The 286,148-nt window shown below is 44.1% G+C and overlaps 2 protein-coding genes and 1 pseudogene across 2 annotated transcripts; 2 read left to right on the forward strand and 1 right to left on the reverse strand.

Moving 5' to 3' along the window:
• The first annotated feature begins 109,719 nt into the window (after positions 1 to 109,719).
• LOC115478382 lies at positions 109,720 to 228,652 on the forward strand (annotated as a pseudogene).
• Positions 228,653 to 232,209: 3,557 nt separating this feature from the next.
• FAM43A (family with sequence similarity 43 member A) lies at positions 232,210 to 233,932 on the reverse strand. Its single transcript, XM_030216140.1, has one exon. It carries the CDS (start codon positions 233,659 to 233,661, stop codon positions 232,594 to 232,596), a length of 1,068 nt encoding a protein of 355 aa, XP_030072000.1. The 5' UTR covers positions 233,662 to 233,932; the 3' UTR covers positions 232,210 to 232,593.
• Positions 233,933 to 250,928: 16,996 nt separating this feature from the next.
• Positions 250,929 to 275,192, forward strand: LSG1 (large 60S subunit nuclear export GTPase 1). Its single transcript, XM_030216745.1, has 14 exons — positions 250,929 to 251,130; positions 253,626 to 253,752; positions 256,203 to 256,323; positions 258,207 to 258,293; positions 258,462 to 258,548; positions 258,795 to 258,855; positions 261,065 to 261,241; positions 262,220 to 262,591; positions 262,946 to 263,047; positions 263,612 to 263,755; positions 266,704 to 266,827; positions 267,680 to 267,759; positions 269,552 to 269,725; positions 273,941 to 275,192. The coding sequence occupies exons 1-14, from the start codon at positions 251,038 to 251,040 to the stop codon at positions 274,112 to 274,114; spliced, it is 1,923 nt and encodes a 640-aa protein (XP_030072605.1). The 5' UTR covers positions 250,929 to 251,037; the 3' UTR covers positions 274,115 to 275,192.
• The last annotated feature ends 10,956 nt before the right edge of the window (positions 275,193 to 286,148 follow it).

The following is a 286,148-nucleotide window of genomic DNA, read 5'->3' on the forward strand; positions in this document are numbered from 1 at the left end:
AGGAGACATGATAGAAACGTTTAAATATCTCAAGGGCAGGAAAAGAGCCTTTTTCAAATGAAGGAGAGCTCTGAAATGAAGGGACATACGACAAAGTTAAGAGGAAATAGGCTTAGGAGTAACCTAAGGAAGTATTATTTCACAGAAAGGGTGGTGGAGGCGTGGAATGGCCTCCCGGTGGAGGTTGTGGAATCGAGGACTGTTCCAGAATTTAAAAAGGCATGGGATAAGCATGTGGGATTGCTTAGGAACAGGAAGAATTAGGGGTTACAGAGGATGGGCAGACTGGATGGGTCATATTGCCTTTATCTGCCGTATTGTTTCTATGTTTCTATTCCACCAATGCCTAAGAGCCAACCTCATCAGTGATGTCACAATGGCTCAATTGTCCTATTCTTGGCTTACTTTCCCCCCTTAGTGTGTTTCAGTCTCTGGTAACCAGAGCTGATATTGTGATGTCATAATGCCTCATTCCACCAATGCCCAAGAGCCAACCTCATCAGTGATGTCACAATGGCTCAATTGTCCTATTCTTGGCTTACTTTCCCCCCTTAGTGTGAAGAGTTTCAGTCTCTGGTAACCAGAGCTCATATTGTGATGTCATAATGGGAATAGGCTTAGGAGTAACCTAAGGAAGTATTATTTCACAGAAAGGGTGGTGGAGGTGTGGAATGGCCTCCCGGTGGAGGTGGTGGAGTTGAGGACTGTTCCAGAATTTAAAAAGGCATGGGATAAGCATGTGGGATCATAAGTACATAAGCATCGCCATGCTGGGACAGACCAAGGGTCCATCGAGCCCAGCACCCTGTCACCGACAGCGGCCAAAAGAACAAGCAATTTGTCCCGCCCATCCTAGAAATACTGTATTATTCCCTCATCCATTCAATAACATTCTGTGGCTTTTTCCTCCAGGAAGCCGTCCAACCCTTTTTTGAAGTCTGCTAAGTTAACCGCCTTAACCACCTTAGGAACAGGTAGAATTGGGGGATACAGAGGATGGGCAGACTGGATGGGTCATTTGGCCTTTATCTGCCGTCATGTTTCTATGTTTCTATATGCACCTAATGTAGACGAATACATTTCCACCACATTGCAGTTGGTGCAAATGGCTGCACCTAAAATTAGCTGCGATTCCCAGGCATAAGCGCTAGTCTATAAACTGCACCTAACTTTAAGCCAATTATTTTGGCGCCATATATAGAATCTAGCCCTTGGTGCCAATTCTATAATGGCTCCTTGGCGCCAAGATTCTGTTCTAGAATATTAGAGTAAGTGGGAATTGGCGCACCAAAAGCTGGTTACCAACAGTCATGCCGACTCAATGGCAGTTGTAACTGTTGATGTCTAATTGTGTCCTGAAGTCTACATAACTTATAGTATTCTCAGGTTTCAAGTTTATTCAGAAGTTGCTATTCTGCCTATCAGCGATGCCAGCTAGGCAGCTTATAGACTAACATAGTAGATGATGGCAGAGAAAGACCTGTATGGTCCATCCAGGCTGCCCAACAAGATAAACTTATATGTGCTACTTTTTGTGTATACCTGACTTTGATTTGCATCTGCCATTTTCAGGGCACAGACCGTAGAAGTCTGCCCAGTACTAGCCCCGCCTCCCAACCACCAGCCCCGCCTCCCCCACCTGCTCTGCCACCCAATCTCCGCTAAGCTTCTGAGGATCCATTCCTTCTGAACAGGATTCCTTTATGTTTATCCCACGTATTTTTGAACTCCGCTACCTTTTTCATCTCCGCCACCTCCCGCGGGAGGGCATTCCAACTATCCACCACTCTCTCTGTGAAAACATACTTCCTGACATTTTTCTTGAGTCTGCCCCCTCTTCAATCTCATTTCACGTCCTCTAGTTCTACCGCCTTCCCATCTCCAGAAAAGGTTCGTTTGCGGATTAATACCTTTCAAATATTTGAAGGTCTGTATCATATCACCTGTTTCTCCTTTCCTCCAGGGTATACCTGTTCAGGTCAGCAAGTCTCTCCTCATATGTCTTGTAGCGCAAATCCCATACCATTTTTGTAGCTTTTCTTTGCACCGCTTCAATTCTTTTTACATCCTTAGCAAGATACGACCTCCAAAACTGAACACAATACTCCAGGTGGGGCCTCACCAACGACTTATAGTGATTGGTGATAGTGAAGGCAAAAAAAAAAAAAAAAAAGAAAGAGAAAAGGAAAAGAAAAGAGCAGGTAAAGACAGATAGCATAGATGGGTGTCCCTTATTCAAACAATGATGGTCTCTACAATTAAGGACAGTCTGTCTATATATTATAAATGAGAAAATATGAAAAATAAATTGAGATCTAAGTAACGTTTCCTCAGATTCATTTGCTGTCTCCTATTTTACTTCAGAAATATTTCGAGGAGATTCTGGTTATATCTAATGCTGACCCTTGACCCTTAACTAGTTTCTATTATTTAGCTGCTAAGAAGATTTAAGTTTCAGAAAAAGAAGGTGGCCTGCATAGATTCGTTTCTCTGACCTTTGATCTAGCTGGGTTTTGGAGATTCCAAGGTCATGGTTGCCACATGGACTACTCTTGTTATTTCTTTTGCTAAATAGACATCAGGAAAGCCATTATTTATCCTTGGGATTGGTAGCATGGAATGTTGCTACTCTTTGGGATTCCGGAATCTTGCTACCCTTTGGGATTCTGTCAGGTACTTGTGACATGGATTGGCCATTGTTGAAAGCAGGATACTGGGCTAGATGGAATATTGATCTGACCCACTATGGCTATTCTTATGCTCTTATAATATGATGAGGGAAGTTATCAATGTTGGCTACCGTTAAGACAGTCTCGTAGAAGGGCTTTTCTGCTGTTGAAGCCTAAGGTTTTGAGTGCAGGAGGCATCTTCTTTTTGAAATTTCCTTGTAAATTGTTTGGGATCTTTCCAAGGAATAGTTATATGTTTGTTGGCCCAAGTCAACTGGAGAATTTTCTTTTTTTTGCAGAGTATCCAGTGTGAGGGTTGGTTTGTCTATTGTTAGAATTTAGCAGTTGATGTGCGTGTGTGTGTGTGGGGGGGGGGGGGGGGGGAGTAGGAATTTGTGAGTCATTAAGATATTGCAGTACGATAGGATTAGGTATCCTCTATTGTTACTTAATCTTTGTTTAAATTGCTTCCTCCTCTCTTGATGTGTATTATAATAGCTTATCTAGCAATTTTGGGCCAAATATGTATTTGGGTGAATCAATGCAGGCCTGGGCCTGTGGGCGCAAATTGGATGGGGGAAGGGGGAAGGATTAACCAGAGCATTTATGGAGGCTTCTTCTCCTGTTCGATCTGGATATCTTTTTTAAGGCAATTTTTATTTTATTTTTGTTACATTTGTACCTTGCGCTTTCCCACTCATGGCAGGCTCAATGCGGCTTACATGGGGCAATGGAGGGTTAAGTGACTTGCCCAGAGTCACAAGGAGCTGCCTGTGCCTGAAGTGGGAATCGAACTCAGTTCCTCAGTTCCCCAGGACCAAAGTCCACCACCTTAACCACTAGGCCACTCCTCCACTGTTGCTCCTATTTGAGATTCTACATGGAATGTTGCTATTCCACTAGCAACATTCCATGTAGAAGTCGGCCCTTGCAGATCACCAGTGTGGCCGCGCAGGATTCTACATGGAGTGTTGCTAGTGGAATAGCAACATTCCATGTAGAATCTCCAATAGTAGCAACATTCCATGTAGAATCTCCAATAGTATCTATTTTATTTTTGTTACATTTGTACCCTGCGCTTTCCCACTCATGGCAGGCTCAATGCGGCTTACATGGGGCAATGGAGGATTAAGTGACTTGCCCAGAGTCACAAGGAGCTGCCTGTGCCTGAAGTGGGAATTGAACGCAGTTCCTCAGGACCAAAGTCCACCACCCTAACCACTAGGCCACTCCTCCTTTTATGAATATCAGTGGCGTAGCCAAGGGTGGGCCTGGGTAGGAAAGGTGGGATGTTGCAGGTGAAAGAAGGAGAGACTAAATCACCTGTGGGACAGGGTGGGGTTCTTCTGCCCACCCATCTTGGGCACAGGCCCACCCAAAAATGGGTGTCTGGCTCTGCCCCTGATGAATATCTCTAAATATCTCTGTGTTTCATGGAGTCTCTTTAGATTTTGACTCTCTTCCACAGGGTCAACAGATTTTGAGTAAATCAAGCTTCCTCGGACTGAGGTCAACATAAGCATGGATAAGCTTTCACGCTACAGCATTTCCAAGGAGTCTAATCTGGACTGTGCACAATCTTCGTTTCATCGTTGAACTAAACGGAATCCTCAAGTTGAAATGCCTGTTCACTAAGTAGGTCATACAAAAAGCAAACTCCCACTGCTCACCTACTTGTTAATAAAAGTATTTATTGCTCCTTTTTCTTTTACAGCTTCCGATTATCCAGTTGCACAACAGACAGCATCCCGCAAGGCTGCCTGTTTTCTGAGAAAAATAACATACTTCCAGCTGAGATATAAACTGTTTGTGCTCCTGTGGATGAAAGCACCCACTTTGCAGGGAGGGGTTGCAGCTCTTTCCACTTTTTCTTCTTACATCAAGGTCTGATTCATGCCCATAGAATACAGTGGGCAAATGAAGGCAGGAATCTTGTTCATATTTTTTTGCTTGCAGTGCTACAGCAGTTGCCGCAGTTGATCTTTTAAAAGCAGACTTTTGGAGGGGAAAATTGTTGCTGAGTACAGTTAATCGGTTTACAGTGCATCTGTGGCATAAATGAGCTTATATATTTTATTTATTTAAACATTTATAACCCGCTCTGTCCAAAGTGCTATACACTAATACACTACCAACAAAGTAATATCTGCAAAATAATAACAGACAAATCACATCGATCCATCCCAGGAGCAAAAGACATAATTCTGACCAGTTATGCTCTGGCTGTTAAATAGTTAAAATAACTATAGGGTCCTTTTACTAAGGTGCGCTGAAAAATGGCCTGCGACAGTGGGTGCGTGCAGAATCATTTTTCAGCGCACCTGCAAAAAAAAAAAAAAGCCTTTTAAAAATTTTTTGCCGAAAATGGAGTGCGGCAAAATGAAAATTGCCACGCGTCCATTTTGGGTCTGAGACCTTACCGCCAGCCTTAGTGGTAAAGTCTCATGTGGTAACTGGGAGGTAATGACCTACATGCATCAAATGCCACTTGGCTCGCACATAGCTGATGCATGCCAGAAAATAAAAAATATTTTTTGGGCCCGAGTAGCGGATGTGCACAAAAAATGCAATTACCACAAGGACCAGACAGTAGCCGGATGGTAACTCCATTTTTGCGCGCGTTGGGTGCATGTAGACGCTTACGCAGCTTAGTAAAAGGGCCCCTTAAATCTTTGTGGTTGCCGTGTTAGTCTACTTGAATGTGTAGAATTAAACTACTAGTGGGTGAGCCCTTTGTATTGGCCTAACTTGGCTCATTGGCAACTAACTTTCAAGTTAGAGCACTGGTCTTGCAACCCAGAGGTGGCTGGTTCAAATCCCACTGCTGCTCCTTGTGATCTTGGGCAAGTCACTTAACCCTCCATTGCCTCAGGTACAACTTTAGATTGTGAGCCCTCCTGGTCTAAATGCTGGTGCCCAAGCTCAGCCCGCTGACACCATATTCTGTAACTACCAGTACAATACAGGGCTAAATTTAAAACTCTTATGTCTGATCTTCAAGGCCCTGAAAGGAAATGGCCCCAAGTATCTGAAGAATAGGATGATCCTCTACACACCGCCAAGGACACTAAGGTCCTCCCAAGGACTTTCACTAACTACACCCTTTCCAAAAGACATTACACAATGTGATACCCGCAAGCGAGCCTTCTCCGGAGTAGCCCCCACACTCTGGAATGCATTGCCTGAAAGGCTCCGCTTAACACAAGACTACCTCTACTTCAGGAAGCAGGTGAAAGCTTGGCTCTTCAACCAAGCCTTTAATGGAAGAAGTAACTAACTTGTTAGTCTCACACACACACATAAGGATTGACTCGGGCTGCACATACTGCAGCAGGACATGTTCATCCACTCCTACCCTAGATGAGATAATATTTCACCATCTCTCTGATCTCACGTGCAACTTTCTTCAAATCAATCACCTTACTTTCTAATTCTTCCTACTTTCTTACTCACTCTATATGTTACAACTTTGCCTTACCCTTCGCTATCAATTATAATGTTCTATTACGTATTGTGCTGACATTGTAAATAGTATACCATGCCATACTTTGTATTGTTAGAATGTTAGTTGAATATTTTCACTGCTGTAATTGCCTATTGCTCATGTTTGATCTATTCTTACTGTACACCGCGCCTTGAGTGAATTCCTTCAAAAAGGTGGTAAATTAATCCTAATAAATAAATAAATAAATGTGCAACTTTTTGGAATGCTCCAACTTGCCCCTCCCATGGCCACACCCCTATTGGAGATACACACTATGGAATTTAGGTACATGCAAATTATAATGAGTGCTAATTAACTTCACTAAATGGTTATTAGCATCCAATTATTGATGGTTCTGAGCTCATTATTCAATCAATTTGTGAGTGCATCTCTGGATATAGACTCCGGGGGGGGGGGGGGGGGGGGGGGGTTACTGCTCTTCAAAGATAATCACTGCAGCTCGTTTCTCTTCGAAACCTTCTGCAGATTAGGCGCAACTGTTCAGGATGTTTGAAAATTTTAATTTCTTTGTTTAAAGATTTATATTACTTGCCTTTTCCAGTTCCAAACTCAAAACAAGTTACTACTACTACTACTTAACATTTCTAGAGTGCTACTAGGGTTACGCAGCGCTGTACAATTTAACAAAGAGAGACAATCCCTGCTCAAAGAGCTTACAATCTAATAGATAAGAGTGAGACAAATATAGGACAATCAAGCCATTGTGACATCACTGATGAGGTTGGCTCTTAGGCATTGGTGGAATGAGGCATTATGACATCACAATCTCAGCTCTGGTTACCAGAGACTGAAACTCTTCACACTAAGGGGGGAAGTGGGCCAAGTATAGGACAGTCGAGCCATTGTGACATCACTGATGAGGTTGGCTCTTAGGCATTGGTGGAATGAGGCATTATGACATCACAATCTCAGCTCTGGTTAAATCACTGCTATATGTAATACTACTACTACTACTTAACATTTCTAGAGCGCTACTAGGGTTACGCAGCGCTGTACAATTTAACAAAGAGAGACAGTCCCTGCTCAAAGAGCTTACAATCTAATAGATAAGAGTGAGACAAATATAGGACAGTCGAGCCATTGTGACATCACTGATGAGGCTGGCTCTTAGGCATTGGTGGAATGAGGCATTATGACATCACAATCTCAGCTCTGGTTAAATCACTGCTATATGTAATACTACTACTACTACTTAACATTTCTAGAGCGCTACTAGGGTTACGCAGCGCTGTACAATTTAACAAAGAGGACGGTCCCTGCTCAGAGGAGCTTACAAGCTAAAGGACAGTACAGCCAGGTATATGAGTTATTTCCCTGCCCAAATTGGTTCACAGTCTATTATTAAAATATGGTATTTCTATGGTTATAGGGCTATGTACACGCACACGTGGACATGTCAGAGTAAGAATATTAACGTGTTTGACCTTCGGCGAGCAAACTGCAGTCAGGATAAAATGTGTACATTAAAAGAACGACACTATCCTTTTTTGTTCTAAATGTCGATGCACAACCCCTGAAGAAGCCGACAGAGAGAAACGGGTCTGACCGCCGTCGGGTGTCAGTTAAGTGCTCGACTTCTTCTACTTTATAAATTGCATTGAGAATTTTTGAGTAAAAACAAAAACAATTTTAAATATATGGTCAAAGGAAGTTTTTTTTCAATGGTTAAAGAAAGTTAGACCTTTTTTCAGAATAAGGTATGTTAACACATATTATATAAAAAAACAAAGATAAAATTACTACGAGGTTTTTCTGACCAATGATGAATACCACAACCCCAGCTAAAGACGCTGAAATTAAAGCAGGCGCTTGGGTGTTTTGAGGTCTTTTCCTTGTTTTTAAACAAATTTGTCACATTATCCGATCTGACGAAGAAGGGCAACCTTGGAAAGCTAATCAAGAAATGTATTAAGTTATGTCCAATAAAAAAGGTATCATCTTATTTTCTTTTCCATGTTTTATTTTGTTTGATTTCTATAGATTCTACATGGACTTCCATGTAGAAGTCGGCCCTTGTAGATCACCAACGTGGCCACGCAGGCTTCTGCTTCTGTGAGTCTGACGTCCTGCACGTACGTGCAGGACGTCAGACTCACAGAAACAGAAGCCTGCGCAGCCTTCTACATGGAATGTTGCTAGTGGAATAGCAACATTCCATGTAGAATCTCCAATAGTAGCAACATTCCATGTAGAATCTCCAATAGTATCTATTTTACTGTCATAGTAATGCTTGAATGTTTTCACTTATATACACTGTCAGCTAGCACATTTGCTTATTTCCGATCTGACGAAGAAGAGCAACCTTGGAAAGCTAATCAAGAAATGTATTAAGTTATGTCCAATAAAAAAGGTATCATCTTATTTTCTTTTCCATGTTTTATTTTGCTTGATTTCTATTGATAACCTTAAGAGTGGACTAACACGGCTACCACACTCCTCACATTATCACAAAATCATTACAGTACTCTTCATTTTCATGTCTGGTAAACCACGAAATTTGAGTGTCAGTTTGTTTCTATTTTTTATTTTTGCACATACCATGACAGGAATGAACCTCACTCCTAAACCAGGGCATGTGGAGTATAATCTCAGTCACTCAAATTTACTGCTAACACCTGCCATAAAACTCCAATTTAAGGTTTGTAGCATAGTAATAGCAGTACATTATCTCCTGTTGCAGTAGGTCAATGAACAAATTCAGTATGGCCTATGGCTGTATCAGAGATGTTTTCTTCTCCTGAAGGTTTTGCACTATCGCTACCACCATCATTCCAGGTTTATAAATTTATTCTCCTTTCCTTCAGTGAAGGGTATGAACTCCCTCACATGTATCCAGAATTGTTTCGTAATGCTTTCTTGTCCTATTACAATCGTGTTCTAACTTTACCATGTAATCCAAAATCCTTCTGTAATAGCAAATGTTTATTCTCTTCTTATTTCCATTACTCATGATGTATTATAAGCCACATTGAGCCTGCAAAGAGGTGGGAAAATGTTGGATACAAATGCAATAAATAAATAAAATAATTAAAAAAATAATAAAGTAAGAAAGAAATGTATAGATTCTCTGCTTTCTTATCAGGCAGATAAATTAGGCAAAGAAATTTCCCTTTTGATAATTTAGGAGTCGAGCTATGTGTATTGGAGACGATTGCGTAAGACACATTTATTTAGGATCTGTGAAAGGAGGTGAACGTATTAGGCTTTTTTATTTATCCTTTTGTTATTGTATTTCCTGGGATGTCCAGTCTCTTTGTATGTAATTTGCATGGAACTGCAAAGTATTGTGGGCTATAAGAATAAGTACATAAGTACTGCCACACAGGGACAGACCGAAGGTCCATCAAGCCCAGCATCCTGTGTCCAACAGTAGCCAATCCAGGTCACAAATACCTGGCAGAAACCTAAACAATAGCAACATTCCATGTAGAACCCCAAAGAGTAGCAACATTCCATTCAGATTCTCAAATAGTAGCAACATTCCATGTAGAACCCAAAAGATTAGCAAGATTCCATTCAGAATCTCACATAGTAGCATAAGTATTGCCATACTGGGACAGACCAAAGGTCCATCAAGCCCAGCATCCTGTTTCCAACAGTGGCCGATCCAGGTCACAAATACCTGGCAGAAACCTAAACAATAGCAATATTCCATGTAGAACCCCAAAGAGTAGCAACATTCCATTCAGATTCTCAAATAGTAGCAACGTTCCATGTAGAACCCCAAAGATTAGCAAGATTCCATTCAGAATCTCAAATAGTAGCATAAGTACATAAGTATTGCCATACTAGGAAAGACCAAAGATCTATCAAGCCCAGCATCCTGTTTCCAACAGTGGCCGATCCAGGTCACAAATACCTGGCAAGATCCCCAAAAAGCTCAACACATTTTTATTTATTTATTTTACTTATTTGTTGCATTTGTATCCCACATTTTCCCACCTATTTGCAGGCTCAATGTGGCTTACAATTTTCCGTCATGGCTTTCGCCATCCCAGAGTAAAAGATACAATTGGTATTATATGGAGAACATGGATGACATAATAAAATAAACAATCGGGTAAAAGAGAAAACATTCAATTGATATTACATATAGAACATGGGTGGCATTTTGTGCTGCTTATCCCAGAAATAAGCAGTGGATTTTCCCCAAGTCAATGTAATAATGGTTTATGGACTTTTGTTTTAGGAAGCTGCCCGGACCTTTTTAAAATTCTGCTAAGCTAACCACCTTTACCACATTCTCTGGCAATGAATTCCAGAGTTTAATTACATGTTGAGTGAAGAAAAATTTTCTCCGATTTGTATTAAATTTACTACTGTGTAGCTTCATCGCATGCCCCCTAGTCCTATGTAAGTCAGAGATAGACACCTTTTTATCCTGGACAGTGTGAGGCCAGTAAGCATCCTTCATTTTCCACAGTATCACCACGTGAAGGTACGCAGCAAGTTGGGGAGAAAACGTATTCCCTGTCCCTCAGAGATACACAGCAATTCACCAGTTTATCTGCTGAATTGTTTTCTTGTGTTCCCCCTTGAGGAGTCACATGTGATGCAGTGGTATGACAGAGTTCACAAGCCCTACTACATATGTATCATTTTATTCAGGTCATACATCTAAAGTGTCTGCTCAATGGATTTGAAAACGTGATTAAGCAGTAAGGTATGTAGTTGAAGTTCTCTGAACTTTGTTTTGCGGATAGGATGTTGGATCCCTGGAGTACAGTTATTCATGTACAAATGCCTCTTAAGTGTACTATTTGTATTATATGAGTTGACTTTATGACATTCAAGATGTATGGGATTATTTCTTGGTTTCGTGTAACCACTCACATATGGGCAGTTTAAAGTATGAATTAAATTGATGCTCAGTGGTTTGCTTTCTAGTAGAAATGTCAAAACAGTAGATGCCACCACATAAAAGCATCGTTTTGAAATTTCTTTTTTGCTTCCTCCTGTGGAGAGGCTTGAACTTCCGGCCCCAGTCTTCTTGTGCCTGTATTTTTTAATTTTATTTATTGCATTTGTATCCCACATTTTCCCACCTATTTGCAGGCTCAATGTGGCTTACAGAGTCTTGTAATGGTATTGTCATTCCAGGATATCAGATACAGTTAGTGATGTAACAAGATTAAGTAGGGAAAAGAAAAGAGTTAGGTGGGAGAGTATAGAAGGTAGACATTCTTAACTGGGTTGGGTTGGCGAAGTGGTTTATAGAGGCTTTGGATTTTCTTTGTAGGCCTTATTGAAGAGATAAGTCTTCAGAGATTTGCGAACATTGGTTATTTCATCGATTGTTTTCAAAGCATTAGGTAGTGCGTTCCACAGTTGCGTACTCATGTAGGAGAAGGTAGTGGCATGTAGCAGCTTGTATTTTAGTCCTTTACAGCTGGGGAAGTGCAGATTGAGGAATTTGCGGGCTGATCTTTTGGCGTTTCTGGGAGGCAGGTCCACGAGGTTTAGCATGTAAGTTGGGGCGTCTGCGTGGATGATTTTGTGTACAATCGTGCATATCTTGAACGCGATGTATGTCTCTCTCTATAGAATTAGCCAATAATAAGTGAGTCTTTGGAGTTTGTAAAACTGACTGGGCCTGAATATTGTGGTGATGCACTAACTGGTCACAGTGCAAACAGAAAATCATGAAAGATGCATCGTACAGTATCGCTGTACCCTGGGCTCAGCAGTGTGCAGAATTCATGTCTGTGGAAAGTGGCTTGTCTGCAAATCAGGCTTCAGCTGTTTAGTCACAGATGAAAAGATTTTCTCCAAAATAGCTCCTTCTACAGCCACTACTTCAGGGAAATGACCTTGGGAATACTACAAGTGGGAGCCTCCTTTGGGATGTTCTGATGCAGTATATAATTGTGGCGGACAGATCGAAGGTTCATCAAGCCCAGTATCCTGTTTCCAACAATGGCCGATCCAGTTATAAGTACCTGGCAAGATCCCAGAACAGTAAAACAGATTTTATGCTGCTTATCCTAGAAATAAGGAGTGGATTTTCTCGAGTCCATCTTAATAATGGCTTATGGGCTTTTCTTTTAGGAAATTAGCCAAACCTTTTTTTAAACCCTGCTAAGCTAACTGCTTTTACCACATTCTCTGGCAATTCTAATGTAAATTGGTATCAATACGCCTAAAATTTATGCAGCCATAGTTGCACCACCCATAGACCTGGTGTATCTGTAGGCATGTAAATGCTGAAAATGCATGTCTGACTTACAGTACTGTAAACTATGTGCATGAGTAGAAGACACACCCATGTCCCACCCAGGCACCTTCCACTTTTACACCCCCTTGCATTTTGGCCTGGCCTTATAGAATAGCGCTTAGCCCACTTATGCATGCCGGTGCTATTTTTCCCAGCAGTATCCGGGTCATTGGCGGTGCTCAGAAATTATGCAGGTCTGGCTGATATCCAGCGCTGTACCCACATAGTCACACTTGCTTGGCTATCTATATAAGCATCAGCACTAAAAAAACATTGATGCCTACATAACTCTCAGCTCCGCTCAGTCAGAATCTGCCCCTGGACCGCCTGGCATAAATGCCATGGCAGTCAAAAAAGAATATTCAGTGGCACTGTCTGGTTAAATGCCACCAAATATCCCCTCTTGACCCTCTCAGCTTAATTGAACCAGGCAGGAGTCTGTTTTACTCAGTCAAATCAGTCTGAATATTGGGTCCACTATCTTTTTGCTGCGGGAGTGGTGTTATAGGGGTGGAAGCAAGGCAACGGCCCTGGGCTTCCATTCCATAGGAAGCTAAAGGAGATACAGCAGATTGACAGGCCTTGGGGTCCTCTCCCAAATTTCTACCCTGGGCCTCAGCATGTCTAACACCAACCTCGCTTGACTGGAATTTTCCAAACAGAAACGAACGCATCTCAGATCTGGTTTCTATTTTCAAAACAATTTGCTTCATGTCGGGTCTTTGGCAAGACTCCTGAAGAAACATCACAGAGATGTGGCTGCTAAAATTAAAAAAAAAAAAACCCAGAAAAATTATCAATTCACTTGAATAAAAGACTGCTATTTATCTATTTCTCCATTGGATTCAACCCAAATAGCCTTTACACAGGAGGAGTTATGCTTTCATCTGTCTAAGCTCTCACAAAGTTTTGCTGTACCATGGGAAAAAGTCTGTGGCATGATATATTGTGTTAATACAACTCCCCAGTCTTATCTCATCTCTAGTTGCTATCAGCCTCAGCCTTGTCTTAGATTATTTGATAGAAGATAAAAGATGAAATTACTTTGCCCTTATCTTTCAGGTCAGTAGTTGCTGCTGTTGGGTCAGTTCCACAATAACAATAATCTCAGATGGATCGTTTCTGGGTTCAGAGTAAGGTTTCCTGTGGAACTTCATCTAATGTTTACATTTTGATTTGTATCATCTTTTCTCGAAAGAACCTCATTTATGGTTCAGTTGTGTTAGAGTATGTTCAAAGTTTAAAACAGCACGGTCCCTTCCCCGTTCATGTTACCCTGTAGGTCGTGAATTGTAAGGATCTTGGGGGTTTCTGGTTAGCATTAACTCAGTCCTTTTCACCTCCGAGATTAATACAGGACAATTCTAACGGACAATAATTATTGTAAAGAATTTTTAACAAAAGGGAATTAACCTAGAATATAATCTATAGTGGGAAGATCTGAAGATGAGGTGCTGAGGATGCCCTCAGGGGTTTTATGGCCAAATTAAGCCCTGCTTCCCTTCCTCAATAACTCAACCAATTCAACCTCAGGGGCCCTTTTACTAAGCCGCGTAAGCGTCTACACGCGCCCAATGCAGGCCAAAATGGAGTTACCGCCCGACTACCGTGTGGCTCTTGCGGCAATTTCATTTTTGGCGCGTGTCTGATACGTGTGTCTGAAAACTATTTTTTATTTTTGGGCACGCATAATGGACGCGTGCCAGGTGGCATTTGATGCGCATAGGTCCATTACTACCTGGATTATATACCGCTAGGTCAATGGCTGGCGGTAAGGTCTCAGACCCAAAATGGACGCACGGCAATTTTGAATTTTGTTGCACGTCCATTTTTGGTAAAAAAAATAAAAAGGCCTTTTTTTTTTACAGGCATGCTAAAAAATGGATCAGCGCGCGCCCAAAACCCACGCCTACGCTACCACAAGCCATTTTTCAGCGCACTTTAGTAAAAGGACCCCTCAGTTCTTAGTCCTTGGGTCCTGTACATGTGCAGCTTGGATCCCCACCAAAAGGTGTCAGTGTTGTGTCATAACTTGAATTTCCCACCTCTCTTCCCAGGAAGCAGATACCAGGCCTGGAATACAATCTGTAGAGGTTAATTTATTGAAAAGGTGCCTAGTTCATGTTAGTTATTCCTTTCCCTATAAATCCAAGCACCTTTTCCCATTGCCTCATCTCCCTGTTTGGCCACCTTGAGATCATCAGATCTGATCGCCTCATCTCCCATTTTGTACACAGAACTTCACACCTATTGCTCTGTTCAGATTTTGCCCCCAATACAAGACCCTACGTTTTAGTTTTAAATCTCAATTACCAAATTCTAGATCATTCCTCAGGCTTCAGTATGACTCCACCATTTTTCATATGCCCTAATGTTACTGAAGTTTCAGAAGAAAAAGAATTTAAATGAAGGGATTGTTAGAATGTGACTCTTCGGGATTTGATTGACGAGTCCTTACTGTTGAACGTGAGTCATACAGTATTCGTGCTGCCAACTCTTTTTCTGTTCAGTAACATTTTAATTCTTGAAAATTCCTTAAAGATGAAACACGATTCATTTCTGAATGTGGGGGGGGGGGGGGGGGGGAGGAGGGATTATCCCAGTTGCAGGGTGATCAATAGATTCATATCCCAGACCCCCACAGAAGATATTTAGTTCACAGCCCTCTCTCCTCTTTGCTCAGCGCATGCACAGTTTCAGGGCTGCTAAGAGGGGGGTGGGGCAAAATTCCCCAGGCCCGGCCTCCAAGGGCTGGAAATAATGGTGCACTAGGGGTGGGACGTACTGCCCACGTTGGGCTTACCGCCGCTTAGTAAAAGGGGCCCTGAATGAACATAAATGACCAGAATGGTTTGTCACTGTATTCTTCTGTCATTACATTAAACAAGTTTTCATGAGATCTCTGTCTCTATTCTGAAATTATTTGTGAAATACAGTATTTAAAATTTCTAAAACACTGGTTAATGATGTTCATGTAGGTCGTTTTCTGGGTATACTTCCTGTGGTCTCAGTGGCAGGCTGCAGGTTGCCCACCCCTGTTCTAAATGAATGTACTCCGTTCCTTTTATCTCGCTGCACCTCACGCCTGGAATAGACTTCCCGAGCTTGTATGTCTAGCCCCGTCTTTGGCCGTTTTCAAATCCAGGCTAATAGCCCATCTCTTTAACGCTGCTTTTGACTTCTAACCACTACTCACTTGTCCTGTACCCTTTTATCCCCACCTCTTTAATTCCCTTACCTCATAGTTGTTCTGTCTGTCTTATTTAGATTGTGAGCTCTTTGAGCAGGGACTGTCTTTTCATGTATGATGTACAGTGCTGCGTATGCCTTGTAGCTCTATAGAAGTGATAAGTAGTAGTAGCAGTAGTAATGTAGAAGCCTGCCCTTGCAGATCAGCAACGCGGCCGCGCAGGATTCTGTTTCTGTGAGTCTGACGTCCTGCACGTACGTGCAGGACTTCAGACTCACAGAAACAGAAGCCTGCGTGGCCGCGTTGCTGATCTGCAAGGGCAGGCTTCTACATGGAATGTTGCTAGTGAAGGAGTAGCCTAGTGGTTAGTGCAGTGGAACATGGGATATTGTTACTATTTGAGATTCTGGATTGTTGCTATTACTTGAGATTCTAGATGGAATGTTGCTACTATTGGAGATTCTGTTACTACTATTTGAGATTCTACATGGAATGTTAATGTTACTATTCCACTAGCAACATTCTATTTTTAGATTGTGAGCTCTTTGAGCAGGGACTGTCTTTTCATGTATGGTGTACAGCGCTACGTATGCCTTGTAGCGCTATAGAAGTGATAAGTAGTAGTAGTAGTAGTACTGCTGTAATTATACACATGAGACGCAGTCCCTGATCCATGAAGCTTAGACAAACATACAGGACAGAAAAGAGACTTTTGGCATTCATTTATTACAAAAATGGTTAAACTAAGGCTGTAATCAGAAGAACCAGGAGTTAAGATTTCAAAGCAGTCTCAAAAAAAATAAGTTTTTAGACTGGAATTGGATTACGCCGGAGAGGAAACACAGTGCGTGAACTCAGGAAGTCTTTTCCAAATGTAGGGCTCGGCAAGGCGAGAAGCACACAGTCAGGAGTTGGTGGTGGAGGAGAAGGGCACAGATAAGAGTGACTTGCCTGATGAGCAAAATTCCGGAGGAAAGTTTTATTCCTCACTGTCATACAAACGTACAAAGGTCATAGAACAGAGAGAATGAAGAGAAAGAAAGCAGGAAGGAAAGAATCTTAGCTATAGAGAATTAGTTTATATGGGGGGGGGGGGGGGAAGAGTACCTCCCCCCTGGAAATAGGCTGTGGCAAGGATATGAAACTCTCCTGCCATCCGGACTATTTCAGAGTCTCTTTAGCAGTGTTGCCAATTACCCGTTCCCAAAACCCGCCCAAAAAGTTCACACCCCGCCCCCACCATCATCAACCCCACCTCCGCCGTCATCAGCTCCGCCGTCACCACCCCCACCCCCACCGTCATCAGCTCCACCCCGCCGTCATCAGCTCCACCCCCACCGTCATCAACCCCGCCTCCTCTGTCATCAACCCCACCTCCTCCGTCATCAACGCCGCCCAAAATGTCATCAAACCCCGCCCAAAATGCCATTAGCTCCCCCCCCATGGCCCGAAAAGCCGCACAAAACCCCCCCAAAATAGCCCAAAAAAACGCGACCCGCAGCGGACAAAAATTTCCCACAGCGGGTCACGGAAATCCGCCCAATTGGGCGGGAAAACCGCCCACCTGGCAACCGTGCTGTTTAGGTGAGCAGTTACTTATATACCCTTCCCATCACAGAAAGCACCACCTCATGTATCAGCCAATCAGCAATCCTGCAAGTACATAGGAGTCCTGTGATAGGGCCTTAGTGTCCTTGCCACACCTCTGCTCAGTAACAAACAGTTGGGATGTCATGACAACAGGGGGGGGGGATCTTGTCAGTTTGTTTGTAACAAGACAGTTGGTTGGGATGTCATGGCAATGGTCTTTGTCAGTTTGTGGTCAGCCAGAAATTCCTGTCGCCACTATCAGTGGAAACTCACAGAAACACAAACAGAAATAAGCAGACCCAAAAGAAAAGGCCAGAAAATTCCAGAACAGGGTTTTGGGGATCCTTTTACAAAACCGCTGTAAAAAGTGGCCTGCGGTAGTCTGGACGTGTCTTCCGGGTACGCAGTGGGCCACTTTTTACTGTGGCTGGGGAAAAGGCCATTTTTTAATGGACGAGGAAATGGGCGTGCATAAAAGCTAAAACTAGCTCGCACCTGTTTACGGCCTGAGCCCTTACCATCAGCCATTGACTTAGTGGTAAGGGCTCACGCGCTACCCGTGCGGTGAAAAGAAAAAGAAAAAATTATGGATTTTATTTTGATTTTAAATGCTTCGGCTGTCACACCCTTTTCCTTATAAGGCAGCAGCTACATCACTGTGACATCACCAACTTCCATCAGCCAAAGATATTGCCACTATGGTGAGCTTCTGTTAGTCTGGTCCAACCTGGAGAAAGCCAGAATCTCTATTGGTTGAGAAATCTAATTATCCAGAAGAATTATCCAAAGAGGGGTTTCTGCATGAGCTTTTAAGAGTACATAAGTCCACCCTTGTAATCTAGTATATCCTCTTATATCTCAGCTTATGATTGACTGTATTTAAATCACTTAATGACTTTATCATAACAATACTCTGTAAGCCACATTGAGCCTGCAAAAAGGTGGGAAAATGTGGGGTACAAATGCATTAAATAATAATAATAATAATAGTAATGTGCAAATCATCTAGTGACCTGCAAAGCTCAATTTTACTAAGCTGAAATCCTGTATAACTTTTGAACACTTCACAGTAGCTCAGAACTAACAATGCGACAAAACTATTAACACCAATCAGACAGGAACATGTACGGCTGGGGAACTGTGCAGTCTAACAATTATTGTTAAAATGTTTCTGTGGGCAGCAGCCTATTTTACAACGCCTGTAAAAACATGCAGTGATGTACTGCAAAACCAGCTTTAGTCTGGCTGATAAGCACCTACTCAGATGTAACTACGAGATGCGTATAATCAGCTAAGAAGCTTGAAAAAAAAGTCTACATCATACTGCCCCATGCCGCTTACAGTGTTAGAAGTAACATTAAAGGAACGACATAATAGTTTGCTCTGGGGATTTGGTTCTGCAGATTATCTTTGAGAAACATAGTTTTTTGTTTGCTTTCTTTTGTACTGACTTACATTCCTCTACATTTGAGTAGTCGGTTCAGGGGTTCACTGCCACTGCTGATGAAAGGAAGAGATTCTGAGCCCTGAGGCACTGTGTACCTTCATATGCTGTTGCCCGCGGTCCCCCCCCCCCCAGCTGTACCTACTCCAACCTCTTTAGTAGGCAAGATCATAGACTGTAGCTCTCTTTGGGAAGGTAATGTGGTATATTTAAGGAAGGTATTAGAATACAGGGCATTGAGATTCTCATAAGGCGCTCTCTCAAATCAGTGGTGTAGCCAAGGGTGGGCCCAGGCCCACCCAGTAGCAGCACACCTATGATGTGGCTGGCAGGGATCCCCAAGCCCCACCAGCCGAAAACTCCCAACAGCTCTCCCTCCTGCATACCTTGTAAATAGCAGATCTTTGCCTGTAGTGAGCGGTGCTGATACATACTTCTCACACCGGCCCCACAGCCTTCCCTCTGATGTATTCCCACTTATGCGGAAACAGGAAGTTGCATCAGAGGGAAGGCTGTGGGGTCAACATAAGCAGTGTGTATTAGTTGCTGTTGCTGCCTGTGAAAATCTGCTATTTAAAAGGCATGCAGGGGACGGGGGGGGGGGGGGGGGGGGGGATGTTTGAGAGACCATATGGCATGCAGGTGAGACCATCTTGGGCCTGGGCACACCCAAAATTGGGTGTCTGGCTATGCCCCTGTCTCAAATAAACCCAATTTGAAAGAAGCTCACCTAACTTGTACTGGTAGGTGTACTTTTATCTATATTGCGCCTCATTTGTGAAATTGACTGCCATTGGCAGCTTGTGTTTGGTTATATGATTTTTTTTTTCAAAAATGATGAAAACAAACCCACTTCAAAAGGCTCTTAACTTGAATCTCATGGTTTTGGGGGAACTGTCTGGTGTCTTTTTCTTTATTTTTATTCCTACATTGTATGCTTTTTACAATTTATTTGTAACATCATTGTAGTTTGTACTTCAACACGTGAATTTTGATGAATTGGTGAGTGTTACATGAAAATGAAAGTAAGGGGGGAAGTTATCAACAGTGGCTACCATTAAGATTTGTTAAGATAACAAGAGTTAGTGGTAAGATAACGTATTTTAATGGTAGCCCACATTGATAACTTCCCCCCTTAGTGTGAAGAGTTTCAGTCTCAGGTGACCAGAGATAATATTGTGATGTCATAATACCTCATTCCACCAATGTCTAAGAGCCAGCCTCATCAGTGATGTCACAATGGCTTGATTGTCCTACACTTGGCTCACTTTCCCCCTTAGTGTGAAGAGTTTCAGTCTCAGGTGACCAGAGATAATATTGTGATGTCATAATACCTCATTCCACCAATGTCTAAGAGCCAGCCTCATCAGTGATGTCACAATGGCTTGATTGTCCTACACTTGGCTCACTTTCCCCCTTAGTGTGAAGAGTTTCAGGTGACCAGAGATGATATTGTAATGTCATAATACCTCATTCCACCAATGTCTAAGAGTCATCCCCATCAGTGATGTCACAATGGCTTGATTGTCCTAGACTTGGCTCACTTTTATGATATATAGCAGTGATTTTGATTTCTAGAGACACTTCTTTTTTCTTTGGTTAAGAGGGAAAATTAACAACATGAGCTATTGTTAAGATGTGTTATTTTACTGCAGTGGTGTACCAAGGGGGGGGCGGTGGGGGCGGTCCGCCCCGGGTGCACGCCGCTGGGGGGGGTGCCGCGGCGTGCGCCTGTTGCCCTGTTTCAGTCCGATTTTGCAATTTGCACGTGTTCACTGCTCCCTCCGAGTCTGCCCTGGAACAGGTTACTTCCTGTTCCAGGGCAGACTCAGAGGGAACAGTGAACACATGCGAATTGTGAAATCGGACTGAAACAGGGCAACAGGCGCGCGCTGCGGCACCCCCCCCCCAGCGGCGTGCACCCGGGGGGGGGGGGAAGAGGTGTCATTTCGCCGGGGAGGGGGCGCGCTGCACCCGGGGGGTGGGCGCATCAGCGATCCGCCCCGGGTGTCAGCTACGGTCGGAACACCACTGTTTTACTGTTAACCCTAGTTATTAGTAACTTGGTCTCATTGCATAAAATGGGACCTGTGCTAAAATATTTATTTATTATTTATTTGTAACATTTGTACTTCGCACTATCCCACTCATTAGCAGGCTCAATGCGGCTTACATAGTGAAACGGGTTAACAAAATGATATAGAAAGGTTCAATATGGCTTAAAACAGGATAACAAATTGACATGTAGTTTATTATAGGAAAAATGTAGGAGAGGGGTAAGAAGAAGGGTATAATAGATTGTGTGGAGGTGGGTAAAAAAGGAGTATGTTAAAGGAATAACAGGGGAGTACATTCATGAAAATAACAATCATGTTTGATAACTAGTCCCCTAAGTCTTGTAAGAAGAAGGGAGCAAGCAGTGGGGGGAGGGGGGGAGGGAGGACCGAGGTAACTTGGAAGGGTACCTTGGGAGGAAGCTGAGGAGAAGCCCAGGAGAGGGGGGCTTTTACACAACTTTAAGTTGTGGGATCAATTGGCGAGGGATGGGAACAGCTTAAAGCGTTCGGTTCATCGTAGTAAGCTGCTTTCCCTAGAGTACAGAGGTAACCGTATAATCTGCAGACTGCCAAACAGTTCTGGATTATTGGTACTGTTGTGCTTCCTTGAATTCATACGGATAGCAACAGGAAGGTTCCTGAGTTTTTGGAAATTGAGTGGTACAGGGGTGGGATGGAGGGGATGGGAAGGGGAGGGGTGGGGTGGGGGGGGGGGGGGGGTATGGACAGTTTACAAGCTGTATGGTTCATGCATAGTATCTTATTGTTTGTGAGCTGGCAATATTGTGTATGTTGTGTGTTGTGTTGCTTAACTTTGAGTTATCAATAAAATTACTTTAAACCAAAAAAAAAAAAAAAGCGTTCAGTTCATGCTGCTGAAAGTGTACAATAAAACAAATATGTTATGTTATGCTTTTATACAGCCTTCCTTAAACCAAAGTTCAACCTAAGGTAGCTTACAGGATAATGAAATGCACAAATAATAATAATATTAATAATTAAATCAATATGCTATTTAGCCTCTCAATGCCTTTCTTGCAGATATTTTACCTTCCAAGTACAATCAGTAAAAGCACTCCTTGCACATACTTGGCCACTCACGTGAACTCACTAAAGATTGACTCTGCAGTGTCCTTTGCCAGCATAGACATTTTCTGTAAAATAAAACATCTGCCTCCCGGGATTCCAGCAGTTCCTGACCTGGAACTAAAATAAAATGGATCTGACAGCTGAGCAGTCCATGTAACTTTTCTTTTTCACACATACATAAATTATACTTATTGACCAGTAGCTGAATTTATTTGACCTCTGCTGTTTTCTTCTCGTGGTATAAAAAAGATACCTGGGCTGACTCAGAGGAATGTACTGAGCTTTGTCCCGTGAAGACGTCCTCCGTGCCATAAATTTTTGCAGTTTCATAGATTAGCAGCCATGGCTTTATTACATCCTGTAAAAGGGAAAGGCATGTTGCCAGGTGTATAGTAATGTAGCCCTCAGAAGAAGATTCCTTGGCAGTTCTGCTGCACATAGTTATCAGATGACTCCAGATCTTCAGCAAAAGACCAAACCAACCTGGATTTATCTCATTGTGGTTTATCTTCTTATAAGAAAAGCTGGATCACACATCCATAGATTCAGTGGAGGTGCAATCAGAACTTGACCTGATAACCTTTTAAAGAGTGTGTGGCTCACCTTTTCACTGCTGCCTTTGGCTCCTAGCTGCTACTCATTTGCCCTCCTTCTCTCCTATTCCTCTTTACCCTGTAATTTAATTTTTCTTACATTTGTACCCTGTGCTTTCCCACTCATGGCAGGCTCAATGCGGCTTACATGGGGCAATGGAGGGTTAAGTGACTTGCCCAGAGTCACAAGGAGCTGCCTGTGCCTGAAGTGGGAATTGAACTCACTTCCTCAGGACCAAAGTCCACCACCCTAACCACTAGGCCACTCCCTTGCCTGTAATGTCTTGTCTGTCTGTTTTACTAGATTGTAAGCTCTTTGAGCAGGGACTGTCTCTCTATGTCAAATGTTCAGTGCTGCGTGCGTCTGGTAGCGCTATATAAATGCTATTAGTAGTAGTAGTAGTACTAGTTGATAGAGCTTGAATGGTTAGGCAGCATGACAGCATCTTTATCTAAAACACAGTGGACCAGTGGCTCAGTGGAAGTGCTGCAGCTGTGCATTCCATGAAGAGGGTTCCTGGTCCCTCTGTATCCCAATCTGGCAGAGGCTAGGGACACTGCAGAGGCAGCGTTTGCAGCCTCAGGGGCAATAGATTCATGGTCATTAAGGACAACTGTTGGCTGGGCTTAGAACCCATGACATAGGGTTCGAGAACAGGGTTGGGCAACCACGGTCCTAAAGAGACACAAACCGGTCAGGTTTTAAAGATTTCCACAATGAAAATACATGAGATCGATTTGCATACAATGGAAGCAGTACATGCAAATCGCTCTCATGCATATTCATTGTAGAAATCTTGGAAACCTGTCTGGAGTGTGGCGTTTGAGGATTGTGGTTGCTCACGCCCATTCTAGAAGAAATTCTGGTGCATAACTTCCTTCCTCAGCACTACTAAACTAGGAATGGGAAGAGAAGACATCTTATCAAAAGCTCCAGATAGCTGCAAATCAAGGCTCACAGTACCTGACCCCAGTCCTGGTATAGACTGAGTAGAAGTAAAAGAATAAAAGAACTTTCTATAAGTGGGCATGACTTGATGCTGTTGTAGAATCGGCTTTTACCATGTGGCATCTGGGTACACAGAGTGCATTATAGAATCCTAGCGTAACCCAGTATTGGCATGATTTACATTTACACAACCACAGTTATGACAGCCATAGATCTGGTATAACTGTGGGTGCGTCAATGAGGCAGGGACACACATAACTTTCAGCAGTGTTTTCCGAGTCTGGTCCTGGAGTACCCCTTGCCAGTCAGGTTTTCAGGATATCCACAATGAATATGCATGGAAGAGATTTGCATATATTGGAAGCAGTGTATGCAAATCAAGTGTATGCATATTCATTGTGGATATCGTGAAAACCTGACTGCAAGGAGTACTCCAGTACCGGACTTGAGAAACACTGACTTAGAGTATTCTGTAAGTTACTTTGTCAGGGGAAGCCCTGCCCGTTCTCTGCCCTGTAACAGAATAGGGGTTAAGCGCATACATTCTAGTGTTCTATACATTTACGGTAATGCAACTATAGAATTGCCCTTCACAGGTTTAAATAATATAAATATGCTAATTAAAAAGAAAAATGGGTGGTATAGATCCTGCAAACCATTTACACAAAAAAGTCAAGGAGATGGTATATTTAACATGTGGGACATAAGAACAGCCATACTGGATCCGATCAATGGTCCATCTAGCCCAGTCTCCTGTTTCTAACAGTGGCCAGTCTGGCAGAAACCCAGACTGCAAGGGAGGGGCGTTTTCGATATGATACCTAAATTTGACTTTGGACGTTTTGTGGAAAACATCCAAAAATCCAGTAGCGAACATGACCATTTTCAAAACAGAAAAATGTCTGTTTCTTTCTTTCCTTCGTAAATTGCCATTTGCTAATTGCCATCTATTGCGCTCAGTGCGTCAATCTTTTTAGACCATTTTCGAAAAAAAAAAGAAAAATAAGCCCAAGTGAAAAACACACAAAATCAAGCCATTAGGGAGTAGAAAGAGCCAGCATTCTTAGTAGACTGGCCACACAGACATCCCAGCAGAGCAGTGGGGCATCCTAGGGGGCTTCAGTGGATGTCACATAAAAGATCCCAGGCACACATCTCACCATTACCCTCCCCCCCCCCACCAAAACCCTCCAAACACCTACTATACCCAATTGTACATCACTACAATAGCCCTTATGCCTGCAGGTGCCACCTATATGTGGGTAGAGTGGGTTTTTGGTGGGTTTTGGAGGGCTCACACTTTCCGCCACAAGTGTTACAGTTAGAGTGGGATATGAGCCTCGGTCCCACGTTGTGCCACTTTTTGGATGTTTTTCTATTTTGAGAACGAGCCCCTTAGCCAACACTTCATACTTCTGACTCATTACAGCTACATTCCATGATCAATGTTGACATGACTGATGCAGTGTGATGTATCCTTACTGGCTGCAAACACACTGGTGCTTTAATGTCCATTACAAGCACACCTAAAAGAAAGAACCTCAAATCCTTTTCATGGGAATATCCTGAAAACCAGAGTGGTTAGGGGCTCCTCCAGAACCAGAATGTGGACCACTACATTCCAGGCTCAAATCACCCAGATCTGTCTTTATTTTTTTTTTTAATTACACTTGTATATTGAATGATTTGTTATTTTTTTAAAATTGTAAACCACTTTAAAAATTGATGTATTAAGTGATACGTCAAATTTAATAAATCAATTCAAATCAGACTTGTCTTCTATTCTGAAGGATCTGAGAACACTTGAATGAAAGTTATGAACATCACTGACTCACAGTCCTCATTCCGACTGCCATTGCTGGACATTGGACCCAGTAGAGGTCCAGAGGGAGGAGAAGCAGCCCTGGTACTGGGTACCCCCTTAAAGGGTTCCGGATCCACTGCACTAACGATGCCTTCCATAAACGGAAGGGACTATGATGGGTTATTGTTTCTAAATAGCAGTCCTAAAACTAGATGCAATGTAATTAAGATAACGTATTCGTGGTGGAACAGAATATGTCAATACACTTCTGTTCCTGACATATTAAATATACATAGTGAGGTTTAGCAATTACACTTAATTACAATGAAACTCAAAATATAATTGCTTTGCTAGCCTGAAGCTAGCCGAGGCAGTCGGTTTGGAGGGAAGGCAATCTCCTGTCCTTCCATATTTAGTGGATCATTTTTTAGAAAGTAATTGGGAAATTAATTATGAGGGGTTTTGCTTTTGCATATTTTTTTTTCTGTCCTATAAAATAATTCAGAGCTTTGGTCTTGTAAGCACTTTCTGCTTTGATATATGAAAATGTTTCTTAGTGTTGATTGATGTTCTGGGCTGTGGTCTGAAAGTGCTTGGCACAGTCAGCTGCAATCTTTCACTGCTTTTTATCAGTGCTGTGGCTGTCATCTTCTAACCTGTTCCAAAATAATTTGTCTACTACTACTAATTGGAACAGTGTTAATATGTTCGTAGCAGTGCACAGACTCATATATTTATACTGCGTCACAAGTGAGGGGCTACTTAGTTGTCCAAGTTTAGACACTCAGATGGAAGTTAGGCACCCAAACAGGGGCGTCTATTTTATAATTGAGCGCATAAGTCCTTTAGGACCAGATTCTATATAAGGCATCTAAAAAATTGGCACTGAAAAAAAACATGCTTAGCGCTATTCTATAAACCTCGCCTTAAGTTAGCCGTGGTTTATAGAATACGCATACCCCCAGTTCCTATGTAGCACACCTAGAGGGGCATAATCGAACAAAAACGTCTATCTCCATGGGCGTTTATCTTTGAGAACGGGTCCGTGAAGGGGCGGACCGAACCGTATTTTCGAAAAAAATAGACGTCCATGTTTTATTCGACAATTTCTGAGCTGGGCGTTTTTGTTTTTCAATGATAATGGAAAATGAAAGCGCCCAGCTCAAAAACGAATAAATCCAAGGCATTTGTTCGTGGGAGGGGCCAGGAGTCGTAGTGCACTGGTCCCCCTCACATGCCAGGACACCAACCGGGCACCCTAGGGGGCACTTTTACAAAAACAAAAAAAAAGGTAAAAGAGCTCCCAGGTGCATAGCACCCTTCCCTTGTGTGTTGAGCCCCCCCAAATCCCCCTCAAAACCCACCGCCCACAAGTCTACACCATTACTATAGCCCTAAGGGGTGAAGGGGGGCACCTACATGTGGGTACAGTGGGTTTGGGGGGCGGTTTGGAGGGCTCCCATTTACCAGCACAAGTGTAACAGGTGGGGGGGGATGGGCCTGGGTCCACCTGCCTGAAGTCCACTGCACCCCCTAATAACTGCTCCAGTGACCTGCATACTGCTGCCAGGGAGGTGGGTATGACATTTGAGGGTGAAAATAAACAGTTGTGAAACGGCATATTTTGTGGTGGGAGGGGGTTTGTGACCACTGGGGGAGTCAAGGGAGGTCATCCCCGATTCCCTCCAGTGGTCATCTGGTCATTTAGGGCACTTTTTGGGGCCTTATTCGTGGAAAAACAGGGTCCAGGAAAAGTGCCCTAAATTCTCGCTAAAAACGCATATTTTTCTTCCATTATCGGCGAAAGGCGCCCATCTCTGATCGCCCGATAACCACGCCCCAGTTCCGCCTTCACCACGCCTTCGACACGCCCCCATCAACTTTGTCCGCATCCGCGACGGAATGCAGTTGAAAACGTCCAAATTCGGCTTTCGATTATACCGCTTTATTCGTTTTTGTGAGATAAATGGCTATCTCCCGATTTGGGTCGCAATATAGGCGTTTTTCTTTTTCAATTATAAGCTGGCTAGTGTTCTGTGCCGAAATCCAAGCGTATTCTGTAACAACGCACGTAAGTTAATTGGCTTAGCAAGCCAATCAGCATTAACAGCACTTAACAAGCAATAATGAGCACTAATTGGCAATAATTAGCATTTTTGCATGCAATTCCCTAAGGGGTCCTTTTACAAAGCCTGTGGTAGTGTAGGCGGTTTTGGGCGCTCACAGAATTATTTTTCAGCGTGCCTGTAAAAAAAGGCCTCTTTTCCCCCCCCCCCCCCGAAAATGGACGTGCGGCAAAATCAAAAGTGCCACACGTCCATTTTGGGTCTCTGACATTACCGCCAGCCATAAACCTAAAGAATTTGGGCGGTAAGGACCTACGTGCATCCATTACGCGCGTCCAGAAATAAAAATTAGTTTTCAAATGCGTGTAGCGGACGAGTGCCTAAAATAAAATTACCACAAGAGCCGTGCGGTAGTCGGGAGGCAAATCCATTTTAGCGCACGTTGGGCGCGCATAGGCACCTACATGGCTTAGTAAAAGGGGCCCTCAGTGTATTCTGTAACACACTGCGCCTAACTTTTAATGTGTGTCATAGTCCCCCTCTCCCCGGATTCTACATAATGCGCCTAGCGTTCCACTCTGAAATCCAAGCGTATTCTGTAACAATGCGTGTAACTTAGTGTGTGTGAACAAGTGTGGCGGACCTCGCTGGATCTTTTTCTGATGCTGTTTCATTAGTAATATTTCATAGAGCAGCTTAGATTTCTGTTCAGAATCCCAGACACTCATTTTCCTCTGAAGAACAGCGTTTCTTTTAGATAGATTCGTTGAAACAAAGGCTAATAAATAAGAATAACAACAATTATTATTCATTTGTTTTTGGGGATTTCTTAACCACATTTCTGAAGAGATTCACTCAAGGCTGTGTACAGCAGGTACAGTCAGTGGCGTAGGAAGGGGGGGCGGTGGGGCGGTCCGCCCCGGGTGCACGCACTGGGGGGGGGGTGTCGGCTCGCTGGTTCCCTGCTCTTTCTGCCCCCGAACAGGTTACTTCCTGTTCCGGGGCAAAGAAAGCAGGGAAGCAGCAGAGCCGACGCAGCTCCCAGTGACGTGCACTGGGGGTGGATCGGCCTTCCCGCCTGCAGCCCGCTGAAAGGTAGGGTGCGTTTTGGGGGGGTGCGCTCCGGAGGGGGGGCGCGTTGCCCTGCACCCGGGGGGGGGGGGGTGCGCAGCGGCGACCCGTCCCAGGTGTCAGGCACCCTCGCTACGGCACTGGGTACAGTTTAACATTAAACTAAGAACTTTGATAACAGCATATCAATAGTGAAATGACCAAATAAATAAAAATATATATACAAAAGGGGCCTTTTATCGTAGTAATGTCACGCGGCAAATCGGCCCTACCAGCGGGCTACTGCAGGAGCCCAGCGGTAGTGTCAGTGTGTACCGCACGCCATCTCCGGCGCTCAAAAATTATTTTATTTTTTTAGCACCGGAGGCTTGACTGGCAGCGGCGCTGCCAGGTTACCGCCGGGTTAGCGTGAGAGTCCTTACCGCCTCTTAAATAGGAGGCGGTAAGGGCGCCCCCAGGAAATGGCTGTATGGCGAGTGCTTAACTTACCGCATGGCCATTTCCATTAAAAAAGAATCTTTTCACCCGTTGTGGTAAAAAGGGGCCTCATCAGCACAAGGCAAACCATAGGGGTCCTTTTACCCCAAATGAGGTAAACTTGAAACTAGGACGACCATGAAACAGGATCAAATATATACACATTTAACAGCACAGAAATTCAAATACTAGAGATACGTTTCTGTTTATTACGGCTCTTAATATAACTGCCCTTCAGTACCGGAATCAGAGCGGTGAACAAACTTCGGGGAAAACAGAAAGGAACTACAATTCCACAAGTACAGTGGAAAGAGTGGGGAAAGATTTTCCTAGCAAGGAGATACTAGAGTAAGATAAAGTCAGCATAATGCTAATGAAACACCTACAGTGGGGGAAATAAGTATTTGATCCCTTGCTGATTTTGTAAGTTTGCCCACTGACAAAGACATGAGCAGCCCATAATTGAAGGGTAGGTTATTGGTAACAGTGAGAGATAGCACATCACAAATTAAATCCGGAAAATCACATTGTGGAAAGTATATGAATTTATTTGCATTCTGCAGAGGGAAATAAGTATTTGATCCCCCACCAACCAGTAAGAGATCTGGCCCCTACAGACCAGGTAGATGCTCCAAATCAACTCGTTACCTGCATGACAGACAGCTGTCGGCAATGGTCACCTGTATGAAAGACACCTGTCCACAGACTCAGTGAATCAGTCAGACTCTAACCTCTACAAAATGGCCAAGAGCAAGGAGCTGTCTAAGGATGTCAGGGACAAGATCATACACCTGCACAAGGCTGGAATGGGCTACAAAACCATCAGTAAGACGCTGAGCGAGAAGGAGACAACTGTTGGTGCCATAGTAAGAAAATGGAAGAAGTACAAAATGACTGTCAATCGACAAAGATCTGTGGCTCCACGCAAAATCTCACCTCGTGGGGTATCCTTGATCATGAGGAAGGTTAGAAATCAGCCTACAACTACAAGGGGGGAACTTGTCAATGATCTCAAGGCAGCTGGGACCACTGTCACCACGAAAACCATTGGTAACACATTACGACATAACGGATTGCAATCCTGCAGTGCCCGCAAGGTCCCCCTGCTCCGGAAGGCACATGTGACGGCCCGTCTGAAGTTTGCCAGTGAACACCTGGATGATGCCGAGAGTGATTGGGAGAAGGTGCTGTGGTCAGATGAGACAAAAATTGAGCTCTTTGGCATGAACTCAACTCGCCGTGTTTGGAGGAAGAGAAATGCTGCCTATGACCCAAAGAACACCGTCCCCACTGTCAAGCATGGAGGTGGAAATGTTATGTTTTGGGGGTGTTTCTCTGCTAAGGGCACAGGACTACTTCACCGCATCAATGGGAGAATGGATGGGGCCATGTACCGTACAATTCTGAGTGACAACCTCCTTCCCTCCGCCAGGGCCTTAAAAATGGGTCGTGGCTGGGTCTTCCAGCACGACAATGACCCAAAACATACAGCCAAGGCAACAAAGGAGTGGCTCAGGAAGAAGCACATTAGGGTCATGGAGTGGCCTAGCCAGTCACCAGACCTTAATCCCATTGAAAACTTATGGAGGGAGCTGAAGCTGCGAGTTGCCAAGCGACAGCCCAGAACTCTTAATGATTTAGAGATGATCTGCAAAGAGGAGTGGACCAAAATTCCTCCTGACATGTGTGCAAACCTCATCATCAACTACAGAAGACGTCTGACCGCTGTGCTTGCCAACAAGGGTTTTGCCACCAAGTATTAGGTCTTGTTTGCCAGAGGGATTAAATACTTATTTCCCTCTGCAGAATGCAAATAAATTCATATACTTTCCACAATGTGATTTTCCGGATTTAATTTGTGATGTGCTATCTCTCACTGTTACCAATAACCTACCCTTCAATTATGGGCTGCTCATGTCTTTGTCAGTGGGCAAACTTACAAAATCAGCAAGGGATCAAATACTTATTTCCCCCACTGTAATAAGCACACATTAGAACATTCAAATAATGTCACTTATGTATCACGTTCCTGCTTATGGGGTACAAGGCAGTTTATATCTCGTGCAACATCATTCAATAAATAAATAAAACAAATGATCATAAATAAAAAAAAGTCAACACAGCATCAATAATCCTAATATCCTGAAACTTCCATAAGTTATAAACACATCACAGAGGGATCCTTTTACCAAGCGGTGGTAAAGCGGGCCTGCAGTCTCATCGCTGTGCGAGTTTGGCACACGCCGAGACCCCCTTTTGCCACTACCGGCAAAAGTAAAAAAAAAAAATGGCCATGTAGGACTAGGGAAGCACAATATAGGATCTGAGTTCACCTCATTGTACCACTGGCTATGAAGAGAAAACTTTAATTTTCTACAGCCAGGGCAAGTTGGTGAGCAAGATACAATAATCAGATCTGACAGTCATTTCTTTCAGTACCACTTGGCAGAGAAGTAATTTCACAGCTGTTGCCCATACTACAAAGCCCAATAATATTCTATTCATAGGAGATCCATTTGCACCTCTTTGCAAATGAAGGTCTGAAGCATTGTTTGCCCTCAAGAAATGGTACATAGTAACAAATAATCTATTTTGAGATCCTTTTTAAAAATGTTGCTGTCCTTGGTTAGAAAATGAATATTACTATTATTATATTTTACTTCTGTACTGCAGTGACAAAATAAGTTCTACGAGGTCTACATAAGGACATTAAGATCAGACATACCTGAGAACATAGGAGCCAACTTTTGAAAATGATTGGGGGGTGCTGAAAATTTTTTTTTTTTTTTAAAGGTGGTGCATTTCCCCTCCCGCCCCCGGTACCTTAACATCCTGTCTGCTGCAGTCTTCACCTGGGCAGTGGCAGCGCCACTCAAAGGCTGCCTGCAACCTGCACCAGGACGTCTTCCCTGAACAGTCCCGCCCCTCAGTCCCCCCTGCACTGTGCAGATATAAGGAGATGCAAATTTCAAAAACTGACATATTTCAATACTACAGGTTAACAAATACAAATAAAACAAAAAAAATGGAAAAGATGATGATACCATTTTATTGGACTAAATACATTTTTCAATTAGCTTTCAGAGGCCAAAACCTCCTTTCTCAGGTCAGGACAGTATACTGCTGTTATGGTATTCTGTTCTGACTTGAGAAAGGAGGGTTGGGTCTCCAAACATTAGTCAAAAATGTATTAAATTAGTCCAATAAAGATATTACCTTATTTCCATTTTCTGTATTTATTAACACAGCTACCACACCACCTTATCCTAAACTAAAATTAAATTCATTTTTTCCTACCTTTGTTGTTTGGCCATTTACTGTTTCTAATTGTGTTGGACTCAGTCTCTTGTTTCTTCTTTCCTCAATCTTAACTCTCCCCCCTTTCCATCCAGCATCTACCCCCTCTCTCTCCCCTTTCCATCCAGAGTCTGCCCCCTCTCTTCTCCCTTTCCATCCAGCGTCTATTTTCTCCATCCATGTGTAGTTTTTCTCCTCTTTTCCCTTCCCCTCATCTCAGTCAGTATGCATCGCCTTCTTCTCTCTTCCATGTCCAGCATTTTTCCTCTATCCCCTCTATCCATGTCCAGCATTTCTCCTCTCTCTCCTCCATCCATGTGCATCTCCTCCTCTGTCTTCCCTCCCCTCCATCCATGTCCAGCATTTCTCCTCTCCCCTCCATGTGCATCTACTTCCGCTGTCTTTCCTCCACTCCACATCCAGTCCAGCATTTCTCCTTTCTCCCCTGCCCTCCATCCATGTGCATCTCCTTCCTGTCTTCCCTCTCCTCCATACATGTCCAGCATTTCTCCTGCCCTCCCCTCCATCTATGTACAGCAACTCTCCTCTTTCCCCTGCCTTCCCCTCTATCCATCCATGTCCATCAACTCTCCTCTCTCCCTGCCCTCTCCATCCATATCCAGCAATTCTCCTCTCTCCCCTGCCCTCCCCTCCATGTCCAGTGATTTCTTCTCTCTCCCCTCCCATGCATGTCCAGCGATTTCTTCTCTCTCCTCTGCCCTCCCCTCCATCGATCCATGTCCACCACGTCTCCTCTCTCCCTTGCCCTCTCCTCCATTCATATCCAGCAATTCTCCTCCCTCCCTTGCCTCTCCTCCATTCATATCCAGCAATTCTCCTCTCTCCACTGCCATCCCCTCTCATTCATGTCCAGCAAATTCTCCTGTCTCCCCTGCCCTCCCCTCCATGCATCCATGTCCAGCAAGTCTCCTCTCTCCCCTGCCCTCCTCCATTCATATCCAGCAATTCTCCTCTCTCCCCTGCCCTCTCTTCCATTCATATCCAGCAATTCTCCTCTCTCCACTGCCATCCCCTCTCATTCATGTCCAGCAAATTCTCCTGTCTCCCCTGCCCTCCTCCATTCATATCCAGCAATTCTCCTCTCTCCACTGCCATCCCCTCTCATTCATGTCCAGCAAATTCTCCTGTCTCCCCTGCCCTCCCCTCCATGCATCCATGTCCAGCAAGTCTCCTCTCTCCCCTGCCCTCCTCCATTCATATCCAGCAATTCTCCTCTCTCCCCTGCCCTCTCTTCCATTCATATCCAGCAATTCTCCTCTCTCCACTGCCATCCCCTCTCATTCATGTCCAGCAAATTCTCCTGTCTCCCCTGCCCTCCTCCATTCATATCCAGCAATTCTCCTCTCTCCACTGCCATCCCCTCTCATTCATGTCCAGCAAATTCTCCTGTCTCCCCTGCCCTCCCCTCCATGCATCCATGTCCAGCAAGTCTCCTCTCTCCCCTGCCCTCCTCCATTCATATCCAGCAATTCTCCTCTCTCCACTGCCATCCCCTCTCATTCATGTCCAGCAAATTCTCCTGTCTCCCCTGCCCTCCCCTCCATGCATCCATGTCCAGCAAGTCTCCTCTCTCCCCTGCCCTCCTCCATTCATATCCAGCAAATTCTCCTGTCTCCCCTGCCCTCCTCCATTCATATCCAGCAATTCTCCTCTCTCCCCTGCCCTCCCCTCCATGTCCAGCGATTTCTCCTTTCTCTCCTCTCCTAAAGGAAAAGTCCATAGACCATTATTAAATGGACTTGGGGAAAATCCACTATTTCTGGGATAAGCAGTATAAAACGTTTTGTACTTTTTTGGGATTTTGCCAGGTATTTGCGACCTGGATTGGCCACTGTTGGAAACAGGATGCTGGGCTTGATGGACCTTTGGTCTTTCCCAGTATGGCAATACTTATGTACTTATGCACTTATGTAACCTTGACTGTAGAGAAGGGGACCCACGCCCATATCCATGTCTATTTTTTAAGCATGCCCAAACCATGCCCCGCCACTCACACCATGCCCCTTTAACTCTCTGCATTTGGGGAGGAGGGGAGCGGAGGGATTGTTTCTGTACTTGCAAATAGTGATTTTCTAAAATCATTATTTGCCTGTATATGCAGTCCTGATGTATAAATGTTGCCGTTTACCTGTCTAGATGCTTTTTAAAATGACCTTCATATTATACATAAGATGCTAATTATGTAACAATGCAGTAATCATGATGCACGATACAAAGCCCAGCTCCATGGTACAGAATGTACCTGGCTCCGTAATGCTTTATTAAATGCTGAAGATTTTGAGCATTAAGAGATTAATGACTGCAGATGTGATCTGCAACAGGGGACATGAACTTAAATGCAAAAATCATACAGAAGGAAAAGCAAAGCCAACACTTGCCATCTGTTAACGCTCACTCTAACAAGGCAGTAGAATTAATTTGCTATTAACAGTCTTCTTCAGTAGCTCTTTGTCTCTTCCGGGGAAATCCAGTCCTCTGCACAGTGGGAGAATATCTTTATCATTTGCAAATTTTCTTGGACCTTAACTGAACTGCTGAAAGTAATCTGGTTTAGCCTTGCTACCTTATAATTCGCAGCCCTTGGCGTGCCTGAAATTCGTGAACGGTAGCAGAAGCCTGAAACTGAATTTTAGCCTTGCTGCCGGATTTGAATTCCATGTGGTGTTACTCTTAGAACCTGAAAACAAAAGAGAGTGTTTATAAGTCTAATTTGCAAATTTAGCTTAAGTTACTGGATTGGCGTTTGCCTTTGCGGTGTGATGTAAGCCACATTGAGCCTGACGCAGTTGGGAAAATGTGGGGTATAAATGTGATAATAAATACATAAATACATACATTTCCAAGATGTAAGAAACATGCAGCACTGTAGGTGTAAACCTTGTGGAAGTAGAAAACTTGTGGCTTAGGGGTGAGTTACTAAACGGGAAGATAAATTTCAAAGTAATGGTAAAGAGAGCACGTTCCCTGAAATTCTATAACTGGTGCTTAAAATTGCGTGTGCAAATCTGGGCCTGCGCTCAATTTGCATGGACAATTAAATTAACGAGTCAATTAGCGCCGATAATAATGAATGAGCCAATTAGCGCTGATAATGATAATTAAAACAATCAGCGCTATGCTAAAACCAGTCTAAATGAAATATTGCAAGCTCGGTTTGCTCTGAGCTTCTCCCCCTGAGACATCTATTTACTAAACGGTGTTTAATATGGGTTTTAATGCATGTGAAATAGTTAACGAGCATTAAAACAAAATCCTTAATGTATACTAAAAATCTCTATTGCACATTATATCCTGCCATAAATACCTATCGGGGAATTTTATTTTGATACAGGAAGGAAGGGGGCAGATGAGGACTTTGAGGAACCTCTCATAGCGTAATTAACTGCTTCCATTGCCATAGTTCTTGCAATTGTACACTGATAGGGCGGCTGTTTATCCCATGTGCTGGACACAGACCCTTTTTCCTAAAAACACCATAGAGGTTTTGCACCATTGTATGTTAAATTTGTCTTCAACCCACATTAGTGGCCAAACCTTTGCATGCATTAATTAATAGGCCCCTGATTGCTGTATCTTTCAAAGGAAAACCTGACGTCTAGCTAACCTGTAGGCTTAGCTCACTTGCAGACTGTGGATGTTACGGTTCTTGCTATGTGGAATTCATAAATATCCAGGTATTATAAACAAGAAGTACTACTACTAGTAGACATATCTTTCTCTACGTGGGGCCACGGGGGCATGGGCCCATGTAGATTTGGCCCTGGCCCCCCCCCCGCCGCCAACCCCTTCGACTCCTCCTCCCGCCGCCAACCCTCCCCCGCCGCCGTCGGGTACCTTTGCTGGCAGGGGTCCCCAACCCCCACCAGCCGAAGTTCTCTTCTCCGGCGCATCCGCGCTGCTGATCTGCAAGAAGCTGCCCTTCCAGATCAGCAACACGAGTGCGCCAGACAAGAGGACTTCGGCTGGTGGGGGTTGGGGACCCTTGCCAGCAAAGGTACCCGACGGCGGGGGAGGGTTGGTGGCGGTGGGAAGAGGGGGTTGAAGGGGTGGGTGCTGGGGGGGGGGGGTCAAAGGTGCCGGTGGTGGCGGGGAGGTCAAAAATGGCAGGGGGGGTTAAAAATGGCACCGGAGGGGGGGCTAAAATGTGGACCCCTCTCCCGCCGAATTCTGGCTACGCCCCTGAACAAAGTAGCAAACCCCAGTTTATACTCTGGACTGAAGGGCACAGAAAGCCATTGGCGTTAACATTTGTGCTGAGATGTTAATGTTTTCTCTAAAATGTTAGCTATATATAACACAGTAAAACTGAGAAGGAAAACAGTTTCACAATTTTCCATCAAGCAGTTACGAGATGAACAAATTAATCCTAATTACAGTGATCCATCCTGTTAAGATCCCTACTGCAGTTTTTAGACGCAGAGATTTTTTTTTAAATTTGTGTTCTTGATGTTCTGTTTCTTACTTTCTTATTGATTTATGTATGTAGTTAGTTTGTGTATAGAAGTGGTTTTCAATGCATTGTGCCATATCATCTATGGGAGAAAAAAAAAACACACAGCACCATTATTTCCAGGGATCTGAAAATTAGAGGTTTTTGTTCAGCTTTATACAATGGAAACGTTTAGCTCATTTCTCCGAAATTATATCTCAGTGACACTAGAAGAATATGAAGGAAGCCTGGAACCCTTCTACAGTCTGTTCTTTCTCTTAGGAGAGAACAAAGCCCTCGGTATGGGCTGTTATTATGAGCCATAACAGTGGAGGTCTCACTGCAATTTCTACAAATGTAATCTGACATGCAATATTACTATTGACAAGTCCTAAATACGCACTTATGTACACAAAGTTACAAATCCCCAGAAAAACATTTGGGTTGGCGCAATGGGTTGGCACTGGTGGTATTCTTCAGAAAGGTCATAGGAAGCCAGATGTTCAGGTGAGAGCCACACTCGTGTTTTATTTCTATCAAACTTTGTAGTTAGGCAGGAGAGCCGAACAGTGTACGAGGAGAGCACAGTGGAGGCAGAGGACAAAAGCTCAATTGGAATTTGTTGCTGGAGAACGTGGTGAAGGCGGTTAGCTTAGCAGAGTTTAAAAAGGGGTTAGACGGTTTCCTAAAGGACAAGTCCATAAACCGCTACTAAATGAACTTGGGAAAAACCCACAATTCCAGGAATAACATGTATAGAATGTTTGTACGTTTGGGAAGCTCGCCAGGTGCCCTTGGCCTGGATTGGCCGCTGTCGTGGACAGGATGCTGGGCTTGATGGACCCTTGGTCTTTTCCCAGTGTGGCATTACTTATGGCTAAGAAACAAATGGGGCGGGACGGGGGCGTGGTTAAGAGATGGGCGTTCTCGGCCGATAATGGAAAAAAGAAGGGCGTCCCTGACGAGCATTTGGTCAACTTTACTTGGTCCCTTTTTTTTTCACGACCAAGCCTGGAAAAGGTGCCCGAACTGACCAGATGACCACCGGAGGGAATCGGGGATGACCTCCCCTTATTCACCAACCCCTTCCCACCCAAAAAAAAAAAAAATTAAAAAACATTTTTTCCAGCCTCTATACCAGCCTCAAATGTCATACCCAGCTCCATCACAGCAGGTCCCTGGAGCAGTTTTTAGTGGGTGCAGTGCACTTCAGGAAGGCGGACCCAGGCCTATCCCCCCCACCTGTTACACTTGTGGTGGTAAATGTGAGCCCTCCAAAACCCACTGTACCCACATGTAGGTGCCCCCCTTCACCCCTTAGGGCTATGGTAGTGGTATACAGTTGTGGGGAGTGGATTTTGGGGGGTTGGGGGGGGGCTCAGCACCCAAGGTAAGGGAACTATGCAGCTGGGAGCAATTTGTGAAGTCCACTGCAGTGGCCCCTAGGGTGCCCAGTTGGTGTCCTGGCATGTGAGGGGGACCAGTGCACTACGAATGCTGGCTCCTCCCATGACCAAATTGCCTTGGATTTGGTTGTTTTTGAGATGGGCGTCCTCGGTTTCCATTATCGGCAAAAAACCGAGGTTGACCATCTCTAAAGTCGACCTAAATGTTGAGATTTGGCCGTCCCCGACCGTATTATCAAAACAAAAGATGGACGTCCATCTTGTTTCGATAATACGGGTTTCCCCGCCCCTTTGCCGGGACGTCCTTAGAGATGGACGCCCTTAGAGATGGTCGTCCCCGTTCGATTATGCCCCTCTTAGAGAATTACAAGATTATGGTCCATTGTATTCACATTTTTTAAAAACTTTACCTGCGTTTTAGCCCTCTCCAGCCCACTGGGGAGAAAGTAGAGCTGGAAATTGAATCTAGGTCTATCTCTCAACATGGTAAAGTGTAGAACTTGTTTCTAATGGCTGTGTAGTAGTGTGTGAAAGACATTTGATAAAATAACCTGAAATCATAATAACTTCCTCGGCTTGAGAAGATGTGAAGAGGATAATTGCAGTAATAATGGACTAATGGTCAACAGATGCTGGAATTCGTTTCCACAGCAGAAGATTTAAAGCTTTCAGAGCAGTGTGTGGACTGCAGAGAAGAAAGACCGAATTATTTATGATAATATAAATTGAGAAGCAGAAAGTTGAAGCTAATAAAGAATTATTGTTCAATTGAATGTAATGGAAACTATTAAATGTAGTTGCTTTCCCGTTGATTGCAAATCCTGCACTTGATTGCACTTTTAAGAGAAAAAGATAATACATCAGCTTAGAAAAGTCAGGTGAAAAATTAAGGAATACAATGAAGAAATGTACTAATTGGACCACAGTGATGAGAACCGATGGAGGAGATGGGTCCACTGATGACATGGTGAAGTCACTCTTTGTTCTCCTGCAAGTCCTTGATCTTTTCGATGAGTTCTCCACAAGGTGGGAGACAAGAATGACCTTGAATTCCCCTCATGCTCTCCTCTCAGTGAGATAGAAAAGTGCTGTGTTGAATGGAATATGAAGCTCGGAATCTGCCGTGTGCTTTATCTGAATCTCAGTCTAACACCTTCAGTGGTTTTTCGCACTTTTGAGATGTTCAGAGAAAATTGACTTTTATAGCACGTATTTTTAGCTAATAGACCATCTGTGAAAAAAAACCAGAGGAAATGGGTTGTGAGAGAAAGATTCTTTTCAGACTCTTGCATTGCACTGCGGCAAAATCTAATTCGCAGTTTCAGTTGCTTCTGAGAGCTCTACTGCTGAGTTTCTGTATCACTGTCCTGACAACATATTCAGTTCAGTCACTATCACAGCATATTATTTATGTGGGTCTGCTATCAGTCATGTGCATACATTAACACGACTACTACTACTACTTATTTCTATAGCGCTACTAGCCATACGCAGCGCTGTAAACTGAACCTGTAAAAGACAGTCCCTGCTCGACAGAGCTTACAATCTAATCAAGACAGACAAACAGGACGAATAAGGGATAAGGACAAAGAGTAGCAAGATTCCGGAATCCCAAAGAGTAGCAAGATTCTAGATCCCAAAGAGTAGCAAGATTCCGGAATCCCAAAGAGTAACAAAATTCTACACAGAATCCCAAAGACTACTACTACTAATTATAATTTCTATAGCGCTACTAGACGTACGCAGCGCTGTACACTGAACATGTAAAAGACAGTCCCTGCTCGACAGAGCTTACAATCTAATCAAGACAGACAAATAGGACGAATAAGGGATAAGGACAAAGAGTAGCAAGATTCTGGAATCCCAAAGAGTAGCAAGATTCTAGAATCCCAAAGAGTAGCAAGATTCCGGAATCCCAAAGAGTAACAAAATTCTATACAGAATCCCAAAGACTACTACTACTAATTATAATTTCTATAGCGCTACTAGACGTACGCAGCGCTGTACACTAAACATGTAAAAGACAGTCCCTGCTCGACACAGCTTACAATCTAATCAAGACAGACAAACAGGATGAATAAGGGATAAGGACAAAGAGTAGCAAGATTCCGGAATCCCAAAGAGTAACAAAATTCTATACAGAATCCCAAAGACTACTACTACTAATTATAATTTCTATAGCGCTACTAGACGTATGCAGCGCTGTACACTGAACATGTAAAAGACAGTCCCTGCTCGACAGAGCTTACAATCTAATCAAGACAGACAAACAGGGATAAGGGATAAGGACAAAGAGTAGCAAGAATCCGGAATCCCAAAGAGTAGCAAGATTCTGTGCACAATCCCAAAGAGTAGGAAGATTCTGTGCAGAATCCCAAAGACTAGCAAGATTCTGGAATCCCAAAGAATGTTTGAGCTGAAAAGTTAAGTGATTTTTGTATTATGTTTGCACTTTGATGTTATAGAAATCTTTTTTCTTCCCAGATGGTTTGAGGTGTTTTTAAACTGTAAGCACCTGTTCCTGATGAAGCCTCAATAGGAGTGAAACGGTGGCCCCGTAGGACTCTGTGAAAGGTAAGTGCTGAGTTTTTGCACATTTTGGAAGATTTCATGTAATCACACATATATTGAAAAGAGTAAAAAGTCTTCACAATAAGGAGTTTTTTTGCCCGATGATAGAAACAATGCATTGGTTTGAAATATTAAACCAGACCATACTGAAGGCCTTGTCCTTTAGTTTCTGAGGGCTTTTCTCCTTTAAAAAGCATATTTTTTCAGTAATATAATGTTTCAGGATATTGCTATTCTCTAGTTAGTATTGCATGCAGAATCCCAAAGAGCAGCAAGATTCCAGAATCCCAAAGAGTAGCAAGTTTGGCACTGCAAAACGGTGGCCATTGTTGGGGAGAACCTCTGCATTTGTTTAAGCTAAGGAGCTGGATGTGATAATAAGTTTTTGAAGATATGTGGATACGTTTATATAAAGAAAGGAAGGTTTTAAAGCCAGTGATTGATGAAAGCAGGGTTCAGAAAAAACATATACCTGCACATTTCTGAGGCTTTTTCCTTCCCACTATAGAGACAATAATAATTTTTTCTTGCCTTTTGAAAGTACTGTATTTATAGTTATTTGGTCAATATGTGCATATCTTATATAGTGCATATTTGACGGATGCGCAGACACATAGGCAGAGTCTGGGTTGAGCATGTTCAGGACTCAAACGCATGTAATTTATTGAAGTCCTATCAATTGTACACATACCTCTAGTATTTAGGCAGGAACATTTACACCAGCTCTGTGGCTGACACAAGTGCTTACTCCTAACTTATAGGTATGTATTTCACCTGTCATTCTTGTATAAAGGAACATAAGCACTAGTATATTATTTATACATGCAGATGACGTCACTATCTTCATACCTTTCCAAAACAATATCACAAACATACAGGACAAAATTTAAAAAAAAGGATTGGACCTCATGGAAGAATGGGCAACAACTTTCACTCAAACTGAAGAGAGACAAAACCAAATAGCTGGTACTATCCAGCTCACACAACCCCACATCCTAATAAAAATTCACAATCAACCAACAAACATACCACATCGAAACACAACTTAAGATATTAGGAATCATTCTTGACAAACACCTAACACTGGACAGTCAAATATCAGCAGTAACATCAAAATGCTTCAGAACACTATGGAAACTGAGAAGAATAAGAGACTATTTCCCTAGACAATCTTTCTGAATACCAGTTAAATCAATGATACTATCGCAACTAGACTACTGCAATGCAGCATATGTAGGATGTAAGGAAAACACACTAAAATCGCAGCAAACAGTCAAAAACATGGCAGCAAGACTGATTTTCAAGAAATAGAAATGTGAAAGAGCAATCCCACTGCTTGAAACACTACATTGGCTACCAGTTAAGGCAAGAATATTTTTCAAAATGAGCACCCTAAGTTTCAAGATACTTTTTGGAATATATGCTTAACATGATTGAACTATCCTCAAGAAATGCCAGGCCAGTAAACAGAAACTACCTACTCCTACATCTACCCAACTGCAAAAACGCCATCTACAAAACTATACATAGCAGGATTTAGCTACTAGGGTTCCAAATGGTGGAACTCGATACCAAAAACCATAAGAAGCATCACAAATCTCCTTCAGTTCAGAAATGAAATGAAAACCTACCTCTTCAAAAAATTCTACAGCTAATCACAAAGATATCATCGCCTTCCTTTCAAACCTACTTCAAAAACTATATGAATAAATATCACCAAAACTCTACAATTGAACACAAAACCTACCACTACCTTTTCCACTTCAAATCTATCTCTTCGAAAACTCTATGAATAACCACACAAACTATAGATGCTCTCTCAGGGCTTTTTTGAGGTGGTATTTGGGGGTACTGAGTACCGGCACCTTTTCCATTGTCTGCTAAAACCGACCCATGGTCCCCAAGTTTTAAATGAAAGAGCTCAGGCTCTACACACCAATTCTGCCTTGTCATAGATTCTGTGACTGGTTGCAGGGGGCTTGGCTATTGTGGGGTGGGTCCCTCAGTGATCACCCCACCCCACTCAATTTACCAAAATGTAAATTGTAAGCCACTTTGAACTGAGACTTGTTTTTGGATAATAGTGGGATACAAGAATGCATAAATAAATTAATTAATTTAGAGTTGCTCACACATTTTTCAGTAGTAGCTCAAGATAAGTTACATTCAGGTATACTGGGTATTTCCTTGTCCATGGAGGGCTCACAATCTAAGAGGTCCTTTTACTAAGCCACAGTAAAAAGTGTCCTGTGGTAGCATAGGCTCGTATATTGGGCGCGAGCCAGGCCACTTTTTACCGCGTCTGCAAAAAAGGGCTTTTTTTAACGGGAGGGGGAAAGGGCATGCGATAAAACTGAAACTGGCGTGCATCTATAACCGGCCTGAGCCCTTAATGCCACCCATTGATCTAGTGGTAAGGGCTCACACGCTACACACACGGTGACCGCCCAGCGTGCGCCAACTGCCAATTATCATCAGAAATGACGTGCATGGGAGGAAATAAATAATAAAATCATCTGGGTGTTATGGGCACATGCCAAATCTAAAATTACTGCCAGGGGGGCACAGTAACCTGGCAGTAGTCTTGTCTAGGCATGTGCCTTTGTGGAAGGACCCTAATTTTGTACCTGAGGCAATGGAGGGTTAAATGATGTGCCTGAGATCACAAAGAGCAGTAGTGGGATTTGAATTGGGCACCTCTGGATATCAAGACTGGTGCAGTGGCCACTAGGCCACTCCCCCACTCCTGTGGAGTTATACAATTGTTATACAATTACCTTCCACAGGTCCTGTAGGCCTAGAGCTACAGTGGTGGAAAGGTCTCCCCGTCTCATCCGTCCGCAACCTCGGAGTCATCTTCGACTCCTCCCTCTCCTTCTCTGCGCATATCCAGCAGACAGCTAAGACTTGTCGCTTCTTCCTCTTTAACATCAGCAAAATTCGCTTTTTCCTCTCTGAGCACACCACCCGTACTCTCGTCCACGCTCTCATTACCTCTCGCCTTGACTACTGCAACCTACTCCTCGCTGGCCTCCCACTTAACCATCTGTCCCTCCCTTCAATCCATTCAGAACTCTGCTGCACGTCTTATATTCCGCCTGAACCGATATACTCATATCACCCCTCTCCTCAGGTCACTTCACTGGCTTCCGATCAGATGCTGCATACAGTTCAAGCTTCTCCTTCTTACCTACCAATGCACTCAGTCTGCAGCCCCGCATTACCTGTCTACCCTCATCTCCCCTTACGTTCCCGCCCGAAACCTCCGCTCACAGGACAAATCCCTCCTCTCAGTACCCTTCTCCACCACCGTCAGCTCCAGGCTCCGCCCATTCTGCCTTGCCTCACCCTATGCTTGGAATAAACTTCCTGAGCCCTTACGCCAAGCCCCCTCCCTACCCATCTTCAAATCTTTGCTCAAAGCCCACCTCTTCAATGTTGCTTTCGGCACCTAACCTTTATACCTTTCAGGAAATCTAGACTGCCCCTACTTGACTGACTGTACATTTGTCCATTAGATTGTAAGCTCTTTGAGCAGGGATTGTCCTTCTATGTTAAATTGTACAGCGCTGCGTAACCCTAGTAGCGCTTTAGAAATGTTAAATAGTAGTAGTAGTAGTAGTGAAGAAACCCAAGAGGTTTTTTTTTACTTAAACCAAGTTTCTACAGCCTGGTTTATCAGGAAAAGGGGGGGGGGAGGGGGATATAAAGATACATATTTAAATTGTGTCAGTTCCAAAAAGGCTGAGATGAGAGGATGGGAGTAAGCAGCCTTACCCTGTGCAGGGACGTTGGATGTGATGGAAAAGAGCACAGGGAAATGCTATGAAATATTTGCATTTTGTGATAGAAATTGTGCAGTGCTCGGAATTAAGCACATTGCTACTAATTACAGGCTTAGTCTACTTTCTGGTTTGCGTGTTTGGGAGGAACGCATCCAAAAGGATAAAGAACTGTAAAACATATCATCATATTGTATCATACGGCATAAAAATAATGCTGGACACTCAGTGCCAACAGTGAAGAAGAAAATTAATCACATTTGGGAGTGTAATATATTGCAAATATATCCTTCTCCTCACTCTTCTTTCAAAGTCTATTTAGAGGGAAATTTCAAAGAGATTTTCCCAGGCAAGCAGAAGATTACCCCTGAAAACTCTTCTTTAAAGATTCTCTTTCCTGTGGAGAAAATGGATGGTCCTTAGGGGAGGGACCTGGGTAGGTCCAGGGATTCCATACCAAAAAGTCTTGCTGCCTCCTGATTTTCCCTGCATTCTTCTGCAGCTGTAGCATATGCCAGGGAAAAGTCATCCCACAACACTGGCCTGAGCACAGTTTTTGAAAGGAGGAGTGGCCTAGTGGTTAGGGTGGTGGACTTTGGTCCTGAGGAACTGAGTTCGATTCCAACTTCAGGCACAGGCAGCTCCTTGTGACTCTGGGCAAGTCACTTAACCCTCCATTGCCCCATGTAAGCCGCATTGAGCCTGCCATGAGTGGGAAAGCACAGGGTACAAATGTAACAAAAAAAAAAAATATATATATATATATATATGGAGTTACAGAATGCCTTCTCTCTCTGTGCAAATTTCAGATTTTGCAGCAGGCGCTGCTACTTTGAACAGCTCATGCTGGAAAAATGAGCTCAAAATAATTGGATGTCTTGACAGCCAAACCCAAAGTAGCAGAGACGGGAACACACGGTATATGCTCTAATTTGCTGGTGTATTATTACAGTTACATTGTAATCATGCTTGTGACAAAGCCCAAAATGTTCGTGTGCCCATTCTATGCAGGAAGAGCATGAAATAGGCTTGATTACTTACTGGGATTTTGCGGACAGAAGGATATAAGTATATAAGTGTTGCAATACTGGGATAGAACGAAGGTCCATCAAGCCCAGTATATCCTGTTTCCAACAGTGGCCAATCCAGGTCACAAGTACCTGACAAGATCCCAAAATAGTACAATATATTTTATGCTGCTTATCCTAGAAATAAGCAGTGGATTTTCCCTAAGCCCATTTTAATAATGGCTTATGGACTTTTCTTTTAGGAAGCTATCCACGCCTTTTTTTAAACCCCGCTAAGCTAACTGCTTTTACCACATTCTCTGGCAATGAATTCCAGAGTTTAATTACACATTCAGTAAAGAAATATTTTCTCTGATTCGTTTTAATCCATTTCATAATTCAGAAGCTGCTTTACAAGGTGATTTTCCAGCGTTATCTTCAATCTGTGTGGGCAGTGAGCCACTTTGTCTTACTGGTGAATTAAAAACCTTTTAAACTCTGACATATTATTTATTTATTTTGGGAAGAGGTATTTAAGTTCAGACTGTGGACTTAAACATGTGCAAGGAACCCTCTGGTACCTTCTTTTCAGGGAGATTCTAGGGGCAAAGGAGAAGACATTCCCTTATTTCAAGCACATGTGGGATGGGGAAAGGGAATTGCTTAATGTCAAGGTCTTAAGTTCAGTGGATTCTTAACATGGAAGCTGCTTCTCTCTCTTTATTTACCCAAATGAACTCAGAACCAGTCAAGAGATCAGTTGAATATACAAAATAGAATCTTTACTGTGTGATTAAAAAAAAATCACATAACTACGAAGTGCAGAGTAAAAACAAAAAAAAAATGAGAAGGCAAAAATATTTAGAAAAACTTGGCAATGCTCTTTCTTGCATCAGAAGAAATGATTTCTCACCTCCCCCTTCCACATTTTCTTTCCTCCCTGTCCCCCTCCATGGTGTGTTTCCTTCTTTACCTCCCTCCCCCAGGGTGGCAAACAATCCAACTGGCAAAACACCAAAAGCATCAGGGCTGCCAGCTTCTGCCTCCATCATGGCAGAGGTAGAAGCAGGGGCGTAGCCAGATAGCAGATTTTGGGTGGGCCTAGGCAAGAAGTGGGTGGGCGCCAAGTGTTCTCCCCCACCACCAAAAAAAATATCTAAGCTGGCGGGAAAATGCTTCTCTCCACCTTGGCAGTCTGCGGCAGGCTTGCGCTGAAAACAGAACATGGGCAGGTGCCAGTATCATGGACAGCAGCGTTTTTGTTCCCCTCAGGGGGAAGTCTTCAGCTGGCAGAGCTTGGGATCCCCAACAGCTACCGCTAAACGTGTGCTACTGTTGGGTGGGCCTGAGCCCTAACTGGGTGGGCCTTGGCCCACCCAGGCCCACCTGTGGCTACGCCACTGGGTAGAAGGATGGAGAAAGATGCTGGAGACAATGGGATGGGAGGGGGGGAATTGAGGTAGAAAAGAAATGTTGGACACCAAGGGAGGGAAGGGGAGTGGAGGGAAGGAAGAAGGAAGGAGAGAAATGCTGAACACCACAGGAGAAGGGAGGGAAGGAAAGCAATGAAATGTTGGACACCATGAGAAGGGGAGTTGAGGAGAGGAGAGATATGCTGGACATCACAGGGGAAGTGAGGGAAGGGAATGAAATGCTGGATACCATGGGGGGGGGGGGGGGGGAGAGGGTTTCAGAGGTAGGGAAGAGAGGTGTGGTAGCCGTGTTACTCCACTTTTAAAGGTAATCAATAGAAACCAAACAAAATAAAACATGGGAAAGAAAATAAGATGATACCTTTTTTATTGGACATAACTTAATACATTTCTTGATTAGCTTTCGAAGGTTGCCCTTCTTCGTCAGATCGGAAATAAGCAAATGTGTCAAGGTAGGGAAGAAAAGATATGCTGGATGCCATGAGGGGAGGGGTCCATGGGATAGGTAAGGGAAATAAAGATGCTGGATTTGGGGGCAGAGCTTGGGGCAAAATGGCATTCTGCTGCCCCTTCCTCACCTGGAAACCCTTCTCACAGCCTCCAATCAGGACTCTTCCTGCTTCTGCTGCCAGGATTCCTCCTCTTCTTTCCTCCACTGCTGTGCCCAAGTACTCACTCTTCTGACCTATAAGACACGCAGGGCTGCCCAATTACTGCCGGGTAAGCCCCCGGTGCTAAAATACTAAAAATATTTTTTTCAGTGCTGAAAATGGCGCGTGTTGGAGGCAGGGAACAACTGCCAGACTCCTGCGGTAGCCCAGGGTTAGTGCCGGATTGGCGTGTGGCAAAGTGGCGGTTCGTGTACCGCCACTTTGTAAAAGGGGCCCTAAAAAAGAGTATTGTTGCCGGCATCCTAGGTCTGATCTTTACATCCCTCCTCCCGCTCTCTAGAAAGACTCGGGTTTTGGAATTTTCCTTTGAGCTCCGATTAAGGAGCTGATTAATTAATAACATGTCATTCAAAATTGAACAAGGCATAAAGCAAATAATGTAGGCTACTCCTAAAAAATGTTTAAGCATCACAACTGGAATTTAATAATTGCCTTTTCTGAAATGACAGCATATGAATATTTCATGGCATGCTAAACACATCCTTTTCCCCAAGATCTGGCAGTGAAAGCTACCAGCTGTAATTTCAGTGAAGCAGAGATTTTTCCTTTTAGAGTTTCTTTTTTAAAAACTCAGAGATTGATGCAAAAAGCCACGCGGTACAGCTAAATTTACATCCCACTGAACATTGGGCCTACACTTGGTAAATAGGCTTTATGGAGAATAATGGGTCTTGTGGAGGAGTGGCCTAGTGGTTAGGGTGGTTATTTATTTATTTATTGCATTTGTATCCCACATTTTCCCGCCTTTTTGCAGGCTCAATGTGGCTTACAGAGTTTTGTTTTGACATAGTCATTCCAGGATATCAGATACAATTAGTAATATACAGAGATTAAGAAAGGGAAGAGAGAAGGAAGGTGTTGGGCAGGATAGTATAGATGGTGGATTTTAATAACTGGGTGGGTTGGTGAGGTAGTTTTGTAAGGCTAGGGGTTCTCTTTGCAGGCCTTATTGAAGAGATATGTCTTCAAAGATTTGCGAAAGTTAGTTATTTCATCAGTGGTTCTCAGGGTTGTAGGTAATGCATTCCACAACTGCGTGCTCATGTAAGAGAAGATGGTGTATCAGCTTGTATTTTAGTCCTTTACAGCTGGGGAAGTGCAGATTGATAGGGTGGTGGACTTTGGTCCTGGGGAACTGAGGAACTGAGTTCAATTCCCACTTCAGGCACAGGCAGCTCCTTGTGACTCTGGGCAAGTCACTTAATCCTCCATTGCCCCATGTAAGCCGCATTGAGCCTGCCATGAGTGGGAAAGCGCGGGGTACAAATGTAACAAAAATAAAATAGATACTATTGGAGATTCTACGTGGAATGTTGCTACTATTGGAGATTCTACATGGAATGTTGCTATTCCACTAGCAACATTCCATGTAGAAGGCTGCGCAGGCTTCTGTTTCTGTGAGTCTGACGTCCTGCGCGGCCACATTGGTGATCTGCAAGGGCCGACTTGTACAAGGAATGTTGCTAGTGGAATAGTGAATGTCCTCATCTGCTTGCATTTGCATGCTCATTGCACAGTGAGCTGGCGAGCTCGTTGGTTCACGCGCTTGCTGGCTATCAGCATTCTACATTAGCAAATGCGGGCAGTAGTCTGGTGTTAATGACTTCTAGCACCCATGTTTGTATCTGAGTCTTATCCCTGGAGGGCTCACAATCTAATTTTGTACCTAAGGCAAGGCAGGGTTAAGTGACTCGCCCAAGATCATAAGGAGCTGAAGTGGGATTTGAACTGGGCACCACTGTTCCTTCTAAGCTGAGCGGGAGTGTTGCCACTGCATTGCTGCCAGTAGGGGGCGGGGGCAGTGTTTCAATATCATGTTTTCAATCACTAGAGACAGGCAGGTTCCCTGGAGTCCTGCAGAGCTTGCTGTCCCTCACTATTGATAATGTGTTAGTGAAACAGCACCACCCACTGGCAGGACTGAAGGTGGAGGACTCCTGCTTAGCTTAGAGGGGCTGGGCACCCCTGGATGTCAAGTCCAGTGCTGTAACCACTAAGCTATTCTTCTACTCCTACCTGCTCCCCATCACATTGCTGTCACCCAGGCTTTAGGAGTAAAAAAAAGAGAGAGTTCCAATCAGGGGCGTAGCCAGACAACAGATTTTGGGTGGGCCTAGACAAGTAGTGGGTGGGCACCAAGTGTTCTCGGGAAATGTTCTCCCCTTCACCCACCACCAAAAAAAAAAAATCTCAGCTGGCGGGAAAATGCTTCTTTCCACCTTAGCAGTCTGCAGCAGGCATGCGCTGAAAACTGAGCATGCACAGGTGCTGGTATCGTGGAGAATAGCGTTTTCATTACCATCAGGGGGAAGTCTTCAGCTGGTGGAGCTTGGGATCCCCACCTGCTACCACTAATACGTGTGCTACTGTTGGGTGGGCCCGATCCCTAATTGGGTGGGCCCCAGCCCACCCAGCCCCACCTGTGGCTAAGCCACTGGTTGCAATTACAGCACAAAACCAAGAAAAAAGCACAAACAGGCCTCCAGGAACAGGACAAAGGTAGACTTTATTAAAAAGACCCTGTTTCAGCGTTCAAGCGCCTGCGTCAGGGGTCGAGAAAAGATCCTATGATGGTAATAATGCAGCAACACCTCTGTTGCCACTTCAGTTTTAATCCCAGATGCTCCTCTGAGCATTTAAAATCTAGCGAAATCCTCAAAATAGCCGAGATTAGGATTACTACTACTACTACTACTATTTAGCATTTCTATAGTGCTACAAGGCGTACGCAGTGCTGCAGAAACATAGAAGAAGAAAGACAGTCCCTGCTCAAAGAGCTTACAATCTAATAGACAAAAAATAAATAAAGTAAGCAAATCAAATCAATTAATGTGAACGGGAAGGAAGAGAGGAGGGTAGGTGGAGGCGAGTGGTTACAAGTGGTTACGAGTCAAAAGCAATGTTAAAGAGGTGGGCTTTCAGTCTAGATTTAAAGGTGGCCAAGGATGGGGCAAGACGTAGGGGCTCAGGAAGTTTATTCCAGGCGTAGGGTGCAGCGAGACAAAAGGCGCGAAGTCTGGAGTTGGCAGTAGTGGAGAAGGGAACAGATAAGAAGGATTTATCCATGGAGCGGAGTGCACGGGAAGGGGTGTAGGGAAGGACGAGTGTGGAGAGATACTGGGGAGCAGCAGAGTGAATACATTTATAGGTTAGTAGAAGAAGTTTGAACAGGATGCGAAAACGGATAGGGAGCCAGTGAAGGGTCTTGAGGAGAGGGGTAGTATGAGTAAAGCGACCCTGGCGGAAGACGAGACAGGCAGCAGAGTTTTGAACCGACTGGAGAGGGGAGAGGTGACTAAGTGGGAGGCCAGCAAGAAGCAGATTGCAGTAGTCTAAATGAGAGGTGACAAGGGTGTGGATGAGGGTTTTGGTAGAGTGCTCGGAAAGAAAGGGGCGGATTTTACAGATGTTGTAAAGAAAGAAACGAGAGGTCTTGGCAATCTGCTGGAGTAGGATTAGCTGAGAAACCGCCAAACTTCAGTGTACTTTTACTTAAGTGTTGAAACAAGCATTTTATTTTTAAACTTTTAACACTGCCCAGCAAAGGAGATCATCCCAGATTACTACAGGCCAATAATCTGTCCTTCTAACAGTGTTCAGAATGCTAACAGGAATAATAGCAGACACAATCCAGGACCACTGGGAAAGAGACAATTTCCTTTCAGTGGAACAAAATGGAAACTGTCAAAATGCCAGAGGTACAAAAGACCAGCTTTTGATTGATAAAATGATCCTGGAAAACTGCAAATTCTGAAAAACAAACTTGAACGTATCTTGGATTGATTACAATAAGACTTTACTACTACTACTTATCATTTCTATAGTGCTACTGGACTTACACAGCGCTGTACACTTGAACATGAAGAGACAGTCCCTGCTCGACAGAGCTTACAATCTAATTAGGACAGACAAACAGGACAAATAAGAGATAAGGACAAAGAGTAGCAAGATTCTAGAATCCCAAAGAATAGCAAGATTCCATGCAGAATCTCAAAAGTAGCAAAGATTCCGGAATCCCAAAGACTGCTATTACTACTTATCATTTCTATAGCGCTACTAGAAGTACACAGCGCGGTACACTGGACATAAAGAGACAGTCCCTGCTTGACAGAGCTTACAATCTAATTAGGACAGACAAACAGGACAAATAAGGGATAAGGACAAAGAGTAGCAAGATTCCGGAATCCCAAAGAGTAGCAAGATTCCGTGCAGAATCCCAGAATAGCAAAGATTCCGGAATCCCAAAGACTGCTACTACTACTTATCATTTCTATAGCGCTACTAGAAGTACACAGCGCGGTACACTGGACATAAAGAGACAGTCCCTGCTTGACAGAGCTTACGATCTAATTAGGACAGACAAACAGGACAAATAAGGGATAAGGGAATTACTAAGGCCTTCAACTCATTGCCACACAGTTGGAATTTGAAATAACTGGAGTGAGTGAAAATATCAGAAAATTTGTGCAGAAAGCAATGAACAGTGGAAAACAGAACTGACAGATGTCAGTGAAGAAGTGGGTCAGATGAACATCAGAGAAGGGATATTTTAGGAAGACTTACTCTCACCTGTGTGGTTTGTGGTTGGCATGATTCCACAGTCAGTTCTACTGAGAAACACAGCCTTAGACCACCAGACTGGAAAGATATCTCTAAAACTTTCACATCTACTGTACATGGATGATTTGAAGCTCTGTGGAAAATCACAACTCGAAACCAAATTACTGCTAAATATCATCCAAATATTTAGTGATGGTATTTGGCCATGGAATTTGGATTACTACTACTACTACTTAACATTTCTAGAGCGCTACTCGGGTTACGCAGTGCTGTACAGTTTAACAAAGAAGGACAGTCCCTGCTCAAAGGAGCTTAAAATCTAAAGGATGAAATGTCAAGTTGGGGTAGCCTAGATTTCCTGAATAGAGGTATAGTGGTTAGGTGCCGAAGGCGACATTGAAGAGGTGGGCTTTGAGCAAGGATTTGAAGATGGGCAGGGAGGGGGCCTGGCGTATAGGCTCAGGGAGTTTATTCCAAGCATGGGGTGAGGCGAGGCAGAAAGGGCGGAGCCTGGAATTGGCGGTGGGGGAGAAGGGTACAGAAAGGAGGGATTTGTCTTGAGAGCGGAGGTTGTGGGTAGGAACGTAAGGGGAGATGAGGGTAGAGAGGTAAGGAGGGGCTGCAGATTGAGTGCATTTGTAGGTTAGTAGGAGAAGCTTGAACTGTATGCGGTACCTGATCGGAAGCCAGTGAAGTGACTTGAGGAGAGGGGTGATATGAGTATATCGGTCCAGGCGGAAGATAAGAAGTGCAGCAGAGTTCTGAATGGACTGAAGGGGGATAGATGGCTAAGTGGGAGGCCAGTGAGGAGTAGGTTGCAGTAGTCAAGGTGAGAAGTAATGAGAGAGTGGATGAGAGTTCGGGTGGTGTGCTCAGAGAGGAAAGAGCGAATTATGCTAATGTTATAGAGGAAGAAGCGACAGGTCTTGGCTATCTGCTGGATATGCGCGGAGAAGGAGAGGGAGGAGTCGAAGATGACTCCGACGTTGCGGGCAGATGAGACGGAATTTGGATTAGACAAAGATGACACCCTAGCTTTGAAAAAGGGAAAATAGTTGACATCAGAGGCATAGAAATGCCCCACAAATACGGGAGTGGCCTCATGGTTAGTGTAGTGGACTTTGATCCTGGCATCCTGTGTTCCACTGCAGCTCCTTGTGACCCTCTGCAAGTCACCCAACCCTCCAGTTTCTCGGGTACAAAAACTGAGATAGTGAAGTCCTCTAGGGGTAAAGAAAGTACCTACTTATAATGTGTGATTGTCCTCTACCTTGACCTTGATGCCCATCAAGGGAGTGGACAGTGAAGGAGCCTACAAATATCTGGGCATCCCATAAACCAGCCATTCCCAACTCAGTCCTCGGGGTACACCTAGTTCCATTGGGTTTTCGGGATATCCACAATGAATATGCATGAGAGAGATCTGCATGCACTGCCTCAATTGCATGCAAATCTAACTCATGAATATTCATTCTGGATATCCTGAAAACCCTCTGGGATTAGGTATGTGTATGTCCCAAAGACCTATAGCTAGATAACTTCAGATATACCATGGTAAAGAACAAAACCACCAAAGAACATATCGGAAGGGTTAGGAAAATCCTGAAGGCCTCATCTTAATGGTGGAAATAACATCTGGGCCATAGCTGTCATTAGATACAGTGCAGGAATTGTGAATTGGACTCAGGTAGAGTCAGACATTTTGGATCGAAAAGGGTGAAAAATCATGACCATCAACCATGCTCTGCACCCCCACGGTGATGTTGACCGGCTGTACATGTATGTTCCCCACAGCATAGGTAGCTGAAGGTACTATAAACAGTAGAGGAAGAGAAACAAGGCCTGAATTACCACATCAACAATAGTGAGGAGTAAGGTTACCATATGGCTCCAGAAAAAGGAGGACGGATTGAGCGAGCCGGGTTTTACTTCCATTGCTTTCCATTGAAAGCAATGGAAGTAAAACCCGGCTGGCTCAATTACTTCCATTGAAAGCGATGGAAGTAAAACCCGGCTGGCTCAATCCGCCCTCCTTTTTCTGGAGCCATATAGTAACCCTAGTGAGGAGGATACCTTAGGGCTATAACTATGTGGTCAATGCATTAATTAATAATTGAAATTTAAAAAATGAATCGTGTTGTTGCATCTCCTGTCTCCTCCAAACATCTCTTCTGCTCTCTTCCACTGCTGACCCCTATCCTTGGTGTGATCTGGCATCTTTCCTCCCACCAATGGGTGGCAGTAAGGGCTACCCACTGCAAGGCTATGTGGTAAGAGTTATCTTACTGCATGGCCATTTTTTTTGTGTGGGGGGAGAGCGTTTTACCTGCTACGGTAAAAAGGGCCCTGGTGCATGGGAGAAACAGCCCCCGCTGCTACCGCAGGGCCCTTTTTCCTGCAGCTTAGTCAAAGGACCCCTTAGTGATCTCCCGCCTAGTGGTTAGGGTGGTGGACTTTGGTCCTGGGGAACTGAGGACCTGAGTTCGATTCCCACTTCAGGCACAGGCAGCTCCTTGTGACTCTGGGCAAGTCACTTAACCCTCCATTGCCCCATGTAAGCCGCATTGAGCCTGCCATGAGTGGGAAAGCGCAGGGTACAAATGTAACAAAAATAAAATAGATACTATTGGAGATTCTACATGGAATGTTGCTACTATTGGAGATTCTACATGGAATGTTGCTATTCCACTAGCAACATTCCATGTAGAAGGCTGCGCAGGCTTCTGTTTCTGTGAGTCTGACGTCCTGGACGTACTTGCAGGACGTCAGACTCACAGAAGCAGAAGCCTGCGTGGCCACATTGGTGATCTGCAAGGGCCAACTTCTACATGGAATGTTGCTAGTGGAATAGCAACATTCCACGTAGAATCTCAAATAGTAGCAACAGTGGAGGAGTGGCCTAGTGGTTAGGGTGGTGGACTTTGGTCCTGGGGAACTGAGTTCGATTCCCACTTCAGGCACAGGCAGCTCCTTGTGACTCTGGGCAAGTCACTTAACCCTCCATTGCCCCATGTAAGCCGCATTGAGCCTGCCATGAGTGGGAAAGCGCAGGGTACAAATGTAACAAAAATAAAATAGATACTATTGGAGATTCTACATGGAATGTTGCTACTATTGGAGATTCTACATGGAATGTTGCTATTCCACTAGCAACATTCCATGTAGAAGGCTGCGCAGGCTTCTGTTTCTGTGAGTCTGACGTCCTGGACGTACTTGCAGGACGTCAGACTCACAGAAGCAGAAGCCTGCGTGGCCACATTGGTGATCTGCAAGGGCCAACTTCTACATGGAATGTTGCTAGTGGAATAGCAACATTCCACGTAGAATCTCAAATAGTAGCAACAGTGGAGGAGTGGCCTAGTGGTTAGGGTGGTGGACTTTGGTCCTGGGGAACTGAGGAAGTGAGTTCCATTCCCACTTCAGGCACAGGCAGCTCCTTGTGACTCTGGGCAAGTCACTTAACCCTCCGTTGCCCCATGTAAGCCGCATTGAGCCTGCCATGAGTGGGAAAGCGCGGAGTACAAATGTAACAAAATTTTAAATATTGCAAGAAGTTATTATAATCTCAATAACACTGGAAGCCCAGTTAACCCACTGAAACCTTTTATATTGTACAAGAAATGACACTTACCAATTAATTTCTGACTAGAAAAGTTCATGTATTTTGTTTTATCTGCACCTTGCCCTTTTTGGTTTCCCCATCTCAAATGACTCAACTTCTTTAGCTTCCCACTGATTTTCCTTCACTCGTTGGAAAATGTCCTTGCTGTTCTCCGCAGTTTACACATCCGTTCATTAATTTATCAGTGTCAAATTGTAATGCAAACATTTGGGATGTTTACACTATACGATGTGCTAGTGTGTACAAACCCATTACCGTCATCGTTAATCTAGTGCAACACGCTGTGGAAACTTCATCATTCCTTGTGTCCGGAAGTGTTTATCTCTCTTCAGCTACCAAGCCACTATATCTTTCATCTTAATCATGTGTTAAGAAACCTGTTCTTTTGGCACATGCTTGCATTGTTTTGTTTTTTGGCATTTAGCTCACACTTTTTCAGTAATAGATCAAGGTGATGACCCCTACTTGACTGTTTGTACATTTGTCCATTAGATTGTAAGCTCTTTGAGCAGGGACTGTCCTTCTATGTTAAATTGTACAGCGCTGCGTAACCCTAGTGGCGCTTTAGAAATGTCAAATAGTAGTAGTAGTAGTGTTACATTCAGGTACAGTAGAGATTTCCCTGTCACCAAAGGGCTTACGATCTAAGGACCCAATGACCCTAGGATGCGTTTACCCAGCACAGATGATCAGAGGGGGTCTGGTGCAAGTGCACAAATGCACTCAGTCTGCAGCCCCCCACTACCTCTCTACCCTCATCTCCCCGTATGTTCCCACCCGAAACCTCCGCTCACAGGACAAATCCCTCCTCTCAGTACCCTTCTCCACCACTGCCAACTCCAGGCTCCGCCCATTCTGCCTCGCCTCACCCTATGCTTGGAACAAACTTCCTGAGCCTGTACGCCAAGCCCCCTCCCTACCCATCTTTAAATCCCTGCTCAAAGCCCACCTCTTCAATGTTGCTTTCGGCACCTAACCTTTATACCTTTCAGGAAATCTAGACTGCCCCTACTGACTGACTGTCCATTTGTCCATTAGATTGTAAGCTCTCAGAGCAGGGACTGTCCTTCTATGTTAATTGTACAGCGCTGCGTAACCCTAGTAGCGCTTTAGAAATGTTAAATAATAGTAGTAGTAGTAGTAGTAGTAGTAGAATACCACAGAGGTCATTTAAATTATTTGAATGAGCTCTCATGTATTCCGCCCATATGATCAGAGCACTTCACTCTGATCATACAGGCCAGACTCAGAGCTGGCATTAGGGTTAAAGCTCTTTCTCCACCCCATCTACGCTAGGCAGCCCTGGGGGTCCAGTGGACCCCTGTACCCCCCCAAATGGCTGAGACCCTGGTGGCCTAGTGCCCCTCCAAGCCCCCATGCCCCCTGGACAGCGACACAGGGGGCTGGAAGTCTGGTGGACCTCCAGCCTCCCTGACCCTCCCAACACCAAAACTCCCTATATGGTAGGGAAGCCCTGTCCAGCACATCCCAGGATGCACTAGGGCAGAGCACCACCATTTTGGAGGCAGTTCTGGAAGAAGAGGGAGTACTGCACTCTCCAGCCCCACTGTGCCCTTATGTTAGGGGGACGGGGAAGCTGGAGGTCCTCTGGACCTCCAGCCCCCACATGTTGCTGTCTGTGGGGGTGGGGGCTTGGTGGGCACTAGGCCATCAAAGCCTTGCTTTTGGAGGGGGGGGGGGGGTTGGGAGGTCCCACGGACCTTTATCTCCTGTGTTTGACAAGTCTGGGTTTTTGACAGCCCGGACCTGTCAAACAAGTGCGGGAGGATTGCGCCTGATCGCACGCCCAGGCACAATCTTCCTGCACTTTTCACCCAATGATCAATGCTAATAACGTGCCTAAATTAGCATGTTACTAGCATTGATCATTGGGGAGTTAATTCCCTGTGCTGTTCTGCTGCTGTTTTTAGGGTGCTGTTTCAGAACAGTGTGGGGAATTGATCATCAATTGAGAGGTAAGGGCCAGATTTTATAAATGATTTTGCGAAGGTTTGAACATATTACTGTATACCTGAAAAGATTGAGGTGGTTACCAGTTGTTTATCGTGTGAAATTTAAATTGCTTTTGTTATTGAGTAATGTTTTGTATCAGGAGTCTTCTTGCTATTCGAAACAAGCAGCGCAGAAGTATTGTTCCATCCCGCCAATTATGATCATTGATATCCTGTGACCTTGTACCGCCTGCTTTGAACTGAATACGCTTGGATATAACTAGAAGAGGGACTTTTTCAGTAACTGGACCATCAGAATGAAATAAGCTGCCAAGTGGACTTAAAAATGAGTGTTGGGTGCAAATATTTAAGCGACAATTGAAAGCACATCTGTTATACTTAGCGCACTATGCGCCCACTGATCTTGATTCTTTGCCGATGTAGAGGACCTGGACATTGTTTCTTTTTAATTTTTTAATTTCGGCTGTGTATTATGAAGAATTTATTGTGATTGTTTTTATGTGATTTTATGAACAATTTATTGAGATTGTTTTAATGTGATTTTATGTGTGTATTTTTGTTCGCTGCCCTGGATAAGGGCGGGTTATAAGTAATAAATCCAATCTAATCCAATAATTGCTCTCTCAAAAATAGGTGCTGGAAAAGATCGGCGCTAAGTGCTCTTCTATAAGGGTGGTAGAATCACGCCTAGCGCCAAATCCAGTACCCTATCTTTGGGTGTCAGACTTATGCCTGCTGAAACCTGGTATAAATGTTGGCACCCAAATTGGCTACACCGAGCCGTTATTCAGTTACAATGCGCACAACTTTTCAGAGTTCCCAGACATGCCCATACCCCTTTTGAGTTGTGCACTTTGGGATCAATATTACCTCTGACGTCTACTGCTAATAAAAGGGGTGATTTTATAAAGGCTTTCGTGCCATGTTTGAATGCCAGTAGCAGGCACTAAAAATGCTAGCTTGCCTTTTCACAGGACCCCATAGTTATTTCAGCCAAATTGCATGCACAATCAGTGCCAATAATGGGTACTTAACAACCAATTAGCTGCACTAATTGGCTTTAATTAGTATTTACACGCACAACTTTCTAGGAGTATTCTACAGCATGGTACACGTAAATTCTAATGCACACAGTTAAAAAGGGGGCATGGTTTAAAGAATCACATTAACCACATGGTTTTACAGTGACAATTTTTAAGGCGCTGTATATAGAATTTCCCCCTTAACGTCTTCTATTTAGGAAGCGTAATTCGCTTCCGCGTTAACATTTTTCAGAAAATGTACACTAATGCGAATATTAACTCATGACTGAAAAGAAAATGATTGAAAAAAAAGCCTTAATTTAGGCTACATTAGTAATGGGCTTAGTGCGTGGGGAAAGTCCCATGTTAAAACACGCTAAGCCAATTTCCTGATACGATTTAGTAAAAAAGGCACCTAAAGTAGTTAAGGATGTGAAATAAAAACTAAAATTACCTATCCAGTCTGCCCAAAAGTGTATGAGTCTGTGATCACATTCTGCTGGTTACTCCATGCCTTCCATTCTCATTGCTGCTCCTTGCAGGTGAACCCCTCCCTGCCCTCCGCTGTTCTGTTTAAGGTTGTAACTGCTTCTCTGTGCGGGGGTAGACGTGAAGGTTAAATGGTTCATTTCCAAAGTCAAACGATAAAGACCTGCCCGTTACAGGGAGCCGGTGAAGAAAATCATTTTGAGTTTCTTCAGTCAACAAGGGATTTATAGCGGTTGTTTGAATACCAGTAGACACAGGACAATCTATTTTTCAACACTCCAGTAATACAGAGAATTATGTTGCCCTGTAACTATTCAAGGGATGACTTTGACATCTTTGGATCTGCCTGCGTTCCCTAGAATATCTGGTTGCTTTAACATATGCTTTTGTGATACAGTAACAGGAGGAAGTCTGTGTATCAGATTATGAAGAGCGGGCTGCACAGAGGGAAAAAGCGAATTGCAGCCCTATGCAATGATCTCCAAATTGGATGCAGGTTGATTTTTATTACTGCTGAAATATTTCTGGATTGCGCTCAGCTCTTACCTACAAATAAGTGACCTTCTAAGAGCCAGACACAATAGTAATGTTATAATAAGTCACATTTCGACAACTTGTTACATTTATCTCATAAAGGGCTACATTTATTGCAGTTGCTCTAAGAGGAAATCTCTCCAGTGGATCCTTTTATGTTTTATTAGACTCATCAGTTTTTCCCTTTTTCTTTGGGCTTCCAACTCGTTCGGAACCACGGCTGGGTTCTTCTGACACCGCAGCTTTAAAATCTACTCAAGATAAATATACAAGCCAAACAAGAGATTCTTAATGTGAATTCAAGTGTGTACAGCACAGACTGTGTATCTCTGTCCAGTGCTCATCAAGGGGATCAAGATGCCTTCTTAGCTTTGCATGAACAGTATTGGATTTTTTGAATTGGATTCAGTAATGCCTGAGGGACTGAATGAGTTTTTCTGGGATTGATTGTTTTTGATAGCATAGCCTCATGGCAATTTACTAATACAATGCTTAAAATCCAATACCAACTTGAATACTAAGGGCTCCTTTTACTAAGGACTTACCGCTCGCTATATAGGAAGTACCGCCAGGCTACTGCAGCAGCCCAGCGGTACTTCCCACCCCTACTGTGCCATCATTTCTGGCGCTACGCAAATTTGTAGCACCGGATACTACCCAGCACTAATCGTGCAATGCCGTGTACTGCCCAGTTACCGCCAAGTTAACGCGGGAGCCCTTACCGCCACCTCAATGGGTGGCAGTAAGGGCTCCCCCCCCCCCCGAAATGGCCGCACAGCAAGTGCTTTACTTGCCACCTGGCCATTTCCAGAAGGAAAGTGAGACTGGCCCTTTTACCAGCTGCGGTAAAAGGGGGCCTTGGCGCGCGTGTAAAACACACGCCGATGCCAACGCAGGCCCCCTTTTTCCGCAGATTGGTAAAAGGGGGCCTAAGTAATTTATGTCACAGTTTCCATAAACTAATCAATGTATTAAATAAAGGAGACCTCAAAGCTTCCTAGTGAGATAATTCAACAATGAATATCTGCACCCTCAACGGGTGTGTCTCAATTATATTTGGATCATAGGGAAAAAATCGAACCAACACAAAAAACTCTTTATACAGAGAAAAACCATTGGTTCCCCCAAAATCCCCCCCTTGTTTCTCACTTGTTCAGAACCCTTATTTTATCATCCTCACTTTAATATTCCCTTATCTCTTGTTTGTCCTGTTTGTCTGTCCTAATTAGATTGTAAGCTCTGTTGAGCAGGGACTGTCTCTTCATGTTCAAGTGTACAGCGCTGCGTACGTCTAGTAGCGCTATAGAAATGATAAGTAGTAAGTAGTAGCAGTAGTCTTTGGGATTCCGGAATCTTTCTACTCTTTGGGATTCTGCACAGAATCTTGCTACATTGGGATGCTGGAATCTTTGCTACTCTTTGTCCTTATCCCTTATTTGTCCTGTTTGTCCTAATTAGATTGTAAGCTCTGTCAAGCAGGGACTGTCTCTTCATGTTCAAGTGTACAGCGCTGCGTAAGTCTAGTAGCACTATAGATAAGTAGTAGTAAGTAGTAGCAGCAATTCTTAATTAACAAAATGGAACTATGAGAGAAAGTGCTCAGTTACTCTAAAACAAGCCACCTAAATGTCTGAAATAATCAGCAGACTTATGTTTCAAGAACCCCCCCCCCCCCCCCGAGTGGTACACCAGTCAGTACTTATCCGAGAAGGGGATATATAGATCAAAATCCCCTACTGTCTTCCAATGACTTTCCACGGCGTCACCATCCACTCGCTGCTGCTGAATAAAAAAACCCCATAAGCAAAACAACAACAACATCTTCTACAAGAGTACAGTGAAACTTCGGTTTTCGTCGATAATTCGTCCGAAAACTATCGACGAAAACCGAAACCGACAAAAACCGAGGCAACAAGCAATTTTTCTTTTAAATAAATAAAAAAGACTAATGTATAGAATAAATGAACATTTAACATGGCATTTACCTTTCTGAAGACTCTTCTAGGTGTATGGAAGATGGAGAGAGAGGAGCAGAGATTATTGTTTGGAAGGGGGGTCCCCCTCCATAAGGACACTATCTGGGGGATCACTTCCCTTCTTGTTCTTTTGGCACTAGGACCAGCTTCTGGGGGGGGGGGGGTCACTTCCCTTCTTGTTCTTTTGGCACTAGGACCAGCTTCAGAGTCTGTGGACCAGCAGGGACTTTTATACAGGCACTCAACCAGCTGCAGCAGTAGTGTGGCAAAACGATGAAATTTTGGTCATAAAACAGCAGCAGTGTGATCCCACAACCGGAAACAACGCCCCAGAAGAACGACACGTGAGAACGCAAGATTAGCTGCGTGGGCACGCCAACGAAATCTGAGGTGATCAACAAAAACCGAGATGAAAATTTTGCGAAAGAAATCGACGATAACCGAAACCGACGAAATCCGAAGTCAACGAAAACCGAGGTTTCACTGTACCTTGTTTGACTGGAGCTTGCTGCTTCAGGAAGAAATGCTTTCTAGTATGTCCTTGACTACTAATACAGTAATAGCAAGTAGCAGTGTTTTCCCCAATTAGATATTCCATCACAATTTTCTTAACTCCCATTATTGCAGCAAAAGACATTGCTCCTTCCAAAATGCTATGATAATGGGCAGAAGAAACGAAGTGTTGATGACCCTGTATAAGTCATTGATGAGGCCCCATTTGTTTTCCATTTTGGAGGCCATATTTGGAGGAGTGGCCTAGTGGTTAGGGTGGTGGACTTTGGTCCTGGGGAACTGAGGAACTGAGTTCGATTCCCGGCACAGGCAGCTCCTTGTGACTCTGGGCAAGTCACTTAACCCTCCATTGCCTACCGCATTGAGCCTGCCATGAGTGGGAAAGCGCGGGGTACAAATGTAACAAAATAAATAAATATCTAGCTAATGACATGAAAAGACTTGAATTGGTTCAGAGAAAAGTGACAAAAATGAAAAGGGGTTTGCGCCAAAAGATGTACCAGAAGAGACTTGAGGACCTGAATATGTATACCCTAGAGGAAAGGAGGGATAGGGGTGATATGAGAGAGATGTTTAAATATCTGAAACATATCAAACAAACCTGTTTCAGAGAAGGGTAAGAACAAGAAGACATGTATTGAGGTTCCAGGGGGATTGACTTAGAAGTAATGTTAAGAAGTACTTTTTCACGGGGAGGGTGGTGGATGCCTGGAACGCCCTCCCGTGAGAGGTGGTGGAGATGAAAATGGTAAAATGGAATTCAAGAACGCATGCAATAATCACAAAGGATTCCTAAATGGAAAGAGAATGAAATCAAAACAACGTGAGCTGTGCTTAAGTGGAAAATTCAGCAGTTGGGAAGTAAGGCTAGTGAAGGGCAGAGTTCTATGGTCTGTGTCCCCGATGATGGCTAGATAGATGTAGTTGGACTACAGCTGGCTTCAACAGCAACTCCAGTAGTTGAAAGCTAAGCCAGTGCCGGGTAGACATCTGTGGTCTGTGCCCTGAAATTGACAAGAACTGCTCAAGACTAAGGATGCATATGTTGGGCAGACTGGATGGACCATGCTGCCGTCTACTATGTTACTCATGCATATTATTTCTTATATACTACTTGCAAGCCTGAAAGCTTTTAGAACAGTTTACATTCAGGCATGGTAGGTAGTTCCCTGTCTTCAGAGGGCTTGTAATATTCAGCCACAGGCAGTTGGCATTTTTCAAAATACTGTCCCCTTCTGCCCGGATATTCAATGCTGGGTCATATCTAGGTGTGGCTGGTGGCACTTAACCGAGTAACTTGATACGTTAAACCGGACAAAGATAGGACTACTATTTCTGTGGTCATACATATTTGCCTGGTTAATTAAGGGCTGGATATCAGCACTTATCTGGTTAAGTGCCGACTCTACCCTGACTCCACCCCCGACTGCCTACAGAATACCAGTTCTGGTTTTAGCAGCTAGAGGGGAGTGGAGGAGTGACCTAGAGGTTAGAGTGCTGGTCTTGATATCCAGAGGTGCCCAGTTCAAAACCCACATTGCTCATTGTGATCTTGGGCAAGTCACTTAACCCTCCATTGCCTCAAGGGTAAAATTAGATTGTGAGCCCTCCAAGAACAGAGAAATACCCAGTGTGCCTGAAGCAACTCACCTTGAGCTACTAGTAAAAAAAGGTGTGAGCAAAATCCAGATAAATAAATGTTCAACAGCACTATCTAAGAAGTGCTGATCTAAGTTTCTACTTACCTACATATAATATATGCCCAGGCTGGCTGCCACTGGGGGTCCAAAAGACTCACAGACACAGAAGCGTGCCCTTGCAGATCAGCAACATGGCCGGGCTGGAGAAGAGGACTTCAGCTGGCTGGGGTTGGGGACCCCCGCCAGCAAAGGTACCTGGTGGCGGGGGAGGGTTGACAGCGGCGGGAAGAGGGGGTCGAAAGGGTTGGCGCTGGGGGGGGGGGGGGTCAAAGGTGGTGGTGGTGGCGGGGAGGTCAAAAATGGGAGGGGGGGGGGGAGGAGGGTCGGTGGCACCAGTGAGTGCTAAAATGTGCCCCCTCACCTTGGGCTCTGGACCCCCTGTCTAAGTCTGGCTACACCCCTGATTAACATACTGCGGTAAAAATGGCTGTAGAGTGTGGGGAAAACCCATGTAAAAACATGCTAAAAAGTCACTTTTTACTGCAGTCAGCTGAACCCAATTCTTGCGATACGAAGCACCTGTACTAGTACTAGATTCTGGATGTGCTGCACATTTCCAGATACATATTATCACCTGCCTCGGCTACTAATGAGGGAACAGAGAGCAGTCTTAGTAAGTAGGATCACAGCATGCCAATCCAAATTCCTAAGGAAAATTGAGGAAACACAGAGACGGCCTGAATATTGCAGAGATTCTTCCTAGTTCTGATAAATTCCACGCACATTTTTCGCAGCATAACTTGAACACTCTGTATATCCCTTAATTTGATGCAGATATAATCTCCAGCTTCTGTGCTGCACTTAGAAAGTTTTATTAAAACAGTTCTTTGTTACAGATCATGCTATTTAGCTACTCTTAACTGTGAATGCAAGAATCCCTGATGGGGTACCCTACTAATTTGTCTACCCATGCTAGTTTAGTTTATCACTTTTTTAAGTAGAGGAGTGTGGTAGCCGTGTTAGTCCACTCTTAAGGTTATCAATAGAAATCAAACAAAATAAAACATGGAAAAGAAAATAAGATGATACCTTTTTTATTGGACATAACTTAATACATTTCTTGATTAGCTTTCGAAGGTTGCCCGTCTTCGTCAGATCGGAAATAAGCAATTGTGCTAACAAGGATCTGGGGTTCCTAACCCATTATAAACCATAAAGCTGTATGTCTCTGTTGATCACCCCACCCCTCACCTATCCACACCCATCCTGTTAGAATATCAATGATATGCTTTGATGTCCCCATGCATACCTCCTACCCACCCCCACCCTCCCACCCTGTCAGACTGTCATAGTAATGCTTGAATGTTTTCACTTATATACACTGTCAGCTAGCACATTTGCTTATTTCCGATCTGACGAAGAAGGGCAACCTTCGAAAGCTAATCAAGAAATGTATTAAGTTATGTCCAATAAAAAAGGTATCATCTTATTTTCTTTTCCATGTTTTATTTTGTTTGATCACTTTTTAAAAAAATTAAACATTATGTTTCAACAACATTCCTATGGGGGAAAAACAGAATTATAGAATGCAGTTAATGAACACAATATGACTGCAGTCTCATGGTTCAGTGAAGGTGAAATATTTTTCAAATGGAATATTAAAAGGTGTCATGTTAAAAGACATTCATGAATATTTTAGCATTACCATGTTCTTTTGTTTTAAAGAAGTCACTACAGTCACCCACCCACCCACCCGCCCGCCCACTGTTCCCTCCAGGGGCGTAGCCAGACCTCACGGTGGGAGGGGACTAGATCCCGAGGTGAGGAGCACATTTTGGTGTGTCGCCCTTCTGCCGCCGCCCCGACACCTCACCACCCCCCTGCTGCCTGACCGCTGCAAACACCTTGGTTGGCGGAGGTCTCCAACCCCCGCTAGCTGAAGCCCTCACCAAGCGCCGGTCTCCAGCACCACCGCGTTGCCTGCCCTGCTTGCTCTTCCTCTCATGTACGGCACGTTCCTTTTAGTGAAATTGAGCATGCTCAGTTTCACTAAAAGGAACGTTCCAGACATTACGGGAAGAGAGAGCAGGGCAGGCAACGCAGCGGTGCTGGACACCAGTGGCATTCCTAGTGGGGGGCAGTGGGTGCGGTCTGCCCCGGGTGCACGCTGCTGGGGGGGGGGGGGTGCCACGCGCCTGTCGGCTCCGCTCATTCCGTGCTCCCTCTGGCCCGGAACAGAGGGAGCATGGAACGAGCGAAGCCGACAGGCGCGCACCACCCCCCCCCAGCAGGTAAAATTGCACCCGGGGAGGTGTCGTTTTGCCAGGGGGGGGGGCGCTGCACCCGGGGAGGGAGCATCGGCGATCCGCCCCGAGTGTCAGCCGCCCTAGGAATGCCACTGCTGGACACCAGTGCTGGATGAAGGCTTCAGCTGGAGGGGGTTGGGGCCCAGAAGAAACTTAAGGGGGCCCAGGCCCCTGTGGCCCCACCTAGCTATACCAATGGTTCCCTCTGAGTGGGAGTCCTCCAACTGCACTACTGCCATTGTGGGGGAGGGGGGGGCGGTGTTTCAATATTATGTTTTCTATCACTAGGTACAGGCAGGTTCCCTGGAGTCATGTAGAGTTTGCCTGTCCCTCACTATTGAAAATGTGATAGTGAAACAGCACCACCCACTCGCAGGTCTGTGGGTGGAGGACTCCCACTCAGCTTAGAGGGAACAGTGCACCCAACTCCACCTACCCTCCTCTCCTCCTTCCTGTACACATTAATTGATTTGATTACTTTATTTTTTGTCTATTAGATTGTAAGCTCTTTGAGCAGGGACTGTCTTTCTTCTATGTTTGTGCAGCGCTGCGAACGCCTTGTAGCGCTATAGAAATACTAAATAGTAGTAATAGTAGTAGTTCTATCAAGGGTTAAAAAAATGAATACTTTTTTAGATCCAGTTCCATTTGCATGGGTGCAAACAACTACACATGGATTGATTCCACTTCTTGATCTTATGATTAATGACAGTTGATCTTCTGGGGCATTACCAGGGGTTTGGAAACATGCAATTCCATGCCCAATTTTGAAATCATTGCAGGGTGATCCTGCGGTTGAGAAGAATTACAGGCTCATTTCCAACTTATCTTTGCCTGCTAAGATAGTAGAGTAGGCCATTCTTCAGCAACTGGTTGATTTTATAGAGGTGGCTAACGTGCCCTACACCCGAATCAGGCTGGGTTTAGGGCCAGTCATAGTACAGAAATGCTCTTCACTTGTTTTCTTAGTAAGACTCATGATTATGGGAGTGTTGTATCAGCAATTCTGTTAGAGCTGGCTTCAGCTTTTGACTTGGTCGATCATGATTTGTTGATATGTCGGTTAGTTTCTATTGGAGTTAAGGATGTTGCCTTGATGTGGTTTCGGTCTTTTCTAAGTGAAAGGACATTTCTGGTGATTGCTGGCACTACTGTCTCCTCAGTTGTTCATACTGAGTGTAGTGTACCTCAAGGCTTCGCATTCTCGCCTGATTCAAGCTTCAGGTCTTAATGTGTACTGCTATGCTGACGATATGCGTTTGAAAATTGTTCTTTTTAAAATTATTTCAATGAATAAGAATAAATCTGCTCTTCTTTCTCTCTCTCTCTTTCAACTCTTTTCTGCAATCCATGCCCCCCCCTTAATTATGTGCAAGAAATAATTTGTAAAATTCACATCGGTACCTAATGTGCTGTAACTCCCATTACATGCAAATCCATCTCATGCATATTTATTATACATATCTTGAAAACCAGATTGGCTAGGGGTATGCGAGGCTTATATATGTGATAAGCCTTTGCGTTACCCTCTCTTCAACATGTCAGGCTACATATCAAACTGTGTAAGAGCCTATGGGAATGAATAATATCAAAATGCTAAAAGGCAGACAACCAAAGAATGGATCACATCAGTGCCTGCATATTTGTACAGATTATCTGGGATGGGCAAATCCATTCCCTGTGGACACTAGTGCACTCGGTTTTCAGGATCAGAACATAAGAACATAAGCGTTGCCATACTGAGACAGACCGAAGGTCCTTCAAGCCCAGCATCCTGTTTCCAACAGTGGCCAATCCAGGTCACAAATACCTGGCAGAAACCTAAACAATAGCAACATTCCATGTAGAACCCCAAAGAGTAGCAACATTCCATTCAGATTCTCGAATAGTAGCAACATTCCATGTAGAACCCCAAAGATTAGCAAGATTCCATTCAGAATCTCAAATAGTAGCATAAGTACATAAGTATTGCCATACCGGGAAAGACCAAAGGTCCATCGAGCCCAGCATCCTGTTTCCAACAGTGGCCAATCCAGGTTACAAGTACCTGGCAAGATCCCAAAACAGTAAAATACATTTTATGCTGTTTATCCTAGAAATAAACAGTGGATTTTCCCCATCTTAATGAATATATGTGAAAATATAGGTAACAGGTTTCCTTACTATTCATTAAGGATATCGTGAATCCCTAGGGATTCATGTTTGTGTGTGTGTGTGGGGGCTGTACAGTTAGTTTACACAGATGGACCGAAGTACAAATCCTCTCCCATGCCTTTCCTTTCTTGCACCTCTAAATCAGTCCCTGTGTTTTCTATGTAATTTTACAGTGTCATATCCAATTTTGAACAGGATAAATTATTTTGAAATTGTCTCTCTCCTCGAATTTTAAGTGCCTAGATGTCAGGATAAACCCTTGAGAAAATATGACAGAACGCTTCCAGGTTTGCTGTGTTTTTCTCATTTTCAGACTCTCTGGCAATCAGATTGGTCTGAAAACAAACTGGAAGCGGTCAGCCAAGAGACAAATGTGATAAATCAGAAACAAAATATCTTTTTTTTCACATCCTATGCGATTTTACAGCCAAGCGGTAAAGGAAAGCCAGAGTCTTGCAAGTGTCCAGGCTCAAGCTGCCTCTGCCACTTCTGCTAACGTAAGACAAAATGGGAAATACATAGTAACATAGTAACATAGTAGATGATGGCAGAAAAAGACCTGCACAGTCCATCCAGTCTGCCCAACAAGACAAACTTATGTGTATACCTTACCTTGATTTGTACCTGTCCCCCTCAGGGCACAGACCGTACAAGTCTGCCCAGCAGTACTTCCCGCCTCCCAACCACCAGTCCCGCCTCCCATCACCGGCTCAGGCACAGACCGTAGAAGTCTGCCCTCCACTATCCTCGCCTCCCAACCACCAACCCCTCTTCCCCCCACCTGCTCCGCCACCCAATTTCGGCTAAGCTTCTGAGGATCCATTCCTTCTGCACAGGATTCCTTTATGCATATCCCACGCATGTTTGAATTCCGTTACCGTTTTCATCTCCACCACCTCCCGCGGGAGGGCATTCCAAGCGTCCATCACCCTCTCTGTGAAAAAATACTTCCTGACATCTTTCCTGAGGCTGCCCCCCTTCAACCTCATTTCATGTCCTCGCGTTCTACCGCCTTCCCATCTCTGGAAAAGATTTGTTTGCGGATTAATACCTTTCAAATATTTGAACGTCTGTATCATATCACCCCTGTTCCTCCTTTCCTCCAGGGTATACATGTTCAGGTCAGCAAGTCTCTCTTCATACGTCTTGGAACGCAAATCCCGTACCATTCTCGTAGCTTTTCTTTGCACCGCTTCCATTTTTTTAACATCCTTTAGAGGAAATGGTACACTGCCCAATCCTCTAAAGGAATCACAACATTAGCAGGCGCAAGGGAGTATCAGAACATTATCAAATTACAAATGGACCACAGTGAGGTTATGGAGCCTCTTGTGGGACATCCCATAAGGGGTTTTGATGAGTCATTATGTGGAGCGGTAATAGAGTAGAGCAATCTGATCAACTGGTTTTGGAAATCTCCGGAAGCAGGGTCGGTTGCAGTGCCGAAACATTAGCCTTGGTGTCTGTGTTGGTGGGTATACGGGATTGTCTGAGTGACAGTGGCAGCAAATGAATATTTTGAGCTGCCTTTTTTTGATTTTGGATTGCTTTTATGATGAAATTTTGAGGAGTGAGGTTTTGTACCCTTTTTATAAGATTTTTGCAAGATTCTTTGATTATAATAAAAGTGTGAAACTTTATCTTGGCAAGCTGCAGGGAGTAAATGATTGCGTGTGACAGTGACCTTAAGGTTAGAGGGCTTGGAATGGGATGTCCCATAAGAGGCTCCATAACCTAGCTGTGGTTACTTGTACCTTGACAATATTCTGATAATCCTTTGTGTTTGTTACTATTGTGATTGCTTTAGAGGATTGGGCAGTGTACCATTTCCCATTTTGTCTTATGTCAGTATAAGTTTCCTGGGTTGCGGTGTTTGTACCCTCATTTTTTTTTATTTTAATGACTTCTCGTGAAAAGACACAGCAGCCAGCAAGGCTGAAGTCCACAGCAACACAGAATCACAGACGGCCCGAAAATGCAGCGGCGGCAGGGAAGAAGCCGGAAGCGGCAGATTCCGGACCTGCGGGAGGGGAAATTAGGGAGCGATGCTGGATTGTGGGTGGCAGGAAGGAGGTCAAGATGTTCTGCAGCACCCCCGAGAGTTTGCTGTGGCGCACAGTTCGGGAAGTGCTGGCCTAGGCATATTTTGTTTCGTGCCAATATGGATCCACGGAATCTTAGCGGAGATTCGGTGGCGACGCTGATAATTGGGAAGCAGATTTCTACGGTTTATGCCCTGATCGTGACTGAATAGATAGGGATGGCCCTGAGTGTAAATTTTAAGGGGTTTCGACATTAGCTTCAGAACGTTTAGTACAAGAACAGTGCTGGGCAGACTTCTACGGTCTGTGCCCTGAGAATGACAAGGACAAATCAAACTCGGGTATATAAAGTATCACATACCGTGTAAAATGAGTTTATCTTGTTGGGCAGACTGGATGGACTGTACAGGTCTTTATCTGCCGTCACTTGCTGTGTTACTATGTTACTATGTGTGATACTGGATAAGCTGAACCAGATAAAGATAGGACTATGTTTCGTGCAGTCTAGTTTGTCTGGTTTCCTTATGCAGTTAAGTGCTGACTCTGCTCCTGGACCACCCACAACAGAGCTGGTTTTGGCTTATGGGGTATTTTACTAGCCGCGGTAGCGTTCTTAGCTCAATGTGCTGCGGCAGCTAAGAAGGCGAACAGAATGTTGAGTATTATTAGAAACTAGTAAAAAAGGCCCGTTTCTGTAGGCAAGGAAACAGGCCTTAGGCAGGCAATCCCCCCCCCCCCGTGCTACGGCCCCCTCGAACCCACCCCCTCCCGCGAACCTGTCGATCCCCCCCACCCCGGAACGCCGAAAACTGCCGCCACCGTCACCGCCGTTGTTGTGCTACCTTCCCTTCCCTTCCCGTAGGTTGTTCAATCATCTTCTTAGAAAGTTTAACTCCGTGCGTCTGACGTCAAACGCACGTGCGTCAAACTTTCTAAGAAGATGATTGAACAACCTACGGGAAGGGAAGGGAAGGTAGCACAACAACGGCGGCGGCAGTTTTCGGCATTCCAGCTGGGGGGGGGGGATCGACAGGTTCATGGGAGGGGGTGGGTTTTGAGGGGGCCATAGCGCGGGGGGGGGGGGGGTGACAGCTGATTCCGAGGCAGTAGGAGGAGTAGGGAAACACGCTGCGCGTGTTTCCCTACTCCTCCCCTTGCCTTGCAATCAGCTGTGTTGACGTCAGTGACGTCCTGCGTGTCTGCCTCGCAGACCACTTGCAGCCAGGGACCCACGGTCCCAAGCATGGAACGTTGGAGGTGAGAATTATTATATAGGAAGGGATGGAAGACAAGCATGAGGATGTTATAATGCTGTTATATCGCTCCATGGTGCGACCGCACCTGGAGTATTGTGTTCAGTTCTGGTCGCCTCATCTCAAAAAAGATATAAAGGAATTGGAGAAGGTGCAGAGAAGGGCGACGAAAATGATAAAAGGGATAGGACGACTACCTTATGAGGAGAGGTTAAGACGGCTAGGACACTTTAGCCTGGAGAAAAGGTGGCTGAGGGGTGATATGATAGAGGTCTACAAAATAATGAGTGGGGTAGAGCGGACAGATGTGAAGCGTTTGTTTACGCTTTCTAACAATAATAGAACCAGGGGACACAAGATGAAATTAGAATGTGGTAGGTTTAAAACAAATTGGAGAAAGTTTTTCTTTACTCAGCGTGTGGTTAGACTCTGGAACTCATTGCCGGAGAAGGTAGTGACGGCAGCTGGCCTTGCTGAGTTTAAAGGGGGTCTGGACAGATTCCTGAAGGAAAAGCCCATTGATCACTATTAAATTTGGGGTTTTTGCCAGGTTCTTGGGGCCTGGATTGGCCGCTGTCAGAGACAGAGTGCTGGGCTTGATGGACCTCTGGTCTTTTCCCAGCGTGGCAGTGCTTATGTGCTTATGGTAGAAATAGGAATATAATGGGCATCTCGGCATTTACCACCAGCTGATTTCTACCACAAGCTACAAATGCTACCTTGGCTTAGTAAAAGACCCCCTTAGGCAGTTATTGGGGACATTAAGCAGCGCTGTTCAGTTAACTGCCGCTGGATATCCCCCGAGTCCCCAGAGAGCCTCACAGAGGTGATTTAACGTGGCAGGAGCTTCTCCTGCCTGGTTAAATCACTTTGAATATCAACCCCACCCACGGTTCAGGATTCACCGTGCCTAAATTGTGTTTTTGTTCTGTCTCCCCTTTTTACACAGAACACAGGAGGAATGTGCAGTCAGACATCAGTTTGGCAGGTGTCAGTAGACAGTATCTCAGTTTTCACGGAAGAATGAACTGCTGAAAAGAGGGGTTTGCAATTCTGAGCTGGAATTTGGGGCAGATTCAGTCAGTTCATAAACGTTTTTTCCATAGTAGTGAATGGAAGAAATTCATATGAATGCCCTACAGACGTAAGTTGCTTGAAGTTGAAAAAAATTAATTAAATGCAAAGAAAAAAATATTGGAAGAGACTTCAGTAAGCAAACGCTCGTGACTAACTGAACAAACAAGGCTCAGCGTCATTCAAGTTATGAAATACACTTTTGTTTTTGGCCTGCAAATATATATGGAGACTATAACAACATTATTTGTGTTTTTCATTTTGAAAGCCAACTTGTTTGCCCTTCTCTGTCACTAAATGCTGATTTCTTCATGCTAGTTTCATAAAAAAATTCAAACCATGTGATGTCTTAGAAACATAGGGGATGGTTGCAGAGTAGACCCAATCTAAAGCTTTATCCTTGCTTCTGGAGGTTCTCTGTACTTATCCCTGGAGCTCTTGGTTGGACAAGTATCTTTATAAATGTGATTAAAATTCTAGTGATTTCTTGAATTATGTTACCGTTTTTTGGTCTCCACCACTTCACAGATTGTTCCATGTATCATCCACCCTTTTCTGAGGAGTGGCCTAGTGGTTAGAGTGGTGGACTTTGGTCTTGAGGAACTGAGTTCAATTCCCGGCACAGGCAGCTCCTTGTGACTCTGGGCAAGTCACTTAACCCTCCATTGCCCACCACATTGAGCCTGCCATGAGTGGGAAAGCGCGGGGTACAAATGTAACAAAAATAAAATAAATATTTCCTTCTGCTACTCCTTGAGTCTATTTCCTTGGGTAGTGCTTGAGCATGGTACGCCCTTATCTTCAGCCAAGGATGGGTATCGTACCAGCTGTAGTGATTATGCTGCCATTACCTGCCAAGGTTCCTTTTACCATCTTCTGCTAGTGGGGCTGGCACCCTGACTGTACTCTTTGGGTGGCAGGCTCTGGTTTCCCCACCACCATGCTGCTTCTAGCAACTCTAGCTCCTGAAGTCCTACCAGCTCCTGCTTTCCAGTAAAACTATGTGTATGTATATACAGGCAGACACCTAAAACAATTGGCCTTAGAAAAATCTGTGCAAGTATGTGCTAAGAACAGTCTGTGTTGTCCTAGAGCCCGATTGGAACACGGTTCTTCTACTTTACTTCAAAAAGATGAACAAACAGTTTCCGAGATGAAAGATTCATATTTTTCCTGATTTTCCTTGTGGAACACAGAAAAGGCAGAGGGTCTTCTTGGAGTTAAAACCTAGGGCCCTGCCCTTGGGTGCAACTTTTATTTTAAAATTTCCTTGTCAATGCCTTGTTATTTTTGGAGGGGGGGGGGGGGGGAGCAATTTCTGCTTTTGATCCCAAGCAGCTGTTGCATTTCTTGTCTGCTAGGGAAGAATCCAACGTGCTGTTGTCTGCCAATCCTACTGAATCCACTTAATCTCAGCTTGCGATGTTAGCTTCTCTTTCCTGCTTTATGGTTTTCCTTTTTTAACATGGTAACATAGCAAGTGATGGCAAATAAAGATCTGAACGGTCCATCCAGTCTGCCCAACAGTCACATTCATTATCAATGCAAGATTAAATCAACAATGAACGTGATATTATATACTTGATCGTGGTCTTTTGGTGTTTCTGGGACATAGACAATAGAAGTCCACTCTGCTCTGTTGCCGTCAAAGTCCACTCCAGCCTATCCGAATCTGTCTTGTCATTTGCGGGACACAGACCATAAAAGTTTGCCCAGCACTGTACTCACGTTCCAAATTGCTGGAGTGTCCATCGAAGCTCTCTCCAGCCCATCCTAAACCGGATTACTACATGCGGGACTAAGACTGTACAAGCCAGCTCAGCACCGGCCTTAGTTGATACAGCCAGAGTTGCCATCTGAGCACCACTTGACATGCAAAAACACACGCAACCCTTTAAGTTTTGTTTTTTATAGCATTCATTTTCTTTTTTTAATCATTTTTATTGAGTTTTCAAGAAAATTTAAACCATATACCCTTTTCCTGCCTCAGTGGCCAGTTTAAAGTAGAATTACTTAATTTAATAGATGAATTAAACCAAATACTAATATCAGAAAAAGGAACATACATTTTAAATATTTTTCTCATTAGAGATCTTCTGTGTTCATCCCATGCCTTTTTGAATTCCGTGCCACAGTTTCCCCCCCCCACCCCACCTCCCTCAAGAGGGCATTCCAGGCATTAACCACCCTCTCCGTGAAAAACAATTTCCTGACATTACTCCTAAGTCTACCACCCCGCAATCTCAATTCATGTCCTCTAGTTTTATCATTTTCCCTTCTCTGGAAAAATATTTGTTTCTATATTAATTAACCTTTCAAGTATTTAAACGTCTGTATCATATCTCCCCTGTCCCTTCTCTCCTCTAGGCTATACATATTCAGGTCTTTTTCTTTTGTGTTCTATTTAATAAGATTTTATTTTCTGATTCTTGGCTCTGAATAATTTTGTGTTTGTTTATTGAGATAGTTGTTTATTTCCTTTTTTAAAAAATATTTTCCTGATATTTATTGTTATGGATGAACAACATAAAATTAATGAAGACAGAGCGGCAATAAGAAGATATTTTCCATCTGCCTTGGCTCTGCCCCGCCCCTCCCCAACCGGACCACCTGGAACAACTCAGATAGTATTGAAATGGTTAGAGAAGATTTTTAGCTGCTGAAAACCTGGGCCTGACCCTGATGAGCAGCGTTTATTTGGGTTGGAGATAGTCCTACCTAGTTAAGTGCTGCAGATTATTGGGCTCTTAGGGCCTCTTTTACAAAACCACTGTAGGGCTACCGCGACAATGGCATGTGGCAAATTGGCCCTACCTCCAGGCTATTACATGAGTCCAGGAATAGTTCTGGTGTGTGTCGTGTGCTATTTTTGGTGCTCAGAAAATAATCTGGCGGTAATCGGGCTGCGCCATGCAGCAAATAGGAGGTGGTAAGGGCTCCCCCAGGAAATGGCTGTGCAGCAAAACGGGAGCTGGGCAGACTTCTACGGTCTATGCCCTGATCGTGACTGAATAGATAGGGATGGGCTGGAGTGTAAATTTTAAGGGACTTTGACGTTAGCTCCAGAACTTAGTACAAGAACAGTGCTGGGCAGACTTCTATGGTCTGTGCCCTGAGAAAGGCAAGGACAAATCAAACTCGGGTATACGTATAAAGTATCACATACCATGTAAATTGACTTTCTCTTGTTGGGCAGACTGGATGGACCGTACAGGTCTTTATCTGACGTCATTTACTATGTTACTATATGTTACTCTTTGGGGTTCTACATGGAATGTTGATACCATTCTTCCCAAGGATCGTCTTCCGCAATCTGGTACAATCATTAGTACTCAGTCATCTAAATTACTGCAACTCACTCCACGCAGGTTGCAAAGAGCAAATACTCAAAAAACTCCAAACAGCCCAGAACACGGCAGCCAGACTCATATTCGGAAAACCAAAATACGAAAGTGCAAAACCCCTACGAGAGAAGCTACACTGGCTCCCACTCAAAGAACGCATCACGTTTAAAGTATGTACCCTAGTTCACAAAATCATCCATGGTGATGCCCCAGCCTACATGTTAGACCTGATAGACCTACCACCCAGGAATGCTAAAAAATCATCTCGCATTCCTTAATCTCCACTTCCCCAACTGTAAAGGTCTAAAATACAAATTAATGAACGCATCAACCTTTTCCTATATGAGCACGCAATTCTGGAATGCGTTGCCACGTAACCTAAAAGCGATCTATGAACTGACCAACTTCCGAAAACAACTGAAGACCCATCTCTTTGACAAGATATACCACAGAGATCAACACATGTGAAACTCCCCACATATATCCAGAAATGTCTAATAATGGCTTCTGCTATATTACTATCATGTATTCTATTACCATGCAACCCAAAATCCTTCTGTAAAACCAAATATCTATTCTCTTCTTACTTCCACTATCCATGACGTATTGTAAGCCACATTGAGCCTGCAAAGAGGTGGGAAAGTGTGGGATACAAATGCAATAAATAAAAATAAATAAATACTAACTGGGATTCTGGAATCTTGTAACTCTTTAGGGTTCCAGAATCTTGCTCTTCTTTGGGGTTCTACATGGAATGTTGCTACTAACTGGGATTCCGGAATGTTGTAACTCTTTAGGATTCCAGAATCTTCAGAACTTTACGAACAAGAAGAGTGCTGGGCAAACTTCTACAGTCTGTGCCCTGAGAACGGCAGGGACAAATCAAATTTGGGTATACATATAAAGTATCTTGTTGGGCAGACTGGATGGACTGTACAGGTCTTTATCTGCCGTCATTGACTATGTTACTCACGTTACTATGTTAATCTACTGCATGGCAATTTCCTTTTTTTTTTTAAAGCTTTGTAGCCGCTGCAGTAAGAGGGCCTTGATGCACGGCAAATCCATGCGCCAACGTCACTGCAGGGCCTCTTTTACCACCGCTTGGTAAAAGAACCCCTTAGTTTCCTGTTTTGTTTTGTTTTTATTTATTAACTATTTCTATTCTTGGACAAGTGATAATAACAGATACTTAGGGGTCCTTTTACTAAGGTGTGCTGAAAAATGGCCTGCAGTAGTGTAGGTGCATGTTTTGGGTGCTTGCAGAATCATTTTTCAGCTCACCTGCAAAAAATGCCTTTTTTAAATTTTTGCCGAAAATGGGCATGCGACTGCCGCACATCCATTTTGGGTCTGAGACCTTACCGCCAGTCATTGACCTAGTGGTAAAGTCTCGCACAGTAACCAGGTGGTAATGACCTACGCACTTCAAATGCCACTTGGCGCGCACCTTATATGCGCATCCAAAAATAAAAATTATTTTTCAGACGTGTGTATTGGGCACGCGCCAAAAATGAAATTACTGCAAGAGCCAAAACTGAGCTCCTTATCTTCCCACCTAAACCAACCTCTCCCCTTCCCCCACTCTCTATTTCTGTCAACAACACCCTCATTCTTCCTGTCTCTTCTGCTCGTAACCTTGGAGTCATCTTCGACTCCTCCCTCTCCTTCTCTGCACATATTCAACAGACTGCTAAAACCTGTCGTTTCTTCCTCTATAATATCGCCAAAATTCACCCTCTCCTTTCTGAGCACGCTACCAGAACCCTCATCCACACTTTCATCACCTCTCGCATGGACTACTGCAACTTGCTTCTCACAGGTCTTCCACTCAGCCATCTCTCTCCTCTTCAATCTGTTCAAAATTTTGCTGCATGATTAATATTTCGCCAAAGTTGCTATGTCCATATCAGCCCTCTTCTGAAGTCACTTCACGGGCTCCCTATCCGTTTCCGTATAAAATTCAAGCTCCTCTTATTGACCTATAAGTGCATTCACTCCGCAGCCTCTCACTACCTCTCCACCCTCATCTCTCCCTACACTCCTTCCCAGGAACTCCATTCACTAGGCAAATCTCTCCTAATTGCACCCTTCTCCTCCATCGCTAACTCCAGACTCCGTTCTTTTTATCTCGCTGCACCTTATGCCTGGAATAAACTTCCTGAGCCATTGCGTCACGCTCCATCCCTGGCCGCCTTCAAATCCGGGCTTAACGCCTACCTATTTGATGCTGCTTTCAATTCCTAAACCTGTCACCTGCTCGTAACCTTTATCTTGTCTTCCTCTCTTCAATAGTCCCTTTTCCCTATGTATCCTATCTCTCTGTCCTTCCCTTATTCCTTATTTGTCCTGTCTGTCTGTCCTGATTTAGATTGTAAGCTCTTTTGAGCAGGGACTGTCTTTTCTTCATGTTCAATTGTGAAGCGCTGCGTACGACTGGTAGCGCTATAGAAATTATTTGTAGTAGTAGTAGTAGCCTGGTGGTAACTCCATTTTGGTGTATGTTGAGCATGCGTAGACGCTTACGCACCTTAGTAAAAGGGCCCCTCGTTGATTTATACAACGGGTAGAGCAGATTGTGTAACAAATTGGAAGATGACGAAACCTTAACAAATCATTCGACTAGTTCAGTTTTTTCAAAATGATGACGCTCCACGTCGCAACTGTACGAGGGATTTCTGCAGCTATCTGCGCTCTGTTCTACTGAGCTCAACGGCAACACCACCACCGGACACCGCAAAACGCCAGCGCTGCTCATGTATATGTGGCATTTTAATTCACTCAGAGGTATAGTTCTGTATCCTTGCAATGGAAATTTCCATCAACTCTGTGTCACCAGATTGCCCAGGGTTTATTTTGGCAAGGTTAAGATATATTTTTTTTTTTGAGCGTTGGGATGTTGAGGAAGAGCCGGATTTAGCTTCCTGCTAATTATTTCCAGAGAGGAGGCAGAAGGACTGTGTGTTGGCTGCCTTTTCTGTTACCAGAGTTTTTATTAATCACTTTTGGAAATTTGTGCTGAGATTAAGATAAACATTATTAAAATCCATAAAAGGAGGGGTCAGCCATCACAGAGAAGGTACCGGGGGGGGGGGGGGGGGGGGGAGGGGGGGAGTCAGGGTATGTTGTTTAAAGGCATAAAATGATGCACATTTAATTTTTTTTTCTATTGCTTCAGAAGGTGCTGTACTGCTCTTTGTTCATATTTGCATATGTTTGCACAGAGTTGACTAATGATCTGCAGTATATAAATTATTTTTTACTATATGATACAACTTCTCAACGTCAACCACATGAAACTGCAAAGTGTCTGCAAACTACATGCAAGAGGATCACCAGACTATCAAGGCATTTTTTTTTTTGTTACATTTGTACCCCGCGCTTTCCCACTCATGGCAGGCTCAATGCAGCTTACATGGGGCAATGGAGGGTTAAGTGACTTGCCCAGAGTCACAAGGAGCTGCCTGTGCCTGAAGTGGGAATCGAACTCAGTTCCTCAGTTCCCCAGGACCAAAGTCCACCACCCTAACCACTAGGCCACTCCTCCACTGTTGCTACTAGTTGAGATTCCACTAACAACATTCCATGTAGAAGTCGGCCCTTGCAGATCACCAATGTGGCCGCGCAGGCTTCTGCTTCTGTGAGTCTGACGTCCTGCACGTACGTGCAGGACGTCAGACTCACAGAAACAGAAGCCTGCGCAGCCTTCTACATGGAATGTTGCTAGTGGAATAGCAACATTCCATGTAGAATCTCCAATAGTAGCAACATTCCATCTAGAATCTCCAATAGTAGCAACAGAATCTCAATAGTAGCAACATTCCATGTAGAATGTCCAATAGTAGCAACATTCCATGTAGAATCTCCAATAGTATCTATTTTATTTTTGTTTCATTTGTACCCTGCGCTTTCCCACTCATGGCAGGCTCAATGCAGCTTACATGGGGCAATGGAGGGTTAAGTGACTTGCCCAGAGTCACAAGGAGCTGCCTGTGCCTGAAGTGGGAATCGAACTCAGTTCCCCAGGATAAAAGTCCACCACCCTAACCACTAGGCCACTCTTGCTACTATTTGAGATTCCACTAGCAACATTCCATGTAGAAGTCGGCCCTTGCAGATCACCAATGTGGCCGCGCAGGCTTCTACATGGAATGTTGCTAGTGGAATAGCATCATTCCATGTAGAATCTCCAATAGTAGCAACATTCCATGTAGAATCTCCAATAGTATCTATTTTATTTTTGTTACATTTGTACCCTGCGCTTTCCCACTCATGGCAGGCTCAATGCGGCTTACATGGGGCAATGGAGGGTTAAGTGACTTGCCCAGAGTCACAAGGAGCTGCCTGTGCCGGGAATCAAACTCAGTTCTTCAGTTCCCCAGGACCAAAGTCCACCACCCTAACCACTAGGCCACTCCTCCACTGTTGCTACTATTTGAGATTCTACATGGAATGTTGCTATTCCACTAGCAACATTCCATGTAGAAGTCGGCCCTTGCAGATCACCAATGTGGCCGCGCAGGCTTCTGCTTCTGTGAGTCTGACATCCTGCACGTACGTGCAGGACGTCAGACTCACAGAAACAGAAGCCTGCACAGCCTTCTACATGGAATGTTGCTAGTGGAATAGCAACATTCCATGTAGAATCTCCAATAGTAGCAACATTCCATGTAGAATCTCCAATAGTATCTATTTTATTTTTGTTACATTTGTACCCCGCGCTTTCCCACTCATGGCAGGCTCAATGCGGCTTACATGGGGCAATGGAGGGTTAAGTGACTTGCCCAGAGTCACAAGGAGCTGCCTGTGCCTGAAGTGGGAATCGAACTCAGTTCGTCAGTTCCCCAGGACCAAAGTCCACCACCGTAACCACTAGGCCACTCCTCCACTGACACTGTTTAGATTTTATAAGATTTTATGAAACTGCAACATCACATGATGTAACAGCCTTGGATATTCTGTGTGCACCTTGCCAGAGTCATGCTTTCAAAAATCCATTCAGAGTCCCACAAATAAGCTATTTTTGAAATGAAGGTATTAGAAAAGTTAAGTGAGAAGAACCGAACAGAGGATGGAAAATGAGGCACAAACAACACAAAATCAGAAAGGTAGAGAAATGGAACAGGAGGGGAAATCCTAAAAAAAAAAAAAAAACCTTTGGGGGCATGCTTACTAACTTGTGGTATAGTTTTGCTCTTACCGTGAATTAGATACAAAAATTGATTCACAGTAACTGCAAAGCCTATGTGGTAGCTGTCGAGCGCATGGCCAGCATTTGCATGGTAAGTGCATTGCTGATAACGCAGCCTCACGCCTTTAATAGAATCCCCCTCCCAATATACTCCCTCAACACCTTCACTTGAACTCCCCACCCCTTCCAGCTCTTATCAAGGGTTTCCCTTAAGCCTGGTGAAGAGCAGGAGTGACCCCTCATCGCTCTTCCTCTGTTGGTACCTGGGTTCAAAATTGCTCCTCTGACCCCTAGTGGTAGTCTCGTGATCCTACCACAAGCAATATTACTACAGGAGATCTATCGGTCAAATAAGGGGTGCACGCATATTCTGTACTTTAGTCATTTTATTATTTTAAATCACAAACTATGAATTTACTAAGAAAGCAAATAGAATGTTAGGTATTATTAGGAAAGGAATGGAAAACAAAAGGGAGGATGTTATAATGCCTTTGTATCACTCCATGGTGCGACCGCACCTCAAATATTATGTTCAATTCTGGTCGCCGCATCTCAAAAAAGATATAGTGGAATTAGAAAACGTGCAGAGAAGAGCGACGAAAATGATAAAGGGGATGGAATGACTTTCCTTTGAGGAAAGACTGAAGCATCTAGGGCTCTTCAGCTTGGAGAAAAGACGGCTGAAGGGAGATATGATAGAGGTCTATAAAATAATGAGTGGAGCGGAATGGGTAGATGAGAATCACTTGTTTACTCTTTCCAAAAATACTAGGACTAGGGGGCATGCAATGAAGCTACAAAGTAGTACATTTAAAACGAATCAGGAAAACATTTTCCTCACTCAACGTGTAATTAAACTCTGGAATTCATTGCCAGAGAATGTGGTAAAGACGGTTAGCTTAACAGGGTTTAAAAAAGGTTTGGACGGCTTCCTAAAGGAAAAGTCCATAGACCATTATTAAATGGACTTGGAGAAAATCCTCTATTTCTGGGGTAAGCAGTATAAAATGTTTTGTACTTTTTGGGATCTTGCCAGGTATTTGTGACCTGGATTGGCCACTGTTGGAAACAGGATGCTGGGCTTGATGGACCTTTGGTCTGTCCCAGTATGGCAACACATATGTACTACTAATAAAATGACAGTGGTAAACATTAGAACTATATGTAAGGAAAGGGTGTAAATGCTCCTTTAATGCTACAGCAGAAGGATTGCACTAGTAATTTAATTCTACCTATATTGCATTTACAGTGTCTACTAATGTGCTTTCTTCAAATACTTTGGACTATTAATTTTAGAAAAAACCTTTAAACTCAACAAGAATACTTTAAAATTGACTGTATAGAAAATAGGAAGCCAGAACAGGGCTGTTTTTATCTACAGGCAAAAGGGGCATCTACCCTGGGCTTTTCATAACACAGGGTTCATAAGTAAAAGTGGCCATGAGGTGATATGGTCCCCCTTGTCAAAAATGGAGTCTTGTAATGCCATTGGATTGGGCCATACCACAGCTGATGGGGATCCCCAGGCTCCACCAGTTGAAGAAATCTGGAGCCCACCCAGTAGACAGTAGCCAGTGGACAGTGGCAGCATTTTGAACTGCTACTACCAGCATCGCCAAGCAACAATGCGGGCAATAGCAGTTCAAAATGCAAGAGGAGGGAGAGAGGAGACATGATAGAAACGTTTAAATATCTCAAGGGCATTTATGTACAGGAAGAGAGCCTTTTTCAAATGAAGGAGAGCTCTGGAATGAGGGGGCATATGACAAAGTTAAGAGGGAATAGGCTTAGGAGTAACCTAAGGAAGTATTATTTCACAGAAAGGGTGGTGGAGGCGTGGAATGGCCTCCCGGTGGAGGTGGTGGAGTCGAGGACTGTTCCAGAATTTAAAAAGGTATGGGATAAGCATGTGGCATCGCTTAGGAACGGGAAGAATTAGGGGTTCCAGAGGATGGGCAGACTGGATGGGTCATATGGCCTTCATCTGCCGTCATGTTTCTATGTTTCTATCATATGGCATTCACTCCTTTTGCATTGGCATGACATCCTCTGTGGCTCAACTTGGAGGGGGGAGGTCTCTGGTGTTCATTTGCTGGTTGAGGAGATGAAAGTCCATTTGCTGTTTGGGTTAAGTGCAGTGTGGGATATAGGTCTGATGTTTGCTATTTTCCCTAATACTGTGTTTTACACTGATTTTTGCATTAGTATCCTGTCTCCTCCCAAGTCCGGTCCTGAAGTACCCCTTGCCAGTCAGGTTTTCAGGATATCCACAATGAATATGCATGAAAGAGATTTGTGTATGACGGAGGCAGTGTATGCAAATCAGGTTCATGCATATTCATTGTGGATATCCTGAAAACCTGACTGGCAAGGGGTACTCCAGGATGGACTTGGGAAACACTGGTTTAGACCAATTATCTTTTAGACCAACTGACCCATTAGCCGTTGTGCATTTTAGACCAATTGCCATTAAACAAACTGTCATTAGAATAATTATTGAGGACCTGTGTGGGGGATTATTTAATTTATATTTAATCTCTTTTATTGATTTTTACATTTATATCATAATATAAATGTTAGAAATATATGAAAACACTTACAGGAAAATAATTCAAAATTATTCTGGGAAATTTGTTGGAATGTATTGTATTTTGCATGCATTGCCTGTCACCTATTATTTCTCTGTGATTACTCTGTGACCTCTGATGTGAATTACTTAGAGAGGTCACACAGCTATGCAACTTCCTGTGGGGGTTAGATGCAGCAGATGCAGCACATGCAGCACATGGAGCACATGGAGCTCATGATCTCTCCTAACCTGAGAGGATCTATGGTGGTGTGAGCATCCATTACCATCTAAGCACATGGAAGGAGCTGATAATACAAATGTATAGTAATATGTATATATAAGCCTGTCTGATTATAATCTAACTACAAACTGTGAGTAAACAGATGTTTTGTTACTTCAACTTTAAAGTGACTCAGCAGTGAATTATTCAGGGGTGAATGAGAGAGAGATGAAGAAAGAAATTAACATTTCTAAAGCTGAAGCTGTGTGTACTAAAATCTGCTAATTATTTACTACAAATAATCCAACAAAAGGGTTATGGGCCCAGGGGCCAGGAATTGAAAAAGAAGAGAAATATTACCAGGCAGAAAAAAAGGCCACATTTTTCTCTTAAGTTTTAAAGGAAAGATTCAGTCTGTCTCTCTCTCCCCCCACACAGCAGACAGAAGGCTAAGAAAATGGCTGAGGGAAGAAATTCACCATTTTTCTATTCTCTCAAGATGCCTAAATTAACTGAGTTTAATTATCAGCAGTGGGAACTAAGATTCATATGTCTCCTTCGAGCAAAAAGATTAGATATATGCTTAGACCAAGACAGAACAGCTGAAAATATGGCTGAATGGGACAATGCAAACTATTATGTGAAGTGCATGCTTTTGGAAGCTCTCTCAGAGAAACAAGCCATATTAGTGGAGGGAAAAGATACACCAAAGGACATTTTATATAAACTGAGAACTATGTATGCAACTACATATGCAAAGCAGCAACCAATTTGGCTGGCAGAGTTGAATGAAACCAAATTAAGGGATAAAAGTAAATGTAATGATCACATTATGTATCTTATGTCTTCATTTCAAAAGTTAGAACTTTCTGGAATTCCCATGTGTGATGCATTGAAAAGAGCATTTCTTTTTACCTCACTATCAAAGAAGTTTGATGTTTTTAGGTCTGTAAATGAGGCCATTGAAGGGCAATCTTTTGAACAGGCAACATCAAAACTAAGGCAGGAATGCATAATAAATGATTCTGAGGAGATGTGTTCTCAAAGCAAGTCAGAGAGAAATGAAACAAATTTCTTGGCAAAGAACAGAGGAAGGCGGAGCTATGGGAAAACTCCACCCAAGGGCAAGCTGATTTGCTACTCATGTGGAAAGGAGGGACATGTATCTAAATGGTGTAAGGAAACACAAAACACTCCCTCTAGCTCACCTAAGCCAATGGAACTAAAGAATTTTCAAACCAGGAAATGTATGAAGGACAAAGATAAACACAAGGGCTTTCTAATGGCAGAAAAATCTTTGACTATGGTAAATGATAATTCAAATGAAAGTACTTGGATTTTGGATTCGGGGAGCACATGCCATTTAACCAATTGTAAGGATTTCTTTCAGGAAATGTGTCCAGAGGAAGGTATTCTTAAAACTGCAAACGCAGGGACTGCTAAGATCCAAGCAAAGGTATTGGATTCTTAAAATGCAAAGTGTCTAATGAAGTTAAAGAAATTCCTGTAAGTGATGTCTTGTATATTCCCCAAGCAGTTTGTAATATGCTTAGTGTATCTACATTAGATAAGAAGGGATTTGCGATTCATTTTGAAAACAGTAAGTGCACAATCTCTAAAAATGATGAAGTGTATGCTGAAGCTTTTATGCATAATGATGTTTATAAACTGAGCATTTCAGGTGAAGCCTCACATATGGCGCAAGTAAGGAAGAATGATGGTAAATGTAGTCCGGAAATCTGGCACCGCCGCCTGGGACATCGTGATTCTAAGGTGATCCAGGATCTTTACAGTAGGCAACTAGCCACAGGCATTCAGATAAGTGCAGATGCTGGTAAAATGGAGAAATGCATAGACTGTGTTACTCAAAAAGGTGTGAGACCCTCATTTCCTGCATACACAGGAAATAGGAGTAATAAAGTACTGGACTTAATACACAGTGACTTATGTGGACCGTTTAATATCCCATCATTGGGAAATAACAGATTTGTGCTAATATTCTTGGATGATTTCTCTAGATATTGTGTGGCCTATTTGCTGAAAGAGAAAAGTCAAGTCACAGACATGCTGAAGAAATACGTAGCCATGGTGAGCAATAAATTTGAAAGAAAACCAAAGGTTCTTCAGACCGACAATGGTGGTGAGTTCATTTCACAAAGCATGCGCACATTTCTAGAACAAGAAGGCATTCAACATATCACAACAGTAGCTTATACACCAGAGCAAAATTCTGTTGCAGAGAGAAAATTTAGGTCACTTGTGGAAATGACCAGATGTATGCTGTCAGATAGCAATCTCCCTAAAGACTATGGGGGGAAGCCATTCTCACAGCAGTGTACCTACAAAACAGAATGCCAACTAAAGGCGCTGAGCGCACACCACATGAGACATGGCATGGTAGGAAGCCAAACCTGTCACACATAAGAACATTTGGAAGTACAGCATATGCTCATGAACCAAAGCAAAGAGGGCATAAGCTGGATTCCACAACAGAAAGGGGCATTTTAGTTGGCTATACTCCAGGACACAAAGGATATAGAATTTTGAATCTGAAAACTGGCATTGTTGGCATAAGACATGTTACATATTTTGATGAAAACAAAAGGGTTGATAAAGGCTGGATTATCCCAGATGAGCCTTATCATCCAGAATATGAAACTAGAACCATAATAGACATGCCAGTGTATATAAATGCCATACCAAGGCAGATGTCTGAAAGCAACTCATCTGTATCTAACGAGGAACAGACAGAGGAAGCAGACACAGAAAGGATCATTGAAGAAGACAGTACAGTTGGAGAAGGGGAATCAATTGGAGAAGGACTCTCAGATTTTGAGGATGCGGAAAGGTCAGACCAACCTGTTGTCAGACGCTCATCCAGGGAAAACAAAGGTGTTCCACCCCCAAGACTGTCTTACCTAACAAAGTCAGCAGAAGCTCAAGAGCCCTTAACATGGGATGAGATTGAGAAAATGCCAGCAGAAGAAGCTGCTGAATGGCATAAAGCTGCACAAGAAGAAATTGATGCATTGGATAAAAATAATACTTGGATTCTTACAAAATTACCTCCTGGCAAGAAAGCTATAGGATGCAAATGGGTATTCAAGTTAAAAAGGAATGCACAAGGAAAAGTGGAAAGGTATAAAGCCAGATTAGTGGCAAAGGGATATCTTCAAAAATATGGAGAAGATTTGATGAAGTGTTTGCACCTGTAGTGAAACACACGACAATTAGAACACTTCTGAGCATTGCAGTCTCAAAAGGCATGCAAGTCAACCACATTGATGTGAAAACAGCGTTTCTTCATGGAGAAATAACTGAAGACTTGTACATGGAACAACCAACAGGTTTCATAAATACAAAACAAAGACAGCTAGTGTGTAAATTAAACAAAGGTCTTTATGGTTTAAAGCAAAGTGCAAAATGTTGGAATGATAAATTGCATGAAATATTGACAAATTTAGGATTTAAGCAAGGTGAAGCAGATAAATGTTTATACACTAGGTGCAGAAATGGACAATATGCATACATTTTAGCTTTTGTTGATGATCTGCTCATTGCAAGCAAAAGTGAGCAAGAGTACAAGGACATTGTAAAGTGTTTAAACCTCAATGTTGAGATAAAAGAACTTGGTAATGTGTCATACTATCTTGGTATAGAAATTGAGAAACAAAATGATGGTTCTTATCTTCTAAGCCAGAAGCAGAAAATAAATGAGCTTATTGAAAGTTTAGGTATGCAAGATGCCCAAGTTGTAAGCACTCCCATGATCACTGATTTTCTGAAAGATGAAACAGTAAGAGAACCTTTACCAGATAACATCCAATATAGATCAGCCATAGGTAAGCTTTTATATCTAGCTACCACATACAGGGCTGATATAGCAAATGCAGTAGGAATTTTGAGCAGAAGGGTCAGCTCACCTACCAAATCAGATTGGACTGCAGTTAAAAGGATGGTAAGGTATTTAAAGGGTACCATTGATTGTAAATTAAAGATTTCAGCCAATAGTAATCCAAAACTAATATGTTACTGTGATTCAGATTGGGCAGGGGATCATTCTGATTATAAATCCACAAGTGGATATGTGTTTATGTATGGAAATGTACAAATTTCATGGGCCAGTCATAAACAAAGTATTGTGAGTTTGTCTTCTACAGAAGCTGAATACGTGGCCGTATCGGAAGCGTGCAGAGAACTGATGTGGATTGAAAAACTTTTGCTGGATTTCGGAATAGCTGAAAAGAGACCAATCCAGATAATGGAAGATAATCAGAGCTGCATCCGACTGTCACAGAATGACAAGGTTCAGTCACGTACCAAGCACATCGCAACGAAATACCACAACGTGCGAGAGTTGGCAAAAGAAGGGGTCATCAGTCTACACTATTGTCACACCAGTGAGATGACAGCTGACATCATGACCAAACCGTTACCCAGAGAACATTTTGTGAATCTGCGTATAAAGCTTGGACTTTGTATGAATAAATAATTGCATGACAGTTATGCATGAGAAGGGGTTTGTTGGAATGTATTGTATTTTGCATGCATTGCCTGTCACCTATTATTTCTCTGTGATTACTCTGTGACCTCTGATGTGAATTACTTAGAGAGGTCACACAGCTATGCAACTTCCTGTGGGGGTTAGATGCAGCAGATGCAGCACATGGAGCACATGGAGCACATGGAGCTCATGATCTCTCCTAACCTGAGAGGATCTATGGTGGTGTGAGCATCCATTACCATCTAAGCACATGGAAGGAGCTGATAATACAAATGTATAGTAATATGTATATATAAGCCTGTCTGATTATAATCTAACTACAAACTGTGAGTAAACAGATGTTTTGTTACTTCAACTTTAAAGTGACTCAGCAGTGAATTATTCAGGGGTGAATGAGAGAGAGATGAAGAAAGAAATTAACATTTCTAAAGCTGAAGCTGTGTGTACTAAAATCTGCTAATTATTTACTACAAATAATCCAACAGTATGCAAATCAGGTTCATGCATATTCATTGTGGATATCCTGAAAACCTGACTGGCAAGGGGTACTCCAGGATGGACTTGGGAAACACTGGTTTAGACCAATTATCTTTTAGACCAACTGACCCATTAGCCGTTGTGCATTTTAGACCAATTGCCATTAAACAAACTGTCATTAGAATAATTATTGAGGACCTGTGTGGGGGATTATTTAATTTATATTTAATCTCTTTTATTGATTTTTACATTTATATCATAATATAAATGTTAGAAATATATGAAAACACTTACAGGAAAATAATTCAAAATTATTCTGGGAAATTCCCCTTAATTTAGTCCACAATATATCGATCCAAGTACTAGGGAAAAAAAGAAGAAAAAATCTTACAATACATTTTCATTGAAGCGGTAGGGAGCTGACTAAAACTCGCAACGGAATACAGCGTAATTATCCAGTTGATGCTTCCAAGGAAACCTTTGCCCCTTTCATTAGAGGTAATAAATTCTAGCAATTTGGGGGGACTAAAGAAAACATAATTAATCATTTCAAGAGACACAAGACACCTGCAAGGAAATTTTAACTCAAACAATCCTCCTAAGTTGAGGACTCTTGGTTTATATTCCAAGAATTCTCTCCTTCTTTTTTGTGTATCCCTTGCTAAATCAGGAAAAATTCGAATTTTAGCCCCCAAAAATAGCTCATTGATATGACGAAAATAAGAACGCAAAAGGCTATTTCTGTCCAGCTCTAAAGCAAAAGTCACTAAGAGAGTAGTTCTTTCCGTTACAACATCTAAGGAACTTTCCAGAAAGTCAGTTAAGTTCATATCCCCCTGTGGTTGTTCATTTGAGAGTCTTGAAATCACTGCTAAATATTGGGTCCTAACTATGGGCGGATAGCCCTCAGCTGGAATCCGCAATATTTCCCCAAAGTACTTCTTAAGCATATCTAATGCAGGAGTTAAAGGTGATTTTGGAAAATTCAAAAATCTCAAATTATTTCTCCGTCCTTGATTTTCCAGATATTCCATCTTTTTTTTTTTTTAAATCATTTATTTATAATTTTTTCATTTTACAAGGATCACTTGCAAACAGTAATACAGAGATGACTGCACATTAATACAATACAAGAAGAAAACAATCCCAACTAGATATATGGATTATATACTATCTTTCTCTTTCTTAGACCACAAAGTGAAGAAAAATAGGGAGAGTTGAAATAAGACAAGGAGATCAATTAAACAGTAAACAGAAAAAAGAAAACATGGTATTAACCTGATTATCCCCAGATATTACTCATCTAATACATTATTCCACATTGATCATCTGGTTGGCTTCCTCAAGACCAAATACGGCGTATAGTTAATTCATTTCATTGAGAACATACTTATTGTCCAGGTTTTAGTTAGAAATAATACATCTGATTACATTCTCTCTCTTTTAAAAATCAGAAATTATTTAACAACTAGTAAAAAAGCCCCGTTTCTGATGCAAATGAAACGGGGGCTAGCAAGGTTTTCTTCTGTGTGCATGTGGGAGTGTGTGTGTCCCTGCCCTCTGCCCTCTCTCCCTTCCCCTGTGCTGTCTGTCCCCTCCCCCCTTGGAGTCGAGTCCTTCAGTGTTAAGTTTCTTGCTGTGCTGCGTTTGTGCTACAGAGATAGTGAGGGCTTCTGCCCTCTCTCCCCTCCCCCCTCTGAGTCCTTCACTGTTACAGAGAGAGCGATTTGATTTCGTGCTTTGCTGTGTTTTCCTTCACTGTTTGTGTTACAGAGAGAGCGAGGGCGGGGCAGACACTCATGGGGAAACCGGATATCTCTCCCCCTTCACACTTCCGGCTGGAGGCTTCATAGAACGTTGGTGGTGCCTTTTATATATAGAGATACATATACTCAAGTCTCTAATTCAAACCCCACTGATTAAAGCAATCCCAGCTTTCACAGGCTTCACTCCTTTCGAACCAGATATTCCATCTTACGAGTCTGACTATCTCTCTCTTTTATAAGCGTAGAGGTAACACTTTTCAATTGTACCACTTCTCTTTCTAATTCCTAATTTTTTTTCTTTGATCATGAGCATTATCAGACACATTCTGATTCAATTGCTTAAGTTCTGTAATCTCTCCCATAAGGGAGCAAGATAATGCAGAAAGAGTTCAGTTCAAACCTTGGATTGCATCCCAGATCGATTGCATCGTTAACACAGCTGGTCTCATCAAACCTTCGGTCGTGGTTGCAGAGCCCTGAACGGGAGTAGAAAGAAAGCTGAACCTTCTGCATTTCCTCTGCTGATATTCTCCCCGGGAATAAAGGGCAAGCGGGACCTCCTCTCTCTACAAGCGAGAGCTGACCCATTCCGGGCGTCCCCGTTTGTTGTGAGCCAGCCGCCCCAGTACTGCTTCCAGCTCGCGGAGGAGCTGTGATTAAGGGAGGGCTCACATCAAAAGACGCGGAGCCCATCGAGCCAAGCGTCTGCTCTCCCAGCGTTTTCAGCATGAAATTCGCCATTGTTGTTTGGTGCGAAGGGGGGACCCCAGCCAGACTCAAGGAGGTAAGTGTCTTAGCTTTCCCCATCCTCAGACAGGGGAAAAACTCTTAGCGACACACTCCTCCGGATGAAAATTCAAGATCCTCTAAACGCGTTACCGCTTCAGGCGCCATCTTGGATCAGTTGCTCTCGGGATTATTTCATTTAAAAAGTCTTTTCAGTGTGTTATTTTCATTAATTCACTAGCCAATTTATTTATTTAGGAGACCAATGCTGGTGTGAGTGAACAATTGATGACAACTAATGATGGCCAAAATTGCGCTTTGAGATTTTTGATATTTATGCTCATGTTCAGCACATATAAAACCTGTTTACATGTCTGAGGTCTCCATTCTCACGTTTAATATTTATGCACTGTTACACATCCTTGTTTTTTTGCATACAAGAGAGTTCTATATAATCTGGTTTTGTGTAATAAATCTCGATTTTCTTTTGTCTGTGTGCGCAGGGCCGTGCAGATGCGGTAAGCGAAGTAAGCACCGCAGGAGGGCGCCCACCTCTGGAGGGCGCCGCCGCAGTGCTTACCCTCGCCCCGCCGAGGCCTTTAAATCTTTTACTTGCAGTCGCAGCAGCGTCTGTGAAAACGGAGCGCTGCCGACGTCTCCCTTCCCTTGCACTCGTTGGTTCCCTCAGTGTCCCACCTTCTTCTGACGTCAGAAGAAGGCGGACACTGAGGGAACCAAGAGCGCGAAAGGAAGGGAGACGTCGGCAGCGCTCCGCTTTCACAGACGCTGCTGCGACTGCAAGTAAAAGATTTAAAGGCCTCCAGGGCGTGCAGCGATCATCTTCGGGGGGGAGAGGGGCGCGCGCCAACTGTTCTTCTGGGGGGGGGGGGCGCCAACAGTTCTTCTGCGGGGGGGGGGGGGGGCGGCATAGACCCTTGGCACGGGCCTGTGTGTGCGGATCTCTCGAGATTAACATCACAAAGTGCTGCCACGAGAACTGAACCGGCCAAATGCCAACCTTGCCCCTGGAATGCCCTTAAAATATCCAGTTTTGCTTTAAGTACAAACCAGTCTTTTTCAGTGGACTAACCAGTTAAGTGCTGCTGAAACTGACAGGCGATTTAACCGGCCAGGAGCCATCTTTGGCCACTTAAAATGCTTTGAATATCGACCCTTGGATATCTTCAGCTGTTAAGTCATGGGGATCCTTGCCCGTTACATCATTGGTATGCTTGTCTTCTGGAGGGGCCTGATGCAAAGGGGAGACTAGCCCAGGCCCACCCATGGCTATGCCCCTGTGTGTTACTATGAACAAAGAGAAACCTAAATATGTAACTATAAAGGTTTCTCGATTCCTGTCATACAGACATTCATTTCTCATTTTATATGGCAGCACATTGCCACTTTCTCATGAACTTCAAAGCAGAAATAAAATCAACAGATTCTCCCCAGAACATCTGCTGGACAGACTTCTATTCTCCGTGTCCTGAAAATGGAAAATGATAGATCAGGATGGGCTGCAGAGGGCTTTGATGACAACTGCAATAGTTGGCAGGGAAGGCCAATGCTGGCCAGATTTCTACAGTCTGAACCTGCTATGAGTGCCAGTGCTGTGAATCTTATTGGAGGAGGGGGAGACTTCTTAAGGTTGAAATTAGCAAGTCAAATGTTGATAGCAATATTGTTAGCTCAAGCATATAGGCCACATTCAGTAAATGGTGCCCACTTTTGGGCACCCTCTCCCCCCCAAAATCTGCGAAGAGTGCTATTCTAGAAACAGCAGTCCGAGTTGCACACTGTTTTTAGAATAGCACTTAGAGCTGATTTCCATGCCAAACTTTGGGTTTGAGGGTTTACACTAACTGAAACCTGGTGTAAATCCTGGTGCATAAGTTAGTGAATGCCCTGACCTGCCCATGCCATTCCCATGGCCACGCCTCCTTTTGAGTTGCACGCTTAAAGATTTGCACGGAGATCTTTATAGAATAGCGCTTAGCAAGATGCGCAAATCCAAATTGTTGCCAATTAACACCAATAATTGATTGTTAGCACCCAATTATTGGCACTAATTAGCTCATTTGCCAAATTATTTGTGTATGCATTTCAAAATGGCACGTAATTTTGCCTGCATAAATTTGCATGCCATGTGTTGCAACCCTACCTTGTTCTTCTGACGGCGGCCATATTGGAAGGATCATCTGGGCAGCAACCATCTTTGGAAGATCATCTGAGAGGTGGCCATCTTGGCAGGATCATCTGAGAGCAGCCATCTTAGGTAGCTCATAGGGCAGCCATCTTGAGCATCTTTAGGGCCTGCCCTATGAGATCTCTTGCCTCTCAGCTGAAACCGGGATCCTCTGATCGGAGGCCTATTTAAGAGCTGGCTGGTGCCACCATCTTTGCTTCAGCTTCTATCTTGGTAGAGGTTGGTGCTCTCATGCGTGCGTTCCAGTGACTGACTTTTCTACTCGCCAAGAACCTTGGATTGACCCTGACTGGTCTCTGTTTGCTGCCTGCCAAGAACCTCGGATTGACCCTGACTATTCTCTGTTTGCTGCCTGCCAAGACCCTCGGTTTGACCCTGACTATTCTCTGTTTGCTGCCTGCCAAGACCCTCGGTTTGACCCTGACAATTTTGTTTGCTGCCTGCCCAGACCCTCGGATTGACCTGGTCCATTCCTTGTTTGCTGTCAGCCTGGTCCTGTGGAGTGTGTGTATATATATATATATATATATATATATATATATATATATATATATATATATATATATATATAGGGGGAGAGAGAGAGATAGGGAGGGAGGGAGAGCAAGAGAGAGAGAGATAGGGAGGGAGAGAGAGAGAGAGAGAAGAAGAAGAAGAAGAAGAAGAAGAAGAAGAAGAAGAAGAAAAAATAGTCAATTAAGAGTGGTTTCTGTGTTAAACAGTGATACTGGTGTTGAAAATCACACTAAATTAAAGCTAACCAGACTTTGAATCCATTGCAAAGGGAAAAGTCAAAACTAAACAGCCCATAACTAAAAAAAAGTGACATGATCTTGGGAAAAAGGAAGATGACTATTGTGGAACATTGCAAGAATATAGCCAGAAAATGACCGTGAATTGCTTTGATAAAACCACATATTGAAGCAATATACAATTACCCCTCCTCCCCTATCTAAACCAGTAAGCTGAAAGCGTACAGTAGCATTACTGAAAATGGTTTGTTCTGGACCATGAAAGGAACGAGATGACAGTGAAATATATATGGAGGTTCTCATTTCTATCAGCCTAACCTCTTAGAGAATTGTTGTAAGCGAGAAAATCATACAATGTGATGAGCCCCAGAAGGGGAGAATGAAAAGAGAAAAGTTAAAAAAACAAAAACAAAACAACAACAACAAAACAAAACAAAACTCCACAAGGGATATTGTTGCTTAAGAATCATCATACATACAAATTCTAAGGGCTATCCCTTGTGTTCCAAGTACAAAAACGGGTTTACAGTAACAAGTCAGTCATTTTGCGCAGTGACAAAACTATGCCCTGGAGATACATTCCTCTTTGGTGTCTCATTACTAAAGACTAGCTGGACAAGTTCCTGGAGGAAAAGTCCATAGTCTGTTATCGAGAAGGATATAGGAAAGCCACTGCTTGCCCTGGGATTGGTAGCATGGAATATTGGTACTAATTGGGTTTCTGCCAGGTACTTGTGATCTAGATTTGCCGCTGTTGGAAGCAGGATACTGGGCTAGATGGACCATTATTCTGACCCAGTACGGCTATTCTTATGTTGTTACCCTTTCAAAGTGGAATTCCTTACCTTTGTCTTTCAGATGTAAAATGAACTACTTATGATTAATATTCTATTTCAATTGAAGGGAAATAATATTAGTTTAAATAATATGAAATTTAAATACGCTGTTTATTATTAATAGTATTATCCCTCCCGAACACCACTGATCTCTTTCTCAACCCCTAATACACCCACCCACTTCCTCTGAACCCCTTGAATAAGCCAGTCACTTTCTCTTAACCCCCCGATCAGACTCCAACACCACCTGACACAACTTATCCCTTGACAGAAAAACCTCACCTTCCCCAGACCCTCCCTCCCCTCCCCTCACCCCCAACTCCACTAGGACCTACCCAGTGTTCCAGTGGGTCCTTGGCAGACGTGATATGCCTTTGCTGCTGCTCAGGTCGGAGTCATCATCCAAAATGGTGCCAATGACCCCAAGCCAGTGGCTCCCAAATCTGGTCCTGGAGGCACCCCAGCCAGTCAGGTTTTAGGGATATCCACAATGAATATTCATGAGAGAGATTTGCATGCAGTGGAAATGTGGTTGCAATATACATGTCTAAATTAGATGAATATCCTTCTTGATTCTATAACAACGTACGTAAATGTTATGAATGTCCCCGTTTCACCCTTGACCCTCCCCTTTTCCGTGCCCCTTTTGGAACTCATGCGTACAATTTAGGCGCAAATCCCGTATCTAAATTTATGTGCGTATATTCCACTTAAATCTAATTAGTGCCAAGAATTTTTAACAAGCCAATTATCGGTGCTAATTAGCTCATTATTCAATTAAATTACGTGTACAAATTGAGCACATGCCCAAATTTCCACACGCAAGTTTTAGTGACTTCTGTAGAATTCGGGGGTTAATGTGCAGTAAAGCCGGTGCCAGCTGATTGATGCAGCTTTAGTAATCGGGCCCCAAAGATGCCTATGTGTTTTGGTAAAAGAAGCTAAAAAGAAGTGCCTTCCTGTCCTCTCAACCTAGGTTAACCTGTTCTGAAAGAGCCATCTTTAAAGAAAGAGACTGTGTTCAAAGTTTCAAGTGACTATCATTCATTTTCTTATGAACTTGTCTTGCCGTTTCCAAGGTTATTCCAAAGCAACCTATAAAATGAATACAGGACGTGTTATCAGAATCCCAGTCCCAGGATTCCTGGCGTTGTGATTAAATGCTATTAACTTTGTTTTCTTCCAGTTTAGAATACATTATATCCAATGAAGAATTATCACTCTTGCAGCAGTGAGATCTGAATGATAATAACGTATATGCTTGTATTTTTATTATCCTCTAGGTTTGGGGTATGTGCCAAATATTTATGTTGTAGTGTGTGCCATCCAGTTAAAATTTCTTAATGGTAAGTTTTGCACACAAAACAGTGGTGAAAATACATATTTCTCTCCACGTATATGATGATTTTATTTTCAATTACAAAATAGTAATCGTGTGCACGTGTAAGACTCATCTCTGATTCGCTGGTACTGTGTGCTGAGAAGTCACCACGTGCATGTGCCAGTAGGTCAGGTGACCTCTGATGCTCATGCTTGTGTCAGAGCTGAGGTCTGCGCATCAGCCGGGGAGCAGAGAGGATTAATGGAAGACTTTCCACATCTTTGCTGTTAAAGCAAGAAGGAGGAGGAGGAGGGGTTGGAGGTGGCACTCAAACAACCTGCTACTTGGTAGGTGAGAGGCTGGTGCAGTTGCAGCTTACGCTTCCACGGGAACCCTGCAGGAACTGCTTCCATCCCCACAGGAACTGCTTCCATCCGCACAGGAACCCTGCAGGAACTGCTTCCATCCCCACAAAAACTTCTGTCCCCACAGGAACCCTACAGGAACTTCTTCCGTCCCCACAGGAATCCTGCTGGAACTGCTTCCGTCCCCACAGGAACATAAGTACATAAGTACATAAGTAGTGCCATACTGGGAAAGACCAAAGGTCCATCTAGCCCAGCATCCTGTCACCGACAGTGGCCAATCCAGGTCAAGGGCACCTGGCACGCTCCCCAAACGTAAAAACATTCCAGACAAGTTATACCTAAAAATGAGGAATTTTTCCAGTCCATTTAATAGCGGTCTATGGACTTGTCCTTTAGGAATCTATCTAACCCCTTTTTAAACTCCGTCAAGCTAACCGCCCGTACCACGTTCTCCGGCAATGAATTCCAGAGTCTAATTACACGTTGGGTGAAGAAAAATTTTCTCCGATTCGTTTTAAATTTACCACACTGTAGCTTCAACTCATGCCCTCTAGTCCTAGTATTTTTGGATAGCGTGAACAGTCGCTTCACATCCACCCGATCCATTCCACTCATTATTTTATACACTTCTATCATATCTCCCCTCAGCCGTCTCTTCTCCAAGCTGAAAAGCCCTAGCCTTCTCAGCCTCTCTTCATAGGAAAGTCGTCCCATCCCCACTATCATTTTCGTCGCCCTTCGCTGTACCTTTTCCAATTCTACTATATCTTTTTTGAGATACGGAGACCAGTACTGAACACAATACTCCAGGTGCGGTCGCACCATGGAGCGATACAACGGCATTATAACATCCGCACACCTGGACTCCATACCCTTCTTAATAACACCCAACATTCTATTCGCTTTCCTAGCCGCAGCAGCACACTGAGCAGAAGGTTTCAGCGTATCATCGACGACGACACCCAGATCCCTTTCTTGATCCGTAACTCCTAACGCGGAACCTTGCAAGACGTAGCTATCATTCGGGTTCCTCTTACCCACATGCATCACTTTGCACTTGTCAACATTGAACTTCATCTGCCACTTGCACGCCCATTCTCCAGTCTCGCAAGGTCCTCCTGTAATCGTTTACATTCCTCCTGCGACTTGACGACCCTGAATAATTTTGTGTCATCGGCGAATTTAATTACCTCACTAGTTATTCCCATCTCTAGGTCATTTATAAATACATTAAAAAGCAACGGACCCAGCACAGACCCCTGCGGGACCCCACTAACTACCCTCCTCCACTGAGAATACTGGCCACACAATCCTACTCTCTGCTTCCTATCTTTCAACCAGTTCTTAATCCATAATAATACCCTACCTCCGATTCCATGACTCTGCAATTTCTTCAGGAGTCTTTCGTGCGGCACTTTGTCAAACGCCTTCTGAAAATCCAGATATACAATATCAACCGGCTCCCCATTGTCCACATGTTTGCTTACCCCCTCAAAAAAATGCATTAGATTGGTGAGGCAAGACTTCCCTTCACTAAATCCGTGCTGACTTTGTCTCATCAGTCCATGTTTTTGTATATGCTCTGCAATTTTATTCTTAATAATAGCCTCCACCATCTTGCCCGGCACCGACGTCAGACTCACCGGTCTATAATTTCCCGGATCTCCTCTGGAACCTTTCTTAAAATCGGAGTAACATTGGCTACCCTCCAGTCTTCCGGTATTACACTCGATTTTAGGGACAGATTGCATATTTCTAACAGTAGCTCCGCAAGTTCATTTTTAGTTCTATTAATACTCTGGGATGAATACCATCAGGTCCCGGTGATTTACTACTCTTCAGCTTGCTGAACTGACCCATTACATCCTCCAAGGTTACAGAGAATTTGTTTAGTTTCTCCGACTCCCCCGCTTCAAATATTCTTTCCGGCACCGGTGTCCCCCCCAAATCCTCCTCGGTGAAGACCGAAGCAAAGAATTCATTTAATTTCTCCGCTACGGCTTTGTCCTCCTTGATCGCCCCTTTAACACCATTTTCGTCCAGCGGCCCAACCGACTCTTTGGCCGGTTTCCTGCTTTAATGTATCTAAAAAAGTTTTTACTATGTATTTTTGCTTCCAACGCTAATTTCTTCTCAAAGTCCTTTTTTGCCCTCCTTATCTCCGCTTTGCATTTGGCTTGGCATTCCTTATGATCTATCCTGTTACTTTCAGTTGGTTCTCTTCTCCACTTTCTGAAGGATTGTTTTTTGGCTCTAATGATTTCCTTTATCTTACTGTTTAGCCACGCCGGCTGACGTTTAGTCTTTTTTCCCTTTTTTCTAATACGTGGAATATATTTGTCCTGAACCCACAGGAACCCTACAGGAACTTCTTCCGTCCCCACAGGAACCCTGCAGGAACTGCTTCCGTCCCCACAGGAACTTCTTCCATCCCCACAGGAACCCTACAGGAACTTCTTCCGTCCCCACAGAAACCCTGCAGGAACTGCTTCCGTCCCCACAGGAACCCTGCTGGAACTGCTTCCGTCCCCACAGGAACCCTGCAGGAACTGCTTCCATCCCCACAGGAACCCTACAGGAACTTCTTCCGTCCCCACAGGAACCCTGCAGGAACTGCTTCCGTCCCCACAGGAACTTCTTCCGTCCCCACAGGAACCCTACAGGAACTTCTTCCGTCCCCACAGGAACCCTGCTGGAACTGCTTCCGTCCCCACAGGAACCCTGCAGGAACTGCTTCCATCCCCACAGGAACCCTACAGGAACTTCTTCCGTCCCCACAGAAACCCTGCAGGAACTGCTTCCATCCCCACAGGAACTTCTTCCGTTCCCACAGGAACCCTGCAGAACTGGTTCCATTCCCACGGGAATCTTGCAGCCCTGGAGGGGATTCCTGTGGGATTCCAACGGATTCTGCAAGATTCCCGTGAACCCTGTTGCCGTGCAGGTCTCTAACTAGAAAGGTAATCTGGTGGCAAACCATGTAAGATTTTGAACGCAAATAGAAGTCATTTAAAATGGATTCTGGCTAGTAAAGGCAGCAAATGAAATTTAATTAGGTATGGTGTTGCAAGGTCAATAGATCTACCACCTATAATGAGCATAGCGGCAGCATTTTGAACATGCTGCAGGCAGCAAATTTGAGAACTGGGTAGGCCCACAGGACCATATTACAATAGTCTAACTGATTAGTAAAAATGGCCTGTAAGACTGTTCTCAAATGAGCTAGTTCCAGAAAAGATTTTATTCTGTGAAGGAGCTTTAAAGAAAGCTTTCTGAACCACTTTGTTAATACGCAGCTCAATACTCAAGTTAGAATTGATGGTGACCCTGAGAATTTTAATATTGGACTGAAGAGAGATAAGAGAGACAATGTTTTGTACATTTTTGGGATCTTGCCAGGTATTTGTGACCTGGATTGGCCACTGTTGGAAACAGGATGCTGGGTTTGATGGACCTTTGGTCTGTCCCAGTGTGGCAATACTTATGTACTTATGCTACTATTTGAGATTCTGAATGGAATCTTGCTAATCTTTGGGGTTCTGCATGGAATGTTGCTACTATTTGAGAATCTGAATGGAATGTTGCTACTCTTTGGGGTTCTACATAGAATGTTGCTATTGTTTAGGTTTCTGCCCGGTATTTGTGACCTGGATTGGCCACTGTTGGAAACAGGATGCTGGGCTCGATGGACCTTTGGTCTTTCCCAGTAAGGCAATACTTATGTACTTATATACCTGACAGCTTAACAATTGTACGAGGAAATACCTCATCCTTCCCCCACCCGCAGGAGATTTTTCTTACTTGGATTAGTCTTCAGGTAATGTATTAACATCCACAGTGAGATCTTATCAAACAAAAAAAAGACATTTATCTAGCACTTTGAAAATCCTGTGAAACTGGGAATAACAATGTGATATCGTCGGCATAAGAAAAATAAGTGATCTTAAATGATCTCAATAGCTGATGAAATTCACTCAGAAAAACATTAAATAAAATGGGAGACAATGGAGAGCCTCGAGGGATTCCCCGGTCCATATTCCATGACTTAGAAAGAGAACCATTTCAGACCACTTGAAATTATGGTGTTGCAGGACTCCTGCAAACCATCTATAAACCATACCTGCTATTCCCATATCGGACAGTTTCCTTCACAGAATATCATGGTTAACCAAATCAAGTGCCACAGACAGAATGAGCTGCATAATCACTCTCGGTGTACCAGTATCCAGACTCTATCTCAACTCAGTCACTATAGCCGGAAGCCCAGTCTCAGTACTAAAACCGGGTTGAAAACCTGACTGGCCACTATCCAATATCTGGAACCGATGAAGACAATTCTGTAATTGAATTTCTGCAACTGTCTTTTAAACATTTTAGAAATAAATGGAATATTTGCCACCGGTCAATAGTTCGAACATTGGGCACATCAATCATGCCTAAATTAATAACAAACCTGTTACCCCCAAAAATATTTACAAATATCTACATTTCTTAAACCTACAAACAACTGTGATAGTTATTCGGGGGCCCTTTTACAAAGGCATATATAGGCACCTATGTGTGTCCAATGTGCATCAAATTGGCGCTACCGCCCAGCCACCACATACCCCGGGCGGTAATTCCATTTTTTTAAAATAAATTTTTTATTTATAACCATTTAAATTTTTACAAGCGATAAAACAACTTGCTGGAAATACAGAGAAAGTAATATATAGGAATTATTTCAGTTAGGTAATTTTATTCTCTTCCTTAGACCACTAAATAGGGAGAGTGAAACAAGACAAGTAGATCAATTAAACAGTAAACAGAAAAAAAACCCCCGTGGTATTAACCTGATTATCCCCAGATATTACTCATCTAATTCCCTCCTCTCAGTACCCTTCTCCACCACCGACAATTCCAGGCTCTGCCCTTTCTGCCTTGCCTCACCCTGTGCTTGGAATAAACTCCCTGAGCCCATACACCAAGCCCCCTCCCTACCCATCTTCAAATCTTTGCTCAAAGCCCACCTCTTCAATGTCGCTTTCGGCACCTAACCATTGTACCTCTATCCAGGAAATCTAGACTGCCTCAATCTTGATTGACTGCACTTTTTGTCCTTTAGATTGTAAGCTCCTTTGAGCAGGGACTGTCCTTCTTTGTTAGATTGTACAGCGCTGCGTAACCCTGGTAGCGCTTTAGAAATGTTAAATATTAGTAGTAGTAGTACTCGTCTAATTCATTATTCCACATTGATCATCTGGTTGGCTTCTTCAAGGCCAATATGGTGTATAGTCAAATCATTTCATTGAAAAACATACTTATTGTCCAATATTAGTTACAAATAATCCATCTGATTACATTCTTTCTCTTTTAAAAACCAGAAGTTATTTAACAATACATATACTTAAGTCTCTAATTCAGATCCCACTGATTAAAGTAATCCCAGTTTTCACAGGCTTCACTCCTTTTAAAGTAATAATTGAGGAAATATTTCTGAGGAAAACTTTAGGAGTCATACCCAGAACTCTGGGAAAAACAATAATCTCGATATTAATGATCTATAATAATGTTCATTTTATTATTCAAAATTTCTGGTCTATTATCCGGTAATTCCATTTTTGACGCGCGTCCAAAACACGCGGTAGAAAATATTTTCTATTTTCTACCACGTGGTGCTTACCCGGCGGTAATTGGCAGTTTACGCATGCTGACGCTTACCACCTGGTTAGCGTGTGAGACCTTACCGCTAAGTCAATGGATGGCGGTAAGGTCTCAGCCTGAAAATGGACATGCGCTGGTTTTAATTTTGCCGTATGTTCATTTTCAGGCACTAAAAAAAAAATGTCTTTTTTCTAGGTGCTCTGAAAAATGGACCTGCGCGCCTCTGAAACACGTGCCTACGCCAGCTCAGGCCACTTTCAGGCACTCTTTAGTAAAAGGGCACTTTAATGTGCACAGATCCAAGGACATAATGATCCAAATATCTAGATTATACCCAGTCTTCAGGTCACACTGTTCTGCCTCACATTTTCTTATATCCAGAACTTACAGATTTCAAAGTACATTGTAAATCTCAAAGCATCAAAATACTTGACTGTATCCGTTACAAAGGTATAAAGACTCCAGAGGAGAAATCCAGTGTCTGCCATTCAGATATGTTCGTGTAGAAATGTTGCTCAAGTTTATCCAAATAGAAAAATAGACTAAGTGGTAACTTGAGCCTGCAAAGAGGTGGGAAAATGTGGGATACAAATGCAATAAATAATAATAATAACTGATCAAACCAACACAGCTTCCAGTGTATCAAAATGTTACAGTGGGTGGTCCCCAGCATACCAAGATTTATTTATTTATTTATTTATTATTAGGATTTATTTACCACCATTTGAAGGAATTCACTCAAGGCGGTGTACAGTAAGAATAGATTAAACATGAGCAGTAGACAATTACAGCAGTAAAAATATTCAAAAACAATACAAAGTATGGCATAGTATACTACTTACAATGTCAACACAATGCATAATAGAACATTTTAATTGGTAGTGAAGGGTAAGGCAAAGTTGTAACATATAGATGGGTAAGAAAGTAGGAAGAATTAGAAAGTAAGGTGATTGATTTGAAGAAAGTTGCACGTGAGGTCAGAGAGATGGTTAAATATTATCTCAGCTAGGGAAGGAGTGGATAAACATGTCCCAATGCAGTATGTGCAGCCCGAGTCACGGCTTGTGTGTGTGTGAGTAAGACTAACAAGTTAGTTACTTCTTCCATTAAAGGCCTGGTTGAAGAGCCAAGCTTTCACCTGCTTCCTGAAGCAAAGGTAGTCTTGTGTTAAGCGGAGCCTTTCAGGCAATGCATTCCAGAGTGTGGGGGCTACTCCGGAGAAAGTTTGCTTGTGGGTATCACATCGTGTAATGTCTTTTGGAGAGGGTGTAGTTAGTGAAAGTCCTTGAGAGGACCTTAGTGTCCTTGGCGGTGTGTGGAAGGTCATCTTATTCGGGGCCATTTCCTTTCAGGGCCTTGAAGATCAGACATAGAGTTTTAAATTTAGCCCTGTAATGACTGGTAGCCAATGAAGATTTTGCAAAAATGGTGTGATATGGTCACGTCGCTTGCAACCTTCTATGAGTCTTGCGGCTGCATTCTGAATCAACTGGAGCTGGTGCAGGCCCTTTGTAGTCAGACCATTGTATAGTGCCATAGGAGCCAACTTTTCAAAATGATTGGGGGTGCTGAATTTTTTTTTTTTTTTTTTACAGGTGGTGCATTCCCCCTCCCCCCCTCATCCCCCCTTCCCCTCCCCCCATCCCCCTCAGGCCCAAAATAGATGCGTATTCATTTTTAATTTTGCCTCATGTCCATTTTCGGCCACAAAATAAAAAGGCCTTTTTTGCAGATGCGCTAAAAAATGAACCTGCGCGCATCCAATATATGCGTCTATACCAGCGCAGCCCATTTTTTGATGCGCCTTATTAAAAGAGCTCCTAAGTGATTTACAGTTTCTTAGAGGCACTAGCACTGTCCCTAATAGGCTCATAATCTAAGTGGTATATTGTACCTGGGTCAATGGAGGGGTTAGGTGACTTGCCCAGGGTCACATGGAGGAGCTGCAGAGGGAATTGAACCCAGTTCTGCCAGGATCTCAACCCACTGCTGACTGATAGGCAGCAGCAGGAATTGAACCCAGTTCCCTAGGTCTGCAACCTGCTACACTAACCATTAGGCCACTCCTCCACACCACAGTTTATTAGGAGGGAATGTAACCCTGGTTACTACTACTACTACTACTATTTAGCATTTCTATAGCGCTACAAGGCATACGCAGCGCTGCACAAACATAGAAGAAAGACAGTCTCTGCTCAAAGAGCTTACAATCTAATAGACAAAAAAATAAATAAAGTAAGCAAATCAAATCAATTAATGTGAACGGGAAGGAAGAGAGGAGGGTAGGTGGAGGCGAGTGGTTACAAGTCAAAAGCAATGTTAAAGAGGTGGGCTTTCAGTCTAGATTTAAAGGTGGCCAAGGATGGGGCAAGACGTAGGGGCTCAGGAAGTTTATTCCAGGCGTAGGGTGCAGCGAGATAGAAGGCGCGAAGTCTGGAGTTGGCAGTAGTGGAGAAGGGAACAGATAAGAAGGATTTATCCATGGAGCGGAGTGCACGGAAAGGGGTGTAGGGAAGGACGAGTGTGGAGAGATACTGGGGAGCAGCAGAGTGAGTACATTTATAGGTTAGTAGAAGAAGTTTGAACAGGATGCGAAAACGGATAGGGAGCCAGTGAAGGGTCTTGAGGAGAGGGGTAGTATGGGTAAAGCGACCCTGGCGGAAGACGAGACGGGCAGCAGAGTTTTGAACCGACTGGAGAGGGGAGAGGTGACTAAGTGGGAGGCCAGCAAGAAGCAGATTGCAGTAGTCTAAACGAGAGGTGACAAGGGTGTGGATGAGGGTTTTGGTAGAGTGCTCGGAAAGAAAGGGGCGGATTTTACGGATGTTGTAAAGAAAGAAACGACAGGTCTTGGCGGTCTGCTGGATATGAGCAGAGAAGGAGAGAGTTAGTGTCATGGGATATGCTCCAGTCAACCTGGTCTTTTGTTTGGTATGGCCTGGGGGATCTGAGCATGTTCACAGTTTGGAGGGCTCTGGGAAAGTATGTGGTGTGAAGATGTTGGAGAGGAACAGAGGCAGTAAGCGCTCCAGCATTAATTTTTGCAGGTACCTGCAAATATGTTTGAAAAAAAAAGCCCTAAAAATATGCCACATTAAATCTGGGCTTATTATATGGGCAAGACCTATGTTAAAATGCATTAAACCTAGATTTCACCACACTTTAGTTTGATATGACCTGTGAGATCTAAACATCTCACATTTTGGAGGTCTCGGGAAGGTGTCAAGTTGTCAGGGAGGAATAGAGACCTGAGTGGTAGTATTTCAAAGGTCTTTGAAGCCTTTTGAAGAAATTTTCCTTTTGCGATGATTATAATGCTGCTAATTTATGAAACTGCCAAGCTCCTCCATAGAGCATTCTCACACTCAAGATTTGACTAATTACATCCTTCTGGTGGACCAAGAGAGGATTGAGTACTGTGGTCTTTATCCTGCTTAGCTCTGGCATGGTAATAATTAGAGTTACTTTGAGAAGGTTAAGTGACACACATATAAAACTTGTGGACTGTTCAAAAGCAATTAATTGTAAAGAGATTGATCCATTTTACTGCCTTGATTGCTGTTGCCTATTTAATTGATTGTTGATGCCTGAATAAAGAAGTGTTTTGGAACTCATTCAAGAGTGCAAAATGTTTATTTTATTACGCATCTGCAGAGAGTAATAGCTCTTAGCGGACAGAATCACCCTGAGGTTTTCCAGAAACAAAGAATCTTATAACAAACAGAATAATCCACAGGGCTGCTGGAAAGAAAGAGAGAAACCCATTGATATAATGGTGGCTGGAGTTTTAATATTGTAGAGTGCTGGACAATGTCCTGCTATCTCCAAAAATAAGGAAGCGCAGTTATTGACAGGGAAAATGGATGAACTGTCGTTGGCAGCCAGCTTAATTCATTTATATAAGTCGTTGGTGAGGCCCCACCTGGAGTATTGTGTTCAGTTTTGGAGGCCGCATCTTGAAAAGGATGTAAAAAGAATTGAAGCGGTGCAAAGAAAAGCTACGAGAATGGTAAGGGAATTGCGTTACAAGACGTATGAGGAGAGACTTGCGGACCTGAACATGTATACTCTGGAGGAAAGGAGAAACAGGGGTGATATGATACAGACGTTCAAATATTTGAAAGGTATTAATCCGCAAACGAACCTTTTCCGGAGATGGGAAGGTGGTAGAACGAGAGGACATGAAATGAGATTGAAGGGGGGCAGACTCAAGAAAAATGTCAGGAAATATTTTTTCACGGAGAAAGTAGTGGATGCTTGGAATGCCCTCCCGCGAGAGGTGGTGGAAATGAAAACGGTAACGGAATTCAAACATGCGTGGGATAAGCATAAAGGAATCCTGTGCCGAAGGAATGGATCCTCAGGAGCTTAGCCGAGATTGGGTGGCAGAGCCGGTAATGGGAGGCAGGGATAGTGCTGGGCAGACTTATACGGTCTGTGCCAGAGCCGTTGGTGGGAGGCGGGGCTGGTGGTTGGGAGGCGGGGATAGTGCTGAGCAGACTTATACGGTCTATGCCAGAGCCGCTGGTGGGAGGCGGGGCTGGTGGTTGGGAGGCGGGGATAGTGCTGGGCAGACTTACACGGTCTGTGCCCTGAAAAGGACAGGTACAAATCAAGGTAAGGTATACACAAAAAGTAGCACATATGAGTTATCTTGTTGGGCAGACTGGATGGACCGTGCAGGTCTTTTTCTGCAGTCATCTACTATGTTATATTATGTATTGCCTGTATTTTATTCTCGGACAGTCCATGTAACCGTCAAGTGAAATACTGGCCAAGACAGCTTGGTTAGTGTTAGACATGCTGGAGTCCAGGGCAACATCTAAGGAGAGGGCACCACAGATCCCCCTCCTCTCCTCTCCCCTCCCTGCCCCCATCTCCCCACCCGTCGTTACTACCGCGCATCTTACAACAACCTTAAAAGACTTTTATTCGGTACATAGACAAATCAGATCAGAGAGTTCCATGGAATAGCAATGAGCACTTGCTCTTTTGTATTAGAGAAGGTCACAGATAACAGAGGAATTGATCAAACATTTTAAAGGTTGTTAAACATACAGTGGAACTACTTTTAAAAAGGCAGAATGTTTCGTTAATATTGCCTTCCTTAAAAAAAAAAGCAGTCTTCAAGACAGTGGACATCTCCTAGAAGAGGAGTGGCCTAGTGGTTAAGGTGGTGGACTTTGGTCCTGGGGAACTGAGGAACTGAGTTTGATTCCCACTTCAGGCACAGGCAGCTCCTTGTGACTCTGGGCAAGTCACTTAACCCTCCATTGCCCCATGTAAGCCTCATTGAGCCTGCCATGAGTGGGAAAGCGCAGGGTACAAATGTAACAAAAATAAAATAGATACTATTGGAGATTCTACATGGAATGTTGCTACTATTGGAGATTCTACATTGCTATTCCACTAGCAACATTCCATGTAGAAGGCTGCGCAGGCTTCTGTTTCTGTGAGTCTGACGTCCTGCATGTACGTGCAGGACGTCAGACTCACAGAAGCAGAAGCCTGCGCGGCCACATTGGTGATCTGCAAGGGCCGACTTCTACATGGAATGTTGCTAGTGGAATAGCAACATTCCATGTAGAATCTCAAATAGTAGCAACAGTGGAGGAGTGGCCTAGTGGTTAGGGTGGTGGACTTTGGTCCTAAGGAACTGAGTTTGATTCCCACTTCAGGCACAGGCAGCTCCTTGTGACTCTGGGCAAGTCACTTAACCCTCCATTGCCCAATGTAAGCTGCATTGAGCCTGCCATGAGTGGGAAAGCGCAGGGTACAAATGTAACAAAAATAAAATAGATACTATTGGAGATTCTACATGGAATGTTGCTAGTCCACTAGCAACATTCCATGTAGAAGGCTGTGCAGGCTTCTGTTTCTGTGAGTCTGACGTCCTGCACGTACGTGCAGGACGTCAGACTCACAGAAGCAGAAGCCTGCGCGGCCATGAGGAACTGAGTTTGATTCCCACTTCAGGCACAGGCAGCTCCTTGTGACTCTGGGCAAGTCACTTAACCCTCCATTGCCCCATGTAAGCCGCATTGAGCCTGCCATGAGTGGGAAAGCGCAGGGTACAAATGTAACAAAAATAAAAAAAAGGCATCAAGCCCAGACAGGCAGGAAGAAGACTTGGATGTTCCTTTTGGGCAATTATTTTCTCTGCCTGTGAAAGTTCTGACTATGAATGAATTCTATGGGGTTTTAGTTCTAATGCTATTTAAGTGCTACTTTCCCTTCTCTGTACTTCCAAAAATGCTCTAATGGATCTTCTCACACAACTATTAACGCAACTTCTCAGTGACTCCTTCGCAAAGCAAATGAGACCTGACCTCCTTAAAGCAAGAAGGATCTAATCTTGAGGTACTCGAAAGGGCCTTCTCTTTCTCCTCACAGGTGGCTAAGAAGTTTTGAGTTCTTTTGATACATTCTGCACTTTTCGTTAGTGCTGACAATCAATGCCATCGTCTGGATGTTATAATGCCGTTGTATCGCTCCATGGTGCGACCGCACCTGGAGTATTGTGTTCAGTACTGGTCTCCGTATCTCAAAAAAGATATAGTAGAATTGGAAAAGGTACAGCGAAGGGCGACGAAAATGATAGTGGGGATGGGACGACTTTCCTATGAAGAGAGGCTGAGAAGGCTAGGGCTTTTCAGCTTGGAGAAGAGACGGCTGAGGGGAGATATGATAGAAGTGTATAAAATAATGAGTGGAATGGATCGGGTGGATGTGAAGCGACTGTTCACGCTATCCAAAAATACTAGGACTAGAGGGCATGAGTTGACGCTACAGTGTGGTAAATTTAAAACGAATCGGAGAAAATTTTTCTTCACCCAACGTGTAATTAGACTCTGGAATTCATTGCCGGAGAACGTGGTACGGGCGGTTAGCTTGACGGAGTTTAAAAAGGGGTTAGATAGATTCCTAAAGGACAAGTCCATAGACCGCTATTAAATGGACTTGGAAAAATTCCGCATTTTTAGGTATAACTTGTCTGGAATGTTTTTACGTTTGGGGAGCGTGCCAGGTGCCCTTGACCTGGATTGGCCACTGTCGGTGACAGGATGCTGGGCTAGATGGACCTTTGGTCTTTCCCAGTATGGCACTACTTATGTACTTATGTACTTATAAACTGGAAAACGGAGATCATGTGATGCAGTGAGCGAGAAGAGATGTGCTTTCTGCTCTCTCCATAGGCCCCGGACTTCCCTGAACTCCGAACACAGGGAGCTTTCTGGGCGCTGCACAAACGTCGAGATTCCTAGAATTTGTGGGCAAATACTTGCGGCGATCTGGGACTGCAATGCCGAGTAAAAATTGCAGATTGGCGAAAGAGCATCTGCGGGTTCTGGAGGGCAAGATGGCGGAGATCCCTGGCGCAGCAGTAAGTCAATTTACAACTTCAGCATTGGTAGAGCTCACTACGGCCATGACTGCTGCGTTAGAGCCCCACTTTACTCAACTTGCCACTTTTCACAGATACTACCGGCCGCGTTGCAATTTTCGCATGTATTTGATAAAATACACCACAGAAGAAAAAGGCAAAACAGCCCTACAGGTAAACATGCAGCACAGAAGAGTAGGGATAGACTAGTAACCCTCCCAAAAAGTCCTGTTTGCATGTAGAATCCTGTTACAATTGGTGACGTCAATAAAGCTGACCTATATCCCAAGTGTGTCCTGTGGGTTTCCTTTTATATATAAAATACACACATATGAGCAAATTTTACACACTCACATTAGGTCTGGTCTTCAGCAGACATAGATATCAGCATCCACAATCCAGGGAGGGTTTATTCTAGCATTTTATAAGGACTTATAATGCACCTATATGTCTTTATAAAACAGGCTTAAACTAGGCACCTTCCCACCCTATTAACCCAGGCTGAATATTGACCCTTAACCAGAAAAGTGCTGTCTGTCAGCACATACCCAGATATGGTCCAGCATTGAATATAGGTGTGTAAAAGCCACCAGCGGCTGAATATTTACCCCTGAATTCATATTTTTGGTCCATTCTAGAAATGCTTAGGCGTGCAAGAATGCAATTTCATTTTAATGGGACTCCTTCGATGCTTTGTCTTTTGGTGATCAAACCTCTTCTATTGCAAAGACTTTTTTTTATCTTTTATGGCAGTTACTCTCAGTCAAGAGATATTTTGATGAAAAGGCACATTGATTCATGCCTTAGTCACTACTAGATTGGAATATGGTAATACCAAGGTCTACCCAGTATTCAAGTGTAGCTAATGCAAACCATCACAGACTACTCGGAAATTCTCAAATATTTGAGCGTGTCACCCCTTTCTTCGTTAAATATCACTGGCTACGTATTTCTTTCAGAAGCAAATTGAAAGCACCTTGTTTGGATCATAATGCTGTAAGGGAACAAGAGCCACTATATTTGACTAGATGGACCACTCTCTACATATCTATGAGATGTCTCAGATCAATGCAGGACCTGTTCCGGGGCAGAGGGAGCAGGGAACCAGCGGAGCCGACAGGCACACGGCTGCTCTCTGCACCCTCCAGCAGCGTGCACCCGGGGCGGACCGCCCCCACCACCCTGCCCTTGGTACGCCACTGCCCATGTGTCCAGACTGACTAATAAGCCAGAGATGGTTTCTCTCATTATGTGGGTAGGTGTGTTGGTCATAGGCACATAAAAGAAAAAAGAGGACATTTCCCTAAAAATAAAAAATCCTGGAGGACGTATCTGAAGAAGTCCAAAAAGAGGACATATGCAGGCTTATTTTCGAAAGAGAAAGACGCCCATATTTCGACCCAAATCGGGAGATGGGCGCCTTTCTCCCGTGGGCGCCCAAATCGGTATAATCGAAAGCCGATTTTGGGCACCTCCAACTGCAGTCTGTCGCGGGAACGAACAAAGTTGACGGGGGCATGTCGGAGGCATGGTGAAGGTGGGACTGGGGCGTTTTTGTCGGCCAAGGAGAGATGGGTGCTCTTGGCCAATAATGGAAAAAAGAAGGGTGGCAGAAGCAAGAATTTGGGCCGCTTTTTTTGGACCCCTTTTTTTCACGAACGTCCCCAAAAAGTGCCCCAACTGCCCAGATGACCACTGGAGGGAATCAAGGATGACCTCCCCTGACTTCCCCAGTGGTCACTAACCCCCTCCCACCAAAAAAACAAGAACTTTAAAAACTTTTTTTTCCCAGCCTGTATGCCAGCCTCAAATGTCATACCCAGCTCCATCACAGCAGTTGTTAGTGGGTGCAGTGGACTTCAGGCAGATGGACCCAGGCTCATCCCCCACCTACCTGTTACACTTCTGCTGGTAAATGGGAGCCCTCCAAACTGCCCCCAAAACCCACTGTACCCACATCTAGGTGCCCCGCTTCACCCATAAGTGCTATGGTAATGGTGTAGAGTTGTGGGCAGTGGGTTTTGGGGGGCTCAGCACCCAAGGTAAGGGAGCTATGGACTTGGGAGGTATTTTAATTTTTAATTTTACTTTTTACAAGTGCCCCCTAGGGTGCCCGGTTGGTGTCCTGGCATGTGAGGGGGACTAGTGCACTATGAATCCTGGCCCCTCCCACGACAAAATGCCTTGGATGTGTTCATTTTTGAGCTGGGCGCCTTCAGTTTCCATTATCACTGAAAACCGAAACCGCCCAGCTCAAATCCACCCAAATCCGATGCATTTGCCTGGCACCAACCGTATTATCGAAACAAAAGATGGACGCCCATCTTTTTCGAAAATACGGTCTGTCCCACCCCTTCGCGTACCCATTCTCGGAGATAGTCACCCATGGAGATGGGCGTTCGCGCTCGATTATGCCCCTCATGGTAACCCTATTTGGAAGAAGCCCCACCTAGGACTGCTGTTCTAATGACCAAGCTGGGGGGGGGGGGGGGGGGGAGGAGTGTAGGGAAAGGAAATATGAAATAGGGGGAAATCTCCAGTAGTTGTGAAAAAAAGCTCATAGTACCAGAATCCTAATCCTGGTTCCTATCAAGCTGCAAGGCACAAAAGAGTGAAAGAAAACTCCTAGGTCAAAAAAAAACCAAAAAAACCTTTTTCTGGTTTGCAGCTATACAGTCTTCTCCACTTTGGGTTCACACACTATTTATTTAACAATGGCTTAAGCCAATCTACTGTCACGTCACTGATTTCTGTGGCCTACTTTGCTTCCCGGCCTTCTCTTGTTTTCATTTGACTGTTACTTGCGACCTTTGCCCTGGGACTTTGCCTACCGGTGATAAGTTTTCCCATCGAGTAATAAAAGGAAAACAATTTTGGGAAATGACTGTTGTGCTTTTTTAGAGGTGTTGGAAAGTTAATAAAACACTCTTCTATTGAGGTCAGTCAAAATCCTTGCTAGAAGGGGAAGCAGGCCTGCTGCAAGGATGATCACTTTAATAGCCTTCTTGGCTAACACCCATCATCTGAAGCACATAACAGCAGGCAGGCTGCTTGCCAGCCTTGAGAAATTAAATTTACAATCAAGTTGCCACTGCCTGAGGATTGCACAGCCCTTAGATAAGTTGTGACTCAGTTGTATGAAGAAAAATAACATCCTTGTGTTGCTGTAATTACGTTAAGGGTTTCTCCTGGATTTTAATTAGTTTTAAATGTGTTTAACTTTACAAACGGCAAGTAGACTCAAGCAATTTTGCATTGCATGCCACATTGTACTAGTCAAACGGCTCTGCTGATAGGGTAAAAGTGCATTCAGTGACCCAACAGCAGAGAGATAATAATAATATTAGTAACGTAGCTCACCAATGCACAAGATAATTACAGACATGCTGGTAAAGGGTAAAAAGAACGATTAACATACCTTATACACACAAACTATTACAATGCCAAGAGGTTACAGTTTAAGAGAGGCAGGGTCAGCTGCAAGCGTGGCACTGGAAGATCACCAGACAGGATGCCAGGTTTTATAGTACAGTTCCCAAACCTATCCAGAGGGACCCCAGCCAGCCAGGTTTTCATGATATCTGAGATAGATTTGCATACACTGTCCCCTCACATGCAAATCTCTATCTGGCATCTTCATTGTGGATATCCAGAAAACAGGGCCGGCTGAGGTCCTCCAGCCTGCCAATCTCACTAGTTTCTGATACTGTGTAGGGTAACAAGTTGGTCAAGCCAAGCTGCAGAGACCAACCCCATTCTGCCGCCAAGGTCTTATAGTTTGAAGTGAAAGAGGTTTCGTCTCGTGTGATGAAAAGGCCCTTGAGGGTCCTTCCTGCTTGGATATTTTCTATGTCTGAGAGTCAAGTTCGAAAACAAACTCCATTAGAGTGAATCTCAACGCAATAAGGGCGAATTATCCTCATGCAGAAAGCTGACCCATCTCTCTACAACATTTAATCATTCCTTTAACACTCTGTGTTTCCTATTTTGCCCATTTATGTTAAAGGCAGGTGTGACTTTTGCATGTCACTTTTTCGGGCATGGCTCCGGTTATTTTTAATTGGAGACAAATTGTCATGTTTAGGCTTTTTTTGTCCAAAATAAAGATGTAGAACTTGCATCCATTTGTCTATCTGTGACCTAGTACTAGGAGACAACACCTCTAAACAAAACGAGCTGATAATTCAGAATTTACATGGGGTTACTTGGAAGACTTCAATAGTAAGAATGAAAAGTTTGCTGGAAATGTTATTGACTTCTGTTGGGTGGAGTTTTATTGTTTGGGCATTCCGGTTGCAACAGCATGCACTGACACGTTTTTAATTGTGCTACACATTTTGATGTGTGCAAAAATCAGTCCATGGACCAAGACAGTGGCATAGCCACCGGTGGGCCTGGGTGGGCCAGGGCCCACCCACTTAGGGCACAGGCCCACCCAACAGTAGCACATGTTTATTGGTAGCTGGTGGGGATCCTAAGTTCCACCAGCTGAAGACATCCCCCTGATACTAATGAAAACACTACTCTCCCTGATACCGGCATCTGCGCATGCTCAGTTTTCAGCGCATGCATGCTACAGACTGTCAAGTTGGAAAGAAGCATTTTTCTGCCAGCTGAGATATTTTTTTGATGGGGGGGAGGAAGAACACTTCGTGCCCACCCACCTCTTCCCTAGGCCCACCCAAAATCTGTTGTCTGGCTACGCCCCTGGACCGAGAGACTGAACTAGTGCATGGTTTATACTTTCGATGATCTTATTGCACATTAAGCTTTATGGAGTCCTTTTACTATGCTGCTTTAAATAGTGGCCTTCAGTTCTGTGGGCATGAGCACGTGCTGGACCATTTTTTACTGCGGCTGGGAAAAAGGGCTTTTTTTTTAGTGAGCTAGGAAATGGGCATGTGCTGAAATTAAATCTAGTACGTGCCTATTTATGGCCTGAATCCTTACCACCACCCATTGACTTAGTGGTAAGGGCTCACGAGTTACCAGCATGGTAACCAAGCAGCACACACCAATTGCTGATTACCGCTGGGAATGTTCCCCGTGGTAAAAAATAGAAAATGATTTTCTACCGTAGGATTCAGCACGTGCCAAACTCAGAATTACCACTGGACACACGCCTTAGAAAAAGAGCCACATATATTAATGTCTCCATCCTTGGAAGAGACAAATCCTGCGTTTTGTAGCAGCTTCATAAGCAATAAACACAGTTCAACACATACAGGATCGGTTCCTCTCTACATGTGTAATGACTTGATAGATGGAAGCACAGCTCTTTAATCAGTGTCTCTCCGTTTGACTGGCTTCATCTAACATCTGAATTTTAATATGACTCCTGATACGTGACTATCGGCATTATAATCTGTTATGTTTTCTAACCAACATGACATGATTGTTCCCACAGCAGCCAGGAAATCACCGAGAAAGGCGTCTGTGCAAAGAATTTGAAAACTAATAAACTGAGAGCGATATTCAGTGAAGGACACTGACAGCATCATGTTATTACAGATACACTCTTGAAAAATAGCACTCAGTACACAGTGGCTTGAGTTTTCTTCTAAGGAGATAATTTTCTAAACCTCCTAAAGCAGTAAATGCATTTAAATGCCAGATATGGTCTCCACAAGTCATTTTGGCAGAGCTGATAACCTGCACACAAGGGGCTACAGAGAAATTTCCTTCGTTAGAGGCTGAATAATGGAACAGGCCCCGGTTTGTGAACGTGCCATGTACAATGCCAATGTGCCAAAGCCTTGAACAGTATGTTTCAAAGAGACCAGACCCATAGCCCCCGATATTCAGCCGATGGTGAGCAGTGCTTTTGCTGTTCACCGCCGGCGTTAAACTCGAATATTCAATGCTGGCTGTTTCTGGCGACTGGAATTGAATATCTGGTTTCATTTTTCACTGTGGCAATTTAACCAGTTAAGCCGATATTCAGCGCTAACCAGTTAAGTGGTTGGCGGTTAAAGATAGGCCTGCTATTTATACGGCCTATTTTAAGCACTAAACATAGCCGATTTAGCACTGAATATCCATGCCTAACCGGCTATACCACGCAATATAGCCAGTTAGCTGCTAGCCACTAACTGTGGATATTCAGCAGGAGATAACAGGTAATCTCCCCCTGAATAATTGCGATTAGATGCATCAGAAGCTACTTTCCAAGAGAAGTGCTTGTACAAACCCTAACCCTTGTACACATTGACTACTGTAACGGCATCTATGCTGGTTGCAAAGATTCAATTATTAAAAAAACTTGAAATGGCGCAAAACACCACTGCCAACTGATCTTCGGAAAATCACGCTTTGAAAGAGCCAACCTACTGCTGCAAGCCTTGCACTGGCCCCCTGTTCAGGCAAGGATAACTTTCAAGCTCTGTACACCAGGGGCGTAGCTAGGTGGGTCCATGGGGGCATGGGCCCCCACAGATTAAGCCCTGGCCCCCTCTACATTTGACCCCCCCCCCACTGCCAGCCGAAGAGTCTTCTTCAGCGCCGGTCGACTAAGGCGACTTCGCTGATGATCTCTTTCTGACTCCATATGTCCTGCATGCACGTCCTGCATGGGGCTACATACAGGATGTGCATGCAGGAAATAAGGAGTCAGAAAGAGATCATCAGCGAAGGAGCTGGAGTCGACCGGCACTGAAGAAGACTCTTCGGCTGTCAGGGGTTGGGGACCCCCACCAGCTAAGGTACTTGGTGGTGGCAGCGGCAAAGGGGGAGGGCCAGTGGCAGCGGCGGTGGGGGGGGGGGGTGTCGGCGGCAGGGGGTCGGCGGCTGGGGGAGGCGGGCTAAACAGTGCCCCCCACCTTGGGCTCTGGAACCCCTCCCGCCGAGGTCTGGCTACGTCCCTGCTGTACACTAGCACACAGAATCATCTTCATAAGTACATAAGTATTGCCACACTGGGACAGACCAAAAGGTCCATCAAGCTCAGCATCCTGTTTCCAACAGTGGCCAATCCAGGTCACAAATACCTGGCAAGATCCCGGAAAAGCTCAATACATTTTATGATCCTTATCTCAGAAATAAGCAGTGGATTTTCCCAAGTCAATTTAATAATGGTCTATGGACTTTTGGAACGGTCACATTAGGGGATCGTAAAGCGGAAGAGTTGCGTTATGGTCATTACTTTTGTTGTGCTTTGTTGTAGAGTTCAGGCATTTAAGTTGGGTTGGTAAGATATGCCTTTTGGAACAGGTTAGTTTTTAGTGATTTCCGAAAGTTTAGGTGGTCATATGTTGTTTTCAAGGCTCTTGGTAAGGCGTTCCACAGTTGTGTGCAAATGTAGGAGAAACTGGATGCGTAGGTTGATTTGTATTTAAGTCCTTTGCAGCTTGGGTAATGGAGATTTAGATATGTCCGTGATGATGCAGTTGTGTTTCTGGTAGGTAGGTCAATGAGGTCTGTCATGTAACCCGGGGCTTTGCCGAAGATAATTTTATGAACCAGGGTGCAGATTTTGAAGCCAATACGTTCTTTGATTGGGAGCCAATGTAGTTTTTCACGGAGGGGTTTTGCGCTTTCAAGCCGCATTTTTCCAAATTTAAATCTGGCTGTATTTTTGCTTTCAGGTACAGTCTTCATCTCTACCGTCTGATGGAGGTGGTAGAGATGAAGACTGTATTTGAATTCAAGAAAGCTTGGGAGAAGTACATAGGATCTCTAAGGGAGAGGAAGGGATAGTAGATGGCATGGATGGGCAGTCTTGATAGGCCATGTGGTCTTTATCTGCTATCATGTTCTGTTTCTCTTTTGTGGTGTAGATGTTTCATGGGATTATGTGTCACTGTCTTGCCAATAAGATTAATCTTTAGTCACAGAAGCAGGATAACCTGTTGATATGTAATGTGATGTCATTACTGTATTAGAGGCTCAGAAGAAAGTTCAGAAGCTTCTATGGTCTTCCTGCTCATTCATACAAATTCCTACTTTACCAGTCCCTATCTGGACTTACAGAGGGCTGCGTACTGCCACCTTGGTTTCTCAAATAATAAAAATGCTGTTTAACTGTAATAGAGTCACTAAAATGTCCTAGCAATTTGCTGTTACGTATCTTAGTCAGCACTCAAAGTCTGATGGCAAAGAATACTTATTGCTACAAGGTCACCACTAGCCCTGGTAATTGTGTACTCTATAATGTGGGAGTGTATAGCTAGAAGTATTCCTATTGGGAATGTCCACCAGAGGTGATAAAGAAATATGATGGTATCAGGGAAGAAGATAAGAGCCCTGGTTTGGGAAGGAAATTTGTCTTTTGCCTATTTTCTGCTACCCAGAAGCAGTCTGAGAACTGCGCAATGTGAAGTCTCTGGCCTTGTGTACATTGGTCCCTGAAGTACCACATTGGTCTAGGACATAAAAACATAAGAGTAGCCATACTGGGTCAGACCAATGGTCTATCCAGCCCAGTATCCTGTTTTCCAAACAGTGGCCAAGCCAGGTCACAAGTACCTGGCAGAAACCCAAATCATGGCAACATTCCATTTAGAACCCCAAAGAATAGCAAGATTCTGGAATCTTAAAGAGTGACAAGATTCCATGCAGAATCTCATAAAGTAGCAACATTCCATGTAGAACCCCAAAGAATATCAAGATTCCATTCAGAATCTCAGAGTAGCAACATGCAATACTACAAATCCCAGGGCAAGCAGTTGCTTCCCATGTCTGTCTCAATAGCAGACTATGGACTTTTCCTCCAGGAATTTGTCCAAACCTTTTTTAAACCCAGATACACTAATTGTTGTTACCACCTCCTCTGGCAAAGAGTTCCAAAGCTTAACTATTTGTTGAATGAAAAAATATTTCCTTCTATTTGCTTTAAAAGTATTTCCATGTAACTTCCTCGAGTGTCCCCTAGTCTTTGTACTTTTGGAACAGGTAAAAAATCGATTTACTTCTACTCGTTCTACACCACTCAGGATTTTGTAAACCTCAATCATATCTCCCCTCATCCATTTCTTTTCCAACCTGAAGAGCCCTAACCTCTTTAGTCTTTCCTCATATGAGAGGAGTTTATCATTTTAAGGGATTAAGGAAAATGGAGAATCCTTCCTTCATCTGAGGCAGAGAAGACCAGAGGGAAGGCATCCCAGGATTTTGGAGGAGAAAGTAATCTCTTCATTCAGAGCAAGCGAGTTTGGAGGGAAGAAGCCCCAGGATTGCAGGGGGAGATTGCTAGATCTGAAAACCTACATGAGTAGGTTCAACACTCAGTGAACTATCCAGTACATGGTCCTGGCAGTCAGGTGTCTTGTACAATTGAGGGAGTTAGATGATTCAGATTCTTGCAGAGTTAATCTTATTACTTCCAGAGGCCCAGAAAGCCACAACCGTGAGAGAAGTGATATTTGGGAGAGCAGAGATGCCAAGTTACCCATTTCCAGGCTGGAGATTGTAGTCCTGGCTTTCTAAGCACCCCTTCCTGATGCATTATGGGACATGCAGCACTGATTTCAATAGGCAGAATCAGGCACTACAAATCCCACATTGCTTTGGGATGTAAGTTCAAAACCAGGGCCGGCTCTAAATCTCCAGCCAAGAGCTAGGTAACTTGGCATCTCGGGCAGAGTATCTGTTCATAGGCCCCTGTAGATAGAATGTATTTGGATACAGGCAGCAGATGATGTTTTGTATATTCCTGAGAATCTAGCATGTGATGTTTTTGTTCTTTCCTGAGAAAGTAGCAGAATAGCAGGTGATGTTTGTACATTCCTGAGCAGGTTCACGAGCTGTTCATGTAGAGTTGTTCTTGTAAGCAATGCATGATCATGGTTGTGTAAGCAAAATGTAACCAATAGTAATGATAATACATGTAATATCCATGAATATTCATAGAGTATATAAGAAGGGGATTGACTCCCAAATAAAGAGTTTTTTGCCCAGACACACGAGAGGAGAGTTATTTTGCAACATCTGGTGATCCCCGACGTGATCGGTGAAAACGTGACGTACTTACTACGACTGGAACAGTCAGCGCGCCATTCCTTCTACGGAACACTGTAAGTATGGGGGGAAATTTAACATCATCACATAAACAACATGCACAGGAGCTATATACTATAACGCAAAGATATGGTTCCTCCCGAAATCCAATAACTCTTAAAGATATAGAGCGTTTAATTGAGGAAATAGTTTGTCAATGTCCCTGGTATCCAGAGAAGGGATCATTCGATCCTCAAACATGGGAAAAGATAGGGCAGCAGTTTCGTTTAGAGCCTAGAGTTTCGACTCCTATATTATTGACTTGGAGAGAGATATATTCTACTATAGTAATTCTCTCTTCTGGATTGACAGGCATTACTAACGAAAATATATCCAACAAATTGCCAGGCAAGACCTGGTCTCTTTTACCTCCCGCGACTCTTGGACCTACACCTTCTCCTCCTTCTTGTCGGCTGGCCACCGATATGGGAAGGGAAGAGCAAAACAAAACTCCTGACTTTACTACTACTACCCCTAATAAACCAATTGAAAATATCCAAAACAACAACGCTAATGATAGCGTTATTATTACCAAAACACCAAAGAGCGTAGAACGACCTAGTTTAATTCAATTAGGTATACAGCAAGCACGAAAAAATGGTGAATTCATTTGGAACGATGATCTATGGGATAATTCGGAACCTAATCCTAATTTATACCCAGTTACTAGAACTACAACAATAGAGGCAGGGAACGAAACACATCATGCAGAATGGACTGCTCTACCTTATCAAGTTTTGAGAGAATTACGTAGAGCTATCGTAGAATCAGGTTTAAAAAGTTCATTTGTTCAAGGCATGATAGAAGGGATTAGTAACGGTTACTTAATGACTCCAAAGATTGGAAAGACCTTTTCCGTATGCTGTTAACTCCTGCGCAATATGTAGTGTGGGATAATGAATATAAGCAAGCAGCACAACTTATCACTGGGACTAATTTGGTGCCTGATCAAATTTATGGATCGGGACCATTTTCAACCCTTGATATGCAAATTCAACAAAACGATACCTGTTTTCAAGCCATAGGCACTTGTATCTTGCGAGCATTTAAAAGAACACCAGAAGGGAATAAACCAACAAAATCTTTTGCATCAATTAAACAGGGTGCAACCGAATCTTACCTTCAATTTGTTAATCGATTGCAGGAAGCTGTAACTAGGCAAATTGATAATCTTGATGCGCAAACAGAGTTATTGATTAAATTAGCCCAAGAAAATGCAAATTCAGATTGCAAAAAGGCATTGCAGACTGTAGCTCATCGCCCAGGAATTACTTTAGCAGATTTATTGAGCGCATGTGCAGATGTGGGGACTCATGGTTATTCTATGAATTTGTTAGCAGGAGCTATACAAAAAGGTAATAAGCCACAGGGGACGTGTTTTAATTGTAAGAAACCAGGACATTTTCGAGCTCAGTGTAGAGCCCAGGAGGGGGTGCCAACTTTGCAAAAGGACCTTCTCGACCTTCTCGAAAATGTCCTCGATGTCAAAAAGGATATCATTGGGCCAATCAATGTCGCTCTAATCCAATTAATTCCACACCGCCACCCCCAAAAAACTTTGCTCCGGGTTAACTCCTAACCTCGGTCCAAAGGGAGTGCAAGGGTCTTTTGCTCATAGTACTACTGCTACACAAGGTAGTGCAGGAATTGACCTTATTGCAGCGGAATGTAAAACTGCCATCTTACCTCATGAAGTTTTGGTATATAATACTACCTTTAAAGGACCCATTCCAGCGGCTACTGTAGGTTTAGTATTACCTCGCTCCTCTGCATCGAAGGCAGGTATTCATGTTATCCCTGGAGTTATTGATGCTGATTACACAGGCATTGTTAAAATTCAAGTATGGTCCTCATCACCTTTAACAATTTCTCCCGGGGACTCGTGGGCACAATTAATTATTTACCATATTTTACAGCACCTATTCCTTCTACTGTCTCTCGTACAGGGGGCTTTGGATCTACGCGACAGGTAAGTGCAGTTTTAAAACCGGTTTCTAATGCACGACCCACTGCTCAATTTTTATTGCAACAAAAGCCCTTTGTTGGTATATTAGATACCGGGGCGGATGTTTCTGTCATAGCTTATAAACAATGGCCTGTGGAATGGCCCATTGAAGATACTTCACATGTGACAGGAATAGGGGGAACTCAGTCAGCCTCCCAAAGTTCTCAATGGTTATCTATTACATATCCTAACGATACCAAGGTTCTAGGACATATTAAGCCCTGTATTTTACAAGTACCCTTTAATTTATGGGGTCGTGACCTTTTGGAACAATTAGATGCATCATTGATCCTACCTGATTAACAGTTCATAAATATGTCTTTTTCTCTTCCTTTGGAATGGAAAACTGACAAACCTGTTTGGGTAGAGCAGTGGCCGATTACCAGAGAAAAAAACTGTTGATTTTACATCAATTGGTGGAAGAACAATTACAATTAAATCACATTGAGCCTACCAATTCTCCATATAATACTCCGGTATTTGTGATCAAGAAAAAATCCGGAAAATGGAGATTTTTACATGACCTACGAGCTATTAATGCGATTTTAGAACCAATGGGCCCGTTACAATGTGGTATTCCAAATCCTAATTTGATTCCTTATGATTATCAATTAGCTATTATAGATCTGAAGGATTGTTTTTTTTCAATTCCTCTCCAGGAAAAAGATTATAAATACTTTGCTTTTACTGTACCTGTTTACAATAATGCACACCCTACTACTAGGTATTGTTGGAAAGTTTTGCCCCAGGGAATGTTAAATTCACCCACTATTTGTCAATACTATGTTCATCAAGCCTTGCAACCATTTCGTGCCTATTTCCCTCAACTTTTGGTATATCATTATATGGATGATATACTAATTGCAGGGATAACTCTTCCCCCTTCTTGGAAATCTACTTTAATTTCTATCTTGGCCTCCTCAGGATTAACAATTGCCTCAGAGAAGGTTCAAGAAAAGGAACCCTATTTATATCTAGGTTTCCGTATGACTAAAGCTGCAGCCCAACCTGTCGCTCCTCATCTCAATTTACAGTCTCCCACGACATTACATCAATTACAAGAGATTTTAGGAAATCTCAATTGGTTACGTCCCTACTTGAAACTTCCTACAGAATTTTTACAACCCCTGTTTCTCGCATTAAAAGGTCATAAAACACCTGCTGAATTAATTACACTCACTGCATCGCAACAAACAATTCTGTCACAATTGGATCAAATCTTACAAACAAAATGGACAGATAGACGAGATGCATTTGCCCTTTTTTGTTTTTGCGTTCTCAAAGACCCCACCCACCGACAACCGTTTGGTGTCTTATATCAAGATACAACTCCTCCGAAATTGATAGAATGGGTCTATTTACAGAATACTCTCCATTCTACTATTACACAATGGCCCCAGCAACTAGCCTTGCTGATTACTAAAGCTCGAGAGCGAGCAACATTCATGACTGGTTTCGACATTCTTAAACTCATCATTCCTCATTCTTTGTGGCAGTGGGAAAAAATGATTCAGTTCTCCGACGACTTGCAATTTATTTTAGCCACTTATGTTGGTATTATAGATTGCCACTATCCTAAAGACCCTCGCATACAGGGCACATCCATTTTGCCAATCACTCTTCATGATCCCATTTCTTTACGTCCACTCCCTACTGCTCTCACCGTCTTTACAGATGGTAGTCCCACTCGTGGGGTGGTTACTTGGTACAATCTGAACAAATGGCACGTCAAATTTACCTCTCCACAAACCTCTGCTCAACGTTCAGAGCTTGCTGCCATCATCCTGGCTCTTTCTTTATTTTCAGATCAACCACTGAATCTTATTGTTGACAGTCAATATTGTGCTAATCTTGTCCGTCGCATGCCCGACAGTTATGTATCATTCAAAATGGATGCCTCTTTTTATGCTTTACTGTTAACCCTCCAAGGTTACTTGGAGAATCGCCTTTCTTCTCTCTTTATAGGTCATATCCGCAGTCATCAACCTTTTCCTGGTGGTCTGTCTGAAGGGAATGCTCGAGCGGATCGCCATCTTCATTTTTTCTCCACAGCACACTGCAGTCATGAACTTCATCATCAAAATGCACCTAGCCTAGCTCGCCAGTTTCAAATTTCTTTAGAAGAAGCTAGAGCTATTATCAAAAATTGTCCACAATGTTCCTTTTCAGCTCCTACTACCTTTTTTCCTGGAGTTAATCCTCGTGGTCTGGAAGTTAATAGCCTCTGGCAAATGGACGTTACTCACTTTCCCCCTTTTGGTCAATGGTCTAAGCTTCATGTGGTTGTTGATACTCATTCTGGATTTTTGTGGGTCACTGCACAAAAAGGGGAAACTACATCTCATGTCCGCTCTCATCTTCTCCAAGCTTTTGCGGTCATGGGTGTTCCTAAAACTCTCAAGACAGACAATGCCCCTGCTTATACTTCCACCTCCTTACAGGAGTTCCTGACCCTCTGGCATATTGAGCACCTTTTTGGTATCCCCTATAACTCCACTGGTCAAGCTATTGTTGAACGTGCTAATCGCACACTGAAAACTGCTTTAAGTAATCTGACTACAAAAAAAGACGGTATTCTCCGTCATAGAGTAAGCATTGATGAATGCTTAGCACAAATCCTTTACACACTGAATCATCTCAATCTCATCAATAATCCTGCTACAAAAACTTTTTCTTCCAGATTTGAACAACATTTTCGTACTCCTGCCCCACCTTTATCTCGTCCTTTGGTCATATACCGACAACTACCTTCTGATCAGTGGAGTTCCCCTGTGCCTCTCCTTACCTGGGGTCGTGGTTACGCTGCTGTTCAAACAGATTCTGGCCCGGTGTGGATTCCAGCAAAGTGGGTGAAACCTCATGTCGTGGCATCAAGGTCTTCACAACCCAATTCCCAATTTCACACTCACCCTTCAAGGACCGCAGATGCAAACACGCAAACGGTCAGTGACTCGTCAACCTAATGCTCCTGTTACTTGGGGACAAATTAAAGCCTTGAGTCAACAAGCTACAGAGACTTTAGAAAAAGCTCATATTGAAAAGACTGATGATAACTTCGTAGTGGCTATTATTGCAGCGCTTAATGCTAATTCCATTACATTGCTTCTACTGTGTTGTTGTTTGTACATACCTTGTGGACAGTCACAATTACTTCCCACAAAAAATATTTGGGAAGCGTTTGCAATTTCACTGAACCAAACTGATTTCTGTCTTTCTCATCAAAAGGCAGTTGGAGAAGTTTTGGCAACTTGCCTGATTCCAGTATGTCATGATCCTAAAGATATGCAAAATGATACTTGGTTTTATTCACAGCTTCCTGTTAATTCATCCTATCGAAATGCTTCTTATGAATACCATAATTGGGGAACACAAACCCTGTTGCCGCCTACTTTGGCAATGCATGTGAGAACCAATCAAATAGCTAGTATCAATATGACATGTGCTCGTATGGTTAATTGTACCCGATCAAATTGTGTTAATTTTGGACCAACTTTGTTAAATTGTAGCTCCTACGAAAATGTTTCATATATTTATAAATTTACTCATTTACCCCCTGGCTGGTTTTGGTCATGTGGAATGTATACCTTTAATTATATTCCAGCTAATATATCTGATGGTACTACATGCTGTCTAAGTCGACTCACTATGGTACTTCCCAGTAAACATATTTTATTTTCTAACTCCTCACATATGCGATCCAAGCGTATGACCCTTGCTGCCAATTGCAATGATAATGTTAAATTTCTGAGTCAAACTGAATATCTGGCACTTGCATTTTCATTAATAGGTGTCCCTGCATTGGCAGCGGCAAATGCAAAAAATATTCGTGAATTAGCCTGTTGGGCAATTAAATCAATCAATGCAACCTCCACTGCTATTAGTTTACTTAATGCTGAGCAACAGCAATTACGTCATGGAGTTTTACAAAATCGAGCAGCCATTGATTATCTTTTATTACTTAACCATCATGGTTGCGAAGAGTTTCAGGACATGTGCTGTTTTAATTTATCTGACAATTCAAAGGCCATTGACAAACAATTAGCTTTCCTACGGAATTTAACTACTCATATTACTATTCATAATAACCTACTCTCTGATGTATGGGATCAATTGTGGCAATGGATCCCTTGGACCTGGCTCCGCCCTATTATCCAGTATTTAGTCATTGGTATTTTTGTTTTCACTATTTTTTGCTGTTGTATACAATGCATTCCTAACCTTTTTTCTTTATGTTTTCCTCGTCCATTCGCTCCAACACGTCACTCTGCTCAATATGTTTATAAGCTATTACAAACATCTCCACCTCCATCTCCAGCTGGCACACCACGGAGATTTCATTAAAAAAAAAAAAAAAAAAAAAAAAAAAAAGGTGGAGATGTAGATAGAATGTATTTGGATACAGGCAGCAGATGATGTTTTGTATATTCCTGAGAATCTAGCATGTGATGTTTTTGTTCTTTCCTGAGAAAGTAGCAGAATAGCAGGTGATGTTTGTACATTCCTGAGCAGGTTCACGAGCTGTTCATGTAGAGTTGTTCTTGTAAGCAATGCATGATCATGGTTGTGTAAGCAAAATGTAACCAATAGTAATGATAATACATGTAATATCCATGAATATTCATAGAGTATATAAGAAGGGGATTGACTCCCAAATAAAGAGTTTTTTGCCCAGACACACGAGAGGAGAGTTATTTTGCAACAGGCCCCCTTGGGTTCAAAGAATCCTGTGAAATATTTTGGAGTTGCAGAGCCTAGGAAGTGTTTGGAAAGGTCAAAGGAGAGAATTCCTGGATGTGAAGTGAGGCCCCATTTAGGGTACTGTGTGCAGTTCTGGAGACCGCACCTACAGAAAGTTATAAACAGGATAGAGTTGGTCCAGAGGGTGGCTACAAAATTAGTAAGCGGTCTTGAACACAAAAAATATAGGGACAGGCTTATGAACCTCAACATGTATACGCTGGAAGACAGGAGGGAGAGAGGAGATATGGTAGAGACGTTTAAATATGTCAAGAGCACTTATGTACAGGATGTGAGCCTTTTTCAACTAAAGGGGAGCTCTGGAAAGAGGGGGAATACGATGAAATTAAGAGGGAATAGGCTTAGGAGTAATCTAAGAAAGTATTATTTCATGGAAAGGGTGGTGGAGGCGTGGAATGGCCTCCTGGTGGAGGTTGTGGAGTCGAGGACTGTGTCAGAATTAAAAAAGGCCTGGGATAAGCATGTGGGATCACTTAGGAGAAGGAAGAGTTAGGGGTTATAGAGGATGGGCCGACTGGATGGGCCATTTGGCTTTTATCTGCCCTCATGTTTCTATGTGAGATGGGAGTCAAGATGACTTTGGAGTGTCTTATAGGTCAGAGGAGAGTATTCCTTGGTGTGCAATGGGAATGATGATTCTGGAGTGTTTTACATGTCAGAGGAGAGAATTTCTGGGTGTGAGATGGGAGTGAAGACGACTCAAGTGTCTTACAGGTCTGAGGAGAAATTTCTTGGATTTGAGATGAGAGAGATGGTGATTCTTGAGTGTCTTACAGGTCACGGGAGTGAGTCCCCGACTGTGAGCAGGGAGTAAAAAGGAATGTTGGAACATGAGGCAGTAAACAGGAGTCCTAGATGAGGAAAGAAGTAAGAACATAATTAAGGTTTTTTTTTGTTTTTTTTACTGAACACTCTTTGTTGCTAAGCCTGGTGAAATGAGCCAAATAGAATTTTGCTTTTATCCAGCCACTCATGTTCCAGCTAACTACTACTAAACATTTCTAAAGCGCTACTAGGGTTACGCAGCGCTGTACAATTTAACAAAGAAGGACAGTCCCTGCTCAAAGGAGCTTACAATCTAATGGACAAAATGTACAGACAATCCAATTGGGGCAGACTAGATTTCCTAAGAGAGAACTGTGGCACCATGATCTTTCATCTGCAAATACCTCCTTTTTTAACTCTCTCCCATCACAGCTGGGGCCCAGAGAATTCAGCTTACACCACAACCTAATGTGTCTGCACCCAAAGTCTGGCCACTAGGAACCAGTGCCATGGCTGGGACTCCCTGGCCCTCCCAGGACTGTGAACAGGGCCTCTGGAAAGCAGATTTCCAGCTTGGGAGCCAAAGGCAGTAGGCTGTTCTGCATGAAAATGCAGGACATTGCAGCTGCATCAATTTGGCTCCCACAAAACCCAACCCCCCCCCCCCCCCCCAATGCCCTCTATAGCATGAATTTGATTGGCTGAACATCTCTAGTGCATATACACAGAAAAATGTTACTCTGTGCATTGATCTAGTTGGATAACATGAAACTTAATAGAATACTGGAAACAGACTTCAGGCTTTGGTTTTGGCAGGAAATCTGTTTGCATTAGGAGAGAAATCATGGGCTGAACACTTCCTGCACTAATGCCTGTGCTGAGTTGAAGACCTGATGAGAATCTCCTTTAGACTATGGATTCACTGCCAGAAAATAATCAATGCACCCTTTGTCTGCCATCATTGTTTGCATATGAATACTCGCTGCTTCCATAACAATTCTGGACCTGGCAGCTTACCATGCTGGGCTGGTTATTGTACAGGAACGGCGGGGACATCCTGAAAGCAAGACTGACCAATGTAATCAGATTTAGTAAAGCATCTCAGTTCCATTTTCTTTTACTCACCTTAAAAAAGGAAGAAGCTCTGTATTTCTCGATTTACAAAAGTCACAAGGGCCTGAATGAAGGGGGTTTGGACCTGTGATACAGGAATGGCTCATCTGCTCCATCAGATATAAAGGGGTGGGGGTGGGGGAGAAACCTGCTCCAGTCTTTAAGGGCTGCTTTTCTGGCTTACCAAACTATAGAAATGAACCTGATTCCTATTCAAATATGCTCCACTGGCTATAAGTTATTAAAATGTACTACTGCTAGGACGTGTTATTTTACCTCTAACTCGTGCTATGGTAGCAGAGGTCCTATTTTATGCAATGAGACCTAGTTACTAATAACTGGGGTTAACAGTAAAATAACACTTCTTAATGGTAGCCCATGTTAATAATTAAAAAAAAAAAGAGTTATCTCTAGAAATCAAAATCTCTGCTATAGGTAACAAAAGTGAGCCAAGTTTAAGACAGTCAAGCCATTGTGACATCTCTGATGAGGTTCCTTTTAGGCTTTATGACATCACAATATCAGCTCTGGTTATATCACTGCTATAGGTAATAAAAGTGAGCCAAACATAGAACAATGAAGCCATTGTGACATCACTGATGAGGTTGGCTCTTACTGGTGGAATGAGGCGTTATGACATCACAATATCAGCTCTGGTTATATCTGCTATATGTAATAAAAGTGAGCCAAACATAGGACAATGAAGCCATTGTGACATCACTGATGAGGTTGGCTCTTATTGGTGGAATGAGGCGTTATGACATCACAATATCAGTTCTAGTTAGCTGAGACTGAAACTCTTCACAATAAGGGAGAGGTTATCAATATGGGCTACAGATTAAGACATGTTATTCTACCACTAACTTGTGCTGTTTTAGCCCAGATCCCATTTTATGCAATGAGACCTAGTTACTGGTGTTAATGGTCAAATAATATGTCTTAATGGTAGCCTACATCGATATCTTCTCCCTTAAATGCAGTTCACAAATGTTTCTTGGGGTATGCTGGAAATAAGATCAAGTTGTGGACTTTAACAAGGAAAGGTAAACGTGCAGAACATCAAGGAGCTGAAAACAAAAGGTGCCTTGATCCACCATAGGGACACAAGATAAAATGACATTACAAATAAAGAGATACTTTTGGAAGCAAGTGCAGTATTGAATAAACTAACAAATTAATACAGAATAGCATGATTCATCTCTTGTCCCTGTCTCTGCCCCGCCCCCACCAGGAACAGACCAGGAACACTGTAGGGTATCGTATGCTTGTGTTAGAAAAAGTTGCTTTAGATGACTTTGTAAAATGCGAGTAGAGGGGGAGGGAGGTATAGGAGTGGGAAGGGTAATGTTCAATGCATAATAGAGGGACATGTGTATTATTAGATAGGAGAACAATCCTTTGAAGGAGCACATTAAGAGGACCCACCAGTGGGTGCTGTTGGGATAATACACTGAGAGGCAGATGCACTAAACCTTAATGAGCCTTTAATGACCCTCCAACAAGGAAATTTTGATCCGTTGCATGCATCAAAGGGCTTTTACCGAGGAAGCTAGCAGCTAACGAAAACGGAATGCAGATGAGCAATTTGTGTACAAACCCCATTGAAATGAGATGCACTAACCTTTTCCGATTGCCTTTACGCAGGAAAAAGGCAGGAAATCTAACGAGAGGTCTGTACCTCTCGTTAGGACAGCTCTGTAACCAGGAAAAATCGTAAAGTGAAAAAACAAACAAACTGTGAGCCAATCCCAGCGCATTAGCAGAGCTAAAAGCACTGTGATTGGTCAAAAGGACGTTGCATTACATATGTCCAAAAGAGCTGTGTTTAAGCTTAAAGAAAACGTTTCATAAACCACATCAAATAAAAAAAATAAAAAAAATAAAAAAAGGATCGGGAGGGGGGCAAGGGCACTCTTCAGGAGCGTCCTGTATGGACGGCCTTGCCCCTCCCCCCGCTGCTCCCCACTTTCTGCCGCTTCCCCCCCCACGAAAAAGTGAAATTCTAGCAGCCCCGGTCCCCCTCCCTTCCTGTTCTTCTTTTTTGCAAAAGCTAGCTCCGCCTCCCGTCATTCCTCCGCCCCGTGTCCCCCCCCGCCTGCTCCCCGCTTTCTGCCGCTTCCCCCTCCCCACGAAAAAGTGAAATTCTAGCAGCCCCGGTCCCCCTCCCTTCCTGTTCTTCTTTTTTGCAAAAGCTAGCTCCGCCTACCGTCATTCCTCTGCCCCATGCCCCGCCCCCGCTGCCCCCCCTGAGGTAGACTACGCCACTCCCCCCTTCCACCGAGACCCCCCTCCCTATTATCGGCCCGAGCAGCGCCTCTCACCTCTTTCTGAAGGCGCTGCACGGGCAGGAAGAAGATCTGTTGTTGGTCGCAGAGTCTTCATGACGTCTCTTCTTCCCTGGCCTAGGCCCGCCTCCTTCTGACGTAAGTAACCAACGTTGGCACACCTAGCTGGACCAAGTGATGCACACAATTTATAGCATTCTATAAACTATGCATGTAACTGGGAGACATGCCTATGTAATTAAAATCTGGAATTCATTGCCAGAGAATGTGGTAAAAGCAGTTAGCTTAGCAGGGTTTAAAAAGGGTTTGGATCATTTCCTAAAAGTCCATAAGCCATGATTAAGATGCACTTGGGAAAATTTTTCTTCACCCAACGCATAATTAAACTCTGGAATTCATTGCCGGAGAACGTAGTGAAGGCGGTTAGCTTGGCAGAGTTTAAAAAGGGGTTGGACGGTTTCCTAAAGGACAAGTCCATAGACCGCTACTAAATGGACTTGGGAAAAATCCACAATTTCGGGAATAACATGTATAAAATGTTTGTACATTTGAGTAGCTTGCCAGGTGCCCTTGACCTGGATTGGCTACTGTCGGGGACAGGATGCTTATGTACTTATGTACTTATGCTTCTAGGACAAGCAGCATAAAATCTGTTTTACTGTCCTGGGATCTTGCCTGGTCGTTGTGACCTGGATTGGGCACTGTTGGAAACAAGATACTGGGCTTGATGAACCTTTGGTCTGTCCCAGTATGGCAATGCTCATGTTCTTATGACTCACCTATGCTTCGTCTACTTGTTTACCCTTGCAGTTAGGTGCTATAGCACTCAGGCTCAACCTTATAGAATAGTGTCTAGTGTATATAGGTGCCTGTCAATTTGTTACTCTCTTATCTATCTCTATGTTCCATCTTTGTTTACACCCTCTGCTGTCTATTAAAATGTTTTATTACATATCGTGTTGACATTGTAAGTAGTTTACTGTGTCATACTTTGTATTGTTATTGGAATAGTTTTACTGCTGGAATTGTCTATTGCATATGCTTGACTTATTCTTGCCGTGCATCGCCTTGAGTGAGTTCCTTCAAAAAGGCGGTAAACAAATCCTAATAAATACATAAATAAATATATTAATTCTGCCTTTATTGTGTGTACTCCTAGGCAGGGCCGCCGAGAGGGGGGGGGCGGGGGGGACAAAATTCCCCGGGCCCGGGCCTCCGGGGGGGGGGGGGGGGCGGCGCTGCCACCGCAGTCCGGCCCGCCCGCCCTCCGTCGCTCCCTAGCATTGAACTTAAGCGCCTCAAGTCACCATCGAAAGTGCAGCAAGCAGCGGCAGACCACTCCTTCCTTCCGTGTCCCGCCCTCGCCTCACGTAACCCGCGAGGGCGGGACACGGAAGGAACGACTGGTCTGCCGCTGCTTGCTGCGCTTTTGAAGGTGAGGCGCTTAAGGTCTGTGCAGAGGGCCCGGTGGCGGGTGGAGGGGGCCCGGTAACCTTGGGTGGGGGGGCCCCGGGAGGCGGCCTTGTCCCGGGTCTGGCCCAGTCTCTCGGCGGCCCTGCTCCTAGGCACCAATTTATAGAATTGGCCCTAATGTGTTTTGCTTTGCGTGTGTGTGTATATTTTGTGTGTGTTGTTAACAGGTGTATGTTTGTGCATTAAAAAAAAATGTTACAAGCTCCTTCCCCAACTCAAAGAACAAATACAATTGGGATTGCGAACTTCTGAGTAGCAACTGGTTCAAATGATGACTGATTGCACAGACCTTTTAACTTCACGGCAGGGGCCAAACCAGGACAGTCAGGATACATCTCTTACTTTTTTATATATAGAAGGAAGATTGTTCTCCCAAAGAAAGAATATAGAGTACAAGCTGACACTGAAAGTAACAGTATTTACGGAGTAATGGCATGACGCATCAAAATTTCTGACATTTGTACAAATGAAAATTTCTGACTTCATATATCCATTACTCTCCTAATTTTGGAACTGTTGCAGGGACCATTTAACCTTCCAGTTCTCTGAAAGCAGACTATGGCTTTTCATTTAGCTTTTTGTATGTTGCTGGCGCCATGCGCTATCTTCCATCTTGAACATTCAAGACACTGAAATAAAGCCTTGGTTACAGCCACCGGGAAAAAGTATCTACTTGGCTTTGAGAAAGAGAGAGAAAGAAAAGCCCTTTGTGAAAGGAGTGGAACCAAAATGTGGAGAAAAGATATAGTCTAGCAAGTTTAACAGCTTCCAATCCTTTCCCCAAATCTCTTACTAATGTCCTACTCTATGTAATTATGTCATCTTTGTTATACTTTGTTCCATACTTTGTATTATCTCTGTGATACTTTGTATCATACTTTGTAAGCCGCACTGAACCTGCTATCGAGCGGGAAACAGCGGGGGTATAAATGCCACAAATAAATAAATAATTCACTACATTTTTTAAAATATATACTTACCAAAGATCTCTGCCAATATCAGAGTTTACTGCCGCTTTGCCTACAAGATGATGTTGAGACTGAAAATAAGTGAGTTATGTGGTGTAATCGCGAGACCGAGTGCCCAGTACATTAGTGCTACTCACTGCATTCACGATCCCTTTAATGAAATGTGCAGCCCTTCCATAAAGTGTTAATGGCAGACTGGTTCGGCACCTGCTCTCTTTAAACTCACTGATTCTTCTATGATCAGTCTTAATAGACTTACATGTCAGACTTCATAGAACTTCCACCCAGAAACGCAAAAAAAAAAATCTTCTCGCACTATCCTCAATCTTCATCCTCCCAAGTGTAAAGGCCTGAAATACAAATCAATGCCCGCATCTACCTTTTCCTATATGAGCACGCAGCTCTGGAACGCGTTACCACACAACTTGAAAACTGTCTATGAATTGATCAGTTTCCGCAAACTATTGAAAACCTCTCTCTTCGACAAGATATATCACAAAGATCAACACATGTAACTGTACAATCAATAATTTATCCAGAAATGTTCTATACTATCTTTTGCTCTAACACTATCATGTAACCCAAAACCCTCTGGAAAACCAAATGTATATTCTCTTCTACTTCCAGTATCCATGATGAGTTGTAAGCCACATTGAGCCTGCAAAGAGGTGGGATAATGTAGGATACAAATGCAATAAATAAAATAAATAAATAAATGATCACATCACACTGTGAAACCTAAAGTAATATTAAGCTAAAAAAGATAGTTTAAATGTGCAAATAACTATGGACCAGGCTCACAATGTCAACGCATAGAACCGTGTTAGTGCAAAATAGCAATGAGCTCGACAAAAGTTGAATTAAAGTAGACCTTGGATTCTCCTTTCTCCACGATGGCGCTCACTCTAGTCTGCACACTAAGCTTTTTAATACATATTGACAAAGGTGGAAAGAGGAGCAAACCATAGCCAGCGTGGTTAAAGGGTGACGTGAAAGAGGCCATTAGAGCCAAAAGAACATCCTTTAGAGAATGGAAAAAAGGATCTGAATGAAGAGAAAACAAAAAATAAGAAGGAACATAAGCACTGGCAAATTAGATTTAAAGCATCGATAGAGAAGCTTAAAGGAGAATATGAAGAGAAACTTGCCACAGAGGCAAAAACTCATAGTATCAACTTTTTTCAAGTACAACAGAAGCAGAAAGCACGTGAAGGAATCCATGGAACTGTTAGATCACCAAGAAGCAAAAGGGACATTCAGGGATGACAAGGCCATAGCGGAGAAACTGAATGAATTCTTGACTTTGGTCTTTACGGAACAAGATGTAAGAGACCTACCTGTACCAGAAATAGTTTCAAGGGTGATGATGCCGAGGAACTGAGAGAAATCTCAGTGAACCTGGAAGATGTACTGAGCCAAACTGACAAATTAAAGAGTAGTAAATCATCTAGACTGGATGATATGTACACTAGGGTACTGAAAGATAAGCATGAGATTGCTGATCTGCTGTTAGTGATTTATAACCTGTCGTTAAAATCGTCCATAGTACCTGAAGATTGGAGGGTAGACAATGTAACACCAATTTTTAGAAAGGGTTCCAGGGCTGATCCTGGAAATTACAGACCGCTAAGCCTGACTTCAGTGCCGAGCAAAATAGTGGAAACTATTATAAAGAATACAATTACGGAACACATAAACAAACATGTTTTAATGGGACGGAGTCAGAATGGATTCAGCCAAGGGAAGTCTTACCTCATTTCTTTGAAGGTGTGAATAAACATGTGGATAAAGGCGAGCCTGTTGATGTAGTGTATCTAGAGTTTCAGGAAAAGCTTAACAAAGTTCTTCATGAGAGACTCCTGAGAAAATTAAAAAGTCATGGGAAAGGAGGCAATGTCCTTCTGAGGATTAGGAATTGGTTACTGGACAGAAAACAGAGGGTAGGATTAAATGGCCATGTTTCTCAATGGAGGAGGGTGTATAGTGGAGCGCCACAGGGATTTCTTCTGGGGGTGGTGCTATTTAGCAAATATATAAATGATCTAGAAATCAGATAGCAAGTGAGGTAATTCAATTTGCAGATGACAGAAAACTATTCAAAGGTGTTAAAATGCATGCAGACTGTGGAAAAATTGCAGAGAGACCTTAGGAAACTGAAAGGCTGGGCATCCAAATGGCAGCCGAAATGTAATGTGGACAAATGTAAAGTGATGCACATTGGGAAGAATAATCTGAATCATAGTTACTTGAAGCTAGGGTCCACCTTAAGAGTCAGCACTCAAGAAAAAGATCTAGGTGTCATTGTACCCAAATCTTCCAAGTGGAGGAGTAGCCTAGTGGTTAGTGCGGTGGATGTTGATCCTGGGGAACTGGGTTTGATTCCAACTTCAGCTTCTTGTGACCCTGGGCAAGTCACCTAACCCTCCATTACCCCAGATACAAAATAAGTACTTGTAAACAATATGTCAACTGCTTTGAATGTACTTGCAAAACCCCCAGAAAGGCAGTATATCAAGTCCCATTCCTTTTTCCAGAAGCCAAAAGAGCAAACAGGATGCTAGGAATTATTAGGAAAGGGATGCAAAATAAGACCAAGAATACTATAATGCCTCTGTATCGCTCTGTGGTGTGACCTCACCTTAAGTATTGCGTTCAATCCTGGTCATTTCAAAAAAAGATGTAGCAAAATTTGAAAAGGTGATGATCTTAAGGTGGCCAAACAGGTAGAAAAGGCGACAAATAATAAAAAATCAAAACAAAGATCGTGGTACCAACTAAAGTCAGATAGAGCACAAGCAGGCACTCAGCAAACTTACCTCACAAAGTTCTGCTAATTCACTTCTGTTTCCTGGTAAAGTGTCCCTGCTATTCAAGTCTTGGGGCTCCCATGAGCTACAAGTGTTGGCTGTATAAACAGGTACCGTAGTCTTATAACCTAAGCAAACTTTGACCGGAGCTTTCACTGGAGTGCTTTAAAGGTTAAAAGGCTAATAAACTATTCCTGTTACTCAGCTCCACCCCCAAGTTAGTATAAAACTGTCAACTTGATTTAAAATGGCATTTGTATTCCACTTCACCCAATAGGGATCCAGGCAGATTCCAAAATTCATAAAATGTTTTTTGCACAGGAGCAATGTACGATAAAAATATCAATTTCAATCCATAATTCACACAAATAGCAGACTTCAGTATAGGAAATAATTCAACTCCATGAATACCACGAACAACAAATTTAAGATTCCTAAAAATAGAAAAACAGCCTATGGGGAGCATTTTTTATTTTTGTTACATTTGTACCCCACGCTTTCCCACTCAAGGTAGGCTCAATGCGGCTTACATGGGGCAATGGAGGGTTAAGTGACTTGCCCAGAGTCACAAGGAGTTGCCTGTGCCTGAAGTGGGACTCGAACTCAGCTCCTCAATTCCCCAGGACCAAAGTCCACCACCCTAACCACTCCTCCACTGTTGCTACTATTTGAGATTCTACATGGAATGTTGCTATTCCACTAGCAACATTCCATGTAGAAGTCGGCCCTTGCAGATCACCAATGTGGCCGCGCAGGCTTCTGCTTCTGTGAGTCTGACGTCCTGCACGTACGTGCAGGACGTCAGACTCACAGAAACAGAAGCCTGCGCAGCCTTCTACATGGAATGTTGCTAGTGGAATAGCAACATTCCATGTAGAATCTCCACTAGTAGCAAAATTCCACGTAGAATCTCCAATAGTATCTATTTTATTTTTGTTACATTTGTACCCTGCGCTTTCCCACTCATGGCAGGCTCAATGCGGCTTACATGGGGCAATAGAGGGTTAAGTGACTTGCCCAGAGTCACAAGGAGTTGCCTGTGCCTGAAGTGGGACTCGAACTCAGCTCCTCAATTCCCCAGGACCAAAGTCCACCACCCTAACCACTCCTCCACTGTTGCTACTATTTGAGATTCTACATGGAATGTTGCTATTCCACTAGCAACATTCCATGTAGAAGTCGGCCCTTGCAGATCACCAATGTGGCCGCGCAGGCTTCTGCTTCTGTGAGTCTGACGTCCTGCACGTACATACAGGACGTCAGACTCACAGAAACAGAAGCCTGTGCAGCCTTCTACATGGAATGTTGCTAGTGGAATAGCAACATTCCATGTAGAATCTCCACTAGTAGCAAAATTCCACGTAGAATCTCTAATAGTAGCAACATTCCATGTAGAATCTCCAATAGTATCTATTTTATTTTTGTTACATTTGTACCCTGCGCTTTCCCACTCATGGCAGGCTCAATGCGGCTTACATGGGGCAATAGAGGGTTAAGTGACTTGCCCAGAGTCACAAGGAGTTGCCTGTGCCTGAAGTGGGACTCGAACTCAGCTCCTCAATTCCCCAGGACCAAAGTCCACCACCCTAACCACTCCTCCACTGTTGCTACTATTTGAGATTCTACATGGAATGTTGCTATTCCACTAGCAACATTCCATGTAGAAGTCGGCCCTTGCAGATCACCAATGTGGCCGCGCAGGCTTCTGCTTCTGTGAGTCTGACGTCCTGCACGTACATACAGGACGTCAGACTCACAGAAACAGAAGCCTGTGCAGCCTTCTACATGGAATGTTGCTAGTGGAATAGCAACATTCCATGTAGAATCTCCACTAGTAGCAAAATTCCACGTAGAATCTCCAATAGTAGCAACATTCCATGTAGAATCTCCAATAGTATCTATTTTATTTTTGTTACATTTGTACCCTGCGCTTTCCCACTCATGGCAGGCTCAATGAGGCTTACATGGGGCAATGGAGGGTTAAGTGACTTGCCCAGAGTCACAAGGAGCTGCCTGTGCCTGAAGTGGGAATCGAACTCAGTTCCTCAGGACCAAAGTCCACCACCTTAACCACTAGGCCACTCCTCCTAACTGCTAAGGCACTGGCCTTCCTTTTCCTCTTTATATCTGAGCGGTATTATTAGTGGGGGGGGGGGGGGGATAGACTAGTGGGTGACATTTCTATTCTGCAGACTTCTGTGAAGCTATTTGCTTTGAGGCGTCGGGATGGTTGGCAGTTTTTGTTGTGTATTGTTTGTAAAGTGTTCATTATGAATATTTTATAAATTATGTATGTTTATTTGTAAGCCGCTGTGAAATTTTGAGACCACGTTACAAATGTTTAAAGTAAATAAATAGAGTGATGAGTCAGTAAACCACATAACACTGTCTACTGTCAATGATGTCTGAATAACACGCATCAGAGCCCCAGAAGAGAAATAAACCCAAACAGGCTTCTGTGTTTACGAGGAACTGAGGCCAATTTGGCTGGGAAACTTGGAAAGAGCATTTAGTATGCTTGAGCACATAGATAATGCTGTTCCTTGATTGCCAGGTCCGTTTACTATGCAATGGCCATGAATAAAAGAGTCCGAGCAAGGTTTTGTCAAGACATCAGAAGTCTTCTTCAGCTTTCACACCAAAGTGTGTCTGGCCAGTAATATCATTAAAGGCTCTTCTGCAATGAAATCAGTTTTCTCATTCTATCCCATCCTTCCATGGAAAAGATTTGCAAAAAGCTGTCTCCCGTCATTAACCATGCCTTTTACTGGAGGTTCCTAGGGTATGTTTGCAACTTGCCCAGTCCTAAGGTCAAAGCTGTTAGTAGTATGCAATTTATCCTTAAAATCGAGCGTGGTACCGGAAGATTGGAGGGTGGCCAATGTAACGCCGATTTTTTTTAAAAGGTTCCAGAGGAGGAGATTCCAGGAAATTATAGACCGGTAAAAGCCTGACGTCGGTTCCAGGCAAAATGGTAGAGACTTTTATAAAGAACAAAATTACAGAGCATATTCAAAAGCATGGATTAATGAGACAAAGCCAACATGGATTTAGTGAAGGGAAATCTTGCCTCACCAATCTATTACATTTCTTTGAAGGGGTGAACGAATATGTGGATAAAGGTGAGCCGGTTGATATTGTGTATCTGGATTTTCAGAAGGCGTTTGACAAAGTACCTCATGAAAGACTCCAGAGGAAATTGGAGAGTCATGGGATAGGAGGTAGTGTTCTATTGTGGATTAAAAACTGGTTAAAAGATAGAAAACAGAGAGTAGGGTTAAATGGTCAGCATTCTCAATGGAGAAGGGTAGTTATTATTATTATTATTAATTGCATTTGCATCCCACATTTCCCCACCTCTTTGCAGGCTCAATGTGGCTTACAATACATCATGGATAATGGAAAAGAGAACAGAATAGACAATTGGTGTTACAGAAGGATGTTGGATTGCATGGTAATGGAATACATGATAGTAATATAACAGAGGCATTATTAAACGTTTCTGGATATATGTGGGATATTCACATGTTTAGATCTTTGTGGTATATCTTGTCAAATTGATGGGTCTTTAGTAGTTTACGGAAGTTAGTGGGGTTCCCCAGGGGTCTGTGCTACCCCTACCCATATTTCTGATGTACATAATGCCTCCACCTGGGTGGGAAAAGATTATCCAAAGAGGAATACGTAGGTTAAATGAGGGGTGCAGTGTGTTCCAGAGTCAGAAACACGGACGAGGCTTATAAGCAGTGCCATAGCGAGGGCTAATGGCACCCGGGGTGGGTCGCCGCTGCGCACCACCCCCGGGTGCAGCACAGCGCAACCCCCCCCCATCTGCGGCGCACCCCCCCGGACCGCATTCTTACCTGCAGGAGGGCCGATCCGCCCCAAGTGCACGTCACTCGGAGCTGCGTCGGCCCCGCTGGTTCCCTGCTCTCTCTGCCCCGGAACGGAAGTAACCTGTTCCGGGGTAGAGGGAGCAGGGAACCAGCGGGGCCGGCACCCCCTCCCCCCCGACGCGTGCACCCGGGGCGGACCGCCCCTCCCGCCCCCCCTTCCTACGCCACTGCTTATAAGCACAAATCGATGGAATGCATTGCCAATGGATCGGAAAATAATTCACAATCTAACTGACTTTCGCAAATCACTGAAGACCTATTTGTTCAACAAGGCATACTGCAATAACCCATATTAAGAACTGCAATAGAACACAACACCTCACTTGATATCCAAACGTTTTCTCCTTATGCTTTCATGCCAATTCCAGTATGAACAAATACAAGGTGATATTGTGGTAGAATCAGTGGCGTAGGAAGGGGGGGGGGCGGTGGGGCGGTCCGCCCCGGGTGCACGCTGCTGGGGGATGTCGGCGCCTCGCTGGTTCCCTGCTCTCTCTGCCCCGGGGCAGAGAGAGAGCATGGAATCAGCGAGGCGCCGACACCCCCCAGCAGCGTGCACTCGGCGGATTGGCTTTCCCGCCCGTCCCTCACCGCCTTCCAGGTATGTTCTCGGGGGGGGGGGGGTTGCGCAGCGGCGACCCGCCCCGGGTGTCAGCTGCCCTCGCGACGCCACTGGGTAGAATAAGATTCATGTATGGTAAATACATTGGGGGACCTTAGAGAGGAAGTGGAAGAGTTAGGATATGTCCATTATCAATTATCATTAGCAAGGCATCAATGTGTAACAATTAGAGCAGTAACTGTAGTAAAATACATACAGGAATCTCTCCAACAATTCGCTCCTGTTTCCCAGCAACGCTGCCCATCTTTAACTCTTATCTCCTATCACTGAAGGTGGCAGGGGTCAAAAACAGATCTGTCAGGCCCCAATGCTCAGAAGCAAATGTGGGCGCTAGGAGGGCATTAGCGCCAGACTAGTGGCCACATTTGCCAGCACCGAATGCTGAAAGCCGGCGAGCGCATGAACCAATGAGCTCGCTGGCTCCCAGCGCAATGAGCGTGAAAATGCACGCAGATGGGCCGATTCCCTATTCTTCCCCGATGCTCAGCAGACAGCATACCAAACAAGGGTGCTCTTTCTGCCGTCAACCCTATGCCTATGCTTTGATTTATTTCTGTTTATTACCTTTAAAAGTGGACTAACATGGCTACCACACCATTTTACTCAAGGTCCGGAAAGAAACCAGGCAATATGGCTCCCAGGCAGGGGTGTGCTGTTAAAATTTTAACAACGGGCTCTCTCTCCGGGCATAACCGGCCCTGAAATTGGGGGGGGGGGGGGGGGGGGGGAATACATGACTCTCTCTCCCCTCCCTTGTGCGGGCACGCTAGGCATACCTTTGCCGAGCCCCACCAGCCAATAAATGGACTGCCACCATTCTCTGCTGCTTGTTTCTGGCTCTGAGCAGCATGATGGAACCTTCTTGTGCTTGCATGAAAAGCCCCAGCCTGATGCTCAGAGTCAGAAACAAGGAGCAGGGAGCAGCAGCAGTCTATTCACTTGGCTGGTGGGGCCAGCATCACTGCCAGCGAAGTAAAAGAGAATTCAGGAGGGGGCCCAAGCCCACATTTTGGGAGTCAGTTGTTAAAGTAGCCATGGGGAGGCCTACTTTAACTTCCGGCTCCCAAAATTCTTAAAAACTACTACTACTTAACATTTCTAGAGCGCTACTAGGGTTACGCAGCGCTGTACAAATTAACACTAAGGACGGTCCCTGCTCAGAAGAGCTTACAATCTAAAGGACGAAATGTCATGGTGGGGTAGTCTAGATTTCCTGAGTAGAGGTGTTGTGATTAGGTGCCGAAAGCGACATTGAAGAGGTGGGCTTTGAGCAATGATTTGAAGATGGGTAGGGAGGGGGCCTGGCGTATAGGCTCAGGGAGTTTGTTCCAAGCATGGGGTGAGGCAAGGCAAAACTTAACAAACGGCTCTCGTGAGCCCGTGAGAGCTCGCTCCAGCACACCACTGCTCCCAGGCCAAGAGAGTTATTGCAACGGCCCAACTGAAGGGGCGGGGGGGGGGGGGGAGGGAAGGAGGGAGAATCCCCCTCAGTAGTGTAAATGAAGTCTTATGGCACTAACTCCTGAAAAGGAACAGGAGAAACCTGCTGGGTCAGATTATTTTTGAGTTGTCTAAGACCACAACTTTATTATGACAACATCAGAACGGGATACACATCAAACAAAATGTCACAACTTTTCTTTAAAAGCTCTAAATAGAGGGATGGCATTTGTGCAATCCCAATTTTATCTCTAAAACCTCAAAGTGTCAATTCTCTGGAGTAGTGTGATTTATATTGTAAGAACAAATTGATCCAAAACCTAACTGGTAATTATAAATATGGATCGTATTAATATGTAACCGTGACAAAACCACGCACAGCTGTAAAGTACAATCCGTTTCCAAGCTGAAATTAGCTCACCTTGGAAGCAGCACATTCAAGCAGCTCCCGTGGGAATTTTGCGTTCCTGAAAGCCTTGCTGAACTTCATTATCCACCTCCTCTTGGTGTGAGTTTGGTACGGTTTGCATACTTCAGCTTTTAAAATCAATCCAATGCTTTCATTGTAATTTACATTGAACCTCATTGTTCACAGCAGGTCAGGATAAGATACAATGATAAATGCCTAACTTCTAGAGCATACAGATAGAAAGCACATGTTAAGATGGTGTAGAAATGGAACAAAACTGCTTTAACTGCCTTGAATAGACTTCCTGAGCCGGTACGTCAAGCTCCATCTCTGGCCGTCTTCAAATCTAGGCTAAAAGCCCACCTTTTTGATGCTAACCCTTACTCACTTGTTCAGTACCTGTATTTTATCATCCCCATTTTAGTAATTCTCTTAACTCTTATTTGTCCTGTTTGTCTGTCCTAAGTAGATTGTAAGCTCTGTCGAGCAGGGACTGTCTCTTCATTTTCAAGTGTACAGTTCTGCGTACGTCTAGTAGTGCTATAGAAATGATAATTAGTAGTAGCTCCTTTGAGCAGGGACCGTCCTTCTTTGTTTATTTTGTACAGCGCTGCGTAACCCTAGTAGCGCTCTAGAAATGTTAAGTAGTAGTAGTAGTAGTCTTTGGGATTCTGTATAGAATTTTGTTACTCTTTGGGAATCCGGAATCTTGCTCCTCTTTGTCCTTATCTCTTATTTGTCCTGGTTGTCTGTCCTAAGTAGATTGTAAGCTCTGTCGAGCAGGGACTGTCTCTTCATTTTCAAGTGTACAGTGCTGCGTACGTCTAGTAGTGCTATAGAAATGATAATTAGTAGTAGTAGTCTTTGGAATTCTGTATAGAATTTTGTTACTCTTTGGGATTCTGGAATCTTGCTACTCTTTGTCCTCATCCCTTATTTGTCCTGTTTGTCTGTCCTGATTAGATTGTAAGCTCTGTCGAGCAGGGACTGTCTCTTCATGTTCAAGTGTACAGCGCTGCGTACGTCTAGTAGCGCTATAGAAATGATAAGTAGTAGTAGTAGTCTTTGGGATTCCGGAATCTTTGCTACTCTTTGGCCTTATCTCTTATTTGTCCTGGTTGTCTGTCCTAAGTAGATTGTAAGCTCTGTCGAGCAGGGACTGTCTCTTCATGTTCAAGTGTACAGCGCTGCAAACGTTTAGAAGAGCTAAAGAAATGATAAGTAGTAGTAGTAGTAGTAGTAGTAATAATCTTCTGTCAATTACTGTGATGAAATGCAAAGGAAAAGTGTGCCCTGTAAGCGAAACGCTTCTCTGTATTCAGTTCTCCGATTGACAACCCGTTGCACTGTACTTTCAACAAAAAGCAACAGGCCATTCAAACAGGAATACAGTCTAAAAATGCTTCGAGGTCACTGATAAACAATCCTTGTGCCTTTTCAGTCCTTAGTTTACAGTTGCCCTAAAGAAGTATTAAGCGTAGCTTCAGTGATGGCAAGAAATAGGGGTTGTGTCCAGTGGCGTAGCCACAGGTGGGCCTGGGTGGGCCAGGGCCCACCCATTTAGTGCTCAGGCCCACCCAACAGTAGCACACATTTAGCAGTAGCTGATGGGGATCTCAGGCTCAGCCAGCTGAAGACTTCCCCCTGATGGTAACAAAAACGCTACTCTCCACGATACTGGCACCTGCACATGCTCAGTTTTCAGCGCATGCCTACTGCATACTGCCAAGGTGGAAAGAAGCACTTTCCCGCCAGCTGAAATATTTTTTTTGGTGGTGGTTGGGAGGGGGGATAACACTTGGTGCCCACCCATCTTGCCTAGGCCCACCCAAAATTTGTTGTCTGGCTACGCCCCTGGTTGTGTCAGAGCTCCGAGGTGTTCTCAAATCACGCATTTCTTTCCTTGATGTCAGGTGAACAACTGTGTATTGACCATTTGAAAAGGCAAAATGCACATATTCTTTGAAGGATCATCTCAGAACAGGCCTCATGTGCCTGAAAGAGTAAAGGGACACGGATTTGGTATATTGCCTTTCTATTGGTTTACATTTATTACATACGGTTACTTTCTCTGCAGTAGTGGGCTCACAGACTAAGTCAGGGACGGACAGAGTGCTCTGATCCACCGGGCACTGAGGGTGGTCTGGGCTCCCCGCCTGGCCTGTTCCCAACACAACCCCTACCACCGCACTGCTGCCCCCCCCCCTACCTTTTTGCGGATGAGACGAAAATAGACAATAGAGTGGATACCCTGGAGGGAGCAGAAACGATGAGAAGGCATCTCCGAACGTTAGAAGAATGGTCGAGGGTCTGGCAGTTAAAATTTAATCACAACTCCTCTTAGGGTTCTATTACATGAAAACTGGTCTTGGATGTTGTAATATAGATATACTCTTCACACCAGTGTATGATTCTCCTTCCACTCTTCAATTACTCGCTGTTATCATTTATTGATATTTTTTTTTAATTTTTAATATGCAGTGCTCAGCGTTTGCTATTGTGCCTAATTACCACAATGTGCGGTAACAGCATGCAGCACAACAACCCTCAACCGTCATAGCACTGTTCCTGCCTTTCTTCCTAGCTCTTAGAGGGTGAAAATCACCATCTCTATGCTTTTAAATCTTACAAATAAGTATAACACTTATCTGTTAGGCGTGTTCTATCCAGCGCAGGGTCTTGTCCTGCTGTTGCTGATTGCACCCTTGTGAAAGTGCTCAAAAGTGCTTAAGATTGATGTTCCATTGTTATTCCCGACCAGGGGCGTATCTGGACTCCGGCGGTAGGGGGGGGGCCAGAGCCAGAGGGAGGGGGCACATTTTAGCCCCCCCCCCACCATTGTCAGAGCCCCCACCGCCACCAATGACTCTCTCCGAAGTGGATTCAACAGCTTCTATCAACAGCAGCACGGCCAAGGAGGCCGAAGATGAACTTTAAACACCTCGGGGCGGCTGGCGGGGGTTTGGGGTCCCCCGCCGGCTGAAGAAGTAGTTTTGAAGGCAGCTGCAGGTGGAAGCGGACCTCGGCTGGCGGGGGTTGGGGTCCCCCGCCAGCAAAAGTAAGCAACGGCAGCGGGAGAGGGTTGATGGCGGTAGGGGGGTCCAGGGCAAAATCTGCGGGGGCCCCAGCTTTCAAAGGTCGCCCTTCTTCCTCAGATCGGAAATAAGCAAATGTGCTAGCTGACAGTGTATATAAGTGAAAACATTCAAGCATTACTATGACAGTCTGACAGGGTGGGGGTGGGTAGGAGGTATGCATTCTTAACGCTGCTTATAATACAAAGTACCATAAAAGTTACTATGTACCTTAACACTTTTTCTACATAAATGATTGATTAAATCTTTTACGGTCTTACCGGGAGTGAAACCGTATCAAGCTCCTCCCTGCTCTGGGAAACCTGACGCATGCTCTAATGCTAACTATTTATGTGTAAAGCCTCAGCCATTACTGATCCTCTTGATACGAGGATATTATTACGATGATATTATTATGCCGTTGTATCGCTCCATGGTGCGACCGCACCTCGAGTATTGTGTTCAATTCTGGTCGCCGCACCTCAAAAAAGATATAGCGCTTTGAGTCACACATAAGCCACTGCTACGTTCTCATATGGATCTAGAGTTTGGAGGAGTCCTTGAGGGGGAAAGAGTGTTTACCTCCAATACTCATAACCAGCTCCCAGAAGAGAAAGTTAAGCGTTTCAGAGGATGGACCCTACTCCTAATTAGCAACCCTTGCACACGCGGACTTATGAAATCCACAATGAGAGAGGCCAAAGCTCAGAACAACATGGCAGATCAATTGTCCAAGCAGAGCGAGAAAATTATAAAGAGTTTATTATACCAGCTACAAACAACCAACAGGGCAGATGCTTGACTTTGGGGTAGCACAGTATAAAGTCTGTAGAACTTCTGCTTTATAAGGCTAAGGCTGGAAGGAACTCATCCGTAATGCATATGGTCAGAGGCCAGGAAGGCATTTCCTTGAGTTATATTTTTTATTCACATTTCTCTTACAAATGTGTTACATATGTTTTTTGCTCTTTGTTTTATTTTTGACTCAGAACAACTTAAAATTCTAATAGAGACTAAAAGGCTGGAATTTCCCATTTTGTCTCAGGTTGGGGTACAGGAGGGTTTTTTTTCCCTCCAGTGTTTACGTAAATGTAATAGTGTACATAAGGAGGTCAACCAATAATAAGTAGAATTCCTGACGTAGGTAAGCAAAAGTCTTTATTGCTGGGAGGCAATAAAGACTTTTGTTTTGTTTACCTACTTCTGGAGTCCTACTTATTATTGGTTGACCTATATCCCTTCCCTACTTTTTTGGCATGTACACTGTTTCCGTAGAAGATTCTTCCTTGTTGTTTATAGTGAACATAAGAACAGCCATACTGGGTCAGACCAATGGGCCATCTAGCCCAGTATCCTGCTTCCAGCAGTGGCCAATCCAGGTCACAAGTACCTGGCAGTAGAGAGGTGTGGTAGCCGTGTTAGTCCACTCTTAAAGGTTATCAATAGAAATCAAACAAAATAAAACATGGAAAAGAAAATAAGATGATACCTTTTTTATTGGACATAACTTAATACATTTCTTGATTAGCTTTCGAAGGTTGCCCTTCTTCCTCAGATCGGAAATAAGCAAATGTGGTAGCAGATAGTATATATAAGAGAAACATCAAAGCATTGCTTTGACAGTCTGACAGAGTGGGAGGGTGGGGGTATGCATGAGGACATCAATTATCTATTGATAACCTTTAAGAGTGGACTAACACGGCTACCACACCTCTCCCCTTAACAGTAAAATAACACATCTCTTAAAGGTAGTCCATGTTGATAACGACCCCCTTACTGTAAAGAGTTGCAGTCTCAGGTAACCAGAGCTGATATTGTGATGTCATAATGGCTCATTCCACCAATGCCTAAGAGCCAACCTCATCAGTGATGTCACAATGGCTTACTTACCTCACTTTTATTACATATAGCAGTAATCTCAATTTTTAGATTAATTTCCCCCTTAACAGTTATCAATAGAAATCAAACAAAATAAAACATGGAAAAGAAAATAAGATGATACCTTTTTTATTGGACATAACTTAATACATTTCTTGATTAGCTTTCGAAGGTTGCCCTTCTTCCTCAGATCGGAAATAAGCAAATGTGTTAGCAGATAGTATATATAAGAGAAACATCAAAGCATTGCTTTGACAGTCTGACAGAGTGGGAGGGTGGGGGTATGCATGAGGACATCAATTATCTATTGATAACCTTTAAGAGTGGACTAACACGGCTACCACACCTCTCCCCTTAACAGTAAAATAACACATCTCTTAATGGTAGTCCATGTTGATAACGACCCCCCTTACTGTAAAGAGTTGCAGTCTCAGGTAACCAGAGCTGATATTGTGATGTCATAATGGCTCATTCCACCAATGCCTAAGAGCCAACCTCATCAGTGATGTCACAATGGCTTACTTACCTCACTTTTATTACATATAGCAGTAATCTCAATTTTTAGATTAATTTCCCCCTTAACAGTTATCAATAGAAATCAAACAAAATAAAACATGGAAAAGAAAATAAGATGATACCTTTTTTATTGGACATAACTTAATACATTTCTTGATTAGCTTTCGAAGGTTGCCCTTCTTCCTCAGATCGGAAATAAGCAAATGTGGTAGCAGATAGTATATATAAGAGAAACATCAAAGCATTGCTTTGACAGTCTGACAGAGTGGGAGGGTGGGGGTATGCATGAGGACATCAATTATCTATTGATAACCTTTAAGAGTGGACTAACACGGCTACCACACCTCTCCCCTTAACAGTAAAATAACACATCTCTTAATGGTAGTCCATGTTGATAACGACCCCCTTACTGTAAAGAGTTGCAGTCTCAGGTAACCAGAGCTGATATTGTGATGTCATAATGGCTCATTCCACCAATGCCTAAGAGCCAACCTCATCAGTGATGTCACAATGGCTTACTTACCTCACTTTTATTACATATAGCAGTAATCTCAATTTTTAGATTAATTTCCCCCTTAACAGTTATCAATAGAAATCAAACAAAATAAAACATGGAAAAGAAAATAAGATGATACCTTTTTTATTGGACATAACTTAATACATTTCTTGATTAGCTTTCGAAGGTTGCCCTTCTTCCTCAGATCAGAATTAAGACAGGACTTAATAAGGATCTGGGTTTTCTAACCCATTATAAACCATAAAGCTGTATTTCTCTGTTTATTTCTCTGTTTATTACCCTCCTCTCACCTCCCAACACCCATTCTGTTAGAATATCAATGAAATGCTTTGATGTCCCCATGCATACCCCACCCTCCCACTCTGTCAGACTGTCAAAGTAATGCTTTGATGTTTCTCTTATATATACTATCTGCTAACACATTTCCTTATTTCCGATCTGAGGAAGAAGGGCAACCTTTGAAAGCTAATCAAGAAATGTATTAAGTTATGTCCAATAAAAAAGGTATCATCTTATTTTCTTTTCCATGTTTTATTTTGTTTGATTTCTATAGATTCTACATGGAATGTTGCTATTCCACTAGCAACATTCCATGTAGAAGTCGGCCCTTGTAGATCACCAATGTGGCTGCGCAGGCTTCTGCTTCTGTGAGTCTGACGTGCAAGACGTCAGACTCACAGAAACAGAAGCCTGCGCAGGAATGTTGCTAGTGGAATAGCAACATTCCATGTAGAATGTCCAATAGTAGCAACATTCCATGTAGAATCTCCAATAGTAGCAACAGAATCTCAATAGTAGCAACATTCCATGTAGAATCTCCAATGGTATCTATTTTACTGTCATAGTAATGCTTGAATGTTTTCACTTATATACACTGTCAGCTACCACATTTGCTTATTTCCGATCTGAGGAAGAAGGGCAACCTTCGAAAGCTAATCAAGAAATGTATTGTTATGTCCAATAAAAAAGGTATCATCTTATTTTCTTTTCCATGTTTTGTTTGATTTCTATTGACGTACCTGGCAGAAACACCCTTTAATTGCTGTTTTTCTTTCTTCTTATATTTATCCTATAGCTTCAAGGGTTTTTCCTTTTCTTGATCATCCCTAATGTTGGGAGTCTATGTAGCGCTGTTTATTTCCTGTTTGGTGCAGTAAATGATTTCAGTTTTCTAAATTGTGCTATTTTTTTTCCAAATGATATATTTTTTGTAATTTTTTAAAATGGACTTGGGGAAAATCCACTGCTTATTTCTAGAATAAGCAGCATAAAATGTATTGTACTGTTTTTGGATCTTGCCAGGTACTTGTAACCTGGTTTGGCCACTGTTGGAAACGGGATGATGGGCTTGATGGACCTTCGGTCTGTCCCAGTATGGCAATACTTATGTACTTATGTAACAGAAAAATAGCTCGGGGTATTGTTTTTGGTTTGAAGTTAAAGGACAGTCCAAACAGGCCAACAATCATTGTAACAGTCATCATTTGTTCTGTAAAATTATGGCAACCCCCCTCCCCCCCTTCAACGCAGTTCTTTGAATTAGAAAATTCAGGCTTGATTCCCAATTGAGGACTTTTTTGTACAGTAATTATTATTTTTTTTAATGATAATTTAATACCTCATCTATCCTTTGCCTCTCCCTCGAGTGGAATGCTCAATGGGTCGGGGATCACTTATTTCCTTGATTTTATTTCATCTTTACTTAAGCAATTTGGGCCACATCTTAAAACCGTTTAAGGATTTATACTATTCATACACAATGACATCTTGCTGCTTTTCCTCATGCATAGTTCTCTTCAGGAAACGTATGATTTCCTGAATGTAGTTTTTACAGAGATAGTGTGTGTGAATGCAACACAATGGGCTGAACGTAAACCCTGCTAGGACAAATATTTTACGGGTTGATGGTAGGGTTAGTGAGATCCCTCAAATTTCTCCAATATTGGCCGATACCGATGTCTCCTTGCAAGCTGAGATAAAGATTTTAGGGGGTGACTGAGCTCAAAGTTAAACGCGGAGCCGTGTGTGAACTGGCTGGTTAGGAAAGTTCTCTTTAAAGATGATCCACAGAATTAAACCTTTCCTTTACAGTAGTTTTTTTCAAGCTACAGTACTGTCACGTTGGGATTGGTGCAACATTGTACTATTGGGACTCCCAGAAAGACCAATACATAGGCTCTGAGTTTTACAAAATGCAGCTGAAAAATTGATCTTAGGAGGGAGACCCATAGACCACACAACTCTGCATTTCATTCAGCTTCACTGGCTCCCCGGTGGGATCTCGGGTTAATCACCTGGGGGGTCCTTTGACCAAGCCATGCTAAAAAGTGGCCAATGCTGTTATCAGCGTGTGGGTTTTCTTCATTCTGCGGCCACTTTTGGCATGGAGGTAAAATGTCTGCCTTTCCATATTTGTTTGTAATGGCCATGTACTCATTTCCCAATTAGCATGTGGCCATTACCGTGGGAGCCCTCCCACCTATCAAGCAGGGCCTGGGCCCCCATAGATTTGGCCCTGGTCCCCCCTACCGATGACCCTCTTGACCCCTCCCTCCCACCGCCAACCCGCCGTCGCCTACCTTTGCTGGCGGGGGACCCCAACCCCCGCCAGCCGAGGTCCTCTTCTTCCTTAGTTCTGTTTCTGAGTCTGACATCCAGAAACAGAACGAAGGAAGAAGAGGACCTCGGCTGGCAGGGGTTGGGGTCCCCCGCCAGCAAAGGTAGGCGATGGCGGGTTGGCGTGCACACGGCATGCAAGAATGCACTCGAGGGGGGGGGGCTTTGTGATGCGCCGAGGAGAGGTGTCATGCTGCACCTGGGGGGGTGCGCAGCAGCGAACCGTCCTGGGTGGCAGCCACCCTCGCTATGCCACTGCCGCCACACAGTGCGAGGTAGGCCCACGTAGGCTTACCATGCCTTAGCAAAACAGCCCCTTGGTTTTGTACCTAAATTCTGTACCTTACGCAATTTCGTTTCTTTGTATACTTCATCAAGACAACTGGACTCAACCCAGGAGTTTTGGTTTAAAACTTTCATGAAGCCCTAATAGCAATACAGAATGGAATCATCACGTGCAGAAGCCCTAAAGCTTGTTATGCTTACCGCAGTTGCTGTGCTCTGTTTCTTCACACTTGAGAACCAACTGTAATCCACAACAAAGAAAATGCTCCACTCAATGTGGAAACTCAAATGCGTGAAACCATTCTTCCCGAGGGAAACATTTCAAAACTTGATACAATCAATGGTACTAAGCCATGTAGACTACTGCAACGGAATTTATGCGGGATGCAAAGAACAAATTATAAAGAAACTTCAGACTGCTCAAAACACTGCAGCCAGGCTTATATTTGGAAAAACGTGATTAGAAAGCGCCAAACCACTCCGAGAAAAACTGCACTGGCTCCCAATCAAAGAACGTATTGCTTTCAAAATCTGCACCCTGGTTTCATAAAATTATCTATGGCAAACCCTCAGGATACATTGCAGACCTCATAGACCTACCAACCAGAAACACAACAGGATCAACATGAACATACCTAAATCTCCACTACTCAAGCTGCAAAGGACTCAAATACAAATCAACCTATGCATCCAGCTTTTCCTACATAAGCACACAACTATGGAACGCACTACCAAAAGCTGTGAAAACAACTTATGATCACCAAAACTTCCGGAAATCAATAAAAACTAACCTGTTCAAGAAGGCATACCCTACCAACCCAGCTTAAACGCCTGTACATTGCAACACAACGTAACCAAAGCTCGTAATGGACATATAATAACTCTTCCTCTCTACGATTCCCTAATGTGTCTGTACATACGAACCTTATTCTACCACAACATTACTGTATTTGTTCATACCGGACTTGGCGAACGCCTTTACAGTACTACGTAAGCCACATTGAGCCTGCAAATAGGTGGGGAAATGTGGGATACAAATGTAACAAATAAATAACAAATAAAAATATGGGACTTTTCAGCATCATTTGAAAACTTGGGTGCTTCAAAAATATTTGTATTAGGAGGGTGGAGTAGATGTATCTGTCTGTAATTTTATTCAGGTTATTTATACTGAATTTATTGATGTTGTCTGCCTCAGTGGCATAGCTACGAGGGGCCACGGAGGCCTGGGCCTCCCCAAATTAGCTCTGGGGCCCCTGGTTTGGCTGGCAGGGGTCCCCAACCTCTGCCAGCTGAAGTGTTTGTCCCACGCTGGTCTCGCATTGCCTGTCCCGTTTTCAGTCATGCCGTGCATGCTGTTTTTTCCAAGTGCCCATTTTTTTTTAGCATAATTGGGGTCACTTCACTAAGCTGTAGTCAAGAGGGCCCTGTGCTGGTGCCAGGCGCTGTTTTTGCTGTGTACTGAGGCCCATTTTACTAGAGTGGGTAAGACGGCTGAAAAAAAAAGAGTGAATGGGATCTTCTTGATGTATTCCTTGCAGGAAGGTTGATTAGGTTATTCATGTATTCTGGGACCTCTCCATAAAGAATTTTGTGGACTAGGGTACACATTTTGAAGTTAATTCTTTCCTTTACTGGAAGCCAGTGCAATGTTTCTCGTAGGGGTCTTGAACTATCAAATTTTGGATTTACCAAAAATTAATGGTCACGTCCCGATCACCACCGGGTAACCCCCCTGTCAAAATATTTTTTGAATATTTCCGCTAGCACTGGAAATGCCGTGCGCTGGGGGTGGAACTATCATCGGTGCCCACATTGGGCTGGCGTTAGCTCCGGATTGGCGTGTGATAAACCTGCGGTGGGATTACCACCACTTCTCTGCTCATATCCAGCAGATCGCCAAGACCTGTCGTTTCTTTCTTTACAACATCCGTAAAATCCGCCCCTTTCTTTCGAGCACTCTACCAAAACCCTCATCCACACCCTTGTCACCTCTCGTTTAGGACTACTGCAATCTGCTTCTTGCTGGCCTCCCACTTAGTCATCTCTCTCCTCTCCAGTCGGTTCAAAACTCTGCTGCCCGTCTCATCTTCCGCCAGGGTCGCTTTACTCATACTACCCCTCTCCTCAAGACCCTTCACTGGCTCCCTATTCGTTTTCACATCCTGTTCAAACTTCTTCTACTAACCTATAAATGTACTCACTCTGCTGCTCCCCAATATCTCCTCCACACTGGTCCATTGCTACACCCCTTCCCGTGCACTCCGCTCCATGGATAAATCCTTCTTATCTGTGCCTTCTCCACTACTGCCAATTCCAGACTTTGTGCCTTCTGTCTCGCTGCACCCTATGCCTGGAATAAACGTCCTGAGCCCTACGTCTTGCCCCATCCTTGGCCACCTTTAAATCTAGACTGAAAGCCCACCTCTTTAACATTGCTTTTGACTCGTAACCACTTGTAACCACTCGCCTCCACCTACCCTCCTCTCTTCCTTCCCGTTCACATTAATTGATTTGATTTGATTTGCTTACTTTATTTATTTTTTGTCTATTAGATTGTAAGCTCTTTGAGCAGGGACCGTCTTTCTTCTATGTTTGTGCAGCGCTGCGTACGCCTTGTAGCACTATAGAAATGCTAAATAGTAGTAGTAGTAGTAGTAGTAATCCAGCTCTTAGTGTCTGACCAATACCAAGTTTTCAGTACAAGTCAAGGGTTCCAAGGAGATCCTTAAGAGACTTCAGACTGCCCAAAACACAGCAGCCACATTAATTTTTGGTAAATCCAAAATTTGATAGTTCAAGACCCCTACGAGAAAAATTGCACTGGCTTCCAGTAAAGGAAAGAATTAACTTCAAAATTTGTACCCTAGTCCACAAAATTCTTTATGGAGAGGTCCCAGAATACATGAATAACCTAATCAACCTTCCTGCAAGGAACTTCCCGTTCATTCCTAAACCTCCATTATCCTACCTGCAACAGCCTCTTTAAGCAAGGATTTGAAGGATGGGCAGGGAGGGGGCCTGGCGAATGGGCTCAGGGAGTTTATTCCAAGCATGAGGTGAGGTGAGGCAGAAAGGGCGGAGCCTGGAGTTGGCGGTGGTAGAGAAGGGTACTGAAAGGAGGGATTTGTCTTGAGAGCGGAGGTTACGGGTAGGAACGTAGGGGGAGATGAGGATAGAGAGGTGCATTTGTAGGTTAGTAGTAGTAGTAGCAGCAATAGCCTCAAGTATAAACCTACTTACGCTACCTCCTTTTCCTTTATCAGCACCAGATTATGGAATGGTCTACCAGAAGCTGTCAAAAGATCACCTTAACTTCAGGAAATGACTCAAGACCAGCTTATTCAAGAAAGCCTACTCCCAGGATCCAACATAAATCCTAAAGTCCTCCAAATAGACTATTTTAGACTCTTTCTTTCTTTCCCTTTTCCCTCCTTTCAACTTGTCCTTCTAAACTCTCTGTTTACCACAATATATTGTAATTGATTAATAACCGGGTTGGCGATTGCCTTTTTGGTTTAATGTAAGTCACAAAGAGCCTGCAAACATGTGGGAAAATGTGGGGTATAAATTTTATTTATTTTTGTTACATTTGTACCCTGCGCTTTCCCACTCATGGCAGGCTCAATGCGGCTTACATGGGGCAATGGAGGGTTAAGTGACTTGCCCAGAGTCACAAGGAGCTGCCTGTGCCTGAAGTGGGAATTGAACTCAGTTCCTCAGGACCAAAGTTCACCACCTTAACCACTAGGCCACTCCTCCTCCACTGTTGCTACTATTAGAGATTCTACATGGAATGTTGCTATTCCACTAGAAGTCGGCCCTTGCAGATCACCAATGTGGCCGCGCAGGCTTCTGCTTCTGTGAGTCTGACGTCCTGACTCACAGAAACAGAAGCCTGCGCAGCCTTCTACATGGAATGTTGCTAGTGGATAGCAACATCCATGTAGGATCTCCAATAATAGCAACATTCCATGTAGAATCTCCAATAGTAGCAACATTCCATGGTAGAATCTCCAATAGTATCTATTTTATTTTTGTTACATTTGTACCCTGCGCTTTCCCACTCATGGCAGGCTCAATGCGGCTTACATGGGGCAATGGAGGGTTAAGTGACTTGCCCAGAGTCACAAGGAGCTGCCTGTGCCTGAAGTGGGATTCGAAACTCAGTTCCTCAGTTCCCCAGGACCAAAGTCCACCACCCTAACCACTAGGCCCTCCTCCACAAATAAATAAAATAAATAAATAAAATCCTTTTGTTGGATCCACATACAAGTTCAGATATGTGCACATTCAAGAACAACCCAAGCCAGAATCACACCCCGTTGTGACACGTCCCAAGCATCCTTACCCTACCTATTAAGCCACAGCCACTGCAGGGGAGACAATGGATGTGGACCAATATTACCACCCCATCTCCTGCACAGCCACATCGCTCATACAGCCCTGCACACATCTTAGTAAAGGAGCCCTTTGCTTTTTCATGAAATCCAGCTTGAACTGTTGAAGTAATATTTCTCAAGTTTTGAATGTGTTTAGTGAATGATGCCACAGACATTTGTCCCCTGTGTGTGCGCCTCCAGAATTTGATACTATGTGGCGCTTACGGGGGGAAACAGCTGCCAATGAAATGTATTAACATCTGTTCAACAAAATAGGACAGATCCGGAAACAAATGGAAAAATTAATCAGGCAGAGAATTCAAAGCTAATGTGCAATCACTATTATCTTCAACCAGCCCAGTACTGGGATAATTGTCTTCCATAGTTGTGAAATAAAATGCCAGTATTTGTTCTGAAGTGTTACTGTTCAGCTCAGATGGGTTTCTGGTTTACAGCTTGATTGGGAAACAGGACATTGCATTTCAAAGGCTTTGAACTCAAAGCATGGCACTAGATTGGTTAAATTGGAAACATCTGTGTTGGGTTTACCAAATGCCTTTCTAAAAATACACTAAAGGAATCCAGTAACACCACAGAAGAAAATAAAACACGAGATGTACTATAGATGAACTAGAAGTGTCCTGGAAGATAGATGGTCAGACGTGAGTTATTGAGGCTAATATACAACACACACATGAAAATATTTGGAGGAGGGGCAATAAACGATTTTACACCAGTAAATACATTTGCCTGTGGGATGAAAGGGGTAGGATTAGGTCAGGGAAGACCGCCTAAATTTTCAAAGGAAAACACCATGGGAAGTTTTGTTTGAAAATTGGAATACTTTGTACTTGTGTCACATGAAGGGGCATATTTTCGATAGTGCATCTAAATCGGTATTATGGATGCGACCAGTGAGCACATGGACCGCAGCTGGAGCTGCAGCAGACAAGTCCCCTGGGCTCGCACAAGCAGGAGACTAGGCAAGGAGAACTAAGGCAGGAACTGAGGCAAGGCTGGAACAAGGGCCAGACAAGATAAAGCAGGACAAGACAAGGACTAGACTAAACAAGGCAGGACAAGACAAGGCTAGGCTAGGCTAAGCACATCTAGACAAGACAAGGCAGGAACCGGATCCAGATGAGGCAAGGTAAAGCAAGGCAACAGGGCTAGAACTGAATCCAGACCAGAAACAAGGCAAGACAAGGAAACAAGGCTAGAACTGGGTTCAGACAAGGCAGAGTGAAGCAGGGCAAGAACTGGATCTAGACATAACTACAGGTCAGAAAAGACTGGGCAAGGCTAAACAGGACAAGGACTGGATCCAGGACAGGACAATTAAAGTAAGACAGTGGGACTAGAACTGGCACCCAGACAGGACAAGGCAAGACAATGAACTAGGCTAAAACTGGGTCCAGACAGGCAGTACAAGGGCAAGGCATGAACTGGATCCCACAAGGCAACAAACAAGACAGACAAGGCAGGGACTAAAGACAAAGGCAGGGCAGGGCAAGGAGCTTGGCAGGAACTCAGAGGGCAAGGCAGGCAGGGCTTGGAGCTAGGCAAGAACTCAGAGACAAGGCAGGGCTTGGAGCTAGGCAGGAACTCGAGACAAGGCAGGGCATGGCGCTAGGCAGGAAGTCAGAAACAAGGCAGGGCTTGTAGACTGGCAAGAACTCAGAACCAAGGCAGGGCATGGCAGGAACTCAGAGACAAGGCAGGGCTCAAGCTTGACAGGAATTCAGAGACCAGGCAGGGCTAGAACTTGACCTGGATCAGGACCAGGAACAAGATTGAAGCAGGATCAGAGCAGGAACAAGGCTGGAACAAGACCATGGCAGGACCAGGCAGAACACAAAGACACACAGCAGGAAGGCCCCATTGCAATAGTCCCAAGGAAATGTAGGGGCCTTCCCTAAACACCTGCCAGACCAGAGGCTGAACACGTCAGGCGTCTGGAACTGCAGCACACTGCCCCTTTAAGGGTAAATCTTCAGCCCACGTGCACACCTTGGGAACCTCCTTGATGACAACACACCAGAGAGACCACCATGGGACCAGGCTGAAGCACCAAGGAACAGCGCAGAACCCAGCCTGATGACCCCATGAGGTCACAAGAGTAAGTGGGGACGTGGGTCACGGTGGGAGCCATGAGAGTCAGACTTTAGATGTTTTGTGGTAAATGTACCAAATCCAAATAGGAAATAGATCCATTTTTGAAAAAAAGAAAAACGTCTATATTTTTTTTTTTCAGAAATACCATTTTGAACAAGGTTTTGTGCGTTTATCTTTTTAGGCCATTTTTGGAAAAAAAAAAACCCACAGAAGTTAAAACGCACAAAATCAAACCATTGGGATGTAGGAAGGGGCCAGCATTTTTAGCATACTGGTCCCTCAGACATCCAAGGAGAGCAATGGGGCACCCTAGGGGTAGGGTTACCATATGGCTCCAGAAAAAGGAGGACGGATTGAGCCAGCCGGGTTTTACTTCCATTGCTTGCAACAGCAATGGAAGTAAAACCCGGCTGGCTCAATCCGTCCTCCTTTTTCTGGAGCCATATGGTAACCCTACCTAGGGGGCACTGCTGTGGACTTCATATAAATGCTCTCATGTACACATCTTACCGTTGCTCCCTTATCTTGTCTGCTGAGCCCTCCAAAACCCACCCAAAATCCACTATCCCCAACTGTACACCACTACAATAGCCCTTATGGGTGAAAGGGGCACCTATATGTGAGTACCAGGGGCCTAGCCAGACTTCGGCGGGAGGGGAGTCCAGAGCCCGAGGTGAGGGGGCCCATTTTAGCCCCTCCCCCTGCCACCACCAACTTTGACCCCCCCCCCTGCTGACGACCCTCTCGACCCCCCTCCCGCCGCCAACCCTCCCCCGCCGTCGCCTACCTTTGCTGGTGGGGGACTCCAACCCCCGCCAGCTGAGGTCCTCTTCTTCCTTCGTTCTCTGAACCTAGCGAGCTGCATGTTGTACGGCAGCTTGGCAGCGAGAGGGGGGGTTGAGAGGGTCATTGGCAGGGGGTCTAGGGCCAAATCTACGGGGGCCCTGGCCCCACGTAGCTATGCCCCTGGTGGGTACAGTGGGTTTCTGGTGAGTTTTGGAGGGCTCACAGTTTCCACCACAAGTGTAACAGGTAGGGGGAGGTATGGGCCTGGTTCTACCTGTCTACAGTGCACTGCACCCACTTCTAGACTACTCCAGGAACCTGCTTTCTCTTCTAATGGACCTGACTATAACATCTGAGGCTGTCATAGAGGCTGGTCAGTACTATTTTTATTCACATTTTGCGGGGTGGAAGGGGGGGGGGGTCATCCCTGAATCCCTCCAGTGGTCTGATCATTTAGGGTACCTTTTTGTATCTTATAGTTAGACAAACAGGTCTAGACCAAAACGAAGTTTTTGCCTTAGACGTTTTGGCTTTGTTCCATTATGGCTGTAAAATGTCCAAGTGTTAGGCACACCCAAAATCTCACCTTCAAAACGCCTCCAACACGCGCCCCCTTATGATTCGAATGCACTGCAGAAGAAAAGCATTGATAGACATCTGCAAAACAGTTTTTGAAAATACTGATTTGGGTGTTTTGAGAAGAAATCCTTCCAAATGGTGCTTTATGGACCTTTTTGGACGGTTTTTCTCTTTCACCTCACAGGACCCAGGCTTCAAATAAGAAGTGAGCCTGGGCTTCTTTCCTGCTTTCATCCTACTGACTGGACTCCACCGCACCAGATGGCAACAACCTGATTGGTCCCATGTAAGATCCCCTGGACTGATTGGGCTCTACATCTATCTCTCCCACCGCACCTTCAGAGTTCACTCTCATGGATCTTCCTCCACCCCTATCCCCCTATCTGTTGGTGTTCCCCAGGGATCGGTCCTTGGACCCCTTCTCTTCTCATTCTACACCTCTTCCCTGGGCGCCCTGATCTCATCTCATGGTTTCCAGTATCATCTCTATGCTGATGATACCCCGCTATATCTGTCACACACCAGACATCACCGCAGAGGACTCAGGCCAAAGGATCAGCCTGCCTATCTGACATTTGCTGCCTGGATGTCAACCGCCACCTGAAACTGAACATGTCCAAGACCGAGCTCATCGTCTTTCCACCAAAACCCACGTCTCCATCTCAGTTGATAACACCCTCATCCTCTCCGTCTCATCTGCCCGCAACCTCGGAGTCATCTTTGACTCCTCCCTCTCCTTCTCTGCGCATATCCAGCAGATTGCCAAGACCTGCCGCTTCTTCCTCTTTAACATCAGCAAAATTCGCCCTTTCCTCTCTGAACACACCACCCGAACTCTCGTCCATGCTCTCATCACCACTCGCCTTGACTACTGCAACTTACTCCTCACTGGCCTCCCACTTAGCCATCTATCCCCCCTTCAATCTGTTCAGAACTCTGCGGCACGTCTCATATTCCGCCAAAACCGATTTACTCATATCACCCCTCTCCTCAGGTCACTTCACTGGCTTCCAATCAGATACCGCATTCAATTCAAGCTTCTCCTTCTTACCTACAAATGCATTCAGTCTGCTGCCCCTCACTACCTCTCCTCCCTCATCTCCCCCTATGTTCCCGCTCGTAACCTCCGTTCACAGGACAAATCCCTCCTCTCTGTACTCTTCTCAAACACCGCCAACTCCAGGCTCCGCTCATTCTGCCTCGCCTCACCCTATGCTTGGAACAACCTTCCTGAGCCCTTACGCCAAGCCCCAGCCCTGCCCATCTTCAAGTCTTTGCTTAAAACCCACCTCTTCAATGCTACATTCGGCACCTAACTCTTACCGTTCACTAAATCTAGACTGCCCCAATTTGACCGCCCCTATCGGACTGTCCGTTCACTTGTCTCTTAGATTGTAAGCTCCTTGAGCAGGGACCGTCCCTCTATGTTAAATTGTACAGTGCTGCGTAACCCTAGTAACGCTTTAGAAATGTTAAGTAGTAGTAGTAGTAGTAGTACATCTATATATATCCTACAACTTCTAGTACACTTACTCTTCAGATAGGTTTCGTGTCAGAACTCTGAGTGCCATGTCATCTGCTGACCTTTTGGAATTGGAAGTTTGCATATTTATTGGCTATGAGCCTGTTCTGCCTGTTCCTGGACTCTGCCTCTGCCTCCCATATGGATTTTGCATTTTTCTGGTTCTTCTACTGCTCCCTACCCTGTTTGATACCTGGTGTCCACTCTGCTAGAACATCTGTAGTGTATAGCCTGGCAGTTTCTGAATATCGGAGGCCTGAACCCAAAGGGAAAAGGAGGTTATTATAGGTGAATGTGCACCCCACTGACACCATGTGTTCCACAGGACGTGGGCCCAACTGTGACAGCTGGTGGATATGCACGTTTTATAGGCAGCTGTGCTTTGCTTTGGTGGCAAAACACTACGTTTTGGCACTATACCTCACCATCAAACACCTCACAATGAGTCCTTGATGAAGCTACCATTGCCGATTCTTGACCTCAATCACACCAGCCCATAGGCGGTCGGTTTGGGGAGGCTAAAGGGGGCGGGGTTAGGGGTGGAGCTTAAATCCATAATTGTCTGATAACACACAGAAAAAAAATAAATAAATAAAAATAAAAGTCACAATTAATACCTTTTATTAAATTTAGATATTAGATATGTATCATATGTCAAAGAATAAAGTGGTTGCTCAAAGCATATTCTAAGCACAATCGCTCAACTGCAAAACACTATGCACAACTTGTGCAAAAACACACTCAGAACCTTATTGTACCATAAATATTACACTGGGCAGAACCAAATATACCACCCATACGGAAAATGCAGACCGTCAACAATATGAAACAAGGGATCATATCATCACAATTCTCATGTAGAGCCACAAAACACCCTAATTCATGTTTAATGTGGGATAAAAATGCCATAAATAAGTAAATAAATAAATATAATCTTTAATGTTGAGCACCTGATTCTCAAAGTGGACATATTCCAAACACTATAATGAAAATAAAATGATCTTTTCTACCTTTGTTGTCTGGTTGTCCGATTCTGCTGCTATCTGTTCTCAGTGCAGGTCAGGAAGTCATCCTCGTTAAATATCTCCCTGACAACCCAGCCAACCCCCCCTCCCCCTGCTCTCCCAGCAGTAAGTAAACAAACCATAAACCAATTTCTACAATTGGCTACACAAGGCTAGAGGGCTTTTCACTGCAGCTCCTGCTGTGAGGATGGAGGTAAATCAACAATTTAAACCTCTCAGAGCACAGCAGGGGAGGCTTAGCCTGTCCAAGCCTCTTATACCGGGTGCCTATGCACCAGCCTATGTGTGACATATCAGCAGACCCCTGAGGCAGGCGACTACGCCGAAACACAGTCCCATGTCGGGTCCTAGCTGTTTATGCCTAGCTATTGCTAATAAACTTTTGGACTGCATCAGTCTCTTCTTTTGGAAGACCCTCAACAATCCTACTTCTCCTTTCCCAGATGTGTAAACTGCCCATGTGGTTTTATTACTGCCCTCTTTATACATAGCAAATTAAGGGGCCCTTTTACTAAAGCTTAGAGTGCGCTAACAGAATTAGCGTGCACTGAATGCAAAGAAGCCCATTTTATACCTATGGGTTTCTTTACATTTATCATGCGCTAAGCTTTAACAAAAGGACCCGTAAACAACATTTTTAGCATGCAACTTAAATTTGCACAGGTTTTGCTGCACAGACCCCACAGCAAGTGAAAAGGATGAAAATAAAACCCTTTTTTAAAGTCACCATTTGTGAACTTACTTTGCATCCACTCACACCAACCTCTCCCGCCTCTTCCACCCTCCACTTGAGACTAATTTGAGTGTTTCATTGACCAGAATTGGCACATGAAGGCACACAGACTCATGAGAACAAATGAAACTTTAATCTGAAAGGAAACTTAGAAGTCGCAAGCAGTTATGAATATGTACATCAAGAGCAAGGAGCTCCTTTCATATCTGAACATTTAGATCTTTGAAATCTCTTGGTACATCTAACTTGAATGTGTCACTGCATCCACATAGATTCATGTACTTTGAAGGCAGTGTTGTGCTCGGTGTAACTTGACGGTGCTCAGGGTACATTATTAAAGATGGGTTCTGGAAGCTGGCCAGAGCTCAAGCAGAAACAGGAATTACTTTAACAACTTAAAGTGGAGAAGGTATTGTGTTCAAAAGTTACAGTCTGTCAAGAGGGTTATTGTAAGCAAAATCAACATAGGTCTTTACTTTTCTGAGTCAGAAAGGGAGCTTGGTAAAATGGGTAGCTCTTTATGCCTTTCCCCTTTAACCATGTGATGCCTAGGGTCAATCTTTACAAACAGGAAAGAGAAAAGCCAGAATGTGCAGGAGGCAAAGGGTTAAACGTGGGTAACCCGCTAAGAATGGTGGTTAGGGTGGTGGACTTTGGTCCTGGGGAAACTGAGTTCGATTCCCACTTCAGGCACAGGCAGCTTCCTTGTGACTCTGGGCAAGTCACTTAACCCTCCATTGCCCCATGTAAGCCACATTGAGCCTGCCATGAGTGGGAAAGCACAGGGTACAAATGTAACAAAAATAAAATAGATACTATTGGAGATTCTACATGGAATGTTGCTACTATTGGAGATTCTACATTCTGCAGGACGTCAGACTCACAGAAGCAGAAGCCTGCGCGGCCACATTGGTGATCTGCAAGGGCCGACTTCTACATGGAATGTTGCTATTCCACAAGCAACATTCCATGTAGAATCTCAAATAGTAGCAACAGTGAAGGAGTGGCCTAGTGGTTAGGGTGGTGGACTTTGGTCCTGGGGAACTGGGTTCAATTCCCACTGCAGCTCCTTGTGACTCTGGGCAAGTCACTTAACCCTCCATTGCCCCATGTAAGCTGCATTGAGCCTGCCATGAGTGGGAAAGCACAGGGTACAAATGTAACAAAAATAAAATAGATACTATTGGAGATTCTACATGGAATGTTGCTATTCCACTAGCAACATTCCATGTAGAAGGCTGCGCAGGCTTCTGTTTCTGTGCAGGACGTCTGTGTACGTGCAGGACGTCAGACTCACAGAAGCAGAAGCCTGCGTGGCCACATTGGTAATCTGCAAGGGCCGACTTCTACATGGAATGTTGCTAGTGGAATAGCAACATTCCATGTAGAATTGCTAGTGGAATAGCAACATTCCATGTAGAATCTCAAATAGTAGCAACAGTGGAGGAGTGGCCTAGTGGTTAGGGTGGTGAACTTTGGTCCTGGGGAACTGAGTTTGATTCCCACTTCAGGCACAGGCAGCTCCTTGTGACTCTGGGCAAGTCACGTAACCCTCCATTGCCCCATGTAAGCCGCATTGAGCCTGCCATGAGAGGGAAAGCACAGGGTACAAATGTAACAAAAAAAAAGTCAGAATGTGCAGGAGGCAAAAGGGGTTAAACGTGTGTAACCCGCTAAGAACCTTAAGTGCTCATTCTTCTTTTTGGTTGTTTTCTGTTGATGTGGTTTTGGCGCTCCTTGGAAAATAGTTTCTCCTTTTTAAGGTTTACTTTCCAGTAACTCCTGTACTTTTGGAGTTACAAAATAGAAAAAAAACAAAAAAGTGCCGTCAACATTTGTTCAGGGTTCTCTCACATCCAACCCTGTATCAGCATTTTCTCATTTCTCATAGTCCTGAAGTCTACAGTTGCCTAATGTATATAGCAGAACGTAATAAAGACTATCCTAAATCTCTGGTAAATAATAGAAATATCACTCTGCTAGAACCAGGATTTCCAATACCTAATAAATGCACACGCTAATTTATTTTTCGAAGTAGTGCCAAAATGTTGATATACATATCTCTATATATAAAAGGCACCACCAACGTTCTAAATGAAGCCTCCAGCCGGAAGTGTGAAGGGGAGAGATATCCGGTTTCCCCATGAGTGTCTGCCCCGCCCTCGTTCTCTCTGTAACACAAACACAGGACAGCAGGAAACCTAACACTGAAGGACTCCACTCAGAGGGGGGGAGGGGACAGACAGCACAGGGGAAGGGAGAGAGGGCAGAGGGCAGGTACACACACACTCCCACATGCACACTCTGAAGAAAACCTTGCTAGCCCCCGTTTCATTTGCATCAGAAACGGGACTTTTTTACTAGTTTTTATATATTTTTTAGAGTACCCTCAGATAATCCCACTATTTCGGGCACACAGAAACACTGTCGCCTAGTGGTGTAGCACTTCTTTTATCGGGTTACTCATATTTTGTGTAATTAAAACACCAAGTACGTGCTTACGAGCTGGTATCCTCACCCAACTCTTTAAATAATGTGGCTTCTAAACCAATTCCTGTGTAAAAAAAAACTAACTTTTTGTTGGTTTATAAAATTGTGTAAGCCAGCATCAACATTCATACATGGCAATACTGTCAAAACCCAAAGAAATCAATTGGCACTTACCTTGTTTTTTTTTTCTTTTTTCTTTTGTGCTGTCTCTTCAATGCCTCGCCATATTCAAAGGCTAAATATGCAAATGATAGCCTTCCCCTGAACACGCCCGACTCCGCGGGTTTCAGAAAGTTCTTTCATCAGGGACTAGGGTTAAGGCGAACCTCTGAACCATATTACATGAAGTCTTCACTTGCTTCCTCCTCTGTCACAGGGAACTCCTCCGCTTCCATGGGCTGGGTACTCTAAAAAATATATAAAAATCTGTACATCAACATTTTGGCAATACTTTGAAAAATAAATTAGCATGTGCGTTTATTAGGTATTGGAAATCCTGGTTCTAGCAGAGTAATGTATATAGCAAACATCAACTTCACATGCCGGGGCCTTTAATCTCCTTTCAAAGAAGTAGGGAGACTCCTGTGAAAAGATGTGCTCTTCTTGCCCAAACTGGTGCTGCACTGAATCCCAAAAAGATTATTTTTACAGACATTTCCTGAGCAGGTTTACCTGCCCATACGGGGGTCGCATGGAAATCCATTCCTGGCGAATGTGCTAGATAGCGGTGACATTCTCACTCACCATAAAACAAGATGAGCTGCCAGATGCACAAAGGTCCCAAAAGAATCAATCTGTAGCTCCACGTCTGTAAAAATTACCTATTTGGACACACAGTACAGAGGGATTCCCAAAGCGAATCGCAAGCAAATGAGCTGGTCGCTGCTTTTGCAATCAGCTCATTTGCTTGCGATAGAGGGGGAAGCCAGTCGGTCAGCTGAGCAAGCTCAGAACAGCCAATTGCTAAGTGTGGCTGCTCTGAGCGTGCTCAAAGCGACGCTTGTATACGGCTTTCATACATGCAAAGAAGCTGCATGTATGAAAGTCGGCTTTTTTTTTTTCTGTTGTGCTCGGCAGACAGTGAGAGAAAGAGCATGCCTCTAGACCAGGGGAGAGAGACCCACACAGCACGTGCACACTGCGCCCACCCTTTTAGTGAGGAGACAGAGCAACATGAGACGGCAGGCCTATGTCCAGCCTCAGCTCAAACAAAGCTCTGGCAATGCAAGTCTCAGCTTCGGCCCATATGTGCTCCATTTTACAAATGATGGGGGCCCAGGGAAGACCAGCAACCATTTGGGGCATTATGTGGACACTTATTTTGGACATGATACTATGAAACCCTCTGATCAGTGTGCTGCGGTGGCTAAGAAAGCAAATAGAATGTTAGATATTATTAGGAAAATAATGTAAAATAAAAACGAGGATGTTTTAATGCCTTTGTATCGCTCCATGGTGCGAGTGCACCTTGAATACTGTGTGCAATTCTGGTCATTGCATCTCAAAAAAGATATAGTGGAGTTAGAAAGGGTACAGAGAAGGGCGACAAAAATTATAAACAAAATGGGATGACTTCCCTATGAGGAAAGGCTGAGATGGCTTGGGCTCTTCAGCTGGGAGAAAAGACGGCAGGGTGGAGATATGATAGAAGTATATAAAATACTGAGTGGAGTGGAACGGGTAGATGTGAATCGCTTGTTTACTCTTTCCAAAAATACTAGGACTAAGGGGTACACAATGAAGCTACAAAGTAGTAAATTTAAAATGAATTGGAGACAATATTTCTTCACTCAATGTGTAATTAAACTCTGGAACATCATTGTCAGAGAATGTGGTAAAAGCAGTTAGCTCAGCAGGGTTTGAAAAAGGTTTGGATGACTTCCTAAAAGAAAAGTCCATAAGCCATTATTAAAATGGACTTGGGAAAATCCACTGCTTATTTCTAGGATAAGCAGCATACAATGTATTGTACTGTTTTGGGATCTTGCCAGGTACTTGTGACCTGGATTGGCCACTGTTGGAAACAGGATACTGGGCTTGATGGACCTTCGGTCTGTCCCAGTATGGCGACACTTAAGTACTTTTGAATGTTCCTAAGACCTTAAGAGTGTTGTTGGTCCAAAGCAAAGCCAAAGAAATGCTTATTCACACAACACACAAACTCTTTTTGCTTTTTTTTTTGCAAGTTTTATAAAAAAAAAGTATGAAAATACTTTAAATTTGAAATCTCATATCTTAAGCACTTTTATTAAATATAGGGTTTGTAACTCCAACAACAAACTTATCTGAATGTGAAGGGCCAGGCGCCAACATGCGCCATGTTTCGCTGGTAACTGCCTCAGGGAACGGTCCGGTCTGAGCTCAACAATATTCATTCCTTTACATGAGATTTGAAATTTAAAGTATTTTCACACTTCCTATATAATAATTCTCACCTCTAACATTCTGAGGCTGCCTGGAACCATGGATCCCTTGGAGGTGGTCTGGATCATGTTGGAGTAGATAATAGTGATGTCACACAACCCACACCAGATTGGCCAGTAGAAGGGAGGGGGCGGAGCCACAATACAGGGAGCAGCGAATCAGCACAACACGGGGAATGCACAGCAGCAGGAACAGAAGCCTCTCTCACACAGTCACTCTCACATACACTCTCTCAAACGTACACACTCAGAAGAAAACCTTGCTAGCGCCAGTTTCCTTTCAAACAGAAACGGGCCTTTTTTTACTAGTTTTATATAAAACTTGCAAAAAAAGCTAAAAGAGTTTGTATGAATGAAGGGGTTACATGGTCAGTGAAGAGGCAAGAGAGTCATGACCTGAGCTGGTCGTGTGAAATGAGTCACCACGGAGCCCATTTCCCTAATCCTGTTCTTCTTGCCTTAATATTTATATTAAGAGTTGGGTTCTTTTGCTGTACATCAGAATATTGCATTTTCAAAGTGTCTGCAATCACTGCGGAAGTTATGTTCTTACTGTAATATTTATGACTCAGCAGTACTGACAGAAAGTTATGACTAGCGAAGGCATTTAACCAACAGGAAACCAGAATCATTAGTCCTTCTGGCTTTTGATAATATCATCCGTATTTAAGGTTTTTAAAAAAAATTAATTATGCAAATTTCAAGTTTACAATCAAATAACATACTTTGAATAGGAATGAAATGGAAATTAACACATTGAATTGAACAATAATTAAAAAGGAAAAACAAAATTAGAATTCCACTTATAAAGTCCACATTAGAGATGAGGGCAAGGCAAAATTCTAGGGGAAGATGGAATAAATTAAAGAAAGATGAAGGTGCAGAGAAGGGCGACGAAAATGCTAAAGGGAATGGAACGACTTCCCTATGAGGAAAGGCTGAGAAGGTTAGGGCTCTTCAGCTTGGAGAAAAGGTGGCTGAGGGGTGATATGATAGAAGTCTACAAGATAATGAGCGGAGTAGAGCGGACAGATGTGAAGCGTTTGTTTACACTTTCGAACAACAACAAAACCAGGGGACACAAGATGAAGCTAGAATATGGTAGATTTAAGACAAATAGGAGAAAGGTTTTCTTTACTCAGCGTGTAGTTAGACTCTGGAACTCGTTGCCGGAGAATGTAGTGACAGCAGCTGGCCTTACAGAATTTAAAGGGGGTTTTGCCGGGTTCTTGAAGCCTGGATTGGCCGCTGTCGGAGACAGGATGCTGGGCTTGATGGACCCTTGGTCTTTTCCCGGTATGGCGGTGCTTATGTACTTATGAAAAAGGAAATAAATAGTGGTTTACAGGCTTCTTACTTATCAAAAGGCTTGAGCAGTGGCAGGATAAGAAAGTCACGACTCAGGTGGCAATATTGGAGGCCTCTTACCCTGAATAAAATGCTGCCGTTGGGGTGGATCGTAAAATATATAGGAATTCCTCAAGGAAAACTATACATTTACAAGGATAATGAAGCTGAAACTTGGCTCCAAGAGCAAAGACCTGCTATTGTAAGGAAAGACATTTCTTCCATCTAGTTTGTGTCCATCTTGAAACATCAGGATAGACTATCTTCCCTCCAAGAAAGTTACAGTCCTTCAGGTGGAAAAACAAACGACGCAAAGAATCTTTTCCTTGGAAAAAGACAAAAGATACTTAGGGCCCTGTGTACTAAGCCATGCTAAAGGCGCAGTGGCGATCCTTGGTCGGCTGCCACCCAGGGCAGATCGCCGCTGCGCACCCCACCCATCGGGTGCAGCGGCATTCGTCTCCCCAGGTGCAGCCTGACACCCCCCACCCAGCGCATCACCCAAGCCCCTCCCCCCGGGTGCATTCTTACCTGCTGGGAGCAGCCGCGCAGCTGTCGGTTGCGCTGGTTCCCTGCTCCCTCTGCCCCAGAACAGGAAGTAACCTGTTCCGGGGCAGTGGAAGCAGGGAACCAGCGGAGCCGATAGCCGCGTGGCTGTTTTCTGCACCCCTCCAGCGGCGTGCACCCGGTGCGGACCGCCCCCACCTCGGTACACCACTGTAAAGGCGTGTTAGCATTTTTAACATGCACTAAACCTGGACATGCCCATAATATTCCTATGGGTGTCTACATGGTTAACACATGCTAATTTTTTAGCACACGATAAAACACTAGCGCACCTTAGTAAACAGGGCCCTCGGGCTCTTAGGGCCCATTTTACTAAGCTGCGGTAGGGCTAACGTGGGGGTAGCACGTGCTAATTCGACACTTCCGCCGGGGTAACGCGGTTGCCCTGGAGTAGTTTTGAAGTTAGTGCGCGCTGTTTTCTGTGCTAGAAAATAATTTTCTATTTTCTACTGCGGGGGGGGGGGGGGCAGTAATCGGCAGCACGGCCACATTAACGCACGCTGTCTGATTACCGCAGGGGTAGCGTGAGAGCCCTTACAACCAACAAAATAAGTGGCGTTAAGGACTCAGGCAGTAAATAGCCACATGCTACTTTTAATATTAGTGCACGGCCATTTACCGCCCCATTTTAAAAAAAGGCCTTTTTATCCGCCGTGGTAAAAAAATGGCTCAGCGCGCACTAATTTCATGCGTACAAACTTAGCGCGGGCCACTTTTTACCAAAGCTTAGTAAAAGGGCCCCTAAGAACATAGTACTGGAAATTATTTCAGCTACTGAACTTTCAACTACATAAGTACATAAGTAATGCCACACTGGGAAAAGGCCAAGGGTCCATCGAGCCCAGCATCCTGTCCACAACAGCGGCCAATCCATTGTCTGGTGAAGTTATCAAAATGTTCTATCTTGGTGATGAATCATCTTTTCCTGGGTGAGAGAAGAACAGATTTGCTTCACCTGTTGAACTTGAAGACTCAAATCCTTAGTTTTCACCTTAAACGCGGTCTTCCAAACTCTGCAGTTTTGTAGAAGTCATCTGAATAGCAGGAACAATTCCAGAACAAACTTTGTAAAGAGAACTCCAAAGATTGCCAAATAGAGTCGAGTCAAGTGTCACTTGTGCAGGTTGAACCAAGGAAGTGACAGTATTATTTATTTTTTAAATATTTAGATTTTGCTCACACCTTTTTCAGTAGTAGCTCAAGGTGAGTTACATTCAGGTACTCTGGATATTTCTCTGTCCCAGGAGGGCTCACAATCTAAGTTTGTACCTGAGGCAATGGAAGGTTAAGTGACTTGCCCAAGATCACAAGGAGCAGCAGTGGGATTTGAACTGGCCACCTCTGGATTGCAAGACTGGTGCTCTAACCACTAGGCCACTCCTCCGCCACCCCGCCTTGAAAAAAGTTCTGAGCCTCAGAAACTAGTGTCGTTTCAGCTTGCACCAAAGTTGTCTCCTCCACAGCAGAAGCACTCAACAACAGAAGTCCATCAACAGTCACGCTCTCCACCGCCACATGTGTGCTCCGTGTCACATCTCACTGACTTGGAGGATCTCTTGGACCCAAGGTTCTAAGTGAAACATCACTCCCAAGACTTGGGCCTTCCCTCACAACCAAGTCAGCCGGGATGCCCTGTGAGGCTGCCTGCATGAAGCCGGCGATCTCGGTTGGGAAATCAGTTGTGGCCATCAGATGCCGAGATCTTTCCCTTCCTGTTCGGCATGAGGCAAAATATTTTTACTGCAGGTAGAGGTAGGAAATTCGCTAAGTAAACTGGAGCACTCAACCATGCTTCCTACTAATACACCATCTTGCCCTCATCCTTATTGGGAATAAATTACTTGCCAAGCACAAGGCTAGTTGTATTCAGGTCAGAAGATAGATATATCCTTGTCCCTTGAGGGCTTACAATCTACACTTGTACCTGGGGTAATGGAGGTTGAAGTGACTTGGCCAAGGTCACAAGGAGTGGTAGTGGGATTTGGTCCTGGGGAACTGAGTTCAATTCCCACTTCAGGCACAGGCAGCTCCTTGTGACTCTGGGCAAGTCACTTAACCCTCCATTGCCCCATGTAAGCCGCATTGAGCCTGCCATGAGTGGGAAAGCGCAGGGTACAAATGTAACAAAAATAAAATAGATACTATTGGAGATTCTACATGGAATGTTGCTACTATTGGAGATTCTACATGGAATGTTGCAGGACGTATGTGCAGGACGTCAGACTCACAGAAGCAGAAGCCTGCGCGGCCACATTGGTGATCTGCAAGGGCTGACTTCTACATGGAATGTTGCTGGTGGAATAGCAACATTCCATGTAGAATCTCAAATAGTAGCAACAGTGGAGGAGTGGCCTAGTGGTTAGGGTGGTGGACTTTGGTCCTGAGGAACTGAGTTTGATTCCCACTTCAGGCACAGGCAGCTCCTTGTGACTCTGGGCAAGTCACTTAACCCTCCATTGCCCCATGTAAGCCGCATTGAGCCTGCCATGAGTGGGAAAGCGCGGGGTACAAATGTAACAAAAAAAAAAATTTAAACCTGTCTCAGATTCATGTTTAACTTTGTCTTTCTAAACCAGTGTTCCTAGTCTAAATCCAAATAAATATTCCCTACAGATGGTTTTAACAGTATCTTTCTGTGCTATAAAATGATACCACATGGACAACAACCTCATTGTATGTAGTATTTTAATTCCATTTCTGGAAGCTTCTTGGGGTTTTATCATCTGCATTATAGACTGGATTCTATAAATGATGTGCAAATACACGCAAAATTGTGCGCTATCCCGAGATACGTGCGCAATTAAATAGTCTAATGAGCTAATTAGCGCTAATAATTGAGTGCTAACAATCACTTACTGGTGTTAATTGCAACATTTTTGATTTGCATGGGCATCTTGCTAAGCACTAATCTATCAAGATCCATGCACAAATCTTAAAGTGTGTAACTCAAAAGGGGGTGTGGCCATGGGAGGGCCACGGCCAGGTTGGGCATTCATTAAAGATGCACGCATCCAGGCCTAACATCGGGTTTCAGTTGGTGTAAATCCTCACCCTCAGATTTAGGCGCGGATCTAGGCACTACGCACTGCTCCATGAAGGCTGCCAATCCTAGAGTGTCTGTTAGAGAACACCATTTAACGATGATTTTTTTCAGTGCCGAGTTTTGAATGCTGTTTACTGACTCCAGCCCTATATCAGTGGCGTAGCTATGTGGGGGCCTGGGCCCCCATAGATTTGGCCCTATAAGTCAAAAAGTATGTATCAATGAACTTGCCTTGACTGTTTTTCATTAACAGTCAGGCTAAATATGAACCAGCTTTCATGGGTGTTACCTGGTGAGAGCTGTAGAAGGGGGAGGAAGTAGGGAGGGGAGAAAATAAGTGAAAACGAGAGAAAGGGAAGAAGAAAAAAAAAGGGAGAGAGCAGCTTATTTTCACTTTAAAAAGCCCACGCTCACTAATGATCCGATTTCAGCAAAATAAGATTTATAGCACTTCATTCTGCTTGGCGTTTGATTAAAGCTGAATGTGGACTACAGCATAAAATGAATTTATTGCTTGATCAAAGCTGTCCTGAATCTAGTGAAATGTTTTCCAGAAACTGACTTTTTTCTTGCCTGTCCTTATATTCTGCTTCAGTTCATCAGAATGTGGCAGGTCCTTACTGAGTTATCTTCTCAATACACTTTTTCACCTGTATACTAGCTTGCTGTAAAGTCTGAAGCCCAACTCATGGAAAGACCCCTTAGCAGCAAGACTGAAGGGCAGATTTAGAAATATGTTACCATGAATATCTGGAACGGCACCGGCCATGAGGGTTAACAGCTGTTTGGAGGAGGAAGTGACTCTCTTTACACTGATTGATTAAGGCGTAGGTAGGGTTACCGTATGGCTCCAGGAAAAGGGAAGACAGATTGAACCAGTCTGGGATTCACTTCCTTTGCTTTCAATGGAAGTAAGATGCAGGCAAGCTCAATCTGGCCTCCTTTTTCTGGAGCCATATGGTAACCCTAGGCGTAGGCAAACCAGACATGTATCTAAGGCTTAAACCAGGGGTTCTCAACCAAGTTCTAAAAGACACACGCAGTCAAGTTTTCGGCATTCCCCACAACGAATATGCATGAGATGGATTTGTATACAACGAAGGCAGTGCATGCAAATCAAGCTCATGCATATTTATCGGGGAGATCCAGACGGGCTAGATGCATCTACAAGGGCTGGGTTGAGAACCCCTGGCCTACACCTGTGGAGAGGCATTTTCAATATGACGTTTAAATCCAATTTTGGAACTTTTGAAAAAAAAAAAATGTCCAAAAATCCAGTTCCGAACATGGCAATTTTCAAACCAGAAAAATAAACTTTTTGTTAGGAAAATGGCCATTTGCCAGATGGTTTTGTGTTCAGTGTGTCTTAGGACCATTAAAAAAAAAAAAAAGTCCAAGCGAAGAACGCATCCAAAAAAAAAGCCATTGGGATGTATGGGGGGGGGGGGGGGGGGGGGGGGGTCCAGCATTCTTAGTAGACTCTCCACACAGACATCCCAGTGAGCAGTGGAGCACCCTTGGGGTGCTGCAGTGGACTTCATATAAAAGGTCCAAGGTATACATCTCGCCGTTACCCCCTTATATTGTACTAGCCGTTGAGCCCGTAAAAACGGGCTGGTATTGAGGTTTTCCTACCCCCGCGGTCACCACCGCTCTCCTCCCCCCCGCGAAGTCGCCACCACCACCCCCCCTCGAAGTCGCCGCCGCCACCCCTCCACCTGGCCCGGGCCCTCTCTTTACTTTTGAACTTACACATCCATTCGCCGAACGCAGCAACGCACATCAGCTGAGCTGCCCCTTCCTTCTCTGCCTGTGTGTGTCCCGCCCTCGCTGACGTTACGTCACAGGAGGGCGGGGCCACAGGCAAAGAAGGAAGGGCTCAGTGCAGCTCAGCTGATGTGCGTTGCTGCGTTCGGCAAATGGATGTGTAAGTTCAGAAGGGAAGAGAGGGCCCGGGCCGGGTGGAGGGGTGGCGGCAGCAACCTCGGCGGCGCAGTTTCCCTCTCTGTCCCGCCCCCCCCCCCCGTCATCACGTATTGACGCGGGGGCGGGACAGAGAGGGAAGTCTCTACTGCGCATTTGCGAGTGAGTCGGTCACTCGCCATTTATATGTTTGATGGTGAGCTCTTCAAAACCCACCAAAAACCTACTGTACCCAACTGTACATCACTACAATAGCCCTTATGCCTGCAGGTGTCACTTATATGTAGGTACAGTAGATATTTCGTGGTTTTTTTTTTTTTTTTTGGAGAACTCACACATTCCACAAGTGTATCAGTTAGACTGGGTTATGGGCCTGGGTCCGCTTCTCTACAGTCCACTGCACTAGGCTACTCCTGGGATCTGCTTGGTATTCTAATAGGAATTTATTTATTTTATTTGTTGCATTTGTATCCCACATTTTCCCCGCATATTTGTAGGCTCAATGTGGCTTACATAGTACCGGAAGGCGGTCGCCAGCTCTGGTGAGAACAAATACAGAGTGATATTGTGGTAGGATAAAGTTCATGTAGCAGAGAAGTTGAGTTATGTCCATTACGTACTTTAATTTTGTTGTGTTGCAGAGATCAGGCATTTAGGTTGGATCGGCAGGGCAGTGGCGTAGCGGGGGGGGGGGGGGGGGGGGGCTGCCACCCGGGGTGGGGCGGTTCGCCGTTGCACCCCCCCGGGTGCAGCACGATGACATCCCCCCCCCTCGGCGTATCGACACCCTCCCCGACCAGCTCCCGCACCCTACCTTTAAAAAGATTATCGGAATCCGAGGCAAGGTGCAGCGCCTCGCGCCTGCCCTGCACGTAAAAGAAATGTGGACTGTCGGGCCTTCCCTCGCTCTATCTGTCCCGCCCTTGCGGAAATAGGAAGTTGCGTCAGCGGAGGGCAGGACAGATAGAGCGAGGGAAGGCCCGACGGTCCACATTTCTTTTACGTGCAGGGCAGGCGCGAGGCGCTGCGCCTCGGATTCCGATATTCTTTTTAAAGGTAGGGTGCAGAAGCTGGTCGGGGGGGGGGGGGGTGTCGATGCGCCGAGGGGGGGAGCTGGCAGGGAGCACCCTCCCTGAGCTGACACCCGGGGCGGACTGCCCCTCCCGCCCCCCCCCCCCCCCGTGCTACGCTACTGCGGCAGAGTATGCCTTTTTTAATAGGTTGGTTTTTAGTGATTTCCGCACGTTTTGGTGGCAATTATGTTAATCTTAGACATATTTTGAATTTATAATTTTTACTAAACTATTTCAGAAGGAAGCAGTGTTCCAGTTGGGAAGCTACCTAGAAGACAATAGGTTACTGGAACCTGCCAAAGTGGTCTTTTGTCCGGCCAGTGGTTCGGTGCTATTGGTGTTTAGATCATTCATCAGCATTTGATTTGGTGGAAGCTCCCTTACTGTTAGAAATATTCAAAACTTTGGGAGTGGGAAGTACTGTACTCAGGGGCGTAGCCAGACAGCCAATTTTGGGTGGGTCTGAGCCCAAAATGGATGGGCATAGAATTCAGTCCCTCCTGCCCCCCCCCCCTCCGCTCTCTGCCTCTCCCCCTACCATCAAACACAAAATATTAAATACCGGATATGGTGGGGATCCCCAAACTGCACCAACTGAAGATTTCCTCCTCGGGCAGCCAGTGCTCTTCCAAACGGCAGCTGGCAGCACTCGACTTGAGCTGACACCACTGCCAACAGTCCATACATGCTCAGTGCTTCTGCATGGGTGAAAATTGAGCATGTGCAGAGGGGCCGGTGTGCGGTGCCAGCTGCCGTTTGGAAGAGCATTGGCTGCCTGAGGAGGAGGAAATCTTTAGGCTTTGGGGATTACCACCAGCCACAGCAAGAGTACCACAATTTTGGGTGGGCTGTGGCCCACCCAAGCCCACCTGTAGCTACGCCACTGGCTGTACTAATATGGATTTTCCACTTTTTCTGGTACAGATGAGTTCTCTGAGCAGGGAAGATGGCAACCAAGTCCATCATATCTGAAACTTATGCATGGACACTGTCACATCTTAGGGGGCTGGGAGGGGGGGTCATTGACCACTGGTGGAGTAAGGAGGGTTATGCCTTAATCCCTCCAGTGGTCATTTAGGGCACCTTTTGGTCACTTAGTCGTGATTGAAACAAGTCTAGCCAAAAAATCTTAATTTTGGACCTAGACATTTTCATTTTGTTCTAGAAAAATCCCTTTTGGTGCCACCAATGTCCTACCCAAAACATGCCTCAAGCATGGCCCCTTGAAATTTGGACGAACGGTGGAGCAAAACGACTAAAATCAGGGTGTTGAAAATTGCAACTTGGACTTTTTTTGAGAGAAAAACATACTTTCGCCTCCTTATGATGTTTTTTGGACATTTTTCTTGGGTTTTTTTTTTTTTTTTTTACATTTGTACTCTGTGCTTTCCCACTCATGGCAGGCTCAATGCGGCTTACATGGGGCAATGGAGGGTTAAGTGACTTGCCCAGAGTCACAAGGAGCTGCCTGTGCCCAATAGTAGAAGTCGACCCTTGCAGATCAGCAATGTGGCCGCGCAGGCTTCTACATGGAATGTTGCTAGTGGAATAGCAACATTCCATGTAGAATCTCCAATAGTATCTATTTTATTTTTGTTACCTTTGTACCCCGCGCTTTCCCACTCATGGCAGGCTCAATGCGGCTTACATGGGGCAATGGAGGGTTAAGTGACTTGCCCAGAGTCACAAGGAGCTGCCTGTGCCTGAAGTGGGAATCGAACTCAGTTCCTCAGGACCAAAGTCCACCACCCTAACCACTAGGCCACTCCTCCACTGTTGCTACTATTTGAGATTCTACATGGAATGTTGCTATTCCACTAGCAACATTCCATGTAGAAGTCGGCCCTTGCAGATCACCAATGTGGCCGCGCAGGCTTCTGCTTCTGTGAGTCTGACATCCTGCACGTACGTGCAGGACGTCAGACTCACAGAAACAGAAGCCTGCGCAGCCTTCTACATGGAATGTTGCTAGTGGAATAGCAACCTTCCATGTAGAATCTCCAATAGTAGCAACATTCCATGTAGAATCTCCAATAGTATCTATTTTATTTTTGTTACATTTGTACCCCGCGCTTTCCCACTCTCGGCAGGCTCAATGCGGCTTACATGGGGCAATGGAGGGTTAAGTGACTTGCTCAGAGTCACAAGGAGCTGCCTGTGCCTGAAGTGGGAATCAAACTCAGTTCCTCAGTTCCAAAGTCCACCACCCTAACCACTAGGCCACTCCTCCACTGTTGCTACTATTTGAGATTCTACGCACAAGCTTCTGCTTCTGTGAGTCTGACGTCCTGCCCGTACGTGCAGGACGTCAGACTCACAGAAACAGAAGCCTGTGCAGCCTTCTACATGGAATGTTGCTAGTGCAATAGCAACATTCCATATAGAATCTCCAATAGTAGCAAAATTCCATGTAGAATCTCCAATAGTATCTATTTTATTTTTGTTACATTTGTACCCCGCGCTTTCCCACTCATGGCAGGCTCAATGCGGCTTACATGGGGCAATGGAGGGTTAAGTGACTTGCTCAGAGTCACAAGGAGCTGCCTGTGCCTGAAGTGGGAATCAAACTCAGTTCCTCAGTTCCAAAGTCCACCACCCTAACCACTAGGCCACTCCTCCACTATGAGCCCCATAGATGATTCCTAACAGATGTGCTAATTCAGTAGTTTCCAGCTGGAATACTCAAGCATGATGGCAGATTTGGGCCCAGATAAGTCAGTCCTGCAGAAGATGTTCAACGACTTCAGCAAGAATCTACTAGGTGTTGTAGATCACGACAGGCTGCTATTCAGGCCTCACAATATACAAGAAGGACTAATTCTGTACAGAGACGGCCACATTCCTCCCAGGGAACTAGAATGTCCCTTGTATTAAGAAGACACATAGCTCCTTGTGATGCCTTTATAAAATAGGTGCATTTTTGGAACTGCATAGGCACCTGTTGTGACATTACCCCGTTAGAACTACTCCCAATGATGCACAAATTCATACCTGTTTACATGTGTGCCTGTACACTGTATTTTATAAAATACACGAGTGCATCACAATTCCGCCCTAGCTTTGCCCAAATTACGCTTCTGGGAATGCCAACATGTTTCTTATATTCAGGCATGCACTATCTTGTCAACGAGCATATTTAAATGCACATATTTGGCCGCACAATTTCATAAGGCTTTATAAAATTACCACCTATGCATCAAGTTCTCCATTGAAGGCCCATAAAGGAAGTGGGTCAGAGTATTTGAAGAACAGGCTCTCCAAGGCTGCTAAGGTCCTTCCAAGAAGTTTCCTAACCACAAACTCTCCATAGGACATCATACGATGCGACACCCGCTAGCGAGCCTTCTCCAGAGTAGCTCCCCCCCCCCCCCATTCTGGAATGCACTCCTTGAAAGGCTTCACTCAACCCACGACTATCTCTACTTCAGGAAGCAGGTGAAAACTTGGCTCTTTTCCCAGGCCTTTAATGGAAGAATCAATTAACGAGCTAGTCACACACTCACAAGGACTAACACCGGCAACACATATTGTAGCAGGACTTGTTTATCCACTCCTACCCTAGCTGAAAGTCTTTCCTGCACCTCTTCTGACTCCATGTGCAATAGTTTCCTTAGGTTAGGCATCCTTATTTCTGTCTAACTTCTCTTACTCTAGCTTATCTATCTATCAGGCTTATTTTCGAGAGAGAAGGACGCCCATCTTTCGACACAAATCGGAAGATGGGCTTCCTTCTCCCAGGGTCGCCCAAATCGGCATAAACAAAAGCCGATTTTGGGCGTCCCCAACTGCTTTCTGTTGCGGGGATGACCAAAGTTCACGGGGGTGTGTCAGAGGAGTAGCGAAGGCGGGACTTGGGCGTGCCTAACACATAGTAAATTTAAAACGAATCGGAGAAAATTTTTCTTCACTCAACATGTAATTAAACTCTGGAATTCGTGTGTCAGAGAATGTGGTAAAGGCGGTTAGCTTAGCCGAGTTTAAAAAAGGTTTGGACGGCTTCCTAAAGGAAAAGTCCATAGACCATTATTAAATGGGGAAAAATCCACTATTTCTGGGGTAAGCAGTATAAAATGTTTTGTACTTTTTTGGGATCTTGCCAGGTATTTGTGACCTGGATTGGCCACTGTTTGAAACAGGATGCTGGGCTCGATGGACCTTTGGTCTTTTCCAGTATGGCAATACTTATGTACTTTTGTAGGCATCCTCGACCCATAATCGAAAAAAGTAGGGCGTCCCTGACGAGCACTTGGACAACTTTACCTGGCCCTTTTTTTGTTACGACCAAGCCATGAAAAGGTACCCGAACTGACCAGATGACCATCGGAGGGAATCAGGGACGACCTCCCCTTACTCCTCCAGTGGTCACTAACCCCCTTCCACCCTCAAAGCAATTCTTTAAAAATATTTTTTGCCAGCCTCTATGCCAGTCTCAAATGTCATACTCAGGTCCATCGCAGCAGTATGCAGGTCCCTGGAGCAGTTTTAGTGGGTGCAGTGCACTTCAGACAGGAAAGACTCAGGCCCATCTCCCCTACTTGTTACACTTGTGGTGGTAAATGTGAGCCCTCCAAAACCCACTGTACCCACATCTAGGTGCCCCCCTTCACCCATAAGGGCTATAGTAGTGGTGTACAGTTGTGGGTAGTGGGTTTTGGGGAACTCAGCACACACGGTAAGGGAGCTATGCACCTGGGAGCAATTTCTGAAGTCCCCTAGGGTGCCCGGTTGGTGTCCTGGCATGTGAGGGGGACCAGTGCACTACGAATGCTGGCTCCTCCCACGACCAAAGGGCTTGGATTTGGTCGTTTCTGAGACGTCCTCAGTTTCCATTATCACTGAAAATCAGAAACGACCAAGTCTAAGGACAACCATCTCTAAGGTCTACCTAAATTTCCACCTCCATTTACCCCCTGTGCTGTTAAGATGTTTTGTTGTGTGTTGTGATGACATTATAAGAAGTATACTATGCCACAGGGGCGTAGCTACGGGTGGGCCTGGGTGGGCCCAGACCCACCCAATCACAACATAGTCCCATCCAGTCTCTCTCTGACCCACCAATCGCTGCCTGTCTTTTTAGGTGCCGGTTAGACTGCACAACAGCATGCAGCCATGTTTAAGCCTCCATTACAGTGGCAGCAAGCAAAGAGCTCTCCTGCCTGCCTTTGTGAGGAAGGGACCCTGAGACCCGGCAGGTCTGCACGGAAGGAACAGGGAGCAGGAAAGCCGGGGTGCTCTGACTCCTTCTCCAGCCGGTCCTACGATCTGTCTTCGATTTTTTTTTTTCTTGCTTGACCTCCATTTTTGAATCGGACATGATGCCGGATTTCCTACTCCTAGGGCAGCCCTACTCGTGGGCTCCAGGAGTCTCCTGCAAGGTGCCCAGGCTGCTGCTGCTGCTCCTCCTTCTCTCCGACTTCCTGCCAGCTCTGCGCGGTCTCTTGCAAGTGCTCGGAAGCGTCCCGAACCGTGAAGTGCGTCCAGCAGGATCTTCAGCGAGTCCTGACTGACATCCCCGGCTACACCCGCAACCTTTTCATCACCGGCAACAGGATCAGCCGGATCGCTACCGGCGCTTTGCGAGGGCTGCCCAACCTGGGTCACTCTCTCCCTAGCCAACAACCTGTACGAAGGGTTTAAGGGCAGCAGCACGTGGGTGGTGTTTGAGATTCTTGCTGAAGCTCAAGGCCAGGTAACAACAAAAAAAGAGTTTTAATATGTGTATTGCTGGTGGGCTACTGGGTGGGGGTCGGCTCTGCACTACCCAGGTTTAAATATAAAACTTTCTTTTAAAACCTGGGCATTGTAGAGCTCACTCCCACCCAGAAATTTACCAACATTAAATATAAAAAATGTTGGTGGGTTTTTTTCTGGATGATGCGGGTGGATTCTGTAGTACCAAGGATGTGCGCATCAGGATGGGGAGGGGTAGAGAGATTGGGAAGGGCAGGAGAAATGCCAGACTATGGGGGATGGGTAGGGGGCAGGGCTTGGCTGATGCTAGGCTACTGGGAGGAGTTGGGGGGGTAGGGAAGGGTAGGACAGATTTCATGATTGGGGGGGGGGTATAAAAGGAAGGTACGGCTGATGCTGGGCTACAGCACTATCCTCACCTCCCCAGCCCTGCCTCCCAACCCCGGCTCTGGCACAGACCGTACAAGTCTATCCAGCACTATCCCTGCCTCCCAACCACCAGTCCCGCTTCCCACCACCAGCTCTGGCACAGACCGTATAAGTCTGCCCAGCCCTATCCCCGCCTCCCAACCACCAGCCCCGCCTCCCGATCTTGACTAAGCTCCTGAGGATCCATTCCATAAAGGAATCCTGTGCCGAAGGAATGGATCCTCAGGAGCTTAGTCAAGATCGGGAGGCGGGGCTGGTGGTTGGGAGGCGGGGATAGTGCGGGGCAGACTTATACGGTCTGTGCCCTGAAGAGCATAGGTACAAATCAAAGTAAGGTATACACAAAAAGCAGCAAATATGAGTTATCTTGTTGGGCAGACTGGATGGACCGTGCAGGTCTTTTTCTGCCGTCATCTATATAATATAATGAGTGGAATGGATCGGGTGGATGTGAAGCGACTGTTCACGCTATCCAAAAATACTAGGACTAGAGGGCATGAGTTGAAGCTACAGTGTGGTAAATTTAAAACGAATCGGAGAAAATTTTTCTTCACCCAACGTGTAATTAGACTCTGGAATTCATTGCCGGAGAACGTGGTACGGGCGGTTAGCTTGACGGAGTTTAAAAAGGGGTTAGATAGATTCCTAAAGGACAAGTCCATAGACCGCTATTAAATGGACTGGAAAAATTCCTCATTTTTAGGTATAACTTGTCTGGAATGTTTTTACGTTTGGGGAGCGTGCCAGGTGCCCTTGACCTGGATTGGCCACTGTCGGTGACAGGATGCTGGGCTAGATGGACCTTTGGTCTTTCCCAGTATGGCACTACTTATGTACTTATGTACTTATGTACTATGTTACTATGTTACAGGGAGAGATGGTGGGGATATAAAGGGAAGGGTAGAGTTGATGCTGGGCTACAGGGAGAGACGAGAGGATAGGAAGGGAAGGGTATGACCGATACTGGGCTATAAGGATGGAAGGGGGGTAGGGCCAATGGTGGGCTACAAGGATGGAGTGATGGGGAAGGGAAGGATAAGGCTGATGCCGAGAAATTCAAATTTTTGGTCCTTTATTCTGCAATTAATGATGGTTGATCTGTGTTCTGTATGTGACCAAGGTAAGAGATTCTGCTGGCATGTGGTGTTTGTGGGGATCTATATCGATCTGGCTTTTCCAATGGGACACGTATTGCTATTGCCTTTTTAAATGTGCTGTTATTGGTATTTGAGTGTTCAGAACTAGTGGTGTTAAGGTTTGCAACATAGGTTCCGAATACGTATGTGGTTTATGTTGCTGTAGGACAGATGTTGGGCAGACTGTTTATTAAAAATTATTTGGGATCCCCAAAAACACTACTCACACCTATATATACATAGTGCCCACCCATAGTAGCTCTGGGCCCACCCAAAATGTCAGGTCTGGCTACGCCACTGCTATGCCATTTGAATATTTTTATTGTTGTAATTGTCTATTTGGCTTATTCTTGCTGTACACCGCTTTGGATGAATTTCTTAACAAGGCAGTAACTAAATCCTTATGAATAAACAAAAAAAAATGAACTGTTACCCCCCCCCCCCCCGAACAAAAAGAGAAGAGTATTGGTGGGTCAGAGCCACTGCAGCCCACAGAAATCTGTCAACCCTCCCTGCGCTCTGCACACTGTCTTCCAGCTGGCAGGAGGAACCAGTGAGCAGCACTTTGCTGGCTCCCTGTGCAGTGCAGACTGCACAGAGGCTCATGGTGTACAAGACCCCCACCTCTGCACAATAAGATGTGCTACTTTCAGCCTTCTGGAGAGGATCATGCCATGGGGGGAGGGATGGGAGGATGGTGGGGGTGATGCGATTATGCTATGAAGTTTATAGGATGAAGGTCTCAAAATATATTTATAAATTACAGAGGGTGCCCAGTGCTTACTGAAGGGTTAATCCTGCCCTGGCTACAGCATTAGAACTCGCGTCGGATTCAGAACTGATGTTGCAAGACCAAACGCCTGCCTGTACAGTCAGTTCAAAGTCAGGGCAACCAAGAAAAACGTTTCTGGTATTTTGCTGGGAAATGATCTGAATGACGCTTGAACCCTGTGCTGGTTTTCTGCCAGGCCAGGGACCTGGAACCTTGTTTGAATTGTGGTGAATGGTCTTCCTTTTCTCCACTGCGCTGGTCCAAGTGGTATCTTTTTATTTTGGAAAAATCACCCCTGCTTAACTCCTTGGCAATCCAAAGCCATATGCTAATCAATGGGATATGAATAAACCTTTTTTTTTTTCCATCTCTCACACACGTTCCACAATCACAGGACTATCCTTGAATTAATTCAAAGCAGCATTTACAAAGAGATGAGGATGCAAAAGATTAATACCATGAATAACGCTGAAAACTCTACAATCAGAACTTGACACCGGTTTGACAGGGCAGTCAGAAGGTTGAAGTGCTTGGAATAAACTCCCTGAGCCCATACGCCAAGCCCCCTCCCTGCCCATCTTCAAATCCTTGCTCAAAGCCCACCTCTTCAATGTCGCTTTCGGCACCTAACCACTATACCTCTATTCAGGAAATCCAGATTGCCCCAATTTGATTGACTGCATTTTTTGTCCTTTAGATTGTAAGCTCCTTTGAGCAGGGACTGTCCTTCTTTGTTAAATTGTACAGCGCTGCGTAACCCTAGCAGCGCTTTAGAAATGTTAAATAGTAGTAGTAGTAACTAGGATATCTCTCTTGCACCTAAAATGATGAAATCAGAATAATATAGTGCATTTAAGTACCTGGTGAGTACACTTATAAATTTCAACAAAACGAGAAGAAGGTAACCATACAGTCCAAAAAAAATAATGAGACACATAACAGCAACCGTGAAATATGCGATTGTTTAGGGCTGATGCTGGTATATGGCAAACCTTATCCTATTATTCTTGGCAAATAGCCCGGCTAGTGAAGTGCTGGGGAGCGGTGAATCAGTGCTTCTGCTGCCCTGGAACACTGTGGGCTGACCACGTCTACATTAATAATGAAACAAGGTGAAGGTCAAACCATGCTAGTCTGGCCAAGCCCTGGGACTAAATCTGAAGATTTACTATTGCAAAATATTGTTACCAAGCTCTTATAATAATGATGCAGAATTTACATTCCACTAAGACCTCTTCAGTTTAAAGCAGATTACAAAAGATTAACTAGCCATAACTGGGCCTTAAGAAATACCCAATATTATCCAAATTAAAAGTAACATAAAATAAAACCAAATTATCATGACAGTTCAAATATTAAGAAAATTTCCAAAAAAAGGTAAGTTTTCAAATGTTTTCTACAAGAACTATAAGTATATTGTGAACGAACTTTAGCTCATCCCAAAACAACGCAGGTTGACAGAACAATTGGGAGAAAACATTTATTTGATCAGATTCCCCCGGCATCAGGAAAATTCAACATCAATTAACTTCTAGATTTTAAACATCTTTTTTCAAAACAGAGGAACTTGGCCCTGTAAAATCTTGAATACGGAACAACTTATTTTAAAATTAATCAATGTAACTTTTGGAGAAATGGAGTTAATCTGTCAAATTAACTCAGATGGCACAAAAGTCTAGCCACAGTATTTTGAAGAGTCATAGTAGATGACGGCAGAAAAAGACCTGCACGGTCCATCCAGTCTGCCCAACAAGACAACTCATATGTGCTACTTTTTGTGTATACCCTACTTTGATTTGTACCTGTGCTCCTCTCCTGTTCTCCATCTACACTTCTTCCCTTGGCTCTCTGATATCATCCCATGGCTTTCAATACCATCTCTAAGCTGATGACTCCCAGATCTACCTCTCTACCCCCAAAATCTCAACCAGCATCCAGACCAATGTATCAGCCTGCCTATCTGATATCTTTGCCTGGATGTCTCAACATCATCTGAAACTTAACATGGCCAAAACCGAGCTTCTCATCTTTCCCCCTAAACCCACCTCTCCTCTCCCCCCTTTCTCTATTTCTGTGGATGGCACTCTCATTCTCCCTGTCTCATCAGCTTGTAACCTTGGGGTCATCTTCGACTCCTCTCTCTCCTTCTCTGCTCACATTCAGCAACATTTCCTGAACTCCCCAGGTACTACCCAGGTAGTAAACAATGTTTAGATAGTTGATCCATATTCAGTTACCTGTTATTGCCTGCTGATTTCACTTTTTCTGTTCACTGTTCAAGTTCTGTGACAATAAACCTCTTTTTTAGTTTATTGACTCTGCTCTCCTGGACTGACTAAAAATAATAATAATAATAATAATAATAATAAAACTTTATTTATAACCCACTATATCTTTAAAAGTCTAAGTGGGGAACAATTCACATACAAAATATAAGGGACTAAGAATAGTAGTTTGTGTTTTTGGGTCTGTGGGTGCTTTCTTGTAGCTGTGGGACTCCTGGAGTGTGGCCCCAGTGTCTTAGAAGTCACTGGAGAATAACCTGAGAATGGGAGACTAGCCCAGAGGCAAGTGGGACCCAGTCGGTGGGTGGAGGATGCTAGTATAGAGCACGAGCCCAAGTGCAGGTGAGGCTGGGCAGTGCTGGGCAGACCCTTCAGGGGGCCGCAAGGTAACCCCAGGCAGGTGCTAGGCATTTCATGACACCCTACAGCTTTTTAAATAAAATCTGTCTGAATGAAGCAAGACATGACTCGTATCTATTGCAAGATGACTAGTTATTTCCTGCACTGCCAAGACCATTTAGATGAGGCCATAGGGAGAATCTTTTTAGGAGAGTGTTTTGTCCCAGGATTTAAAAAAAAAAATTGTTCTGCTTCTGAATCAGCAATTGCTCCCTTGAAAATCATGGAATATCTTCAGAGTATGTCTGGAGCAGACTCTGCACTGGAATACAATGTTTTACTACAGAATGGGAACTAGAGATGGGGGTCGAGATGTTCATATGCGTTGATCAGATGGGAGGCTTCAGGGTGATCACGCTCGAGGATATCAAGGCAGTGAAACAGTGGGTGCAGGAAGGTGTTGGCCAGAGCCAGAGGGGTGTTAGGGTGCTTTGGGACAGGTACAACTGCAGAAAAGAAGTGATAAGGTCTCTGTTTACGTCATTAGTGAGACATTTTCTAGAATACTTCCCCAGATTTTATAAATGACACAAGTAAGGCACTCAGTTGTACGTCCCATTATAGAATAGGGTGCTGTGAACCAAATGACATGCGATGAGGCCTAAGGACCCCTATGCATGTATATCCTAGAGGAAAGATGAGGGATATGATCGAGACTTTCAGATAGCCAAAAGGTATGAATGAGACACAAGAAACAAACTTTTATCAGAGGAAAGACTACACTAGAACAAGAGGTGATAGTATGAAGCTCTCTTTAAGGAAAGGTTGGTAGATACATGGAATGGGTTCCTGGTGGAGATGGTAAAGACAAAAATGGTAAATGAATAAAAACAAAAAAACCCCAACAACAACACACAAGAATAAGCCCAGAGGACCTTTAATGGTTAAGAGGGGAGGAGAGAGGCAGAGTCAGGTGGGGGTCTACAGCATTGTGCCGGGGTGATATTGGCAGTCTATATAGATCTAAATGGTCCTTATATTCCATGGTATTGATAGGAACAGGGTTCAGAGGTTGCAGGGTTAAAAAAAAACCAAATCTCACTCCCTCAAGATCCAAAGCAAGGAGGAAAGAATAAGATTAAAAAAAAAAAAAACAAAGGGTACAGTCTCATTAGCAGGGTGGTGGTAGCTGGGTTCTGTCCACCAGTACTTCCCCTAAAGCTGTGCAGGCCACATATCGGACCATGAAGGACTCAGAAGGAAAGTTTCAGAAAGCCATCCTGATCCTACAGCTGCCAAACACGGTCTATGCTGGCACCAGGTTCAATGTTCATGAGCCAACACTGCCTGTCTGCTGATCTCATTGTGCATGAGGTCAGCAAAGAGGATGTGCCTGCCCCCTGAGCTTTGAACTAGTTCACGATGCTGGCACAGACTCCGTGGAACAGTTGGTAGCTTTAGGAAGGGCTTGTGCTGTTTACTTTAATTAAGACAGGCAAATGCTGGGGAGAAGGGAGAAAGGCAAAGAGTGTGCTCAGGAAGGAAAGAAGCAGAGACCAAATGTGGGGGAAGGAAGAAGTTATGCTATTTAATTATTTATTGCCTTGTGTATTATATTAGAAAAAAAACCACACCATTTTTGTAAGTTGAAGTAAATAAATAAACGGAAACTTAGTGGAGACCAGGGGGTAACAAATAAGGAGAAATGGGAAATCAGTCATTCTAAGGATGGTATAGCGAGGCAGGAAGAGATGGCAGATCAGGGAGACAAATAAAAGGAATGGAAGGGTAAGAGACTCGTACCTATTGCACCTTAGTCCACAAAATCATTCACGGTGAAGCCCCTGCATACATGTCATAAGTACATAAGTAATGCCATACTGGGAAAAGACCAAGGGTCCATCGAGCCCAGCATCCTGTCCACGACAGCGGCCAATCCAGGCCAAGGGCACCTGGCAAGCTTCCCAAACGTACAAACATTCTATACAATCAAGCCATTGTGACATCACTAATGAGGTTGGCTCTTATTGGTGGAATGAGCCACTATGACATCACAATAGGTTAAATCACTGCTCTATGTAATAAAAGTGAGCTATGTAGAGGACATAAGTACATAAGTAATGCCACACTGGGAAAAGATCAAGGGTCCATCGAGCCCAGCATCCTGTCCACGACAGCGGCCAATCCAGGCCAAGGGCACCTGGTGAGCTTCCCAAACGTACAAACATTCTATACATGTTATTCCTGGAATTGTGGATTTTTCCAAGTCCATTTAGTAGCGGTTTATGGACTTGTCTGATTTAATAGACCTGCCACCCAGAAACGCTAAAAGATCATCCCGAACTCTCCTCAATCTCCACTTCCCTAAGTGCAAAGGCATAAAATACAAAGTACTGCACGCATCAACCTTCTCTTATACGAGCACGCAATTCTGGAATACACTACCACGCAACCTGAAAACGATCTACGAACTAACCGACTTCCGCAAACTATTGAAGACTCATCTCTTTGATAAAACTTATCGCAAGGATCAAAACACATGAAGTCCATACACACCAATAGAAATGCATCAATACACTCTCTTCTGAATTCTCTTCCCCCATATTTTCACCACACTTAAAACTCTACCCACAGATAAAATTGTTCTACCCCAATGTTTCTTACTATTGTCCTACCGCCCTATCATTTCCCCATTGTTAAATTCCATTGTTCTATTCCCCCAATGATATTTTGACTTTGTCTTCCCATAACCCTTCACAATGTAACCCATAATCGAATTGTAACAAATTGTAATTCCATCATTCACAATGTATTGTAAGCCACACTGAGCCCGCAAATAGGTGGGAAAATGTGGGATACAAATGCAATAAATAATAATAATAATAATATCAAGTTGCTTGGGACTCCACTTTCTTGATTAAAATCTTTGTTATATCGAGTCCCTCAAGGATCAGCTTTAGCTCCAGAGCTGTTCAATCTGTACCTAGCACCCCTGGCAACATTAATTCAAGGTCTTTGAGGATGATGTTTAACTAGCAACATACCCAAATTAATGATTTGAACAGTCTTAATTCCTGCTTGGATGCTGCGTCCTCCTGGTTTAAGCTTTTTCCTCAAAAGTCAGAAGTTATATGGATTAGAAGCGGAAATCATTCTCTCACAATTCTTCCATCTACTTCAAGGACGAATATTTCTCCTAAACTCTAGTGTAGGGATTAAACTAAATTCCAGGGTCACCATACATAACCAGATTTCCTCAATAGGCCATACTATGTTTGACTATCTTGGCCATATACATCAGTGGTGGCCCTTTTTAGAGAGAAAAATGACCATCACTTGGATTATTATAAGGCCCCTCATCAAGGCATTACTGTGGTGTCCTTAAAATGTATCCTATTAACGCAAAATACTGCAGCTAAAATACCGATTGGGCAAGGAAACAGACCACGTGACTTCCTATTGGCCAGAATTCACTGGCTTCGGACTGAAACTCAAGATCTTGACCTCTGTGTTTAGGTGTCTTTCCGGAGGTTGTCTAAAATCACTGCAAGATCTATGGCTTCCAAATAAACTCACAAGGATGCTTCAGCCTTATCTGTTAGATTTACTAGTAACCCCTTCTTCTGTTATCAGACTTGAAAGCACTCATCCCTCATCTTTTTCTGCTTTACTCTCTTTTTTTTGGATGAAGTACAGGAACGTAAGACCTTTGAAATAAGAATGATTGAATATTTCAACACCCAACAGACAGGACTTAACAAGGATCTGGGTTTTCTAACCCATTATAAACCATAAAGCTGTATTTCTCTGTTTATTTCTCTGTTTATTACCCTCCTCTCACCTACCAACACCCATCTTGTTAGAATATCAATGAAATGCTTTGATGTCCCCATGCGTACCCCCACCCTCCCACTCTGTCAGACTGTCAAAGTAATGCTTTGATGTTTCTCTCATATATACTATCTGCTACCACATTTGCTTATTTCCGATCTGAGGAAGAAGGGCAACCTTCGAAAGCTAATCAAGAAATGTATTAAGTTATGTCCAATAAAAAAGGTATCATCTTATTTTCTTTTCCATGTTTTATTTTGTTTGATTTCTATTGATAACTTTTTTTGGATTACAATTCCATTAGATCTCAGTTGTAACAATAATTATCTCATAGTTACAAAAGGAGGTTCAGCCTGGCTCTCTATTTAGAATACTGTTTAGTTTTACTTATTGTATTGTGTGTGTATTTTAAGTTTATATGTATATTTATGGAACTGTGTGTATCCGTTATATTTGTAAGCTGTTTTGAAATTCCAAGTCAAAAACAGTTAATCAAGCAAATAAACTATACAAAACCCCTTCTGTGCTCTGTGGTCTTCTGGCCTATTTACCAGCAGTGTTGTTGTGTATGTGTGTGTGTGTTTTTTTTTTTTAACTCCGGGCAGCATTTCTTCATTTCATGACTCTTTCACCATATTTACAGTACTGGTAATCTTTAATTGCTCAACATAATAACCTGCCTCTTTCCTGACTTGGTTGCATCTATTACTTTGTTTTTACACCTCGATATTACTTTTGGGTTATAATAATTTAATCTTTAATAGGATCTTTATTTATTCTATGTATTGTACATATTATTGGATTGTACATATTATTATGGCCACAGCCCCTGCCATTAAAACTCTGTCCCTAACTGCACTTCTCAGCTGCCCTTATCATCTTAAACTTAAGATCAGAAAAAAGGCCCCTCTATAGCTTCCCCCCCCCCCCCACCCTTTCAAGAAGTCACAGTGAATTAAATCCTTAGGCATAAGATGCACCAACTCCAAAACTGTGGACACAAGACTGACCAACAGGCTTTTGACAATTTTCATTACTCTAACGTCACTTTCAACGTAAATCTGGCATTATGGGAGCAATTCTGCAACTTGGTACCTTCAGTTTGCCAGCCAATGCCACATACTGAGCGTCAATTCAGTAACGGCATCTGTGCACCAGCATATCATTGTAGAATACTAGCGTGAACCCAAATTAGCATGCCTAAATGTAAGTATGAATCCAATATAATTAGGATAAAACTCAGCTTGGAGAAAAGGCAGCTGAGGGGTGATACAAGATAATGAGTAGAGTAGAGCGGACAGATGTGAAGCGTCTGCTTACACTTTCAAACAACAATACAACCAGGGGACACAAGATGAAGCTAGAATATGGCAGATTTAAAACAAATAGGAGAAAGTTTTTCTTTACTCAGCGTGAAGTTGGACTCTGGAACTCATTGCCAGAGAATGTGGTGGCAGCGGCTGGCCTTCTGGAGTTTAAAGGGGGTTTGGACAGATTCCTGAAGGAAAAATCCATTGAACATTATTAAAAATTATTTTTTTTGCGGGGAGAGGGGGGTTGCCAGGTTCTTGAAGTCTGGATTGGCCGCTGTCGGAGTGCTGGGCTTGATGGACCCTTGGTCTTTTCCCAGTATGGCGGTGCTTATGTGCTAACAACAAACAAATCCCAGCCACCTCAATTACTTTAACTTGTCACCACTTCTCAAACCATCTTGCATCATTTTTAAATATATATATTTTTTGTGTGGATAGCAACTCTATTCTGCCGACTATGACTTGGCTGATAACAGTGGTATTGCTAGGTGGGGCCATGGGGGCCTGGGCCCCCCCCCCCATTTCTACTGGGCCCTTGGTTTTGCTGGCGGGGTCCCAAACCCCCACCAGCTGAGGCCTTCATCCAGTGGCGGTCTCCTGCGCCGCCGCGTTGCCTTCCCTGCTCTAGCTTCCCCTCAAATCCAGCATGCCCAATTTCACTAAAAGGAGCGTGCAGGACGTGAGGGGAGGAAAGAGCAGGGCAGGCAAAGCGGTGGCGCCGGAGACTGGCGCTGGATAAAGGCTTCAGCTGGCGGGGGATGGGGACCCTTGCCAGCCAAGGTATTTGCAGCGGCGAGATGGCAAGGAGCGGCAGGGTGGAGAGGCGGCAGCAGGGGGGGGCCTCTGGCCCCCTCCCACCACAAAGTCTGGCTATGTCCCTGGCTGATAATACATGTGTTTGAGCTGATAGCTTTCATGTCCTCCATAAGTCCTGGTGCTGCTTTTTTTTTTTTTTTACGGCCACGCCACGGCAGCTAAGTACAAGCGCCTCAAAGTTTGTTAGCTTCTCTCAGACCAACTTAATTTTTTTTAATGTTGTTTTCAGTTCATTTCAGGCATTTGTTATAGTTAAAAAAAACAAGTCTGAACATGCGTTAAAACGTTTTAATGACTGCGTATCCATTCTCTGTGAATTAATTCATAGGCTAACACATTTTAAATGGATTTTGCATGTACTATTTTTTAAGGTACGAATTTGTCTTCCTGAGAGCATTTGCAAGCTCTGTGCTTTTTATATCTCTCCTTTAACATGACCTTGGACCCAGACAAAATAGAACACATGTTCTCAGTTTGTCCTTTCGTTTGAATACATCCCCTTTCTATTTGCTGTATTCACTTTGCTGTGTGTAGTGGGACACCAGACATGGTTATCACAACTAATTTTCCTGGGTAAGGGGTTTGAGGAAAACAAACATTTTGTAATCTTTTGCCTTAGTCTCTTTCAAAAAAATGTAGATTCAACAAAAATTTAGCTGAGATGGCCGTGGAGCTGATTAGGAGATATACAGGTCACACCTCTAATAAGCGGGTGACAGATTTGCCCTCCGTCCAGACTATATTTAGAATCCTATCAGGAAGGCCTGGGTTTGAAACAGTGGCGTAGCCACAGGTGGGACTGGGTGGGCCAGGGCCCACCCACTGAGGGCTAAGGCCCACTCAACAGTAGAACACGTTTAGTGGTAGCTGGTGGGGATCCCAAGCTCCGCCAGCTGAGGACTTCCCCCTCATGGTAACTAAAACGCTACTCTCCACGACACCGGCATCTGCACATGCTCAGTTTTCAGCGCATGCCTGCTGCAGACTGCCAAGGTGGAAAGAAGAGTTTTCTCGCCATCTGAGATTTTTTTTTTTTTTTTTGGGGGGGGGGGGGGGGTAGAACACTTGGTGCCCACCCACCTCTTGCCTAGGCCCACCCAAAATCTGTTGTCTGGCTACGCCCTTGGTTTGAAACCAAAGTGACCCCAGCTGGAGGAAGGGATTTATAGGATCTAGACAGACCGTTTGTTGCTAGAATTTACTTGTTACATCTTCCACAAGGAGTGGAGGAGTGGCCTAGTGGTTACAGCACCAGTCTTGCAATCCAGAGGTGGTTGGATCAAATCCCACTGCTGCTCCTTGTGATCTTGGGTGAGTCACTTAACCCTCCATTGCCTCAGGTACAAACTTAGATTGTGAGCCCTCCTGGGACAGAGAAATATCCAGAGTACCTAAATGTAACTCACCTTCAGCTACTACTGAAAAAGGTGTGAGCAAAATCCACATAAAAAGGGCTTTAAAATTAAGAATCAGCTCAGGAAGACACAGCAACTTCACAGCCCATAATGTTATAGAATCAGAGCAGACTCCCTTCCATAGGGAACTAAATATACCTGGTATTTATGAGTCAGCACAGATGGTGATGCTCATTATGCAATCTGAGTAGCCTACATGATGAACATTTTTCCGTAACATAAGCTTCAGTTTAGATGTCACCTTGCTTTATAGAAATACATTTTCGATGACAGAATCTGTTAATAACAGAAATGCAAATCTCTGCTTCCAAAAGTCCAGACTCCAGAATTAAAACAAGTGACTCAAAATAGTTACATGCTGTATTTATCTACAAAACAACACTGCTAATCTATTGGTGGAAGGACAAAACTGTACAGATTTTTTTCCTTTAGTAAAACTGCATAGCACTGTATGTACGGCTTGAAGATAACTTTAAAACAGAAATTAGGAATGTGCAGGTCATTTATGTTGGATTATTTGTAGTAAATAATTAGCAGATCTTAGTACACACAGCTTCAGCTTTAGAAATGTTAATTTCTTTCTTCATCTCTCTCTCATTCACCCCAGAATAATTCACTGCTGAGTCACTTTAAAGTTGAAGTAACAAAACATCTGTTTACTCACAGTTTGTAGTTAGATTATAATCAGACAGGCTTATATATACATATTACTATACATTTGTATTATCAGCTCCTTCCATGTGCTTAGATGGTAATGGATGCTCACACCACCATAGATCCTCTCAGGTTAGGAGAGATCATGAGCTCCATGTGCTCCATGTGCTGCATGTGCTGTGTCTACCCCCACAGGAAGTTGCATAGCAGTGTGACCTCTCTAAGTAATTCACATCAGAGGTCACAGAGTAATCACAGAGAAATAATAGGTGACAGGCAATGCATGTAAAATACAATTACATTCCAACAAACCCCTTCTCATGCATAACTGTCATGCAATTATTTATTCATACAAAGTCCAAGCTTTATACGCAGATTCACAAATGTTCTCTGGGTAACGGTTTGGTCATGATGTCAGCTGTCATATCACTTGTGTGACAATAGTGTAGACTGATGACCCCTTCTTTCGCCAACTCTCGCACGTTGTGGTATTTCGTTGCGATGTGCTTGGTGCGTGACTGAACCTTGTCATTCTGTGACAGTCGGATGCAGCTCTGATTATCTTCCATTATCTGGATTGGTCTCTGTTCAGCTATTCCAAAATCCAGCAAAAGTTTTTCAATCCACATCAGTTCTCTGCACGCTTCCGATACGGCCACATATTCAGCTTCTGTAGAAGACAAACTCACAATACTTTGTTTATGACTGGCCCATGAAATTTGTACATTTCCATACATAAACACATATCCACTTGTGGATTTATAATTAGAATGATCCCCTGCCCAATCTGAATCACAGTAACATATTAGTTTTGGATTACTATGGCTGAAATCTTTAATTTACAATCAATGGTACCCTTTAAATACCTTACCATCCTTTTAACTGCAGTCCAATCTGATTTGGTAGGTGAGCTGACCCTTCTGCTCAAAATTCCTACTGCATTTGCTATATCAGCCCTGTATGTGGTAGCTAGATATAAAAGCTTACCTATGGCTGATCTATATTGGATGTTATCTGGTAAAGGTTCTCTTACTGTTTCATCCTTCAGAAAATCAGTGATCATGGGAGTGCTTACAACTTGGGCATCTTGCATACCTAAACTTTCAATAAGCTCATTTATTTTCTGCTTCTGGCTTAGAAGATAAGAACCATCATTTTGTTTCTCAATTTCTATACCAAGATAGTATGACACATTACCAAGTTCTTTTATCTCAACATTGAGGTTTAAACACTTTACAATGTCCTTGTACTCTTGCTCACTTTCGCTTGCAATGAGCAGATCATCAACAAAAGCTAAAATGTATGCATATTGTCCATTTGTGCACCTAGTGTACAAGCATTTATCTGCTTCACCTTGCTTAAATCCTAAATTTGTCAATATTTCATGCAATTTATCATTCCAACATTCTGCACTTTGCTTTAATCCACAAAGACCTTTGTTTAATTTACACACTAGCTGTCTTTGTTTTGTATTTATGAAACCTGTTGGCTGTTCCATGTACAAGTCTTCAGTTATTTCTCCGTGAAGAAACGCTGTTTTCACATCAATGTGGTTGACTTGCATGCCTTTTGAGACTGCAATGCTCAGAAGTGTTCTGATTGTCGTGTGTTTCACTACAGGTGCAAACACTTCATCAAAATCTTCTCCATATTTTTGAAGATATCCCTTTGCCACTAATCTTGCTTTATACCTTTCCACTTTTCCTTGTGCATTCCTTTTTAACTTGAATACCCATTTGCATCCTATAGCTTTCTTGCCAGGAGGTAATTTTGTAAGAATCCAAGTATTATTTTTATCCAATGCATCAATTTCTTCTTGTGCAGCTTTATGCCATTCAGCAGCTTCTTCTGCTGGCATTTTCTCAATCTCATCCCATGTTAAGGGCTCTTGAGCTTCTGCTGACTTTGTTAGGTAAGACAGTCTTGGGGGTGGAACACCTTTGTTTTCCCTGGATGAGCGTCTGACAACAGGTTGGTCTGACCTTTCCGCATCCTCTAAATCTGAGAGTACTTCTCCAATTGATTCCCCTTCTCCAACTGTACTGTCTTCTTCAATGATCCTTTCTGTGTCTGTTTCCTCTGCCTGTTCCTCGTTAGATACAGGTGAGTTGCTTTCAGACATCTGCCTTGGTATGGCATTTATATACACTGGCATGTCTATTATGGTTCTAGTTTCATATTCTGGATGATAAGGCTCATCTGGGATAATCCAGCCTTTATCAACCCTTTTGTTTTCATCAAAATATGTAACATGTCTTATGCCAACAATGCCAGTTTTCAGATTCAAAATTCTATATCCTTTGTGTCCTGGAGCATAGCCAACTAAAATGCCCCTTTCTGTTGTGGAATCCAGCTTATGCCTTCTTTGTTTTGGTACATGAGCATATGCTGTACTTCCAAATGTTCTTATGTGTGACAGGTTTGGCTTCCTACCATGCCATGTCTCATGTGGTGTGCGCTCAGCGCCCTTAGTTGGCATTCTGTTTTGTAGGTACACTGCTGTGAGAATGGCTTCCCCCCATAGTCTTTTAGGGAGATTGCTATCTGACAGCATACATCTGGTCATTTCCACAAGTGACCTAAATTTTCTCTCTGCAACAGAATTTTGCTCTGGTGTATAAGCTACTGTTGTGATATGCTGAATGCCTTCTTGTTCTAGAAATGTGCGCATGCTTTGTGAAGTGAACTCACCACCATTGTCGGTCTGAAGAACCTTTGGTTTTCTTTCAAATTTATTGCTCACCATGGCTACGTATTTCTTCAGCATGTCTGTGACTTGACTTTTTTCTTTCAGCAAATAGGCCACACAATATCTAGAGAAATCATCCAAGAATATTAGCACAAATCTGTTATTTCCCAATGATGGGATATTAAACGGTCCACATAAGTCACTGTGTATTAAGTCCAGCACTTTATTACTCCTATTTCCTGTGTATGCAGGAAATGAGGGTCTCACACCCTTTTGAGTAACACAGTCTATGCATTTCTCCATTTTACCAGCATCTGCACTTATCTGAATGCCGGTGGCCAGTTGCTTACTGTAAAGATCCTGGATCACCTTAGAATCACGATGTCCCAGGCGGCGGTGCCAGATTTCCAGACTACATTTACCATCATTCTTCCTTACTTGCGCCATATGTGAGGCTTCACCTGAAATGCTCAGTTTATAAACATCATTATGCATAAAAGCTTCAGCATACACTTCATCATTTTTAGAGATTGTGCACTTACTGTTTTCAAAATGAATCACAAATCCCTTCTTATCTAATGTAGATACACTAAGCATATTGCAAACTGCTTGGGGAATATACAAGACATCACTTACAGGAATTTCTTTAACTTCATTAGACACTTTGCATTTTAAGAATCCAATACCTTTTGCTTGGATCTTAGCAGTCCCTGCGTTTGCAGTTTTAAGAATACCTTCCTCTGGACACATTTCCTGAAAGAAATTCTTACAATTGGTTAAATGGCATGTGCTCCCTGAATCCAAAATCCAAGTACTTTCATTTGAATTATTATTTACCATAGTCAAAGATTTTTCTGCCATTAGAAAGCCCTTGTGTTTATCTTTGTCCTTCATACATTTCCTGGTTTGAAAATTCTTTAGTTCCATTGGCTTAGGTGAGCTAGAGGGAGTGTTTTGTGTTTCCTTACACCATTTAGATACATGTCCCTCCTTTCCACATGAGTAGCAAATCAGCTTGCCCTTGGGTGGAGTTTTCCCATAGCTCCGCCTTCCTCTGTTCTTTGCCAAGAAATTTGTTTCATTTCTCTCTGACTGACTTTGAGAACACATCTCCTCAGAATCATTTATTATGCATTCCTGCCTTAGTTTTGATGTTGTCTGTTCAAAAGATTGCCCTTCAATGGCCTCATTTACAGACCTAAAAACATCAAACTTCTTTGATAGTGAGGTAAAAAGAAATGCTCTTTTCAATGCATCACACATGGGAATTCCAGAAAGTTCTAGCTTTTGAAATGAAGACATAAGATGCATAATGTGATCATTACATTTACTTTTATCCCTTAATTTGGTTTCATTCAACTCTGCCAACCAAATTGGTTGCTGCTTTGCATATGTAGTTGCATACATAGTTCTCAGTTTATATAAAATGTCCTTTGGTGTATCTTTTCCCTCCACTAATATGGCTTGTTTCTCTGAGAGAGCTTCCAAAAGCATGCACTTCACATAATAGTTTGCATTGTCCCATTCAGCCATATTTTCAGCTGTTCTGTCTTGGTCTAAGCATATATTTAATCCTTTTGCTCGAAGGAGACATATAAATCTTAGTTCCCATTGCTGATAATTAAACTCAGTTAATCTAGGCACCTTGAGAGAATAGAACAATGGTGAATTTCTTCCCTCAGCCATTTTCTTAGCCTTCTGTCTGCTGTGTGGGGGGAGAGAGAGACAGACTGAATCTTTCCTTTAAAACTTAAGAGAAAAATGTGGCCTTTTTTTTCTGCCTGGTAATATTTCTCTTCTTTTTCAATTCCTGGACCCTGGGCCCATAACCCTTTTGTTGGATTATTTGTAGTAAATAATTAGCAGATCTTAGTACACACAGCTTCAGCTTTAGAAATGTTAATTTCTTTCTTCATCTCTCTCTCATTCACCCCAGAATAATTCACTGCTGAGTCACTTTAAAGTTGAAGTAACAAAACATCTGTTTACTCACAGTTTGTAGTTAGATTATAATCAGACAGGCTTATATATACATATTACTATACATTTGTATTATCAGCTCCTTCCATGTGCTTAGATGGTAATGGATGCTCACACCACCATAGATCCTCTCAGGTTAGGAGAGATCATGAGCTCCATGTGCTCCATGTGCTGCATGTGCTGTGTCTACCCCCACAGGAAGTTGCATAGCAGTGTGACCTCTCTAAGTAATTCACATCAGAGGTCACAGAGTAATCACAGAGAAATAATAGGTGACAGGCAATGCATGTAAAATACAATTACATTCCAACAATTTAAGATACAGAGAAGCTGGCCAAAATGATGAAAGGATTGGAATGTTTCTTATATAACCAGGGGCGGACTGAGAGTGCTCTGGGCACCTGGGCAGTAAAGGTCATTGGGCCCCCTGGGCGCACACCCTCCACGGTCCTTCCTTGAAGGGCCCTGGTAGTCAAGTAGCCTCTTCAGAGGCAGGAAAAATCCTCTTACCTGCCCACTCCTGCTGCAGCTCTGCCCTGCATCACTGTGTTTTCAAAATGGCTGCCGAGTCTGTAATCTTGTGGGTCTCAGCAGTTGAAGTCTCAGCAGCCATTTTGAAAATCAGAAGCGCCAGGCAGAGTAGCAGTAGTGGCAGGAAAGAGTGTGTGTGTGTGTGTGTGGGGGGGGGGGGGGGGGGGGTTCCTGTCCCCAAAGAGGCAGCTGGACCACCAGGGCTCTTCAAGGTGGGACTGGGGAGAGCCCACTAAGGCTCAGGGGGGCTGTAGTTGTCACGGTTGTGACTGTATATAATGCCTACACTCACCTCCTACCTGGTGACCAGGCCCTATGGCTGCTGTGGACTGGCTTCTTCCTGTTTCACAAACATGTTCCAGATTTCATTCCAGTCCTATTCTGATGTTCCAGCATTCCAGACTTGCTTTGGGGTTCCTGCAGCCAAGCCTCACTTTGGTGCTCTTGCAACCAAGCGTCGCCCTGGTGTTCCTGCTGCCAAGCCTCGCTGTGGTGTTCTGGCAGCCAAACCGTGCTCTGGTGTTTTTGCTGCCAAGCCTCACTTTTACTTGTGACCTCATCTGTAATTGCCTTTATTAAGCACCTGGGAACTTTCAGGCTTGCCTTTGCAACAGAGGTCTTCAGATGAGTTTCTGTCTGTGTGTGTTTGTTGCAGTTCCAGCCCTGCTAGTTCTTGTCTTGCCCTGCAAGCCTTCAGCTTCAGTTCTAATCCTGCTTGTGTCTGCCCTGTTTGTCTTCAGCTTCAGTTCCTCCACTGTTTGTTCCAACCCTGTCTGCTTTCAGCTTCCATTCCAGCCAAGCCAAGCCCGTTCCAGAATCCGGTTCCAGTCAAGCCCGTTCCAGAATCCGGTTGTTCCAGTCCTGCTTATTCCAGCCCTGCTCATCTACAGCTTCAGTTCCCATCCTGCTAGTTCCAGTCCTGCTTGTACCAGCCTGTCTGTGTTCAGCCTCGCTTCCTGTTTGGGTGGTTCACCTGCTGTTGCCGGTCACTGGCAGTGGCCCAAGGGCTCACTACTCTGGACTCCGTGACAGTAGTTTTGAGGGGCGGGCGGGATAGTCTGGGCCTTTGGGCACTGCCTGGCTGCCCGTATGGTCAATCTGCCCCTGCATACAAGGAACTTAGGCTAAATAGTTTAACTTTGAGAAGAGACAGCTGAGGTGAGATACCATAAGGCCTACAAAATCCTGAGTGGAGGAGAACAGGTAAACATAAATCGATTGTTTACTCTTTCAAAAAGTATAAAGACTAGGGGACATGCCATGAAGTTACAAAGCAGTTCATTTAAACAAATCAGAGAATTTTTTTTTTTTTTTTTTTTTACTTAACACATAGTTAATTTCTGGAACATGTTGCCGGAGGATGTTGTAAAAACAATGTAGCTGCATTTAAAAAAGGTTTGAACAAATTCCTGGAGGAAAAGTCCATATATTATTATTAAAGTAGACCTGGGAAACGCACTGCCTATCCCTGGGGGTCAGAATTCAGAAATAAAAAGTTTTCCCATGCACACCCAGGACTGTACTGAGTTATAACTGCGACTCTCTTCAATAGACAGCTCACAACCTAAGGGGTCCTTTTACTAAGGTGTGCTAACAGATTTAGCACGCGCTGATTAGCGTGTGCTAAATGATAACGATTAGCATGTGCTAAATCTATTAGCATACCTTAGTGAAAGGACCCCTAAGTAGATATCTAATTTTTAAAATTGATTTTCAGTTGTAATCACATAATAATCGTATAAACAAGATACTTTATTTTGACCCAATCCTATCCTATCCTATATAATAAAAGGCACCTCCAACATTCTGAAGCTGACTGCATGGCTGAGGCATTCCTGCTCTCTGTATCCATCTCCTGAATTGACATCACGTACTTCCAGGTTCTTCACAAGCAGAAGTGACCAACCACACGAGGTTTCTCGGCTTCAGAATGTTGGAGGTGCATTCTATTAAATAGGATTGGTCAGTTCCTTTCCTATATAATAAAAGGCACCTCCAACATTCTGAAGCTGACTGCGTGGCTGAGGCATTCCTGCTCTCTGTATCCATCTCCTGAATTGACATCAGGTAGTTCCGGGTTGGTCACAAGCAGAAGTGACCAACCACACGAGGTTTCTCGGCTTCAGAATGTTGGAGGTGCATTCTATTAAATAGGATTGGTCAGTTCCTTTCCTATATAATAAAAGGCACCTCCAACATTCTGAAGCTGGCTGCATGGCTGAGGCATTCCTGCTCTCTGTATCCATCTCCTGAATTGACATCACGTACTTCCAGGTTCTTCACAAGCAGAAGTGACCAACCACACGAGGTTTCTCGGCTTCAGAATGTTGGAGGTGCATTCTATTAAATAGGATTGGTCAGTTCCTTTCCTATATAATAAAAGGCACCTCCAACATTCTGAAGCTGACTGCGTGGCTGAGGCATTCCTGCTCTCTGTATCCATCTCCTGAATTGACATCAGGTAGTTCCGGGTTGGTCACAAGCAGAAGTGACCAACCACACGAGGTTTCTCGGCTTCAGAATGTTGGAGGTGCATTCTATTAAATAGGATTGGTCAGTTCCTTTCCTATATAATAAAAGGCACCTCCAACATTCTGAAGCTGACTGCATGGCTGAGGCATTCCTGCTCTCTGTATCCATCTCCTGAATTGACATCAGGTAGTTCCGGGTTCGTCACAAGCAGAAGTGACCAACCACACAAGGTTTCTCGGCTTCAGAATGTTGGAGGTGCATTCTATTAAATAGGATTGGTCAGTTCCTTTCCTATATAATAAAAGGCACCTCCAACATTCTGAAGCTGACTGCATGGCTGAGGCATTCCTGCTCTCTGTATCCATCTCCTGAATTGACATCAGGTAGTTCCGGGTTCGTCACAAGCAGAAGTGACCAACCACACGAGGTTTCTTGGCTTCAGAATGTTGGAGGTGCATTCTATTAAATAGGATTGGTCAGTTCCTTTCCTATATAATAAAAGGCACCTCCAACATTCTGAAGCTGACTGCATGGCTGAGGCATTCCTGCTCTCTGTATCCATCTCCTGAATTGACATCAGGTAGTTCCGGGTTCGTCACAAGCAGAAGTGACCAACCACACAAGGTTTCTCGGCTTCAGAATGTTGGAGGTGCATTCTATTAAATAGGATTGGTCAGTTCCTTTCCTATATAATAAAAGGCACCTCCAACATTCTGAAGCTGACTGCATGGCTGAGGCATTCCTGCTCTCTGTATCCATCTCCTGAATTGACATCAGGTAGTTCCGGGTTCGTCACAAGCAGAAGTGACCAACCACACAAGGTTTCTCGGCTTCAGAATGTTGGAGGTGCATTCTATTAAATAGGATTGGTCAGTTCCTTTCCTATATAATAAAAGGCACCTCCAACATTCTGAAGCTGACTGCATGGCTGAGGCATTCCTGCTCTCTGTATCCATCTCCTGAATTGACATCAGGTAGTTCCGGGTTCGTCACAAGCAGAAGTGACCAACCACACGAGGTTTCTCGGCTTCAGAATGTTGGAGGTGCATTCTATTAAATAGGATTGGTCAGTTCCTTTCCTATATAATAAAAGGCACCTCCAACATTCTGAAGCTGACTGCATGGCTGAGGCATTCCTGCTCTCTGTATCCATCTCCTGAATTGACATCAGGTAGTTCCGGGTTCGTCACAAGCAGAAGTGACCAACCACACAAGGTTTCTCGGCTTCAGAATGTTGGAGGTGCATTCTATTAAATAGGATTGGTCAGTTCCTTTCCTATATAATAAAAGGCACCTCCAACATTCTGAAGCTGACTGCATGGCTGAGGCATTCCTGCTCTCTGTATCCATCTCCTGAATTGACATCAGGTAGTTCCGGGTTCGTCACAAGCAGAAGTGACCAACCACACAAGGTTTCTCGGCTTCAGAATGTTGGAGGTGCATTCTATTAAATAGGATTGGTCAGTTCCTTTCCTATATAATAAAAGGCACCTCCAACATTCTGAAGCTGACTGCATGGCTGAGGCATTCCTGCTCTCTGTATCCATCTCCTGAATTGACATCAGGTAGTTCCGGGTTCGTCACAAGCAGAAGTGACCAACCACACGAGGTTTCTCGGCTTCAGAATGTTGGAGGTGCATTCTATTAAATAGGATTGGTCAGTTCCTTTCCTATATAATAAAAGGCACCTCCAACATTCTGAAGCTGACTGCATGGCTGAGGCATTCCTGCTCTCTGTATCCATCTCCTGAATTGACATCAGGTAGTTCCGGGTTCGTCACAAGCAGAAGTGACCAACCACACGAGGTTTCTCGGCTTCAGAATGTTGGAGGTGCATTCTATTAAATAGGATTGGTCAGTTCCTTTCCTATATAATAAAAGGCACCTCCAACATTCTGAAGCTGACTGCATGGCTGAGGCATTCCTGCTCTCTGTATCCATCTCCTGAATTGACATCAGGTAGTTCCGGGTTCGTCACAAGCAGAAGTGACCAACCACACGAGGTTTCTCGGCTTCAGAATGTTGGAGGTGCATTCTATTAAATAGGATTGGTCAGTTCCTTTCCTATATAATAAAAGGCACCTCCAACATTCTGAAGCTGACTGCATGGCTGAGGCATTCCTGCTCTCTGTATCCATCTCCTGAATTGACATCAGGTAGTTCCGGGTTCGTCACAAGCAGAAGTGACCAACCACACAAGGTTTCTCGGCTTCAGAATGTTGGAGGTGCATTCTATTAAATAGGATTGGTCAGTTCCTTTCCTATATAATAAAAGGCACCTCCAACATTCTGAAGCTGACTGCATGGCTGAGGCATTCCTGCTCTCTGTATCCATCTCCTGAATTGACATCAGGTAGTTCCGGGTTCGTCACAAGCAGAAGTGACCAACCACACAAGGTTTCTCGGCTTCAGAATGTTGGAGGTGCATTCTATTAAATAGGATTGGTCAGTTCCTTTCCTATATAATAAAAGGCACCTCCAACATTCTGAAGCTGACTGCATGGCTGAGGCATTCCTGCTCTCTGTATCCATCTCCTGAATTGACATCAGGTAGTTCTGGGTTCGTCACAAGCAGAAGTGACCAACCACACAAGGTTTCTCGGCTTCAGAATGTTGGAGGTGCATTCTATTAAATAGGATTGGTCAGTTCCTTTCCTATATAATAAAGGCACCTCCAACATTCTGAAGCTGACTGCATGGCTGAGGCATTCCTGCTCTCTGTATCCATCTCCTGAATTGACATCAGGTAGTTCCGGGTTCGTCACAAGCAGAAGTGACCAACCACACGAGGTTTCTCGGCTTCAGAATGTTGGAGGTGCATTCTATTAAATAGGATTGGTCAGTTCCTTTCCTATATAATAAAAGGCACCTCCAACATTCTGAAGCTGACTGCATGGCTGAGGCATTCCTGCTCTCTGTATCCATCTCCTGAATTGACATCAGGTAGTTCCGGGTTCGTCACAAGCAGAAGTGACCAACCACACAAGGTTTCTCGGCTTCAGAATGTTGGAGGTGCATTCTATTAAATAGGATTGGTCAGTTCCTTTCCTATATAATAAAAGGCACCTCCAACATTCTGAAGCTGACTGCATGGCTGAGGCATTCCTGCTCTCTGTATCCATCTCCTGAATTGACATCAGGTAGTTCCGGGTTCGTCACAAGCAGAAGTGACCAACCACACAAGGTTTCTCGGCTTCAGAATGTTGGAGGTGCATTCTATTAAATAGGATTGGTCAGTTCCTTTCCTATATAATAAAAGGCACCTCCAACATTCTGAAGCTGACTGCATGGCTGAGGCATTCCTGCTCTCTGTATCCATCTCCTGAATTGACATCAGGTAGTTCCGGGTTCGTCACAAGCAGAAGTGACCAACCACACGAGGTTTCTCGGCTTCAGAATGTTGGAGGTGCATTCTATTAAATAGGATTGGTCAGTTCCTTTCCTATATAATAAAAGGCACCTCCAACATTCTGAAGCTGACTGCATGGCTGAGGCATTCCTGCTCTCTGTATCCATCTCCTGAATTGACATCAGGTAGTTCCGGGTTCGTCACAAGCAGAAGTGACCAACCACACAAGGTTTCTCGGCTTCAGAATGTTGGAGGTGCATTCTATTAAATAGGATTGGTCAGTTCCTTTCCTATATAATAAAAGGCACCTCCAACATTCTGAAGCTGACTGCATGGCTGAGGCATTCCTGCTCTCTGTATCCATCTCCTGAATTGACATCAGGTAGTTCCGGGTTCGTCACAAGCAGAAGTGACCAACCACACAAGGTTTCTCGGCTTCAGAATGTTGGAGGTGCATTCTATTAAATAGGATTGGTCAGTTCCTTTCCTATATAATAAAAGGCACCTCCAACATTCTGAAGCTGACTGCATGGCTGAGGCATTCCTGCTCTCTGTATCCATCTCCTGAATTGACATCAGGTAGTTCCGGGTTCGTCACAAGCAGAAGTGACCAACCACACAAGGTTTCTCGGCTTCAGAATGTTGGAGGTGCATTCTATTAAATAGGATTGGTCAGTTCCTTTCCTATATAATAAAAGGCACCTCCAACATTCTGAAGCTGACTGCATGGCTGAGGCATTCCTGCTCTCTGTATCCATCTCCTGAATTGACATCAGGTAGTTCCGGGTTCGTCACAAGCAGAAGTGACCAACCACACAAGGTTTCTCGGCTTCAGAATGTTGGAGGTGCATTCTATTAAATAGGATTGGTCAGTTCCTTTCCTATATAATAAAAGGCACCTCCAACATTCTGAAGCTGACTGCATGGCTGAGGCATTCCTGCTCTCTGTATCCATCTCCTGAATTGACATCAGGTAGTTCCGGGTTCGTCACAAGCAGAAGTGACCAACCACACGAGGTTTCTCGGCTTCAGAATGTTGGAGGTGCATTCTATTAAATAGGATTGGTCAGTTCCTTTCCTATATAATAAAAGGCACCTCCAACATTCTGAAGCTGACTGCATGGCTGAGGCATTCCTGCTCTCTGTATCCATCTCCTGAATTGACATCAGGTAGTTCCGGGTTCGTCACAAGCAGAAGTGACCAACCACACAAGGTTTCTCGGCTTCAGAATGTTGGAGGTGCATTCTATTAAATAGGATTGGTCAGTTCCTTTCCTATATAATAAAAGGCACCTCCAACATTCTGAAGCTGACTGCATGGCTGAGGCATTCCTGCTCTCTGTATCCATCTCCTGAATTGACATCAGGTAGTTCCGGGTTCGTCACAAGCAGAAGTGACCAACCACACAAGGTTTCTCGGCTTCAGAATGTTGGAGGTGCATTCTATTAAATAGGATTGGTCAGTTCCTTTCCTATATAATAAAAGGCACCTCCAACATTCTGAAGCTGACTGCATGGCTGAGGCATTCCTGCTCTCTGTATCCATCTCCTGAATTGACATCAGGTAGTTCTGGGTTCGTCACAAGCAGAAGTGACCAACCACACAAGGTTTCTCGGCTTCAGAATGTTGGAGGTGCATTCTATTAAATAGGATTGGTCAGTTCCTTTCCTATATAATAAAAGGCACCTCCAACATTCTGAAGCTGACTGCATGGCTGAGGCATTCCTGCTCTCTGTATCCATCTCCTGAATTGACATCAGGTAGTTCCGGGTTCGTCACAAGCAGAAGTGACCAACCACACAAGGTTTCTCGGCTTCAGAATGTTGGAGGTGCATTCTATTAAATAGGATTGGTCAGTTCCTTTCCTATATAATAAAAGGCACCTCCAACATTCTGAAGCTGACTGCATGGCTGAGGCATTCCTGCTCTCTGTATCCATCTCCTGAATTGACATCAGGTAGTTCTGGGTTCGTCACAAGCAGAAGTGACCAACCACACAAGGTTTCTCGGCTTCAGAATGTTGGAGGTGCATTCTATTAAATAGGATTGGTCAGTTCCTTTCCTATATAATAAAAGGCACCTCCAACATTCTGAAGCTGACTGCATGGCTGAGGCATTCCTGCTCTCTGTATCCATCTCCTGAATTGACATCAGGTAGTTCCGGGTTCGTCACAAGCAGAAGTGACCAACCACACAAGGTTTCTCGGCTTCAGAATGTTGGAGGTGCATTCTATTAAATAGGATTGGTCAGTTCCTTTCCTATATAATAAAAGGCACCTCCAACATTCTGAAGCTGACTGCATGGCTGAGGCATTCCTGCTCTCTGTATCTATCTCCTGAATTGACATCAGGTAGTTCCGGGTTCGTCACAAGCAGAAGTGACCAACCACACGAGGTTTCTCGGCTTCAGAATGTTGGAGGTGCATTCTATTAAATAGGATTGGTCAGTTCCTTTCCTATATAATAAAAGGCACCTCCAACATTCTGAAGCTGACTGCATGGCTGAGGCATTCCTGCTCTCTGTATCCATCTCCTGAATTGACATCAGGTAGTTCCGGGTTCGTCACAAGCAGAAGTGACCAACCACACGTGGTTTCTCGGCTTCAGAATGTTGGAGGTGCATTCTATTAAATAGGATTGGTCAGTTCCTTTCCTATATAATAAAAGGCACCTCCAACATTCTGAAGCTGACTGCATGGCTGAGGCATTCCTGCTCTCTGTATCCATCTCCTGAATTGACATCAGGTAGTTCCGGGTTCGTCACAAGCAGAAGTGACCAACCACACAAGGTTTCTCGGCTTCAGAATGTTGGAGGTGCATTCTATTAAATAGGATTGGTCAGTTCCTTTCCTATATAATAAAAGGCACCTCCAACATTCTGAAGCTGACTGCATGGCTGAGGCATTCCTGCTCTCTGTATCCATCTCCTGAATTGACATCAGGTAGTTCCGGGTTCGTCACAAGCAGAAGTGACCAACCACACAAGGTTTCTCGGCTTCAGAATGTTGGAGGTGCATTCTATTAAATAGGATTGGTCAGTTCCTTTCCTATATAATAAAAGGCACCTCCAACATTCTGAAGCTGACTGCATGGCTGAGGCATTCCTGCTCTCTGTATCCATCTCCTGAATTGACATCAGGTAGTTCCGGGTTCGTCACAAGCAGAAGTGACCAACCACACAAGGTTTCTCGGCTTCAGAATGTTGGAGGTGCATTCTATTAAATAGGATTGGTCAGTTCCTTTCCTATATAATAAAAGGCACCTCCAACATTCTGAAGCTGACTGCATGGCTGAGGCATTCCTGCTCTCTGTATCCATCTCCTGAATTGACATCAGGTAGTTCCGGGTTCGTCACAAGCAGAAGTGACCAACCACACAAGGTTTCTCGGCTTCAGAATGTTGGAGGTGCATTCTATTAAATAGGATTGGTCAGTTCCTTTCCTATATAATAAAAGGCACCTCCAACATTCTGAAGCTGACTGCATGGCTGAGGCATTCCTGCTCTCTGTATCCATCTCCTGAATTGACATCAGGTAGTTCCGGGTTCGTCACAAGCAGAAGTGACCAACCACACAAGGTTTCTCGGCTTCAGAATGTTGGAGGTGCATTCTATTAAATAGGATTGGTCAGTTCCTTTCCTATATAATAAAAGGCACCTCCAACATTCTGAAGCTGACTGCATGGCTGAGGCATTCCTGCTCTCTGTATCCATCTCCTGAATTGACATCAGGTAGTTCCGGGTTCGTCACAAGCAGAAGTGACCAACCACACAAGGTTTCTCGGCTTCAGAATGTTGGAGGTGCATTCTATTAAATAGGATTGGTCAGTTCCTTTCCTATATAATAAAAGGCACCTCCAACATTCTGAAGCTGACTGCATGGCTGAGGCATTCCTGCTCTCTGTATCCATCTCCTGAATTGACATCAGGTAGTTCCGGGTTCGTCACAAGCAGAAGTGACCAACCACACAAGGTTTCTCGGCTTCAGAATGTTGGAGGTGCATTCTATTAAATAGGATTGGTCAGTTCCTTGAAACACAGCCAGAGCTCAGTGTCCTGCACAGTAACGCTCAGACACCAGAGAGAGAGGGGGGGAGGTATCTCTGTCACACACACTCTCTCTCTCTCTCTCTCTCTCTCACACACACACTCTCACAATGTCTTTCTCTCTCTCACTCTCACACACTCTATGTCTCACACTGTATCACATTCACTCTCTATGTGTCACACAGTCACTCACACACTCTCTTGGTCTCATACACTCAGTCTCTCAGAGAGTCTGTGTCTCACGCACACTCTCTCTCTCGCACACACTGTATCTGTGTGAAACACACTCTCTCTCTCTCTCTCTCACACTGTGTCTCACATACGTACTTACACACACTCTCATTCTCACACACACTCTCTCACAGACACACTCGTACCCAGACTCACTCTCTCTCACACACACACACACTCGCACATTCACTCTCTCTCTCACACACACACACACACTCGCACATTCACTCTCTCTCTCACACACAGTCACTCTCACATACACTCTCTCAAACATACACACTCCGAGGAAAACTTTGCTAGCGCTCATTTCATTTGTGTCAGAAATGGGCCTTTTTCACTAGTCTTTTATAAATGAAAACCTAGGAAAAGACATAAAAGAAGTGTCATCAACATCATAAGTCCACAATAACTTAGGATCCAAGTCCTCAAATCACAGGAGGTAGGACAATCGCATGTAAAAAGAAAATGCAGCCTACAGGAGAGGCCAGAAACAGCCGGACACTGGATCCTGACTGACTGCCCTTTTATTACTCAGAAAGGCTGCCAACGGAGAAGGCTCAGAAAACACATTTTACAGAATGAAATTTCACGATACAGTTGTTTATTTATTAGGCTTTATTTACCGCCTTGTTGAAGGAATTCACTCAAGGCGGTGTAGTTACATGGGAGTGTCAGGAAAAAGAGATCCCCCTCCTTCTCTGTGCTTCATCAAAAGAAATTGTTTCCTGTTATATTGCATAGACTTTGCAACATCAGGAAGCAGCCTAATCTTATAACTCACGAACAATACGCCAGGCTTTTTGGAGAAAATATGCAAAGCAATTTGACTGCAACTTTAAAGTGGCTATCGGTGCTGCAGCTGGTCCAGCCCTCTCCGATTTAGATTTTTGCAAATAATCAGTCAAATTCAGAAGACCCAAAGAAGTCAACGGACTAGTGGAGATCTAATGTTGCTTGGATTTCTTGAAAGGTTGAACATAATAGATCACAGATAAAGCTGAGACCAGTGGCGTAGCCACAGGTGGGCTTGGGTGGGCCAGGGCCCACCCATTTATGGCTCAGGCCCACCCAACAGTAGCACATGTTTAGTTGTAACTGGTGGGAATTCCAAGCTCCGCCAGCTGAAGATTTTCCCCTGATGGTAATGAAAACGCTACTCTCCATGACACCGGCACCTGCGCACGCTCAATTTTCAATGCATGCCTGCTGCCAAGGTGGAAAGAAGTGTTTTCCACCAGCTGAGATAAATTTATTTTTTTTTGGGGGGGGGGGGGGGTAGAACACTTGGTGCCCACCCAATTCTTTCCTAGGCCCACCCAAAATCTGTTGTCTGGCTATGCCCCTGGGTGAGACTATCATCTGTGACACCGAGGAACTTCAGTATGAAATTTACTGAGGTGATGGGAGCGAAAGTAACTCACCCAAAGTCACAATGAGCAGAAGCAGGATTTGAATCCATGTTTCCTGATACCAAACTCACTATTGTGTCTACTAGGCCACCCACATCAGTGCTGCTCTGGAGGGGGGGGGAGGCTGTCCGTAGGGAGGAGAGGGGGATGCATTCTCCAGACCTAGGCCACCTTTTAAAGTCTGTTCAGACTGCCAGCAAGGACGCCAATTAGAGTCAAATTGTACTGATGGTTTTAGTAACATTGGTGCATGTCCACTGGGGACTGGATTAGCTTCAACTCATTGCACATGGGCCATTATTAAATCTCTCCTGAAAAGATTTGGGTTGGGCTTGGTGACACAGAGCTGAATAGTTCAATGACCCAGTACCAACCTGTTTCTTGCAGAATTCTCCCTTTGCATTTACTTGATGCTTTGCTCACGCAGTTCGGTTATTAAGGAATGAGGATTGCATGAACTTCGCTCTGTGTAATGCATTTATAGAGATTAGGAATCTTCCAAATGGAGGCCTGACTCTTGCATGACCCTTCTTAGTGCTACTTTGCACTTTGACCCTCATGTTCTCCTTTTCATGTCTCTGTAGTCCCAGATTTCCCTTTACTCCTGATGTGTTTTGCTAAATCTACTGACATGTCAAACTTAATCCCGAACTGTAAGGGAAGCAAAATACATTTAGGATATGCACAATGCTTCTTTCTCCTAGCCGAGAACTTGGGGGTCAAGGAGTAGGATAAGTGGGCACAACAGTTTATGGGGTCCTTTTACTAAGGTACGCTGAAAAATGGCCTGTGGAAGTGTAGGTGTGGGTTTTGGGCGTGCGCAGAATCATTTTTCAGGCCTTTGTTAAATTTTTGCCAAAAATGGACGTGAGGCAAAATCAAAATTGCCATGCGTCCATTTTGGGTCTGAGACCTTACCACCAGCCATTGACCTGGCGGTAAAGTCTCACGCGGTAACCGGGTAGTAATGACCTATGCACGCCAAATGCCACTTGGCGCGCATCCGATAAACGTCAGAAAAAAAATATTTTTCGGCTGTGCGTATCGGATGCACACCAAAAATGAAATTACCGCAAGAGACATGTGGTAGCCATGCGGTAACTTTCAGTATTGGCAGCTCTGTTCTACACGTCATACCTAGCAGCTCAGGTGCGTTAAGGCCCTAATGCCCGTGTGAAGGCCCTAACACTGCTTGATGATATGTTGAAACCTTCTGCCCAGTGTGCTGCTGCGGCTAAGAAAGAAAATAGAATGTTAGGTATTATTAGGAAAGGAATGGAAAACAAAAATGAGGATGTTATAATGCCTTTGTATCGCTCCATGGTGCAACTGCACCTCGAATATTGTGTTCAATTCTGGTTGCCGCATCTCGAAAAAGATATAGTTGAATTAGAAAAGGTGCAGGGAAGGACGATGAAAATGATAAAGGGGATGGGACGACTTCCCTACGAGGAAAGGCTAAAGCGGCTAGGGCTCTTCAGCTTGAAGAACAGATGGCTGAGGGGAGATATGATAGAGGTCTATAAAATAATGAGTGGAGTTGAATGGGTAGATGTAAAGCGTCTGTTTACGCTTTCCAAAAATACTAGGACTAGGGGGCTTGAGATGAAGCTACAAAGTAGTAAATTGAATACGAATCAGAGAAAATGTTTCTTCACTCAACGTGTAATTAAATTCTGGAATTCATTGCCAGAGAATGTGGTAAAGGTGGTTAGCTTAGCAGAGTTTTAAAAAGGTTTGGCCAGCTTCCTAAAGGAAAAGTCTATAGACCATTATTAAATTGGACTTGGGGAAAATCCATTATTTCTGGGATAAGCAGTATAAAATGTTTTGTACTTTTTTAGGATCTTGTATATTAAAATGTTCTATTGCGTATTGTGTTGACATTGTAAGTAGTAACTATGCCATACTTTGTATTGTTATTTGAATATTTTTACTGCTGTAATTGCCTATTGCTCATGTTTGATCTATTCTTACTGTATATATACTGCCTTGAGTGAATTCCTTCAAAAAGGTGGTAAATAAATCCTAATAAATAAATAAATATAAGGTGGTCAAAGAATTGTTGCAATTATGGCATTAGTAATGATTGAAAAGCAACAGAATTCAGATCCATGCAATTGTTGATAAAAGAATGTAAAGCCTTGTCCCTGCAACGATCAGATGGCTGAGCAGCAGGAATGTGTCGGTCACCAAAGAAAACAGAAATACCAGACTTAATAGGGGATTCTATATAGTTCGCCTGTAGTTGGGCGGGCAAGTTACAGAATAGTGTCAGTTGTGCAGGTAAGTTAATGAGCTGCTAATTGGTATAAACTACCAATTATTGGTGCTAATTAGCAGTTATGTGCACAACTGCCCTTATTATTCTATAACTTGGCTGTGCAAAATCTATCGCACGTAACTGCAAGGGGTCGTGGACCTGGGAAGGGCATGGGCGGGTTAGGGACATGTCTAGCTCAGGTTATAGAATACTAGCAGTTATGCACCTGGAACTCGTGGCTGGAGGATGTGGCATCAGTGGTTAGTGCATCCGGATTGAAAAAAAGGTTTGGACAAGTTCCTGGAGGAAAAGTCATAGCAGTGACGTTGCTAAGGTGGCTGACACCCAGGCCGGATCGCCGATGTGTTCCCCCCCCCCCCCCGGGGAAAGGACACCCCCCCCCCGGGGGCATTTTTACCTGCTGGGGGGGGGGGGGGGGTGCCGCGCGCCTGTCGGCTTCGCTCATTCCATGCTCCCTCTGCCCCAGAACAGGAAGTAACCTGTTCCGGGGCAGAGGGAGCACGGAACGAGCACGGAACGAGCGGAGCCGACCGGCGTGCACCCGGGGCGGACCGCACCCACCGCCCCCCCCCCCCTTAGTACGCCACTGAGTCATAGTCTGTTATTGAGATGGACATGGGGGAAGTCACTGCTTGCCCTGGAACTGGTAGCATGGAATCTTTCTACTCTTTTGGATTCCGGAATCTTGCTATTCTTTGGGATTCTGCATGGAATGTTGCTACTACTTGGGTTTCTGCCAGGTACTTTGTGACCTGGATTGGCCATTGTTGGATACTGGGCTAGATGGACCATTAATCTGACTCAGAATGGCTATTCTTATTTGCTCACATCTAAATATTTGCTCATTTACACCAGTCTTTCAGACCTTGTACCTAAAGTTAGGTGCATAACTGTGGACTTAGGCTGGAATTACATAAAAACAATTGTGTGTGCAATTCCGTTATAGATCTGGCACTTAGCCCACATCATCCCAGGGCCTAAGTTTAGGTGATCTCTATGGAACCACCCCCATTTGTTTAGTTTCCAGCCTTGCTAATAATTCTAGGTGACGTTTAGTTAGGTGGGACCTGCGTCGAGAGCCACACACTCACCATTATCCATTACGGTCTCTCTGAGTAGAAAGCAAGGGCTCTGACTTTCGTTATTAAAGTAATTATGTGCTGGAGCTGATGAGCTGGCACTAGACAGAGGCGCAGAGAGTTTTAGATTTTAATAGAAGAAAAGGGTCTAGGTAGAAGCAGTTTTCCAGCACTCAAGGTAATGGATAGAAATTGTGCTCCTAGAAAGGGGGTGATTAAGAGTGTTCTTGCCATGTGTGTTAGAAAGATTACATTTTAGGAGTGATGGAGAGCTGACAGATAGATCCCAATGGAATACATAGTGGTTTCTGAATGCTGCACTGAATCCGATTATATTACACAAAGAAACATTTTCACGGAGGCAACCGAAAAGCCTGTTTGCCAGTGAATTTCTGAGGCAAAAAAGGAAAATAAAAAAGTACTTGAAAGCATAGAAGGTAGCTCTGTGGGAACCAGTGGGTACTGAGAACCCCCAAGGATGAGCTAGTTCCTTCCTTGCATCCAGGGAGGGATAATTATTTACTTATTTTATTCATTTATTAGGATTTATTTACCGCCTTTTTGAAGGAATTCACTCAAGGCTACTGCAAGAATAAGTCAAACATAAGCAATAGACAATTCCAGCAGTAAAACTATTCAAACAGCAATACAAAGTATGGCATATTATACTACATTACAACCCCTAAGAGAGAAACTTCACTGGCTCCCACTGAAGGAACACATTGCGTTCAAGATCTGCACGATTGTACACAAAATCAGCCACGCAGACACCCCGACCTACATGCTAAACCTCGTAGACCTGCCTCCCAGAAATGCCAAAAGATCATCCCGCAAATTTCTTAATCTACACTTCCCCAGCTGTAAAGGACTAAAATACAAGCTGATACATGCGGCTACCTTCTCTTACATGAGCACGCAGTTGTGGAATGCATTACCTACTGCCTTGAAAACAATTGACGAAATATCTTTCATAAATCTCTGAAGACGTATCTCTTCAACAAGGCCTACAAAGAAAACCCATAGCCTTAACTAGATCACCTGTCCAATCCACCCCAGTTATGAAAGCCTTCCTTCTATACTTATCGGCCTAAATCTTTTCCTTTTTTTCCCTCCTTAATCTTTATGCATCATTAATTGTATCTGATATCCTGGAATGACGACGCCATAACAGGACTCTGTAAGCCACATTGAGCCTGCAAATAGGTGGGAAAATGTGGGATACAAATGCAATAAATAATAACAAACTACACAATAAAACATTTTAATAGACAGCATAGGGTATGAGAAAAAATAGAACATATATCTAGATAAGATAGAGTAACAGAAGTAAGAAAATAAAGGGATAATTTTTTTTAAAAAGTTGCAAATGAAGTCACAAAGGTGCTCAAACGTTACCTTAGCCAGGGTAGGAGTAGAAAAACATGTTAGTTACTTCTTCCATTAAAGGCCTGGTTGAAGAGCCAAGCTTTCACCTGCTTCCTGAAAAATATGAGAAGAATAAGGTATGGAAGAAGTTGCCACAGGATTCCCGTGGGGATAGAAGAAGTTACCATGGGATTCCCACGGGGATGGAAGAAGTCAAACGTTCTGGTGACCCAGCATCAGGCTTGGAATACACAGTATGTTTCTTCTAGCAAAAAAGGTGTCGGTACTCAAATGTCAGACCACCCTTCAGGGATGAGGTGATCACTGAGGGACTCACCTCACAATATCCAGGACCCCTGCAACCAGTCACAGAATCTATGACAAGGCAGAATTGGTGTGTAGAGCCTGAGCTCTTTCATTAAAACTTGGGGACCGTGGGTCGATTTTAGCAGACGATGGAAAAGGTGCCAGTACTCAGTACTCCCAAGTACCCCCTCAAAAAAAGCCCTGGGAATACACCTGAGAGAGGCAGCTGGAGCACCAGAATGATGCTTGGAGCGTTCATTGGTTGAATAGTGAACACCATCCAGAAAAAAAACATGGGAGGCTGTTGGGTTTGGGAAGAAACAGAGGGCTGCGAGCAAGTAAATAATAGCATTAACTCCTGTGGGTATGGGTGTGGACAGAGGAGATTACAGTGTGTTCTCGCTGTCCACGCATTTGGCACTCACTGTTTTGCTTCTTCACGCAAAATAAAGTGTAACCCATTTTTACTATTCACGAGCATTTTCACTTATTCATGGCCATGCACAGTGTAGCGTAAGTGCAAATGAAAATGTGTTCCCATGAGGATGGAGATATTCATAGAGTATTTTTACACCAAAACACTGTATATACTGTACTTTTACAAGAAAGAAAAAAAGTGTATAAAATACATTTAGAAAATGCACAATACACAGTGTTGTTTTTCTAGCAAAAAATGTGCCGGTACTCTACTGAGTACTCCCCCAAGTACCCCCCTCAAAAAAAGCCCTGACAATACAATAAGTAAGTTGTTCTTTACATGAAGGGTTCACAAAATAAAGAGTTTATGGTGTTAGATAGCAAATGGGTACAGTGAACAGGGTTGGACAGGAACCTAACCCCCTTTCCCCCCTAGGATCAATGGCTCTGCATTCACGTTTTCAGTATTCCCGGGGTTTTCTAGGAACCCAACCCCAGCGAATAGCAAGAACGGACTGTAATTTTGGATATGGGTGGGGATGGAATGGCTCTTAGCGGGTACGGGTGGGTATCAGTTAGATTCCATTGTGGATAGGCGGGGATGGATGACATTTCTGTCCCCGTGCAACTCCCTACCTAGCACCCCCAATCATTTTGAAATGTCAGTGCCTATTATTGAAAGTTTTCCTCACATCTGCTTTAATGCTATTTCAGGTTTCAGTAGCATTCATGCTTAGAAGGATATGCAAGTCGAGCTGCTACCGTGGTGGACTCTTGATCACTGAAAATCCTCAACCCAATTCAACTGAGGTCTAAGAGCAGCCTAAACAGCTGAAAAATGACTGGGGGATGGGTTTTTTTTAATAGCTGGGAAGTGGCTACAAAAAGACCTGAGCACACAGCATACACCCACTTCTATCTAGCCAGAGGGTCTCAAATCAGTCCTCAGGACACACCCAGCCAGTCAGGTTTTCAAGATACCCACAATAAGACAGATTTGCGTGTAATGGAAATAGTACATGCAAATTTATCTCAGGCAAAGTCATTTATGGATAGCCTGAAAGCCTGACTGGCTAGGTGTGTCCTAAGGACGGGGTTGAGAAGACCTGCTCTAGAGACACCAAAGAGAATCCATGTACATGAAGAATTCAAAAGATCCCACGAAGTGACTCAAGAAAGAGAGAAGAGTGGGAATAGAGACCAAGGTTTCCAGAGACAGGAATGCATACAATCTTGAGTAAAACAGTGTTTATTGGAAATCAAAGCGACTCAACACAACGTTGTGTTTCGGCCAGAAGGCCTGCATCAGGAGTCTTTATAAACTATCTACAAAAGAACCTCCAAACTCACTTAGATTCTGGCCGAAACACAATGTTGTGTTGAGTCGCTCTGATTTCCAATAAACACTGTTTTACTCAAGATTGTATGCGTTCCTGTCTTTAGAAACCTTGGTCTCTATTCCCACTCTTCTCTCTTTCCTGCTCTAGAGCAGGGGCGTAGCCAGACAGCAGATTTTGGGTGGGCCTAGTCAAGAAGTGGGTGGGCACCAAGTGTTCTCCTCCCCCTCCCAATGCGATGAGGCCAGTATTAGCAGCTTAGACAGCTGAAATGGAGAGCAGTGTTTTCAGCACCATCAGGGGGAGGTCTTCAGCTGGCGAACTTGGGATCCCCACTAGCTAGCACTAAATATGTGCTGCTGTTGGGTGGGCCTGAGCTCTAAGTGGATGGGCCCCGGCCCACCCAGGCCCACCTGTGGCTACGCCACTCTAGATAGAGACAGGCACAGAAATTCTGATTCTGTATTGCAGTAACAGTCTGGATATTTCTAGTTCAAGGCCAGCACGTTGGGATTTCATGATAGCCAACAGGAGAAACCTCTACGTAGACAGTCCAAGCATGAACTCTACCTAGCAGTACTATGTGGTCAGCATTATTTCCCTTGCGGATTGCGGCTGCCTTGGTTGCTCAGAGTTAAACATGGAATAAGACCAACAGGGAGAAATGCATCCAAAGCCAGGAAATTTGGATGAAAACCATCAACACAGATACAGTTAAGTGCAGTAGCTCTATTTCACTATAGAATCTAATTATTATATTCACTATCTAGTTATCTTCAAAGAAATGATGGTCTGAAATCATGATTTTTTTCCTTTTATCATTTAAGGTACTGATTTATTGTTGTTGTTTGTCATTTTCTTCTGCCATACAAGGCTCTGCATTGTAGATCTGGTAAAACGCTGACACTTGATGTTGGGACTGCATTGTGACTGCACGCTGGATCTGATTTACTGATGGTTTTCTCCCATTCTCTGTCTATGAGGACAAAATCTTATGGAATTAGGTTCCCTGAAAAGCAACAGGGAAGGTCGGTGAACAGACTGCCACAGCTGCACTTAGGGAGCCAGGACCAGCCGCACATCCATTGTACTGTACCCAGCAAACGGAATAATACCAAACTGCTTGGAATTCCCCGAGCAATGCGTTTCTATTTCCTGCATGAAAGTTGCAGGGCATGATTCAGTGTGTGGCCACAGGTGCATATCACCTGCAAAACAGGAAGGCAAGTGCTGGAAAACAAAATTGAAGAATCTGCTTGAATGATTCAGTTACCCCCATCATTCACCTTCTTTCTATGTCATACCCTTCACCTCCTCTCCCCAGGCAAAGCCCACATCAAGCCCATAAAGCTCCAGGGAAGGTAACCTAATTCCCTTCACAGAACATAGCCAAATGTTCTGCTGGGGAGGACCGACTTGAGCCTGTTTGCCTAGCACACCTGACACTGTCTGTTTTTAAAGCCAGGGTACAATTAGATTCCTCAACTCCCTCATCTCCAGTAATAGAACATTAGTAACTAGGAAATGCCTTTCTCCAGGGGGCACAAGTGTTAAACCTCCAGGAGACCGAGCTAAATATTCCTCGTCAGCCAAATTCTTCATTGCTAGATGAGAGAAAATGCTAAGGCTTAAACATCTAGGTACTCGGCTATTTATGTGGCTTGGGAATTCTGCAGAATGCAGACCAAGGAAGATGGGAAGCAGTTGGCGACAAAACAAACAAATCACCAAAGTAGACATGCAGGAACCTGAGATCAGGCCCCTAAGAGCTCACTGCATGCAACAAGTAAGTGCTACAACTCCCTGTCCAACCTGGGGAAAAGTCAAGTTAAAAGCAGGAAGATTCAATACATTTCAGAAGGTACCACATCTACAAGGACCCAAGTACACTGAAAATGGATCCTTCAAACTGCATGTACTTGGACATAAACAGACACAGTCAACACTCACCGAGCCCTGGTGCGTTTGAGTAAATGAGTGATTACAGCCCTTGCCAGTCAGTAGGAGGTGGAGGTAGAGGTTGGTAGTGATGATGGGGGTCTGTTAAAGACTTAGGTGATCACACACCTACCACACTTGCAGCATTCTTGCAGGTTTTTATTTATTAGGATTTATTTACTGTCTTTTTGAAGGAATTCACTCAAGGCGGTGTACAGTAAGAATAGATCAAACATGAGCAATAGGCAATTACAGCAGTAAAAATATTCAAGTAACAATACAAAGTATGGCATAGTTTACTACTTACGTCAACACAATACGTAATAGAACATTTTAATTGATAGTGAAGGGTAAAGCAAAGATGGAATAATTTGCCACTGCTTTGTGTGGCTCCCAGTTTCAAGTTTTTCATAGTGGTCTCCCATGCAAGCACTAGCCAAGAGGATGGGAGACCCCCACCCCCACCCCCACCCCACAGTTTAGAGCAGTGAAAGGGGCTTTGGCCAAACTATTGCTGTTTTCCCATCTTCTTGAATGAGACCAGAGTTCTTCAAAGAGGTTATTATGTCTTGGAAGCATGAGAGTATTACTAAACCAGCATGCCATCAGTACAGTGAATTTACCACTAAATAAGCCAATTGGTATTTTCAGTCCTTAAACTATAATCCTTGTCTGGACCAGTGGTTCTAGAGCTTGTCCTGGGGGACCACCAGCCAGTTGGGCTTTCAAGTTATACCTAATGAATATACATAAAAGAGGTTTGCCTATAATGGAGGAGGTGGTATTGCAAATCTCTTCATGCATATTCATTAGGGATATCCTGGCAACCTGACTGGCTGGTGGACCCTCAGGACAAGTTTGAGAATCACTGGTTTAGACCACCTTAATAATATGACATAAAGGATGGTAGGAAAAGTTTTGCACCAGGGGTTCTCAACCCAGTCCTCAGGATACACCTAGCCCAGGGGTAGGCAGGTCAGGTTTTCAGGATATCCACAATGAATATGCATGAACTTGTTTTGAATACACTGCCTCCATGGTATGCAAATCTATCTCCTGCATATTCATTGTGGATATCCTGAAAACCTGACCTGCCTGTGGCTCTCAAGGACAGGAGTTGCCTACCCCTGAACCAGTCAGGTTTTCAGGATATCTACCATCCTCCATGGTATGCAAATTTATCTCATGCATATTGTCACACGGAACTCCCAACCTCTTCCTGAGTCCTCACTTATTTGTGTTGTTCGCTCCACTCGACACCTCTCCGTGCTGTACGCTCTCCACCCGGCACCTCTCCGTGCTGTCCACTCTCAGCACGGCACCTCCCCGTGCTGTCTGCTCTCACAGTTCACCCACTCAATTGGGGCTACTCCATGTCCTGCGGAGCACTGCTTCACCCAATTTTTCTCACTTGTAAAAGCAATTAATCACAGTGCTTTATTTATCCTGCAGGGTCCTTCAATCAACAACTATCCCCGCGGCAAGCAGTATGACAAATACAGCTGCCGGCCTCCCTGCGCTCTACTTCACTTTTCAAACACGCAAGACAAAAAAAAAAAAACAAGAAGTCCCATCTTAGAACTAAATAATGTATTTTGGATATAACCCTAGGCTCAGTCTATCACTCCACTCCTTCCTCATAGGAGCCAGAGACATTTTCACCTCCCTCGTTTGTCAGACACCAACACTCTGACAACCTCCCACAAAATGTTCAGACTGACCTGATTCAGGTGCACAATCCCCACAGTTCAATGAAGCAAGTCCACTCATAGGCACTGCCCCTCAGTGCCCCCAAATCTCTAGCTTCTCTCTCCAGCCTCCCCCTCTCCCACCTTCCTTTGTCCTGAGCAAAAGAACTCCATCTGCTCCTCACCCTCCTCCTTCATTTCCGGTCCCCTCTCTTGTTCAGACTCCTCCCAATCCATAGAGCCTTCCCCCACCCTCTCTCCCAGGTGCTGCTCCTCCACCTGATTATCCTCCATCTCCCAATCATCCCCTAACTCTCCTACCTCCTGGGAGTTGTGGTTCTGTTTCTCCTGTTCCCTCCTCCCTTGCAAGGGCTGCTGGGCTCTGTAGTTCTCTTCCTGTCTCCCATATCCCACCCGGGGGTGCTTCTCCTTTCCTCGCTTACTGCCCCTTTCCGCTCTTCTCTGCCCTCCTTCTATCTCCTCCTTACAATATTCATTGTAGGTATCCTGAAAATCTGGCTGGCAAGTTGAGAACTCCCTTTCTAGACTGAACCAGTGATCGAATGAGTGGTACGACCGTGTGATCAATATTAGCCAATCAGCATGCCTTGTGCCTGATAGACTGAAGCCATAGCAAGGACCCATCAACTTCAAAAGATATGATGAGGAAGGGTTTGCACCCTGCCAAAGCCTCTGCCTCTTTTCAAGATTTCCATCTTGTCGAAGGAAGTGTTCTTGTGTTTTTTTTTCTGCTTTCTTCCCATGCCAGCAGCGTTGCCAAACCAAGATAGCAAAACTTTCAGATAGTCCTGATAACATATGTATAACAGTGTCTAAACTTTTCAGTCTGCTCAGAAAAGTTCAAACCGACTGTAGATGAGGCAGAAAAGGTGGGGAATCTGTGCTTTCAAAATATTATTATATCACTCTTTCCTCACATCACAGATAGAGGCTGGCCAAGCTCTGTTCAGATACATACATCCCTCTAAGGCAGGGTTTCCCAAGGCCAATGGGATTGTTAAGACTTCTACAAAGTATATGCATAGGATAAATCTGAATACATTAGAGCATGGCAATGTCAGACAGCCCCAGATGAACAGCGCATCAGGAAAAACTCTACAGATCTGGCTTGGCCACTGTTTGGAAAACAGGATACTGGCCTAGATGGACCATTGGTCTGACCCAGTATGGCTACTCTTATGTTCTTATGCTTGAGATTCTGAATGGAATGTTGCTACTCTTTGAGATTCTGAATGGAATGTTGCTACTATTTGGGTTTCTGCCAAGTACTTGTGACCTGGCTTGGCCACTGTTTGGAAAACAGGATACTGGGCTAGATGGACCATTGTTCTGACCCAGTATGGCTACTCTTATGCTTGAGATTCTGAATGGAATGTTGCTACTCTTTGTAATTCTGAATGGAATGTTGCTGCTCTTTGAGATTCTACATGGAATGTTGCTACTCTTTGAAATTCTGAATGGAATGTTGCTGCTCTTTGAGGTTCTACATGGAATGTTGCCATGATTTGGGTTTCTGCCAGGTACTTTTGACCTGGCTTGGCCACTGTTTGGAAAACAGGATATTGGGCTAGATGGGCCATTGGTCTGACCCAGTATGGCTACTCTTATGTTCTTATCATATTCCTGGTATTATATTAATTCTGTTTCTTAAACACGATCACTGTTGGAAACAGGATACTGGGCTTGATGGACCTTTGATCTGTCCTATTATGGCAATGCTTATGTACTTAGCGTAAGATTCAATAAATGGTGCCCACAGTTAGGCGCTGCGCTGATCCATGGTAAGCTAATGTTCTATAAAAGATGCTCTGCGTGGAGCATCCTTTACAAAATACTAGCTTAGCACACATTTTGTGCTTACATTTGGGTGTATTTACACCTGCCAAAGGCTGCTGTAAATGCTCGCACCCAACTCATGGCGGTTAGGCGTGCAAATGCAGGTATTCTATAATCACGCCTCATTTGTGGGAACACCCCTGACCTGCCATGCCTCTCCCATGGCCAAATCCCTTTGGAGTTGTGCACGTCATAGAATAGGGTGTAGGGAGAGCCACACATAACGCCTAATTACTGTCAATTAAGAGCTTGTTAACCAGGGGCGTAGCCAGACCTCAATGTTTGGGGGGGGGGGGGGGGGGGTCTGGAGCCCAAAGTGGGTATTGCGCATGCTCACTTTCATTAAAACCGAGCATGCTCGCAACATGAGAGGAAGCCAGTCAAACCAGGGGCCCCGGATCCAATTTGGGGGGGAGGTCCAGGCCCCCAAGGCCCCCTAGCTACGCCACAGTTAACGCCAATAATTGATTGCTAGCACCTAATTGACCAGCTTATCCATGGATCTGGGATCTACACTCATGTTTGGGCAACCTATACAGAATCCAGGGGCTAATATGCGAGGCATAATCTGTTTTTAAAGTAATTATCTCAAATACTCCCCTCTAAAGCAGCCCCTCTTCAGCTGCCACTTGACCAAGCCTCTCCTTCAACCTTTCAGCCTCTATCCTCTCACCTTCAACTGACCTCTGCTAACCCCTCCACCTTCACTTGATTTATTCTTCCAACCTTCCCCCCCCCCCCCCACACACACACCTTATCTCATTTCATCTCTCAACCTTGCCCCTTCTCCTAATCTCAGAATACTCAGCTTCCCAAGCAGGTATTTAGAAAGCAGCAAACCATTACTCAGCAGCAAACCATTACTCAGCAGCTGCATGCAAAGAATCCTGACTCACCAGGTCCTTTGGTCCCACTTGTCTTCCTTGTGCTCTTCCTACACTACATTGTAGTAATGTACCAATCGACGAGAGGGTGGGGACCCAGAGTGGGCAGGAGCAAATCCTGATCCTCTACTCCCACCCTGCTCCATCTTGCATTTACCCCACTGCACCGACTCCTAGATGCCTCTGGGAGTTATGAAGAGAGGGTGGCACAGCCTCACACCTCCCATGCAGAAAGGGGCCCAGCTTGCATTTCTTCCACAATTCCTGCATAGGAAGGATCCCAGCCTGTGAGTGTTCTGTGGTTCCCATGTAGGACTATAAGTCTAAGTTGCATGCTCTGTTGATTTTTCTCCTTACAGCAAAAGGGATATGTGAATGAGGCCCTCATTTGTCTTGAAAAAGTATTATGGTGGAATTCATCTTAAACCCTGTGAACTATGGAAAGATTTTCTTTTGCCTGTGTCAATACCACTTACCTAAGGAAAGCTCGTGTCATGAATATGACTGATAAACTGTCCTCGGTGAACTTCAGTTAGGGTTGACGTCTCACACAGCCCAGCCTAAAGACTGATACAGGCCCTGCTGTACACATGGAGTTTTGATTGCATTTACTCCTTCCCCCCCCCCCCCCCCCAAAAAAAAAATATCTTGCGAAGGATGTAAAAAGAATTGAAGCGGTGCACAGGAAAGCTACGAGAATGGTATAGGATTTGCGTTACAAGACGTATGAGGGGAGACTTGCGGACCTGAACATGTACACCCTGGAGGAAAGGAGAAACAGGGGTGATATGATACAGACGTTCAAATATTTGAAAGGTATTAATCAGCAAACGAATCTTTTCCGGAGATGCGAAGGCGGTAGAACGAGAGGACATGATATGAGATTGAAGGGGGGCAGACTCAGGAAAAATGTCAGGAAGTACTTTTTCACGGAGAGAGTGGTGGATACTTGAAATGCCCTCCCGCGGGAGGTGGTGGAGATGAAAACAGTAACAGAATTCAAACATGCGTGGGATAAACATAAAGGAAATCCTGTTCAGAAGGAATGGATCCTCAGGAGCTTAGTCAAGATCGGGAGGCGGGGCTGGTGGTTGGGAGGCGGGGATAGTGCTGGGCAGACTTATACGGTCTGTGCCACAGCCGGTGGTGGGAGACGGGGATAGTGCTTGCCAGACTTATACGGTCTGTGCCCTGAAGAGGACAGGTACAAATATCTTCATGCATGGAATGGGGACAAATCCAGAACTGGCTGAGGAGGTAACCCCAACTGTAATCCTTAGCTCAGTTGTATTCACTGAACTGATAGCTCTTGACAGCCACCAACAGGTTGTGCTCTCAACTGTAATGAAAGGGAAAGGGAAGGGGAAATGGGACTTGATATACCACCTTTCTGTGGTTTTTGCAACTACATTCAAAGTAATTAGGCTACTCCTCCACTAGCAACATTCCATCTAGAAGCCTGCCCTTGCAGATCATCAATGCAGGCTTCTGTTTCTGTGAGTCTGATGTCCTGACAGACTCACAGAAGCCTGCGCGGCGGCCGCATTGCTGATCTGCAAGGGCAGGCTTCTACATGGAATGTTGCTAGTGGAATAGCAACATTAACATTCCATCTAGAATATCCAATAGCAGCAACATTCCATGTAGAACCTCAGGGAAAGGGAACTGGGACTTGATATACTGCCCTTCTGAGGTTCTTGCAACTACATTCAAAGTGGTTTACTTATATTCAGGTACTTATTTTGTACCAGGGGCAATGGAGGGTTAAGTGACATGCCCAGAGTCACAAGGATCTGCAGTGGGAATCGAACTCAGCTCCCCAGGTTCAAAGTCCACTGCACTAACCACTAGGCTACTGAGGCAGTATTCATGCAAATCTCTCACGCATGTTGATCAAGAATAGTCTGTCTGTGGCCCTCAAGCATTAGAAGTGAATAGCATACGCCAGTGTTTCCCAAGTCTGGTCCTGGAGTGTCCCTTACCAATCAGGTTTTCATGATATCCACCGTGAACATGAATGAACTTGATTTGCATGCACTGCCTCCATTATATGCAAATCTTATTCATGCATATTCATGGTGGATATCTTGAAAACCTGACTGGCGAAGGGGTACTCCAGGCCCGGACCTGGGAAAACACTGCCATACACCTTGCCATGATCAATGTGATGGCAGACAGCAGGCCCTGGCTCTGTCACAAGACCAGGGCTGAAAATTAGGAGAGTAATTTGTTACAAAAGATGTCGTGCTTTTGCACGGAGAAACATCTTGTTTGTACCTGTCTCTTGAAAGCACATACAGATGACGGAGCCCGCCCAAGGAAGAAGAAAAAAACGGGGAAACAGGAAATGTGAAGGAGATACCATGGCAGCAGTGCAAAGCCCAGGGGACCAACCACTCCGCGTAACCAGCTCTGAGGAAAAAGAGTCACCAGACTCTTTTCAACTTCTTCTGCAGCCTGCTTTTTTTTCGCCTTGGCCTGTCCGGTTGTTCTCATCTCATCCCTTCTCTACCATCAGAGACTGGCACAGGCAGCGAAAGGGGGTTCAGCCTACACCTTGGCCTCTAGATGTCACCTGAAGTCCTTCCTTCCAGCATATTTGGACCATTTTGGACTTTTTCCACCTTTCCTGATTTCATCGTACTTGTAACTCCCCTGATCTGGCCAAAGTCTTATAGGGCATTTCCCCTTCCCTTCTGATCCTTCTACCCTCTATACTGACATTGTAATTGTTTCCTCAGTTCATTGTAAGCGCTTTGAGGCTGCTTCAAGTGGTATTAAGCGGGGTATAAATGTTCTGAATAAATAAATAGTAAGTAGATCTACCAATGCTGGTTGTATTTTTTAAACTAGTACTTGTATTTTCGTTTTTAAAAGTCTTTAATAAAAAGAAAATGTTCCTAACGTCACTGGGTTCCCAAATGGGTCAGGCAGCGGAGCATTGAGTCTCTACAATTTTGAAAGGGGGAAATCACAGGCGAAAGTTATAGAAGAGACCATCCTTGACTCCAAACTCAGGCCCTTACACTTGAATCTTATCCAGAAGGGAAACTATCGTGAATGGTTTGGATTATCACAGAAAAGTGCATGAACACGTGTGTCTGGGGCTGTGTGAAATTAAGGGCATGACTGCAGGGTGTATAAATGTTACAGCGAGGATTCTGCTACCCTGGCCTCAGCAAGCACTGAGAATTCTTCAAAGTAGATGGCTGGCACACCGGGTCTGCCTATAATTGAAAGCACATAATACTACTAAATTATCAAGCAAAGAAGGAAAAATGAGGAAAATTCATGTTAGCAGCAGCTGCAACAAGCAAGGACTCCAGCAGTAAAACTCAAAAGCTGTGCGTCAACTCTCCTAATGCAAGTGTAATGCCAAATATGTTTGCCACTGCTGCAATGAACAAATTGTGTGCACACAGGTCATTGTGCACTAATCTCACAGCAAATTGGACATATGCATACCCAGCTTCCCTGGGATTCTGTATATGGCGCAATCCCAAGATGCGCATGCAACTTAATCGGCTGAGCCCTTAACAAGCAATAATTGGCACCAATTAAGATTTGCACGTGCATCTGGCTGGCCTATTCTGTAACAGTTGGCACCCAAATCCCATAGCGTGCAGCTCGAGGCGTGTCAGGGCAATTCCAGAAAGTTGCACATGTTGGGTCACTGTGCCTAACTTGGGTACCAGCAATTTACATCAGGTTTCAGCAGGCGCAAGTCTGGTGCGGGGATCAGCACCAAGTGTGATCCTTTAAAAGGGTACACACCCTTTATACACTTGCGCTCATCCCCGGATTCTTTCTAGAACGCCTAAAGTTCCGTTCTGTAACAACGCACGTAACTTAATTGGCTTAGCAAGCCAATCAGCATTGTTAACAGCACTTAAACAAGCAATAATGAGCACTGATTGGCAAAAATTAGAATTCACACACACAATTCAAGTGTATTCTGTAACTCACTGCGCCTAAATTTTAATGTGCGCAGGCAAAAGGGGGGGCAAGGTTATGGGCGGGGAAATGGGCTTTGCTTAGGCGACCCAAACTTTACGTGCATTGTTATTTATTTTATTGCATTTGTATCCCACATTTTCCCACCTATTTGCGGGCTCAGTGTGGCTTACAATACATTGTAAATAATGGAATATAGAATATCTCTCTATATAAAAAGCAACACCAACGTTCTATGAAGCCTCCAGCCGGAAGTGTGAAGGGGGCGAGATATCCGGTTTCCCTATGAGTGTCTGCCCCGCCCTCTCTGTAACACAGTCAGTGAAGGAAAACAGCAGAGCACCAAATCAAATCGCTGGCTCTGTAACAGTGAAGGACTCAGAGGGGGGAGGGGAGAGAGGCCAGAGGGCAGGGACACACACACTCCCACATGCACACAAAAGAAAACATTGCTAGCCCCCGTTTCATTTGCATCAGAAACAGGGCTTTTTTACTAGTGTTATAATAATAATGTTATAGAATATGGCCCTCTTTGCCTAAATCTACGTGCCCGGATTTATGTCACGCTTTCGTTGGTGTAAACTGAGATGCGTAGTTTTAGCCCCTAGAATATCAACTAACGAATTCTACTTACCACGCCTAAATACAGGCATTGCTTATAGAATACGCGTAAGTGGAAATGTTTTCCGCATGGATTTTCTAGGTGCCATATATAGAATCTGACCCTTAGTGCCAATCTTTTCTGGCACTCATTTTGGAGCACCATTTAAAGAATCTGGCCCTCTAACAAGTTTTCCTGGATTGTAAAATAAGAATGTATCCAGATGTCTCTAAGACTACCCAAAAGAAAAAAAGACAAGAGTTTCTTAAATTGCGCCCGAAAGCTTTGCAATCAGGCGCCCTATATTGGTTGAACTTTCCCTGTAAATGTAAATTCTATTAAATATGTATTCTTTGAACCTCTTCAACAAAGCCTACAAAAAGAACCCTTAATGACACAAATCACCAGCCAAGTATTAAAATACACCTCTTACACCACCCTAACACTTCCTTCTCTAATCCCTTATACATCTTCTGCTTACTGCCGATTATATCTGTCATGACTATGTCGTAACAAATTGTATTTCCATCATTTACAATGTATTGTAAGCCACACTGAGCCCGCAAATAGGTGGGAAAATGTGGGGTACAAATGCAATAAATAATAATAATAACCTAAACAGTTAAACTCTTTTCTGGAAGCTAAGTTGGCTGAGTCACCCATGTTACAACCAAGGACAATAATAACTTCAACTCCGTAATAAGTATTAATTTTCCTGGGTGCTCCTCTCAATTGCTTTTTTTCAGTCATAGAAGCTATTAAATTATTCTCTGTTTTCAGTTTTCCTTAAGTATTGTGCAATGACTCTAAATTGTGGACTAAAGATGAGTAAATAGATCAATATTTTGAAATTTCTTATGTAAATACCCAAGTTCCTATACTTACTATTGATTTAAAATCATCTTTTTCTATTTCTAGAATTGTGCTTGAAGTAAAATGTAAATTTAATAAATAAAACAATTAAAAAAAAAAAAGAATCTGGCCCTCTGCATACTACTGGCAGCCATGGTTTGCACTTAAAAAATGTCAGGTTTGATCTGGCATATGTGCTGAAGAGGTCAAGCACTGAAACGTTAACGACCAGGACATTACAATGCACAAAATGAACCTACTTGGAGACCTAGGTCTTAAGGGAAAACAAGTAAATGATTCCTAACTGGTGCTCTGTAATGGATGCCATCGATAATCCTCTGTGAAACTGCAGAACACAGGCTATAAAAGCCTCTCTATTATCACGCTTGTATCAGAGACTATTTATTTACTGTGCATCTGCATATGAATAATGCGATTTAATTTTCACTGGCAAAACTGTAGGACTTCAGCCAGCTTCCACTGCTTCCTATCCCTTCCCCCTCCATCTGGTAATTGTGTTTATTCCTCAAGGATTCTTGACTGCAGGCGAGCAAAAGCTTGTACAGCTGTGACCTTTTTCCAGATGAGATGAATCTTCAGTATTTCTGCACCTATTCCCATTTACCAACTCTGAAAAGGTGTAGTGTGTGCAGGTACCTTTGGCACCTAACCATTATACCTCTTCACAGGGGTGTGCTGGTAAATTTTTAACAACGGGCTCTCGCTCTGGGCATAGCCGGCCCTGAAATTTTGGGGGTGGGAATACATGCCTCTCTCTCTTCTCCCTTGTGCGGCTAGGCATACCTTTGCTGAGCCCCACCAGCCAATTAATGGACTGCCACCATTCTCTGCTGCTTGTTTCTGGCTCTGAGCAGCATGATGGAACCTTCTTGCGCTTGCATGAAAAGTCCCAGCCTGATGCTCAGTCAGAAACAAGGAGCAGAGAGCAGCAGCAGTCTATTTACTTGGTTGGTGGGGCCAGCATCACTGCCAGCGAAGTAAAACAGAATTCAGGAGGGGGCCCAAGCCCACATTTTGGGAGTCAGTTGTTAAAGTAACCATGGGGAGGCCTACTTTAACAACCGGCTCCCAAAATTCTTAAAATTTTAACAAACGGCTCTCGCGAGCCCGTGAAAGCCTGCTCCAGCACACCACTGCCTCTTCAGGAAATCTAGTCTGCCCCAATTTGATTGTCTGCACATTTTGTCAATTAGATTATCAATAGAAATCAAACAAAATAAAACATGGAAAAGAAAATAAGATACCTTTTTTATTGGACATAACTTAATACATTTCTTGATTAGCTTTCGAAGGTTGCCCTTCTTCGTCAGATCGGAAAGCTAATCAAGAAATGTATTATGTCCAATAAAAAAGGTTATCATCTTATTTTCTTTTCCATGTTTTATTTTGTTTGATTTCTCTTGATAACCTTTAAGAGTGGACTAACACGGCTACCACACCTCTCTACGTCAATTAGATTGTAAGCTCCTTTGAGCAGGGACTGTCCTTCTTTGTTAAACTGTACAGCGCTGCGTAACCCTAGTAGCGCTTTAGAAATGTTAAGTAGTAGTAGGTACTATGGGAAATATTTGATTAATTAACTGCACTATCAGAAAGGCATTTAAAGTAAAAATGTTTTCCTATATGCCAAACCCCAGAACCGCAGGCTGAAGGACACTCACCCTACATACACATATGTTTTTTATGTACTGTTCTTTTAAGCCAGATCAGCTGCTAAAAGCAGTGACATAAAACCCGGCTGCCCCACCCATTATAATCACAGGATGTGTTATGAATTCTGCCCAAAATCCACAGGGCTGCTTTTGACTAGTCCAGAGATCTGTTCCTTATAGAAAATAATTTACAAAGTTATACACTGAAATACAACCTGATTTTTTTTTTGGTGTGTATGTGGGGGGGGGGGGGGGGGGGGGGCAACTTTGTAACTGCACTGTTCTGAGTAGCTTGTTTTCTCTCCACCACCCCCCAAAACCAACTATTTTGCTATTTCACTGCTGTTTTCACCCTCTCCCTATCCTTAGAAGGGATAAATCTACCAGTTGTGATTGAGGTTCAGCAGCTATGGGGAGGGGGGGAGATGGGACTTTATATACTGCGTTTCCTTGGTTTTTGCAACTACATTCAAAGCAGTTTATATAATATATACAGGTACTTATTCGTAGCCGGGGCAATGGAGGGTTAAGTGACTTGCCCGGAGGCACAAGGAGCTGCAGTGGGAATCGGACCCAATTTCCCAGGATCAAAGTCTGCTTCATTAACCACTAGGCTACTCCTCCACTAGCAACATTCCCTGTAGAATTTCAAATAGGGGAAGGGAATTGGGACTTGATATATCACCTTCCTGTGGTTTTTGCAACTACATTCAAAGCAGTTTACATAATATATACAGGTACTTATTCGTACCTGGGGCAACGGAGGGTTAAGTGATTTGCCCACAGTCACAAAGAACTGCAGTGGGAATCAAACCCAGGATCAAAGTCCGCTGCACTAACCCCTAGGCTACTCCTTCCTCAACTTTGACCTTTACTGGTTCATTTAACAGATTAACACTAATTTGGGATGGCACTGAATTCCTTCAGCTTCAATTCTTAATAAAGAGAATCTCCAAGAGAGAAAGAAGGGAGGCACAGCTTTTGCAGCCTTGATTCCACTTGGAAGAGGAGGCCAGTATTTACCATACATTTTTATATAGTTATGGTCTTTTAAGAGCATTAAATTACTTTAACAAAATATAACATTAAACCAGCTGTATTAGCTATTCAGAACTGTTGTAACGCTCCAACCTATGCGCTATTTTAAAATGTAAGTAAGAGATGGATTGTCATTTTAAGAATAAATCTCAACTCCTAAAAATGACCAGAAAGTAAAACTCTCTCTACTGTGGTCCAGTTACCACTTTGGAGAACACAGGCAACCTCTTTCTTAAAAAAAAAAAAAAAAAAAAAAAAAAAGCCCTGGGCTCTCTAAACCGTACCAGAGCTTTCTAAGAAAACAAAATCCTAACTGCAGCTATGTTAAATTATGCTTTTATTCTTTCCAATTGTGCAATCTGAACAGCGTTCATTAAAAAATAACCAATTGTATTATATACATTTAGTATACACAGGTGGACACGTGTAATTCTCTTTTGCACAGCAAAGATAACCATTTACATTTAAGAGACCACGATGTACAAAAGAAAAAAAAAATAGAACACTGGCAAAAAAGTAACGTTTCAACAACAGTGCAATTTTTTTTTACAAAACTTCATGGAATGAACGTACTTCAAAAAAGGAAGCAAACTCCCCCATGGATCACCTGCTGAAGTGTAAACAAAAACGCCAAACAGTGAGGTAAATAACCCAAGTCCATGTGGCAAAGCTGCAACAAGTGACCAGTCAGCATTATCACAAGATCAGCCCGTCTCAGTCTCCTCCTCTGGCTCCTGCAAGCCGTTGGCGAGCGGCTCCTCGATGGACGACTCGCTGCCGGTGCTCTCGCCCGACAGCAGCCGGGTGACGCGCAGATCGGCGCGCAGCTTGTGCACGTCGTTGCCGATGCTGAGCTCGCCCAGGTCGCTGATGAGCTGCTCCAGGTCCCGCGCCTGGCCCTCGACGTCCGCGCTCTCCGCAGTTCCTCGTCCGGCCGCTGGGTGGAGCAGCAGCTCCTCCAGGGCGCGCCGCTCCTCTTCCTCCTCCTCCTCCTCGCCCAGCAGGTCCTCGGTGATGGAGCCCAGCTTGGGCGCGCTGCGGCTGCGCTCCGCCGGCGGCTTGTAGCAACACTGGCCCTGCAGCAGGAGCAGCTTGCGCAGGGGCACGAGCGGGATGGCGCCGCGGAGCTGCTGGTGGCGCGCGTCGTCGCGCCGCTTCAGCCGCTTGAACTCGGCCAGCGCGGCCGACGACGTCTGGTAGAGCAGCAGCGCCATGGCGCGCGCCTTCTCCGGCTTGGACACGAGCACGGCGTGGCAGCGCAGCATGACGGCCTTGTGGCGCAGCTCGTGCCGGTAGACCCAGGCGAAGACGCGCGGCAGGCGCGCGTCCGCCACGCAGTAGGTGACGCGGTGCAGCAGGTACAGGTGGCCGGGCCGGCGCTGCGGCGCGCGCTCCTCCGCCGCGTGCACCATGCGGATGCCCTGCGGCCCCACCGTCAGCCGCATCTTGGTGCCCTGCTTGCCCAGCTCGCTCTTGGCCCAGATCTTGCCCACCGCCGCGTCCGTGCAGCCCTCGCCGCGGGACTGGATGGTGGTGGCGTTGCCCAGGTACAGCACCGTGTAGGTGGGGTCCTCGCCCGTGATGCGGATCTTCTTGCGCCGCGACTTGAACATGCCGCCCACCCGGCTCAGCGCGCTCTCCGGGCACGCGCGGGCCAGCGAGCTCAGCGCGCAGTAGTTGAGGCTCAGCGCATAACCCTTGCGCTTGGCCGCCTGCTCCTTGCTCGCCTCCTCCTCGATCAGCTCGAACTTGTTCTTCTTCCAGGGCAGCATCGCTCGGAGGGGGAGGGCGGCGGCGGCCCCGGGGGCGCTTAGCTCATGTCTCGGAGGCGACCGGGCGCTGGGTGGGTGGCTAGTAGCAGCTCAGCTCGCCGTGCCTTCCAGGTCATTGCATGCAAAGGGGCTACTGCACTGTCGCTTCCCCAGCTCCTCTCTTACTCTGGAGTGGTGCTTTAGGACACAGCGGTAAATATAGGCTGGAAGGAACCACCGACTCCTCCCGGGTAGGGGGGGGGGGGAGGCAGAAGAGCCGCCCAGCCCACTGCACGACTCCTGCCGAATATTGCACCCACACCGAAATGCAACGTTTCCTATAGAGAAACCAAGCCGAAACACTTTGATATTTGCTTGTGTAATAAAAGCAAACTTTCTCCAGCTTCTTTCCTTGGCTCTGTATGTTTTGTGTTGTTTTTATTGGGGGGGGATTAATTGCAGGGGTGACTTTTTTTTTTTTGCTTTCTTGCTTTACTGGTTGTGAATGTTGTGAATCCATGTTGGCACGCTTTTGATGATGGAAACGCAACTGTTACAAATTATGCTATACTCACCGCAGGAACATGCTAATGATAGCAGCATCAGTTATAAAAACAAAACAGGTGGCTGGGAAAAGACAGATCATCAGTACTCCTAAAGTTTGAATTATTTGCAAAATTCATTAAAAAAGAAACTATATTCTATTAAACCTGCCCCTCTGCAGTGGAAAAGAGCAGATTTGCCATGAAAAAAAAATGCAGTTGCACTCCTTCAGATTCTATATATAGTGCCCGACAACTTAATTGCTAACAAGCTGTAAAGCATCAATAATTACCAGTTATTGTTGTTAATTGGCATTAAGATTTGCACATGATCTTGCACCTAAATCCCACAGTGCGCAGCCTAGAAGGGGGTGTGGCCATGGGTGGGTGATGGGCATTCCAAAAAGTTGTGTGCAGTGTTATAGAATAACTAGTAAAAAAAAAACCCGTTTCTGATGCAAATGAAACAGGGGGGGGGGGGGGGCTAGCAAGGTTTTCTTCAGAGTGTGCATGTGGGAGTGTGTGTCCCTGCCCTCTGCCCTCTCTCCCTCCCCCCTCCCTCCTCCGAGTCCAGTGCTTCAGTGTTAAGTTTCCTGCTGTTCTGTGTTTGTGTTACAGAGAGAGTGAGGGCATCTCTCTCCCCTCCCCCTCTGTGTTTTCCTTCACTCATGGGGAAACCGGATATCTCTGGCGCTTCACACTTCCGGCTGGAGGCTTCAGTGGTGCCTTTTTATATATATAGAAGATAGATATAGATGGGTCAGTGCTTCCAGCTTAGGTGCCAGGATTTACACCAGGTTTCAGCAGGCATAAGTCTGGCAACCAGAGTTGGGCGCAGAAACCAGCGCCAAACACCATTTTATAAAAGGCACGTGCCCTTTATAGAATAGCGCTTAGCACCAATCTTTTCCAGCGCCCATTTTTGAGCTCATTTATAGAATTGCCCTCTTGCTGCACACCGCTTGGCCACACCCCCTTCTAGGCTGCGCACTGTGGGATTTAGGTGCAAGATCATGTGCAAATCTTGATGCCAATTAACAACAATAACAATTCATTCAAAAGGGCAGTGAACAAAATAAGAACGGGGTGGAATGTTGGAACAAAGGAAGACCTGGTGCAACAGACTAAGGAGCTCATTTTCAAAACAAAAAAAGCCCAAAAGAGGTCATTATGTGGTACATGAGCGTTTTTCTCTCAAAAACCTCCAAGCTGCGATTTTCAGCACTGATTTTAGATGTTTTTGTCCACAGTTTGTCCAAATTTCAAGGGGGCATGTTTTAGGTGGGAATTGGGTGGGACAAGGGCAGCACCAAACGATAGATGTTTTTTCTGCAATAATTCTTCCCAAGGGAAATATTCCGTAACTTGATACAATCAATGGTATTAAGCCATTCAGACTACTGCAATGGAATCTATGCGGGTTGCAAAGAACAAATCGTAAAGAAACTTCAAACCGCTCAAAATACAGCAGCCAGGCTTATATTTGGAAAAACGCGTTTTGAAAGCAGCAGACCCCTCCGAGAAAAACTGCACTGGCTCCCAATCAAAGAGCGTATTGCCGTCAAAATCTGTACCATGGTTCATAAAATTCTTTAAAGCGAAGCCCCGGGATACATGACAGACCTTATAGACCTGCCGATTAGAAACACAACAAGATCAGCACGAACATACCTAAATCTTCATTACCCAAGCACCAAAGGACTCAACTACAAATCAACGTATGCATCCAGCTTTTCCTACTTAAGCGCACAACTATGGAACGCTCTGCCAAAAACAGTAAAAACAACATACGACCACCTGAATTTCTGGAAAGAACTAAAACCAATCCTGTTCAGGAAGGCATATCCCACTGACCCAACAAAAAAGCATGAACACATGCAATACAACAAAACCAAAGATCGCAATGGACACACCCCAACCGACCGCTTCCTTCTCTTTATCCTCCCCCACCCTGCTTAGTTCCCCACTGTTAGCTTCTGCTTCCCTGGTCTTTCCTTTGTCAACTTTAACTGCATTTTCTTAATTGTAATTTTCCTAATTTTCTGTAAGCCACATTGTGCCTGCATGTGTGGGAAAATGTGGGATACAAATGAACCTTAAATAAATAAATTTCCCCAATGTATCACCATACTTGTAACATAGTAGATGACGGCAGAAAAAGACCTGCACTGTCCACCCAGTCTGCCCAACAAGATAAACTCACATGTGCCATTTTTTGTGTATACCTTACCTTGATTTGTACCTGTCTTTTTCAGGGCACAGACCGTATAAGTCTGCCCAGCACTATCCCCGCCTTCCAACTACCAGCCCCACCTCCCACCACCGGCACTGGCACAGACCGTATAAGTCTGCCCAGCACTATCCCCGCCCCCCAACCACCCACCCTACCTCCCACCACCGGCTCTAGCACAGACCATATAAGTCTGCCCAGCACTATCCTCACCTCCCAACCACCAGCCCTTGTATTTGTTCATACCGGACTAGCGAACGCCATAACAGTCCTATGTAAGCCACATTGAGCCTGCAAATAGGTGGGAAAATGTGGGCTACAAATGTAACAAATAAATAAATAATGAAACAAAATGAAAATATCTAGGGCCAAAATTAAGACTTTTTTTTTTTTGGCCAGACCTGTTTCAGTCATGAATAAATGACCAAAAGGTGCCCTAAATGACAAATAACTACTGGAAGGATTAAAGCATAACCCTCCCTTACTCCTCCAGTGGTCACAGACCCCCCTCCCACCCCCCAAGATGTGACAGTCACAGTACTTACCAGGCTGTATGACACCTTCAGATATGATGGCCATTGCTATTAGACCAGCAGGCAGGTCCCTGGAGTAGCCTAGTGGTCAGTGCAGTGGACTGTAGAAAGGGGGGCCCAGGCCCATATCCCACTCTAACTGGTACACGTGGTGGAGTGTGTGAGCCATCCAAAAACCACTAAATTCCTACTGTACCTACATATAGGTGACACCTGCAAGCTTGGCTAATGTGGTGTACAGTGAGATACAGCAAGTTTTTCTGAGCTCCTGGAAGACTCACCTTACAATATAAGGGTAATGGTGAGATGTGTACCTGGGACCTTTTATGTGAAGTCGACTGCAGTACCCCCTAGACTACCCCACTGCTCTGCTGGGATGTCTGTGTGGCCAGTCTTGTAAGGATGATGGCCCCCCCCCCCCCCCCCAGACATCCCAATGGCTGGTTTTTGGGCATTTTTCTCAATAGTCCCAAGAAAAATGCACTGAGCAGAAAGAACCAGATTTTTTAAATGGTGCCGAAAAATCAGCGCTGGAAAATTTAAGCACTGATTGCTATTCTATAAGGTTCCATGTCCTTTATAGAACAGCGCTAAGTGAAGCAACGCTTAACTTTAGGTGTGGCAATTATGCCCTGCTGAAAATAGTCTATTCTCTAATGCTTGTAAATTATGGGAACGCCCCTGAAATGCCCCTTGAAATTACACAATGTTATATTTATTTATTTTTATTACATTTGTACCCCGCGCTTTCCCACTCATAGCAGGCTCAATGCGACTTACATTTTATATACAGGTACTTATTTGTACCTGGGGCAATGGAGGGTTAAGTGACTTTCCCAGAGTCACAAGGAGCTGCCTGTGCCTGCAGTGGGAATCAAACCCAGTTCCCCAGGACCAAAGTCCACCACTCTAACCACTAGGCCACTCCTCCACATATAATACATTGTGTGCGTAATTAATGCCAATTAACGCCAAGAAAATGTGTTAGTAGCCAATTATTACTGGTGCTCATTGGCTCATTAATCAATTAAGTTGCAAGTGCAAATCGGCTGGGCACGCTGATTTGCACATGTAACTTCATTCACCATATATAGATTCCAGGGGAAAATGTCTAGAAAAAGGCAATTTTTCAACCAAAAGACATTTTTCAGGTTTGAAAATGGCTGTGTTCACCATTCGATATTTGGACTTAGACATTTCATCGAAAATGCCCCTCCACATTTATTAAATTGCACAGTACCACCTCACTCTATATCTCTCACTGAATCTGTACGTTGTCTAGTAAAAACAGTACATTTAAATCCTTTGAGGTTTAGCAACACCTGATTTAATTATCGGGCACCTAAATAAAGCTTGCCATTAATGCCGTCTTATCAAGTTGTAAAGTATTTTTAAAAAAAACAGAGAACCATAAAATGGAGTCCAAAATATAGATAGGAGATCAATCCGACACTGCAAATCTTTATAAATAATTTTTTTTGTGAGTGGAGAGTTCTCAGCGTATAAACTCACCCAAGCGAGACTACACCAAGGTGATTTATGTCTCTAAGGGTGGACAAGCTTCTCGTTCATGGAACTTCTCCGTGGTTTATATTTTTGTGTAAGCAAAACCACATACTCGTGCTCTTGTCACCAAACAGTGAACAACCTAATCTAAAATTCTAAAAAATGTTCAAAAGTGTCGGAGTTAATCAATCCTATCTATTACTCCATTTGACCTCATACATGTTTTTTTTTTGGATACTTTATATTTTGATACCTACCAGGGATTTATTTTGGGATTGTCATTTTTGAATGTCTTATCAAGGTGGACAGAAACACAAGTGGTATACTTATGATGCAAGGAGCCAGCTCACGCTTGGCCACCAAGAGGGGAGGGACAAAATTCCCCAGGCCCGCAAGGGGGGCCGGCGCTGGGGTCCATCTCTTTCCTGCTCCTGTTGGGACCCAGGTGATTGCGTTAACGCGTTAACCTGGTCCCTGCACACAGGAGCAGGAGAGAGACGGACCCCGGCGCCAGAACCACCTTGGAAGTCAGGGAAGAGCAGACGCATTGACGCAGAAGATAGGAGGGGGAGGTGGTGGTGAGCGAGCGAAAGAGGGGTGGCGGTGGTAGTTAACCTCCTTGGTGGCAGCTATGTCCCGAGTAGGGCGGGGGGGGCACAGCTGCAACCCAAGTTGGGGGGGTGTCTCTTCCCTGGGCCTGGCTGTGTCTCTCGACGGCCCTGAGCTCATGTACCCAGGCTGTGGCCTGTCGGAGGACAAGAATGACAAGCCCAGTGCCACTGCAGTTCTTTAAAGTTGTTGGGGACATTGAGGCTATGGATCCGGACCGGCGAACCTTCATATCAAATACAGCCCAACTGAACTGTGTGAGCATTTAACAGCGACCCCAAGTGGTGTGGTAGCCGTGTTAGTCCATTTTTAAAGATAATAAATCCAAATAAAACAAAACAAACATAGAAAAGAAAGGAAAATGATACATTTTTTAATTAGACTAATGTAATGCATATTTTTCATTAACTTAATACATTTTTTGATTGCTAATCCTTCAAAAGCTAATCAAAAAATGTATTAAGTTAGTGCAATAAAAAAAGTTCGTATCTATTATCTTTACAGCAATCGCTCATAGAAATGCACTGTTTTTTGTTTTGTTTGGTCATTTGGTTCCACCTGCCTGTTGAACATGGAATTACACTCACACATGCTGAACCAGAAAAAGCCATCAAATCTTTATTTTTATTTATTTAGCTTTTGCTCACACCTTTTTCAGTAGTAGCTCAAGGTGAGTTACATTCAGGTACATTTGGATTGAGAATGGGGAAATTAAACTCCCTGAGTGAAGCAAAGTTGGTTCAGTGTTAGAGGACTACAACAGGAGGTCGAAACTCTGCAGCAAAACCCCTAATGGAAGGGCTTCCTAATGTAAAACTGTTTTATGTTGAAAGCAAAAGTCTCATATTGTGGAATTCACCCAAAGTTAAGAATATAAGTTTCCATACAGAATCACAAAATGTAACAAGGCTGAATAAAAAGCCCATCAAACTGGTGAGGAGACAAGGCATAAACCACTTATCACCCCTACCACTGCAATTTCCCCACCCCTAGCTGTCTGTTCGTCTGTCCAATTTAGATTGTAAGCTCTGTTGAGCAGGGACTGTCTTTTCATGTTAATTTGTACAGCGCTGCATAAGTCTAGTAGCGCTATAGAAATGTTTAATAGTAGTAGTAGTAGTATGAGCCAAGTATAGGACAGTCAAGCCATTGTGACATCACTGATGAGGTTGGCTCTTAGGCATTGGTGGACTGAGGCATTATGACATCACAATGTCCGCTCTGGTTAAATCACCGCAGTTCCTCAGTACCTTTCCGCTCTCATCTCTCCCTACACTCCTCCCCGTGAACTCCGTTCGCTGGGTAAATGTCTCCTGTCGTCCCCCTTCTCCCCCACTGCTAACTCCTGGCTCCATTCCTTCTATCTCGCTGCTCCCTATGCCTGGAATAGACTCCCTGAGCCAGTACGTCAGGCTCAGTCTCTGGCTGTCTTCAAGTCTAGGCTTAAAGCCCACCTCTTTGCTACTGCTTTTGACTCCTAACAATGACTCTCTTACTCAACACCCTCACTTATCACCCCTACCACTGCAATTTCCCCACCCCTAGCTGTCTGTTCGTCTGTCCAATTTAGATTGTAAGCTCTGTTGAGCAGGGACTGTCTTTTTCATGTTGATTTGTACAGCGCTGCGTAAGTCTAGTAGCGCTATAGAAATGTTTAATAGTAGTAGTAGTAGTATGAGCCAAGTATAGGACAGTCAAGCCATTGTGACATCACTGATGAGGTTGGCTCTTAGGCATTGGTGGACTGAGGCATTATGACATCACAATGTCAGCTCTGGTTAAATCACCGCAGTTCCTCAGTACCTTTCCGCTCTCATCTCTCCCTACACTCCTCCCCGTGAACTCCGTTCGCTGGGTAAATGTCTCCTGTCGTCCCCCTTCTCCCCCACTGCTAACTCCCGGCTCCGTTCCTTCTATCTCGCTGCTCCCTATGCCTGGAATAGACTCCCTGAGCCGGTATGTCAGGCTCAGTCTCTGGCTGTCTTCAAGTCTAGGCTTAAAGCCCACCTCTTTGCTACTGCTTTCGACTCCTAACCATGACTCTCTTACTCAACACCCTCACTTATCACCCCTACCACTGCAATTTCCCCACCCCTAGCTGTCTGTTCGTCTGTCCAATTTAGATTGTAAGCTCTGTTGAGCAGGGACTGTCTTTTCATGTTCATTTGTACAGTGCTGCGTAAGTCTAGTAGCGCTATAGAAATGTTTAATAGTAGTAGTAGTAGTATGAGCCAAGTATAGGACAGTCAAGCCATTGTGACATCACTGATGAGGTTGGCTCTTAGGCATTGGTGGACTGAGGCATTATGACATCACAATGTCAGCTCTGGTTAAATCACCGCAGTTCCTCAGTACCTTTCCGCTCTCATCTCTCCCTACACTCCTCCCCGTGAACTCCGTTCGCTGGGTAAATGTCTCCTGTCGTCCCCCTTCTCCCCCACTGCTAACTCCCGGCTCCGTTCCTTCTATCTCGCTGCTCCCTATGCCTGGAATAGACTCCCTGAGCCGGTATGTCAGGCTCAGTCTCTGGCTGTCTTCAAGTCTAGGCTTAAAGCCCACCTCTTTGCTACTGCTTTCGACTCCTAACCATGACTCTCTTACTCCACCCTCACTTATCACCCCTACCACTGCAATTTCCCCACCCCTAGCTGTCTGTTCGTCTGTCCAATTTAGATTGTAAGCTCTGTTGAGCAGGGACTGTCTTTTTCATGTTGATTTGTACAGCGCTGCGTAAGTCTAGTAGCGCTATAGAAATGTTTAGTAGTAGTAGTAGTAATAGTAAATCAGTTCTTGACAGTGACCCGAGTATAACACCGGTAGCACTCAGCATTTCGCTGAGTGCCGCCTACTGAATCTAAGCCAAGGAGGGGGACGTGCTTAGCAGAGGCGTAGGTAGGTGGGTTGCCCAGACCATTCTCAGTCCACCCAGTTAGCACATGCTATGTAAAATGCTGAAGTTAGCTAACACTTCCATGGCCAGTCTCCGCCCATATCACACCTCTCAGAGAAAAATTCAGAAAAATATAATAATGGTAACAGGCAGACTACTGCATAACCCCCTAACATGTTTGTGTGGTAGACTGTTACCGCTTGTTAACCCTGCATTAACTCCTGGATTCTATATATGGTGCTTGAAATTGCATGAGCTAAATAATTGAGTAACGAGACAATTGGCATCAATTATTGGTGCTAATTGGCAAGAATTTTGATTTGCGCATGCACCTTGCTAAGTGCTATTCTATAAAGATGCGTGTGCAAATCTTTTAGCGTGCAGCTGAAAAGGGCGTGGCCATGGGAGAGCTATGGGCGGGTCAAGGGTATTCATTAACGATGCACACAATATTACAGAATTCAGGAGATCCACGCCTAATTTATGCATGAGGATTTGCACCAGGTTTCTGGTGGTGTAAATCCTCATGTCCAAAGTTGGGGGCGGATCCCGGCACTACATCCTATTTATGTATTTATTTACAGTCACTTGATATACCGCCTTAACTAACATGTAAACCTAGGCGGTTTACAATTCTAGTACAATAATAAAAATAAAATGAGAATAAGAAAGTAACCAGGAGCGTAACCAGATCTATTTTTGGCCGGCCCTGAGTTAACCTGGATGGGCCCTTCCATCCCTGTACATACATACAGGTTTTTTAACCTTTCCGCCTGCCCCTACTCACATATCGATATCATTCTCCCTCTCCACCCATAGTTCCTCCTCCCCCACCCACCCAGCACCTGCCCATCTCTCTTTGAGCCCCCCCCTCCATCTACGTTTGAGCCATCACCAGCAGCGATTCCAGTAGGCAATCTGCACCCGCCCTGCAGGCTTCCCTCTACCATATCCCTTCCAGTGAAGAAACAGGAAGTGATGTCATTGAGGGTGGGACATGGTAGAGGAAAGCCTGCAGGTCTGAAGCAGGTTGACTATAGGAATAGCTGCCAGCGACGGCTCAAAGGTAGAATAGAAGGGGGGTGGGGGTTCAGAGAGAGAGAGAGAGAGACAGGAAAATTCCATGCTGCCTGCATTGAAGAAAAAGAGAGAGGAGTGAAACACTGTTAATGAGGTGTTTTGGGGGCCATTAGGCTGGGTAGGCCTGAGGCAAGACAACGTGCAGCATGTCAGACACAGAACGAAGCCTTCGCGGGAAGAAGACCTCCTCGGCTGGCGGGGATTGGGGTCCCCCGCCAGCAAAGGTAGCCCATGGTGACAGCGGGGGAGGGTTGGCGGCGGGAAGGGGGAGTCGAGAGGGTCGTTGGCAGGGGGGTCCAGGGCCAAATCTACGGGAGCCCAGGCCCCCCTGGCCCCATGTATCTACGCCACTGGTGCCCACCCAGACCCACCCGCAGCTACGCCACTGAGAGGAACTGCAATGTTCTGATAGGAAAGTCATCACCACACATACAAATAGACCGAATACATATCCATAAAGCAAAGAAAGGGGAGGGGGTAGAATTCGAACCAGCAGCAATAATTTACAAGTTTTAACTCCTAACCCTTATTCACTTGTTCAGAACCCTTATTTTATCATCCTCACTTTAATATTCCCTTATCTCTTGTTTGTCCTGTTTGTCTGTCCTAATTAGATTGTAAGCTCTGTGGAGCAGGGATTGTCTCTTCATGTTCAAGTGTACAGCGCTGCGTACGTCTAGTAGCGCTATAGAATTGATAAGTAGTAGTAGTAGTCTCTGGGATTCTGGAATCTTGGTACACCTTGGGATTCTGGAATCTTGCTACTCTTTGGGATTCTGCATGGAATCTTGCTACTCTTTGAGATTCCGGAATCTTGCTACACTTTGTCCTTATCTCTTGTTTGTTCTGTTTGTCTGTCCTAATTAGATTGTAAGCTCTGTCGAGCAGGGACTGTCTCTTCATGTTCAAGTGTACAGCGCTGCGTACGTCTAGTAGCGCTTTAAAAATGATAAGTAGTAGTAGTAGTAAGTAGTAACTAACTTGGAAGATTAAAAGCCTGATAGAATATAAACAGTGTCCAACTCAGAGTGCTGTTTATAGAATAGTGTTCAACATGCATTTTTTTTACTGAATCTAGCCCTAAGTGTTTAACACACTTTAGTAAAACGACCCCCTAGATTATAAGCCTTCCAGGTACAGGGAAATACCCAGTGTACTTGATCATAACTCATCTTGAGCTACTACTGAAAAACTGTGAGCTAAATCCAAAGAAATTACTGCTGATGGTGTACACCTGCTTGTAATATTAATACCATTCAGTCCTGCTTGGACAAGCTGCATGAATATTAAACACGTTTCATCAATATTTGAAAGCTCAGTATGTGAAGCTCCCAGCAGACAAGCCATGGGCATAGCCAACACTCAAGATCTGCAGAAACATCCCAGAAGCCACTTCTCACATCAGAAATTGCAGGTGGGAGTTAGATTTTACAGACCATAATTGAGAACACTTGCACGATACTTATTACCAGTGAAATAAATATGAATAATCAGCAAGCAGATAGCTGGAGCGAGCATCAAAACCCTATTCCCTTAGGAGGGACAGAGCTACTGCTACTACTTATCATTTCTATAGCGCCACTAGACGTACGCAGTGCTGGACACTTGAACATAAAGAGACAGTCCCTGCTCGACAGAGCTTACAATCTAATTAGGACAGACAAACATGACAAACGAGATAAGGACAAAGAGTAGAACGATTCTAGAATCACAAAGAGTAGCAAAGATTCCGGAATCCCAAAGAGTACTGCTACTTATAATTTTTATAGTGCTACTAGACTTACACAGCACTATACACTTGAACATGAAGAGACAGATTTAGATTGTAAGCTCTTTTGAGCAGGGACTGTCTTTTCTTCATGTTCAATTGTGAAGCGCTGCGTACGACTGGTAGCGCTATAGAAATGTTTTGTAGTAGTAGCAGTGGCGTAGGAAGGAGGGGGCAGTGGGGCGGTCCGCCCCGGGTGCACGCCGCTGGGGGGGGTGTCATCTCCGTTGGTTCCTTGCTCCCTCTGCCCCGGAACAGGTTACTTCCTGTTCCGGGGCAGAGAGAGCAAGGAACCAATGAAGCCGACGCAGCTCACAGCGACGTGGACTCGGGGGCGGATTGGCCCTCTCGCCCGCCCCTCGCTTCTAAACTAAGTAAGAATGCGCTCCGGGGGAGGGTGCGCGCCGAGGGGGGGGCGACCCGTCCCAGGTGTCAGCCGCCCTCGCTACGGCACTGAGTAGTAGTAGTAGTAGACAGTCCCTGCTCGACAGGGCTTACCATCTAATTAGGACAGACAAACAGAACAAACAAGAGATAAGGGAATATTAAAGTGAGGATGATAAAATAAAGGTACTGAACAAGTGAGTAAGGGTTAGGAGTTAAAAGCAGCATCAAAAAGGAGATGGAGCTTGACGTAACGGCTCAGGAAGTCTATTCCAGGCATATGGTGCAGCAAGATAAAAGGAACGGAGTCTGGAGTTAGCAGTGGAGGAGAAGGGTGCAGATAAGAGAGATTTACCCAGTGAACGGAGCTGAACCCAGAACAGGAGCTGAAACAAAGCAGACATGACTACTTCAGTTTGTTAAAAGTGCATTTCATTTCCCCATGACAAGATTACTGTTGACTCAATATGAGTTCATGTGGCTGCTGTATTACGTGAGCAATGTTAGTACAGAAATGTAAATTATACACATAGGTGGGCATGTCATCATAGAAACCAGCATTTCAGAATGACAGAATCATGGGGGTAGGGGTCACAAACAATGCAAATTATCCCTTTCTGGACACGGCGGAGTTTGTTCCATATTGGGGGTGCTCAGCACCCACTGATACCCACACAGCTGGCTATTATCCATGCAGCCATGTTAACGGGATGGTGGTAGGACTAGAGGACTTGAATTGAGGTTGAAGGGAAGCCGACTCAGGAATAATATCAGGGAAGTATTTTTTCACCTCTGTGATTAAACATCCGGTAACGGGGAAGGATTTTGTATTGAGATACAACACAAACTGCAAATCCTCCCAAGTCATATACGGTATCCGGTGCCCCTGTGCCATCTGGTATATTGGCCAAACCAAGCGGAAAATCAAAAATCGGATAGCAGAACATCTGAATAATCTGCGGAACCAAAAAAAGGAGGCCCCCCCTAGTGACCCACTGGCTGCAGGCCAAGCATGGAGAGAAAGACCTTTTATTTGTTGTTTTGCATCAAATTTGGCTGAGCACTGGAGGGGATGTGGTGTCAGCACTAATACACAAGGAACAACGGTTTATTTATCAATGGCACACAATGAGCCCATACGGCCTTAACAAAGAGATTGGGGGGTGGTATCATATCGTCCATAGGATTTAAAAGAAGGGGGTAGGAGAGCGATGCTACCGCGCATGCACCGGCGTCCCTGCCAGTTGAAGGAAGAAGTTGGGCGGTGCCCACCACAGGTCAGCCTATAGATATCTTTTTGAGTTTTTTAAAAGTTTTTTGCATTTATCAGTATATTATTGAGCGATCGTATTTGTGAGCAAGACGTTAGAGTTCATTGTTTCTTTTTACTACGTCTTGCAAGGTTCCGCGTTAGGAGTTACGGATCAAGAAAGGGATCTGGGTGTCGTCGTCGATGATACGCTGAAACCTTCTGCTCAGTGTGCTGCTGCGGCTAGGAAAGCGAATAGAATGTTGGGTGTTATTAGGAAGGGTATGGAGTCCAGGTGTGCGGATGTTATAATGCCGTTGTATCGCTCCATGGTGCGACCGCACCTGGAGTATTGTGTTCAGTACTGGTCTCCGTATCTCAAAAAAGATATAGTAGAATTGGAAAAGGTACAGCGAAGGGCGACGAAAATGATAGTGGGGATGGGACGACTTTCCTATGAAGAGAGGCTGAGAAGGCTAGGGCTTTTCAGCTTGGAGAAGAGACGGCTGAGGGGAGATATGATAGAAGTGTATAAAATAATGAGTGGAATGGATCGGGTGGATGTGAAGCGACTGTTCACGCTATCCAAAAATACTAGGACTAGAGGGCATGAGTTGAAGCTACAGTGTGGTAAATTTAAAACGAATCGGAGAAAATTTTTCTTCACCCAACGTGTAATTAGACTCTGGAATTCATTGCCGGAGAACGTGGTACGGGCGGTTAGCTTGACGGAGTTTAAAAAGGGGTTAGATAGATTCCTAAAGGACAAGTCCATAGACCGCTATTAAATGGACTGGAAAAATTCCTCATTTTTAGGTATAACTTGTCTGGAATGTTTTTACGTTTGGGGAGCGTGCCAGGTGCCCTTGACCTGGATTGGCCACTGTCGGTGACAGGATGCTGGGCTAGATGGACCTTTGGTCTTTCCCAGTATGGCACTACTTATGTACTTATGTACTTATGTACTATTTTAGAATTACGTTCCCCTGAAGACGCTTTCGGGCGAAACATGCTCGCATGATGTAGGGAACCAAGAATGGAGACCGGGAACAATTTATAATTTTCTACACTTCACCAATTAGACGGGGATTCATACTGAGCCGTACTATGCTGCCTGTTACCTCGCCATAACACCAAGCTAAGTAACCCGCCCTTATGCCAAACTTATGCTGAGAAACTGCTAAGGAAAGCTCATTATTGTTTATTGGCACAGGAAAAGTTCCGAATACAGCATATGAGAAGCAATGAGCATAGCAGCACTGCAATAGTAAGGGTAGGGAGGAGGCATTGGTGCTATGATGTTTGATTGGGTATACAATATTTAGAACTGCCAGTCAGTCCAGCATAATTAACCCTGTTACTGAGCACTATAAGCAAATTTTACAAAATATATATAGATCACCAATAGTGGCTTTTGGGACAGTACTTTATTTAGAAAACAGAAAAACCGAACGCTATTTCTAGTACCCCAGGAGTGGCTGTAATTGGACTGTGTTAGAAACAGCCTGACTTTATTGAGCTGGGCTGAGAAAAGCCTGGCTGTAATTGGACTGTGTTTGAAACAGCCTAGCTCCATTGAACTGTGCTGAGAGAAGCCTGGCTGTATTGGGACTGGGTTTGAAACAGACTAGCTCCATTGAACTGTGCTGAAAGAAGCCTGGCTGTAATTGTACTTGGTAAACCAGCCGAGGAGCTGTTGAAGAAAAGGGTCTTGGGTTGCCAATCCCAAAGACAGGCCCAAGAAAGAAGAAGAAACACACAAAGAGGAAAACAGAGAGCTCGGTGCGGATGGTGAGGAGGCCTCCCGGCCTTAGCCAGTAGGAGCATTGTTTACAGTATATGGAATATCAAAGCAATCATATTAATAGAATAATAATTTTACAATTATTACAAATAAGAATGCATAAGTAAATCATAATCGGTTTTGCATTGCAAACCGTATGAGAGACTTGCAGACCTGAACATATAGACCTTGGAGGAAAGGAGAAACAGGGGTGACATGATACAGATGTTCAAATATTTGAAAGGTGTTAATCCATAAACGAACCTTTTTCGGAGACGGGAAGGCGGTAGAACTAGAGGACATGAATTGAGGTTGAAAGGGGGCAGACTCACGACTAATGTCAGGAAGTATTTTTTTCACGGAGAGGGTGGTGGATATGTGGAATGCCCTCCTGCGGGAGGTGGTGGAGATGAAAATGGTAATGGAATTCAAACATGCGTGGGATAAACACAAAGGAATCCTGTTTAGAAGGAATGGTTCCACGAAATCTTAGCGGAGATTGGGTGGCAATGCCGGTAATTGGGAAACAAAATGGGAGCTGGACACACTTCTACGGTCTATGCCCTGATCGTGACTGAATAGATAGAGAGTGTAAATTTTAAGAGGCTTCGACTTTAGCTTCAGAACTTAGTACAAGAACAGAGCTGGGCAGAATTTTACGGTCTGTGCCCTGAGAAAGGCAAGGACAAATCAAACTCGGGTATACATATAAAGTATCACATACCATGTAAAATGAGTTTATCTTGTTGGGCAGACTGGATGGACCGTACAGGTCTTTATCTGCCGTCATTTACTACATTACTATAAGAGAAAAGAGTTACAAAGGGTGCTTATCCTACTGAGCGCTGATTTTTCCCAAAGCCTATTTTTCCACACCATTTACTGAATCCAGCCCTGCATATCTGCGCAGTATTGGGCAGACGCTCATAAATCCCGCGGTAAGCCAACAGTGCAGAAACCATACCACTGAAACAGCGCAGAAATCTAGCTCACCAATGCTGAAAAGAAATGGTATTTAAATTATATGAACACTGTAAAAGCGAAAGCAAGGGGGAATGTGCTTGGCGCATGCACAGAAGAGTTTTGCAGTAAGCTCAGCTCCTGTGTATATGCGCCTGGCAAACCCAAAAGTGAAGCACACGTTGACATCTGTTTTCTGCGCCTTTAAATATTAGCATTTCAATTATTTTTTATTTGGAAGGTTTATATTTAAATGCAAGAAACAGGTACCAACGTGTGCTTTCACTTTTGGGTTTGCTTGGACTCGCACACATTCGTCTCTCACTACCAGTGCTTAGGGGCTTGCATGGGCTTCCTTCTGCTACTAAATTATATAAAAAATTGGCAGATTTCAAAAGAAAGAATCATGAGAAATCTTCTCTTCAAACATCTTAACGCCTGCTCTGAGCTGGGGCTATTTTCCAGCTGTAAGGCAGCTTTGTTTTGTGCGCTGTTCACTGAGCATTGGGAAGGAATAGGAAAAGACCTCATTTATTTATTTATTACATTTGTACCCCACACTTTCCCACACATAGCAGGTTCAATGCGGCTTACATAGTAAATAAAATTACAAAGTCTTTTAGGAGAATATTACAAATTGTAGTACACATAGAGGCATATTTTCAAAGCACTTAGCCTCCCAAAGTTCCATAGAAACCTATGGAACTTAGCCTCCCAAAGTGCTTTGAAAATAAGCCTGATAGTAATAGTGGGGTTTTGAGGATATGTAAATTGAACATGGCGAGGTAAACAAAGATAGGATGAGCAAAAGGAAAAGAGATTGGGAGGGGTATGGTGTAGGGAGGATGGAGAAGAAAAGAATGGGGGATGAGCATAAGGAGATTGGGAGACATGGTCTACTCTAAAGTATAATAATCGTCAGGACAGGCGTCATGTGGGTGGGCTTAAAAATTTAAGTTGGGTCATTAGGGTAAGCTTTCTTGAAGAGATGGGTCTTCAACATTTTTCTGATAGTCGTTGATTGTTTGGGATGGATCTTGGTAGAGCGTTCCAAAGCTGGCTGCCCAAAAAGGAGAAACTGGATGCATAAGAGGTATTCAAATCAACATCTGTTTGGCTACATTAGCATGCTATTTGCGCTATTCTTTGCACACGTTGTCTCCTGTGTGCTAAAGCCCTACTAATGCGGATGCCAGTCTGGCACTAATCACCTCTAGCGCCTCCGTTTGGTTCTAAACATCGGCCCAAAGGTACTACTATAAATCACTTCTATAGTGCGACCAGTCGACAGTCCCTGCTCAAAAGAGTTTAAATCAGGACAAAGAGACAGGACCAAAAAGGATAAGGGAAGGACAGACAGAAGGACACATAAGGTGGGGCAAGATAGAAGGTAGGGCTGAGGCACTCTTCTATGGTCCTGGGTCCCAGTTTCCTGACTTGGGTGGGGCATGGGGGGGGGGGGGGCGGTGCGATGGCCAATCACACTGCCTGTACTTCCAGTGTCTTCGCCGAGAGACAGCGGAACTCTTAGAGCCGGCTGTCAGGTTCCACCGGAAGATTGTAGACGCTGCGCCGACCCTACCATTAGCTCCGGCGGGGAGGGAACGGAACGGATATCCACCGCTGACCGACTTCCAGCCTGGCAGAGGCAGAGCCCCGCAGTAACTGGCGGTGAATTCCACTCTGTCTCGTTCTCTCTTTCCCGGTGGCCTCTTCCGGAGCCCGTCGGTGCGTTTTTAGTAGCGGGCGGCGAGTTGGTACGGTCCTGGCTTCTTCCGGTCCACCACTTCCGGCTCTCCGTCCGTCCTCCTGTTTCAGCGCTGCTGCTGGGATGATTTGGGGCCTTTTACGTGTGAAACTATAATGGGGAAGAAGAAAGCGACGAGCGGGTTGGGCAGAGCGTTGATAAAAGAGAGGAACTTGGCCAACAGGAGTCACAGCAAGACCGGCAGCTGGGTGAGGCTCTGGCCTGGGCTCGGCCGCCTCATTAAAACCTTCCAGACGTTACCACTGAGCTCTGATTCCCCCCCCCCACTTACTTAATTAATGTGGTTTATTTATTTATTGCATTTGTAGCCCACATTATCCCACCTCTTTGCAGGCTCAATGTGGCTTTCAATACATCATGAATAGTGGAAGCATTTAAAAAGATATACATTTAGCATTATAGAAGGATCTTGAGTACATGAAAAAGATAGAACATACTAGTAGTTTAACAAGCAAATATTGTAAGGCAGTTCTGGATATTTGTATTTGAGTTCATATTTGTTGGTCTTTGTGGTATATGCACAAATCGCCTACTTAATTATAGAACTGTCTCCTAAAATGTACTTGTATACTACTACTTTGCTTTTCTCATCATGCTGACCAAGAACATGCAATACTAAATGTTTATTACTAACATTCTTCCACTACTCATGATGTATTGTAAGCCACTTTGAGCCTGCAAAGAGGTGGGATAAGGTGGGATACAAATGCAATAAATAAATAAAGAGATAGGTTTTCAGTAGTTTGCGGAAGTTGGTTAGCCCATAGAGCGTTTTTAAGTTGCGCGGCAGCGTGTTCCAGAATTGTGTGCTCACGTAGGAAAAGGTTGAGTCATGCATTAGTTTGTATTTTAGACCTTTGCAGTTGGGGAAGTGAAGATTAAGGAATGTGCGGGATGAGTTTTTTGGCGTTCCTGCGTGGAAGGTCTGTCAGGTCTGACATGTAGGCTGGGGCGTCTCCGTGGATGATTTTGTGAACTAGTGATGCGTTCTTTGAGTGGGAGCCAATGTAGCTTTTCTCGTAGGGGTTTAGCACTTTCATATTTTGATTGTCCTTAATTAATGTGGTTTAGGTGGGGTAATGTGATAACTTGCTTGTATAACATGTCTAGATGAAGTAACATATCTGGCTATTACATTCAGACCTTTTACCTATTTGAGCACCTGCTTTTGTTACATTTTAATGTGAAATTTTTATTTATTTATTTGCTGCACTTGTATCCCACATTTTTCCACCTATTTGCAGGCTCAATGTGGCTTACAAAATGTTATAGCAACATGTACACATTATAGGATAAGAATTTCAGAATATAGATACAGATGGGTACATAGAATATCATAGCAATCATATTAACGGAATAATAATTTTACAATTATTACAAATAAGAGTGCATAAGTAAATCATATTGGATTGGGATTGAAAGATCAACATAACATAATGATATCAGGACAAGATATAATATTCAGTCGTGAGGATGTAATTAGGATGAACAGATAGGAGGGTTCCATTGACTGTCTTAAAGGTATTCTCTTTTCCAAATTAGATGTGTAATTGACCGGTTGATCATAAGGTAAAACAGTGTGGGGGGGGGGGGGGGGAGGTCATTATTCAAAATCAATTTAACTGGACGGGAGAGGCTCCTACCCACTTAAATCACATCTCACCAGCTATCTGCTGATATTCAGTGGCACATAACTAAGTAGTGCTGTTGAATATACCAGCAGCCATCCTAAATCTGGGAAGGAGAGGGGCAGTTCCAGGGGGCGTCTGAGCAGAGCCAGAACTCATCTGGAGACCGGCTGTATTCAGTGCTGGTGTCTAGCTTGCTAACTGGGCAGATAGGACTGCACAAAAAGTAGTCTTGTCTTTGCCCAGTTAGCTATTTCGCCACCAATACTGAATGTCGGCTAGTGTCCAAATAACTTCCAGGTATGGCCTCAAAGGATCTCTTTCCACCCCTCCCCCCCCTTTCTGATCTTTTCACCCATCTGATTCCATATCCCCTACCTTCCTTTAAGATCCCTGGTGGTCTAGGGGTCTATAAGGCAGGAGCGATGCCCACTCGCACCTGCTCGTCATGGCAGCGGACACTGCAACCTCTAATAGCAGTCTTGCAGTACTAGTGCTAGTACTGCAAGACTGCCGCTAGAGGTCAGTGGCTATTTTGAAGCCAGAGACTCCTTAAGGAATTTAGTTTTATTAACTGAGGGGCCCTTTTACAAACGTGCGTAAGGGCTTACACGCATGCAGCGCGTGTCAAATCGGGATTGCTGCCTGGGTAGCATGTGTGCCTGGCGGTAATTCCGAGTTTGGCACGCGTCGATAACCTGCGGTAGAAAATAAGTTTCTATTTTCCACTGTGGGGGCATTCCCGGTGGTAATCGGCAGTTGGCGCATGCTGGACAGTTACCGCACAGGTAACGCGTGAGCCCATACTGCTGAGTCAGTGGGGTGGCGTTAAGGTCTCAGGCCGTAAGTAGACGCACGCTGGTTTTCATTTTGCTGTGTGTCCATTTACCGGCCCTCCCCAAAACCCCCTTTTTCCAGACGCGGTGGAGAAATGGTCCAGCGCATGTCCAATACACGCTCCCACACTGCTGCAGGCCACTTTTTGGCACACCTTCGTAAAAGGCCCCTATGGTTGGCAGTGAAGTATTTTTGATTTCTCTGTTTTCTTTTTGCAGCTGCACACAAGCGAATTAAATGATGGCTATAACTGGGATCGGCTGAACCTCCAGTCAGTGACTGAGCAGAGCTCCCTTGATGATTTCCTTGCAACAGCTGAGCTGGCAGGAACTGAATTTGTTGCTGGTAACTTTTTTTCTGCTGATTTTAAAATAAGAGAAATCAATTTACTACTACTACTATTTAGCATTTTTATAGCGCTACAAGGCGTACGCAGCGCTGCACAAACATAGAAGAAAGACAGTCCCTGCTCAAAGAGCTTACAATCTAATAGACAAAAATAAAGTAATCAAATCAATTAATTTGACAGTCAGTATTTAACTGCAGGGAAACCTTAGATCCTATACATTTTACCCAGCAGTGAAAAAAAATGTCTCATCTAATCACAATTCCATAAGATACAACACTTCACTATACATATTTTAACAGATCTCAGCGGCGACTCGTTTCATTTGAGCATGTAAGCCCATAGCTCACCTGCCTCCTCATTGGTCCATTTCTTTTACATTTTAATATGAAATCTTTAATATAAAAAAATCTTTTAAACTGCATAGGACTCGGACACCACAACCAACATGCGGCATGCTTCGCTATTGCTGCCTCGGGGTGTGATCCGATATAACCAAAAAGAAAAACAAGGTCTGTTAAAATTTGTATAATGTTGTGCTTTATGGAACTGTGATTAGATACAACATTTTCCACTGCTGAGTAAAATGTGTAAAATTAGAATAGTGCAGGAATGAGACTGACAGGCAGAGGGAGATGGGATGACTGGGTTATTCTAGTAACCCGTATCTGTTCATAATTTGTGCTAATGGAATATTTGTAATTGAAATCCAATTGGTAACCTCCGGTAGAGTTCTTTTCAGAGTGAGTTCTTGAAAGGACAGGAACATGTTCAGAATTTGGTTTTTGTTTTTTTTTTTCTCCTCCTAGTGAACATCCAGCAGTGAAAACTCTTTAGTGGGAGCTGTATGGTGTTCCCTCAAAATTACTTTTTAAGTTTAGATCATTGAAATAAAACTACTGTCTCTATACTCGGCATAATTTCAAAATGATGCATGACAAGTAATACATCCTATATCAATTAAAACTGTAAAGAATAAAGCTTCAAGGAGCAGCCTTGTTTGCAACAGAGTCGTACGTTTTCTTCAAACAGGGCGCTGATTGGCCTGTATTTGGTATGGCGACATAAATAATATTCAGAAAAACATGGTCTTAGTGCGTTTTTATGTGGGTCATTCCCATGCACTAAGGCCATTTTTGCCAACAGGGTAAAAAATTTTTTATTTTATTTTTGTTACATTTGTACCCTGCGCTTTCCCACTCATGGCAGGCTCAATGCGGCAGGCAATGGAGGGTTAAGTGACTTGCCCAGAGTCACAAGGAGCTGCCTGTGCCTGAATTGCGAATCGAACTCAGTTCCCCAGGCCCAAAGTCCGCCACTCCTCCACTGTTGCTACTATTTGAGATTCTACATGGAATGTTGCTATTCCACTAGCAACATTCCATGTAGAAGTCGGCCCTTGCAGATCACCAATGTGGCCGCGCAGGCTTCTGCTTCTGTGAGTCTGACGTCCTGCACGTACGTGCAGGACGTCAGACTCACAGAAACAGAAGCCTGCGCAGCCTTCTATATGGAATGTTGCTAGTGGAATAGCAACATTCCACGTAGAATCTCCAATAGTAGCAACATTCCATGTAGAATCTCCAATAGTATCTATTTTATTTTTGTTACAGTTGTACCCCGCGCTTTCCCACTCATGGCAGGCTCAATGCGGCTTACATGGGGCAATGGAGGGTTAAGTGACTTGCCCAGAGTCACAAGGAGCTGCCTGTGCCTGAAGTGGGAATTGAATTCAGTTCCTCAGTTCCCCAGGACCAAAGTCCACCACCCTAACCACTAGGCCACTCCTCCACTCAGATTTTTCTGTTTTCTCCATTAGCCTGTGAGTCCCTTCCACCACGCATTATGTAGGCAGTAAGAGCTCAATCACGAGCCATGTGCAAATCGGTTACCATTTGGCAATGTAGCTGTGCTGACCGATTAGCCCAGAACATGCCCACTCTCTGCCCCAGGCCTGCCCCCAGTTCAATAAATTTTTAGCACTGAGGGGATTTGTTTCAAATATTTTTTTTTTCAGTTAACAGAAACAAACTCATAACAAAAACAGTTCTTTTTTTTTTTTTTTTTAATTCTCTTACATAAACATTCCACAACCAGGAGAGAACCACCCCCCTCAGACATAATATACAAGTGAACACCAGTGATCCAAAGTATCAAGTGCCTTCTCCCCCCCCCCCCCCCCCCCCCCAGTGGATTCAGGGGAACAAAAACAGTTCTAAAAATAATATAGTTTTCAGTATTTCTACTTCTGAAATATTTCATAAATTTAAAAAGTCAAATAACAACATAATTAAAATTGGTTTATTTTGGAGAACTGATTTTCTTCTATGGACATATAGCGCTGTAAAAGTTTTTTTGGTATTTTGAGGTATTGCCTTAACTTTCTTTTCCTAAATTAGCTTATTTGTGTTTTGTAAGCTTTCTTTTTTTTTTTTTTTTTTTTGAATAGAGAAGTTAAACATTAAGTTTGTTTCTGCTGAGGCAAGAACGGGTCTGCTGTCTACAGAGGAGACCAAACGAATCCAGAAACTCCATGATGAAAATGAACAGTTCTTATGTATACCACGGAGGTAGGGAAAACACTAACCCAGGCTTTTTAAGAAAATTGTTCATTTAAAATAGAGGCCATCACGTTATTTAAAACTACACAAGAAAGCAAATTCTGTATAAACATTTTTCAGTGTCAGGGTACTTGTTTTCCTCACATTTAATACCTTACACCATGATTTACTCCTGCTGGAATTCTGTGCGACTGGCATTTTCACGCAGAATCTTCTGATCATCATAGGAACGTCAACGGGGACTAGTTTTTTTTAGCGGCTAAACTTTAGCTGTGCTGGCTGGCTGGCTGGCCCATCTGGCCCTGCCCTGCTCCGCCCCCTGCATCTGTGAGCCCTCCCTGGGCCTACCTTAACATGCCCTGGTGGTGTAGTAGCATCTTCAAGGAGAGGGGGAGGCAGGAAAGACCCCCCCCCCCTTTCCTCTTCTCTCCCATCAATCTCTGTGCCGGTGCTCCACTTCTTCAAAATGGCCACCAAGACTTCAAGCGGTAATCTCGAGAGGCTGCTGCAGGAAGTCTCAGCAGCCATTTGGAAGAAGCGGTGGTAGCGGCACAGAGCAGCTGTAGCGGGTAAGAAAAAGAGAAGGGTTCTTCCCTGCCCTGAAGAGGCACTCCCGATGCAGCTTCTCTCATGCTCACTGGTGAGTGCAGAGGGGCTGGAAAAAAATAATGGATTTTATGTTTGGCTACTGGGGGGCCCGGGGCGGGAAGACTAGATCAGCACACAGAAGTCCATTTGTGTGGTGAAACGGGGGACTCATGCTTGTTGTTTGTAATGTTGTCTTATGACTATTTTTCCTGTTTGGCCAGCAGTTGGTGCCTGTCCTCTGCTTTATAGCTGTAGCAAAGGTCTGGTTTCCTTTTAGCTTAGCCTCCCCAAAGAAAAGAGGAAAACCCCTGAGGGAAAGAGTAACCTATAATGCCATTGGTCAAACCCCCTCAGGGCTAATGCTCTATACTCTGATTGGTCCTGAAGCCCAAGATCTAGCACAGAAGGTGCTGGAATTCTCTAGTCTCAGTGGGAGTGTGGAGAGATTAGACCTCTGTACTGAGACCCTGTTCAATTCCTGTGAGCAGTTTCTTTTCCTGACCTCCCCAGGTACTACTTAGGTAGTAAAAAGCATTTAGTTAGTTTTAATACTGAGTCCTTGTTGTTTTACCTGTTTCTGTTTGCTGTTTATCACTTTTACCATTCACTGTTCTACTTTTTTTTTTTTTTTATAATAAACCTATTAGTTTGTTAGCTCTGTTGTCCTGGACTGACTAAAAATCCTGGCAGTTTGTGTTCTCAGACTGTGAGTGATTTTCTGGGAATTGTGGGACTCCTAGGATTGTGTCCCTAAAAACCACCGCGGGAATAACTTATGGATGGGAGACTCATCCAGAGGCAAGCAGGACCCAGCAGGCGGGTGGAGGGTATGCCAGTATAGGCGTACATGCGCAGGTGCAAGCAGGCCTGGGCAATGCTGGGTATTTTTGTGGTTTGAAAAGGAAAAATCCTAGAATTCAGTAGGTGTTGATCAGTCTACGAGTGGCACATTCTTAATAATGGGTCAGGTGTGAAGATAGGCTGACTTCTCCATTTGTTTTCTGCATCTTCCTTCCTGTTCTGTTCCTGCTTTACTCCGGTTTTGCCTTTTGGCCTCTACTATCTCCTGCTGTTCCCCTCCTCTCCATTCCCGGCCTCTTCCTTAATTTGCTTTAATTTATACCTGTGCAGGTAGCAAAAAATAAAATGAATTTTATTGAATAGCAATAGTCATCTTTCCATCTATGGTACCTGTTAGTATCTGAAGTCCCAGAGCGATTTTTTTTTCCAATCTTTCCATTTCAGTGAATGATAATAATTGACCGTCATACTGAAATCTTTGTGTTTCTTTATGGTTAACATAGACCATACTGGGATGAGAGCACTAGCGCTGAGAAGCTCCAGCAAGCAGAGAGAGACAGCTTTCTAGAGTGGAGACGCCAGCTCGTGCGGTGAGTGTCTGCGTTGGGCGCAGAAACGTTAGCAGCCTCTGGCTGGGCCTTTTTGAATCTCAGCAATGGACTGATGATGACTAAGAGGAGAAAGCAATGGATTACCCAAAGTAAATGGTGGTTCTGTAAAACAGCTGACATGTTCTACCTTTCTTGTTCTTGGTGTAGGTTGGAAGAAGAAAAGAATCTGATTTTGACTCCCTTTGAGAGGAATTTAGATTTCTGGCGTCAACTGTGGAGGGTCATTGAACGGAGGTAAAGCTTTATGCATTCCACACACGAACACTCACTCACTAACATGAACACACACACACTAACACTCAGTGGTTGGAGAGACAGATAACCTCTTTGACTTGTAAACACCTTGAATTGATGAACCGGGTTTAAGTCAACGAGGGTTAAATGTAGAATGATGGTAACCTACATTATCTCCCCTAGTTTGGGTGGTGGGTATGTGGTAATTCATTGAGACACAAACTGGTTTTCCTTCTTACTTTAAAGTGATGTCGTAGTTCAGATTGTGGATGCCAGGAACCCTCTCCTATTCAGATGCCAGGATCTGGTAAGCAAACACATTTAAAATAACTTTCTTTGTTGTAGGTAGTGAAAGACTTGTTTTATTTGCTATTTTCTGTTTTTCATTTTGGAGTGGATGAGTAGCCTAGTGGTTACAGTACCAGTATTGACATCCCAAGGTGGCTGGTTCAAATCCCACTGCTGCTCCTTTTGATCTTGGGCAAGTCACTTAACCCTCCATTGCCTCAGGTACAAACTTAGATTGTGAGCCCTCCTGGGACAGAGAAATATCCAGAGTACCTGAGTGTAACTCACCTTGAGCTACTACTGAAAAAGGCGTGAGCAAAATCTAAATAAATATTCTAGAATTCTAAAGAATATCAAGATTCCATGCAGAATTTCAAAGTGTAGCAACATTCCATGTAGAATCCCAAGGAGTAACAAGATTCTTTGGGGTGGAGGAGTGGCCTACTGGTTAGAGCACCAGTCTTGCAATCCAGAGGTGGCCAGTTCCAATCCCACTGCTGCTCCTTGTGATCTTGGGCAAGTCACTTAACCCTCCATTGCCTCAGTTACAAACTTAGATTGTGAACCCTCCTGGGACAGAGAAATATCCAGAGTACCTGAATGTAAGTCACCTTGAGCTACTACTGAAAAAGGTGTGAACAAAATCTAAATAAATGAATAAATATTTGAGATTCTACATGGAATGTTAATGTTGCTATTCCACTAGCAACATTCCATGTAGAAGCCTGCCCTTGCCGATCAGCAACGCAGCCGCGCAGGCTTCTGTTTCTGTGAGTCTGACGTCCTGCACGTATGTCAAAAATGTTCTAATTCATCTACGTTTTCTCATTGTTCAGAAACAGTTTCTTATTAGTTGATGTACATGTGATTCTGATGTTAGATTACAGTCTGTTCACGCTTTCCAAAAATACTAGGACTAGGGGGCATGCGATGAAGCTACAATGTAGTAAATTTAAAACGAATCGGAGAAACTTTTTCTTCACTCAACGTGTAATTAAACTCTGGAATTCGTTGCCAGAGAATGTGGTAAAGGCTGTTAGCTTAGCGGAGTTTTAAAAAGGTTTGGACGGCTTCCTAAAGGAAAAGTCCATAGACCGTTATTAAATGGACTGGGGGAAAATCCACTATTTCTGGGATAAGCAGTATAAAATGTTTTGTACTTTTTTGGGATCTTGCCAGGTATTTGTGATCTGGATTGGCCACTGTTGGAAACGGGATGCTGGGCTTGATGGACCTTTGGTCTTTCCCAGCATGGCAGTACTTATGTACCCCTAGTATTTTCAAGGTGGATTCCAACTAACATTCCAATAACAATGGACTCAATCTTGTCTTTTGATTCTATCAGAAGAAATGTAGTTTTATCCTTGTTTAGTTTTAGTAAACTGTCTGACATCCATTTAGCAATTAATGAAATACAGTGTTCAACCCCAAGAACCACATTTGCTAATCCCGAAGGGACTGGAATTATGACAGTAATGTCATCAGCGTATATAAAAATTTTAAAACTTTCAGATTCAAGTGGTCTCCCTAGAGAAGTCAACAGAAGATTAAATAAAATAGATGACACCGGGTTATGGAAATAGGTCTCTCTCTCTCCCCCCTCCCCCCCCCCCCCCCCCCCCCCCCCCCCGCTCTCCTATAGGCAGTTAACTCTCAATTACTTACATTAACATATGCCAGAGAACCTTTCTTGGAATTTGAAATCTCTCTGCTCATCCTTATTGAAATGTATTTTCAGTAAAACAACCTAAGTAACATTTTACTAAGCTGCGTAAGCGTCTACGTGCGCCAAAATGGAGTTACCGCCCGACTACCGCGTGGCTCTTGTGGTAATTTCATTTTTGGTGCGCATCCGAAAAATATTTTTTTATTATCAGATGCGCATAACGGATGCGCGCCAAGTGGCATTTGGCGTGCGAAGGTCATTACCGCTAGTTAGGTCTCAAACCCAAAACGAACACGCGGCAATTTTCATTTTGCCGCACGTCCATTTTCGGCAAAAATTTTAAAAAGGCCTTTTCTACAGGTGTGCTAAAAAATGGATAGTTGCATTCCCAAAACCCGTGCCTACACTACCACAAGCCATTTTTCACAGCGCCCTTGTAAAAGGACCCCTTTCTTAGCCTGGGGACCGACTTGCAAAGTCAACAAAATGTCTTTTTCTTTACATGGCAGCAATTAACTGAGGCACCGTCTAGTTCAAAAGGATTTTCTGATTTCTCTTTTAGGAGCGTTGCGTGAAAGAAGTCAGTCAAGATAAAGAAAACATCATTCTGGTCAACAAGGCAGATTTACTGACTGAGGAGCAGCGGCAAGCCTGGGCGAGATTCTTTGAGGCTGAAGGCGTAAAAGTGGTGTTCTGGTCGGCACTCCTGGAGAGCCAGCGGCTGGGCACAGAGACTAAGGTAGAATAGGTAACGCGTTCAGTGGGGGGAACTGTCAGGGTCAGCATATGCTGTACAGAGCTCATAGTGCAGTTACTTGATTGAGAAGACTTGGGGGGTGATTTTAGAAGAATTAAACGCCATTTACACATATAGCCCCAGATTCTATATAGGTCGACTAGACTTGCATGTGCAAATCTAGGCATATTCTGATTTGCGCTTGCAACTCAATTGGTTAAAAGCCAATCAGCGCTGATAAATTAGATGTTAATTATCAGCACTAATTAGAATTTATGCACACTACTTGCTAAGCGTATTCTATAATGTAGTATGTGTAAATTCTACCGTGCGGATCCCCAAAGTCGGCATGGCCACGGGAGGAACATATGCGGGTCATGAGCGTTCCTATCATTTACACACAGGGTAGGGCGTTGCCATTTTGGAGGCAGCACTGGAAGGAGGAAGGAGTGCTACTCCTTTTATTTCAAGGTACCGGAGAGGGGGGGTTGAGGGCGCTAGACCACAGGGGGGGCCTCCAGCCCTCCCTTATGTCGGGGGGGGGGGGGGGGGAGGGAGTCGGAAGGTCATGGAGAGAACACTACCACCAAATGTATACGGTTTTTTTTTCCCAAAAAAACCTCTATAAGGCCATATTCGGGTTTTTTTTTTTAAAGGCACCGCATTCAGCAAGCCTTTTATAAATACAGTGCAAATTTGTAAACACCCCAACTTGGACATCTCTTTTCTTACCTTGTGTCTCCTTATTTTAATGCATTGATTTTTCCACCTGCTAAAAGTATCAAATTTTTGTTCATTCTTTCTGCAAACTTTGTAATTAAGGCTCAAGTTTCTCAGAGTCAAATACGAATGGATTAAAAAAAACATTCATGGGTTTGCTTAGTCTGCCTCTGATTGTAATTCTATTAAGGCAACTACCTGCCCTGATTTGGTGGTAGTATCATAGTCTCTGTCTGTTCTGTGTCTTTGGTGTCGTATCAGGAAGAAGAGTTGGAAGATAGATCTGAAGGAGAAAGTGGTTCTGAAGGTGAAAATGAAAGTCAGGAAGATGAGACGAACTTTCCACGTGCACATCCAGGTCCCGACAGCCATGTGCTTCTTAGTGATGAAGAAGAGGATGAAAGCGATGAGTACCTGGATTGTGAAGAGGAAGAACACTGGCAGACTTGCTCTGAAGATGACGAAGCCCAGTCCAGGACCGAGAGCTTTTTGGGCCACAGTGCAGCAGCAGCAGCACCTAGGAAACTGATCTGTAACTCCAGCCACCTGGTGCAGAGCAAAGAATTACTGGACATTTTTAAAGCCACTCATAAAGGGTCAAAGGTTAAAGAGGGGGAGATCACAGTAGGAATGGTAAGGGAATACAGTCTGCTTAAATGTTTACTTTTTAGAGTCTTGCCCCATTAAAGCGCACCACATTTTTAATGTGTGATTTCTCCTGAAGGAAACAGTGACAGAGAAGACTTGTAAAGGAAGAGAAATTATGAGAAGCTGACTCCAGTGACATGAAGTAAATTATAAAGACATGACTGGATGCAGTTCTAAAGCACCGGATGGGTGGGAGGGAAGGACTAGACTAAAATAATGGGGCGAGAGATGAAGGGAAAGTGATTTTTTTTTTTTTTTTACACCCAGCTGCATGGGACGCTGATCTTCTGGTGCTATGCCCAGCCTCATAAAATGTGTCTGTGTTCATCTCCTTTGCAGGTGGGTTACCCCAATGTCGGGAAGAGCTCGACAATTAACACAATCCTTGGAAACAAGAAGGTGTCGGTGTCTGCAACACCAGGCCACACAAAGCACTTTCAGGTACTGTGAGCCTCTCGCAGGCTGAAAGGTTTACACCTCCCTCAGACAGGATGAGTGCTGGTACTTGCCATAATAATATTATTATTATTTATTGCACTTGTATCCCACATTTTCCCACCTATTTGCAGGCTCAATGTGGCTTACAAAGACCTGTTATGGCAACGCCATTCCAGGATAAATAATACAATTGGTGTAACAAAGAAGTCGATGAAGGGAAGAGGATTTGGTCAATCAGCTGTAGAAAGATACCCTTCGAATAAAGTTGGGTAGGTGTTTTGTTATAGTTGAATTAAGGGTTCTCGTGGTAAGCTTTGTTAAAGAGGTAAGTCTTCAGGGATTTGCGAAAGTTAGTTAGTTCTTTGATCGTTCTCAAGTGAATTGGAAGTGAATTCCATATCTGCGTGCTCATATAAGAAAAGCTGGTCGCGTGTAACAGTTTGTATTTTAGTCCTTTACAACTGGGGAAAGTATTCCTAGGTGTTCTGGAAACTAGTTTGTTCAGTAGATGATGTGGTGTTTGGATAAGGACACTCTGTATAAAGTCTTTATGTGCTTTCTCTGCAGACTCTGTACGTGGAGCCTGGCTTTTGCCTCTGTGATTGCCCAGGCCTGGTGATGCCATCTTTCGTCGCCACCAAAGCTGAAATGATATGCTCTGGGATTTTGCCTATAGATCAAATGAGAGATCACATTCCTCCTATTTCACTTATATCCTTCATTTTCTGTGCTCTGTGTTTTGTTTGTTTTGTAGGTCTTGTTCTGTATACTGTTAGTAAGCATGGTACTTTTGTTCCTGCAGCAACAACGAGGGTGAAAGTGAGGAGAGTTCTAAAAGTCCAAGGCAAACGAGGAGTAAGAACGCACAAGAGTTTATTTGCCAAAATATACTGATACAAAAACCCTACACGGGCCCTGTTTCAGCGCAAAGCCTTCCTCAGGGGTCGTAGCAGTGTAAATTAGATTAAATTTGCAGAGTCATTAAAAAGAAAACAAAACAAAGGTGCTGGATAAATATGCACTGTAAAGCATAGGTGACAAAATGTCGCCCCGATTTTCGCAGAGGCATTTGGTCGCCTATGCTTTACAGTGCATATTTATCCAGCTCCTTTGTTTTGTTTTGTTTTTTTAATGACTCTGCAAAGTTAAGCTACAAAAATGGTATGGGATTTGCGTTGCAAACTGTATGAGGAGACACTTGCTGACCTGAACATGTATACCTTGGAGGAAAGGAGAAACAGGGGTGACGTGATACAGACGTTCAAATATTTGAAAGGTATTAATCCGCAAACGAACCTTTTCTGGAGACGGGAAGGCAGTAGAACTAGAGGACGTGAATTGAGGTTGAAGGGGGGCAGACTCAGGACTAATGTCAGGAAGTATTTTTTTCAAGGAGAGGGTGGTGGATATGTGGAATGCCCTCCCGCGGGAGGTGGTGGAGATGAAAACGGTAATGGAATTTAAACATACGTGGGATAAACATAAAGGAATCCTGTTTAGAAGGAATGGTTCTGTGGAATCTTAGCGGAGATTGGGTGGCGACGCCGGTAATTGGGAAACAAAATGGGAGCTGGTCAGACTTCTACGGTCTACGCCCTGATCATGACTGAATAGATAGGAATGGGTTGGAGTGTAAATTTAAGAGGCTTCGACGTTAGCTCCAGAACTTAGTACAAGAACAGTGCTGGGCAGACTTCTACAGTCTGTGCCTTGAGAATGGCAAGGACAAATCAAACTCGGATATACATATAAAGTATCTCATACCATGTAAATGAGTTTATCTTGTTGGGCAGACTGGATGGACTGTACAGGTCTTTATCTGCTGTCATTTACTATGTTGCTATCAATAGAAATCAAACAAAATAAAACATGGAAAAGAAAATAAGATGATACCTTTTTTATTGGACATAACCTAATACATTTCTTGATTAGCTTTCGAAGGTTGCCCTTCTTCGTCAGATCGGAAATAGGCAAATGTGCTAGCCGACAGTGTATATAAGTGAAAACATTCAAGCATTACTATGACAGTCTGACAGGGTGGGAGGATGGGGGTGGGTCGGAGGTATGCATGGGGACATCAAAGCATATCATTGATATTCTAACAGGATGGGTGTGGATAGGTAAGGGGTGGGTGTTGCTATGTTACTGCTACGATGCCCGAGGAAGGCTTTGGGCCAAAACACAGCCCTTGTAGGGTCTTCGTATCAGTATATTTTTTGCAAATAAACTCTTGGCCTCTCTTACTCCTCGTTTGCCTTGGTCTTTTAGAACTCTCCTCACTTTTACTCTCGTTATTGCTGTTTGACTGTTTGTGGAAATTGTGGGAACCCTTTTTTTTTTTTTTTGCTTGGATTGCTTTGATGTGGATTAAGCCTTGATGTGGACAAAGGGCAGCAAACTGCTCACAGAGCCTGGCTAGTCTGCACCAGGCTGCATAATAACATGTCCAGGGCTTGAGTTAAGCTCTTTATTTTGTTTCAGCTATGTAGACTGCACGTACCTAGCAGGGTCCGAGCTTCACCAGCTGAAATCGCTCATTCACTTAGGTAGTGGATTAGATTACTTATGTTAACCGGAAGGAGATCATTGAATGGATAGAATTGCGCAGCAGACCTTATATCTGCAGTTTATCCACAGAATATAGTGAAGAAAAAAAACAAATATTATTTTATGATAGAGCCTGTTTTCTTTGGCTTTATCCCACAGCTTTTTAGTAGTAGCTCAAGGTGAGTTGTAGTCAGGTACACTAGATATTTCCCTGTGCCCAGAGGGCTTATAACCTAATTGTACCTGAGGAAAGATCAAAAGGAGCAGCAGCGAGATTTGAAGTGGGCTTCCCTGAGTCACAACCCGCTGCTCTAACCATTGGGCTATTTCTCCATTCCACTTTTAGAAAGCTGATTGTGAGTGTTACTACTACTACTATTTAGCATTTCTATAGCGCTACAAGGCGTACGCAGCGCTGCACAAACATAGAAGAAAGACAGTCCCTGCTCAAAGAGCTTACAATCTAATAGACAAAAAATAAATAAAGTAATCAAATCAATTAATGTGAACGGGAAGGAAGAGAGGAGGGTAGGTGGAGGCGAGTGGTTACAAGTGGTTACGAGTCAAAAGCAATGTTAAAGAGGTGGGCTTTCAGTCTAGATTTAAAGGTGGCCAAGGATGGGGCAAGACGTAGGGGCTCGGGAAGTTTATTCCAGGCGTAGGGTGCAGCGTGACAGAAGGCGCGAAGTCTGGAATTGGCAGTAGTGGAGAAGGGAACAGATAAGGATTTATCCATGGAGCGGAGTGCACGGGAAGGGGTGTAGGGAAAGACGAGAGTGGAGAGATACTGGGGAGCAGCAGAGTGAGTACATTTATAGGTTAGTAGAAGAAGTTTGAACAGGATGCGAAAACGGATAGGGAGCCAGTGAAGCGACTTGAGGAGAGAGGGAGTGTTAACATCTTAGGTAGATCAATGCCATAAAATTAGGTTTTCTAGTGAATAATACTAGATTTGGGAGTGGCCAGCAGCTCCCCATTACTGCAATTACCATTTTATTCATTCAACTTGATAACAGCATCACCTTTTTAAAATAAATTATTTCAAGGCATTCAACAATAAGGGAAAAAGAGCCTATTACAATAAACACCCCCTCATTCCTTTACTGACCTACATCTGCCAGCGTATCCCAAGGCACGTATTCGAGTCGATCTATGGAATCAACATTGTAAGACCCAGAGAAGATGACGACCCAGACCGTCCTCCAACGTCTGAGGAACTCTTAACAGCATTTGGATGTACGTGAAACATGGGTTTGTATGAAATGAATACCTCGGCCTCTACCCTTCCCTTCTTTTGTTTCATTCTCTCTAAACATCTTTAACAAAGAAAGCTGTTGTCCTCATTAATGATTTAATCTTATGTGGATGCTGAAATCCTCATTCTATGCACGAAAAGTTAATTTTCAAAAGGCCTTAATCTTATGAGGATCCCTTCGCCCCTTTCCCTCTTTCCAAAAATACTAGGGCTAGGGGGCACGCAATGAAGCTACAAAGTAGTAAATTTAAAATGAATCGTAGAAAATATTTCTTCACTCAACGTGTAATTAAACTCTGGAATTCATTTCCAGAGAATGTAGTAAAAGCAGTTAGGTTAGCGGGGTTTAAAAAAGGTTTGGGTAGCTTCCTAAAAGAAAAGTCCATAAGCCATTATTAAAAAGGACTTGGGGAAAATCCATTGCTTATTTCTGGGATAAGCCGCATAAAATGTACTGTTTTGGGATCTTGCCAGGTACTTGTGACCTCAATTGGCTACTGTTGGAAACAGGATACTGGGCTTGATGGACCTTCGGTCTGTCCCAGTACGGCAACACTTATGTACTTATATGTACTTTATTTTTAGCTGCGGTAAATGCACATTAGTGCTTACTGGACCCTCCCCCCCCTTCCCCGTGAGCCAGATGTAAGTATTTTCCCATTGACACCTTTGGCCCTGTGGCCTTATTCAGTAAAAAGAAAAAAAAATCTCTTTTCATTCTGTGATGAAGCCTTTTTAAATAAGGTGTTAGGGCACTCTGTGTTTTATTTTGTCTTGATTACTAATTCAAATGTAGGTGACTCAGGAGTAACAATCTCATGTTTGTGCCACAGATATGAGAGGATTTATGACAGCTCACGGACAGCCTGATCAACCAAGATCCGCCCGATATATATTGAAGGACTATGTGAGCGTAAGTGCTTCTGAGTGATGTCTGATAAGTATCCAAAGACTTGCAGCTGAGTCCAGCCGGAGATAGGAAATCCTCAGACACGTACACTAGCTGACTGTGCAGGAAACTGGGGTGTCATTCTGTGACCTTTCCTCACCCAGGTTTGATTTCAGACTCGGCAAACGAACCTGTTTACACGCTGTTCCATTTTAGCAGATTCCAGATGGAGCAGCAGAAATTGGTTAGACGAATGTCTTCAACCAACCATAAAATAGTGCCTGAGAGGGGGAGGAGTAGCCTAGTGGTTAGAGTAATGGGCTGAGAACCAGGGAATCTCACTTCACCCATCTCTTTGTGACTTAGGCAAGTGACTTCACTCTCTGTTGCATTAACAACAAATTTAGATTGTAAAACCAGAAAAGTACTGACAGTGCCTGGTTATGACTGTGGATGACAACTTACTGTACCCGAGTATAACTCGCCTTGAACTACTAAGAAAGACATGAGCTCAACCCAGTCTGTCTTTGTTTCTAAATAAAGTGCTCCTCTCTTCTCCCCTCCTAACCAGGGTTGCCAGGTTGAAAAACGTTTCCCCGCCCAAAGGTAAACCCGCCCCCGACGTCTTTAACCCCGCCTCTGACATTTAACCCTGCCCCTGACGTAGCCTCCAACGTCACTAGCCCCGCCCCGACGTAGCCCCCGACGTCATTAACCCTGCCTCTGCGGGCTTCTATTGGACCAATAGAAGCCCCAGAAAAGCACCCAAACCCGCACCATGGCTTTTTAAAAGCCGCCCAATTTCCCGCAGCCCGCAAACATTGCCCGCAACCGGTCTCGAAAAGCCGCCCAGTTGTGCGGGAAACTCGCAGACCTGGCAACATTGCTCCTAACCCCAAAAGAAGCAGTTGAGTAGAGGTGATATGAAAGTTTTTTTAGCTGTGATCTTGACATCTGAAGCAGGGGTCCATGGGCTCTCAAAGCTCGCGTACTAAAATCTCCTTTACTGTGTGTCCTTTAAGAGGTCTACTACTACTACTATTACTTAACATTTCTAGAGCGCTACTAGGGTTACGCAGCGCTGTACAATTTAACAAAGAAGGATTGTCCCTGCTCAGAGGAGCTTACAATCGAAAGGACAAAATGTCAAGTTGGTGTAGTCTAGATTTCTTGAGTAGAGGTGTGGTGGTTAGGTGCCGAAGGCGACATTGAAGAGGTGGGCTTTGAGCAGTGATTTGAAGATGGGCAGGGAGGGGGCTTGGCGTATGGGCTCAGGGAGTTTGTTCCACGCATGAGGTGAGGCGAGGCAGAAAGGGCGGAGCCTGGAGTTGGCGGTGGTGGAGAAGGGTACTGAAAGGAGGGATTTGTCTTGAGAGGAGGTTACGGGTAGGAACGTAAGGGGAGATGAGGGTAGAGAGGTAAGGAGGGGTTGCAGATCGAGTGCATATGTAGGTTAGTAGGAGAAGCTTGAACTGTATGCGGTACCTGATTGGAAGCCAGTGAAGTGACTTGAGGAGAGGGGATTGATGTGAGTATATTGGTGAAGGCGGAAGATGAGACTTGCAGCAGAGTTCTGAATGGACTGAAGGGGGGATAGATGGCTAAGTGGGAGGCCAGTGAGGAGTAGGTTGCAGTAGTCAAGGCGAGAGGTAATGAGAGAGTGGATGAGAGTTCGGATGGTGTGCTCAGAGAGGAAAGGGCGAAGTTTGCTAATGTTATAGAGGAAGTCTATAGACTGCATTTTTCTCTGGGGCTAGTACTGCTTCTGTTTTTCAATTGTAATGTAAGTACAGTAACTCCAGCATTCTTACTACAGGGCAAACTGCTATACTGTCACCCACCGCCTGCCATTGACCCATCGGATTTCCAGCCACAGCATGAAAGATTTCAGTCATGCAAAGATGCTCAAGAGAGCAGGGCCTCAGCGCCAGGCAGGAAACAGAAAGTGAAGCAAATTGAAAACTTGGTTGACAAAGCATTTTTTCACCAGGTAAGAAGGTGCAGTTCTTAGGGACGTTTATGCACAAAAATCTTATTGATCTGTTCATTCGTTCTTTGTTTATGAATTGTGTTTTGTTAGTAAAACTTAACATGATGCACAGACATAACGTTACGCAACTGAAATAACGTGTTTGGAATAAAATAGAATAGTGTGAGATTGAAGCTGATTATAAGTGTTACCTATTTTGCTCGCGCAGCATCTCGGCTTCTTCTGGCTGTAGGTGCTAGACTTGAGAGCTGGATTGTGGTCTTAGGCAGGTCAATGAATCATCACACACTAGTGACATTTAAAGAACCCTTCACAGAGCACAGGCGTGCATATTTATATCTTAATTACGCAAAGATGGAACTACAGAGACACTTCCCCTCTGGAGAGAGACCGATACTTTTATTCATTCTTGATCGGTTCATTTTTAAGGAAAATACGTAATAACATTTACCAAGTCATTGAGCAAGTTAAGATTAGAGGAGTGGCCTAGTGGTTAGGGTGGTGGACTTTGGTCCTGGGGAACCGAGGAACTGAGTTCGATTCCCACTTCAGGCACAGGCAGCTCCTTGTGACTCTGGGCAAGTCACTTAACCCTCCATTGCCGCATTGAGCCTGCCATGAGTGGGAAAACGCAGGGTACAAATGTAACAAACAAAAAAAAATTAGTCTTCAGCTTGTAAGCTACTTTTTTAATAACAGATAATAATAATTTCAGGTGTGTTTGTGCTGAGAAATACCAATTTTTAAAATAATTTGGTCATAGGTAAATTTAGTATTTTTTTTAAACTGATTCTTACTAATACTTGTGATTCTTTTTTTTTATTTTGTGAGTGTGCATCTAGTACAGATTCTGCTGGCTTAATTGTAAGAATTTGCTAGTAGTTTTTCAGACTGTTACAGTATACGTTATGCTGTTGTGCACCAGGAAGCTGGGTCACAGTAATCTCGGACCAGTTAGCCACGGGCTCTGCAACTCACCCATTTGTCCAGCCATTTCCGTTTAAAAGCAGCAGGCCTAGATAACCTCTTTATTATTATTATTATTACATTTGTACCCCGCGCTTTCCCACATAATGCAGGCTCAATGCGGCTTACATAGTAATTTGAAATACAAAGTTAATAGAATTTTAATAAAACAGTGCAGTCAAGGAAGAGAAGTTGTGTCTGAAGGGGTGGAGCACTGGATGGAGAAGGAAAGCTGCAGGGTACCTCACACATGAGTTCAAAGGTAGGATGGGGGAGCAGTTTGAGATTGAGGGGAGTGGTGCCGGATCACGGATGGGGAGGAGAGGGGAAGAGATGGCAGACCACGGGGAGGAGACTGGTCCCCGAATGTGTGTGATGGGTGCTCAGTGTGTGAGGGTAACCGAATGCGTGTTGACTTGGTGGACGGGATTCCCATGGCACACCTGGGGAGTAGCTGCGACACACCAGTTGAAAAATGTTGCCCTCATGGATGCTGATGTGTTAAGTGGTGCTTAGACTGTAAACTTCAGCTGTGAGGAACTAAAGCCAGTGCTGGACAGACTTCTACGGTCTGTGTTCCGTAAATGGTAAGACTAGTTCCTTTGTTTTCTTGCAGTAAAATACTTCAGTTTTGCATTTTGAATTCAGATCTTCATCTCCAGATTTCTTTGTATTTCCGTCTTTTTGGTGAATGGAAGAAATAGTGCAAGTGTCTTAAAACAAACAGACCTGATTGTGAGCCGATTTTCTTCCATTCTCTACTTATAGATCTGTCCCAAAATTGTGAAGTAGGTAGCCCTTTGGTTATGGCTGTACCAAATATTCGTATTTGATTTGGCCCTGAATACATTTGTATTCAGCCAAATGGCGATTTAAGTTTGAATATTTTATTTATTTTATTTTTGTTACATTTGTACCCCGCGTTTTCCCACTCATGGCAGGCTCTATGCGGCAGGCAGTGGAGGGTTAAGTGACTTGCCCAGAGTCACAAGGAGCTGCCAGTGCTGGGAATCGAACTCAGTTCCTCAGTTCCCCAGGACCAAAGTCCACCACCCTAACCACTAGGCCACTCCTCCACTCTACCATGCTAAATCCTACTGAAGCAAACACTTTTTCTATGATTTCATGTTGCTTCTTTTATTATTCGTTATGTTAAAGCTCGATACCCATGATTTGTATTCGTCTGAATAATATTTTTCATGATTTGTATTCAGCTGAATAGTAAAATAGGCTATTCAGTACAGCTCTACTTTGTGACTGTGCCCCTGGATTTTGAGTAATTTAGGGCAAGATGTCCTTAAAGGGGTTTTACTATTTTGTGTCTGGTGGGAAAGTGCTTACTATATCTGCCTTTAGTAGTCCTGGTACAAAATAAGTACCTGAATATATGTAAACCGCTTTGAATGTAGTTGCAAAGCCCTCAGAAAGGCAGTATATCAAGTCCTAGTTCCCTTTCCCTATTTGAGATTCTACATGGAATGTTGAAACTATTTGAGATTCTGTTGCTACTATTGGAGATTCTAGATGGAATGTTGCTACTATTGGAGATTCTACATGGAATGTTGCTATTCCACTAGCAGCATTCCATGTAGAAGCCTGCGCGGCCATGAGGAACTGAGTTCAATTCCCACTTCAGGCACAGGCAGCTCCTTGTGACTCTGGGCAAGTCACTTAACCCTCCATTGCCCCATGTAAGCCTCACTGAGCCTGCCATGAGTGGGAAAGCGCGGGGTACAAATGTAACAAAAATAAAATAGATAATATTGGAGATTCTACATGGAATGTTGTTACTATTGGAGATTCTACATGGAATGTTGCTATTCCACTAGCAACATTCCATGTAGAAGGCTGCGCAGGCTTCTGTTTCTGTGAGTCTGACGTCCTGCACGTCAGACTGACAGAAACAGAAGCCTGCGCGGCCGCATTGCTGATCTTCAAGGCCAGGCTTCTACATGGATTGTTGCTAGTGAAGGAGTAGCCTAGTGGTTAGTGCAGTGGACTTTGATCCTGGGGAACTGAGTTCAATTCCCACTGCAGCTCCTTGTGACTCTGGGCAAGTCACTTAACCCTCCATTGCCCCTGGTACAAAATAAGTACCTGAATATACTGTGTAAACCGCTTTGAATGTAGTTGCAAAAACCTCAGAAAGGTGGTATATCAAGTCCCAGTTAGTTCCCTTTCCCTTCCCTTTTACTAAGCTGTGGTAAAAGGTGGCCATAGCATGCCCATAAGCCATTTTTACATCAGCAATGAACAACTGATTTTCTATTTCTCCTATTAATGGCCATGTACTAATGTTGCCATAAGCGTGTGAGCATTTACCGACACCTATTTTGTAGGCAATAACAGCTCACGCACTAATCCATGTGCTGATAGTGCAGACATGTCCCCTGTGTGCTAAAATAGTGCACAGTTTACTTACTGCAGCTTAGTAAAAGGACCCTTTAGTTAGATGACTGTAAAATTCAGATTAAATCGCACGTCTTGTTTTCAACTGGGCCTGAAAGCACAGTGGCTTGCCAAATGCCAGAGGAGCAGGCTAAAAACCAGGGGAACTAGGGTTGAAATCTCACATATTCTCCTTGTGATTTCACACAAGCTACTTAACCCTCTATTATCTCAGGTGCAAGCTTAGATTATGAGCCCTCTAGGTGCAGGGAGATAACCTACTGTACCTCAAGGTAACCTGCTGTGAGCTAAGTGCCAAAGAGCACTATTGAACGCCTGTCCCCAGAATCCATGACTTGAAGTCCAGTGCTGTAAAACCTAGACCTCCCCTCTTTTTCTTTAGAATAAAATGCAGGAAAAGTTTACCAAATATTTCTGCTGTACAAAAGAGAGAACGGGGCGAGTGTAGCATGTACTTTGAGGGAAAAGTACTGGGTCCCAATTCACGCCTGTAATGACCTTCACTCCAAAGCCATGCCTGGTATGATCTCAGCCTGTCCTGTGCACTGATAGTACTTGCATTCGGTCAAACAGAGCTTCCTTTTGGTATTTATAGAGTATAATATATTTAGGCAACATATAGCGAGAGTGGAAACTTTTTCTCAAGCCAGTGACAACAGAAACAGTTGCCACATATCCTTAGTCTCTGGTAGCATTTCTCGGTACTTGAGGATCTTCTGTATCTCCGTGTGTTGTACTGACACTTCTAGTAATAATTCTGTTCCTGTATTTTTCTGCATTTCCACTATGTCGAGCTTTGTTAATTGGTAGGCTGACAGAGTTTGTTGTTATTTTGTGTAGGAGAATGTCCGAGCCCTGACGAAAGGCGTTCAGGCAGTGATGGGATATAAACCTGGCAGCGGCCCAGTGGCTGCAGCCGGCCGTGAAGCTACAGTTGGAAAACCCTGGAAAAAGCATGGGAACAGAAACAAGAAGGAGAAGATACGCAGGATAAATAAGCATCTGGATGCTTAAGCTGTGGCCGAAGGACTTTGGTTAAATGTGTAAATAATAGCTGTGGACACAGACGTTGCAGAATGGATCCTGCCTGCACTCAGATGCCTTTCTGTTTCAGTGTGCTACAAACTCTGCTATATATTTGTGACAGGATGGGATCGCCCCCTGTGTGTGTTCGATCCTCTGAGTAAACCTCATTAATGGCCAAAAACTTGTGTTGAAATGCTTGGGAATAGATGTGTAGCAGGGTTACCTGGTACTCACACCAGGGGAGTCCAAATTAATTAGCAACATAACCTGAGAATGATCATCTGGGAAGTGTTAGATAACTCTAGCTGGTCACATTGCTGTCCTCTGGTGCCGTGTTACAAGAGGTTAAAGGACAGTGCATTACATTTTGCAAGAAATATTTTTTTTCAGGATTTACAGACTAAAGGGTTTATTTTAGGAGCCATATTTGTAATTTTCTTTTGGAAATACCAGCATTTACTTGTGTATATTTCATACTGGTGTAGAAACTGATTTCAGAAAGCCACTGTTTACATGTGGAAATCCACAGTACTTCGACATTTCAAGGGGGTGGGTTTTGGACTAGCATCTACATGTATACTGCTAGATTCTGTATAAGTCACCCAAAGTTGGGTGCACAGTTTTGGGCATGGATTGCAGATCTGCACGCAAACAAATCAGCTAATATTGGCGTTGACAAGTGCTAATTAGTTGTGTTATGGGTGGATCTGCCCTACAGCCCAGTTCTATAACCTGAACGCCTGCGCAACTCCAAAGGGGGGCATGGGCAGGTCAGGGGCAGTCCCAGGATTTAGGTGTGGTGTTATAAAATAGTAGTCATTTCCACACCTAACTTCCATAGTTGGGTGTGACCATTTACACCGGCTTTTCACAGGCATAAATGCATGTGGCCAAAGTTAGGCACAAAATGCACACGAAGGGGCCCTTTTACTAAAGGGTTGGCGCATGGCAACAGGCTTGCCGCGCGCCAATCCGGAACTTTTGCTGAGTTACCGTAGGAGCCTGGCAGTAGTTCCCACCCCCCGGCGCATGCCATTTTTGGCGCTACAAAAATATTTCTATTTTTGTAGCACTGGTCCTTACCGCCAGGTTAGCGCAGGAGCCCTTACTGCCCGCTCAACGGGTGGTGGTAAGTGCTGTGCCCCGAAATAGCCGTGTGGCAAGTGGTTTCACTTGTTACACGGCCATTTCTTTTCCGGCAAAAAAGACAGCCTCTTATCCACTGTGGTAAAAGGGGACCTAAGCGCACATCAAAAACATGCACTGACCCCTTTACCGCAGCTTTGTAAAAAGACTTCTTAGCTAGTATTCTGGTCTTTCTGCATGGAACAACCTTTATAGTATACTAGTTTAGCACGGATCATCTTGGTGTCTTTTGTTGTTCGACTCATACAGAATTCCCCCCATATTCCTTGTCACGAAACACCTAGCATCTGCCTGGGGTTAACCCTGTGGCCACCTGGTGGGTCTGTCCCTAGCACTGCTCAAGCCCACCTGCACCTCTGTACCTGCTCTATACTAGCAGCCTCCTCCCACCGACTGGGTCCCGCTTGCCTTTGGGCTAGTCTCTCACATTATTCCCAGGTGATTTTTGGGTACTGGGGCCACTGTCTCAGGGGCCCACTGTTCCTGGAAAATGCCCAACACGCAAACCACCAGGATTCTTAGTCCAGGACATCAGAGCCAATAAAGTAATAGGTTTATTGTCATAGTGAACGTTTGAAAAAAAAAAAAAACAACAGGTGAAAAAATACAGCAAGCAATAACATAACCAAAACAAGGATCAGCATTAAGACTATCCAATGCTTGTTACTACCTGGGTAGCACCTGGAGAGTTCAGGAAATATAGCTGTTCACAGGTTATAAAAATATAGCTACTCACAGGGCCTCAGTTAAAGAGATCTTTCTCTGCTCCCTGGCTGAAACTGGGGAAAACTCAGTACCTTCAGGCTAGATTTGAAAACCAGGGCCAATCATCCCAGAGCATCAATTTTGAAAGTAGCTCCCACTGGTACTGCAAATTGCCTTTCCATAAGCTGAAAGTGGAAGAGAGAAAGTCTTTCTGCAACGGCTTTAAAACTCAAAACAAGCGCCATCTGCTGGCCAATTTGGAGAAATACACTTTGTCACATTCCCTATTCCACATAGGCTCATTTCGGCTAGGGCTTTACATGAGGAATTAAGGGCATCATTCTCTTCAATCCCATATAGTTTTTGTCCCCCTCCAAAATGAAAACACTACAATTGTGACCTCATTACTTAATTGGCAACACACATGTGGGGTTGTAAAATGGGGGGGGGGGGGCATTTACACATAAAAGCTGCAAAGTCACACTGCCACGTGGAAGCACCAACACCTTGATGTGGAAGCAGTTGGGTCAGTACCATTCATTTTTTCAACATGTATCGTTGTAATTTGACTGCTCATGCTGGCAAATATGCATGCACACCTACAGGAATTTTAGAAAAGACTGTGTGTTGGCATCTACATTCCAATCTGCATTCTGTATTCACGTGGGCTTCATGTGTTTTTTTGATTGCTGCTACGATTTAAGAGAATGAAAACCAACCAAACCTCAAACTATTTTTGAAAGTTACAGACTGATTTAAAAATCTGCTTTTCACAGAGAGTAGGTGTTAGGTATTTCTTTGTATGAAGGTAAGATTTTACTTTTTGATTATGTAAATTTCAGGTTTATGGTATTAAAAAGTAATATGTGCACTTACGATGTCTTGTGAGCTTGTTTACTTGCAAGGGTTTTGTTTAGGGAAAGAAAGCTTGTCTGGTACAGAGGTAAAAACCTCAAGTCATTGAGAACTGCTAATCTGTTTTGTTCGTTGATTTTTCCCTGCTGTTCCCCAAAACCTCTGTCTCCATAGACATCACTCAGAATGCTATTTGGAGCCAGAGCTAGGGCTGGGACTTGAATGTGCTTCTCATTCATGGATAGAGTTAAAAGGGAATTTTCTTCTGTTGAGATAAATTCTTACCTAGAGCTTTTGTTGTCTCGGGGACAATTTCTCCAAGTGGATTAGTTTTGTGCATGCCATGACAGGAATGAACCTCGCTCCTAAGCCAGGGTATGTGGAGTATGATCTCAGTCTCAAATTTACTGCTAATGCTCACCGTAGTAGTTGAATTGTGTCAAAGAGTGTTTCCTTCTTGAGTTCATAACGTGAATAGGCAACTTATTCAGGTGCGCTTGGAAGTTCTTTTTAATCAAGCCTGTGTCACCCAAAATGATGGGAAATATTTCTGTATCTCGCTGCCACGTTTTCTTAGTCTCAGACTGCGTTTCTTGGTACTTGAGGATCTTCCCCGTCTTCATGCAATTCACCAAATAATTATTTGGAACAGACACCTAGTGGTTAGGGTGGTGGACTTTGGTCCTGGGGAACTGAGGAGCTGAGTTCAATTCCTACCTCAGGCACAGGCAGCTCCTTGTGACTCTGGGCAAGTCACTTAACCCTCCATTGCCCCATGTAAGCCGCATTGAGCCTGCCATGAGTGGGAAAGCGCAGGGTACAAATGTAACAAAAATAAAATAGATACTATTGGAGATTCTACATGGAATGTTGCTACTATTGGAGATTCTACATGGAATGTTGCTATTCCACTAGCAACATTCCATGTAGAAGGCTGCGCAGGCTTCTGTTTCTGTGAGTCTGACGTCCTGCACTTACGTGCAGGACATCAGACTCACAGAGGCAGAAGCCTGCGCGGCCAAATTGAGCGCAGGGTACAAATGTAACAAAAATAAAATAGATACTATTGGAGATTCTATATGGAATGTTGCTATTCCACTAGCAACATTCCATGTAGAAGGCTGCGCAGGCTTCTGTTTCTGTGAGTCTGACGTCAGACTCACAGAAGCAGAAGCCTGCGCGGCCACATTGGTGATCTGCAAGGGCCGACTTCTGCATGGAATGTTGCTAGTGGAATAGCAACATTCCATGTAGAATCTCAAATAGTAGCAACAGTGGAGGAGTGGCCTAGTGGTTAGGGTGGTGAACTTTGGTCCTGAGGAACTGAGTTTGATTCCCACTTCAGGCACAGGCAGCTCCTTGTGACTCTGGGCAAGTCACTTAACCCTCCATTGCCCCATGTAAGCCACATTGAGCCTGCCATGAGTGGGAAAGCGCAGGGTACAACTGTAACAAAAATAAAATAGATACTATTGGAGATTCTACATGGAAGGTTGCTACTATTGGAGATTCTACATGGAATGTTGCTATTCCACTAGCAACATTCCATGTAGAAGGCTGCGCTGGCTTCTGTTTCTGTGAGTCTGACGTCCTGCACGTACGTGCAGGACGTCAGACTCACAGAAGCAGAAGCCTGCGCGGCCACATTGGTGATCTGCAAGGGCCGCCGACTTCTACATGGAATGTTGCTAGTGGAATAGCAACATTCCATGTAGAATCTCAAATAGTAGCAACAGTGGAGGAGTGGCCTAGTGGTTAGGGTGGTGGACTTTGGTCCTGGGGAACTGAGGAACTGAGTTTGATTCCCACTTCAGGCACAGGCAGCTCCTTGTGACTCTGGGCAAGTCACTTAACCCTCCATTGCCCCATGTAAGCTGCATTGAGCCTGCCATGAGTGGGAAAGCGCGGGGTACAAATGTAAAAAAAAAAATTCCCTTTTAGTGTTTTTCTCTTTTACTACTATATCCGGTTTTCTGGCATCTGGCTTTTTATCAGTCGGGATGGGGTTGTACCAGGTGATCATAATCTCATTTTCCATAATTCTCTTAGAATCATGATCCCAATGCTTTTCTGGTACACTGATGTTGTAATGCTTATAACGTTTCCAATGAATAAGACGTTCCACCTTGTGCCTTTCTGTATAAAACCTTTCCTCCATCAGCTCTTTGCAGCCAGAGAGAAGATGAGTAACTGTTTCTAGCTCTTTATTACAGAATCTACAGATGTCTGTCTGCACCAGTTTTTTCAATGTTTGCTGTAGATGTCCAGTGTGGTTTTTTCATATATTTATCAGGGTGTGTACTACAGAAAGGGGCTGGTTGCAGCATAGTGACTGCTTTACTAAATAAATATTTGCATTTCATGTCTTGTAGTCCCATTTTAGCTCAAGGTTGTTTAGAACACTTTTTTTTTTTCAAGAACGTAAGTGTTGCCATACTGGGACAGACTGAAGGTTCATCAAGGCCAGCATTCTGTTTCCAACAGTGGCCAATCCACGTTACAAGTACCTGGCAAGATCCCAAAACAGTACATTTTATGCTGCTTTTCCTAGAAATAAGCAGTGGGTTTTCCCCAAGTCCATTTTAATAATGGCTTATGGACCTTTCTTTTAGGAAGCTATCCAAACCTTTTTTTTTTTTTAAACCCCGCTAAGCTAACTGGTTTTACTACATTCTCTGGCGATAAATTCCAGAGTTTAATTACACGTTGAGTGAAAAAATATTTTCTCTGATTTTGTTTTAAATTTACTACTTTGTAGCTTTATTGCATGCCCCCTAGTCCTAGTATTTTTGAAAGAGTAAACAAGCGATTCACATCTACCCATTCCACTCCATTTTATATACCTCTATCGTATCTCCCCTCAGCCGTCTTTTCTCCAAGCTGAAGATCCCTAGCTGCTTTAGCCTTTCCTCATAGGGAAGTCGTCCCATCCCCTTTATCATTTTCGTCACCCTTCTCTATACCTTTTCTAATTCTGCTATATCTTTTTTGAGATGCCTTTGTTTTTCTTTTCAAGGTCTTAGTTCCAAACTTCAGCAGCATCACATTTAAGGCTATGGAAACAGGCTGTACGGCAGTTAGCTTCTGTTCAGAATTTGCTTTAGCTCATTACTGAAATTTGACTATGAGAGTTTCAGCTATTTCTTCTTGATTTTATTCACAAACTGCTATCTTTCTGGGCCAGTTCATTTGTAAACTGTTTTAAGTACGGTATCAAAAAATTTTCACTCTCTTGTGGGAGAGTGAATTTAGAAAGTGGATATTAGAGAAGTATTCTGCAATTTCAACACTGACATCTTTTGCTAGGAGATGCATCAAATGAGCAGTGCGAGTGTATTTTAGTTTAGAATTGAGGTTGCGGGGTGGTAGATTTAGGAGTAATATTAGAACATTATTTTTCACGGAGAGGGTGGTTGATGCCTGGAATGCCCTTCCGAGGCAGGCGGTGGAAAAAAAAAACTGTGAAGGAGCTCAAAAAGGCATGGAATGAACACTGAGGATCTCTAATTAGAAAATGAATGGTATAAAAAAATAAAACTTGGTTGCATATGTTGTTTGCATGTCAAGTGGTGTTTAGAAGGCGACTCTGGCTGCATCAACTAAGACTGATACTGGGCTGGCTTGTACTGTCTGAGTCCCACATATAGCGATCTGGTTTAGGATGGGCTGGAGAGAGCTTCCATGGAAACTCCAGTAGTTTGGAATGTGAGGACAGGGCTGGGCAGACTTTTATGGTCTTTGTGCCGCAAATGACAAGACGCATTTGGATAGGCTGGAGCGGGCTTTGACGGCAACTCCAGTAGTTGGAACACAAGGACAGAGCTGGGTGGACTTCTATGGTCTATGTCCCAGAAACACCAAAGACCGACCATGATCAAGTATATAATATCACGTTCTTTGCTGATTTAAATCTTGAATTGATAATGCCAGTTGGGCAGACTGGATGGACCATACGGTCTTTATCTTCTATCACTTACTATGTAAGTTTACAGCTTTAGTCTAAATGTCTTCTGATCTTGAACTCAGTAACATAGTAGATGACGGCAGAAAAAGACCTGCCTGGTCCATCCAGTCTGCCCAACAAGATAAACTCATATGTGCTACTTTTTGTGTATACCTTACGTTGATTTGTATCTGTCATTTTCAGGGCACAGACCGTATAAGTCTGCCCAGCACTATCCCCGCCTCCCATTACCGGCTCTGCCACCCAATCTCGGCTAAGCTCCTGAGGATCCATTTCTTCTGAACAGGATTCCTTTATGTTTATCCCACGCATTTTTGAATTCCGTTACCGTTTTCATCTCCACCACCTCCCGCGGGAAGGCATTCCAAGCATCCACCACTCTCTCCGTGAAAAAATACTTCCTGACATTTTTCTTGAGTCTGCCCCCTTTCAATCTCGTATCGTGCCCTCTAGTTCTACCGCCTTCCCATCTACGGAAAAGTAGCAGTATTATCTGTATTGAAGGTGTATTCAAATGCCTAGAATGCACCTTCAATACAGATAATTCTACGCATTTGGAAATTCCATGGTTTTAGTGGGGGTGGGGTGGGGCTGTTGCTACTACTGGTGAGTAGGCTGTACTTTGTACATTGCATGCTATATCGCTTTATGAAGGAAGAGACTCCCTTCTTTTATTAATATACAAATACAGATGACTGGATCTTTGCAGATATTGCTCCACCCAGTAAGGCTCAGGTTAATAATTTTCCAGTCTTGCTTTGCGCACTTCTCAATCTGTACTTACTGGCTATTGGTTTGAATGTTACCAATACTCAGATATTCAGCACCAGCCACAGTATCTGTAGGCTGGCCCCAAATATCTTGCTATAAACAATATGGTGGTCAGTGTTTAAATCAAGAAGGGGCCATGGCAAGGAATGAGAGTGTGTGCGACAGGAAGTGGACTCCTGTTTGCAGCCGTGTGAGGTCATCAGCCCCACTGTAATTATGACAGGACAGGGAGCTAATAAGAATTGACATTCATGGTGTAATTTTTCTGATGAGAATGCAGCAAAGAAACGGTAACGGAATTCAAACATGCGTGGGATATGCATAAAGGAATCCTGTGCAGTAGGAATGGATCCTCAGAAGCTTAGCCGAAATTGGGTGGTGGAGCAGGTGGGGGAAGAGGGGTTGGTGGTTGGGAGGCGAGGATAGTGGAGGGCAGATTTATACGGTCTGTGCCAGAGCCGGTGATGGGAGGCAGGACTGGTGGTTGGGAGTCGGGAAATACTGCTGGGCAGACTTGTACGGTCTGTGCCCTGAAAAAGGCAGGTACAAATCAAGGTAAGGTATACACATATGAGTTTATCTTGTTGGGCAGACTGGATGGACCATGCAGGTCTTTTTCTTCCGTCATCTACTATGTTACTATGTAGAAGCAGAAAAACTAGCAGTCTGCTCTAAAATATGACAGGATCATAACATGAATAGCAGGGTCTTCTGAGGATCTGATTCTGGGGTTTGCAGATCCCTAGCCAGACATTCCAGCTGGGAAGGGCTAGGTTGATGCCCTTGAACTGCTCTTGTTTGGTTCATTCATTCAATCTCCTACTGTAAATGTCACTCTGTACCAGTGCCTGTTGGCACGATAAAACATGCTGGCTAGGCCTCCCAGAGACAAGGTTAAAGGAAGCTGGGGGGGGGGGGGGGGGGGGGGGCAAGAGGAGAGTGAGGTAATTAAGTTGCAAATGACACACAAAAAACTATTCAAAGTTGTCAAAACACATGCAGATTGTGAAAAATTGCAGGAAGACCTTAGGAAACTGGAAGACTGGGCATCCAAATGACAGATGAAATTTAATGTGAACAAATGCAAAGTGATGCACATTAGGAAGAATAATCTGAATCATAAGGTCTGATGCTAAGGTCCACCTTGGGAGTTGGCGCTCAAGAAAAAAAATCTAGGTGTCATTGGAGGCAATACACTAAAAATCTGCCCAGTGTGGGGCAGTGGCCAAAAATGTGAACAGGATGCTAGGAATTAATAGGAAAGGGGTTAAAAACAAGAATATTATAATGCTTCTGTATCATTCCATGGTGTGACCTCAACTTGAATATTGATGCTGAAGGAAAGGATAGTGAATTTCCTGGAAGCCAATAAGTTGCAAGATCCGAGACAACATGGTTTTACCAAAGGGAAATTGTGCCAAACGAATCTCTTGAGTTCTTTGATTGGGTGACAGGAGAATTGAATCAGGGACGAGCTATGGACGTAATCTACTTAGATTTCAGCAAAGCTTTTGACACGGTTCCCCACAGGAGGCTTTTAAATAAACTGGATGGGCTGAAGATAGGACCTAAAGTGGTGAACTGGATTAGGAACTGGTTGACGGACAGACGCCAGAGGGTGGTGGTGAATGGAGTTAGCTCGGAGGAGGGAAAGGTGAGTAGTGGAGTGCCTCAAGGATCGGTGCTGGGGCCGATTCTGTTCAATATATTTGTGAGTGACCTTGCCGAAGGGTTAGAAGGTAAAGTTTGCCTATTTGCGGATGATACTAAGATCTGTAACAGAGTGGACACCCCGGAGGGAGTGGAAAACATGAAAAAGGATTTGAAGAAGCTAGAACAATGGTCTAAGGTCTGGCAATTAAAATTCAATGCGAAGAAATGCAAAGTGATGCACTTAGGGAATAGAAATCCACGGGAGACGTATGTGTTAGGTGGCGAGAGTCTGATAGGTTCAGATGGGGAGAGGGACCTTGGGGTGATAGTATCTGAGGATTTGAAGGTGACGAAACAGTGTGACAAGGCAGTGGCTGTATCTAGAAGGTTGTTGGGCTGTATAGAGAGAGGTGTGACCAGCAGAAGAAAGGGGGTGTTGATGCCTCTGTATAAGTCGTTGGTGAGGCCCCATCTAGAGTATTGTGTTCAGTTTTGGAGGCCGTATCTTGCTAAGGATGTAAAAAGAATCGAAGCGGTGCAAAGAAAAGCTACGAGAATGGTATGGGATTTGCGTAACAAGACGTATGAGGAGAGACTTGCTGACCTGAACATGTATACCCTGGAGGAAAGAAGAAACAGGGGTGATATGATACAGACGTTCAAATATTTGAAAGGTATTAATCCGCAAACGAACCTTTTCCGGAGATACGAAGGCGGTAGAACGAGAGGACATGAAATGAGATTGAAGGGGGGCAGACTCAAGAAAAATGTCAGGAAGTATTTCTTCACGGAGAGAGTGGTGGATGCTTGGAATGCCCTCCTGCGGGAGGTGGTGGAGAGGAAAATGGTAACGGAATTCAAACATGCGTGGGATAAACATAAAGGAATCCTGTTCAGAAGGAAAGGATCCTCAGGAGCTTAACCGAGATTGGATAGCAGAGCCGGTAGTGGGAGGCGGGGCTGGAGGTTGGGAGGCGGGGATAGTGCGGGGCAGACTTATACGGTCTGTGCCAGAGCCAGTGGTGGGAGGCGGGACTGGAGGTTGGGAGGCAGGGATAGCGCTGGGCAGACTTATATGGTCTGTGCCAGAGCCGGTGGTGGGAGGCGGGGATAGTGCTGGGCAGACTTATACGGTCTATGCCAGAGCCGGTGGTTGGGAGGCGGGGCTAGTGCTGGGCAGACTTATACGGTCTGTGCCCTGAAGAGCACAGGTACAAATCAAAGTAGGGTATACACAAAAGTAGCACACATGAGTTGTCTTGTTGGGCAGACTGGATGGACCGTGCAGGTCTTTTTCTGCCGCCATCTACTATGTTACTATTGTGTTCAGTTGTGGTCGCCTTTTCTCCACTAAGGTATAGCGGAATTAGAAAAGGTTCAAAGAAGAGCAACCAAAATGATAAAGGAGATGGAACTCCTCTCGTATGAGGAAAGGCTAAAGAGGTTAGGGCTCTTCAGCTTGGAAAAGAGATGAATGAGGGGAGATATGATTGAGGTTTACAAAATCCTGAGTGGTGTAGAACGAGTAGAAGTAAATTGATATTTCACTCATTCCGAAAGAACAAAGACTAGGGGACACTCGAGGACATTACATGGAAATACTTTTAAAACAAATAGGAGGAAATATTTTTTCTTAAAAAAAAAAAAAAAAGCTCTGGAACTTGTTGCCGGAGGACGTGGTAATGGTGGTTAGCATATCTGTGTTTAAAAAAGGTTTGGACAAGTTCCTGGAGGAAAAGTCCATAGTCTGTTGTTGAGCTGGACAAAGGGGAAGCCATTGCTTCCCCCGGGATTAGTAGCGTGGAATATTGCTACTAACTGGGTTTCTGTCATCTACTTGTGACTTGGATTGGCCACTACTGGATTAGGATACTGGGCTAGATGAACCATTGGTCTGACCCAGTATGTTTTTATCAGAATGCAAGATTAAGGAAGGAAGAAAAGGCGGAACAATGTGGGAAGGGGGAAAGCGAGCACAAACACCTCAAAATGCATATCATCAACTCAACACCTCCCCCCCCCCCCCCCACAGTCCACAGTCCAGACAACACCCCTCCCCAGCCAGTATCCCAACATCTTTTCCCAACATCTAACACATGCCTACACTCTCTCTGTAGCCATAGGAGCCAACTTTTCAAAATGAGTGGAGGTGCTAAGCCCAATAGAAATAACCCCTCCCCAGATACATACAAGGAATTTTCTCAAGAGTCGGCTCCTATGTCTGTAGCCACACCCCTCACAGACAGGCACAATTCAGACACCCCAGCAGTTAAGAGACAGGAGACCCCCATTCACTTGCTCCCCTTCTCCCCGGCCCATGCCTGGCACTCCTTTGAGATATACTTTACCATGTCTTGCCCCACCCACCCGTTCACACAGACATGCTTGAGTCTGCCAAAGGAGGAAGGCGAAATATGTCACACTAGCACTTTTCAATTTGTGTGCTTGGTTTTAATGCTTTTTTATTATTCTCAATGCATTAACATTTTTAACAAACTGGACGCCTGCAGCAGTCGCCCATAGAAGCCATTATTTGCTGTTGTAGGATGGAGTGCACCGCTTAGTTTCTCGCATGCAGATAGGGTCTAAATCGTCCCTTGCTTTCGCCTTAAAGCTTTGTCGGATGCCAGGTGGCACACACCCTCCATCACGTCTTCCCTGGGGCTGGGGGGGGGGGGGGGGGGGGGGGGGGCTATGCGGCAGCAGTGGGGGACTGGCACTGAAGAAGCCACTGCAGAGCCCAGACATTCGGGGAAGGGGTCGGGGAGCTGGGCATGAGTGATCCCTACCCAATCCCTCAGCTAGTAAAATCGCTTCTTCCCGGATTATATAGACACAAAAGGCGGCTGAGTTAGCGCGCGCCTGTTTCCGTCCAATGCAGTAGTATAAACACCCAGCAGCGAACGTTCACGTTCCTTTACGAAGCTG

The sequence above is a fragment of the Microcaecilia unicolor genome, chromosome 10, assembly GCF_901765095.1.
Source record: "Microcaecilia unicolor chromosome 10, aMicUni1.1, whole genome shotgun sequence".
Classification (NCBI taxonomy): Eukaryota; Metazoa; Chordata; class Amphibia; order Gymnophiona; family Siphonopidae; genus Microcaecilia; species Microcaecilia unicolor.

Excerpts from the sequence above, each read along its gene's own strand:
- LSG1 (XM_030216745.1), top strand. The coding sequence starts at position 251,038 with ATGGGGAAGAAGAAAGCGACGAGCGGGTTGGGCAGAGCGTTGATAAAA. Across the intron at positions 261,242-262,219 it reads GGCTGGGCACAGAGACTAAG|GAAGAAGAGTTGGAAGATAG; the intron begins GTAGAATAGGTA and ends GTGTCGTATCAG. Across the intron at positions 263,756-266,703 it reads ACATTCCTCCTATTTCACTT|ATCTGCCAGCGTATCCCAAG; the intron begins ATATCCTTCATT and ends TTACTGACCTAC.
- FAM43A (XM_030216140.1), bottom strand. The coding sequence starts at position 233,661 with ATGCTGCCCTGGAAGAAGAACAAGTTCGAGCTGATCGAGGAGGAGGCG.